This window comes from Rhopalosiphum maidis, chromosome 2 (genome assembly GCF_003676215.2).
Source record: "Rhopalosiphum maidis isolate BTI-1 chromosome 2, ASM367621v3, whole genome shotgun sequence".
Classification (NCBI taxonomy): Eukaryota; Metazoa; Arthropoda; class Insecta; order Hemiptera; family Aphididae; genus Rhopalosiphum; species Rhopalosiphum maidis.
In genome coordinates, this window is record NC_040878.1 from 20,070,272 (window position 1) to 20,305,213 (window position 234,942).

The window sequence follows — 234,942 nt, forward strand, 5'->3', positions numbered from 1 at the left end:
GTTATGTCAAATGTTAATATGAAAAAAATAAAAATATATATCATTATGAATTTATTATAATTTTAATAATATTTCTTCGTACTATAATATTAAACTGTTGTACTTATACTAAAACATGTTAAAAATGTTCATAGGTAATGAAAACTATCCAAAAGACATGCGAATTGTAGTGAATTAAAAGTTGGTAAAAATATTGCATTTTTGCGACCAAAACTATATGTTTTTTTTTCAGTCATTTGGACTAATAAAACTTTTGTTTCTCATTTAAAAACTGTAATGACGCGGACACATATTATGCAACTATCGATTTTTTATTTATGACTATAAAAAATTAAAAGGTACCTATATAATAATGATGGCGTATGCCATATGCAATTGTACATAAATAAATAAAACATTCATACAATTAATTAGTATGTAATGTGTAACTTATAAGTTATGTTAAGTTACTAGAAAAATAAATTCGTCGAAATGAATCGTCGGCAAAATGGGAGCTGACCGCCTATTTGCGACCCGGCATACTTTTTTTATAACCTATTTGGGGCATTTGGGCGTATGTAATTTGCGCCACATCTTAAAATTAATTTTGGTAATTTATGCCACTTTTTAAGGTTGTAGTTTGCGCCACATAAAAACATTATTCACGGGAACTTAAATTTTTTTTATAATTTTTGATTTATTTTAATATATTATTAATTTATAGATACTATGAATTTATTTTTAATGTTTAACGTTTTACGATATTAACAGAAATATGTAGATGTTAATATGCTATTAAACTTTGTGTTATAGAAGTTATAATATAATATAGTAATATATTATAACATAATGTATAAATATATATTATTATATAATTAAATATTAATAATATTATAATAAAAGTAAAATAAATGACTAATAGATTTACTAAAAAAATATATTACTTGATAATATAAGCTAATAGATCATTTCTGATTAGAATCATTTTTCGTATACAATGATAATATTATATTTTTATATCAAATTAACACACTTACAATAGTGATCCATCGACACCTAATGTACAGCAAAACGATATTGCGATACCCACTTTCCTATTTTTTTTTTCTATTAACTTTTGCAGTGTGATTTCTTTGTATATCCATAAAATATGTACTTATATACTTATTACTTATTAGTTATTAACCATTATAAAATATAATAATAATGTTACTATAATAGTTGATGGTAAAACTATTTATTATAATATTAAAATTTTTCTAAAATCTCATAATTAACTTTTCTTTTTTATATTTTATTTTACTTAAATATGTATACCATATTTAAATATGATTATAATCTTAGGTCTTGGCTTATAAATTTTGTGCTTACAATAATTACGAAACTGCGTATATTGTAATGATAATAGATAAATAGACACATATATAACGCCATAACGGTATTACATAATAGACATGATGGTATATTCAGCTATAGCCTATAAAATATTATAGGATGTGATTTAGATGAGGCGCGGATACGAAAAAAGATCAAGCCCCGTCAGTTATTATTATTATTATTATTATTAATGTAAGTATTTATGGTTTATTTGTACACAATACAAAACAATTGTAATTAAAAATCTGAAACATAGTCAATTAATAATAAGAATATTTTTTATTGATACCTTAAAACTAAAATTGTCTACGTTCATGAAGTTTTCATGATTCAATTTTAATAGAGTTGTAAGTTTTAAAATGAATACCTTTATATAGTCATGAAGCGGGTAGAGTATATAACAGTTAGGTGGCGGGCGCGCGGGGGCGCCGGAATTTGTTCGAGGACAAACATATGTTGAGACATCCTGTTAAGACTGTTAAGTAATATATAACTATGAATGAATACGATTCACTAATAATAAAGGTGATTCAAACTGAACTATGGACTGAACCACATATTTCATCTTAACATACATACTACAGCTGCAATAAATGTCAGAAGATTGATGGTAGCTTAAAAATCATCTTTAAACACAATTTGATGGTGATTGAAGTAGAATCCACTTGATCAACAAGATATAGCCATATAGGTACCATAATATTGACATAAATTATTTAATTTTAAAAGGGGTCATATTTATGAGAACATTAGAATAGATATATAGTATTATATACATTATACTCATTGAGACGTTATAAGCTTCTGTTTCACTAAGCCACTGGATTAGAAATCAATTAATTATTAATTTTAATTTTATGTTTACATACCTTAAATGCTTGAGACTATATCAATTATTTAAGAATTGGACAAACGTTGTACGAATCTGAGCTTTTATGTGTAACTTGTAAGTAAGGTGCATTTTGGTTAGTCAGTTGAATGCTTAGAGGTGTATATATATATATATATACAAATACAATAATTATACATATTAGACATTTATTCGATTATAAATGGTTCTTTTCACAATCCGGCAATGAAGTTAGTCAAGAATTTAATGAGTCAGTTATTCACAAGTTATTTTATTCACTCGGTACTATTAAATGTTAAGAAATAAAACATATTATTAAATATTTGAATTAACATTAATAATAAAAGTACCTATATTTTATATTTATAAATATAAGATACTAGTTTTTTTTTTAATAAATAAGAGATATAGGTATATTTATGCTTTTTTCATATCATAATAGTTAAGTACAATATTTTATAATTTATTAAACAGTTTTATAATTTTATTATAAAAGTATCCTATTCTATTTAGTATAATGTTCATTATCCATATTCCATTCAAAACTATAAAAGTATGATAATAAATTCTTATTTATATAGTATTGTATTTTAAAGCGTTAAACGTCACTAAAAAAATATTTTAAATTGTTTGACCAAGAAGTCATGTATAAATTAAGTATTTCCTATAAAAAAAAATAATAGTAATGGAATCTAGAAATAATATTCGTAACCCGTAGTTGCGATCGTTCCAGAAATAGAAATAGAAGAGTATCAATAGTCATTGCCTTATACATTCGGGACATTGCAGTTTTCAAATAACAGGCAATTATTTTTTCTTATTTTATTCAAAATAAAGTTAGAAATTATATATTTTTTAAACTATAATTTAAAAAAAAAATATATAAGTGCCTATTGATTAGCTATATTCTATGCACTAAGTCTATTTTTAATATTATAATTAATAATATTTAACACAGCAGATACAGTTTAATTTAATGTGTATATTTTATTTTTTATAGTAGATTTATGACAGGTCATTAATAAACCGATTAACAATAGTTTTAATTTAATACAGCTTTAAAATAACTTGAGCCTTAAAATATCTATAAACGAGGTAAACTCATGTTTAAAAAAAAAATATAAATCTAATAATAATTATTCGTTATTTATTTATCCTATATTGAATAAAGTTTAATTTATAAATATAATAATATAAAGTCTATTAAGGTGTTATTATTAGAAACAAAATGATTCTGTAAATAAACCATTCACCCTTTTATAATTAATCTCTCTCTTCCTGGATATACAAGATCAACACGTATGCATATTACTGGTATTAGTATATTACTAGTAACTATTAAATATTAAATGTATACAAAGATAAAGATTTCCGTAGGTATTTATTAATATTTTCATATCCATTAAATTGTGTTTATTATTTTAATAAATAAAATAAATTAGTAATAGGCAGATTTCTAATATAATAGTAATTAGTACATATCCATTATTAACCTCAATAATAATAATTAATAATTATCTGTTAATAAAAATACAATATATTATATTATATATTATTATTATATATATTAGTAGTTAGTACCTACAATTATACGTATTACTTTTGCATTATATAGATAAACGTATATTATAGATATAATGATATAAATACCTAACCTATAACTTATATATTTTACATATATGATTAATATTATAATTTTTTTTAATACTTTCTATCAAAATAAAATTTTTTTGAGGAAAAGGGTATCAATTTTTACTAGGAATAAAAATAATATGGATTAGAAAATTGAATAATTACATTTATAACATACTTATTAATTATTACTACAGTATATAACATAAATAGTGTTTAATGTAACTTATATACTAGTAGGTACCTAGGTAAATAGTATATTATATTATAGTTTATACAAACATAGCAACACAACAACTTACATATTGAATTTTTTATATACCTATATAATTATGCACATTAGCCTTTAATGCAAAGTAATGTTTTTACTTACAATTTATATGATTCAATTATATTCAAATAGACTTGTAAATATTAAATTAATAAATTATAATATTATTTGTATGTTGATAGAAATAGCGTCATTTGAAAAACACAAGTTTGTGCATTTTCATTTAAATAGGTGCTCTTATTTATATATTTTAAAATTATGTTCTTGAAACTGATAAACGCTTTTTTCACTTAAATAATAACGTTTTGCTGGTTTTAGACATTTTTAATACTCAAAAGTGATAATTGTTTTATTTCAATTACATTAAGTTGTTGACATATTTATTGAAGATTTTATGTTGATATATATTATGTAATAAGTAGGGCTGAGAGTAATATATAATAAAAAACCAAAAATATGTACATATATATATATGTAGTTAAAATAACCAAAATATGTAATATTAAAAATAAACAATATGTAACAAGAAAAATTTAAAATTATGTTAACGTGTAAAATTAAAATAAAATTATAAATAATTTTTGAATAATATACAATTAATTGTTTTTAATTTCTAATCAATTTAATTTAAGAAATATAAAATGTAAAGATATTTTCACAACCACGCGAACGCAAGTACTGACACTGTTGAAAATTCGTATATATATATTTTGTCTAATAATTGTTGAATATAAAGTATAATCTAAAATCATTAATGTATAGTTATCAAACAGAAACAAATAAGATGAACTATAATCAAGTTATTAATATTTAACTAATACTTTCATATACTTATTTCCCATATGCATTATACACTTACAATGTTTACGAGTACTATTATCGAAGTATAAATGTATATAATACTACTAAACCACCGAAATTGTCAACATTTACGAAATATGTAAACAAAAAGCAGACATTTTACAAATAATGTTAAAATATGTATTTATGACGAAATATGTAAAAACATGTAAAATAAAATATGTTTTATTTTATTGCAAATCACGTGAAATGAATTTATCATTTCCAATACTTAATTTATCATGTTTTAGTAAAAATATGTATTTACATATAAATCCCAGCCCAGTAATAAGTAATAACTATCCAAAATTATAACTTCTGAATTTCCTTATGGTTAATCATTTTTAATCAAAAATAAAATATTGATAATATTTCAGCATTTTTAGTATTATGCACCAACTTGTTTTCATTTGCATTAAAAAAATCAATCATAATTAAAATTTCGTAAAAATAAATAATAATTTTTATATCTTAAAGTATCTATTTTGAGGATGACTTTGATTATGGTTAGTTTTTGTAAAGTTATTTGCATCCCAATAATGAAATAATTCTGAAATTACGCCACTGAATAGAAATAAAAGTACATACTGAAATAGTAAAATGAAAATATAATTTTATAATTATACTAATATAAAGGTAAGTATTAGTAACTAAGGTTTATTACACGTTTAATAATAAATAAATAAATTGTATTAATGTTTATTGATAGGTATTTGGTAAATCGTATATTCGTATATACAATTAATATTAATTAATTATTTTCTTGCCGAGTAAATTTTAAAATATAATCTTACTAAAACCTAACATTTACAATATACGCAAATTTAGAATATAATTCAATAGATATACCATACCGTCTGGCGTCTATACCAATATAAATATGTGCAATGGGGAAAAATTCTTCATTGCGTGCAGACACTCAACTGCAATATCGGTGGCGCCAAGCACACACGGAACTTTGTATTTCGTGATACCCTGCGCCATACAAATTGTTATTTCATAAATACTATATAATATTATAGTTAGTTAGGTACAAACTGAAAAAGTATACGTTATTCTGTAGTAATCAAGTACCTTTTTTTTGAAATAAGACTATTTGCCTTATAGGTATATTTAAAAAAATGTACATTTACATAATTTAATTTTATATAATATATTAAACCATTTTCGTATAAATATTAAATGTATAATAAATCTTTCGGCTATTTGTTATGTCGAAAATTAAAATATGTGCGTCATTAAAGTACCTATACCCCGTGAACACATCCAAATATTAATATTAATATTTTTATTAAAGTATTTTCCTTGTAGGCTGTAATATAATAAAAATTACAACATATGGTATACATTCAATATTAGCAGTGAATAAAGAAAGAAATAATATTAATATTCACTGTAAAATTACTGATTAGTATTTAGTAAAAGTATTGTAAAAGTCCCTAAAGTATAATAATCTTAATAATATTATAAGTAGTGTTATTTGTAAAATTGTGTTCGATCCTCAAAATGTTTTTCTAAAATATAATAAATTTCGTGATAATCTATCAAAAAATAAGTATTATAATGCAAATATGTCAGTACGTTACGTAAAAAATTTAGATACAAGTATAGGTTCATGAATTACTCGTGATTTAGTAAGCACTAAGCACTGACTTAATACTTATATTTAATATATTATATACAGGATCAAATCATATTCAAAGTCTTGTTTCTAAAATTATACACAGACCGTAAATCATAACACATAAGCGTTTATTAAACGTAATCATTAATAATGTAATCTATCGCTTAAAGAAAAAAAATTGTTTATTATTAGTGAAAACAAAACTTGTTCAACTTTTAATTACCTACTTATATTACATTCGTTATACACTTAAAAATATATATACCTATACAGGTAACTTATACGCGGGGCATTCGATTTTAAAAACATAATTATTATTTTATTATTGTATTAGTGTATGACATATCGACATAACAAAAAAACTGAACAAATTAATATGGCATAATGATAATTTTTTGTTAATTATAGGTAAATTGTTTATTGTGTCTTATCTTTTATTTAGTATTTTTAAAATACTCTGGGAAAAAACATATACGCAGCAGCAAGTGGTCACAGTGTTCATGGATCAATAGTATGCGTCAAAGGGAGTAGAGTGAGGGGACGGTACATTCCGCCCTTTTATGCGCGAGCTCCTTTCTTGTACACACAATCGCAGTGCACAGCAAGGCTTTTGAAAATTATTCGACCAAATAAAACTTTCAGTATGACCAACATATTCACTAAAGTTGTAAATGCCATAATCCATACAGTAAAAATACGTACGATGTGTCGATGTACCTGTCGGCATTATGCAAGTATACATAAACATAATTCAACACAAATGCGGCTTTGTAAAACAATGTTGAAATTGACGATTGTACCTATTAATATATTCAAGTTCAACTGCAATTAAATGTCATCAAATAACCGTATATCGTCGGTACTATAAAAGTATAAAACAGTTTTAAACTTCTACTTAAAATCCCTAATGAACTATTTTGATTGTCAGGAATATTTATTCTTTTACGTGTTTTCACCAATTCGGTTGTCAGAATTTTTAACAGTGACGGTATAATATTGTTGTCCAAACTACGCCAGTTGTCGGAACTATAAAAAGAAAACTCGTCTATTAGTAATAAAAACAACCAATTATAAATTTGGATAAGTGTTGAAAAAATTAACAACTCTGTATACGATACAATATTAGTATAATGATATAATGATTGAACGTACGACGAAAACGAACGTTACGTGTACAATAATTATCGTATATGCGCGACACTGTTACAGCTCCGTGCATTTGCGGCGCCAAGCGGTTCACGATCCCTACGGCGGCGGGCGACCGTTTCACGGTGGTTGCTACTTGCTCAGTCGCCAGTGCTCAGTGTCGATCGGACCGCGTGCCTTGCAGTTCGTGTTTTCGTTGTTGCGTCGGTTTGTACGTTCGTTTCGTCCTGGCAGGCTTTTTACTTTATTAATAGTGTTTTTAATATCAATCGCCGTCGACCAGTCCAAACACTTATTTTCTGAGAGCTATGCTTGATATGATGAATAAAATGGCCGAACTCAAGTTCGAAGCGCCGCTGGCGCAGTTCGAAGAATCGGACGAATGGACAAAAATTATGGACGATGACTCGCCGCTACAGTCGGCCAAACACAATCTCCATAATCACCATCATCAACAGGGGAATAGTCAACCGATTTCCGGTGGTAGCGTACGTGACGCAGATGAAGAACAATTGGACAACATGCTGAGCAACAATAGTAGAGCCCTGGAACCTGCTAACAAATCTTCGTGCATGCAGTGTGGAGCGAACAACAACAATGTCAGTGTGGAAGTGACGACATCGGACACAGACAATTTTGGCGAGACATTTAGCGGGTCCCTGGAAGATCTCGTGCACACGTTCGATGATAAAATAACCAGATGCTTTTGCGATTATGAGGAATCTGTAGAGAAATTAGCACCGGTTCAGATCAGGACTCAGGAAGAAATAATGAATGAATGCCAGTGAGTTGCGCCCAATTAATATATTGCACTCCATATATCATAATAAAATAAGATTATATAGTAATTAATATTGTAGTATTAAAGTTTTAGTATATTGCGGTATATTGGTTGTGTTTATTTTGGTTACATTACTATTTACTTGTGGGTGAGTCTGGAAGGGTGGATTTTAATATACTAATTATATTTTATGTTTACGTACAGGGTAATAATGAAATAATACACCTATATTACCTAGCTGTTTATTGATTGTATTTTATGATTACAAGTTGAATTGCAATAGCCTATAAAAGCATATGTGTACAACTGCAATATAGCTATACGAAGTATTCAATTTTGCGGTAAGGAAGATATATTAGGTACGTTAGTACTTGCTTGTGCAGTTTATACATGGGTCACCGAGTTTACCCATTTTTTGTGTAAGCGTTATTGTGGGTAATAACAGTGGCTCATCGCCCTGTAGATAGGTACCTAGTTGTTATAATTTTGTAGGTCAAACATTACATATATAGATCGAACGTCGTCATCGTCGTCATTTAACCGAATACCTTTTTTCTCAACCGATAATCACAGCTGCGCATGCGGAATCACACGGTAAAATACATGGTCCATACAAGCAAAAATCAAGTACCTATTCCGATAATCGTATTTTCGTACCTATTCACATCGACATCTACGATAATGATATATTTACATTATATATTTCAACACAAATGACTCTCGACAAATGTTTACCTATTTTCAAATCGTAGTGTATTCGCTAAGATTCCAATGGCTGTAAAAACTCGATTCGCCTACTCGACCTAACACAATATGCATTATTTACGAGTGGACGGGTTATTATTTAGGTACTACAATGAGATCGTTACGCCTCGGCACGCGAATAAGTGAATCACCACCGCAAACCGTGTGTACTTTTATTAAGACAACGAATGAATAATACAATGACGAGAATCATTATTTTCACGATAACAAATGTTGTCAAATATGTATTGTGACGAGCTAATGGCTACGACTATTGCGGTAATAAATAATAATACAAACATCTCACATTTATTTAGCTAAATAGTAGGTACCAATCTTCGTTTCGAAATTAATAATTTTACATTAGAAATGTTTCGAACGAATTAAGCCTACACAAATAATAAAAAAAAAATGTTTGTTCAAAATCGTTTGAATAACACTTTAATAATAACTAATAGGTCAATAAGTAATTTGTTACTATCACATTTAGCTAAACTGGCATGTGTACCAATGGAGTTGTATGAAGACACTAAATTAATTATTAGATTTTTTTTATTATTAATTGATAAATTAAATTTGTTTTAACAACTATAATAATTTAACACTATTATAAAATATATACAATTTATATATATATATATATATTTATTACCCTTGGAATATTTCTTAGTTATTATGTACTTAAATATACTAATAGATTATTGATATTAATAATAACTGGATATTTTTAACTCATAAAAAGTATTGATGTTTATGAGTTTATATGCCATATGGATACATATATATATATATATATAAATTAAATAATATGTGCGATATGCTGCTTAAATATTTCAATAGAATCTCAGAATGTGTTTCCCACATTATTCTTAACTTCAGATGCCTATTAGCTATTACTATTTCTTATTAGCTATTTCATAGTATTACGTATCTAATTTACTATTTTTAAATATATTTAGATTTTTATTAAATTTAATAATAAAATATCAATTTGTTTTTAGATAATTTCCGGTAAAAATCGTCACGAAAAGAATATTATTCTTTTTTTATATAAACAATTAAGTAAGCCTAAATAATCAAATTTTTATTACGTGTAAATAAATATTTAATTATACATTTTTTAAATATTTTGTTTACAACTTGCCATTAGTAATTAAATCAATAGAAAAAATTTTCATTCATGATTAAGTAATTTAGGTTAAATGCCTAAATTAATCTAAACTGTAGTGATTTATTTTCATTATTTTTAATCAATAAATACTTAGAAGCCATTATCTATTATTATGAAGTATGAATATAAACGAGTACATTGTCTATTATTAAAGAAAATGATTTCTTTGTAGACACATACTGTAGCATTTAATCAATTTTGGCTACTCTTAACTATTGTTTAGATATTTAATAGTTAAATAATAGATATTCTGAAACTAAAATTAAAAATAAATCATTACTGCTAGGTATCGTTTTATTTAAATAATAACCCACAATAAGTCTGTCATAGATTCACACACATAATTAAATACTGGCTGTTGTCCAAAGTTCAAGGTTAGACCGTAAATGCAAAAATGTAAGTTTTGAAATATAATACACATATAACGTGCCTATTTTTAACTTAACAACTTTTTTGTCAAAACAATCTTGGCGTTTTAAACTATATAAAGCGCTGTTTAAATTCCAAGATTTATATATAAATTACGTATTATTGTTTATGTGGTGAAAGTTAAAATATTTAGAATTTGTATTTACTTGTTTACTTAAAACATATTTTTAAATATACTTTTATAATGGTTATAATTTTTAATAGTTATCATGATTGTACCTTCATATAAATACTTAATGTCTAATAAAATAACATAAATAAATAAAGTTAAATTTAAACTATTTATTCTATATGATATAATCAACATAAAGTACCTATGTGTTAATTGTGTTATTATTTATTATACATTATATAAGATTATAATATTTTATGTATAATAAGTATTATTATATTAATAGTAATTAATAATAATAATATTTATCTCGCAAACAAACAATACTAATTTTTCAAATAATACTTTTATAAAAAGTTTGCTCGCGTAAAATACATGTTTACATTCACCATATCTATTGGGAATATTACCTACCTATCTTACTATCACTGATTAAAATTTATAAATAGTGTATAATATTGTAATATATCTACAGAGTTACAATCTCTATGATAGGTATAATCAATATGACATTTGGCTAACGACTATGTACAAATAGGTAAATAACCAATAGTGTTGTGTTGTTAAGTCAACGTTTTGAAACATCTGATCTCTGGTGCAGTGGTGCACCATGCACATTTCACATGATAAACTCATATTAAGTTATACTAGTTATAAACTATAAAGATAAATGATTACTGTATATAGTACCTACCTAATAGTCAGTTACTTTTTTTAGGTGAAAGTTGTTGAATGATCTCATATTTTTTATACTAGACGGAAAAATATACATTATATTACGTTGTACCAAATATATTTAAATTGGTAATGTATTAATTGTTCGTATTTATATATAAATTATATTTTTCATTAATACATAATATTATCTTACTAATATTTTTAACATATCAATCATTACATTTTAACAATCAAAAGTTAAAACCATAGCTTTTAAGTAAATATGTTATATTTTTATGCTTAACTTAATATTTATAATAATTAATAATAATAGTATAATATATTGCTTGATTTTCCTGATTTAATTTCAAAGTGTGATTAAAATGTATAAATCAATGACTTTGTTTTATTCTTCAAAAGATGTCAGCACACAATTTGTTTTCTCACTAACACGCCATCAATATAGTGAATTTGTATTCAGCAGAACCAATCTTATATATTGTTAGATCCAGTTTAAAAATGAGTTGACCCATTACTAAAATTAAAGTAAGAAAATTATCGTTTGTAAGTTGGATTTTTAATCATACTACAAATTATGAGCATTTTTAAATTGTAATAGTTTACATGTTCATAACTCGCATACAAAATATAATGTTCTTAGCTTTAGGTTTGATAAGTCAATTTATTCCAGAACAAGGTTAGTTCTGCTAAACGAAAATTCGTTTTGTTGCGTGTGCGTCAGAGAGAGAGAGAGAGAGAGAGAAAACAAATACATATAACACCCTGGCATCCTCTTAATGTGCGCAAGCGATATGTTCGCAGTATCTACTTTACACTTCATTTGTAGGTAATTTATGATTATTATACTGGTTCAATTTTATATTTATCTACTTCTTAATAAATACAATGTTATAGAACAATATTGATAGTTAGATAATAGTTGTGTAAACTAAAACTATTCATTTTTACTATTTACCTACTGATCGATTTATATTTATAAGTATTTTTATTTATAAAGTGTTTGTGACGAATTACTACAACAAATTACCAAATATTTATTATTTTATAGTTACGAGTATATAATTATGTAAACTAAATACACGTGAAAATACGAAACTATAGGTGTTTGATAATAATACAAGCTTGGGTCAGTTTTTGTATACAATTATTTTGAGATGATTCATGCTATTATAACATGAAATTATTAACCGTTGCATAGACATCTTTTTGTTATACATGTACATGTGGATTTATCTCGAATAGTCGAATGTACTACCTGTTATAACCCATAAAAACTAAAAAACCAGTTTTAATACTGCCACCATAATGATGCACATAGTAACCTATCAGGTAACTAAGACTTCACTTTAACCCATGCAGTTCATATAATTGCGTTAAAAATATTCTCCATGGTAACTTTTTAATCTAATTTTCGTATTTATTTGGTTAATTTTTTACAATTGTTCAATTATGTATAATGTTTCATTAAATTGGTTTTTGGGATACGATTAGGCAATTAACACTCGATAAATAAGTAGTTAAAATTAAATTAAAAAATTAACGTAAAATATAAATAAAAGACTAGTATATTATTGTGCTTTGATAATTATATATATTACAGTAATATTTTTCCTAACGTATTATAGAGATGGACCGCGATCGCTTGTGCATTACTAGATTACCATAAAGCATAAAGGAATACACTTTAGTAGAGAGTCTATTTCCATACATAGCACTTATTTTTCAAATCGTGTCATTCAAAATATAATCGTTGAGATAAATAGTTAATCTGAAATGTCTTAACAACAAATATAATGGATATATACCTATATATGTTAAGTGTTACATTCTACCTCTGTATAATGGTGAATTAAATTAAATCAAATGCTGAATCGTGATCACGTTTCGTGTTTTAATAATAATTATGGGCCTGTGAAGATGTTCTAAGAATGATCGCGAATGCACAACATATATGATGATCTTGTAAATGTTTTATCTATCCCAGGTTTCCCACGATATATACTTTTTGTTAATTTTGATAATAATATAATATCCTCGTGTCTTCTGTTTTTTTCATAAATATATACTTTAACATATGTTTGTGCGTAGTCTATAATACAGTGATTGACGCATTTTATAATTTTAGCGGAAGTAAATTTGGTTTTATCTATAGTAGTTGGTGCCTATAGTATATTATCCTTATTATGTCGTATCCCATACTGTATTTAACAGTTATATTTATATTATTGTTCATATAGTTTGAAACATATCTAATTGTTAATTACGTTTGTCATTTTATACAATAAAATTAAACATTTATTTAATGCTAAAGTATATAAAATTATAAAATATGACTAAAACGTTATATCAAAATTCAAAGTATATAATCATCAAACTATAGGTATTAAAAATATAGGTACAGTGGTGTATTGGTAAATAAATTTAAGGGTATACGCACCTAAAAGTAGTTGAATATACCTAATTATACTTACTTTAAAAAATTTTCTCGCTCCGCTCGAAAAATTAGTACTACACTAAACTATACTTAGTATTAGTATTACTCAGTAATAATCTTTTATTACTTTATTATAAACACTTACTTTTCATGTGTTTATGTAGTAGCGTATATAAGGAGGTTCATCCCCCCCTCGACCCCGGAATTAATTTCTATATACGCCACTGTATATATGTACCAAGTATCTCAATATCAAATATATTATTATTTTTTAAATTAAATCAATTCATAAATATCATAAAGAATACAAATTTTTATTATTAAACTTAAAAAAAAATTGTACAGTAAAATAATGGACTATATTAATAAAATAATAAACAACTTTAGATATTATACAGCATTTATCTATGACATATCAAACTTCGAATATTATTATAAATCGTTTTAAAGAATTAATAATTATCCATAAACTTCTTTTATAGGCATCTGTATTCTCTTTTTTCTTTTTAGTTTTTTTTGTTCTATTGTTATTTGCTGATCTGTGTTGAACTAATCAACTTTTAACACAGGACTCCATAAATTAAGTGGGGTTCCATTTATATTTATCAACATCAAGTTTGGAATATAAGTTATACTTAATGTAGACCTAAGATCTGCGCAAATTAAATTTAAAACATTGAAACCACGTTCACAGTCAGCTGTTTAGCAAGGAAAAGTTTTAATGCAGTTATTCAACACTGGAAAAACATCTTGAGGATTTTTATCTTCATCAATGTATACTCTCAATCCGTTTATTACATCATTCTTGTTTAGCATGAAACGTTTGTAGGCTATTTTTGGACATTGTACTTAATGTCATAATAAAATATTATTGTATTAATTTGTATATTATTATTATTATTATAAACTTTTGTTTGGTGCATATGACTGATGATAAATTGGAAGTGTGGGTATACCCATAAAAAACCAATTTTCTTAAAGGTATACTTACGTATTACGTCTTTTGGGGTGCTTTATAGTATAGAGCAATTTTACCAATCCTGCAACATATGAAATGCAATTGTTATGGGTGTAGGACAGATGTCTCGAAATCTCAGATTATATATGTATGTGTTACGTATTTAGCCCATAGGTACCCATCTTGATGCTATTAACGTGTTTTTAGACTATTTAAAAATATATATATACTACTGAAGGAAAAATTTGAAAATTAATTGTTGTATTCAAAGAAGTGCGTATTTGTGTATTGTTTTTATGAATTATTTTATACCTATAGTTATTTAGTTTTATTACATTCATGTTTATGATTTTATTTCATTAATAAAGCCATAAATTAGTATCTATTTAATCATCGTACCTACGTAAGTAAGTAGTATTTAATGTTTTTACCCTTTTTTCGGTAATTCATTTTGGTATTCTTATCACGATAAATGCCTTAAAAAATATATGCCGTTAATTTATTATTTATTAATTTATAGTATAACCTATTATATTTACTTATTTAATTATATTTGTTTACCTTCAATTATAGTATACACATTTGATATGTCAACAATCAAACTTACTAATTATTATAGTATTAAAAATTGAGTTTAAAATTTCATAACTAATTGGATTATCACTTAAATCACACACCCCTGTAATCAAAAGTTAGTAGTAGTGTTTAAATATAATATCAACAATAAGTACATTAATTTTATAATTTGTGGCTCTTAATTAAGGAACAAAAAAACATTAAATAACTTTTTAAATAATAATGTCAACATTGATAATGTGACACACCCAAGTATTTAACCTAATTCTCAAACTACGTAAGTCTAGGATTTTAAATTTATGTATCACCTACCTGGCTACTTATTTATTTATCAAACTTTTTAAATTTGCGTGGACAATGATTTGCATAAAATAAAATAAAATAGACTATAATCTATAGTAGTAAAGAAGACTAATTCATTGTTAACTCAGCAATCAATTTTTACTAAACAATCAAATGAAAAAAAAAGACATAGAATTGTCCTACAATGATGAATGTGAACTGCTGAGAGATAAAAATTTGTTAATTAACCTTGCATTTTTAACTGATATTCTCGGACATTTAAATATTTGGCACAATATAAAAAAAGGTTGGCCACCCCTGATCTATACTATAGTAGACAGATAATTAAGTTTTTTATATGTAATATATTATAATTATATTATTAATGAAATAAAAATAATGTAAAATGTTATAGTTTAAGAAAAATAGTTATAACTACTTGTATATTTACTTATAATTTTCATATATATTTATACATACTAAAAAGTATACATTCATGTTAAAATTTAAAATAAAATATTAACATTTAGTTTAAAATATTAAAGTTATTGATAGATATTGTTTATATATGTAAAGCATACCTACAATGGCTTTAACATCATTTAAATATAAGGTCAATTGTGCCAGTTGCCCTCTAAAATTTCAATGTATGGTTTGTTGAGTCGTCCCTTTTAAATTAATAGTAATTTATATTATTCATCCGAGTTAATGGGCTAAGGTCAAATTATTTATCTACACATTATTCATAGTATAATATATGAATAAAATGTATAATATACATGTATAAATAATAGGTTTATAACAATTGTTTATTATCTAGTTAATAGTTTCAATATAATACGGTAGTTGAAATCTTATTTAATAGTCACATTTAATTTTAATTGTTTATCCATTATATACCATTAATATTTAATAATATTTTTCAATTCAAGTACTAATAAGAAATTATATTTTCTCATTTTAGAATGTGGTGGACAATCACAGGCAACTTTGGCAATATTCTTCCTATTGATTGGTCCAAGTCATATGCACGCAAAGTTCAACTTCCAGTACTCAATTTAAATAACAACATTCAAGTAAAACAACATAATTTTTAGTGACTTAATAATAATTTAAATCAAACTAAATGTCAAATTTTCTGAATAGGACGAATCCTCAGATGACCTTAGCAGTGAAGATGAAGCTGTTTCAAACGATTTAGATTTGCATACTTTGATATTGTCCGGTCCCAGTGCTGATATTGAACCTCCAACTGCTGATGAAGTGATTAGAGAAATTGATGATATAATGGAAGTATGTTGTAAATGTTTTAATTTAACATTAATTGTTAACTATTCAGATACTTTAAGAACACATATTTATTTCTTAGGAGGGAACTTCAAATGACTGTACTCCAGACTCTGAACATCATAAGGAAGTTCATTCACCATTGCTAGAAGAAAGTTAGTTCATATTATTGATACGATGTGTAGTCTACTTTTAAAATATTTTGTATTAATTACTATTATTTTTTGTATAGAATTAAAAACATTGAATGTATCTCAACTTAATGAAGTTTACATGGAACTAGAGTTGTTGATCAGAGACTATTCTGAAACATTAATTACAGAACTGGCCTTAAGGGATGAGTTGGAGTTTGAAAAAGAATTAAAAAATTCATTTATATCACTGTTATTGGCTGTTCAAAATCGAAGGAGACAATATCATGTAGAAAAAAAACGGAATTCAAGAGCAGGAAATGCAAATAAAAATGTAACAAATGAGCCTAAAGTATGTTTTGTATTATATGGTTATAGATTTTGTTTTTATAACTTTTTGATTATATACTATCTGATATTTTATAGTATTTAACCACTGTCATACCATACCATTTGGATAATGGACCTTTAAGTAATCAGGCACTTCAAGTTCTCATTAAAAGTATGAAGAATAAATCTAATTATATTTTTTATTTGATTTTATAAATGATTCATTTATAATAATAACATTTTCAGTTTTAAAAGCAATAAACGAAGACAGTCCCACAGTCCCAACATTACTAACAGACTACATTCTTAAAGGTAAATACTATGTTCTTAAATGCTTAGTTATTCACCATATTTATTGTATTATTAACTAAATACTACAAAAAATATATAAACATATTATAATATTACTTTTTCACTTATATTTAGAACAAGAAATATTGATTATTATAACATAGGACAATATTTCTTACATTCAATTCTTATTGATTTTATAATCTTAATTATCTTTTTATATGGAAATGAACAAATTTACTTATGCCAATTATTGAATTCTTAACTCAAGTTTAAAGTTTTTTTCCTCCTAACTACATGCATTTAAATTATTCTGATTTCTGAACTATTATAGATAACAGTCTAAAATTAAAAATACATGTAAACCAGCTTTTTTAATAGCCTAGTTTATTACTTGTTTGGTACATGGTGAACTTGGTAAAAAATTATATATAATAATCAGTTAAAATGTGTATTAAGAGGATGTTATACATGCATGTACCTATTGTGTATCTTACTAACGTACATCATTTAACAAATTTGTGTTTAGCTGAACACATTTTATGATATTAATTTTAATTATGGACTAAATTTACCTTTTATCAAACTCAGTGACACCAAATATATAACCCAAAAGGGACGACCATCCCTTATTTTTTCAGTAGGTGAAGTTTGTAGGTATTCAAATAAACTTTTTATGTAAGTTATAAATGTGTAATTATGTGTAGCAGGATTAAGAATAAACAACAATACTACCCAATAAATAACATACTATGTAACATTTTATCTGTTTCGAATAAGTTGTCGAAGTATGTATAGTCAGCATAAATATAAAAATATAAATGGTATAGGTATGGTATAAAAGGTGGAGGGTAATAAGAAATAATTTTGCCCCCCCCCCTAATTTAATTTTAGTTTGGTGCGATTAATCAAACTTAAAGGTAAGAATATTCTCTAGAACATCTCATATGCTTTTATTGATGCATATTATAATTTTAAAGTGAGTTATAGCCATGTAAAATATTAAAATTTTAAAATTATAATATTAATTATAGCATATGAGATGCTCTGGATTATAATCTTACCTTTAAGTTTAATAATTGGTAAATTGACTCCAATACTGAAGCTAAAAACATAAAATGTATTGTGCTGAACACAAATTTGCTATGATGTACGTTAATAAGATATAAATAATACAGTGGATATAACATCCTCTTAAACTAAACATTGAAGAAAAAAAATATTCTGAGACTATACTTCTTAAGTCAGTGGTGTATCTAGAATTTTTCTGAGAGTTAAAAATTTAACAAATTAAATTGTTTTAAATTTTTTGTGGATTTTACTGTAATTATACATTTTATTATGTCTATAAACAAGTAATACGGATTATCGATAGTGCTTTAGTGTAGAAACTACTAACAGTCAATAATATACAATATCTTATAAGAATCTAAAAGTTATGTAACTTATGGTTGGGAACTGGGGAGAACTTCCTATTCTCCCTATTCTCAGATATGGCACTGACCTAAGATATTGGAAAACTTTTAAAGATTAAAAATTTAATCCAAAATTATAATAACTTATATTTTTCTTAATATTAAAAAAATACTATAAGTGTTATTAATTAATTTTTTTTTTTTTTAGTATTGTGTCCCACATAATTGAAAAACGGATCAGTAAAGTGATATGATCAACTGCACTCTAAACTCTACGTGATACAACTTATTTAAAATTAACTTATTGTGGCATAATTCGTAGATTTTTAGGGTAATAATTTATTATAAGTTCTACTTGAGGTATATTATGTAGATATTTTTATTAAATTAAAAACATTTTACTTGTAATTTACAATAGTATTTCTATAATAATAACTCTACAAAACATTTTTCTTCTTTATAGTATAAATAAAATTAATGGATAATATAAAATAAATTAAATATAATTTTTTTTCAGTTTGTGCCATTTAGCTATTATGAAACTAATAAATAATATAGGTATTAATATGAAATACTCAATATGTAATTAAATATTGACATAAATTATATTTAACTAAAACCCTATTTACCCCATTGGTGCTTCATAATAATAAAATAATGATTTACTTAACTATACTTATTCAATTTTAGCACGAATGAATAATAATTAATAATTTTTTAGATGTCATTTATGTATTATACAGTTGATTCCAACATTTGTTAGTTAGTTCAGACTCGCATTTAAAGATACTAAACAAATAAACAATGTAATACGATTATTAGGTATAAATTATGGGAAATGTTTATTGTGTTGCGCTGGGACCAAAATGAGTGCAAATCATGATGTGAAAGTTATTTTATTTATTGTTTTTTTTTTTTATGTCATTCTATAATATTTCTCAATTTAAATTAGACTAAGTTTATATTAAGATAAAGTATAATTTTAGCTTAATTTTAGATTATTTATTGTATTGTTTTTGTGATAATCTTTTTATTTATGCTTATGTACAATTTTAAATGTTTCTTTCTTTTTTAAGCTTTATTAATTATTTATACTGTATTTTTTAAATGTATATTATATAATAATATTTTCATCAAATGTCAGATGCAAAATGTTGTATATGCTAACGTATAAAATAACGCCCTCTAGTCATAATATTAATAAATGCAAAATAAATTATTGTCAATAAACAGTATTAGTTATTAATTAATAATTGTCATACAGTGTATATAATTTAAGAAATATGAAAATTTTGATTTCATCAATTTTTTCAATAATATAATTGTTTTGCAACACTGCTTTTGTAATACCATTACATTTAAATTAAATGCTGTTGCATTAAGTTTTTTTTAAGTTATATAGGTGCCTACTAAAAAAACTAACACTGAAGTTAATAAAAAAAATTAGAAGTTTATTCAACATATTATAATGCAATAAATTGTGACTTGATATAAATATGTTCTTGTATTTTATATTTATATTTATTTATTTCAGCATAATTTAATAAACAATAACATTAACTTAGACTACTTAGAGTAAATTATATTAATAAAAGACAATATATACACCAATTGAGCATATACAATTTATATTGTTGAATTATATTTAAATTATAAATTATTTTAAATTAACTTCAATGTTATAATTAACTTGGAAATATGTTTACATACCTCTGAAATTTTATAATTTGATTTGATACACATACATTCTCATTAAAATCATTAATTATTTTGCTGATTGATTTGTTTACACAGTTTATATTTCTATCATAAACCATTGAAATTGAGAAATTAATTTTGTATAAACGTTTTGTTAGAACTTAAACATAATTATTTTTCAAACAATTAAATATTATTCTTATTTTGTAATTATGATAACTTCTTGAACTTGTTAAATGTTAATGTTATATAAATCTGTGTTATGTATTTTCCTGATTTCTAAATATTTGAATGAAAATACTATTTTAATCGATTTATAATTGCAATCGGTCATAAGCATCACATTTATGTATTATTATGTTATATACAATAGCTATGATCTTTAATCAATTTTTTTCCCATCCTCTCAGATATATTGTAGTCAACTTTGACAGTTTAATTTAATTTATCCCAATTATGTTTGATATCACTCATTAACTAGGGTTATATCATCAACTAACATGTATAATTAATATTTTAATAAAGGCAATAGTGTTGAGTTAATAGAGATTAAAAATGATATAGGACTTAAATGCTTAAAGATATATCTTTGGTAACTCCTTAATTTTTTAAATAATAATTACCATAAGAAAGAAAACTATAACAAAAAGTCAAGAAAGATGTATTTTTGTTTTGTCATCAATCATACAAGTAAATGTATTATTATTTATTTGTTTTCAATATTTTATCAAGTATAAACTATAGTTTATAAGTGGATATAACTAACCCCGTTTATATTGAATCCATGCTCATAAATTGGTGTATAATTTACAACAGTTAGGTATATATTTTAAACCATTTACATTAAAATGTTTGTAGTATTGTATTCTTATTTTTTTTTTTAGTTTAAATAAGAATATATATTTAAGATAATGTCAGATGCAAAGCCTTTTCAAATTACTATATTTGAGCAGTTAGAAAATATCCTAAAAATGAATCCTGCTTTTTACATATTATAACAGTTATTACTAGGGTCCCGATGTTTTTACATATTAATCAAATGCTGTTTTAGAAGAAAATCATGAAGTATGGACGATTTAATCACCAGTCTGTAGTAATGTACAGCGGTCAGCAATACAAGATAAATGACTAATGAGTAATGATGATGATATGAGGAAATATAATTATGTTTTAAACTTCGTGCTGAGGGCTTATATAAGTAGTTCAACGCCACAGCCCATGACGGTACTAAAATAGTAAAATACCAGTTGGTCAACGACAACAATTTTAAACTATGTAGGTCTAAACCATGGTCATTAGAGAATCTTTCTAATGTTCATGGTCTAAACACTCGACAACAACGTAATATATTGATAATAAACGTTAATAATGATAAGAGCATTATTTGACATGAAATGTACCGTAAACAAACATATGCATAAATTAATTTTATATAGTTAAATAAAAATATATTAATCTAATTCGTTTGAGAGTTACAAAATTAAATTGGTTATCGATCGTTTGTTTCGTGTAAATTTTACAATCATTCAAACGATCTAAGCCCCGACAGCCGTGGTCTAAAAACATGATTGTCGACCAATTTAAATGAGACAAGATTCAACGACTTCTAATGACTAATTACCCGCTGTTTAAACATATAGAGACGCGTTTCGCCATTTCCATGTGATACTGATAACGGAATCGTGAATAATAATAATAATAATAATAATACACGGATAACCAAACAAATGACAAATTTATCATCGAAGAAAAAATTGATAAATTCTAAATTCTATTTCTACCATATATTTCTGTCAGTTGGAGAGAAAATGGAAACTGGGAAGTCATTCCAATGAAAACGATTCCATAACGAATATATTTTGGTCTAAAGGTAAGTAACACTCAATAGTGATATTTATGACTGATGTCTGTTCGTCTTGTACTTCTGTGTAAACGCAATACGCTTTATAATTTATATTTTCATAACTAAATTATTATACGGATACGTATATCCAAAAACGATTTTATACACTAAGCAATATACAACTAAACTGTATTTAACCAGTAAAATATATTTGCTCAAATACCCAATAAATTACAACATCTTAAATTCCTATAGAATTAATTTATATAATAGGTATGATGAGTGATAATCGGTTTTTCGTGTTTGTTATACAAATTCATATGTGCATACAGTATTAGCTTACAGTATATTATACTTAAAATGTATAATGGTTACATTTTATGTTAGCTATACATACCTTCTTAAGACGTTATCAATGTATATTTTTATAGAACATAGGTACTGAATCTCTACAACTGTTCATGTTTCTGAAACTTATTTAATGCACAACATTAAAAACGATATTAGTTAAAAATATAACAAAAAAATAATATATATTTGCTTTATTAAAAAATTACCTTTCAAAAGCGTAAACAAATCTTTAATAATAATCTGTTATATTTGTGGTTCCTGGAATATAGTACACAAAAACAGATTTGGGTTTATACTCGTAGTACCTTACTTTATACCCATAGATGTAATCATTAAAAAGTATTGTTTTTCCCCTGTTTCAAACTTAAATTTATTGTGTATTAAGACATTTAATTTTTATAATAATTGTGCTTGTATGTTATTTTTCTTGTGTGTGTGTTATATACTTATATGCTATTACTAACTAGCTATTAAAATATTTATAATGTATAAGTACAATTATTAAAGTTGCACACATTTATAATATGAATAGTACTAACTTTACACTAGTTTTACAATTATACTAAAAAACGTTAATAACAACTGTAGGTATAGTGTGTGTGTGTATATATATATATATATATTATTGCTAAATAATTAGAGGAATGAGAGTTTTTCACATCATTTCCATATGTGCTAGGTAAACATATAATTATTTCTTCTCCCCTGCCAAGAAAAAAAAAATATTCTAGTTATACCACTGTTGGAACTGATCGCCTAATACCTGCAATGGAAAATTATAGTTACAGCACTTGGCCAAAGTAATGTTACATTTTTATATATTATAATTTTGTATTGGTACAATTTTAAACTAAAATTCACTTATTTCTAGTATAATATTTTCATAAAGTTTTATACTTATTGAAACTTTTTAATATATTTTTCAGATTTTACTGAAGTTGAATTGGTGAACTGTTATTATTTTCATTAAGCGCTGAAGCAGTAAGTTCATCACATTAATCATAACAAAAATCTCATCATTGTCATATAATTTGGTCCATAATTTGTTTATATTGTTTAATAACATGAATATGTTGGAAAATGTGCACTTAAAAACAAATTCTCATTAGATTTAAGTGTAAAATATGTCTTTATTATGATTTTAACAAACAATACAACTACAATGAATAGTTCCGGGCAAAGTAACGAATCTGTTAGTAAAGTCTGTGGTGATCTTCTAAGCAGTTCTGCGTGGAGTGCTGTTATTCATCAACCAGCACATGATTCTGATTTAGAAGACTTGCCTTCCACAGTTGACATGGATGCTATTAAAGATCCTATTCAAACATCTCATAATACTATAACTAACCAAGTGGTTGATTTCTCTGAATCGGAATCAGAATCTGAAACTGAATCTGAAAAAGAAAAATATTGCACTAAAAAATTTGGTTACTCTTCTGTTGATGATGATAACATTGACGATTCATCAGATACTTCATTTTCGTCATATCTACCTTGGTCAAAGAGAAAAGGATTAGACAAACAAAAAAGAATAAAAGATTCAGTAGAATCACATTCACATTCAAGTTCAAGTTCTAGTGATGAATCTAGCTCTTCTTCTAAATCAGCACATTTTGTGAAGCAACCAATTTATGACGGTACTTCTAGTGACGGATCAAAAAAAAAAGAATTTTGGCAAGAAGAACCAAAAAAAACATTTTCTTCAAGTTCAGAACTGGACAAACTTGAAACCTTAGAACCTGAACATTTACAAGTCATTAATCAAGAAGATTTAGCTGAAATTTTATCTGATGTTCAAAATCAAAGTTTTTCAACTGGATTTGATGATGTTCAACCAAAAAATTTAAGTGATAGTAGTGACTCAAGTGAAATAGAAATCAAAGATTGTGTTGTGAATGATGCAATTATACGTTTAAATAATTCTTCTGAAGATGAAAATAAAAAACCAGGTTATTCATCAAAATTGCTAAAAGACTTTGTGGAGAAAACAGAAAATGTGGTACAGAAACCTAATTGCAAAACTAATTCACGTTCGTTAGAAAACAAAGCAGTTATCAAACAAAAGGAAAATGTTATTAAAAGAGGCAGAGGAAGACCAAAAGGGGCAATTGTGACAAAAAGTGATAAAAAAAATACAAACACACAAAATGTTTTGCCCAAATTGTCAGCCAATTTTAAGCGTGGACCTGGTCGTCCAAAGAAAATGCCTCCACTTTTAGAACCAAACAGTCCAACTACAAAGAGTTTAGATTATGATCCTCCTAAACAAATTAAAGTTCATAAAAAGAAGAAAAAGAGTAAAAAAAAGAAAAAAAAGCGTAAGAAAGCATTAAATCCTAAATTTATTGCTGAAATGGATAATCTGGTTACTTTGTTTATTCAGTGTTTAAATATATCTAAAATTGCAGAGACTATTAGAGGTAAATCTAGCTCATTGAAATCAAAACAAAGAGACAGATCTGGTAAAAAAAGAAAAATTGATAAAACAAGTTACAGTGATAATGATATTGATAAAAAAAGAAAAAAGGGATCTCCAGATACTTCAAGAGATTCTGAAACTACTAACGATCAACGACTACCACTTAAAAAGCGACATTATCATATAACATCATCAACTGGTGCTGGTGTTACATATGTTGAAGATGTGTCTAGGGATGAAAATTCTGGAAGTGAATCTGATAAACAAATTAAAACAGTTAAAGTAAAATCTGAAGTGAAGAAAAAGTCAGGTTTACGAAGTAATTCTGCAATACCAGAAGTTAAGGCAAAAGATAGTGAAAAAAAAGATGAACCTAAGCCAAGAAAACCTCCGGCTGGAGTATTTGTACCAACTGTTGAAATGCCAAGCTTACAACTAAAAAAGAAAGTTGATGAAAATAATGTAAAAAAAGTGAAATTAATTAAACCCGAAAAAGAAAATCCATTAGGAAAGTTAAAGAAAAGAAAAAAATGTATAAACCGAACTGGATTTCCTGTAAAAAAAAAGAAGAAGAAACGTATAGACCTTATGGTATCTGACGATATATCTATTAAACATAAAAGTATTGATCCACGGCCCAAAAGTGAACGAATTGAAATTACTCCAGAAAGGAGAAGTATCCGTGCTGTTGTTCTTAATAGGTTAAAAGATAAAAAGAAAGATGAAAAAGAGGATAGTGATGCATCTACTGTAAGTTTACCTAAGAAAACTAAAACGGACACTATTGAAGTAAAATCTCAGAAAAAGAAGCCCGATAAAAAGCATTCAATACAGTCTTGGAACTATAGAAAATTAAAGACAAATGTTTATTATGATTTTAAACCAATTTGTACTTATGAAGCACAAGCATGTAATTGTGTAGTACCAACTGAAGGTAAAGGTTGTACAGATGATTGTATAAATAGAATGATATTTGCTGAATGTTCGCCTGAACTTTGTCCGTGTAAAGAAAAATGTTCTAATCAACGACTACAAACGCAACAATGGGCTCCTGGCTTAGTTAAATTCATGACTGAAGAAAAAGGTTGGGGAATCAAAACTACTGAAGAGGTAAAAAGTGGTGAATTATTATTAGAGTATGTCGGTGAAGTAGTAAGTGAACAAACATTTAAAGATCGAATGACATCTATTTATAAAAATGATGTGCACCATTATTGCTTAAAACTAGATGGAGGATCAGTTATCGATGGCCATAGAATGGGTGGTGAAGCCAGATTTGTAAATCATTCTTGTGAACCTAATTGTGAAATGCAGAAATGGAGTGTGAATGGATTATTTAGAATGGCATTGTTTGCTCTTCGTAAAATACAAAAAGACGAAGAACTATGCTATGATTACAATTTTTCTTTATTTAATCCAGATGAAGGTCAATTATGCAAATGTAAGTCTCAAAAATGTAGAGGTGTTATTGGAGGAAAAACTCAAAGAATTACTATAAGATCTCCCAGTGTTGCAAAACATTTACCAACTAATAGAAATCGTTCAAGAAAAGCGGCTCCTAATACTAATACTTCACCAAAAAAATCTTTATCTATTGTTAGTATACAACAAAAATTAGTATCAAATGCACCTATTGTAATCAGTAGAGAGGATAAAGAACTAATATTTCTACATAAAATATGTTTATATAGAAACCTTATGAAAATAGAAAAAATAAGGAAAAAACGAAGAGGTAAAGATAATAAACCAAAACAACCTGAAGTATTTAGAGCGCAAATGAATGCCCTAACTAATAGCTGTTCAGTACGAACTAGAAGACTAGCAACTGCTCAAAATGATCCTGAAATGGAAAAAAAGGCTAAGTTAGCCACAATATTTAAACAACTTTTTGACATAATATGTAATGCTAAAGAAGAAACTGGTGAAATACTAGCTACACCATTTATAACATTACCATCTAAACGTAGAGTTCCAAATTATTATCAAAAAGTATCGGAACCTATTGATTTGACAACTATTGCTAATAATATTGAAGTAGGTGTTTATGATACTGTAATTGGATTTGATTCGGATATTTTAAAATTACTTACAAATAATGTGAAGTATTATGGGCGAACTTCAGATTTAGGTGTAATATCCACTCGTTTACGTAAGATTTATAATCTAGCTAAAATAGAATTTGTACCAAAAATTGAAAGCATTTTAGAAAAACCTATTCCAGAAGCTTTTATAGCTGAGAAAAATAATCCTGGTGGTGATCAAGATGATGTAGTGCGATGTATTTGTGGTTTACACGAAGAAGAAGGTTTGATGATTCAATGTGAACGTTGTTTGGTATGGCAACACTGTGATTGTATTAAAGCTGATCCTGGAAAAGTAGAATATTACTTATGTGAACGTTGTGATCGCCGAGAAGTAGACTATGAAATACAACTACCAACACCACCAAGCTATGCTGAACCTTCAGAAGTTCATTATTTAACATTAATTAGAGAAGATTTACAAATTCGAGTAAATGATACTGTTTATGTACTTAGAGATATTACAAATCCTGAAAGTGGTAAATCACATTCTTATAAAACTATAAAAAATTTTAAATATTCAGATTGTGATATATTTAGAGTAGAGCGATTGTGGAAAAATGAAAATGGTGAGCGTTTTTCTTTTGGACATCACTATCTTCGACCACATGAAACATACCATGAACCGACTCGGAAATTTTACCCTAATGAAGTTGTCAGAGTCCCTATCTACGAAAAAATTTCATTAGATCTTATTATGGGTAGATGTTGGGTTCTTGATCCTTCTACATATAGCAAAGGTTACCCAATTGGCTCTGAACATAAACATCTATATATATGTGAGTACAGAGTAGATAAATGTGCACGAATGTTTGCTAAAATGAATAAATCAAAAAATCCTCCAATTTGTACCAAGAGTTATGCTTTTGAAAAGTACGATAAAAAACTAAAATTAGCAAGAACATTTGCACCTCATGGACTTATGGTAAAAGTGACCAATAGTTCTACGACCCCTCGACCTCGACATACAGAAACTATTCAAACTTCCAAAAAGTTATCCAAAGCTCAATTTTCAATCAAAAAACAAAGATTGGATACACTTTTAACAAAATTGCTATCAAATTTACCAGATGAAGAAAAAATTGATATTACATATTTACTTGAACCTGGTAGACGACATAGAAAAAAACCTTCATTTTTAGAATTATAATAATTGAGTATTATTTTATTGTTATTTTATAGTAATTAAAAATGAACCATTATAAGTAGATTTGTGTCATAGTAAATAAAGTTAATATTAATTCTAAGTTATTCACAATTTTATTTTGTAAATAAATTAAATTAATCTTGAGCACTCTTTACATCTATATTATAATGTTTATATAACTACTTAATTTACTATATATTTTTATATTTGATTAGTATTCTATAAAATCAAAATGAACTGTGATTTTGTTAAATTGCAAAATGTGATGTATTGTTTCATATAAATTGTTATACTCTTATTTTATATATCATAAAAATACCTTAGTTATAGCTGAGTGAATACCATTTGTAAACAATTCTAATGTGTTCTTAATTGTTATTGCTTTTTTATATTTATTATTAATTTTAATTTTTAAGTATAATTTACAAAGTATTTTCTTATTTAAAAAAACTTTATTTTAAGAATTATAAGACAGAATTTAAAAATTGTAAATTAATTATTTTAACTGTTAATACACGTGTATGATTATGTATTAAAATATATTTATGCATTTTATTATATTCCAAATAACTCTAATACAAGATATAATTATTACTACTCAATGAGATTAGGTGTACATTTCACTCTAGCCCATTATAAAAAAAAAATAAAAAAATATATATGAAATAGATACTAACTTTACAAAATGAGCCGGTATGAAATTTTGCTAATACTTTTGTCAGTTACTTAATCCAATATTTTAATGTATGACTTTTATCTGCAAAATAACCTAACCTAACCTTTAATATTAAACTTATTATTAGTAAAATCAAATACCTCCTTATGAAAGATCTGTAGCTATTGATTGATAAACATATAGTGCATAGAATATTTTTATTAAAAAAAATAAATACATTACCTTTTATAATTAATAAACCAAAATTTGGGAGATGTATAGGAAGTTAAAATCACCATAGTAAATCTAACATCTAAGCAAAAGAAAATTTGCTCTATGTTTATTGTTAAACACTAGATTAATTAATTTTTTTGTTTAACTGATATAGTTACTAAAGCGATTATTTCATATTGGTTCATGCCGCTGCTTATTTATTATTAATAATTTTACTACCTTATTACTTACAAAAACACAAACAAGAGGTCATTTGAGACATTCTTACTAACCAAAAAATATATTTAATGATAGGGGATTCTAGCGTTATGTATTTTGCACAGGATAAAATTGAATGGAGCTGCGTCATCGAGGTAATAGGTCCGACAACAATCAACAAATGGAAACATTCCAAATCGATCAAAAATCCAGTGATACTAAAGATGAAGCTACCAGAAATCAAAAATGTCTATCAGCTGTACCGACTCTCTTAGTATCAGTAACTGTATTGATAATTTTAAATGTGTTTGTGTATTATATGGACAACAAATTACCACACCCTATCCAAACAAATTCAACCAATAATGATTTTGTTGCTGAGCGTGCAATGTCCACATTAATCAAACTAGCTAATTTAGGTCCAAGACCTGTCGGTAGTAATGAAAATGAAAAATTAGCTTTTAATCTTTTAAAAACTGAAATTAATGATATTATAAACGCAGTAGGCAACGTGAATGATATTGAAATGTACAATCAAAAAGTAAGTGGTTCGTTTATCATAAATATGAAAAATTGGAAGTATTTATTAAGTTATGAAGACTTGCAAAATATTGTTATTAAAATAGATCCTAAACAAGGTATAAATGATGCCATTTTGTTAAATTGTCATTATGATACAGTTCCTGCAGGGCCTGGTGTAAGTGACAATGGTGTGAACTGTGCTGTAATGGTAGAACTTTTACGAATTTTATCGAAAACCCCACATCTGAGGAGACCAATAATTTTTTTATTTAACGGTGGCGAAGAAATAATGCTCCAAGCTTCCCACGGTTTCGTCACTCAACACCCGTGGTCTAAAAACGCAAAATACATAATAAATCTCGACAGCTGTGGAGCAGGTGGCCGAGAAATATTGTTTCAAACCACAAAGTCGGATTCGTATTTAGTAGATTTATACGCTCGCACCGTTCCCCATCCATACGGGCAAGTAATTGGCGAAGAACTATTTCAATCGGGTGTAATACCGTCGGACACAGATTTTAGGATATTCAGAGATTTCGGGAACATGTCTGGTCTTGATCTGGCGCATTACAAAAACGGGTATGTTTATCACACGAAACACGACGACTTGAATCAAATCGGTCCGTCCGTGCTACAGAACACGGGCGAAAACTTGTTCGCGCTCGCCAAAGCCATGTCAACGCACAACGCGACAAACAGCACCAAATCCAAGTACGTGTTCTTCGACGTGTTCGGCGTGTACATGGTTTCCTATACGGAACTGTCGGGGGCGTTCGGCAACTTCATTATCGTGTTGTCGTCGTTCTTCTCGATCTTCCTGTCGCTCAGATTCACGACGGTCGGCATGAACCGCCGCGAGTACAGCTTGCACCTGTTGACGGCCATCGTGAGTCCGGGTTGCACGATCGTGGCGGCCGTGCTGTCGTGTCTGCTGGTGGCGTTCGCGATGGACCGGCTCGGGTGTTCGATGAGCTGGTACAGCAACCGGACAAACCTGCTGGTGTACTTCGGCACCGCGACGTGGTCCATACTGACCGTGGCGGCTTACTACCCGAAAACCCGGTCCAGGACCGATACCGAATGGACCGTGACGATGCTCAACGGCGTGCAACTTTTCTGGACGGCGCTGCTGTTCGTCGCCACCATGGCCGGTCTGCGGTCCAGCTACCTGTTCGCCGTCATGGTGCTGTGTCCTGCGGCCGCCAGCTGCGCGTTGGGCATACTGAACGCCGGCCGGGCGCCAGCCGTCTGGATAGCGGTATACGCCGCGTCGCTGGTCGTGCCCATCGCGTTCGTCCTGTACCTGACGCAAATGTTCGCGTCGCTGTTCGTGCCGATCGCCGGACGCCTCGGCCCAACGTCAACCCCGACTACGTGGTCGGCGCGCTGATGGCCATGTCCGCGTACGCCACGGTCGGCCACCTGGCGCCGGCCGTTGCGCTGGTGGGCAGGCCGCGTCCCGCGCTGGCCGGTCTGGGGGCCGCGATACTGGTGATGGCCGTGACCATCGTCGCCGTCCGGCCGGTCGGGTTCCCGTACTCGAGCGCCGTGGCCGAGCAGCGCTTCGACCTGATACACACGCGACGCGCGTTCTACGACTTCGGCGGCGGCGTCCGGTACAACGATTCGGGTTATCTGATCGTCAACTGGGACCGGCAGGGCCCGCGGACGGTCGCGGATTACGTGCCGGACGCGACTCGCACCGACTGTGCCAGCGAACTGATGTGCGGCGTACCCGTGACCGGCTCGCTGGCGCCACACACCGGCTGGCTGCCGGGCGGTCCGCCGCCGGCGTTGCAGCGGTCCACGGCCACGACTCGAGCGGTCGTACTCGAACGCGACGAGCGACGACGACGGATCGCGTTCAACGTGACCGGCCCCGAGAGGGTGACTGTGTACGTCAGCCCGTATCCCGGTACGCGGTTGAAGTCGTGGAGTTTCGCGGGAGAACCGGAAGCGGCCACCAGTTGGATGGGCAACGACGTGTACGTGATAAAGCACTCGTCGGGAGCGGGTCCTGCGGCGGGTGGCCCGCAGAGTGTGTGGAGCTTTTGGTTGGAACACGAATGCGATCGCGGTTTCGGCGAAACGTCCCTCAACGTCACCGTGGCGTACAGTTGGGTGATACACAAGGACTTGGTGTTGGGCGACGAATTCCGGTCGTTCGTCGACTCGTTTCCGCAATGGTCGCACGTCAATATTGCGGTTGCCAGTGTAGAAGCCTTTGTCTACTAAGTCAATTATCTCGGGACCCTGATAAATATTATACATATCATTATTCATTGTACGTATACGATATTACGATGATACACAGGTAACTTGATTCCGAGGAAGGTTACCTATAATAATATATATAATTACATAAGTTCAATAAGATATAACATTTTTCAGCTCAATTATTATAATATTATATAATGGCCAATGGGTATTAATAACGTGGTTAATAAATATTGTTATTAAAACTGTATAAGTTATAACTATTACAATTTATATAATTAATTATATAAAATTATTCCTATAATCATTGGCGCAACTAGGTCTAAAATATTAGGGGGGGCTACAGACCTACAAATAAATACCTAATTTAATTTACTTACTTTCATGCTTTCCAAAAAAATAGGAGAATCGTCTTGATTATTTTCATATCAATAGTAACAACTACAAATACGAATAATTTTTTTGTATATATTAAAAATACTAAATAAGTATTTTTGTCCATTTTTAATCACCAAATAAAATTAAAATATTGGATGGTGTCCGCCGTAGTGCCGCTGGTTGATGCCACATGCCCGCATAATATTTATTAGATAAAAATATTTTTATTAAATTATATATTGTACATAGCAAAATAAACTTTGATATTTTATATTTATACAATTTACTTTTGAATAATTCTGTTATAATAATAAATTCTCTACATCATATCGTATAGCTAGGGGATGTGTCTCACACCCTCGCTATTTTATGCTTAAATTATTATTTAATCCTAAATAATAACCATAAAATTATCGAGCCCCTAAGTCCCCTTAGTTGTGCCAATGCCTATAATATATATGTTTTTTATTGTATAGATGACTTATCATTTTTATCAAATACTATGATATATTATTATATATACATACGTGAATGCGTGATGTGTGTTGAGATTGCATTTATTATATCCTTTGTTAATATTATATTTTTATGTATTTATTAATAACTTTTAAACTTTATTGATTTTGGATTTTTTTAAATGGGTAAATATCGTATGTCTGATCAAAACATAGTTAATAAATTGTTTTATACATATAAATGTTAAAAAAATATGGTTATCTAATATGTTTCTATTTGATTATATCTCTTTTTTATTATACGTCTTAACCTACTTATACAGTATATTGTATATGCTATAAACAACTCTATAAAAGGAAAGAATGACAAACCTTTAAATATCTGCATGTAAACTAAAAAAATTGTGGTTGATTCGTTTTGACCACTGTTAACATGTGGACTACGGACCTAAGGTCTCGTATGTCTTTATAGGCTCTTTTGAATAGTTTAAGGCATCTCTGGGCGTGTGCCCAGAAGTGAAAGAAATTGCTTGATTCCGTATTAATTGATCATTGTTAGACTTGTTAGAGTTAAGACGATCGTTGAAGTGTTGGTAATGTATTTTAGCTTATTTATAGATTAATCTTTTTAAGTCGAAGTGTACAGCAGTGGCGGATCTAGAGGGGGCGATCGCCCCCCCCCGTTCTCTCAAAAAAAATAGTTTAAGTCCCTGATTTTAGTTTTTGACGTAATTATACTTATATATTTTTTTATTACTATTATCTACTATAAAAGATATTTTTTTTGTTCTGTACGAGACTGTGGAAAGTAACATGTGTATGTGCCTAAATAAATACTTTATCAAAATTAATGTGTGCCCTTTAAAAATCGCCCCCCCTCCTGTTATCTTGGTCTGGATCCGCCACTGGTGTACAGGCTAATTTCGCACTAAACGAATTTTTTGAATTATCTTTTATAACTTTATAAGTTATAAGTACTTTATATTTATATAAAGTTATTATATAGATATATAATCTTATTTTCTATTGTTTGTTTAGGTACTCATTTTATGTATTGGCACATCCATGGTGGGGACAGACGCCACTCTCGTGGATCTGGGATGATAGTAAATTAATTTTTTATGAAACAGATTTTCTTTAACACTTTTATTAAGAATTTTTACTTAAAAATCATACTTGGTTTGTATAATTATATTATACACATGCCACATATATGTATATATATTATATACAATGGCGGGGATTAACCTTCATGGCACCCTAAGGCACGCTTAGTGTTTACAGCCCCCCTTTTTTTTAATACGATCCAAGGGTCGTAGTTTAAATAGGTTAACATCGAAGAGTGATGGGTAATCGGGTAATATAAGTGAAAAATAAAATGATTCAATATATATATTTATATATTTTTTTGGTTCATTGTTTTAAGAATAAAAATATATAATAACATAACAAATTTGCGGCCCTAAGCTCGAGCCTCACGAGCCTAGTGGTTAACCCGCCACTGCTCTCGATAACACTGTCTGTATTTTAAGCTTATTTTAGGTATTGCATATTATTGTGTTATTGAAACAGTATTTTATTACATTTATGTAATTTTATATCTATATGATAAGCGATTGTTTACTGAAACATAAAACATTGTTGAAAAGTTTTAATTTTTTGTTTCTGATTAAAGGGGGAAATATTCTGAATACTTTTGAAAATAACTACATATTTAGTAGGTATAAAAATATTCACAATAATTATCACCATATTTTTCTCCTATTTTAATAGGAACTGCATAACTTAGATTATGGTGGACTTCTCTACTAAATTTGTTTAAAATTACATCCAATTTATTAGATTTCTGAATTATTGTAATGAAAATGACTACCTATCCAATTTGCTATAAAACGTGGAAACTATTCATATTATTATAACTATTTAGAAAAGGTCATTTTCGAAATTGCAACGATTAAATATCTATCTTAGAACAACCATGGTAGAGGATCGTTTTAATGAACTCAGCTAATTTTTTCTTATTCGTAAAAAAAGTCATTGAATTAATCGAACAAGAAGAAAATAAAAATTTATTTTATAATGCACTTGGGTAATTATTTTAACTCAGGTAACTAGATAATTGTATTTCATTAATAATATTTAAATTCAAAGACTTTTTAGGAAATAATAAATATTAATACAATTTCAAATATTTTGAGTACCTATTTAAAAGAGCTGTTGATAAATTAATAGTTTTTTAATTATAAAAGCTTTTGATTTAGTTAATTGTTTTAAAATGTGTTATATTTTTACAATAAAAATAATTATCCGATGTATGAATTCAATAGCAGCTCTCTACTAGTAAATAAGTATAGATTTTCCAACCCCCTCCGGCTTCTTCACAAAAGCTTCTGAAGACGCACCTTTGCAAATATTTTATATTTTTCATATTCCTATGTTTTACAATTAATTTTTTAATATTGTTAAATACTTTTGTTACCACACTAACAAATTATTTCCTTATAGTTTATTTTTTTATATAAATATATTTAAAATCTATACGTGAATACAATAACAAGTCAATTTTATTGAAGTAGATATAAGGTATAAAATTACTGTGGCGTGAAGGAAGACATGTCTATATAGTAACGTCTTTCACATAATGCGGGTTACATTACTTTCTTATAGTTATTGAAAAATGTAGGATGTAGGAACTTACTTATACATCAATACATATATTGACATATTGTACAATTTGTACATTGCGTGTACTATATAAGTATTGTATTCTTTAGTAGGTATAGCATTTGCATATTCATAGATACATAACAGCATAGGCTCATGTTTTATTTACCCAATGTCTCGTATTGGTCTCAATTCTCGGACAAAATATTATTTAAATGTAAAAATGAATAATTGTTCATGTTTAAAATTGTAAATAAGTAATCTGACATCATTGCATATTATAAAAAAATTTAAAAGTCTGAGCTACAGTTTGAATTGTTTGAAATAATGACATTTTAATACGCAATTAACAATTTATTATATTATATTTGTAGACACGTCATAGGTACGTGTGCAATCTTATACCTATTATACGCTGTACCTTGTCACCTCCAGACATACAAATGAATTGTAACGATTAACGAATAGTACACATATAATTCATTATTCATACAACATACATTTCATAACCATGTAGGTATTTATTTTTTCTAATTCTTTTCTTACTTTATTTTATAATTATCAATATTATCATTAAAAGTATGACATAAATATATTAAAAATTATAATAACAGATTATTATTTTTAGTTTTAGCTTTTTAATATAGTTTGGCGGGGATTTTATTTTTATAAATAATAAAATTATAAAATATTAATATTTTGTAAAATAACTATAAGTAGGCAGTAGAAACTTAAAGGGCACAGGCTACTATATTGACATGTTTATGGGGAGGGGGTAGATTCCCTCCCTTACTTTTTTCGAAACAGGTATATAGCTAAATATATAAGCTGTACAATAATTGTTATAAAATTCTTTACATAGAATTAAGACCATAATTAAAGATATTATACAGTATAGTATTAAAGTATATCTTTAATCGTGGTATTTATTATTTAACTATTTAGCCATGGTCAAAACGCCCCCCATTACATTGAGTGCATGGTCTTAGAAGATCTTCTAAGACTGTGGTTGAGTGTTATCATCGTACATGATACAAATTCATACCCAATGAGCATCTATTCTGTGCACAAGCATATGATAATGGACGATGTCATTGAATGTTATCACTTTATCAGGATTCGGGAGGATTTAGTTTTTGAGTTGTTTTCATTGTTATCTGTTAACTATAATAATGATTAGTGACTAATGTCTATTGTCTATTTTTTTTTTAGTTTATAGATATTCCATTCAAACTATTATTCTTTAATATTTTCAATTTTTTTGTATTCTTCACTTTTTCACAGTTTTACAAATTATAAGTATCCAATATTTCTTAATTTCTTATTCATTCTGGTGATCTGGATTGTAATAAATAATTCATTCTTTTGGCATTGAAATGGCAGCTATGGAAAGTATCCTTTTATTACAAAATTATTGTGATTATTACTTTATACTTTATAGTATATGTATTATGTGTTATTTTAATTAAAAACTTCAAACACAATTTTTATAATCAATATTTATAATTCATACCTATTAGTCATTATTATAATATGTTTACTCTTGTCATACGTTTAATTAAATTGAAGATGTGCTTATAAAATATAATTTTCCTTATAAAGTTGCATAGATCATTTATTTAATTTGAAGTTTGCAGTTAAAGAATTAGAAAGAAATTCTAAGAAATGTGAAAAGGAAGAAAAGGCTGAAAAATTAAAAACAAAGAAAGCTATACAAAAGGGTAATATGGAGGTAAATGATTTATTATATTTAATACAATTGTATATTTTTGAAGTGTATATAATAATAATATGTTTAACTAGCAGAAATAAAAAACAAATAAACCAATTATTTGGTTATTATTTAAATCCTTAGGTTAAATAAAGTGAATAAATATAAAGAATATATTGGATTTTCTTGTAGTTTGATTTGGGTATACTATATGACAACTCTTTTTTTATACAAAATATATTAACATTTAAATTTTATTTAAGTAAGAAATAACCTATCAACTTCCTTTTCATTCTTTATGTAATATTCTACCTATAGGATTCGAATTCAAAATATCTTAACTTAAAAATTTAGAAGAATTATTTTTGTATTTTAAATTAAAAAAAAATAGTATAATAAGTATAATAATTCGAGTATGGAATATACATTTGAAATTTTTTTATAGTCAACAAATAACATTTCTAATAAAATGAGCAATGATATTTATTAAATAAGTAATATTCTTACATTAATCGTAATTCATTATATTCCTCAGCTACAAGTATTAATTTATTTTGTTTACATTTTTGATCTCTGATGGTCCAATTATGGTATCAAATTCATGCTATACTGTTTTTGTCTTATCAGTTGCATTTTTTGAGTTAGATTTTTGCAATTGCCTAAATTGTGGTCGAACTAAATAAATATTAAACCAATTTTATTAATCTTTTTATTTTTTAATTATAATGTAGTTACTATTACACATTTATCAGGGATGCATTCGAAAACTCAACTCTAGTTAACTATAGTTACCCAACGTCGTTTGGGATAGCAGAGTTGTTAGACTCTGGGTTAACTCTTTAACCCCCAAAAAATAAAGTATACAAAAATATAATATTTTATTTTTATATTTTAATTCCTTTAAATTTTTTCAACAATATCAAACAAACGGTTTTGGAATAATATTTTTGAAATATACTATAATAGTTCCATTCAATAGGATCCATAAATTTAACAAATAGTTTAAACTGTTTAAAGTTAAGTCTCAATTTATATAAATGATTTTTTTTATATAATAATGTATAATTATTATTTTTAGGTTGCTCGCATACATGCTGAAAATGCTATAAGACAGAAAAGTCAATCACTTAATTATTTACGTATGAGTGCTAGAGTAGATGCAGTTGCTTCAAGAGTTCAAGGTGCTCTTACCACCAGAAAGGTAAGCTTAAAATATGTAAATACTAGCTGAATGACCCGTCGCTGTCAGTTATTAAAAATATAACATATTTGGGAAAAATTATATTTATCTACCGTAATACTAAAAGTAAAATAAATGACATAAATAATATATCATTAATAAAGGTTTAACATTTGATTTGGGTACGATTATCGCTACATATTAGGACTATTGTAATTGTACAACACGCAACTATGAATTATTAACCTCTTCAAGCCTTTTTTCGTGACATAAAGTGGCATAATGTTTTTCTTTCTTCAAGGTTTAATCTATTTCTGTACCAAATTTAATCAAAACTGGTTCAGTGATTTAGGTGTGAAAGCGTAACAGACAGGCAAAGTTACTTTTACATTTATAATATTACAGGGATTTAACATAATGAGTATGTGGCTTATCTTTTAAATATATTTCAAAGTTTATTTACCATTTTTATTATTGTGAATTTTTAAGACTACATATTGTATAATATATTGTTTGAAACTCAATATAGATTAAGAATTAAAATTATTATACATTGGATATTCTTGAAAATATTTATCTTTATAAATTCTGTATATCTCATGATTTTTTGTTAATGTTTTAATTTTAATTTTATTTTTTCTTCTACTCTTGGCATTTAATACTTTTCCTTTAAGAATTTTTTTTTGCCATCGCAATCTCTGATTTAGTGATAGTGAATCATGACAACACAGTTTTTACAAGGCAATATTATTAGCTCTGCGCTTAACTCCCAACCTGGAGGACTAAATTACCTCAACCACTTAAGGTTACTGCAGTACATTAAAGTTTATGTGATGGAAGTGCAACTTTCCCTATAATGGTTTGTCATATTTAACTTATACTTTAGGTATAAATAATTTCTATTTTATTATACAATATAACTTTCTTTTTTAAGTTTTAATCCTATTTTTTTCTTAAAATATTATCCTTTAACTATTTAAAGCTATTATTTGTAATGTTATTTATTGTAATCTATGTATTATTATAAAGTTATATTTTTACTTTGAATTTTTTTTTTTTATAAATTAGTAATATAGTAGTAGTCTAATTGGTTTAATTAGAATCACTAACTATCTTAACACTATTATTTCTAATTATATTATATGTCTTTATTTTTAGAAATTTATTTTTCATAATCCATCAATAGACTTATTTATTTTTATACAGTATTTATTATCAAAAAAGGTCAATGTACAATGTTATTAATCATTGTATATTATTTTATTTCATTTATTAAAGACTTAAATTCATTTGATATTTTGAAGTGTTTTAAAATATAATATTTAACGGCCTATAATCATATTTAATACAATTTATTTGGCCAATAAAGATAAAGTAGTTTACATCTCAGTCTGTAATGAATAATGACTAATAAAATACTACGTCATGAATGATACATTCACAAGTATCATAAATCCTAATTGTTTTACTTTAATTCTAATAATATATTGAACTGTAATATTTAAAAACAATAAAAGAATGTTTATCTAAATTAATGTTATACCTTACCAATAAGTATTTGTTAATTGTTAATTTATAAATAAGGAAAAAATTGTATAATTGTGGTTACATATTAAATATTTATTGCTTCTATCAAATTATTAAGTATATAAAAATAAATAATATAGTTGAATTTGAGAATCCTTTAAGTAAAATAATAGCCCTTATAAATTTGTATCTCTTTTTAATTATTTTATACTATTAAATTTATATATAAAAGTATAAACAAATATAACTTGCTAAATATATTCATACAAAAATAAAACAAAAAAATTATACTTCAAATTTTAAATTTGTTGACCTCTAATCAATACTTAAATATGTAGGTAACCCAGAGTATGGGAGGTGTTGTAAAAGCAATGGATGCAGCAATGAAGTCTATGAATCTGGAAAAAATTTCTTCATTAATGGATAAATTTGAAAATCAATTTGAAGATTTAGATGTACAAAGTTCTTATATGGATAATACCATGTCTCAAAGTACTACTACTGCTGTGCCTCAAGGGGATGTTGAAAATTTGTTGCAGCAAGTTGCTGATGAAGCTGGGTAAATTATTGTTATTTATCTCAAACATAATTATACATAAACATATTAATATATTTTACCAAATTGATTATTTTTTAGATTGGAACTAAAATTAGAACTTCCTACCAATCCTCAAAGTATTAGTTCGCTATCTTCTACTACAACAGAACAAGACGAGCTTACACAACGTTTAGCCCGTCTCAGACAAGCTGAATAAAGGAAAAAACGCACAGGCAAACAACTATAATTTTAACTCAATTTATAAATATTTTGATTTGTGGCTTAATAGTTAATACTTGAAGTCAAACTGTTATAGAATTTATCAAAAGTTCTCATATTATTTTTACCCATCAAAAAAAAAAAAAATTTTATAATATATTGTTTTAGAATAACCAACATCCTAAATATACAAGAGAACAATCTATTTATTGTTTCTTTTAGATAAATACTGTCATCTGGTATAATTGTAATTATATACCATTATAATTTTTATGTCCATTATTTTATTTTTGTATAATAATATATGATTTAATATATTTCTTTAGTATGCATACGTATATTTTTATTCAATTAAATATCACAATAAAGTTATATGTTTAATCAATTGATCAAAAACTCAATATTATTCAATTATTTCAATTATATCATTTTTAATGTAGTAAACAAAATTAAGATGGCACTTCATTTTAACCTTGTAATATAGAATTTATTAATTTGTTTATTAGGTACTATAAAGATTAACAAATCCAAATTTATGATAAATATTAGAATGTTTTATGGAAGTACGGTTAAGAGTTATATTTTGATTATAAATTATAATATAAACATTATGCTATATAATTATTTGTTTTATGAAAATAAATTATTTATGTATTATCTTTAATTTTATAAAATAATAATAAGTTGGATCCACACTAATAAACATGTGTACTTATGTGGATGTATTCACCACATAGCACAACAAATAAATATTTTTGCATATACACATACACACAATATGTAGGCCTTGGGTTTTTTGCACCACAACAGATTTTTGACTAAATATAAATGAAAAATTCTACATTTGATTCTTTATTTGTTTCCTAATTATAATTAATGGTACAATTTCTAACAAATATTCTAATTTGAGTAGAAGAACTCAATTTACCTAAATTACTTTGTTTATTATCTTAATAATGCAAAAATATTTTATTACCTAAAACAAGGGGTCATATTAAACGACTGTTTAAGTTTATACGTGTACAGAGTGTCTTACTGCATTAAGTGTTTTTCAAGTGGAAGATAGGTAATAAAAAAATTAATTAGTATTATAACTTATTCTCCCACCAAAAACTTATTTTTACACCCTATACAATATTTTTTACTAATTTATATACGTTTATTATTATATAATATAGGTATTTCTCGAGTGCTATTGATTGTTCGTTTACCTAACTAATTTGTTTCATATTAGCTATTTTAGCTTTCATTGATTCCATGCCTATACTAATCAATAAGTCTATGAAACTAAATGATTTCATAAATAATATATAATGTATCAGTCAATAGATTTTAAAGGGTATGGTTTATCGAATGAAAGTGAAGAAAATGTACCTGTTGGATCCTTGAATCATCTATCAACAAAATACGAGGTAACAATTTATTTTATTTTAAAACATTTGAATGTACCTATGTATCAATGTAGTAATAAACATATTATCATCTAAGATATAAAGTATTAAAATAATAAATAATAATGATATTTTTTTCTAAATTAGGTTTTTAATTTTATATAACTAACTAAACTTGGTTTACAGTATGTTAATGAATTGGAAAGTTAGTGAGTAAACCTTTTTTAAAGAATATTTTATTCAGCAGCTATATTTTACGAGTTATAACTAATGGTCACTGAAAATTACAATACCTAATCTTTTAACCATAAGGCTTATGATTTAATTTTTATTATTATATGTATAATATATATGTAAAAGACTAATTTTTGATAAAGTTTAAATTTAAAAATAATATAGTTAATTAGCCAAATCTATTAATATTATAATTAATTTTTAAATTTAAAATTATTAAAAATATTGATTTTTACTTAACATCAATGCTAAACATATTAAAAGTACCCAACAACTAAATAGGTAGGTATACAAAATAATTCACTAAGCATATGAGCACGCCCATTTTTCCCTTTTATTTTTATTAGTATTATTTTTGTTACATATATTCACAGTAAAATACTATAATACTTTTATTAAATTTGGAGGTTAAACTTTTTATCATTACAAGATCTTATTTAGTTTCACATTCATAACTAACTTATTTAGTTTGTGAATAGTGAATCATATACAAAAAAAGGTCTGGACAAGCCTACAAGGATAATGAGGATGAAAATCCCCATAAAAAATAGAAATGTTTTGATAAATAATACAAAACATTAAAAATAAACTATACAATAATAAGTTATAACCAATAAATTAATTATTAAGTCATTACCTAATATTATTTTGATAATTTAAACTTGATATTTATTCATTATATCTTCCTATTATTTAATAATTTAACTTTTTAATTTTTTGCCTAACAACAACCATTTGAAGTATTTTATACATACTTGTTTACACAATAGAATAACTATTAAATATTATTTTATTTTATTTCTTATTTTTAATCTTTTATTTAAAATTCTGATAAAATAGGGGTCATCTATTACTATTTTTAAGGAACACAACAGGAATCAAAAAATTTTTCGCAGGCCATCAAAATTCTAAGTACATATAAAACATGTATAATGTTGTAGTAGTATATGTTATTTATTCTTTGTCTACAGGCCGGATAAAAATTGTTTTCGCTGACCGTCATTTGGTGACCCCTGTGCTAAAACATTTAAAAACTACTAATTATTAAATTTAGTACTGTTTATAAAATATAATTATATATAAATAGTAATATAACACTAAATACAAGCTCAGTTTTTTAAATTTAATGATTCATTAATACTTGATTTTTAATTTTTAATAATTGTTGAACTTGTACATTATTTTAATAAGACTTATTACTATACTTAGTATAATATATTTATTAAATAATATACCCAAGTATCTACCTCAATATTTTCGATTAAATATTAATACTGTTGTTTGGGATAATATTTTTGTCCGAGAATTTTTATTCTACAATTCAACTACAAGAATCACATTTTTTTGCCTTATATTTTTAATTAGACATAATATTTTTGAAAATGTTAATGAATTTTGAACATTTTTTTTTTAAAGTTATTTACTTAACTTTGTGTTTCAAAGATAATGTGTTTATGGTAGCTAGTACTTAGGAATCTAATTATTTTATTATAGCTGTAGTAGGTATACCAAATGACTATAGAGTACATTATACTCTTTATTCAAATGTTTTGCATTTTTTTCATAATTTTGTACAAAATCTAAAATTTGTTACATTGAGTATAACTCAAATAAATAAACTAATAATGCATCGAATACTGACATCTTATTATAAAAATGTCAGTAGTAAATCTTATTATCTATGTCACATACTCATACTCTACTTAGGCAGTACACACTATTAATAAGAAGGTTTTTATTAAATACACTTTTTTTTAGTAATTTCACCAAAGTAGGCAATAAATATTAAAGATAAAATAATAAAATACTCTACATTTTGTATATTTTTTTTTTACAAAGGGGAGAAAAATTAAAAATCTTGTGACTATAACCATGGTCCATGACTCAATCAAAAAACTAAGTATTTGTCAAATTAAAAAATCTTGGATATACCACTGCTTACTTTTTTGTACTATGATATTATATGTTACCTATCTAAATATATATATTATATATAAACATATAAACCACATTATGGCCAAAGAAGACCCATCCTCATGCCTTACTTGCTGAACATTGATTATGGTCAAGCACATAATTCTCGAATTCTTCTAGAAGCATTAAGAAGTAGAAGCAGAAATACGCATCAAACAGGAACTACTAGATATCCTATACAAGACATCCTAAAAATGAATAAATTTCATCAACAAAACTGAACTCTGTCATCTAATTTTTTGATATGTACACATAAAGTAGTATAATGTAATGAAAATTCAATTCATTGCCAATGTAACTGATAGAACGCCAACAAATAACCATACAGTTGATACTTAAAAAACCAAAAAAAAAAAAAAGTTGGATTTTGTTTGTATATCTATTTATTGATATTAATCATGTGATTTATTAATATAATTAATCAATAATATTTAAGTACCACATAGGTATTAGCCATTAGGTAGGTAATATATTTTCAATTTTGTATAGCAAATAATATTTAACCTGTCTAAAGTTATTGAGCTTTGAATATAACAATTCCTAACCACAGAGTCGGACTGATCCAAAGAAGCATATCATGCAATTTAGTAAAAAAGACCCACAAAAAAGAATAGAATTTTTTATTTGAAATGTGGAAAAGCTGCGAGGGTCCACACGTTTGGGGACCTATCGTGCAATTGCACGTTTATTCCATAGGCTAGTTTGACCCTGTTAACCTTTCATCTCAAGAAAAAATACTAAATACATCATTCATATAATACTTATTTTGCTATGTATTATAAATAATTTATATTAATGATTAAACAATTTATTGTAGTGACACGGGGGTACCTTTTAGGGATATCCTTAAGTCTCAACCTATTTAATTGTGATTTATTTTTTATTTTATAGAGCTTAGATTATGAAGTCATTGAAAATGAGTTATACCGCGAAGAGGAACAGAAAAAAGGTTATAGATATGTTGTACAAAAAGATTTTTCTAGATGGATGACATTTTTTTGGATTGGGGTAACAATTGCCTTTATTGGAATAATAATTTTTATTTCCATTGAAATTGGGACAAATTTTAAGTTCACCATGATCAAAAAATGTATCCTTTTACATATTTACTTAATTTTAAATTATTAATTATTATTAATAACAATATATAAAAAAATTTGTTTTACCAAAATTAAAAATAAGATTAAAATTTTATACCTAACCAGACTAACCATAATTAATAAATAATACAAACCATCTTCAGTTTAGAGCACATTATTATACATGTTTTTAAACAATAATTTTGTCAACATTTTCTATGCTTTTACTAACGATTTTATTAATTATTTTTTCTGAGTTAACATTGTTTGGGTTTTTAACTCTTTTTTATTATTCATTTTCAAATTATAATTTATTTGTAAAATATTGGCACATTTTTTTAATTGATTAAATATGGAAAGCAATTTCAGTATAAATAGTATAAATAAATGTTTAACACACATGGGTGATTTTGGCTATAATTTTTAAATATATAATATATTATACAACAATTGAGTTTTTATAGACAAAATCTTTTTTTAGGTACCTATGTGTTTGTTCGCTCTTTGACCATAAGGGTTTATTTAGATGGTATAATGTTTATTTTTCTTTTATTTTAAATGGTTTCATCATCACTATGTTAAAAAATGATGTATGTATTTTTAATTGGTTCCAAAGTCCCAATTAAGCATATTTGAAGTAAAGATTTATATTTCATACCTAAACGTATTACATCATTTTAAAATAAATATCCTTAGTTTTAGTTTTATTTTATCTCACTTTATTTTTAAATCTAAAACATTGTTATTTTTAAAGTATGAATTATGAATTATATTTATTACTGTATTTTACTTTATAATTTAACAAATTTTATTTATTTGAATCAATTTTTTCATTTTTATATTATCTATAAATATTTGTTAATTTAATCATATCTGCTAGACACCCAGAAGTTTATTTTATATTTAGTATGTACAACTACAATTGTATGTTTTATTTACTAAATAAAGTTCCTCTAATCTTCTTGAAACTTTTACGGACTACATACAACTTATATAACCTAATAATTTTTATAAATCTCAATTAGATTGATAGGTATTTAATTTATAATTACTAGGGCTCGGAACTTAATGCATTTACATCTTTTTTTTAACAAATATTCAGTCTTTATTAGTTTGTCGATTATCGACGTTTATTATTTTTATTTTTTGTTGTCGTGATCTATGATTATTAAATTAACTGTAGGCAGATACTATTTTAGACTCGGTGCATATGTGTGTTAAAATTTAATTAATTAAAGCCATGATTTATAAATTAATTGTATTAAACATACATTTTTAAAAATGTTAATTATGATAAAGTCATTTTTGATATTTTTATGATTATTTTTTAAGTCAATTTAAAATTTTTTTTGTGTGCATTTTTCAAAGATTTTTAAGTCATCAAGTTCCAGGCCCTAATGTTGCATTAGTTAGACAACAAATAATACAAGTAAATATATTATTTTGTATTCGCAATCAAAATAAGAGTCAATATTTCTTTACTATAAATAACTTAGATTTTGATGAGTGTACACAAAAGGATTGTATTGTTAAACCTTATTTGGTGGCCCTTGTGTTAAACTTAATTCCATCATTAATTGGGTCATGCCTTATAGTTTATGTTGAAGTGAGTATATATTATATAGTATAAATCATAATGTTCTATTAAGTATTATACAATACTCTTCTACACTGTAATTATAATTATAATATTTAATAAACTTTACATTGATAGCCTATGGCTAAAGGTTCCGGTATCCCAGCTGTGAAATGTTTTTTAAATGGAATCAAAGTACCTAGATTGATTAGACTGAAGACATTGGCTGTTAAAGTAATAGGTGTTATTACTGTTGCACTTGGTGGTTTGTGGGGTGGTAAAGTAAGTCTAATAATCATTGTACCTATATGAAGCATATTATTTTGATATCATTTCATTAAATAAAACATGTAAATTATAGACATTTTAAATGTAAGAAATATTTTTATTATCATTACCAGATGTGAATATACGCATAATTATCTAATATAAATATAGATATTATTATATCCTTGTATAAGTTTTTATTCATTTTTTTTTTTAGGAAGGACCTATGATTCATGCAGGATCTATAGTAGCTGCAGGAATTTCTCAAGGAAAGAGTACAACTTTCAATAAAGATTTAGGTGCATTGAATTTTTTTAGAGAAGATCATGAAAAAAGAGACTTTGTATCTGGAGGTGCTGCGGCAGGTATAGCTGCCGCTTTTGGTGCTCCAGTAGGTATGCCATTCTGTAAAATTTTCTCATAATCTTTGTTGTAATATTTATTATTTTTCAAAACTATATACATATATTTGACTATAGGTGGTTTGCTATTCAGTTTAGAAGAAGGTGCTAGTTTCTGGAACCAAGCACTTACATGGCGAATATTTTTTGGATCTATGATTTCAATGTTCACATTACACTCTGTTTTAAGTGCTTATCATGGGCATCCAGGTCAAATTATCAATATTGTTCTCCTACTACTGCTTAGAAATGTTGTATAACTTTAAAAATAAATAATATTTTATGTTATAGGTGACCTTACATACAAAGGTTTGTTAAATTTTGGAAAATTTGATGATTTATCTTATCATATACTTGACATTCCAATATTTGTACTTATGGGTATATTTGGTGGCTTGACTGGAGCATTGTTTTGTTATTTAAATCTTCAATTATTTAAATTCAGGAAGAGGTAAAGTACAATAGTGAATAGAATCTATTAACCAGGGGTGGCAAACCTATGGCATGCAAAAAAAAATTGAAATTATTAAAAATTCAGCTATTTATAAAATTGTGGTTTTGAGAATCAAATTATGTACATTTTAAAAATTATATTTAGAAAAAAATATATACCTAATTAATAAAATTATATAATAAATCTTAACTTTATTTCTATTCCTAGAAAATATAATTTCCTTGCACGTGAAAAATTTTAAAAATCTTGATTAGAAAAATTTGGCACTTGACCCAAAAAAGGGTCGCCACTCCTGGGATAGATGATTAAAATTAAAGTAGGTTGCAAGTACAAAACAAAGATAATTACAGTTTATATGTTATAAAACATATAAAAAATTTAGTTTACTGTATTCCTCTTTTATTTAAAAAGCAAACAAAAAAAAACTGAAAAAATAAAAATTATTAATTTTGATTTTTACAGATATGTTAATAAAAACTGGAAAAAACTTTTAGAAGTCTTAATTGTGTGCTCGACTACAGTGACAATTAGTTTTTTACTCATTCTGTTTACTAGTGATTGTAAAAAATTAGGACTTGATCCAACAGATCACCCTATTCAGGTATAAAATATAAAAATAAAAAATCATAGTTATAATTTTCAAATATTAGTAAAATGTAATGGATTTTAAATGTAATATATTTTATTTGTGTTATATATCAGTTTGGATGCAATGATGGTGAATTTAATGCTATGGCTGCTTTATGGTTTCAGCTTTTAGAGGGAACAGTACGATCATTGTTTCATGATACTCCTGGTATTACAATTTAAACATAGTTGTGTTTGGTACAGGTACTATATACAATTCTTGACATTGATTATGATTTTTATGCTAAATTTTAGATGTTTTTAATACAACTACAGTAGTTTATTTTGGTATATTTGCTTATTTCATAACTTTGTGGACTTACGGAGTGCATTTTAGTGGTGGTGTATTAATACCGGGACTGTGTACTGGAGCAGCATGGGGACGGCTTGTTGGACGAGCAGTATTTCATTTTTTTCCAAATACAGTATATTAATATGTCATAAACTTATACTTATTTTAGTACTTATATTCTATGAAAAACTATTACTTTAATTTCAGAATATAGGTATATATTCGTTAATTGGAGCTGCATCACAATTGGGTGGAATTACAAGAATGACTATTAGTTTGACAATTATTCTAGTAGAAGCTACCGGAAGCATAACATTTGGTTTACCACTTATGATTTGTTTAATGACAGCCAAGTGGGTTGGTGATTTTTTTTCTGAAGTAAGTGAATAAATAAAACTTATTTCGTTTTATAAACTATACAAATTATATTGTTAGCAGCGTCAGATTATTAACTACGTGGTATGATATCTTTCATATGTGATTCATAGTAATTTTTTAGGACATTTGATCCTGTGGTCTTGGCTACAATAATGAAATGCATTTAATTATTAAAATACAAAATAAGTAATTAATAACTTAATATATAATTATTTTAATAAATTATATATATAAATTTATACTATGTAATAATGTATTAAATAATAAAAATAATTAAATAATATATTATATACACGCTAGTACATTTTAATATTTTATATATTCTATATTATACATTTATAGTGTATTAGTATGCATATGTATATGTATTATGTATTTATATCAACATAGATCCATAGGTGTTATATTACTTGTAAGTTGTAAAAATGAATACAATGTAGTTTTTAGCTGGGATTAATAAGTTGGAGGTTTCATTTTAAAAGTAGATAATTGTATAATTTAACTTAATTATTTTAAACACATAAACTTATACACTTCACATTTTGTGTAACTAGAACAAAATGGAAGAGAGGGGTTTCTTACTTCATACTTGTAACAAAAATGTATATCTATTATTCTAATCAAAATAACTTTTTTAAATTTAATGCATAGTTTTAATTATGAGTTTATTTTATACAGAGTATTTATGACACACAAATTGATTTAAGTGGTATGCCATTATTAGCTTGGGACCCACCACCATTATCTTCTAACATTTATGCTGACAATTTAATGACACATCCAGTTATTACATTTAAGACTAAAGAATCAGTTGGAAACATTGTAAAAACATTAAAAAAATATTCTCATAATGGTTTTCCAGTAATTGAATACGTACAAAATTATGAATTAGTAAGTTAACAATTTTATTAATTATTGTTATTTTTTAAATATTGTAATTCAGAATACATTATTGTATTTATTTAGGATGAAGGAAAAACTAAATGTTATCTGCGTGGTTTAATATTACGATCACAACTGATTGTACTTTTGGAAAACAAAGTATTCGATGGGCCACTTACTAATTATTGGGACTCTGTTACAATAGAAACTTTTAGAGAAGACTATCCTAGATATTCAAGTATTGAAGTAAGTAGGTATTTATTAATTTAGAATCAGTGCTCGATTTGGCAAAATTAAAGTAGAGGGCTCTGTTAATTTTTAAAAAAGAGCATCCCCATCACTTGTTAAACATTACTAAGCCCCCTATAGCCCTCCCTCTTTAAATTATATGAAAAATATTTATAAATAATCAAATTAAAAAAAAATTACTGTAAATATTATATTGTATATTTTAGTTATAAGATTATAACTAATATAATAACAAACTCAAAAGTAACTAAATAAAAAACAATTCATTTTAACTATTTATTTAAATAGTTCCATAATTTATTATAAGACGTATATTCTAGGATGCAATAGTAGTTGGAACAAATATTTTGTGGCACAATTTGTAGTTATGATTTAAGGTAATTAGTTATATAATAATAATAAATATCTTAATAATTATTAAATCTATGGTATGAAAAATTATTATGATGTTATCACGTACATTTTGATAAAAATTCAGAATGATGCAGTGTCCTCTGCGTTCCCCTTAAAAATAAAAGTAGGGGTACGCTAAAATTTCTAAAAAATTAGTTGGGGTACTCCGTCCCCCTGCGTCCCTCCCCAAATCGAGCACTGTGTAGAATACTGTATTCAGAAAATTAAAATACTAGCTGCTATCAATAATTATCTACATAAATGCTAATTTGTATTCAAAGCAAAGTAATGGGTTAAGTTATTTTTTCATTTTATACATTATTGTAAAGTACTAGTGTACTATGTATTTCAAAATAATCCAGGTAGGATATTCAACTGATTTTGCTAACTACCAGGTAATATTTTTGGTATAATCAAGAATTAATGCCTAGATATAGGTAAATAATTTTAACTAATTTCCTATAATTTCAGCAATTTCTAGAAGGTGGTACAACTACCTATTTTGTCTGGGGTGCAAAAACTACTACCTAAATACTGCTTTGGATATACTGCAGTACTTAATGGCTATAAATCTATTTATGACATTCATTTTAACAAATATCCAATAATACAAAATAACCTATCATTACAGTTATGTATTAAATTATGGTATCATTACCTATATCTATAAATTATTACAAATTACCTACTTTTGTTTTATTTTTTATTTACTATGACTATTTTTATATTTTATCTATTTTATTTTGTCTATTATCTGTTGTTAAAAATTAGGCTTTTGCCCGTTTTATTCAATTGAATAAATTATTATTACAGGATATTGAACTACTGCAAAATGACCTTAAATTAACAATAGATTTATCGCGATTCATGAATCCATCACCATATATTGTTCAACACGTGAGTGTAACAAATTTCTATGATATTAAGTTTTTTAATACTTAATATAGTTTATAGCCTATGTGCCTATGATATGTAAGTACAAAAATCTAATAATCTAAAAATATTTTAATCCGGGCTTGTATGAAACAGAATGGTAAAAACTTTATCTATGTTTGAATTTTGGTTTTTAATTATAAATCTGTAATTCAATTTTTCAGTTACTTATGCATAAATAAAATAGTTTAAAAATTAAATTAACGTAAGATGCTAACATATGAACATAGATAAATTTTTTACATTTATGTTTCATAATTAAGTCAATTTACTCTAATATAACAACTACCTACTATACTATTATAGCTACCTATATAATAAATGTGGATGTAACATTGTAGCGTCCTTTTAAGTACCTACTACCTATTATATCTTGGTAGGCACTGGTATTCGACTAAAGTTTTAAAAATATTGTAAATTTGAATTTTTAATTCTGACTTAAGAGTTCATAATTTTGAATTAAATAATACTTTTATTTTAATATTTTCCTATCTTATATTAAGCATTATTACTTAAGGCTTAAATATTTTAGTCATATAAATAACAATTAATATCATTTTTATGTTTCTTTTTATACAGACTATGTCATTGCCACGTATTTTTAAATTATTCAGAGCTATGGGACTTCGGCATATAGTTGTTGTGAACGATTCAAATGAAGTAATTATTTCTTCTTTACCTATTAATTATTGTATAATTATATAAACAATATATATATCATATATTTTCATTGAAATTATAGGTTGCTGGGATTGTGACGCGTAAAGATTTAGCTCGGTATAAAGTAATTAGACACATGGGTAAAATCAATGTAATAGAACAAAAGTGTTCAAGCAAAATGGAATAGGTAAATAATTATCCCAAAGAAATTATCAATAAATTATGTATTGGTTTGTAAAAATCTTTACACCTTAAAACATTGGTATATTTGTTAATTTATAAATGGTATTTTTAAATTGATTTATATTTATCTAATGTATCTATGTACTTATATTATCACATTGAATTAATTCAAATCCTTATTAAATATATTAAGAAATAAAATTGATTAATGTGAATGTTGAATCCAAGCAGTGGTGTGCGGTGATATTATATATTGGATAAGCGCTAAAATAAAAGTTAAAACCTAAAAAAGGTATATTATTGATAAGATTTACAATATAAAATTTATTTATAGATAAAATCCATTCATTTTTTTTTTTTGTTTCAAAATTTAATTTATAATATAATCATAACATTTTGGATTATTTTTCTTTGTGCAGTTCAATTTCGATTGAATTTAATGATGTTCTTGTGTAGATCTTTGAAACAATTATATTGGTTTTAACAACAAAACTGAATGCATTGTAGTGTTGTACTGGGAATAGGTAGTTAAAATTAATTGATCGAGTTAATAGTTAATACTTCTTAGAATGCCAATAATAAATTGTTCATCTTATTTTTTTTGACTAAATCATAATGATTAGCATTTTAAAATTCTTTAGGTATGTATAATACAATCAATTTGCTTTTAATCTAATAAAATCAAGTATTTATTTTCTTCAAAATTTGTCTCAAAAGTTTTTTAGCGCAGAATTTTGAAAATCTATCATGTAGTTTGAATAGCTATTTGATTCAAATGTTAAAAATTTGAATTTATTTAAAGAATCAAATAGTGTTTGCAAATTTGTTAATAAATTATAACTTATTATCCAATAACTGGATATATCCAATAATTGATATATTTCATTAAGTATTTTATAAAATGTTTACTGGTTTTTTACATTATTACTCAAAATTGCTTTTATTTAATAAAAATGTTTCCCGTAATGTTTTAAATAGATTTAACCTAAGCATTATTTTGCAATTTACATTGAGTTTCTTTTTCAAAATAATATTGTCATTTGTCAATGTACCCGTGTAATAAAATAAAAGTTTATTGATAATAAAAATAATTCTGTAGGCAACGCAAAAATATTGGAATTCCGTTTTTAAAAATATCGGTTAGCGTTTGGCACAGCGTGCCAATTGCCATATAAAAACGTAGATATCCTTTTCTATAGTTCTACTGCAACTGGTCATTCCTATAATAATATTGGAACGAGTTGGCTGAGTCGGGTAATCTAAAATTTGAGAACTTCTGTAAAGAAATTGCTTTTATGAAAAAATTCATTTAATTTTTTTTGGAGAAACTTGATACATTTTTTTAAATTGAAAGCTCAAATAAGAATTAATATAAGTAATTTTAATTTTAATGTATATTTTGTATTGTTATTTAACATAATGTTAAACTTTTTATTTATTCTTTTTTGGATAGGCATGCACTGCTTACCTAGCTTGCCCTGACCACACGCCACTGAATCTAAAAATAACAATATTAGAGACAACTCTTCTTCAGAACTTGATTTTTAATTAAAATATTATTTTTGTGAGTTACCTATTACTTATCACTATGAAATTACACATACCTAAAGATGTTTGATAACAATTTTCAAAATATAATATTTACATAAATATTATGTAGGTATTTCAGGTACTTGTGCTAACATAAAATATTATAGAAATAAGACTTGATGATATTGTATCAATATAATAGGTGCCTATATTGTGTATTTTTGTGGATAAATGTTAGAACTTGAACTTGAAATAGCGTAATTTATACTTGATTTTTTTTTATCCTGCATGTTTAGAATGTATTATTTATTTTTATTCATTATAAATTACTTAGAATTTGTGTTGTGATTTTTTGTTTATTTATTAATTTAATTAATTAAATGAAAAGCCTATTGTTACTCATTTTTATATGAGAATATTAAATTAAACCATTTTACCAGTTCATGCTCTTGTGATTATGTAAATACTTCATACACCTAAAACTCTTAAAATATGATTTATTTATGATCTAAAAAATCACAAAATATGCCCTTACTTTAAAATATGCGCATTCATTTAAATATTATGGCTTAAAATCCAAAACATTTTAACTATGCTATATTATATAAGAAAAAAAAATTTTTTTTAGTAATATTACTAATATTATTAATTTTATGTTTATAAAGTGTTTAAATATTAAATGTACCGTATTGAAAAATATAGAAAAATTAAAATACCTATGAATAAATAATATAATATTGAAGAACTAACACCAATGATCATAATTAATTTAAATATCCTGTATAAGAATCATATAATATAAATATTTATGCAAATAAATAGTTCTATAGACAAGGAAAACATGATACTCTAAGTCTCTAATTAGTAATTTCTTTGAATATTACTTAAGGTATACTTATATAATTTTTTTAGACACCAATTTTTTATAGAAAAATTAAATATTAATAAAATACATGTGAAAAAAAGGAAAATATGCAAAATATGTAAAAAAAAAAAGAAGAAATTGGGCAATTACTGTAGACTCCTAGTATTATGAAATAAATTTCTGTATCATTAAGCTGTGTTTAAAATGAATTAATATTAGAAAACATGCAAATTCCTACATAACTATCTAATTTACGCTTTATGTGTGTAATATGTATATTACAGTGTGTTAACGTTAAGAGGTACTACTAAATATTTTAGTTGGATGAACTTGTATTGAAATGGAGTTTACGGCGTTTACGCTGAATCATGAAAGAAAGATAGATGATAGATTATTTCTATCATGCGTCGAATAAAAGAGAGTACTTAAATCATAAGCGTGCGCTGGTCTTCTTGGCAGGAGAGGCAAGACTCCAAACACCTTCCTCCGATTTTTCCCAGCTAAGACCTTGATGTGAAGCATTGATAATTTAAATAAATTCTCACACAAACTCAAGTATATAGTTCTATTAAACCATGGTATTGTTCTATAGGGTTTAGAGTTAGATTAAACATAAAATGACCAAAAGAGTTTTCAATAAGTCTTTTTTAATAATAATATCTTTAACGATCAAGAAGACATAATGAAAAATAATTAAGAATATATAACAAAAACGCTTGCCAAGATAGAGATCGGCATGTAAATTTTCTTGATTTTCAATTTTTAAAAATTTATTAATTATATGCAATATGTATTTTATTTTCATTTTCATATAGTGAGTAGATCTCTAAAATCGGAGAGCGGATTATGTTATTTGGGGTCTTGTTAGATTCACATCAACTAGGAGAAGTGCAGTGAAGATTTTCAGAACTTTATCTTTTATAATTGATTCACTACAGAGTTTCAAAAAAAATTAAAACACATTTTATTGAGAGTTTTTTTTATGTTTTTCAGCTTTATAGCTTTGTAATGAGTTAACGATTGAAGATAAAGTTCTGAAAATCTTCACAGCACTTTTACTAGTCTATGTAAATCTAACAAGACTCCAAATAACAAAATCCATTCTCCAGTTTCAGTAATCTACCACGTTAAATGACAATCTAGCAAAATATAACTATTTTTTAACTGTGAAAAATTAAACAATTTTTTTTGAAAATTTTGAATTTCACATTTTGTATCTACTTGATAATCCCTTTTTAATAAGCTATCAGCCAATTTTTTTGATATAATAATTTTGGAAAAAATAAAAAAAAAATAGAAATTTTGGAACTGTTCACAACGACGTTTTTGTGGATTCAAATCGTTATACCGCTTGGGTGTGATATCGGATCTCTCTCATTAATATTTTATGTTAAAGTTAGCTTAATTATCCTCCTACTCCTTACAACTGAGTTAAATTTTTATCATTTTGCAATTTGACACAAATTCTTGAAGTTTTAAAAATTCAGACTTTTTTCATTTCAATTACTATACTTACTTGATTAAAAATCAAGAGAGTAAAAAAAATTACTAAATAAGAAGACATAATTTAAACAACTTTTTAAATAGGTAATATGTTGTATTAAAATTCCATATACATCGTTTAGTGATAGGGTCTAATGTTTTAAAAATGTCTATTACTTCTTTATAAATTTTAAATGTGCATTTTGTTTTGTTTTAATATTATTTAATATTTATTATTTTAAAATAGCATAGGTACCAATATACCAATATTGAACATTTGAACATATCACTATTTAATATTATCAAAAATTGGTAGGTATTATTGTATAACATAAGATGTTGGGTAAGCGGAAAATCTCGCAGGGGAGGCAGCTGCCTCTCCTGCCTCCCCCGTGCGCACGCTTATGTCTTAAATACACATTTTCAAATAAATTTCAAATTTTTAACCCTTTCGATACGTGCATGCGAGATGATACATGTTACTTTTTTTTAAATGGCAACACCAATTTTTTTACAGATTCGGAGAGAGTATTTTTTTCTAAACAATTTTTGCTTAAGTTTTTTTTTAATCATAAAATTGGCAAAGTTATAGTGTTAAAGTTTTATTACCTACTTATACGAATAAACAGTTTTTGAAGAAATTTTAAGTATGTTAAATTTACACTCAAAAATCAAAATAATATTTTCGATATTTTTAAATATCTGATATATTTTTAGACATATAAAATTATAAAACATAAATAAACACGTATTTGTTTTTATAATGTACCTACTGTTCTTTTTGCCATTCATAATACGTACATCCGAATTAAGATATAGCTAAGTATGAAAGTAATGAAAATAATTATAAAAATGTACACGCTATGATTTTAAATGTCGAGGATTTAAAAAACAAAATAAGAGTGGCATGTAGTATGTAATAATTTTTAAAGAAGTCCACATCATGACCGCTACTTCATCAGGTGAATTTTTAAAACGTTTAGAATCATGTTTAGATTGTTTAAAACAATTAAAACATCAAGTTGAAAAGTTTGAATAACTATTACTAGATAAAACTATGTAAAATAACAAATTAATGAATACCTACTAATTTTACATTTGTAGTAATTGTACACATATTTATTATTACGTGACTTTTTGTATACAGATACAGAGTGATTTTTTTATCATTAAATACTCATTATTTCATCAAGTATTGACTTTTTTAATCTTACTTTCTTGATTTTTAATCAAGGGATTATCAATTAATACAAAATGTGAAATTAAAAATGTTCAAAAAAAATTATTTAATTTTTCATAATTAAAAAAAATAGTTATTTTTTGATAGATTTTCATTTAGCGTGGTAGATTACCGAAACCGGAGAACAAATTTTGTTATTTGGGGTCTTGTTAGATTCACATTGACTAGGAGAAATGCAGTGAAGATTTTCAGAACTTTATCTTCAATCGTTAATTCACTAAAGCTGAAAAACATAAAGAACGCCCAATAAAATATGTTTTAATTTTTTTTTTTTTGAAGTTCTGTAGTGAATTAACTATAAAAGTTTTGAAAATCTTCACTGCTCTTAATTTAGCCAATGTAAATCTAACATGACCTCAAACAACAAAATCTGATCTCCGGTTTCGGAAATCTATCTCACTAAATGAAAATGAAAATCAAGAAAGTTTACGTGCCGATCGCTTATTTAGCAAGTGCTTTTTTTTCAAAATATTTTGTTTCAATATTTTTTCATCCTTTTATTTAATAGTGATGAAATAATTATTAGGTATCTTGATTTTCAAATGGCAACCTATTATTTTAAATGTACTTAATTAATAGGACTATTTTTTATGAATTTTAACGTTCAAATTATTATTTTTTGTTAATTTTTTAGCGAGATATAGCATTTCAAAGTTTGGTGATTTTTGGTTTTTATAATATATACCTATATCTCGTTTTGATCGTTCCTACCCCCCTAAATTACGTGCTTTGTACTATAAAAGTAGGTACTCAAGGCTATTTTCAGATTGTCTAGTCTTCATGGGTTTTTGAGGATCTTCAATAAATTACAGATAATATAATCCATGTTCTATGATAACATATATGTATTATCAAAGATCATAATATATGGTATTATCATAGAGTAGATTCATATGTAGTACCGTGGCCTTAGATTATACCGAATGCCTTAAGGTAGTATCTTTTTCCTATGATAATCACAATAGTAAAATAATATATTATAGTAATAATATATAATTATTAATTTAAATTATTCAATACTCAGCACTCTAGAACATAGGTACCCAATGGAATTATCATTTATCAATAAAGTGCAAAATTATAATAAATTGTTTCGTACAATTAATGTTAATTACTTATACTTTATAAAAAATTGCTCTTGCTGTCTATAAGGTTGAAAGTTACCTAATTAAGACATTATGTAATTTATTATTTTGGTTATTTTAATTAAATATTTAACTGTGAACTATTAGTTTATTACATTGATATTTTTAGTACATTTTTAGTTATTGTGTTAATTATAAAGCAGTTAAATGAGCAGCAACCAAAACCGTTTCACTGTAAGTATATTAATTAATCTGCTAACAAATTTTGGTTTCACTGAGCAAATTTTTATTTTTATTGTCTTATATTATTATTGTTGGCCATTTTATTTTCACAATGAATAATACTATCTATTTTTATATAATCAATATATTTAATTTCAACAATTTATTACAATTTAATATTTTTATGTAACCAATTATCATAAATGTATAACAATGAAAATTAATATTGTTCATTTATTTATCATGTTGTGTAATATACTGAAACACACTTTTATTACATATTTGCATAATAATTATTTCCAATTTAAACTTAGCACATCTTGTTTATGCTTTGTGTTCTAACAGTCTGAATCATTGGTCAATTGAGTCATCAGACATCAGTTATCTGTAATACACTAATACCATCTGTGCTAATACAGTTTTAAAGTAAAACAAGCATGTTTATTGCTTAAGGATTATAACTGTGAATATTGATATCATTGAACAAATTGTTGTTATTTAATATAATTGTTCAGAAGTTTTCTCACTGTTTATGACAATTATATAGCATGATAGGTATCACTTATAAAAACAATTTTTCATTTGTTTTTATTTTAATAATTCAGTTGTTTTAATTTACAATTTTATTTAATGATTGAAATAGACTAAATACGGAACTATGTCTCATAATAAAAAGTTTGATTCGTTTTCCGAGAAAGAAGATTCAGTGCCAATCGGATCATTAAATATTTTATCAGCAAAGTATGAGGTTAGTTATTATTAATATAATTATTTGTATATTATAATTGTAAAATACATAATATGTATGCTTTTCCGTTTCATATAAAATTTAAAATTTAAAGAAAACATTAGGTATTAGATAACTAGGAATATTATTAAATTAAAATAGGTAAAAAGAAAAGTATTTTATACTACACAAGTTTTATGTAGAGATTATATTATAATTTATTAGTTACCTAGTTGATATGTATTAGTAGCATTCATGTACAGATTTCTATACTAGATATACATAAAAGTCTGTGAATTTATGCTTCAATTTATTGATGTGATAGGCATAGACGTGCGCACACGGTATGCAGAGTATGCGCTTGCATACCCTGCGGCCAGATGTTTGGGGGCACATGAACAATGTCTCAGTTTATAATTTAAACTGGTAATAGTTAAAAAATGGTAATACAATATTGATATGGAGTATGGTAGTTGTTTTTTAAAATTAATTTTAGAAAAATGAAAGGGAAGGGTGAGCAACATACCCTGCAAATAAAGTCTGTAAACGCCTATGGTGATAGGTAGTAGCATGCAGAAAGATTTTATTAGGCGATGTCCAGAATTTTCTATATCTACCACCACTATCCTCTTATGATCAAATCAACAAATGCACTTATTTTTTTTTTCTACTTATCCAACTGAAAGTATTATTCAATTATAATTTAGTAACTGGATATTTTTGAATAGTTGAATAGGTCTACTTGATTTTAGTTTATTCAGTAATAGTAAAATAATTATTTTTCATTACTTCTTTTCAGGGGCGGGTTTTATCATTCACTAGGGGGGGGCTAATTATTGAGGTTCAAGGATTTACTTAACTATACGTGGATCAAGGCAGGCAGTTATATAATTTTACAGGGACCGCGCTGTGTGTCAGAGCCATACAGAGCATTCAACTAATAAATAACCATATTATTCTTCTATGACGATATTTTATAATAATTATTGATAAATCATAATACTCGCCTAAGAAAAAAAGATAGCTTAGTCCCAAGGAGCGGAGGGGCTAATGCCTCTATAGCCAGCCCCTTAAACCCGCCACTGCTACTTTAATATTTCATTGCACTCATATTGTTCTCATTCAGACTATAAATTGTAAAAAAGATAAAACTCAAAAATAAAAATATCAAAATGTTCATGTTTCTAAAAATGTTAAGCCATAGAATCTGATGGTTGTAGACTATATAGGTTATATACTTATTTGTAATAAATAATAATAGATATAAATTATAGTACCCTTAGTGGCTAGAATTTAGAAGCTTAATATATCTCACTGTTTGTTAGTTAAATCATGGGCCATGGCTAGAAGTACATAGTACCTATTACCTTGAATCATACACATTAACCTATGTCCTATACTTTTAGATATTGAACGATAAATTAAATATAATAGATTTTTATTAGTTATAAGTTTATTACTTCAAACTCACTGATTTACAATCTTATACATCCGATCATCCTGGAGTCAACTACCAATTTTAGTTGAGGAGTAAGACTCAAAAGCACAGTCTTTGCAATGGCATTTGTGGTGCTACCAGTCTCTCCAAGTTGTGGATTGAAGTAATTGTAAAGTTAATTGTTGTTAAAATAGTTTATTTATTAAATTTAACACAAGTCTAAAAAAATGTACATAAGTGTGATACATAATGGTGTCCATAACTATCAACAAAATTACGACAAAATTGAAAATGCTGTGCTAAGGACTTATTATGTATTCCTCTTCTCCTATACATTGAAGTCCACGATTTGGCTATGGCTTTGCTGTTGCACCTTCCAGAAAGCTAAGTTTTTGTAAAATATAATCATGTGGTAAATTGTTGTGATTACTTATTATATGTGACATACCACATTTCTACATGAATATATTAGTTTAACCTATTTATTTGTACATTGTATGTTATTAGTAAGCTATTGGGGGGAGGGGGTTCCCGGATCCCTGGACCTATTTATTTGAATAATGTGTACTGAATACCTATTTTAAAATTTAAAATTATTTTATTAGTATTAAATAATAATGACAAAATAATTTTTTTTTAGAGTTTAGATTATGAAATTGTTGAAAACTATGTTTATCGTGATGAAGAACGAAAAAAAGGTTACCCATTTGTAGTCAAGAAAAATTTTGTGAGATGGGTTATTTTCTTTTGGATTGGTGTAATCACTGCTACCATTGGTATTATAATTGATTTATCAATAGAAACTATTGCAGATTTGAAATTTAGTCAAGTCAAGAAATGTATCCTTTTATAATTTTATTTAATTTATATATTTTATATTTATACGATACATTTTTTAAGTATTTTTCCTGAATTTTACATCTATTAGATATTGACAAATGTAATGAATCTGATTGTTTGTGGAGACCATATTTATTATTATTGGCTTACAATATTGTGCCAGTTTTAATTGGATCTACTTTAGTTGCTTATGTTGAAGTAAGTATGTTTATTATTATTTAGAATTCAGGTAAAATTAATAAAATTTTTCTAGCCAGTTGCATTGGGATCTGGAATTCCTCAAGTGAAATGTTACCTCAATGGGATTAAAATACCAAGATTAGTTAGAATAAAAACTTTATTTATAAAAGTTATTGGTGTCATTACCACTGTTGTAGGAGGCATGTGTGGAGGAAAGGTAAATTATTAATTAATATAGTATTAATTTACTACTTAAGATTCTAAGCAAAGCAAGAAATGTTAAAATTTGAAAAGAAAGATTAATTTTAGGTAGGAAAATATAAGCAATAAACATAATTTACAAACTTGGGCCATTACATCAACATATTTTGTCTGTTTCCTACATTATTTAGTAACAAAAATATTCCATATATCCACATTTATGATTGTTTAGTTCAGTTTTGAGCAAAATGACCTATTATATGTTTTATAAAAAAATATTTGCTCAATAGTTTTTTTTAATATTTTTATTTTTTATCAACATCAGTGTGTTTTAATTTGACTAAATATCTCTTATTTATAACCATTAATAACTTAAAATGTTAATTTTCAAATTAAATTTTAAATTTAAAACATAAAATATGATTAAAATTGCTAAATGTTTAGATAATTTTTATTAATTTTTATCAATTCAATTTTTTTTAGGAAGGTCCCATGATTCATGCTGGTGCAGTTGTAGCTGCTGGAATTTCCCAGGGGAAAAGTACCACATTTCATAAGGACTTTGGAGTTTTAAATTATTTCAGGGAGGACCATGAGAAAAGAGATTTTGTATCTGGAGGAGCTGCAGCTGGAGTTGCTGCTGCTTTTGGTTCACCAGTTGGTAAATATTTTATTAATACTATTATTATTTGTATTGAACAACTTATAAATTATTCTAAGGTGGTGTATTATTCAGTTTGGAAGAAGGAGCTAGTTTTTGGAATCAAGGGCTTACTTGGAGAATATTTTTTTCATCTATGATTTCAACATTTACACTAAATTTAGTTTTGAGTGCATATCATGGTCACCCTGGTAATATAATTGTTAACTATATAGTAAGAATAAAACATGGATATTTTTGAACATTTATTTAATTTTATCATGAAATAGGTGAATTAACGTATTGGGGCTTATTGAATTTTGGCAAGTTTAGCGATTTTGCGTTATCTTATCAAATGTTTGAATTGCCAATCTTTATTTTTATGGGAATTATTGGTGGACTAACTGGAGCGTTATTTTGTCATCTTAATTATAAACTCACCGTATTTAGAATGAGGTAATTTATTGTTTGATTGTCTAAATCATAATTTTTTAACTTATTGTATATAATTAAATTGTATTGCAACAAAAAAAAAAAAAAATACTTTAATAGAAGTCATAATTATATAATTAAACTAAAACTAACCTATCTTTTTAATCCTGACACTTGTTTTCAGCAATTGGATTTTTTAGTGTTATTTTATTTATTCTTATCTTGTATTGTATTTAATACAAATATACTTAATATATTCCAGTAATTAACAATACTCAAAACTTCAACTAATAATAATAACTTCAATAATATATAACTAAAATATAGATCCATTAATAGAGTGTATAACATTATTTAATTAAAAATATTTTCCATAGAGTTTTATTTTTCATTTATGTAAAAGGGTACCCACTGTATTAAGAGTTTGATGTAGACTGCGATGATCATTGGTTGTCACTGTCCAGTCAATATTTGTGTGTAAAATGTGATGATAAGACACTTATACTAGATACAAAATTGAATGTATAATGCATATAGACTTAAGAGGACGCTTCACCTGCATGTCTTACAAACATACAACATAGTAAATAGTTTTATGAGCAAGGACAACTAAAGCTGTAGCCCAAGTTAAGCAATCAAATTTTTACACTATACAGAAGAGATTTTGTACTGTGCAATGTCATTTTTATTTTTTTTATATCAGAAATACAGAAAAAGTAATTGAAGTTTGAAAAATAATGGATTTTGAAACAATAAGAACTTTTTTCGTATAAATGATATTAAAAAAATTAAAAATGATGTTTTCCTTTTTATAGTGTTTGTAAATATAACTGACTCAGTCTTCTGTTCTACCTCTCCCATGGTTGGGTAAGGTCGGAGAGTCTACCAAGTCTCCTTGTTTATGTCCCAAAGAGGAGGTTGATAGAAATGAGCGTTGGTAGTACGCTGCAGTGTTTATACTTTGTCATGTTGTAGACCACAATAAACATAAATGTATTCAATGAAATTAATATCAAGTCAAATATAGATGCATACAAACTATGTATTAATATTGTTTTAATTATACTACTTATCATTATAAAACATTTATGTGATACAAAATTGTATATATTTCATTTTATTTTTCAGACATTTGGTGGATCGCTGGAAGAAAGTCTTAGAAGCAGTTCTGGTTTGTTGTTTTACAGCAACTGTGGGAGTTTTGTTAATGTTATGGCAAAATGATTGTAAACCGTTGGGCCTTGATCCAACAAAAAATCCTGTTCAGGTTGTAATAATTTTATTTGTAATTTTAATATTAATTTATAGCGGATATTTTTGGGTATTTTTTATTAGTTAACCAATCTTTTTTTGTTCTTATTTTATAATATCATAAGAACCTTGCCAGTAGACAGAAATATTTAAACTGAAAATCAATTAAATTGTATAATATGTTATTTATTATTATTATGAAAAATTGAGCATGAATATGTTTTCTGTATTTAGTTAAATTGTAACGATGGTGAGTTTAACTCTATGGCATCATTATGGCTTCAAGTTCCTGAAGCTTCAGTTAGATCGTTTTTCCATGATCCGACAGGTAAATTATTTGTTTAATTATTTTTGAGATTTAAAATATTTTTTTATTTTAACTTTTGCTAAACATTTTTGATATTTCATTTCATTTTTCAGAATCTCTTGATGCAACTACATTAGTGTATTTTGCTATTTCCTTTTATTTACTTACAATTTGGACATACGGCTTAAGTGTTAGTGCTGGTCTGTTTATTCCATGTTTAGCTACAGGTGCAGCATGGGGACGACTTATTGGACTTGGAGTTCAGTGTATATTTCCAAATGTAGTAAGGCTTATCAATTTTTTTTTGTCATTATGTATATATATAATATATTTCAATATTTTTTATATTTATTAATTTAATGATATACACCATACATAATTATATTTAAGGATGTTGGAAAATATGCATTGGTTGGTGCTGCATCACAACTTGGTGGTGCTGTTCGTATGACCATCAGTCTTACAGTTATATTAATTGAAGCAACTGGTGATATAACATTTGGTTTACCACTTATGATTTGTCTTTTAACTGCAAAATGGATTGGTGATTATTTTACAGAGGTTAGTTACTTAAGTAATTAAATAAATAATATATTATTATTCAAAAATATTTATATTTATTTTCTTTTACATAATATTTTTATTATTTTTTAGAGTATTTATGATATTCACATACAATTGAGTGGAATACCATTAATGGCTTGGGATCCTCCACCTCTATCATCAAATATATATGCTAGTGAGGTTATGTCTTATCCAGTCATTGCATTTAGATCAAAAGAATCAGTAGGAAAAATTGTGGATACTTTAAAAAAATATACATACAATGGATTTCCAGTAGTTGATGACGTTTTTAGCACTGATTTGGTAAATTAAACATATATCATAAAAAAGTAGAATCATAGTTTTTTTAAATGTAATTTGTATTTTAGGAAGGAGGTAACAATAAGCTTAATGGTCGTTTACGTGGATTGATACTTCGATCTCAACTTATTGTACTATTACAAAACAAAGTGTTCAATGAAGTTCCAGCAGCTTGGGATAATGTTTCTTTAACTACTTTCCGAAAGATTACCCGAGATATTCAAATATAGATGTAAGTAAAATTTTTTATATATTTTGATTGAAACATGCATTATCATTTTTATTTCTTCATTTATTACTTTTTAATTTATTTTAATAAAACACTTATGATTGAAAATATTTTATCATTTAAACTTAACATTTGTTTATATATTATTATTATATGAGTAATATTTTAGAGTGGAATTATTCAAATACTTGAATAAGAGTCAGTAAATAAATAAGAATATATTTTTGTATATTTAAGGGTTATTTGTGACTTTTTTTATACTGAAATTCTATGTATAGACTATGTGTAAAATAATTAATTTGAGTTTAATAAAATACAGCTATGGGGTTGCTTTTTGGTTATTGTATGTCCAGTAGCCAACATAGATAAGTCTTGATTCTGTGTTCATACTCTGAAATATTATTATAGAATTTAATTTAGGTTGTTCATTATAGACACACATACTGCAACTAATGAATATAGTTGTTAGCTGCTGTAATAAATAAACCATTACAACTATGCAATAATTATATTTTATTATTTTATAAAACTATGGATAATGTAAAAGTTAAAAGTATAAATATATTCATTAAGGATTAAGGATACATTAATTTAAAAATATCAATTATTATTTCAATAAATATATTTATTACTTTTATTTTTTGACACTATAAAATTTCATATATCTAGGAATTAAACATATTACTATTTTTAAATATTAGTTAATGAGTGTTTTTTTTAATTTTTATTTTTAGCCAATCGCTATAAATATTTAATATTTTGATAATGCTTCTCTGATCAAATGTATAAAATTAATTATTATATTTGTAATTTATCTACATATGTCAAAGTAAATAGTAAAGAGTTTGTAGTTTGATAACAGAATCGAAATTTCAGCTAGTAGCCAATTGGTAGCCGCTGGAGTACGATAATTAAAAGGTTCATAGGTACTAGGTAGTAGATACTATACATTGTTATGAACGCTTTTCGGTACAACATTAAAATTATTAATTAACAGAAAGTATTATACTTTTATTTAGAATATAAATGTCTTGGACAGTGAAAGGCAATATACAGTTGATCTATTACGATTTATGAACCCATCTCCATATGTTGTACAAGATGTAAGTACATACAATTTTAAATTAAATGCTCAGTTTATCTTTATTACATATAAACTAAAATATTGAACTATTTATTTATTTAGATGGCATCATTGCCAAGGATTTTCCGGCTTTTTAGAGCAATGGGTCTTAGACATATTGTTGTCGTTAATGATTCAAATGAGGTATTTATTACACAGATAATTACTCAGGTAAGATAATATAACTGATGATTTTAATACTCAATTTATTTCAGGTAACTGGTGTTGTGACCCGTAAAGATCTTACCCGTTATAGAGTATGGAAACATAGAGGTGCCATTGGTGTTGAAGAACTGAAAGTGTCTGCAAAATTGTGATAACTTTTCTTACAGTAAAATTAATCTATTAATATATATTCCAATAATTTAGAATATTATCGTTCATTATTGTATATTAATTATATTTTATCAAACTTGTTTGACATTCAATATTTTATTTTTTTAACAAATGTCAATTTATTTAATTTTTATATAAACCAGTGCTCCTCAAACTGCAGAAGACCGTGAGGTAGTAGTACAGAATATTAATATTATTATTTTGTGTTCTATATATGTTAATATTAAATATATTGTTAGATATAAATAAATTATTTTTATGTATTTTAATTGTTACAAATGTATTGTAATTTTAAATAAATATATATTGTCTAATTAGAGGTACATGACTGATTCTCCGTACAAGCCAAAAAAAGTTTGTGAATTCCAGGAATAAAATAATATGTGTAAAAAGTATAAGTTTATTTTGAAAGTGAATTACTAGCCAATGCAATTTTTTCTTTATTATTATTAGTTATAAATTATAATATTTATATATATATATTGGCAATAACATGAAATTATTATGAATAATTATATTATAAGTTATTAAGTAATAAGTAATTTTCAATGTTTCAGAAAATAAAGATTTTTACTGAATACATTTCAATATTTTAGGTAGTATGCAAAATACAGTACATTTAACTTAAAAAAAATAAATTAAAAAATCATTATAAGAGCTTAACATAATTCATTATATACGATATACATATACATTATTATTTTAAATTGCTAATTTGAAGTAAGATCAAAATTATATATTTAATTTTAAATAATTTATTAAAATTTACCACGAATAGGCATTAATTATATAATCAGTGTAAAGCTTTTTATACACTCAACCAATTTTGACTAAAAATATTTATGGTTATTGTATTCTTAAGTTATAAAAATATAAAAATTTTAAAGTCACACTCAATAATATAAATTTATTTATGTATTAAATATAAGTCATAGGTACATAAAACCGATCTCACAAATGAGTTTTCTTTAAATACTAAAAAATGTTCTATTAGTGAATAATGAATTTGTAGGCATATCAACTTCAATTTTTTTTTTAAAGTAAAAAATGAAGAAAAAATACAATTATTATACATATTAGGTGCTCCAACAAAACCTAAATTAAATATTTCTATAATTAATCTAACAAAATTTCCATCTGTTACCACATTCATTGCACATAACAAAGGTTGTCATTGGTTCATCGGCACTTCTTGTCTGGATTTGGTTGTAAGTACAATTTCGTTTCTTACATTTACCACATTTCAATAAATCAGTTGAAGTTCCCTGTACAGTCGCCAATTGAGCATCATCTATAGATTCTTTGATGAGTCTATTTCTCAATGTTTTCATCTCGTTACTGGCCATCTCTTCAGCAGTCATTTTAGCTAATTGAGCAGGAGTAATAGCTCCAGCAATGAAATTGCTTCTTAGTTGTGGGTTTTTAGCATCTCTTAGATTTGAATATCTACTTCTTACTCTGTTTTTGTAACGAGCATCAGTGTTTTTAAATTCAGAATAAATAGCATCTTCTAGTTCATCAGCCAATTCTTCAATCGAGGCACAACCTCCAAGTTCATCGTCTTCAGTTTTCAATGCGGTGATTAATAAATCGCGACATTTAAGACGAATCGCATCTGTTGTCGATGGTGTTGGAAATACTACTGGTTTTGGCGTATCTTTCTTTGCATCTATTTTTTGCTCCCTTTCCTCTGATTTCTTGCGCTCTTTTTTATCTTTCTTTGGTTCTTGAGGCACAGACTTGTCACCACTTAATAATTTTTTCCAATTTTTAATCAATGCTTTTGAAAACGTAATTACTTCTTCATCTTTGCAGCTTTTTCGGAATGAATTGACAGTCATTCCTACTCGAGTCTTGGTAAGTATGTCCAGTGTGATCGGCAGTTCTTTAAGAGCTTTCAATAAATCAAGGGCTTGGCTTTGGTCAGCATTTTCATCAGACATGTTTTGTAGTTTGTTTTGAATTTTAATTATATCTTTTTCAACCGACATTGTGAAGATGAAATTGGTAATCAAACAATGTTCATTAACAAGTAACCTTACCAAACTTCGATGTCTGAAAAGTCGATTTAATACCGTGCGTGCTTAAAAAATAGTATGGGTATTATACGTAATACTATAGACACACGTTACAAACTAAAGGAAATATAAGATTATAAACAAACACGGCGGCGGCGTGTACCCTCCAAAACAATTATTATTAAAATGAAGAATGAAACTTGAAATAGAAAAAAAAATTGTTTGATGATAAAAATTGGACGCAAGCAGGTATTTCTTAAACAGTGACACCAACATACGAGAGATCACCTAAGCATACACTGTATCAAACATAATTAAAAGGTCTAAAAAAAGAGATTAAAATAGTCTATGGTATTAAGACTGACCAGTAGGCGGTACGACAGAATATAAAGCATTCCTCCTTAAAAGGTCTATTGAGTAAAGTTACCGTCATTCAAATGATACTTAATTTATTCTGTGGTAATAATATTACTCTATGGTTATCCAAGGTTACCATTGCCATTTAGACCTAACCTATAAGTTACCCTATGCATTTTGATTAGTTGTAGGTTGTTATCACGGTCACTAGAAGATATAGAATTGTTATCTTTTTTTCCGGGGTTTCTGCATAAGTGCTTATATAGTGGTTTGTGCTTACCGCTTACTGCATACTGTTTTTTGCTTTTGACGACAGCAGTGAGCAGACAGATTGACATATTCACTACCTGTTTAAATATTGAGTACTTAAGTCTTAATAATATGACTTTTAAGTTATGGTCTTCAGTCTCGATTATTTTAGTAAATAACTATATAACATAACTTTTATTTCTTAGTTCATGTTTTTACTCATAAATAATAGTTTTCAGTTGTATTTTTTTGTGATTTCCATATTCATAATAAAATAATGGTTATCTGCTTAATGTTAGCTTAAATAAAAATTGTTTAAACATTTGCTATTGATTTTAGCATTCAGTTGATACAAATCATCATAAATATACATTAAACAATTTTTTTAAACATTATGATTTTAAAGAAGATTTCTGTTTGTTGTCATACACTTGTACGTTTTTGTCATTCAAATGTAAGTGATCTCGCTAATTATTTTATAATTTTTAACATGTTTCATAATTGATTCAATATTTTTTAGGTTAAATGGAAAGAGACAGTATTTTCTGGTATTCAACCAACAGGAACCCTACATTTAGGTAATTACTTTGGTGCTGTGTCCAAGTGGGCTCAGCTACAAAATGAAAATAAAGAAGTCATATTCAGTATTGTTGACATGCACTCTATTACTTTGCCATATGTTAGTTGAATGTTGTCTGTTAGTTGTAAATTACGACTTGTATTGATGTATTTTTATTATATTAGAATACTAAGGAATTGGAAAAAAATGTTTTCCTTATGACAGCTAGTCTAATTGCGTGTGGTATCAATCCTGAAAAAAGTACTCTATTTTTGCAATCTCAGGTAATTCAAAATTTTTAATTATGATTAAAAATACTATTTATTTTTTGTATAATATGTAGTTTTATTATAGTTAAATGTTAAGACTTTAATAATACATTATAATTATATTTTTTTATAGAAATTTACTAATTTAGTTATAATATGATACAAATATATTACCAGATTTTAAATTCAATTTAATCTTAAGGTACCTGAACATACACAATTAAGTTGGGTGCTTGGATGCTTGACTACTATGCCTAGATTGGGTCAGTTGCCTCAATTTAAAGAAAAGTCTTCAACTTTGAAAGATGTTCCTCTCGGTTTGTACTTATATCCAGTTTTACAAGCTGCTGACATACTTTTATATAAGTAATCAACAATACTTTTTATCTAATGTTTTCGTTATTGTCCTTTTTTATTTGTTATAGAGCAACTAAAGTACCGGTTGGCGAAGATCAAATTCAACACTTGCAGTTGGCTCATAATTTAGCTCGTACATTTAATAAACGCTTTGGTGAAACATTTCCTGTACCTGAAGTCCTTATTCAAAGTAAATACAAAATAAACATAATTTATATATACAGTATAATATACTTTAATGTACAGGTTTACAATTTTATCTTTAGAAGATTGTTCTTCGAGGATCAGAAATCTTCGTGACCCTATGAAAAAAATGTCTAAGTCTCATCCAGATCCTCGTGGAAGAATAGAAATTACGGATGAACCAGATGTCATTGTAGAAAAAGTGAAAAAAGCTGTTACAGATTGTAAATCTGAAATAACATACGACCCTGAAAATAGACCTGGTGTTTCAACGCTTCTAACTATGCATTCACTTATTTGTGGATTATTACCAGAAGATATTTGTGAAGAAAATTCGCTCTTGGACACTGGGCGGTAATTAAGTTTTAATTTTTTATTCTATATTACTAACATTTTTATATTTTTACTTATATAATATAAATATAAAACCATTGATAATTATTTTCACATTGTTTTTCAGGTATAAATCTATAGTAGCAGAAGCATTAGTGGAAAAATTCGCCCCTATTCGTCAAGAGATTTTAAAATTAATAGATGCACCTGAATATTTGAGTAAAGTTCTACAAGAAGGACAACAGAAAGCAAATTTAATTGCTTTAGATACATGGCAAGAAGTAGCTTCAAAAATTGGTACAATACCAAGTACAATAAGATAAAAGATTCATAAATCAAAAAAATAATTTAATACTATAGAATTGTTTTTAACATTAAAGAATTTAAATTTTTATTTTAACAATTCTTATTTACACTGTTATTCTTGAATTGATTTTAGGGTTTTCCATTCTTCTATTTGTTTACGGGCACTTTCAATGTCAGCATCAGTTATTGTTGGTGTTACTCCGCATTCAATTTCTTCTTTTTTAGCCCATTCTAATGTTTTCAATTTTTGTTGCAAAAACTTTTCTTTTTCTTTATCTAACTGACTACGGTATTCAGCCAATTTTTTTGATTTTACTTCATCACACCATTGAGATGTTAGACGACGTAATGATTTTTTTCTTTCTACCCGTTCATACGGTCTTTAAACAAAAATAAGAATTTATTATCAATGCATATATTTTGTAAAATTATTATGTAATTTACTTACGGGTGAGAATGATACTTTAAATCCAAATTTTCCAATAACCATTCAAACTTCTTATAGTCCCAAGTTCGTAAATGTTTCAGCCTCTTTTTACGTTTATCTATTATTTCTTTTAATGCTACTCTAGAGTTTTTATCTCTTGGAGCTATCTTGTAGTGTTCTTGAAGATTACGAATGTTCGCTGTCATACTGGCAACTAAATATTAATTGTTTTTTAATTAGACTTCAATTTTAATGCAAAGTGCATTATTATATGATTGCTTTAGCACATACCATAACAAATACATGATTTGTTTTATATAACATAAACTTGAAAGGTAAAACTTTTATTTTGGAATTGTTGCCGTTCCCATTTTTTGATTAGTTAATTAATTTAAGTGTATATTAATACATTCAGTATTAAGTAGGAAATTTAAAGTATTTATCAAAAAACATTATTTTCATAATATTATATGATTATTTAAGGTTTTTTATATGCCAATTGCAATACTTATGAAAGTGGATATATTATGATATAATGCATTTCTTGAATATGATGTCTTATCAAGTATCAGTTGAGGTTACATCTCAATTGTATTTATTTTGAGTGTTTTTTTGTAGATTTTGTGAATTTTGAGTATAATTGTTTATGTATTTTGAGTGCTTAAGTTCAACATTGTATGTAGGTATTATTGTTACTTTAGTTAAGATAAAAAAAGTTTTTAATGTGCCCTAAGTTAAAGTATTATTTTAATTGAGTGCCTATCAAAAGTTCTATTTGATCAATTTTTAAGGGCCCTATTGCATTGGACATTTAAATCATTAAATAAACTGGCACTAAACAATTTAACAAATCTTCAGACTCCGCAATTATAATTCTAAATTAATATCTATAGTTTTTTTTTAAATAAAAATATAATTTGTATCTATCAATATTATTACATTATAACCTTACTTTGAACTTCACATGATGTACAATCCAAATTATTGGCTTTGACTTTATCAATGAGCTGTTGACGAGCTAGTTGTGTTGCATATCGCCGTCCCATAAAATTACATGAAAAGACTTTACGCACATATTCGTTAGCTCTAAAATATAATTTTATTAATAAAAACGACTATAATTATAACCTTTTATGTTATTAAAAAGTATCAAGATTTGTCAATTATTTACGTTTTTAGTTCTTCGGAATCTTGAAATTCCAACGGAGGTTTGGTCATATCTAGTTGTTCCAAAGGTGATAAGTCACCAGATTTTTTGGGATCCCAACAAGCAATTTTTTCTGGTCGGACCCATTTTATATGTAAATCAGACTTAAGGCCCCTTACTGAAAGGAGTAAACCATTCCCAGGGTGAATGAGTGAACGTAATGTTGTGAACATGATGTTACAGGAAATTAAGCTGATGAATGAAAACAAATAAAAATTATTTATTCATTTTAACAAGTCAAAATCAAATTAAATTTAAAATTTGAAATAAAATAAAACCTTAAATTATTAGAAAATTTCAATGAAAAACTACGCCACTACAATGACGGGTGAATCGGTAATCTATTATTGTTATCTCGCATTAATTATTTTATAACATTATCATATAATTTTAGAGGTTAGGACAATTGTACTTTGTAGGACAACTATATACAGTGAATAATGAATGATAACACTGGTCACTGATAAACACTTAGCTTGTAATGGTCTATTTTGATAAAGGGCTTTGGTGTTCTGCTTTTCACACAGATATATTATATAGAAATCTACAACCGTGATTTTTCAGCAATGTATCCGGTTTCCTGTATACCGGTACCAGAAGTATCAACTATCAAGCTGACAAGCTATACGCAGCACGCATGTTGCATGTTGCATACTCGAATTAGTCGATTTGTAATCGTGGTGTCAACGCCACTGAAATAAATAAATAAAATTATTTTTTTTTTTAAATAGATTTATTTATTTTGAATATTTATGATACTGCGTGAACGGCTCCACGGCAGTCGTTAACGATCCACATTAGCCTTCAAGACTAAATTTCTAAATTCTAATGGAGCAAATTAGATTAGATTTTATTATACTCATCCTATCGAAAATAATAGAAATTAAAAAAAATTTTAATATTTAAATTCACAATATTATTGTTAGAAATTGTCTACCGCTCTATAATCGTTAACTTTAATTCAATAATAATAAATCCATGACAATATACATTTATTTTATCATGAATAAATCGAAATCCGTTACTGTATGCTGATTACCATACGTCGCTTGGATTCTATGTTAATTGTTTGTATTATTATGTTTGTCATATTTGTATTTTATATTTATTAATAATTTGTATGTGTTATTAATAATATGTATGTGCTGCCGTATTCATAATATTTTCAATTTTGTTTATTACGTGTTGCTATCGAATTTGGACGCCGTAGCCGTATTGCAGTGTAGATGTTACGTCACTAATCCCGTGTCACTACGTCCAGCGTTGCATAACAAAAATTGTAAAATATACCTATGTACATCATCCGTGGAAAGGCGTATTTGTAACCTCTTTGGTATGCGTACACCATACGTGTCGCCGACTCATCGACAAAAATCGTTTCATGTGTGTTCGTGTTGATGTTGTCGGTCAAGCCGCTACGTGGTTGTACGTTCCACTAAATATTGAAAGTAAACCGTATTGTGTTGCCGTGTCGTCCACCTTTTGCCGATCACTCGTCTCTTATGGTTCCTGACGTTAAATACGTGTCGTTTTACCACTGATGTTCTTTAATAATTGAAGCCAAAAGACTGTCACGAACACAAATCTATCATAATGGGTTGTAAGTATTATTGAGTATTATTATACCTGGTTATTTTTCATTTAATTTTTGGTTTAAACATTTGAATTTGAGTTTTCTTTAACCCTTTGTGGAAGGACCTCTTTAAATTAGAGATACTTGTTGACCACAGGCATCTGCTGTAAATTGTTTTACACTTCAGCATTTAAATATATGTTTCTTTCTTTTTTAAAACTCTTTATTACGAGTTCTAAAACAATTGGCTTGAAACATTTCTTCGATTTTTTCATTTTTAAAAAGTGGGTCAGGTTTTCGAATTTTGATCTTTTGAAATCGTTGTTAAGTCATTCATAAACGTGTCATTGAATATTTGCATAAATGATTGGGCTTTTTGTTTTTAAATAGTTAAACATAAATTGTAATTAATAAAATTAGCATAATTAAATATAAATTGTACAAGTCAATTTATTTTACAAGCATGGGTTTATATGATTTAGCTATCTGTTAAGTCATCATATGATTAATAACTATTAGTGATTAATTTATAATTGTATTTTGTAAACAAATACTAATTCTATGTAACGTCATGTTTTATTTTGTTGGTATTGTACATTTGGCACCTTTCTTACACCTACTTGTTGTTTAATAACTTGTATTAGATTTGTCAATCTTAAAAAATGAATAGTGTTAAGTATTCTTGAAAAAGATAGTGTTTGTAAATCTTATTTGCTTATATTTTCTGTCACACACCTGTGACTAAATAAACATGTATTTCAGCTAGTTTATCTAGCTAAAATCTAGCACTATCATTGTATAAATTCCTAGATATTTAAAAAACAACTAGTTGAATATTGTATATTATCAAAATGTACAATATTTTAAATTTCATTCCAAATTTAGGCTACATATATATTTAAGATCTTTTAAAACAAATCATTGTAATACTAGTATTTAATTAATTTATTTGTTTATTTTTGTTTCAGTTAAATTTTTAGAAGTAATTAAACCTTTCTGCAGTATATTGCCAGAAATTGCTAAACCTGAACGAAAAGTAAGTATTTAAACATAGTTTATAAAGTTAAAACTATTTAGTATTTATGTTAAAAGGATATTTATAGGTCACTAATAACAAAACAAACTAAATGACACATGTGCCATAATTAGCAGATCCAAATTAAATTAATTTATTTTTGTTGTTTATGACAATGATATTTCAGTTAAGCAAATAAACATTGATTAATATTATCATTTTAATTGATAAATTTATTTTAGTTCATTTATTGGTTATATTAGATTTTATTTCTAATTTTAATTTATTCTAATTATTGGTTTATTGTGTATATTTTTAAAAGTATGTGCTGATACCAAAGATTTAATTGTCAATAACCTTTATATTTGTTTTGAAATCAATATTAAATAATTTATTTTATTTTATTTACCAATTATATATTTTTATTTTGCGTAGATTCAATTCAGAGAAAAAGTATTATGGACTGCCATTACTTTATTCATTTTTTTGGTTTGCTGTCAAGTAAGTTATTTTATTTTATAACCATTTTTATTGCATTCAGAATTTTAAATATTGTTTTTAGATACCTTTGTTTGGAATTATGAGCTCAGACTCCGCAGATCCTTTTTACTGGATTCGTGTAATTTTGGCTTCAAATCGAGGTACTTTAATGGAACTTGGAATTTCACCAATTGTAACTTCTGGGCTAATTATGCAATTGTTGGCTGGAGCTAAAATTATTGAAGTTGGTGATACTCCTAAAGACCGTGCATTATTTAATGGAGCACAAAAATGTATGTTTTAGATTTATATTTTAAAATATAGTTATTTTATTAACTTAATCAAAACTAATTTTGATTTTAGTGTTTGGTATGGTTATTACTGTTGGACAAGCAATTGTTTATGTTATGACTGGTATGTATGGCGATCCCAGTGAAATAGGAGCTGGTGTATGTTTGTTAATCATCATTCAGTTGTTTGTGGCTGGATTAATTGTCTTGTTATTGGATGAACTCTTGCAAAAAGGATATGGTTTAGGTTCAGGAATATCACTTTTCATTGCTACCAATATTTGTGAAACAATTGTCTGGAAAGCTTTCAGTCCGACAACTGTTAACACAGGTGAATTTTATTAAATTATATTATTTTATACATTGTTGTATAAGTTAATTCTTATTTTACAATCAGTTTTAATAAATCTATACTTATGTTTCAGGCCGAGGTACTGAATTTGAAGGAGCTGTTATTGCCTTGTTCCATTTATTGGCTACAAGACAAGATAAAGTTAGAGCACTCAGGGAAGCATTTTATAGACAAAACTTACCAAATTTGATGAATTTATTAGCAACTGTATTGGTGTTTGCTATTGTAATATATTTCCAAGTAAGAATTTAAATTAAAAAAAAAATAAATTATGATTTTAATTATATGTATATGATATAGGGTTTCCGAGTTGATCTACCAATTAAGTCTGCCAGATATCGTGGACAATATAGCAGCTATCCAATCAAATTGTTTTATACATCTAACATTCCTATCATTTTACAATCTGCTTTAGTATCAAATTTATATGTTATATCTCAGGTAAAATTTTTTTTAAATTGTGATTAAATAATTAAATACTCATATTTTAAATAATTATTCATAGATGTTGGCTGTCAAATTCCATGGTAACATACTAGTAAATTTATTGGGTGTATGGGCTGATGTTGGTGGTGGTGGACCAGCTCGAGCATATCCAGTTGGTGGTTTGTGCTATTATTTATCTCCACCAGAAAATCTATCTCATATTGCAGAAGATCCTATTCACGCTATTCTTTATATTGTATTTATGTTGGGATCATGTGCATTCTTCTCCAAAACTTGGATTGAAGTCTCTGGATCATCTGCTAAAGATGTTAGTATAGCAAATTGTATTCAATTTAATTCATGAATTTATGTTAACCATATACTATATTAAAAATACTTATGGTTATAGGTTGCAAAACAATTAAAAGAACAACAAATGGTTATGCGTGGTCACAGGGACAACTCTATGATTCACGAATTGAACCGTTATATACCTACTGCTGCAGCATTTGGAGGGCTTTGTATTGGTGCATTATCTGTGTTGGCTGACTTCATGGGTGCCATTGGATCAGGCACTGGTATCCTGTTAGCTGTTACTATTATATACCAGTATTTTGAAATTTTTGTTAAAGAACAAAGTGAAATGGGTGGTATGAGCACCTTATTGTTCTAAAATGTTAACACATTATCTAACAGTTAATGAAATTGTTGAATAAATCATCAAGTCCCTATGGGACAGAACTGTTGTTGTCACAATCTATGCGTGACTCAAATTTAAATTATACTGAAAATAACTTTATTTTTAGAAATAAAAATTTACTGATATATCGACTCAGCTTTTCAAAATAATGTTATTTAAAAAATTGTCTAAAAAAAAATATCTGTCCCAACAAAAAATTTATATTTATTTGTTATTTTTTTTTTTATTTTGTAAATTATATAAATGTTAGAAAATAGGAAATTATAATATAATATGAACATTTTTTTTTGCTCTTAAAGCTTACGTAATAATATAAATATAATGTTGCAATTTGCAACAATTCTTCCTAATTTTTTTAATGTAAATACTTAATACTTACAGTAAGTTAATAGCAGTAAAATTAAGAATATGTTTTGAGTCAAATGATTATATTTTTTTTCTGACCATCAACAAAATTGTTTTGTCACTTCAGTTACTAATGACTCATTGCTATATGTTAATGAATAATAATAAAAAAAAAAAAACTTATATTTACCATCATTCTTTTCTATAATGATAGAAAAATGAATTGATATGGTATAATAATATATACTTATGAGATTCTGTAATTGAAGTGCATTTTAAGCATATCTATTGTTATGGAAAAATTGTTATACTAGATCAATTATGTCGTTGATCGTCATTTAAAAATTGAAATGGCATAATGATAAGGGTTTTCTTATATTTTCACTTAACATTTTTACGTACAATTGAATAAAAACATTGTTTTTGATAATATTTCATTTTTTTTATTCATCAGGATCATTGTTTAATATTATTAATGAATTATATCTATGAATATGTCTTATCAACATTCTAAAATAATATGTATGTGATTTTATCAAAAATTCATAGGGAATTGGGAATGAACCACATGCGCTCAGTATTTTTCTAGTTCAAATGCAGATAGTTTTAATTCAGCAATTGTTATTATTAATTATTATTATCATATTACAACGATTTATGATAAGATTAATATCCATTCTAAATTAAATATGCAATATTATTGAATACAATAATTAGATTTTATCATTTTATTCAACTAGGTTTAATTAGTTTTACTTACATTAAACAATTTTCTCTGTATTAAATTTAAAAAATAAGTAAGTAATTACTTACATTACGTTACCTAGGTAACTATGAGTTTAGTAAATCGTTTACCATCGAGTAGGTATGCATGGGCACGGAATAAGGTTTAATTCTAATACTGTTATAGCGTGGCATGATATTGTTTTATTATTATAGCAGTGAAATCATTATTTGGACTCAATGGCGAAAATACTGCAATTGTGACGAGACCCTTAGCGGGCGATAGACTGCAGTATTACTTTGCATTAGTCCTCCGGGAGTACATGCGTCAATTTTTATTGACATGTCATACAGTTTTATGTGCTTATTGCGCATTGATAGAGTACCTACGACATACTTTTCGTAACGTACTCGTGGTTGACGGAAGTGAGGAGGTCAAGTACGCTATGGTGTGGGCATCTGGTCACGCAACGTATGGGGTAGTATATATAAACCTCGTCGGCGGGTTACCGGGGTGCAGTGTAAGGGAAGAACGCAATGCATCCGCAGCAGCGCGCCACCTCTTGGGCGTGGCACGTCCTATCCACCACAGCGAGCGGCTGAGCGGCATCACCATTCCTCTCCGCGCGCGATTCCTCGCCATTGCTCGCTTGCTCTCTGTAGCTGTTTCTGTCTTTCTCTCTCACACTCTTTCGCGCCTTTGCCCTGGGTCCGACGTTGCCATGGAGACCGCATCTTGTCCCTCGTCTTAAATCAATAATAAAAACGTGGAACTCGAGCGAGCGATTCTGACGCGCCGTGGCAACGTCGCAGCAACGCCCGGCGCATGATGACAGGTTATCTGGTTCGGCGTGTTTGGAAGAAAATTGGTATCCGGGCACTACACTTGCCGGTATAGATGATTCCTAATATGGTGTCGAATTTTTTCGCCCATACTAATTGCATTAAAACAAATAATAAAAGTTAGAAAAAAGGAAAATGATTTTGGCTTCAGACCTAATTGTTGTGCAGGCAACGAAACCTTCCTTCGACCCCTCTTTTTATACTCGTAAGAGTGCCGTGACGGAATAATGTAGATACGGAGGAAGCGAGACTTCTCGGATAATGACTTTGGGACTCTTCTCGTCTTAAATTGGGTTAAACATCAATGGGGTCGGTGCGTCATATGCTTTGATTGCGGATTTTTAAGTGGTGCTTGTCGAATTATTTTTTTCATCACGTCGTCAGCCGACAACGCTACTGAATTGCCTCCGGGTAAGAATAGGTAGGGTGGTGGCAAAGAGGCACTCGAAGAGAATGGCTATGCGTTCAAGAGGTTCGAGATTATGGGTCAATAAAATGAATGACGCTGGTTTTTGAACACGTTGCGGTAACAGGGTTTCTCGGGTTGGCCATATATACCGCGGATACGTGTCTCGTCGACAAAACGACCAAAACGCCGATTACTAGAACCATGACGTCTCCTCGAGAATACCACCGAACAAAATTATTACAAAATTTCCAATTTTCTCGGGCCGCGCGAGTCTTGTTGTGAACACGTAACGCCACCGTCACCTTTATGTACGTATATAGGGTCTGTAGCTGCAGCCCTCCTGCATCCGATCCTACAACACTATCGTTTCACGATGGTATATCGCGAGTAGGAGGCACCGTTATAGACACCGCCGAGTGCATCAGACTCGATGTGATCCCGGCAAAAGCGTACCCGCAATATTCGGGAGGTATGTCGGTGGTGGGCACAAGGGAGTGGCGTTGTCCCCGCGGTTCGCAGTGCATCATACAGAGTTCGCCAACGGTCAGATCGCCCCCGCGATCGCGTACTCTCTCACGCACTCGCACATATAGTGTAATAATAATATAATAGTCGCCGCGGACGGGTATAAAGGACCGCCGGGTAGCGGCGGGACACTGTGCGTGTGTGTGTGTGTATAGTGTGCGTGGGCGGCAGAAGGAACGAGTGAGCAGGAGTGAGAGAACCTCCTCCCACTATTTCCACGAGCTTGCATTGCCGCGGTGCGCTCGAGTCGAGATGGCCCCAATTTTCCGCCAGGACGTCAAGGGCGGCGGCGGCGGGGCAACACATACGCGGGCCAGTGTGGGTGGTGCGGAGGATGCACGTCGCGGCGGCGGTGTAAAATCCTGGGGCACGCCGACGGGAAAATCCCCGGATTACTTTACGGACTGTCGTCGCGGGCTGCGATAGCGCGAACGTGCCGCTGCCGTCGTCGCCGCCGCCGCTGCCGCCGTGCGCGTTTCGCGTCGTGTGCCGCCGACGTGGGCTGTTGTACAGGAGAGACTCAGTAGCGGTGCGTGCCGGCGGGTCGGGTGTCTCTCTCTCTATCACTCTCCGAGCGGTCCGCGCACGGTCGTATTATCATCAGCAGCAGCACCGTTGTCATTATTACTATAATACCACTGCGGTTATTTATTATTAATATTTCATATTGCGCGCGCGTTTGGGCGTGTGTGTGTGTGTGTGTGTCTGTGTGTGTACTGCGCGCGGAAGACAGTGTGATCAGTGCGGGCGCACCACCGCGGCCGATACATAATGTGATATATTATTTATAGAAATATATTATTGTGGTCGTTTACTCGTCTCCGCCACCGCCGTTTAATATTAACGCCGTTTTAAATGGTCCGCGCGTACGGTACGCGCCGCAAAAGCCGCGCGACCGACTCGTCTACGTCGTACTCGCATGTCGTCGTGCGTTATTATAGTGTGCAATAGAGCGGTTCGTATAATATATAACACATCGTTATTATTGCCGTTGTTGTTATTATCATTACATTTGAAATTTACAAAATTTAAATTTTATAAACGTTTCGTTTCGGGTCGCGCAATATAGGACATCGTCGTTATAATAATATATTATGTCGCGTGCTGTTCACACCGTGCATCACACGAGACCGTCGCCGCCTCTGCCGTCGTCGTCGTTTTTGTGCAGCCGACCGCCGCTGCCGGCGTCGTCGTCGTTGTCGTCGTCGTAGGAGAGCAACGCACCACCGCCGCAAATTCTGCAACCGCCGCCGCTCCCCTGTGACCCCCGGACGAGACGTGTGAGTTGTGTTTTGTCGTTATCAGTTATCACATCACTGCTCAATTATATCGTCAGCGCATTTGTGTATTATATATATGTTATAAAACGATAGCCCGCAGGCTGCAAGTACCTATATTTAGTCCTATAGTATATATATACATTATACACGTACATAATATATATATATATATGGGCATTCCACATGAGGTGGTCGAGGGAGGTATACGGTTCGCTCTCTGAGCAAAAACAATCGACCGTTTCGAACTTTCGAAGTAATGATCACGTGCACAAAGCAACTTAATGATAAAAACGAAAGAAAAATTTCAGTTATTGTAAAATCATTCGTCTTTGCTAAAATACACGATCGCCAATAAATGTGGAATTAAAAGTATTTGGAATACTCATTATACGTAGATTGCGCGTAAAAGCATGAATTTAAAAAGGAATTTAAGACATGCCAAATCGGTGATTAAAGCGATAAACAATTGACTTTAATAAGAAATTGTTCAGCGTACCAGTTCCTATATCATAATTAAAAATAACGGTTTTGTCGGTTTTATATATATACTTTTTTCAATAGGTACTTAAACAAGGACTTAAACAGTCGAACTTAAATAGATACCTAGTAAACATTTTTTAGAAAAAAAAAGTGGAGTAAAAACCGTTAACGTAGGATATTAATATACCTATATTAATATTAGTAATTATTAATTAATATTCAATAAGGTAGGCTTAAATATTTTTACAAAAACAAATCTCATATAGGTATTATATTTATTATTATTATTACTAGCTGTTATTAAATTATTAGTCAATATTGAAGAATGGTGTGAATAGGTTCGTGTTATAAATAAATTGAGATTAAGATAAATATTTTGAAAATTTTACTGTGTAGAAATAAGTAAAAAATTAAAAATGAATAAGCATAATGGGGAAGAGTTCAATTATCTACAAATAATATTTTTTGAATTAAAATAAAATAACTATTATTTTTGTTTAAATATCCAATTAATTAAAAATTTAAATTTGAAATAAGCATAAAAAGGATACATTTTTAAACTTTATATGCAGCTGTAAGGAAATCTTGAGAAAATGTGTACTAAACTTTAAAGCTATAGGTCTTATCTTAGTACAGTGCTGTATCCAGTGGGGCACTGGGGTTACGTCTTATGTGCCTTTTGAAATCTTTTTTTTATGGCCGTAGCTTATTGTATGGATGTTCCCTATAAGTTATATCGTTAAAATATTTATATAATTTAAAGTAAATCTATGATAATTATTTGTTATTTTTTGTTCATAAATGCCCAATAGTAATAGTTGACTATTAATTATTAAGTATGATGTTAAAATAAAAGTTCAATTTAATTCTACGTTATCTTCAATACTTATTTATAATTACGTGACAGTGGCGTAACCATGGGGGGCAGTGTGCTATGCCCTTCCCCCTATGGGATGTATCAACTTAATATAAAATTAACTTTTATTGGTAATTGTTGTTTATGATTTTTTAGTATTTTGGGTTTGCCCCCCCTCATTTTAAAATACTGGCTACGCTACTGTTACGGGGTACCTTCCGTCCACTGCATTTAATTGTACTATATATATGATATAGATAATAAATATAACTACAATTCCTAAAACATATTGTTATAATTTAAACTTTAAAGTAATGAAATTTAGAGACTACCTATTGTTTATTTTTATTTGTTGAGCATTTAGTATATACGTCGTATACGAATACTACGAACGCACGCGGTTACACAGCTATTTGTTTATTGGAACTTCGTTTACAAATTGTGACTTATGTTATGTTTTTAAGTTTGACTCCTAATATAACCTTAGAATTGGCATATTTATAGAAGAAAACGGAATAAACAGTTCTGATTTAATGCTATAATAAAGTAACTAAAAATTATTTTGATGAATTTTGTTAAAATTTAAACTTTAAACACTTGTTTTTCTATTTTCAATATTTTTTTTAGTCGTTATACTCATCAACAACGGTTTAATTATACATAAATTTAAAATTTAAAATAGTTAAAGGTAGCATAAAATTTTAAATATTTTGAAAATAATATTATATATTCATAAAATGTTAATAAAAATATTTGATAAAAAATTCAAATCTATAACAGCGTGGGATAAAAAATATCTACCTACTTGCGGCCCATTTATAAATGTGTGGCTCACACTAAAATTAAAAATGCATATTCAAAAGTGTGAAAATAATAAAAATATATAATTGTGTGGTTCTATTATAACACGCAATATTATACATGAAACTTTTGTATATCAACAATAAAATAACATTAAATATTTAAATTAAAAAAATCAAATAATAAATTAATACAATAAAGTCATAAATAAAATAATATTTTTTTTTTATTTTATGATAGTGAATTTAAGAGTATGTCATACCCGCATGTGTTGTCTCTGTCTTACGAACGTAAAACATAGAAAATTTGCGTTCAGCAGAATAAATTTTATGCTGTTAGCTTTAATATTAGTCAATTTACTTATTATTAAACTTAGAGGTCATAATATTATCTAAGGCATCCATAGGCTTTTATTGATATCTTAATTTTGAAGTGAGTTTTATTTATGTAAAATATTAAAAGTTTAAAATGCTCGTAACTCGCTTAAAAATTAAAATATCAATAAAATCCTATGAGATGCCCTAGATAATATTATTAACTTTAAGTTTGATAATAGGTAAATTGACTCTAATATTAAGGCTAACCGCCATAAAATTGATTCTGCTGAACGTAAAATTGCTAATTTTATAAATTGATTGTAAAATTGTATATATATTTTAACATTTAAAATTGATCATTATATCAATGTGTCAAATAATATCTTTAATTAAAATTGTGGGTGGCTTGCAAGTAGTTTCTAAAATAATACATTTTTGTTGTTTTTAAAATCATATAGCAAGGATCACTATTCTACAGTACCTAATTAATTTTTGAATAACAATAAAACAAAAATAAATCAATTTTATGAATAACTAGTTTTATGTATTAATTCTTGGTTTTTCGATTATTTTGAAAAGTACTGGGAATCTTTTACTTTTGACCCTCTTATCTATGTGTGTTTATGTGTAAGAAAAAATAGATGAAAAACAGCAAACCTTCTATTCCAATCAAAACGGAACATATTACTCCATTTTGGTTTTTCGTTAAAACAGAATTTCGTCTCTAGATGTTCAAAAAATTTAAACAAAATCATGTTAACTTATTTTTCTTTTTCCACAATCGAATAATCCATTCTAATAATACATACATTTCTGATGCTCTATTTAAGTAACACAGTATTGATACGATCGTATGCAATATACATGTATACGTATACACTATACATATTATACGTAGTGCACATAAAGCTAAGAATAGGTAGTTAAAAACAAATATGATATTCTTCATAGTTTAAGTAATTCAGTATAATTCAGTGTACGTGCATGATGACAGAGAAATTATTTTTTGTCTTAGTCCCGTCGCGCGTGTGTATGTACTATTATACGTTTATATATATATATACATATAGTCGAGTCGCGATAACTTGAAGTCGAAGGGAGATAAAAATTCGCTTCGAGATATCTAATTAAAATTTATATTAATTTTTATATAATTTATAATTCTAAGGGAATAAAATAAAGTTTTTCGAGTTATCGCAACTTGACTGTAGATATATATATATATATATATATTACCTTCAAAATATATATACCTACGGTGATGTAATTTATGTGGTTGATATACACACATTGCACAAATAACTATGATCTGGGTGTATTTCAGAGTTCGCCTTGAGAGAAGGGAAGAAAAATAGGTCAAAAATGATATTTGCCACTTCCCTCAAAAAAAAAAAAAAAATTAGGCATATGATAAAACAAAACGCAATGTTATTTAGTATCGAGGAAGCTTATTGTAAAACTTGTATAATCTACCTACAGCCAGCACCAACGAGTTACCAATCTTTTTAATTATAATACAATTATTAAAATTATAATAATATGCGTAGGTTAGGCATAACTTAATCTAACCTTGCAGTAAATACCCGCATGTCCATGACATTGCAATAAGTGATAACAAATATTATCAAAAGAATGTATATGTTCGTGTGCATTTCTGCTAATTTTTTTTTGTCTCACCCTTGTGTCGTTCGGGTGGCTGACAAATTGGCTTTTAGTTTTTTTAGATAATTACGTTTGAAGACTTATAATATTATGGGCGCGAATTGGTTCTATTTTTCAATTAAAAGAAAAGGTAGTCAAACTTTTTGAGCACTCAAACTAACCCTAAATTTGTTTTTTAAGAAGATAATTTATTTTAAATTTTAATAGTAAGACTAATACTTAATATTGCAATAATTTCCTTGTTAAGTTTGAAATTTAAAATATAACAATTATTAAAAATAATTTACATGTAATTAAAAAAATAAAAAATAAAAAATAAGGGAATTTATTTTGGTTATCTGCTGCATAGAAGATTTCAAATGTACCTCGTTATAGAGTAGATGTAATTTATTTGTGAAATTTAAATTTAATAATAAATTATTGAATACGAAAAACGATTCTGTGCGTCGATGTTGTGTCAGCAACTATTTCTAAGGTCATTTTAAAATAGGTATTTGGTTTATAGTATATATTTATATTACTATAAGTAATTTATTTTTCTATTAGTAACACACTAATACGATGGGTTTATCGTAGATCTGGAGCTGATCTGAAGCTTATTTTAAGCCTAAGAGGGGGGGGGGGTTAAAGGGATATTTATGAGTGACGTATAATTTGATGAGATGAAAATATGACTATATTTATGCAATTTGCTGAAAATAATTTTTGACTTGTTTTTAAGATAAAAATAAAAAACTATTTTTATTGTATAACTTTTTGAATGTATGAATGAACTGGAAAAGAAATAAATTGGAGTATTAATATTGATCTAAAACAATAATTCTTTATATCCGAGATCAAATTTACTTTAAAATAACTTGTGACTAGATTTTAATGTTTTTTTACAAAATAACTAAAAATATGAATGGAAAAATTGTTATTATTCGTTGAATATTAAATTTCGTCATAATTTGAACTTAATATGCCTTTAAAAAATGATAGACCATGAATTTTCGTGGTATTCATCTGTTATAATCTAATATTACGTATTTAAACATTAATTAATTGAAAATAATGCATTTTCAATTAAAGAATAATCTTAAAATATATACGATTTTGATTAATTATAAAGTTAAATAATATTGTTTTAGATGTTATATTTTAATTTCTAAGTACAAATTATATGAGGATCTTATTGAATACTCGTAAATTGTAATACATTTTAAAACTTTTTTACATCGAATAATACTTTATACCAACATAAATTTAAAAGGAACTAAAAAAATAATTTTCGGAAAATGCTAATATCTTAAGTATTTAGAGAACAGTTTAAGTCTCTGATTATATATTTTTGAATTACTACAAAATTGGTAGAAAACTGGTTTAAGGAAATATTTTTGTTTTGATTATTCATGAGAATTTTATAATTTATCTAACTAATTTTAAATTTCACTTCTCAAAGTAAATCAACTAGATCAAATTTTCAACTAAAAAACTCTTTAACGTTGAAGGATAAAGCATTGTTACCTTCTTTACATTACGTTACGTTATGTTACACACACACGCACACACACACACACACACACACAAAACTAGAATTGATTCTGATATTGACAATATTGGTAAGTGTTTAAGTTTAAAAAGGTTGAAAAGCATATAATTATACGATTCTGACTGAAGATACTTTGTCAGCCTATATTCCTAAGGATATTTTATTATGCTGAGTGATTCTATTATCAAACACTCATTATTTTAAAATCTATTAGGAGTATTTTCTTATAAAAAAATTCGAAATTCGAACGAGTAGTTTATGAGTTATACATATTTAAAGTTTTTGTATACAAAGAAGTTAAGTGATACGTACTACGTAGTTAGCCCGTAAAATGTTGGTCTACTACTTAGGTAATTTAAATTTTAAATAATTATTTAACTATTAACTATTAAATTACCAAATTTAGATTTTTATTTATTAAAATGTATCGGATAATATTCTGTATTAGAATAAAAAATTAAAAAAATATATGTAGTCATTTAAAAAATTATAGCGATAAAAAATGTTTTTTTTTTGACTGGAAATTATGTAAGAAAAATATTATAAAATAAATTTATAGATTTTGAAATAATGAGTGTAATTTATTTTCCTATTAGTACCTAATAAACTAATAAATTATTATTATTATATACAAAAAAAACATCTTATGTAGGAATAATTATTATAATATTATATTATACTTATATTATATACTAAGTTAGTATTACTAACTATACAATCTTACTAATTATAAATGTATTATATAAGTTATTAGTAACACACCGTAAATCGGTGTGAATTCATATAAGTTTGTGATATATACAAATAAAATTAATCTGAATATTTTAATATTTTTCATTGTGTAAAGAAAATAATAATTTATGTTGTAACATAAAATTCAACTACAAATAATATTTTATGAATAACAATAAAATAACTAAAATTTCTTTCTTCAATTAACTTTGTAAAGTATAGGGAATTTTTAACTCCTTAAAGTACCATCTAAATCCAATTTGTCGACTTTTCTTGAAGTTGAATATAGAAGCATTTTTTCTAATATACAAAGATACACATAATATAGAAAAAAAAATAATAATAAATAAATAAAAATAAACACATCATTGTAAAATCAATATCGGTTATCGCTTCACTCAAAATTTAAAAGTAAGAGATTTTATTAAAAATAAAAATAATAAATTTAATCATAGCATATATTAACCTTATTACAAAAATAAATATAATAATTGCATAAATCTCGGCTCACTTAAAAAAAAATCTGTTCCACTCATGAGCGTTTTTCGTTCTAGGGATCTATACAAGAAAATGTATACGTTGTTATCACTTAGTCTGTCCAGTTTTTCACTGATGATGACAGTATTATTTGAAACATCGTTTCCATTTGCCAAAGTAGATATTGATTTATTTAGCTCGAATAAATATATTAGTTTTTTGATATTCTGATTTTATAATATTAGCATAATACTTATAATAAGTACTTAATTTAAGTTTAAGCAAAAAAAAAAAAAAACTTTAAACAATAATTTAATTAGATGCATTGGCGTAACTAGACAGGGATGTTTGGGTGGTCTTAGCCTTTAGAATTTCTTAAAGCCTTATATTTTTTTTTATGAAAATAAAAACTTAAAGAACTAGTTATTCCTATGATTAGTTGTATTGGTTATCACTATGCAATTGTATACAACTTTACGTGTATTGAATTATGGTACTATATTTAATATCTATACAATTTTATATTATTATTATTTATTATTTTACTGATTATAATCAGTGCTCGGATTTTATAGCATTTTCTAATTATTATAAGATAGAGATACAAATAGCAGAGTGAGCTATAAATTTGTTTTATACGCCAGGAACTCCAAATATGAAATTTTATAATGCTATTTTTTGCATATTTAAAGTATTTTAGGTTTTTGGTGCTATTTTTGAAGTTTTGGTGCTATTTTTTGCTAATTTGCATAATATGACTATTATTTTGTATTTTCATAAATCTAGTTGATATTACGTGGTATGAAAATTATAAAAATGTTGTCATTTTTTTTGTTTTTTTGTTTTTTTGAATACATATGAAAAATACTGATATTTCGTTCATGTTAGTCTATTTTTAAATAGTCCAGCGTATTGGCCTATCGAACTGTAATTATAACTCCTTATCGACTGTACGGCTCGTATCTATTTTTTTAATTATGAACAGAACACATTTTAATGTTTGCTATTTTTCATGTTTTTAGGGCGCTTATTTAAAAAATTTTTAAGTCATATTATAGCGCATATTTCATTTATTTTTAGTGCTATAAAATCCAAGCCCTGTTTATAATAATGTGTGCGCAACTATGTGAAGTGTTTTGATAATATATTATAACATATAGATAAAAGGTATTATTGTTAATTTATTTTGCTAACGTTTCTATATTATAGTACTTCTATAATCATTATAGTCTATGTTAACTGCTGGGTATTTGGATTTAGTTTTACACTTTTAATTATTTTTATGTTTTAAGTATAATATAATACACACTTCGAAGAAAAGATAGTTAAGTATTATTTATCTTTGTTTTAAGCTATATAAATATGAAATTTGATTTTCTAGAGATGAAAATTATAACTTTAGTGGTTGACATTTCTGATTTTAATCGCTTTTAAAGGTATTATAATCCACACGTTCTCCATTAAATATCAATAAAAATTGCATGACAAGCATTTTCAGAGAGTGAGCAAGGCAAAAAAAACAGCACAATTGATTACTTAAATATATATATATATATATTAGTACTTATATTTCTAACTACGACAAAAAAACAACAATAACAAAAAATATAACGTAGGTATTTATTGTAGGCACTTAGTAACAATTTTATTTTTATCAAACATTTAAAAAATACTTATTAGACATAGGCACTTAAATTTAAAATTTATTGATATTTAAAATTTTAACTATTGTGTAAATATTAAAAAATATTATTATCCAAATTTTTTTAATTTAAAATTATCTGTACAATATATAATAATAATACTTAATATTTAATAAGTAACATTTATATTATTTGGTGTGCATGAATAATTTGATTAAATTCGATTACTAATTTTAAATTTTTACCATATTAATTAATAGATGTATTTATTTACTTTACTTTTACTAAAAAACTTATATTATTAATCAGTAATCACTATGTATTGGGATATACATATAAATAAACATTACCTACGTTTTTTGAGAATTTTATATATTAATTGTTATAATTGATATTTTACTATACTGCTTAAGGTGTTTGATCGAAAATAAAATAAATCATGTTCTAAAATTGACGTCCAATTAAATGAAGCATTTTGAAGAAAAGTAATTAATTTGTGACATCTTTTAATCTGAATTATATCGGATTACGTTTTACGTATTTATTGACTATGCTGCCATTGGAATCACCTGCATAGCTGCCGTGAATTGTTTAAAATTTAAAATATGTTTAATCAATGGATAAAATAGTCAAATAAGTTAAAGGTACAAAAAGTTTAAAATTATAATATGTATTTTATATGATTCATAACGGAATAATTTTATTTATAGCAATGCTTATTGCTTATTTATAGTTATGTGTTAATATATATTATAAATTATGATTCACATATTATATTAGAGTGGGTCAAGCCCAATATAATGGTGGGAGGAGGGTAATTGTCTATAGACATATATAAAAGGGTTAGAGCCAAGGGCTTATGCACGTATATACCTTATTTTAAGAGCTGTGGGGCGATTACCTCAATTATCCCTCTCTGCATTCTTTTTTGTATAATGTTGAAATGTTTTAGGTTCGTATTGAAAGGAGAATCAAATTTTATTCTTATGGTTTATGAATAAATATAATAATTAACGTATTGTATATTATGTATATATATATACATGTATTTACGATTAGATTACGTTAATGTTATTAATTTTTTTTTCGATTAATTTACTAAAAGATTTTACTAAAAATCATTTAAGATTATGAACATAGGGCGTGTCATGATTTGATATTATTAATAGGTCGCTCTTATTACGTCGATTACACCGAATATAAACACCTAATTTGGCGTGACTGCCATTTGGTTAGAATCCTTGTAAGATAGTTCTTTTAGTGAGACTACATCGTCGTGATCGTCGTTTGTGCACTACCACCAGTTAAGCTATTATCATATAGTATGGTAGTTATGGTGGGTATAATGGTCGGTTTAGTAACAATATCATAATACAATACAATGTTAGTAACGCTAATTTATTGTTGTCATTATTTCCGTAATATACTTAGATAAACTAAATTATCTTTTAGGGATGTATTTTTTTTAAAACCATTTTTGACAAGTGTCTTCATTACAACTTTTGTTTATTGAGTTTATTTTGTTAACAGTTAAATTAATTCAAACATTATTAGTGAATATAATTGAGTATTTAATTAGTTATTGATACTCTTCGGTTATTTATAGTCGTGTTGTACATTTGTGTACAATAATTAAAATTATATTTATTACTCAAACTATATTATCCATTACTATAAGTAGTTATTGCTTGTTAGTAATTTTATGTAATAATTTATTATTTTACGACACGAAAGATTTTAAGTAGTAATAAATGTCGTCTCTGAGTAGCGATAGCCATGGGTGTTTTGTATTATAATGTAATATTTTAATTTATAGTTTAAATAGTTATACATTGCTGATTTACTTTAAAAATATGTCTGGGTAACTACATCTCCTAACCTGTAATATGTACACTTTTTGTGATTTGCAGAAAATTTAGGTAATAAATAAGTCAATTTAATAAATTTGTTTTTAAACCTTTACAAAAAAATTCTATATCTTCTAAAAAGTCCAGTGACTTAAAAACAAAAAATAGAAATCATTATCATGATCTCAGATAAAATAATCTAATTATTTTATTCAAGTCACCATTAATTTGAATGTTATGTAATTTGTGATTTAATCGGGTTTACATATTTTTTTTCTGTAAGGGTTTGGATTATTACAGTACAAATCGTTGATTTTATTATTATTATTAATCCTGAGCGTGGTAGTGGATTCAGACGAATTAAAGAGAGCTGTGTTAGTCACGCGCTGAAATGGACCAGATAGACAGCTATGTTGCTCGATTAATTTTCATGGTATTATTGTATACATAAAGTTTTACATTATCAGTCTGTGAATCAACGTGTACTTGACGTTATGGCGTATATATCCACAGTAACTGTAAAACCAAATTTTTTATGATAATTTCAATATTCCCGTTGAGAGTAACAAAGTATAGTTTATTAAAGTAATGTAATTTAAAAAATTTTAAATTTTAATTTTAACATTAAAATATTTTATATTTCTTAGGTATATTAATATAATTTGTCTTTAATTTTTGGTTCACAAATTCACATTTTTTTCCTACTCCCATGCTAGGGCTCTGTATTTAAATACATCATATATCTTTATGTATACGAAATATACGGGAATTCATCTTTCCTAAACCAACGAATCTATTGACTATCAATTCAATTTGAAGAGTATTTTTTAACATAGATATTGTAATTTTTGTTAGTTAGCTTTTAGACTACGTAGATTTATTATATTTTCATGATTGAATCATTGCATACGCAGCTATTTATAAAAAGGGGAAAGTGTTATGTTATGTTAGCTGTATGGCGTTTTTATTTAGCCATTTGATACTTATAAACATAGTGCTCTAAGTTCTTGTTATTTGTTGATATGTTTTTCTAATTTAATATGTTAAAATCAATATTATGTAATGTCATGAATACTATGAGGATATAAAATACAGCAGGGGTGAAAATAAATAATCTAAAATGAAACTAGTTGTATTTTTAATTTTGATGTACGTAGTCTATAGGTATCCAATATATACATGCAATCATTACAATGGCAGTATTCTTTATTGTCGTCTAAATAATAAATAGTATAAACTATAAGAGCAGAGAGGTCGGTAATAAATAATACTAAAAATAAATCGATGTAACGCGAATCGTCCAATTAAAACTTAAAATGCACGAACAATATAGTAGTAGATAAGACATGGTAGATACCAAATGTACGTACACGATAACGTCGTAAAAACGGAAATATTTCGTATTAGTCGGTATCTCGGTGTGTGTATCCATTTAGACACATTGGCATCGGTTTGAATAGCGTGTGTATAAAATAAAAGTCAACTCATTATACCATACTGGGAATGGAAATGTTAATAATTCGTAAACGTCATTGGGTTCACATAGATTATCTTATAATAACAAACTGTGGAAAGTGATATTTAAGTGTAATACACGCGCATGCGCACAAACGATATTAAATGCGATACGTACTCGTTTTATTATTTTTTATTTATTTCTGCACGTGAACACACACCACCGACGACCGACATACACTGTACAAATATATTTACATAATACAATTTATTATGTACGGCACGCGTTTACATGTGTATACTGCAGATCGATGCAGTGGTTCATGTAGTATGTAAGACTACACTACACTCCACCATAGGCAAAAATTCAAATTTTTTCTTTGGGGAGGAGGAGAGGGCTAAACAACTTTATACATAACAGACCCGCGGAAAACGAATCCTTGAGTTTACCTTGATCAATTTTTATACCTTATGAGGTCCTTATTTCTTACACTACATTTTATTGAGATATTGTTATTATAACTCTGCCTGTCCAGGGAGGCAGCAAAAGATTACACCTCATACACTAACTCATCTATAACAAAACGAATTACAAAATATTGCCAACTAAAATCTAAAAAAAAATAATCACCGCCTCATGGATGATACCATAAGTTATAATATTATATTACAAACATATTAAGTGTTCTGTTTGCGTATTATAATATTTTATGCTTTCTCTCTGATCCACGGGCGCAACATAGTAAATTTGCATTCAGCTGAACCAATTTTATATTGTTATATTTTATATTCCAGCGAATTCATCTATTATAATATAAATCACAATCTTCATCATCTGTGTTATTAAGTTGGCTTTTTGACGATGTTACATTTTTTATAATATAATGATTATTTTTAAATTCTAATATTTTGTATACTTATATATAACCTGTAATATCGCAAAAAGCCAACTTATCGAAATAGAAAATGTTCTTAGCTCACAGTTAATAGTATAGGTAAATTCACTCTAATGTTATACATAATAACACACGAGATTGGTTCTGCTGAACGCAAATTTTGTAACGCCGAGTAGCTAAGCCACTCTTAACCCCTCCAAATTGCGTTTAAGCGCACCACGTGACATCAGATATTGACATTTATTTAGTGGTGGCCTATAAGCATGAAACGTGTGTAATAACTGTGCGCAGTAAATTAATAGTCAAATAGCCGGGTTTTCTGTTAGTAAAAGTATAGGGCGCACGACGAGTGTATACAAACGGCCCGCGGTCGGAGCTCGTGACATTTTATTATTATTCAGACAGGGCGTGTGATGGCCATGGGTCGGCGGCGGCGGTTCCGTGGGACACACGCCCTTGTGTAGGTATACGCTATTCATTGACTGGACCCCGCAGCTGCCGCAACCGCCGCCGCTGCCGTCACTATCGCTACCACCACGTCTGCGGATCGGTCTGTCTTCCGGTCGGTCGGACGATGGGTCGGTCGGTCGGTCAGTTTGTCGGTCGGTTTGTCGGTCGGTCGGACGTCCCCGTCAGCTGTGAGGAGTCGTTCAGCATCTCGCCGAGCTGAGCATGTGGAGCGATCTGCCGACGACGGCGGCGGCAACGGATACTACTAATATATATTCGACTGCAACGACGATCGGTGCGCGCACGCGGCCTGGCTCGACGCTACCGCCGCCGCCGCTGCCGCCGCCGCCGCCGCATCTATCTTTCGCGCGCCCGAGGAGGAGGCACCACACTCGAGAGTTGTCGCGCGTACACGTCCGACACACCCTGCGTGTCCTCCGATCGGCCACCTTGGGGCGTGGACAGTGTTCGGCGCTTTTTTTTTATTATTTTTATTATTATTATTTATTTATTTGTTTGTTTTATTATTCTTATTATTCCGCGCGCGTTGAAGTGTGTATATAGTAATAATATAAGACCGTGCGTGTGCGTTTGGTGCTCTCGTCGGGTAATCTCATCGGAAATCGAGCCGGAATTAAACGTCGGCGGCCTGACGTGACTAGCTTAAATCATCGTGTGACGTGTACTCAATAATAAATATAATATTATATTATTACACTGCACTCGAAAATAATCACAATAATAATATCATAATATATTAAAAGCGGTAAAAGTACAGCGTGTGGGTGGCCAGATCAAACGGCGTGAGTGTTATTAGTTTCGATCAATCGTTGATCGTCGTCGTCGTCGTGATCATACGGTGTCGGTGTTTCATTACTACGCGATGGGCATACACCCGAGCGCTATGCGGTCGTCGTCGTCGACGTCGTCGCACGGCGACAGGCAGATGTCCGTCAGGTCCAGACGATCGCAGGTATACTGGGGGAGGGTATAGGGATGTTTTGTGTATAATATAATGTTTGCATTTGTCTTTTAACTCGTCGTCGAATGCAGCGTTAGGACATGAACGCGACCCATTGATGTCAGTCGCAGAAGGGGCTCTTAGGGTTCTTACGTGCTTGCGCATTGCTCTTCACGCGAGTAATTATGTACACGTCATATATAATGCATATTGCTTGCGCGTGTCTATGCCTGTACACGGATTACTACTCTACCGTAGGTTGACCAGTGTGCGAAAGTTGTTTTTTTTTTTTTTTTGTCAGCCCGAGGAGACCTTTAGTGTAAGTTTACAGTGTGCGTGCGTGTGCGCGTGTGTGTGTAAGTGCGTGCGAGCGCGCACCCGACCGCCAAAACAGACTTTGGCACACACTGAACGACGAACACTCTCGCCGATTTCCCCGTAATACCGTCTCCGGTCCCACTTCGCGGACCGACCCAACGATCTCGCGTAGTAGGGGTTCGCAAAGGTAACGCGGCGCGTCAGATAGGCAATTCAGGTGCACGCGCGTCCTCGGCACAAACCAAATGATGTCTGTACGAATATTATTACTATTATTATTTCGGTACACTGCAGACGCGCGGGCGCCGCTGCGCGAACGTCCACGTCGTATATTATTTTTCTATTATATTATACACCGTTTCGCGTACACCACTGCGTGTGGGCTTGTGTTGTGTACATACAATATATAATGTATGTTGATATATGTATATATATATATATGTGTGTGTGTGTGTGTGTGTTTGTAAAGTTGCAATAATATGCGTACGGAACACGTCACATGTACGATTATCATGGTGACCACGTCCGTGTACGAGTGACGCCGATAAAGTTTATAACAAGATTCCATTACACACACACACATATATATATATGCATATATGTGTGTGTGTGAGTTTATTATGCTCGAGTTTTTGTTGAGCTTGACCCAATTGTTGTGACTTGCCTTAACGGCGTTCGATTTCGACACGCTTCGCATTGCACCGCGGCATCATCGCGTGAAAGCTGCTGAAATTGTCAGTGTACACGTTTGCGATTAGCGTATTAAACGTAACGGGCGCTTTATCGACGGTCCATTCATATATCCCGTGGGTTCGAGTAGTGTAGTTGCATGCAGAACGATCGCACATCCCCATACGATGAATATAGAATGAAATGTTTCGTAATATATCATGATGATTGGCATGCGTTTGAATCGAAACGTGCGTGTGTTCGAGTAAACTTTGATTTACTAACGATTACCTAATGAAATAATACCCAACCAATGCCGGCTGAGTAGGAAAGGTTTACATGGTTTTGGTAGGACACTTGCATAGCTTTAACGTTACGCAACGAGCAGTTGGATGGATTTTTAATCCGATTGATGCGTGTATATATATATAATATGTACAATTTTTACGGCAGTGGGTATACCATTCTTCGTGTGTATACTTATCGTATTCGACGATTACTTAATAACTGGACATTTAATATCTGTTCCTGTTGTATAATAAAATTTAGTTTCAGAGTCGTCATGTTTTTAGCACATAATTTACACTTTATTGTTCAAGAAATGTATGCTACGCGTACGGTTTTAATTATCGAGCAACAAGTTTTTGAAAGCACTGATGATATTATATATTTTTCATATTATCATGACTATATCTTATGTTTTTTTTTATATCTCTGTGGGATTATGCATTTTATTATTTTCAAAATAATAGGAAAAATTTTGCTCATTTATTCAATGGTTCTTCAAAACAACCTCTTGGCTTCGTGTAACTACTAACTCGACATTCATATTATGCACACTACCATGGTCTTTATTACTTTTTTATGGAATTATTTATACATATTTATGTATTATATGTATTAAATTCTTGTATTTATTATTATTATTATTTGTATTATTCAAAAGAGAACTAATACGACTATAAATATCAAACAAAATATATAGCAATATTATAACATACAATAACATATTTTTATCCTTCTATATAGGTATAAATATATATGGTATACCTCTATATATTACACAGTTTTATCAACTATAAATAAATATAATAAGTAACATAAGTATAATGGTATATTTATTAACACGTATTCATTTTTTATTGATACAGCTTATTTGGGTTTAAAAGTATGTATTTAAAATAATTTTCACTTTGATGTTTGACAAAATATTTAATTTAATTTTAAAATCAAAAAAATTATTTTTTATTTTTTTGTATAAAATTACGATAATACTAATTAAAAACAGAATAAATCGATTTTAAAATAAATTATGTGATTTTAATACCCATTTTATACATAATGATTAATAAAATGTACAAATATCGATATTGATATTATATTCTAATATGCTACGCATGTAAGGCACGTGCATATAAAAGATCTTTTTTTTTGCGCCACTATTAGGCCTATTGTTTAATATGGTCAATTATTTGGGATCCATTTATTCTGATCTATACTTATTCGAGACGTATTCAATGTAAATATCTTTATTTCATTTTTTTCTCTCTTAAAATCGAGCATCAACCACATATGATTATTTCCCAATTCTATGATATTTAAAACGTATTGGTTTATCTGATGGAAGAGTGTTAGTCAACTTAAACTTTCTCAACAAACTTGTTAATGGCTCCATTGATGCACCTAAACTTCTAACAGAGGTACATTTTAGGATTCTTGTTAGATCATCCAGATTATTGGCTCTTAACTACGTTCCTCTTCATCACACTAACTATGGCCATAATCACCCCGTCCATCGATTGATGCGTCTAACGATAACCTTTGTAGCCAATAACACTTCATATTATATAATGCATTTCTAATTATTATCGCTAAACTAAGCAACTGCATCTTAGATAGCCATTCATAATGTATGTAAAATAAAATATTTATATTCATTAAATTCGTAATTTGTTTTTGAAAATTTCATACATTTTGCTAAGATGTATGCATTACAGAATGAGATTAAACTATAAGGACCAATAGTTTTTTTTTTATAAGATTATAATAACAATACAAACAAACTTATAGTAAGCTAAAAGAAAAAAAAATTACGTTTTATTTATGATAAATCTAAATGTCTTATTCTCTTTAATATTAAGTTATTTATCATTGCTTTATAATATCATAACCAATAATGGTGAATCTAGGATTTTTTTTTTTTTTTTAGGGTGGGTCCAAAATTTTTTATATTATTATATATCATATCATATAATTTTGTTAACACGATATTTAGGATTTGATGTTATGCCTAAAAAATATAATATAACTGTCATGGAAGGGGGTAGGCTCCTTTGCCCGTCCTTGAACCCGCCACTGACAAGCAATGTAATTAATCACGTAAATTTATTTTGTTTTTAAATTCGTGAATTTTTATTGGCCATTGAACCATTATTATTTTTATTTAATATTGATAAATCATGTATAGTAGTCTAAAAATAAAAAAAACTACTAAATTATTGAATTTTGATTAATATAAATTTAGAAATATTATACATATTGATAATATTGTTATTTTAATGTAATGTTCATGAGGATTTACCATAGAGCATTAACAAAAGGTATTTTTTCATACCTGTAAACCGTATATGATTATTATTAATTTTTAGAATGGTAATAATGAATGTAAAATCACCTTAAAAATATAAAACAATTTTGATTTGATCATAGAATTTACATGTATTTTTAAAAATTTATAAATTATTTTATTTTTTATTTTTATGAAATATATAAATTGAAATTTAGACACAATTTTATATTAATACTTTTATTATTACTTACTATAATACCATTATTTATATTCTTATAACTTTTAAGACTTAAGATTAATACATTAATATCACAATGCAGTAGAAATGATTTTGCTTTCATATTTCGTGTTTAAAACGTAAGCGTATTTGAATAATTTATATCTTGAACATTATTCATAAGACTTTGATCATAAATCTTTTGTGTACATTAATATTATTATGTATACCGAAATAGATTTCAATTGACTGTTAGGATGGGAACATTAATAAAGTGCATAAATGTAACACTATTGTGTGTTTTTGTGTGACTTATAAATCGATTACTCTATTATATTATAATGATGTGTAGGTAATATCTGTATTTAGTAGACGGCTGCGTTTTAATTTCGTGTACACTATTATGAATATTACGCTACACGTTCGTGTAGTGCACGTTTAAATTACTATGTAGCAAGAGCAATAAATACACCTACAATGTTTAGTAGCCCTGACCGTGATATAGTCCCGTGACGTCACGGGAATCATATATACCCCCATCGATCGTGGGCGTTGTTAAAGCATCCAGAACGATTCGTTGGGCTGCGGTTTATTATAAACGCTATCGGGTCAGTTTTTTTTCCTAATAAGAACAATTATCGAAATGGGTTCCTATTTGCTTTTAACGACACTGAGCTATTTTAGTTGTTGCATATTATAATATTGTTATATTTTATGTAATATGCAAAAAAATTAATAAGCTATTGAGGTTTTTTCAACCTTGGTTTATAGTTTCAAATTATTGTTAAACAAACATGTATAAGATTGATAAAAATATGTTTAAATTATTTATTTAAATTTATATCCTATTTCCGTATTATACTGCTTAAAAAAAATGTTTATAACATCTTATTATTTTTCTTTTTTACTTTCATAATTGTATTAAAATGCTTATGGATGAAAATACTTTGAGTTAAAAATATACAATAATGAAATAAGTGGTATTACGTTTATAATAAAGTTATTAATCAATGACAAATATCATTTCTTTTAGTTTTTATTTAATTTACAGCAAGTTAAAAATTAGAAATTAAAATATTAAATTGTCATCACTATATTAGAGTTATCTTTTAATTTTAAATTCTTATAATTCTGTGAATTTTTAGAAATTTAAATTATGTAGATTTGTAAAATTTTAATATTCCATAATATTGTTTTATACACAGAGAATGGGGGATGACGGTGGAGGTTGGTGACCAGAACAGACGCAGGGGTTGGACATGGGCAACAAACTGAGCTCCTGCGGACCTCTAATCAAAAAATCATACAGATACGATGACGTTGCCGGACCATTCCAAAGCTCATCGAGAAGAAGAGATGGTCATCTTCTTAGGTGATTTTATTATTAATTAAATAATAAGTGTATAAATTAATAAATTTAATAAAATAAATTAATAAACCGCAAGTTACTCAAATATTTATTAACAAAAACGCAATAAAAAATAAATTATATAGTAAAATAAACTGTGGTAAAATGTATAAATCATGATATTATAATGAAAAATACACACATACAAAAATTCGTATACGTATCATACTGTAATATAGATGCGTTAAATGTGCATTTTATTTTTATTATAATGTACTCGTACATAATAAAACGTTTTAGAAGAATAATTTATAATGATCATATTATAGATATAACTTTGATATATCAATTACCACTTACATAATACTAAAATTTTAGATGCGATCTATTTAAATGAATTAAAAAGCACAAAACTAATTATATGAAAATGAAATTATTTCTATCCTGTTGTTAAATTACAATACGAAAAAAAATGTTAATGAGTACAAAATATTCAAACAATTTTCATAAATTGTTATTTCCACGAGGATACATAATAAACTATTAATATTAAAACAAAAATAAATAAATATATTTTATATTTAATTACAGCCATTGTATTCTTAGAAACGAAATTCAAACGGTATTCATCATTGTATATAACGCATTTCATCTTGTTCGTAGAAAATATATGTTTTATTTTTTAATAAAACCTATAATTGTAGTTTTTACTTTATTTATATTATACACATATAAATATTATGCATATATAATAAAAAAAAAAAAGAAAAAATTATAAAAGATTTTGAAATTGACGTAGTGATTTGGAATCCATATCACAAAAATTGTGCGATTTTTATACTAATATTTTGAGATTACTATCATATTTATAACGCATATCTCTAATTTCACTTTATATTATATTACTTATATTATATACACATCGAACTTAAGTTAACTCAACAAAAAAGAAATATTGAAAATAGTATTATTTTTATTTATCTATAATTTACTACATTTTTCTTATTTCCAGTCATCAATTGACTTTGTTCAACTGTGTTTGTTCTTATTTTGTATTTAAAAGTTTCATCTTCTCAAGTATTTTTCATTAACAATTTTATTAAAAATATATTAAACTCCATATTATTTTGATAAAACAAATCATTTCGAATATTATAATAAATAAAGAATATAATTATATTTTATTAAATTATTTAATAATACAATAAAAATATATATTACACAATTAAGTTTTATTAGTATTAAAGCTCTATCACAATAGTATAATAACCGTATACTTATTTGTATATAATGAAATTAGGTTTTATTTTTCAGTTTTCAAACATCATTATTATCAAACCATTATTAACATTTAAAACATCTAAAGAATTATTAATTAGTGTATAATGAATCTCTGAGATTTATGAATTTATTCGTACATGGTAAATATAAGAATAAACAATAGCTCATGAAAACTTAAAGAGTCATAAAACATCGAAGAAGATAATTATTATTGTGTAAAGTCTGTTTTCTCCCTAAAGATTCAATTGCTACGAAGTTCCAAGTTGCCTATTAATATTTAGTATAGATATAACATCATATAATAAAATATTTAGAAAATGTTCAATCTAACATTCTAGATTAATTATTTCAGTTTTCAAGAAAGGTGAACTTTTCAATAGATTATAAATTCCAATTTTATTAAAATAAACTTGATTAATATTTATCATTTTAATTATTTTTAATATCATTACATATTAAATGAATAAAATACGTTATATTGTATAATAAAATAAAATAATTAAAAGTATTATAAGTTTAATACAGTAAAATAATTAATTAATTCTGATTATAATATACTTATATATTTAAATAAACTGCTGTATAGGTGTATTCTCTACGTATGCATTACATTTTATAGATATTTTAATTATTTTTCTGTTTTAGTTTTTATATATTGACAGAACTTTTTTGAAACATCGCTTGGTGTACTTTATTTTTAAAGTTTTATATTAAAAATGGCATTCATTTTTTTTTTTATGTAAAAAAGTATTACTTTTAAAAAATATGTTAGGATTAGTCATTTGATCTTTCATTCTAATATTCCCAGCGATACTTCGTTTCGTAAAATAACTTGGCAACCTCAAGTTTCATATTATTTACTCATGTAACAGATAGTAGTAAGTATTATCATCATAACTGACGACTTCCAAGCTAGGTACGAAATTCAAAATCTACTATATGTTTATTTATAATTCTATAAGTATAATAATTTGAAATAGAGATCAACTATTTTTTGTAATAATATAATAAAATAAATATAAGAGTTCGAATTTTAAAGTTAACCCATCTTTAAAAAGATCGTTTTTTAATTTTTATCTTTTGTTTTATCGATTTATTTCTTTGTGAAACTATTTTCTTAATAATATAAAATAGGTATATTATATTACGTACTATAGGTATAGGTATATATTAACATGTATTGGACAAATAATATAATATTATCGAAGATCAATGATTTTATTTTACGATAGTATTACTTGATAATATAATTTGTTTAGTATGTTTGTGTGTTACACTTTATTTTTCGGATGTATTAAATATATATTTTAATATAATTCCAGATTATGGGCTGAAGTATTTCACGTGAGTGCTAAAGGAGAAGAAATAAAATGGCAACAAATATCCGAAGATCTCGTCCCTGTAAATATTACCTGCTTACAAGATGGACCAGAGTATATATTCCATATTACTGCTTACAACAGTCAAGTGGAAAAAATCATGGATATTCGCCTGGTTCAGCCAGGTATATTAGTATATAAATACACAGTTAATTTTTATTATACACTAAAGCCTATCCATGCAGAACATTTTAAGAAAAGTTTAATATGTCTGCTATTAAAGGCTGTTTATTAAAAGAGGTTTTACTGTATACGAATACTAAAACAAATTGTGTTTATTTTTAGGCACAAAAATAGGGTTAGCTTCAGAATGTTTTGCGTATTGGAAAGAACCACATAGCAATGACACTTGGGGTTTAAATTTCACATCACCAATAGATGCTAAACAATTTAAAGAATGTTGCGTAAGTAAAATTAATTACATACATGGTTTACTGATAAACAATATTAATCTTAATATTATTTTTTTGTAGACTCCAACTGTGAAATTGTCTCGGAAATCATCTTCATCGTATTCTTTAAAATTAGATACATCGAAAAGGCAAAGTACGAAAGTGAGAAAGAAACCACTATCAACACCAACTTCACCTAGTAGATCAAGGGAGCCACAATGTACTTGCATGACAGCCGATCAATTTAATAGACTCAGGGCACAAGATCCGAGATACAATAAAGAAAGATGTTTGTTACATTTTAGATAGTTATCACATAATATAGATTAAAAAAATCACATAATTTTATTTAGCTTCTACGTTACCACGTTCTCATACTCGACAACTTTCACTTGGAGATGGACCTTCGGAAGCTGATAAAACAACAGTGCCCGAAGATACGTCAAAACAGACCATATCCCGAAGCTCAAATACGAGAGACAGAGAAACTGCCACGCCCGGTGGAAAATTAAACATTACCGGAACTGGGTCACAAACAGAACAGGTAAAAAAATTGAACGTTAATCAAACATAAAAAATATAAAACGATTGTATAGGGTCAACAAGAAAGTTGTAAAAGCGAAGGAGTGCAAACAATTGGTGCTAAGACTACGTCTACCACGGGCACATGCACTCCAAGAATGCCCTCCAAGGACTATTCAGAAGGGTATGCGGAGTCCGATTTGTTTAAATCATCAACAGCTTCAAAAAATTCAAGAAATCAAAACAAAACATACAGAGATGATTACCGATATAGAGACAGTGAGTTGTAACTGAATTTTTTTAGAGTATGACAAATTTTAATCTAAACGTTATTTTGTTATTTATATTATTCATCATTACACGTACAATTATTTTGCCTAAAAGAAAATTATATTTGAATTCAATCTAATTTGAACAATTCGAAAATAATTTAGATATGGGATCAATGAAACGTACATTAAAACCAATGCCATCATTAGAAAGTCCTGTTACTTCACCAGAAATGAATCGAAGACGTGGATACAGTTATTATACTCAGCCAACATCAGTGTCTTCAATGGTACCGCCTATGCCACAATGTCCAAGACAACAATCAGCATCAGAACCAGAGTCTAATGTAAAACATCGAAATTCACGATTTAATAACTCAGGTGAAGTCATAACTTTATTTTAAAAAGTAAAAATAAAACCAACAATTAATTTTGTTTTTTACTTTTAAATTAAGGTTCTCGCTCATCATATGATATAGGTCGAAATGGACAAGTAAGGGATCCAAGAGGTCTTTATTTGGAGTTGGATAGAAATGGACGGCCTACTCATGGTGGAGACGTTTCACCACTTTCCGATAACGTTTTGTTTGATAACCAGTGTTATGCAACGACACCTAGCTCGAGCAATGGTAATTCCGACCAGGAACAGAGTAACAATAAGGGTATATCAGGTCCGTACGCATGGGAAACAAAAAGCATGCTGGACAGTTGGTCAATAGGTAGAAAAATAATTAGAGGGCTCTGTCGTGTATTGAAATACAGTTTTTAAGTTTTACAGTAAAACTAAAAATACAAGTATAATCAGTTGTGTGCTTTCCATGCGTATAATTTTAATAAAAAATTATCTTACTGCATAGTGCTTAAATATTTGCAAATTAAAAAAACAATAGGTTTCATTAAATAAAAAGTAAATAATGATAGTTTTATTTTAGAAATTAAATGCACTATATAAATAAAATAAAATAAAGCAACAAAGTTATGAAACATTAATAACAATATAAAGTTTGTTGTAAAATAAAATATACTAAGATGTTTTTAACTTTAGGACGTTATCAAAAACATGATAATCAAGCAACAAGTACTCCTGGCTCACCAACTAGTCGACTTTTACTCGAATATGAAATGCACTTACGAAATACTTTAGCACGTGGTATGGATGCTGAGAGTTATAGCTTGCACACATTTGAAGCACTACTAACACAGAGTATGGAAAATTTAGGTAACTTTTAATAATAACTTTTATTAGCTTACAAAAGATAAAACTATGGTTAAATTTCTAGAAATGGCAGAAAAGTTGCCCCCATTAAATTCAAGAAGTCCGTATCCTATTAGAAGGCGTTAGTATATTGTTTCTATAATTTATCACTTTTGACGTATGCATATTATATTTATTAAAATAATTTAATTGTTATGTACTTATTTTTAGGACCGATGAGTGCTGGAGGGAGCTTTAATAGATCATCTACACTTCCACATAGAATTGAAAGATCATCCAGTGCTACGAGAGAGGGTTATTATAGTGATCGACAAGATGCAGCTAGAGAAAGAGACAGAGAACGAGGTTACTTATCTGATCATGCACTTTCTAGGTAAAATTTAATTAACGCGTTCATCTGTGCATACAAATTATATATGTTAAACCATATTAGTAATAACTGATTTAAAAACTAGAAAAAGTTTAATAAAATAAATATTTAAAAAAAAATATAAACAGGTGCAAACAATTTCTTAATTCACAAACTCGTAAAATATTCACTTTAAAAGTGAATAGGTAATATAATGTATTATTTTAATTAATTCCATTTATACCAGAGTCCTGAATAAGTTAAAAATTACCTTCTATAGTTTTCTAGTGTTTTCAATAAAAATTAGCGTTAAAACTATATAAACTTTAGTATATTAGTATGTACTTTATTGCTTTTATCAAAGCATATTAAATAAAGAAAAACAATTTTAATTCATAAAAACTTGTAATTGTAATAATATTTTACAATCATAATGTAATATATATAACATCAAAAAGTGTGACTATTAAAAAAGTTGCTGTATAATTGTTTACTTTCTAGAAAAAGTTATATCAAGATTAACACATTTAATTCTACATACCACCAGAAAAAGACACAGCATAAATATTTTAGGGATGGAAAAAATACTTTTAAAATTATATTTAAATATAAAATACAAGGAACTAAAAATATTTGATAATTTTTTGAACAGGGTAATATTTACACAAACTTACTTTTTGAAAAATCTATTTTGTTTTTTGGGAATAATTCAAAAATTAATGTCTGTAGAGATTGGACATTTTTAAGAAATGTTAATAAATTCATTTTCAAGACACGAAAAATTTTCTAAATATTTTGATTATTTTGAAATATTACACTTTATTTTTCGATTTTTTATGATTAAAATTTCGGATAAGTGTAAATGTTTAAAAAATACATGGTTTTATATATTATGTGTTAACATCTTACTAAAAATGATCGTAATAACATGTTAATAATTTATAAGCGTCTAAAATCCATTTTTTTTACCAAATTCGTCGAAATCACGAGAAAAATTAAATAATTTTGTAACTAAAAATATGTAAATGAGGATACCGCTTTGTTATACTGTAGAAATCGAGCGGGTTATTGTAATAATTTAATGGATGTATTCAATTTGAATTTAATGTTGTACCAGTGTATATGAAAAATGATACTGAGTAAATATGTAGGCCTGATTTATAGATTTATATAATTTAAAATATCATTGTGTATAGAATAATTTATAATATTCCTAAAAATTATAATAATTCTCAAGGAATAATATTTTTGGATCATAACAAAATAATTCAAATCGTTATTAATTATCATTTGAATATGTAATCTCGTCCAGATTTGAACTTAAAATCTATAAACAATTATTGAGTTTCTATATTTTTTGTTTATTTTTTGAATAAAAAAAAATCATTATAAAATCAATACACTTATAATTCACTTCTCATAGATTTATTTTACTTAAATTTAAAAATAAAGTTAACTTTACACATTTTTTATGAGGATTTAAAGTTTTGGTTATTCAAACATATAAATAACAATTTTTCTTTAGATAAATGTTATTGTTGTTTCTCAAAGTATTAATTGTATTTCTTTTAAACATCCCTCTATCTTCAAACTACAATTTTGTATGCTTAATTACATTTTCAAAATATTTAAATTAATTATATAGATATTCTTATTTTTAATTTATTGTTTAATGTGTTGATAAAAAAATGCTTTGTAAAAACTTTGAATATATGTAATAAAATATCCAACATAAAATGTTCTTATAGTAATTAAAAAAATATTTTTCTATCTATTTAAAATAGATAGAAATAATTTTTTTAAAGTCGTTTGAAATTCAAATTTTTACAAAAATTATAAAGTTTATATTTACAATTACTTCATTACTTATAGTTCTTATAAATACTCAAAAGTCCAAAAAATAGATAACCACAATTTTTATTTTTATTATCATTTGAAGTTCAAATTATGACGACATTATAGATAATTAAATGAAAAATAAGGAAAGGTTTGGTAGTATATTGTAATTTAACAGAATTATTTGTGAGGCTAAATTATTACGTATATTACGAGTATTGTATTTCACAATGATCCTTAATATTTCTAAAAGATCTATATTGACTTTCAGCTATTATCTATTTCTACAGTAAAACAATTCTACTTTGAACTGTACTAACCAAAGTATTCATATCATTCTATAATAATATAATATATAAAATATAAATATATATATTGGTATTAAATACTTATGTACAAAAAAAAAAATTAATTATAAAATAAATGAGATATTTTCAGTAAGCACTATTGCTTTAATAATAACAAAATAAGTTTTAATATTAGTAATTTAAATATTAAAATACATTTTTTTTTTTATAAATAATCGATAGTTTAATATACTAAAAAAAAAAAAACTGAAGTAATTTAAAATAACAATAACAATAATAATTTATCTAGTTTTAATTTTATCAAAACATATATGTATCACATTATATTATATTACAATAAACTGTGTTAAATAGTCTAATTTAACCAGATTTTATGTAAATTTGGAGCAATTAGTGAAGGTTCAGTGTAAACCATTGTTGGTATTAAATATTGAATAACGCTAATGTGACATAGTATTACTAAATAGTCTAATGATTAGATTCTAATTAGTACACAAAATAATAATATTTATACAAATCATTAAAAAAAATAATAACTAATATTATTAGTATAAAAAGTACTTTAACCGACAATATATAAATTAATATGGTTGATTGTGTTCAAAATACAATGTTCGTAGATGATTCATCACGTTGACCGTCACGTAGTAATTTATTATTATAATTTTAGCAATAATAGATGTGCCAACTGTTGGAACGAATCTGCTCGAGCTCAATGGTTTAGACATAGTGATGGTTGGCGGTGTGGATCTTCAACTATGGGTAGTAGTGCATCGAATACTGGTGTTCCGTACAGCTCTTTTGACGGACACCATGCTCATCATCACATTCCACCAACAAGGACTAACAAAAGATCGGCTTGGGAGTCTTTACCGTCACTTCGACACGAAAACAGTCTTTTGGCAGATAATGGATACAAATCTAATAGAAATGATTTATTCGAACAAAGGTAGTTAAATTAATAATTACAATATTTATTTTGACAATTTAAGATATGATATTTTATATAGGTATTTCACAGTATATGCTAAGTGTCAAGTTAAAAAAGTAATGAAAATAATTTATAATAGTATAATATTATTTTCACAAATTGCTAAAAATTAAAAAAGTTTACCTTAATTCTTTAATATTGTTACAATACGATTAAATATTTACGCCTAACTAGAGAAAAAGGAGAAAAAAAATTCAAAGGTTAAGAGCGTAATATTGTCGAATACATTTTTTTTTAGACAAGTAAAAATGCTAAATATTATTTGTTCTCCTCAACTTGATATAATTGTAATAATGTTACGACAATAACGGTTTTAAATTTTAAAAAATGTCTTTGTTAACTACTTAACGAATTGTTCATATTATTATTAAATAATTAGTTAAATTTTTTAAATTATAAATTATATTAAAAATGATTCAAACAATTATACTATTATAGTGTAGTAAAACGAATCAAACAAAACATTCTTAAAATGCAATTTTGGAAATTGTACGTTTATGGCTGATTTGCACTAAATTTAAAATGTATAGTAAATATATAAATGTTCATGTTGCATCCATCTAATTTTTTGATCCTTTTAGTGTAACTATTAAAAATTACATTTATGTTATAAAGCATTTATATATATTTGATATATGATAGTAGCTTATAGCTAATATATCATATAATGAACAAAAATATAAAAATCGTTTATTTGGTACAACTATCAGATTTAGTTCAAACAACATTTTAAATATTTCTGTACCATAATAGTACCTATTGAACCTCTAAAAAAATTTTCTACGACTTTCATCAAAGTTGGCTGATTAATCTTTAAGCCTATAATTTATATACCACAATTATTACACATTGACATTTATATACACAGATGTATAATACTAGTCACTGAAGCTGACAATTAACAGTTAATTTTTGTTTAAAGTAGTGAGTTGTTTTTTATAATATTCATTATGAATTATTTGCAGGATGTTCGAACGACAAGATAGTGCCAGAATGGATTATATGGCTGAAAGAGAGGCAAGACATAGTTTTAGTGGAATTACACAACAGACTTCTGTTGAAAGCACAGATTCTCGTCTGTGTTACCTTACGTCGTCAGAGGTAAGTGCACATTTTTAATCAAAAATAACTAGCTTACAAATATATATATATGTAAACTAGCTATCATCATGTACTTCGTTGTTCATTTGATTTTCCATGAACTTGCTTTGTCTTAAAATTCGTTAAACTTAAACTACACAGGTATTTACCTCCTTTTTAGGATGATCGTTCAATAAAACAAATTTACAATTTTCCTGTGTACATTCTTTAAGGGCATTTTACCACCTATTTAATTTATGTGTGAATCGTTTAAATATTATTTTTATATATTACTTCGTACGTTGAGTTTGTAATTTGCATTACATTTTTTATTTAAAAATACATTATTTGTTTGTTCAATAATTCATTTAAAACCTTGTTTTGTTGGTAAATAGTGCTTATGTAATACACTATTTGATGTTTTATATATTTAATTGTTATATGTCATCTAATTTTTATTAATTATTATATTAATGTTTTCTATAACCAATGGTAACAACTATTTAAATTTAAAAAAAAATATTCTATTTTTTTAAGTCAAAATTAAATTTATATGAGAGCTACTTTATTGTAATAGAGGCTTAAAAAATAAGCTACAAATATTCCGAGTTTCAAGGAATTTATTGATATAACCTCGATTGAAAACAGTCCAGTAGTTTTTGATTTTATTAATTTCGAATATACCAATATCAATTTATATAAGTATTAAATTTTCTAGTATAAAATTGATTAAAAAGAATATTGCTATTAAATAGGTACCTTTATTACAAATTATTTACTTTAAATTTGACATTTAGGTAAGTATCTTTGATATGAAGTATACTAACAGCTACAAAATCATATAGGTGCATATTTATTAATGAAGTATAATAACCATGTACAAAATACGAATAACAACATTGAATTTTTTGAATAGGCATATTTACAGATTATTTGATTTAAGTAAAATTGATTTTATACGGTTATAAAAAATAATTATTAATATTTGGATTACCAAGCTTTAATTTGTCATACCTTAGTTACAAATCACAGTAAAAAAATGAAGTTCGTTATTTTATAATAAAAAAAAGAATGTTTATATGATATTTTTAGCATTCTGGTAGAACGATATTAAAGTAAATTAAACTTTTTAATTGATGAATTAAATTGTATCTTGATACTTTGAGTATTTTCGTAAATCAGTTGACGCAATACTCAGTAACTTTGTTAACTTCTCTCAGTATCCAATTAACAAACTAACGATGTGCAAATAATATACAGAGTCAAATTATACAATGTATATATATATATAGGGTATAAATTAAATTAAGCTCCCAACACTCATTCTCTCTCTCTCTCTCTCACACACACACACACACACATACACATATTTATATAATGTTTATGTACATGATTATGATTATTATCTATAGTTAAGACGCAAGTACTCTTTTTTTGTCATGTACCGATAACTTTACTTATATGTATGGTAGGGAAAAATAAATACATCATTGGAAAGGTATTGTACTGTTGTAGAGTAAATTTGTATAACATTTGTACACATTTTATGATGTTAAAAAAGGTATAAAACTGTTAACAATTAAAATAAATTTAAATTGAACTCATAGCTTTAGGTGTTATAAAATGGATTTACTCTTTTCCTACTTTTATTACACTAAATGCCAATTTGTTATCATATACGTATGATGTAAATCTAATTTAAATAAAACATTATTGCATAGTTAGTAATTAATTAAAAATATTTAATTTATTGTGTAGATTAATAATCAATTTAAGTTTAAATGCAGTAAAGCATGTATCCGCAAATTGAAAATTAATAAAAACAATTTTAAACGGAATTTTTCTTCAAAAGCTTTATTACTAAGAACAAATTTAATTATGGCATAATATTTTTTAATAAAATAATTATTAATATATTTTATACAGTCTCGTGTTATTTTATGGTTAACCATACAATATACATACTTACATGTTTTGATTACGCCAAGCTATTACGTTGTTACCGTCGTTTGTATCTCACGTCAATTATTAATATGTACATTTTTATAGACTTGTCTTAAACAATATGGACAAATATGAAGAAAAACATGAAATACGTATATACATTTAAATTTTATTCATGAAAACAAAAATGGATATTTATATCTCAACCGTATTATTTTGTAACACAGCGATACTATATGCATATTACCATATTATAATAATATATTGTATGCAAAAAGGAGTTATACGGCTTGCTTAATGTTTAACAAATCCCGTTTACCGACGAGGAATGTTTAAGATACACGACGAACTGAACTAAACGAAACAGATACATATGCTGCGGAATATACTTAAAATGTAAATTTTTAAGAGGCGTCTCACGTTCGATAATATTAACACGGCTAATATCTACTATACGTCTACACGTTGTATTTTACGGTTGAAAAATGTTTATACAAAACGGGAACATCAAAGGAGTCGGTTATTATTTCTCGAGGCATTCCTATAATGTAACGTGGAATGATGTAATTAAAAACACACGTTTTCTTTTACTAACTGACAATAACAATAATTATCGAACACACGGACGGGAAAATACTCGAAACCCACTTTTCAATCATTTATACCATTTTAATCATTTTTTTTTTCTCCACCGCTTACTTGATGTGTAGTGTCCGCGATATCCGAGAACCTTTTCGCGTTTCGTTATTATTATATGTATAAACACCACAAACATACACACACTCAAACGCACACACGGTCTTTTTTTTTTTTTTTTGTTCATTTCACTCGGCAAACGCGTGTGCAGATTCAATACACATTTCTCGTCGGGCCATTTCCTTTTGATGTGTGTTACACCAGAGGGCGCCGTCCGGGCGCCGGGACGCTGCGAACGCCGCTGAAATACGCCCTCGTGATACACCCTCGTCCGCTAGTCCGCTAATGGAAGCTGAACGATCGCGTCGCGCTCCCCGCAGTGTATAGTCCGCTCGGTACGGCTGCAACACCGTCGTCACAATCGTACCGTCGTGCGCCGTTCGCCGAAACACTAGTACGGGCCGTGCACCGATCATACCGCGTAGACGGCAACACGATCCGTTATGGTCGTGAATAATTCCGAGCGGACGATGACGACAACAGCGATCCGTCTTTTACGTCATTGATGTCACGGTGTTTCTTTCGGATAGCACGTCGAACGCGTTAACGTTGTCGACGTCGTACGTTAACGTCACATCGGACAACGGAGTCCGTCGCGATCGACATGACGTCTCGTCCCGCCGCAGATCTGTACGACGACAACAACAACATCGTAGCGGCGGTGGTCGTCGTATCGGCACCGTTATAAAGCCTTCGACGTCACCACGTTCAACTGGGCCGCTACCACCGCCGCCGCCACAAGTTACGACAACACACTACGGCTGTACAATAGTGCGACAATAATACAATAGAGTATACGGCGGGGACAGCGATACCGAAGAAGGGCGACGATGGACGATCGGGAAGCGTCGTTGTGGTGTTATTGTTTGCGGTGCGTCCGGCGACGGCGGTCGGCGCGTGTCAAATGCCGAACGGCGGCCGTACTGCCGCGCGTGCACCACCACAACTGCCGCATTGCGGCGGTCGCTGAATAACGGCAATCGCGCTGTCCGCCGATGAAAATGGTCGAAACGAACCGGCCGAAACCGCCGTTGGACGTCGCCGCGGCCGACGCGAACTCTTCGCCGACACAGCAGCAACACGAACACCAGCAGCAGCGACGCGAACATCAGCAGCGACGTGAACGCCAGCAACAAATCGAACACCAGCAACAATACCGGGGGCAGCAGCCGCCGCAGCACCGTTCGCAACAGTCGCGACACACCAAGACGGTGCACTTCGAAACGGACGTGTTGGCCGCCGACTCCTCCGCGTTGGCAGTGGCCGCGGCGACCCACTGCACGGCCAGCGTCACCAGTCTGCCCGACCAGTTCGACAGGCACGTACAACAGTTGTTCACGTTTATCGGCACCGCTCTGAGCGGAGGTCACAGTCGTTATTGCAGCGACGACGACGACGACGACGACTGCAGCGGTGACAACGACGACAGCGATTGCGTTAGTGACGGGTTTTGCGGCGGCTGCGGTGGCGGCAACGACGGCGATGACGACGACGACGGCGACGACGACGATGACGACCGGAGGTCGGTTAGTGACAGCGAGACGGTCAGGAGGAGATCGACGTACCGGCAGCGACCGGCCGCGGCGGTGGCGCCGCACGCCACGTCGTCGTTCTCGCGTGGCGCGCGTACCATTAGTTTCGAATGCGACGTGGACAGGGGCAACACGCCGTTCAGGCACAAGCACTGCAAAACGACGGCCGGCACATGCAACAGAGTTTTTCTCAAAAAGGTAACGTGGCGGATCCTAGCGGTAGTTGCAGTGTCCCCCTGCACCTCCTCCACCCCGGGTGGATGGGGTTATAAGTAATGTTTTTGTATTGACCGTCTTAACGCGATAGGCAGACTACGTTTCTGATGCTAATAAAAAAAAAAAATAAATGAATAAATAAATAACTCAAAACACGCCTATAATGGGTGTCAAAAATGATTTCGCATAAATTTTCCGAACTCGCGCGATAGATATTCCGACAGCGCTTTTGTCAGACGACAAGAATCTTGTGAACCCACGTTTGTCGGAGAAAATTCAATGGTGATTTTTTAACGACTAAAGTTTTCGCTATACACGCTCGTTTAAAAAAAAAAAATAAATAAATAAAAAAGTAATAAAAGTTTGTGGCGCAGAGTCGGTGACGACAACGTCGACGCCGTGTCGTCGCAAATCACGGTGACGGAGCGACGGCGAGACGGAATATGGGAGGCAATTATAATGTGGCATTTTGTCCGGAAATTAAAAACGTTTAATAGAAAAGCCTTTTCTATTCCGCCCCGCCGGATATCTCATGCAGCCGGAACTAAAACAATAGGGACATTTGTAATATTACAACCTTCGCCGTACATATAGCTAAGGCTATTATTACAATAAAAACGTCGAGATTAGAATATTTTTTTTCCCGTTATTCTACTACCTATAACCTCTTATTATTATTATTATTATTACTATTACTTCGCATGTTTTTTACTTTTTCAAATAAATTCGTGGTAATGAAGAATATTTCATTGTTTGACATTGAATGAAATATTTAGTAGATTTTCCATAACAAAACGAAATATGTATATATAAATGTCTGTGAGTCTTAAAATTCTATTTTAATGTTTTTATACGAATGAAGAGAAATTTAAACATATAATATCATATCAGAGTGCTCTAGTTACGATGGATTCAAATTATCATTTACTGTACATTATTGTTAGTGTATCGCAATATCAAAATATGTAGGTAGGTATGTACTTTCAAAATAAATACTTTTGTATCATATTTTCTACTTTTAAATATCATTGCTTTTAATTCTAACATATATAGTACATACGTGTGCATACCTTAAATCGTAATAAATACTATTATCAATTTATAAACTATAATCACACCTAACTATTCACTTTTGAGCGAATACACATAACGCATGTTTAATAGCACATAGACCATAATCAGATCATTGGATTTTATGAACGCATTATATTGTTGTATAGAAAAATCATATATCAATATAATAAGTTACCTTATTTTTGTATGTAGGAAGCATACATATTAACAGTCAAACATCTCATACTACCCATAGAATCTCATTCAAATTTATTATTGTACCATAAATCACTTTAAAACGACAACATCATTAAAATCATATGACATGACTTGGATAATATTCTTACCTTTATGTCTGATAATATGTAAATTAACCCCAATATTAAAATTAAAAACATAAAATGTGTTCTGGTGAATGCAAATTCCGTATGATGTACGCGTGTTAGACATCGAAGACATAGATAATTCAGTAAACTTCAATAAATCTATCGGAATAATATATCAAATGTCATATTTGTTATTAATTAGAGAGTATGCTGTTGCTTGTGAATTAAATAAATCGATTTTAAATGTATGGCCAATATTTGGTTTCTAATCATGAATAGATATTTAATTTACCACATACCATATTGTTATCTTCAATTCATATTTACATAATTTATTTCATTTATTACAAATAATATTACAGTTAATCGTTTATTTTATGGGCTTATAATGAAATAAAAATGTATGTAAACAACGATTGATCTATATTTCAGTATTAAGATCAAATATTTAAATTAACGTTATATGTCCGTTTTTTTATCGTCTAATTGTAACATTATTTAATAAGACTGAAAGGTTCGACGTACAACAAAAAGGTGATTAATTATAAGAAATAAAAATATAGTAATAACTATTATTGCTATATTTTTTTATTTAATATATGAATTTCATATGAAAATAAATGATTTATTTAGTCATCTAAATCAAAATGTGATAATATTTGTATCGTTAATCAATAATTTATATCTTTATAATATGACGTATTAATTATACTAAACGTACGTCAACATTTTATTAGACAGCATACCTATTAATAGATAGCATTACAGATTTTGTACGTCAACGTGGCATATTTGATTGGGCAAATTCATGTTAATCGACTTAATCCACACGAATATATTTTACGTGAAGCCACTCTTAAAAGTGAATTCATTTTGAGCTACCGAATTTCCGTTTATGTCAACATTTTTGTTATAAATATCACGAAATGTATTTTTCTACGCCATGACAGTGATAATTTAAGAGCACTTATTTAAATCAGTCATAAAAAAAAATGTATAAAATATTTATTATAGACAGTGACTAAATTCGTTTTTTATTTAAACGTTCCTATTGAATACATTATTTGTTCGAAATATTATTTTTTGGTTTTTCATTAATGTAGAAGTAGTATGGGTAAGGAGAATAATAACTGTTTACCTTTATTTTTGTTATTTTATCTGAGACTCTGAGCTATACTTATTTCAATTATCTGTTATTGACGCATATTATGTATTTATCTATATCGTCCTAAATGTTCTTCTTAATGTCGATATAGTTTATTGTCTTGAATATAAATAAACAATATTTTCAATTGTGTAATAAGTTGTTTATGTTAATTAATTTTATAACCAACATCACATACAGATGGTGTAAACATATTTCTGCCGTATGAATTATAACAATAATAAACACTCAAATACCTTATTTTAATACCAATCTATATATTAAACCTAATAAGAAGCTGTAGCTGTTTCGTCATAAATAACTAAATATATTAAAAATCTTTGCAAGGTATCATTCAATTTAAAAATCTTACTAAATTATTAATGAGAAAAATAAACTACAGAACAGTGATGTACCTAAAATGCCTATCCAAAACGCCGTGTTACCATACTTTTATTGCATATTATTACGTCTAAATACAAAAATGAATTTTTACCAGGAAAAAACATTGGAAATAAGAAAATGGTTAAAATTATCCCAGTGACAACTAGGCACGTTAATCTATTTTATTTTGATGGATTAGATATATTTTGAGATTCATTTAACAATTTTAAGTGGTTTTAATAAATAAAAATACATGAAAATAAAAATAAAAACTTTTTCTATTTTAATTTTATCTGAATTCTTATATCTTATATATCTCTTATATTAGTGGAATATGTAGGGCCTACATTGTACGTAATTAAAACTTTAAATTTATATTTGTATTTTTATTTATAGCTAAGATAATTGAACAAAAACGATTCAAACAATTTTAAATTTATGAATTTACAAATACACAACAAATTAATTTAAATATCAAAATTATTTCGTTAATGCGAAAAACGGTTTATGGCTGGTTTATATATTAAACATTTTAACGATGTTATACTACTAAGTAATAATACTTATGAAAATATTGCATTTTTGGCTTAAGTTTAAAAACATTAAAAAAGCATTATCGTCTTTATAATACAGAGTAATTATTAAATGTATATGTATACTTAAAAAGCTAATATTGTTATATTGTTTATCTCAATAGTCTATTGTTAATTGTCATAAAATAAAATATTCATGTAAATTTCATAGTGATTGTTTATGTTTTACCAGTCGTACATTAAAAATAATTATTTTGAATTAATATTTATCACGTTTTATCGTATTTTGAATTATTTAAAACTATTATTTTACTGCTAAACATTTATGAGTAATTATAGTTGTTATATAACATGCTCAAAATTAAATTTTATAATTTTATATTAATATCGATAAAAATTAATAAAATGTTAATAAACAGCATCAATTTTTCAACTTTTTACATAATTTTTTAATATGCTTATAGTTCATGAAAGAATAATAAATCTAACCATTACTTAATTATTTAATCATTTATTATACTTATTAAATTAATTGTATTGTTATTTTCTTTTCAGTTTAATGCACCTCCAACATTATTGTTTAATCGGTTAAATAATTTTAATTTTTTTTCCAAAATTGAACTACCCTTACTTAAAAAACATTATGTAGATAAATAAAAATAATTTAAAAAAAAAATATTCAACGGCAACCCCATAGTCTAAGTATATTGAACTGAAACAACAATAAAAATAAATAAAATAACAATAAAACAAAAATATTTATTGTATTTTTCTTTATCAATGTTTAGATTTCCATACTAAAATTTTATATTTTCATCATTATGATAGTTTATTTTCAATATATAACCTGTTTGAATAATAGAATAATAAACAATTAATATTAGTGGTAAGTTATAATACTTCGTTATTAGAAGTATTTAGCAGAGAGTGGAAAATTTTGTTATTTTCACGAATAAAAATATTTTAAATATATATATTATATGTATATATTTTATTTTAATGTAAAATAATGATTTTTATACACAAATTTATATACTAATTCATAGTGTGCTACAAAAGTTTCATAGATTTTTACTAGCGCAATATTATTATAAATTTTAAACTGTAATTTATCTGAATAATCGTTTTAACAAAAAAATAAAAACTCAAAACCACTATTTTTGAAACGGTCAAGTACTATTAAATCGTAAAAACATTCTGCATTATCTTTCAATTATGAAATAATCATAAATATTTGATATTTTAATCACTTACTATTTATTTTAGTATCAATATTATTGCTCACGGTCAAATCAAAGAGTACTGAATTCTGTCTAGATTATTTTTTTTGCTTTTGAATTATGCAATTTTGGATTTTACGGCTTTGCATTTCTAATTCGACTCAACCAAACACAATAACTATAACGTCGTCTTGTTATTCGGTCTGTCTGTGCGTTTGTCGACTGACGTCTGTGATGATTAAACAGTTATTAAACGCATATAATGAATGTATATTTTAGTGTCAGTTCGTATGGAAGCTATAATGTAGTCGCGATGGATGTGTTGGATAAGAAGCAGTGAACTAGTTAGTAGGTTATATGAGGGACAGTGTGATTTTAGATAATAACCGTATATATCAGGAATGGCAACTGGTAGCTCGCGGGCCGTATACGTATTATTTTTATTGGCTGGCACGTGTTTTATTTTCAAATTTGAAACTCAAAAGTTTAAAAATAAAAACTATTTCATAAAATAATAGAAAATCATGTAGACTGTAGATATTAATTCGTATCTTCCATTGAACTGCAACTAAATTATTAAATTTCTAAATATATGCCTATAGCTAATACGTGGTAATAAGTTTTTATTTAATTATGTCAGTCAGTTTTGTTATTTATGTCGTAGTTTTATACGTGATTTTTACTACTCAAAATTTGTCCATGAAAATATTTTTTCGCTTTATATGATTTGACCTTATAGATTTTAGAGTTTTAAAATCTTTCTTAACTTTGAGTTCCCCATCCCTACCTCCTGGTATACCTATATTTAGGCATTTGCATACATATACAAACCAATATAAACGTACACACACTGTGGCTGTGGTGAATTTACGTCAGAAGTCCCTAGACGTGAACGAATATTGATGCGAAGGTTGAATGTGTGTCATCGCGGCGCGTGATGATTCGGTGAATATTTAACGACTCCCGACCCGGAGGCTCCGATGAATCCCGTGAGGCTGTGAGACCACCCCCACTGAAAATACACAAACAGACACACATACATAAAATGTTGTACATCACCTCGAGGGTTATACGACAGCTGTGTCGATACATTTTCCAGTTGTCGGCAACGACAGTATTAATATTTAGACTTAGACGGAGCGAATAAGAGACAGTATACGGATGTTAAACGAACGAAACATAAATGTCCAAATAAATATATTTATATATATTATATAGGTGTTTTACTTTTATATAATACAGGATTTGTGTGTTTGATGCATAATATATATTATACAAAATATATTTTGTTTTATTTGTGTACACTCGTTGTATACGGAAAGGTCGGAGATAGAGATAGTTATTTTGTTCAGCCGTCAATCACGAATATTTACTTGCTTTTCTAGAATACAGATAGGTTTATACATGGTATGAATATATACTGTATGTCCAAAGAACTAGAGAGAACTAGGTGTCTTATACATATTTATAAATTCGGTTTATGGAACACGAAACAAGAACTCTTATATTGTTTTTATGTATGTAGATGATATTGTAGTGCTCTAAAGTCTAAACCACAACACAATCAGAATTTATTAATCTAAATTTAGCTATTATTCTAGAAATTATTTATTTATTATTATTTTATTTCAATTTACCAAGTATTATTACTTACATAATTAAGTAAATGTATTTTTTACTATTGATATTTCAAACAAACAAAATTCTAAGTTAATTTTTTTTTAAATATTACATTTATTCTATGTATTTTGCTTCTTGCTCGTATGTCAAACAACACGTTCGATTAGTTATCGTTTGAGAAATTTTAGGTTTAGAAACAAGTTGATGTATTAAGATAATTTAGAAAAATCAAGAAATTCATCACTTAAAAAATATATTAAGATTAGGGGTTCTAATTTAAAATGTAATATGTTAATACGCATTCATAGGATACATGATTTAGGGTAACTCATGTTCCAGATTATGATTTCATGTTCCGCTAACGCACTTAAAAACATATTTTAAGTATTGAGTTATAAAGCGTTCCATGTTTCAGTGGACACACAATATTTAGGTGTCGGAAAACGCTATTCGAATTACATTATTATATATAGTATATTATGACGATTCATGTCACGACCCACGTCCTGTAGCTACAATATTTGTGCAAACAAAACTTCAAAACAATAACAGGATACTGTCTCGCCAACGACGCAATATTATGTAAAAAGCTCACCGTTAGGTAATACCGGTGCAATGTTCACAGTTTGTATTTTAATTTATATAAAAATATATAAAAAAAATAACGACAAACGATACATAATATACAAATATAATATTAATATGTACACACTACACATACATGTATCCGAATAGTTCTAAGTATAGAACACGGAGAGGGTACATAATATATATTTTGTATAATACCCTGGCAGAATCGTAGAAACGATAATCCTCGAAAACACCCCTTTCCCACAGCGTTCTATCATGTAACCGATACATACATGTATGCAGTGTACATTGTAGGTATAAACTAATATATGTTTAGACACCGTGACGTATGTACATAGTTATTAGTTATTACAACTAGTGTGGTGAGAGTCTATAGGTATTTAATGTGAGTATACAAACGGCGCCCCCCGGATGGGAGTGCTGTATACTAAAATGTACGTTTAATTTCTAGTATAATTTCGTAATAAATAACACTTTATAAAACACGAATTTCTATAGCTTTGAGAGAAAGAATAATTACTCGAATAAAATAGGTACCTATTATTTAAATAATTTATTTTTCATTTTATAGATAAATATAATATACATTTATGTTTTATAAATTTATTCGTTGACTTATTTACACCCCTCAGGGTAAAAGAACAAAATTTAACAGTTTAAAATTATACAAGTTCAACTAAATTAGCTACGTAATTTCAGAATGCTAATATTAAATGAACATTACATGGTACAATACAATGCATCACTTAATATAATTTAAATTAATTATTATAATTTATAACTAATGCACTGTAAATAATAATAATAATGCCAAAAATCGAAATTCTTAACTTTGTTGCTGGATTAATACAATTTACAGGATTATTTCACATAATATAATTAAGAGAGTCTGATGAAAGGAAAATAAACTAGAATTTAAAGAAGTGACTTTCCGCATAATATTTGTTTCTAATAAATCTATTAAGAAGTTATCAGTTGATAAAATTATATATAAATTTTATATCAACCATTGTACATCTATTTGCTGGTGACTCAACTTCATGTCAACATCCATTTCACTATAAAAAAAAACAATTTTGTGTTCCTATTTTATGAATTATCAAACAAAATCATCTTTTTGGGATTTTTTTCAAATTTTTTATTAATCCTACCTGATTAAGAATTTCAAACTTCAATAATAAACAGACTAGTGCAAAGTATAACACTGTTAAATAGTTAATATTTGAGAATTCCGAAAACTACGTTAAATAAAACTTAAGGTTCTTTAAGTGTCTTAGTATAAAATATAAATCCAGTTTATATGCAATTTAAAAGATAGGACCTTGGATAGAATGATAACTAAATCTTTTATTTCGTAAAAACGACATAATGACTGGCCATTAATAGTGATATAGTTTAGTCAAAGTTTATTGCATATATTTCAAGATATTCTGTTTTAGCATATTTGTACTACACAACGCCACTATTCAAAATTATAAATATCATTTTGAATTCATAAACAGTCGTCTAGGGTATTTACTGAAGCAGTTAAAATAATCAAAATGTACGAATGTACTGAATTTAAACATACCTATTAATTTATTTGAAGAAATTACGTAATAACATTAAATAATGTTGATGGGCATTGACAATTTTAACCCAACGATGATCATTGATCGTTAAATAACACATAAATTAGTATAGTATATAATTAGATTAGTATCAGTCGATTTCAACTTGTAAAAGCCACGTTGTTCGTTAATAATATATTCAAATAAACTCTGTTTTAAATATATAATACTAGTTCTAATACATTTTCAAACAATTTTGGAAATATTAAATCAAAATATAAGAAAAATATCGTATTTGTTTTGTATTATTTGAAAAATAAATTAAGTACCTCTATTGCTCCATTTTCAACAAACATACAATAGATTATTATAATAGCGTACACATTATGTCATAGTCTTAATACAAATATATACATATATTATATATATATATATATTAACGAATGTTGTATGATGCTCTTCCAGAACATCATAACTTAATTCTTTTAAGATTTTTGATAAAAAAATGTTTTTTAAAAGGCTGTTACATATTAAAAATAAACATTATTAAACAGAAATTAAAACAAAAACTTAAGAGTTCTTAGAAACTTAGATGTTAAAAATTTAAACTCCTTACGTTTATAAAAAAAATTGTGACAGGATTTTTAAAATTCCTTAATATGCAATTGTAAAAAGGAAAAAATACTGGGTACTGAAGAGAGTGATAAACGTTCATATTTTTTGACTAAGAGAAAAAATGTTATCACCATAAATTGAAGAAACTTGAAAATTTCATGTGACTATAAACAGCTCAATAAAAGTAAACATCATTTTAAAAGTATTTCGTGTCTAGAAAATGCTAATACAAATATTTGGAAAAATATCAAGTCTGAATTACATCAAAAAACAAAATCGATTTTGTGTAATGTTAATATTCACAAATATTTAGGCTTATAATTATTTTATTTTTTTTACCTCAATGAATTAGAATAGAACTGAAAATATTTAATTTTTCATCCTCGAAATATAAATTTGCCTAAAAACCATTCTCAATGTTGAACATTGGCATATACAAAAAAAATACTCATCATTATTAAACTAAAAACGGTCTTTTCTATCTAAAAGGTTATAATTTTTCCTCATATAATTTAATTAGCCATTATTTCTGATAAAAAAAAAAATATATCATCTACTTTAATCAAATATTTTTTATTTTAAATTTAGAAGTTACGATTAAATATGGAACCGTTTAATTTTAATTTGTAATTGTTTAGATTATACCTATTATACGTAAAAATTAAAATGAATTCTTAATCTAGCTAAAAAATCACTAAAAAAAAAAAAATCATAGAAAAAAATAAGACTACAATGAATTTTCAAAAATATAAGTCATAGGTAGTATCAGTTTATTGCAGTAGTTCCTTTTTAGTTAAAAAATTAAATTTTAAATTTTCTTTTTATTAACATTTTCATAAGAAATTAATAGAAAAAAAACACTAAGAACTTTCATAATTGTTCCTAAATATAGTAAAATATTATTTCTAACGTTTAATATTATTAGAATTTATTATTATACATTACATTATTAATTTATTGAAATAGAGTAAGAGACCAGTTTTGATTAATTTTAATTTCAATGTTCAAATAAGTGATAGAAAAATGATAATGTGTTCTTACAATGATATATATATTTTTCTGTCTTAAATTTTTGGAATAGAAAGAGTGCTTAAAGAGTTTCACATAGTAGTTTATAGACAGGAAATAAAGTGTAGATGGGACTTTAATAGATTATTTTTCGATTTATCTTAGTAATTTTTCTAAGTGTATGAACAAATACTGAACAATTTTGAAGAAATATTAGCAGAAATGGTTTTAACTGAGCTATTTCTTAGAACCTTTTTTTGAATACAGTGATTTACCATTTCTTTTGAATTTGATATAACAACACGCTATTGAATTAATAAATGAAACAAGATTAGTTTCCAACTTCTATTGTCTGTAGACTGTATCTTATCCGACTTCTTAATTTTATGTCTAACCATGAATAAGTTTAGGGTGAAATAAATATATCAAAAGTTGCATTTATTTATTATTCGAACTCGAGTTAACATAGTACTCATTAAATTGGGCGAGTTATGATTCCGATTAAATTAGAATTTTCAGTTTTTCTTAAAAACTAACGGATGTTATATCAAAAGACTGTGAAATATTTTATTTTACAGTTTAAAATTTATAATTTTAATATAAATAAGTTTTAGTTTTATTATAAGATATTCCAATGTTAAAAAATTGTAAGTTATTTATTTTGTTTCCTTAATTATAATAAATCTTAAAATGAAACTTTAGTATTTATACAATTATACTAGTGCCTATAATGTCATTACTAATGACTCATTAGCTATTCAACTAATTATATATATATATATACATATTTTATATAATTTTTTAAACTATATTATTAATTGTAAATATCTAAGACATAGAAATGCCTTTTATCAAATTTGTAAAAATGTGTGATACTCAATTTAACTCAAACATAATTATTTAATATAGTTAAGTAATAGATAGAGTTACTTTTAAAATGCAAATATCAATTTAAATTTGAGTAGGTAAGCAGTATAGTTAATGGTATTTGACTTTCATATTAATAAATTAAACATTTAATTTAATGTTACCACTATTTAACATATAATTGTATCTATTTTATGTATAATACATACATATGATACGTAAAATACGATTAAATAATTTATCGTAATATCTATAAATTGTTTGCTTTTTAAAATATTTTTTTGATTCTTGAAGTTATTCTAAATAAATTAGCTAAACCAATCCATATTTTTCAATTAAAGTGAAAAATACAACTTTTGTACCTACCCATTAATCATTTTAGTTTATTTTAATTGCTTTTTACAGATATCAGACGATGATCGTATGTCTTTGACAACCGCTATCAGCGACGAAGACGACGCAGAGAGCACTCAAAATTCACCATACCGGGGTAAACAAACAGGGACTGCAGCTGCCTCGTTTAATTGCACAGGAGCTGTCAGAAAAGCAGGGTAAGTAAATATATGTTAAAAAAATGTCGTTTCTTTAGATATTTTTTGAGATTAAAATCACATCTTAGTAAACATAAACCAGATGCTTATCTAGCCTCGCTGGTTAGTTCCATCATTATATATATAAATAATAATGTATGATGATGAAATAGATACATTATAAAAACAGAACTTATTATTTGTCGTATAGTTATTACAATACTTTAGGTTTATTAGTATGTAATATTAATATTATATTTATAGTTACATAATACGGATATAACTGCAGATATTCTATGTTGTACAACGATTAAAAGTTTAATAAATAATACCTAGGTATTAATAGGCTGTAAGCGTGGTATGCTTAATCATCATTATATCTATATTTCAAATTTAAATCCTTGAAAATATTTAGTTTTCAATCAAATTTTTATTTTTATGATTAATTTTTGATTACACAAATTGTTTGGTAAGAACTAAGAATGCATCAATAGAATTACATAATGTTTCTATATGACACCATGTTTTTCTTGTTATAGTACTTAACAGTTTTAAAGAGACCAGATCTTGTGAGCTTTTTATTATTTCTTTTACATTTAGGAAAAAATTAATGAGAAATTTCATAATTTCATATACAGTCGTACACCAAGTTAATACCTGATTATCCTTTAATAACTCAAATTTTGTTATTTTGTAAATCTAAAATATTTATTAAATTTAAAAAATATTTGAAGACTATATGTCTCATTATATAGATTTTATATACTATTTAAGGAGTGTTCTATGACGATTTAAACTACTCGTTTTATATGTGAATCTATAAAATTATCAAGCCATTTAATAACAAATTGCAGTAAACAAGGTTGATTCTCATTAAAAAAAAAATAGGTTGGCATCACAATAAGACATTTATTAAATGGTATAAAAATCGAAGTACTTATTTTAAATTATGTTCCTTGAATATACTTTAAAAAATTTAAGAATTAAAATTTAAATAAATAAATTATTAAAAGAAAAATAAGGTGAGCATGGTACTCGAAGAATCACAATATATAATATATATAATAAATGTTCAATATTTAATATTAAATGCAAATAATGCAATAATTATATATATATATAAAATAAAAATGTCTATGTACAAAATAAGTAATAATAATGTTTTTATATTATGAGATAATAGATTAAACTATTTAGTTAACTATTTTCTTAATAGTTATGCGATTTTTATTATTCTAAATTATTAATATACTTATCCATCAGTTTATATCCAATTAAAATTTAAATTATTCGAAAGTCAACATGGGTGTCCAAAGACCAATCATAAATTAACACATTTGATAAAATACTTTTAGTACTAACCATAACTATTTACTTCATGCATAATCATTGTATGATATTGCTTAATAATAATGAGTTTTAATTTTTTAATAAACTTTAAAATGTATATGAATAAATATTCGGAAAAAATTTTGAATTATGATTAGGTATAAAATAAATTATATGTAAGCCCTAAGGAGTTATTTTCGTCAGTATTTTAGTTTTATATTATCCAAGTTGAAAGTAGGTACTACTACTATAACTCAAAAATTATTTTCACGAGTTTTTCTGTCACATTTAAAATTTTAAATAAATTATACCTATAAACAGTAGGAGTAATTAAACACATTTTATTAATACTAATACATTAAACAATGGTGTTTCGGACGAATAATTAAATAACGACTAATGCCGGAAGAATGCATACATGCCCACTGCTCATTAAATCATGTGATGCTAAACGAAGTTTCATTAAATATTAAAATCAATAACTAACAAACTCGAATACTCAATTGAATAAAGAATGATCATTTTATTTTAATGTTACTTTTACGGTTATAACAAATAAATTATTGTAATCATCATGAACATTACATTTTATATTGATTTTTGTTATTGGTTAACAAAAGCCTTTACCGAATTTTATTCAGATTATCTAAATGTATCTGCTATGCACCTTGAGGTCATTATAAGCAATTATAATACCATATAGATATTTTATAACCTAACCTATGAAAAATAATAAATTTATATAACTAATTTTTAGTATACAATTATTTATATTTCAAAGAAAAATAATTATATTTCTGTTTAAAATGTATTAAGCAATAATTAAATACGCAAACACATTATTTAAATAGACTATTTTGAATTAATAATGATGTACATTGCATAATATAATATAGGTAGGTAGATAAATTAACATATTTCAATATTTGTTCATTTAAATTTTAAATTTTAGATTCTCTATACTACTATAGAGTCTATAGTAATGTACTATAAAGAATTATTTTAAATATTATTTATTTGAAACACACATGTAACTCACGCAAAATATTAAAATGTTCATAAATTTGTCTAAATATAATAATAACTATAAATTTATATTTTAGTTTAATATTTTACAATAGTATATATTTAATTATTTATTCACTAATAAATTTTAATTATTAGTAAATTCAAAAACTATTCTATATAGTTTATGCTAGCAAAATTTAAAAAATGTTAAGAATGTACAGTACAAAATTAAAATTAAATTTTATTTCCTTCAGCACCTTAAATAATATGAATTAAAATTAACTTTAAAATTATAATATTATATAAAATATTCTTGAATATCTATATTTTATACTGCACATATTTTTACAGTACGTCTACAAAAAATTTTTGTAAATAAAAATAATAATAATTAAATGAGTTAAATTATTATTTAATTATACAGTATAATATAAAAATTCAAATTATTTTTATAAAAAAAACTCGCCTTTGCTTTTCAGAGTAAAAAAAATGTATAATAATTAGTAAGATTTTTTTTAATATTACTTTTGGATACATTCAATTCTACAATACACGTAGATTTTTAATTAGTAAAACAATAAAGGTAATCATAATTAATATCATTACTCCTTCTTTCAAAACTGAATGTATACAGTATTTTTTTCGGAATACATTATACTATGTCATTGAGCTTACGGTTGCTTAAAGTTATTGTACGACAAATCATAAATTTAAGTTCCTTATGTGTAATAAGAAAAAATGGTTTCACCAAATACAGTATAAGGTTATACTGGTTATAGTTTTGAACTCAATTAATTTGCTTTTACACGATTACATTTTTACTTCACAAAAATAAAAAAAAGACATACCGTCTGGAAAACTTTTGGGGACTAACCTAACCTGTATGGGTAGGAGAGGAATAACTCCTGAAATGGAACGGGGTCATAGCAATAAAACAGTTTCTTCTTAGTGCCGTCGTTCATAAATAACGGATAAGACGCCAGTTTCGGCGCGAATAGACGCTTTTAAGTATTAGGTACATTTTCTCCTTTTTTTTTTTTCATTTGGAATACTACCAAATATACAATTTCAAGTTTCCACAGTTATATTGATTACATGAGCCCAAATGTTTGGTTAATGACTTAAATCTTTAGAACTAACATTCTTATTTAGAACAAAAGTCAAAGATTAATGTTAATTTATAATAAGTATATAATATTGCTTTTATAGAAAAAAAAAATGTTTACTGAATGGAAAAATCTATTGACTGAATAAAATAAAATGAATTAGAACTTTATTTCAGATCGTATTTCTATCAACAAGATAAATAAATAAATGGTATAAAAATAATTTTGCTTCGTAAAAGCATTTTAAAATAGTTAAAAATGAATTTTAAAATAACTCGGAGAATTATTTAAAAAGTCTCACAAATTCAATTTTAACATTTTATAATGAGCTTTTTGATGAAATTTAATATTCACTTTTTATTGAACTTTAAAAATATTGACAGATCTTATAAAATGTAAAAACATAATTACACGCTTAACAGATTTTAATACTCTAACTCCATAAAAATATACTTATTTATGGTTTATCTAAAATTACCTTAATATAATATAATTTTAATAAATTTATTTAAACCATTTTTTTTCTTATCTAATCTTATGATAATATGAAATAAGTATTTCCTATTTAGTATAAATTTACTTAAAAATATTTTATTATAGTTATTATGTATTATTTTTTTATTAATTTATTCTATATTGTAGTCTCATAAAATTATTTAAATTTTGAAATTATAATAAAACAGGCATCTTATAATATTAATTTATGTGTCATTTATTTACATTGTCTTTTTTTTAAAGATTTAGTTGCTGCTATTTGTTCTTGACGTTTTTCTTTTTCTGTCATACATCATAATATACAATCATGTTTTTGTTATATAATATACCTAATATATACTTAATACGTATCATCATTATTTTACGTAATTTTTAAATTTATACTCAGATTTGCTATGTTGTATGTTTTGTAAGACGGCTATGACAAATGAAGGTTCAATGTCACCTTGAGATTTTGGAAATATTAGTATCAACCGTTGTTTGATTTCAACTTCATCATAACTCTCATTTATTTTGTCTCAACATTTCAGTAACAATTTATATAACGTAATAACAGTTTAAAAATGAAAGGTAAAAAGAAAGTAATCGATATCATTAGATAACTATATTACTATCAATTTTATTTTATTTTTATTTTGTACTAGTAGATATAATTAATCTTGACTCGCAAAGTTACATAAAGTGAATAAGTTGGGATTCTATGTGTTATTGTGTTATGAGTATCCCAAGCAACTAGTATTCTACATATATATCCAATTAGATATATCTAACTGTTTTTTTATTATGTTTTTCAAGAATTAATAATTAATCTGTAGTTTTTATTATGTCGTAAACATCTATTATCTCTAGTCATATAACATTTTAAAGTTTGCTAAAACTGAGTTTGATTTTTATACAGTAAATTTTCTCGTTTTAATATTTAATTAATAATTTATATGAATATATATTTATAATATACTTAATTTTAATAATTATGTTACATAGATTGTAAATAATTTGTTCTGATAAAAGCGAAATGTTTAATAACCAAGAATTGATTATTTAATACGCTCTCTGAGTGGGCTTTCCTAACTTGTTTCTTTGATAGACATTCGACTTGTTTATATAAATATATTTTAACTAAAAGGCTAAAATTTATTTAATAATTAATAATTTTAATATAGGAGGTAGGTACTTCAGATATAACTTAATATTTTAGTATATTTAAATTGTATGTAATACTTAACATTCAATTACTTGTATATATTTTTATAAACGTGTATAAAAGGTACACACATTGTGCATTATTTTCAAGCTGTTTTATTTATGGATACATATTTTCATGAAATAAAATTATTTAACGTATTTTTTTTAAGTAAGGTATTTATAAATACAGCATAATAACAAATAGTTAAACCATCAAAGATAAATTACTGTAAATTCTTTTACCTTTTTTTCTAAAATTGTGTATAACTGTATAAGACACTATATTAATTATATTTTCTTAAATATTTATAATATCTATGATAAATATTAATAACACCATAATATAAAACTTATCACAATCGTATCGAAAAAATTATCTTATTGATATATTTATACTTATTCGTCAATATTCAATACACTTCATTAATGAGATATGTAATTACCATTTTATTATAATATAATTGTATATAAATATACGATACACTTAACATTTAACGCATTTATAGTATAAATTAAAATGCTTTATTTTCAAAAATAATTTTAGAATTAATAAAATAAACAATATATTTCATTAAAATAAGTAGCTCTATTAATACAAATCATAAATCAGATTTAGAAAATAATATATTTTTGAGTAAAAAAAATCTGTATCTTCCAGTTAAAATAAATCTTTTTAACTTCTTACTTGAATTTTATAAATACCATAAAGATATTAAATTGTTACGATCCAGATTTGTTAGAAGTATAATCCTACTAAAAATATTCTTTATTGTATTGATAATTTCCCGAAAGAAAAAAAAAATAATACAAAGTTTTAATACTGATTTTCATTTTCAACTAACATAATGATTAATAAGCACTTATAACAAACAACATATAACATATATAAATCAGTATATTTATTTACACATAATGAAATACACAAATTAAATAATCAAGCTAATTTATAATAAATATATTAATAACTAATAATTATAAAAATACAATTTTGATTTCGGTTTTATTGTATGAAAATGAATAATAAATAATATTGTGTTTTTAACTTATGTAATCATACAAATATGTACATTTATAAAGTATGTTGTTATAATGTTTGTTGTCATTCTAATATTTAAAAAAAGAATATTGTATATATTTTTGACAGTAATTCATACATTTTAAAGCTTATACATATATTTATGTACATAATATATACATTACGTCAATTTCAGAAGGTTTGATTCCGATTTATTTCATATAATATTGACTATTGAAACCACTAAACTGATGTAGAGTAGAATATTGTATGTCTCAGTCTCCTCATGCTCTCTCTTTCTTACTCAATCACTATCTTTCTCTGTCTTTCTCTCTCTTTACATTTATATATATTTATTTTTTATGGATTACTTAGTAATATACCATTGCAATGAAAATGTAGACTATTTATGTCAACGTTACTAAAACTACGTTGCTATGCGTTTATAGATTTATATACAATATTATATTTTAAATGACGACTTTTCAATTTTTCTTATACAGACTTGTAAAAAATAATTTTTAAAGATTTGTATAGAGATATTTCCACCTGAAAAGTTGACATACCCATTGAGCTATATGTTTGTATTTGTTCTATAAGTGTATAACAACACCACAATAAATAAAGCCTTAGAACTTAAGTAAAATTACACGATTCAAAACATTGTATTTAACACCTATTACATCAACTATAGAATTATTAATCTATTTTATTTTTAACTCATCGTTTTTATTTTATTCTATTTAAATTCAAACATGAAGTTAAATTTAATTTTTACGAATAAAAAAAAACTTAATTAATCATAATATTATATAGTATATACCATAGGTTAAGTAAAATAAATTCAGATTTATGTAATTAATAAGTTTTAAAAACGATTTTAAACTGCAAAATTAAACCGTCAGATATGAAAGCTTGGATTGTATTTTTTGTGGTATAAGAGACTAATTATAATGCAACTCATTTAAAATAAATTTGTATTAATCATCATGTTTCGTTTTTGAATTTTTCGGAGAAACTACAAATGGGACATTTTTTGTTTCGTTTTCACTCTTTATATATATATGCGTAAAAAAAATAAAAATATGTATACAAAACAAATGAATAATATTTTTACAGTTTTATATCGAAACCAAAGTTATAAACAAAAATGTTCGTGAAACGAGCGATGAGTACTAACAAACATTATTGTCAGTGATCAGCATAAAACATAAATATTTACGCATTGTAGTACTACATTGTACATTATAATATTTTTGATCTTGCACGAATGTATCCTTTCTAGTATCACACTTCGTGTAATTGGCTCATAAACTGTTATTTCCAAAATATCTTTAAAATATAAAAATTATTATTAAACAACTTTTTTAGAGATTTTCTCTTTTTTATATAAATATGGTCACCCTAGTATATTCGCTTGAATGTTATACAACACCACTTCTAAAATTGTTTTGTAACATTGTAATGGTGAATATCTTGACACGCTATGGTAAAATCAGTTTAGTCTTAAGTAGCCTTCACTCGATGAGAGCCACTCATTTACCTTTATACTGCCTTTGTTACATTTAGAGTGACTACTATATTTTGTAGATATTTTACACAAAGAAATAAAATATAATAAAGTCATAGTTTTTGATATAAAAAAACGTATTGTACATTAACAGGAAATATCAAAAAAGAAAAACACTTATTATTTAATACTTGGAGAGTTTTTATTTAAAATTATTATAGTTAATTTTTATGATAAAATGTAAAACTTAATCATAAACTAATCTGTTGGTTCTCTAATTTTAGGTTTTTGAGCGTAAAAAAATGGTTATTACGAAAAAAGCACCAAATCGAACTTGCTAGAAAAAGAGGCTGGAAAGGATATTGGGTGTGTCTTAAAGGTACTACATTACTGTTTTATCCATGCGATTCTAGAGAAGGCCGAAGTGTAGAGGCAGCACCAAAACACCTTATAATTGTTGACGGAGCGATCATGCAACCTATTCCAGAACACCCGAAAAGAGATTATATTTTTTGTTTAAGTACAGCTTTTGGAGACGCCTATTTATTTCAGGTATGTTAAGACTAAAAATGCATTTATTTAAATGATAACAAAAAAAAAAAAAATTGTATTAAATTATATATTGGTAAATATTATGATATATATATTTTAGCAGGATGAAAAAGTATTTATTTTCTGGAAGTATAAAATAGTTGTTCGATGTAATCAAAAGTTTAGAAACTCAGTTGGTTAGTTAATCTGATCTTCTACGTTTGTTTTAAATTAGATACAAAGTTTTTTTTAATCATACTTGCACAAGACCAATATAGATGTGATTAAAATTTGATCATTGAGATTGACCTAGATTTTAGGCTTTTCACCACTAGCACACATAATACAATGCTTATTACTCAAAATATAAAAAATGGCAAATATTTTATGTTAATATTATATTATTATATAAATACAGATGTTTATTTTCACAAATTTTGAAATTCACAATTAAAAATATGACAGTATATAGTCATATAGAGTATGTTTAAAAATGTAAGCAAATATTAATCAAAAAACAAGCAGATCACAAAAACAAAAAATACATCATTAATATCGAAATAATAATAACTGTATTGTTTTTCAGGCGCCTTGTCAAGTAGAATTGGAAAATTGGGTGAACAGTATACATTCTGCATGTGGGGCAGCATTTGCTAGGCATAGAGGAAAAATAGGAACACTTCATTTATTACAAGAAGAAATTTACAGAATTGAAAAACAAGTGGATGCGGTTTGTATTAAAAAAATTTTATTTAATCTCTGAGAAATATTAACTCATCTATTCGAAGTTTTTTACGCACGTATTTTTTTAATGTAATAAACTATATAAATAAATAATAACAGTACCTATTGTCGTTTATACTATTAAAATTCTTACAATTTTGCAGCGCAATTTGTTATTTAACCTTATCTTTTTTTATTATTTATATTTTTATGACGTTTAACAGAAAATATAATTTTCCCACACACAATTTAATAGTTTTTAATAATAATTAGGTACACATAGTAGATAAGTTTATAATATAATCAAATATTACGTTAACAATAGTATCTGATTGATAATGTTAAGAAATCACTGAAATTTATACCACTTAATTATGCAATTATAATTTCAAACACAAACCAAATATTATAACTAGAACTTCCAATCAATATTGTTATCGGTATGTTCTTGATTATCAGTTCTTATTTATTACTGAATTAATTTTAATTTTTGTTTTTGCTTTTAATATACCTACATAAATATAATTTAACATTTAACATGTAATTATTACTATTACGAACGACCTAATTATATATCAAGATTGATTGATGAACGTTTATATGACTATTTATGATTGAACGAATATTAAAATACATTAAATATTTTTAAATGACCTTCATTAGCATTCATTATAAAGTTACATAAATATTTCATGAACAACAAACATATGTTTTAAATATTTTCATTGAATATATATTACTATTTAATATTTATAATACATGATATTATATATTTGTCTGTCTATATTATATAATTAAACTAGTTATAAATTTTGTTTAGTGGCATTTAGTAATTTATATTTAAAGACATTTTTTTTTTATAATATGCTTATTTTAATTTTTAAATGAGAAAAAAATATGCCTATCAGTAAATTTTTTTTAAATTTAAAATACGTAATTATAAGTTTAATAATAGTGTATAGATAATATTTACACCTGATAATAACAATTATTTGTTTACAGGATCAAAAACTCAAACATATGGCTGAAGTAGAAGTAGAAATGCTAACGGATCCAGATACTAAAGAACAAATAAAAAAGCAAATTTTAGCATGGGAAGAGAATTTAGAGAGATTACATTGTGAACAGTTTCGGCTCAAATGTTATATGGCTAGTTTACAAAATGGTGAACTTCCAAATCCCAAGGTACATTTAATTGTGCATTATTTATATAATTATTTTTTGTACATGAATTTATCGTAGAAATAGTTATTTAATAAATTATATTAATAAAATGTATCTATATAATTTATAACTTAATTAATAATAGTATAAAAATAAATAACTTTATGTAACATTTCAGATTCTTTTAACGCGTGTATCCAGAGCCACAAAAATTACACTAAATAAATTAGGTGTGTTTACTGTATCTTCGCTACATGCGTTTATATGCGCTCGTTCTCCATCATTGCTCAACAATCTTTTGGCTGGACGTGGTGCAACCAAAAGAAAAGCTCCAGTCTTATCTCGTTCGAATAGTAGTTCAGGTAGAAGATCATTGCAATCATCAACATCCAGAGATGACCCAGAAAAGACTGTGAAAGTGTCCTTACCTGATAATCAAGTAAATATTCAACATTTATAACTTATAAATATCTTTTTAATTGAATATAATTCATATTTTCTTCTACTATTAAATTTAAATATTCAATTATTTTTAACGTTTATATATTGAATACTTCTATTTTAATGACTATAAATATTAAAAAAAAAAAAACAATACTTATTAGTTATTAATTTTTTTTTGAGTTAAATAAAGAAAATATATTTTCAAATCAACATTTTTTAGTAATTCAGCACAATTATACTTTTTAAAATTTATTTACAATTTATTTTTTATAAAAAAAATTGTTTACTTATTTGTCTAAGTAAATTATTGGCTTTGGATTTTTATATAATAAAATAATATTGATTGTTTGTGTTATAATTGTAACTGGGACTTATTAAAAAGTATATTTGTTTTATAGTCGGTACAAATACATTTGCGAGAGGGCATGACAGTTGATGAGTATTTGGCATTATCTTGTTCAAGAAAAGGACTTAATCCCATGGAGCACTTTGTCAGGGTAAAAAAGAGAAGGGATATGGAAGATCATAATTATTTTGTCCCTCACCGAACTGATAGTATTGAAACTTATGTAAGCATTTTATTCTAAATAAATAAACATAATTTATATTGGTATAATTTAATTTATTTAAGCAATTTTTATTTTTATTTAGTTACATACTCATGAAGTTGTCGAAGTTCGTGCCAAAATCCTTTATCAAGTAGAACTTGAAAGAAATACATTAGATCATATGTGGGGATTTTCCGTAGAAGCAGAATTAATTGAAAATGCCGAAAGACAAGATGAACTTTGTTGTTATGTTAGTCGAGTTGAAGACAAAGGAATTGCTATTCAAAATGGTAATCAGTTATTTAAATACTTACAAGTATAATTTCAGTTAATTTAAATATTCAAAATAAATTGATATTTTACTATAAGACTTAAATTACAAGCATTGTAATTTATTGATTATAGGTTTAATTAAAAGCGATGAGATTATGGTGATTAATAGTGCAATAGTAAGTGATTTAGATATGATGTACTTGGAATCGGCTCTTCAGGAAGAACTTTCTTTAAGTATGATGATGAGATCATCCCGAACAGAACCTCCTCAATTACCTTCAGGCTCAAGAATTATATCAAAGGCTACTGACGATATAATTCAATCATTAGTGTGTCCTCCACCACCTACAGATCCACCAGTGATCTCGGAAGAAATGATATCTGGACTGATCGTACCAGCTCCAGGGTGGAGTAAGTTTATACATTGTACTTAACACTATTGACATAAAATTTATTATTACAATTTATTAGATAGGGAAGGTATTTATGAATTGGAAACTAACAACATGACACAAGATTCAAAACTTGCTTCCAGAGGAAATTCTTTTGAAATAGAAAATTTAATTAAGGTTTGTTTTATAATTTATAAAAATGACATAGATTAAAAAAATTATCTTCAATTGTTTAATTTTATTGATCTTAGAGTGCTGGTGAAGTTACTGGATTCTGTAGATCTCCAGAGCCAGCAAGAAGAACTAGCCCAACCGTTATTTCTGCAATACAAAATCCTCAAATAACTATTGGCCGTCAGTTGACGGATGCTGAAAAACTTAGAAAAGTTATTTCTGAACTTGTAGATACTGAAAAATCGTATATTAAAGTAAATATCATTAATATATTTAATATTTTTTTTTAAATATATTAAATAAAATAATAATTTATTTAATTTAAAATTAAGATTTGCTTACTTAACAAAATACACAGATTTATTATATACAGATTGTATATTTTCTATTTCTCATAATAATAAAATTAAAAATATTTACAGCACTTAAATAATCTACTGGAGAATTATTTAGAACCACTTAAACAAGAAACATTTTTATCTGGAGCAGAAATAGCTGTTCTGTTTGGTAATATCCAAGAAATTGTTCAGTTTCAACATCAGTTCTTACAAAATTTAGAAGAAGCCGTGCGCCAAGAACCTAACTTCCATAAATTTGATCAGCCAGAACAATTTAAAGTACAATTATTATAAAATTATATGAACAAATACAAATTAAATATAGGTAATAAAAATTAATATATTATAATTTATATTACAGAATATACTTTTTTCAATTGGAAGCGCCTTTTTATATTATGTCAATCATTTCAAATTGTACAGTTCATTCTGTGCAAGTCATTCAAAAGCTCAAAAAATACTTAATCCTAGTAAGAAACTATTATAATATGATTATAAGAATATCGATTGGCCCGTAAATAAATTTAAATTATTGTTGTTTTATTTTTTAGACGAAGGCAATCAAGCATTACAAGAATTTCTATGCTCCAGAAATCCTCGACAACAACATTCTTGTTCTTTAGAATCTTATTTAATTAAACCTATTCAAAGGATATTAAAATATCCACTATTACTACAACAATTAAGGAATCTTACTGATCCTCATTCGGATCAACATCTTCACCTCGTTGGTAAGTAAATAATTAGTAATAAAATATTCAAATTATATTTTTTTTTAGTAAAAACTAATTATTAGTTATTGTTTTAATAATTTAGAAGCACTAAAGGGAATGGAAAATGTTGCTGAACATATCAATGAAATGCAAAGGATACACGAAGAATATGGAGCAATCTTTGATCACTTATTCAGGCAACATCAAAAATCTTGTAAACAAGTAAGTTACTATTATCAAAACATTAAAAAAGACTGACATACAATGTTCATACATAAATTGTTTATTTGTAGTCTATTGACTTGTCTCCGGGTGATTTACTGTACTACGGAGGAGTTGAATGGTTGAATATATCTGATTTCCTTGGAAAAATAAAAAAAGGACTAGAGTTACATGCAATGTGTTTTGTTTTCAAATCAGCAGTAGTATTTTTGTGTAAAGAACGTTTAAGACAAAAAAAGAAATTAATGGTTAGTTTTAGATGATTAGTTAATTATAGTAAAATTTTTAATAATACTTACACTACTATTATTTTTATTTTAGAGTGTGTCAGGTAAAAGTGAAATGGAAATAATTAGATATCAAGTTTTAATACCAGTAACTGAAGTACAAGTTAGAGCAAGTTCTGCTAAAGACATGGAGACACATTTCTTGTGGGAACTGATCCATTTACGTAGTCAATCCCACAGAAGGGCAGAAAAGATTTATGTCCTTTCAAATAGGTATATTAAATGTTTAATATTTATTTAATTGTCAAAATGTAATTTGTTATTAATAGCATAATACATTTATTTAGTACTGCCGAATTCAGAAATGCGTTCTTAAAAACTATACGCCAGATTATTCGCGAAAGCGTACGAAACATGAACATTCCTACTGCCAAACCTTCTACTAATTCCCCTGCTCAACTAGTAAGCAATACCGCAACATTAGGACGACAAACAATTAATACTGGAGGTAAATACTATTTTAGTACTTTTTTTATATACGTATTTGTTAATGTTGACATTTATTCCAAGGTTTACAACTAATATCAGAAGATAATAAAACGCCTGATATTTCAAACTTAGCACAAGGATCACAAACACTTGGAAAACCTAAAAAAATTCCGCCAAAACCACCTCAAAGACATTCTTCGGGAAGCACTTTGACTAAAGTGGAATTAAGGAATCAAGGAACATCGTCGACTGATTCTACAACGGATACAGCAGGGACACAAACTATTTTGCCCAATTATAGATCGAGAAACAGAGGTATATAAAAAATATTATATAAAAAAATTGTAATTAATTATAGTTATTATAATGAACAGAGCTAGGATTTATATGCAATAAAAAATTGTAAAATGTTAATTTTATTTAGCAAATTATGCAAAAATACGCATGTAAATTTTTATAAGTTAAACTCAAAAATATAGTTACAAAAAAAATATTTATCTATTGAAATAGTGAACATCAATGATTGGCTGTTTTTCTTAGTATAATATAATTGAGAAATAAAATTTATAATTTGCAATGTTTAAAATATTGGAAAATTTAGTTTTGACAAAAAAATCAAGTCTTATAATCGGCAGGGCTAGAATTAAATACGAAATATTAATATACAAATATAAATATTAATTGCAAAATATACTATATAACGTGCATTTTTCGCATTTTTATAATCTAAATATGCAATTATATTAATTTTATTCAATATATGCAATAATATGCATTTTATCCAAAATATGCAAAAACATGGAAAACAAAAACACCACTATTTATCTCATCATGAGGTGTTTCGTGGATATTACTGACAAAATCAATAATCAGAAGTCGCAAAAAAACATGCTGTTGCATATAAATCCTAATGAACAACACAATTAGATTATTTAATTATATTATAAAATATCATATTATATTATATTTCATTATAAATAATTAGTAATAATACTTTTATATTGAATTGTTTTTAGAAGAACGAAAAGTTGACGAACAAAAATCCGAAGGTGAAGATGATAGCAGTAGTCAACCTGGACCATCTAAAGGACTTCCAATGCACGGTAGTCTGGGAAAAACACCTAACTACTTAATGCTTAGTACCACATCTACATTATCAGCAAGTAGTACTGGAAGCCAAGCAGCCAGACTGGTGGAAAGATCACAACAACCAGAAAATTATCAACCACCTCAGGTGCAGGACCTCGGTAAGACGGATCTGCACCAGGATTACTAAAAATCGCGCTACCCACTGAGAATAGGTTAGACCCGTTATAATGTTAGCCAAGGCTATGGGTCGCATACTATGGTAGAGTGAACTCATGAAAGTAACATAAGAGGGGATGGCGGTAGAGTTCACTCCACCGGGTAAACAAATTCTAAAACATGTATAAATGAAAAGTGTTAATATCTTATTGTTTATAGGTTGTATTATATATGTTAGGTGTTATAATTTGTTAAGATTAATTAGTCTAGAGATATTGATGATGGTATTTTTATTTATATTACTCCACAGGTTCTCCAGTATGGAAACCCAGAGAATTGGGAGAATCGTCAACATTGCCAAGGAAAAAAAAGTCGAATCAGGAGCAGTTTGAAACAAGGACAATGGTGAGAAAAGGAGAAAAAAAGGATAAAAAATGAATAAAAACGCGGGACAATCACTTATAAAAAAATATTCATGCATAAAAGTACCCAATTAACGAGGAACGTGATAGCTATCACCGAATCTTAAAAGTTCTTTTTAAAAATCTAACTGGGGATTACTATGATGTCCTTGTTACCAATGGTATGGAAAGGATCTGCCGGCCGAGGGTCGAAGAAATTATGTTTATGATCAAGTTAGATTATTTCTTAAATTCTCATTACCTTATTGGTATGTTCCTACTTTATTTATTACATAAAATTAGAATTTATTACAGTCTTTTGTTTCGTGTACATAATAATTAAAACGAAACTGAAACATTTTGTCACAATTAAAAACTAAAATATACCGGATTTGGGCTGTTTATTATTATCGGTAATTAAAATACAAACGTCGATACAACCACCATGGTAAATTATTCTTTAAACCATCTTTACTAATACTGTTATTAGACACCATACATTTATTGGGATACGCATTATGAATTTTATCCACGTTACGTTGACTTATATATATTAAATATTTAAATATATATATATGATATATAGACCATGTCTGTTTTAATGATTATGCACCAACTTAAGGTTATATTACAAATCGTACATATTAAAAGCTCAAAGCTCAATTTCATTTAAATTATTTTCTTCTTTCAAATTTCAATAGATTTTATTATGAATTGTTAACATTTCTCCATTTGATCTCATTAGTGATATTTGAACTTAAAAAGATTTAGAACTCCTCCAAATGCAGAATACATAAACCACGAATCATTTAATTTGTTTGAGCACATAGGATAAGTAAATAATGATTATTTTTATGCTTAATATGTACATTGAACATTTTGAGAATAAATAATACTATATAATGGTCAACGCGTGAACGACAATATATTGTTATTGTGTAACGACGACGAACTATGAAATAAAATCTAATTAATTATTATATTCATTAGATGTATTGAAGTGGTCTAGGAAAACGGTTTCAATTATTTGAAGATTGAATTTGAAAGTTTACATTAAAAAATAATATGTTCCCCAAAAATCTAGTCTTATATTTGTTCATGTTCGGAATTTCCTAATGAAATCATTGAAACTATTGTTGAAAATAATGTTTAATATTAACGATAAACAACCTAATGTAGTGTCATTAAAATAGTTCTAGTTCTTTTGGAAAAAATAAAATTGACAACCGTAAACTATGTCATCTTGTGTGCCACACAAGTACCTAACATAAATCGTAAAATATGTTTGAAAAAAAAAACAATTATATACATATTTTCTAAGTACTATTAGGTTATCTTATAATCATTATTATTAAAATACGGAAAAATGTCGTGCTCATGTAGGTACCTTAGAAATTTTAGAAATAAGTTTTTAAATTTAAAAAAAAAACCACCCGGTTATGTTTTCAATTTAGTACAATCGTTATCATTAAATTATTATATGAATTAATCGAACATTTTATTTCATTATAATGTTTATTACCTACTCAAATAAAAAAAAAATATATATATACGTATATAATGTATATGTGTGTGTATATATACATAGCATATTATATATATATATATACATGTTTAAATTAGGCCCACCGCACAAAATAAAAAATATTATTATTATTATTATTATTATTATCTAATTTTATTATTATTTTAGTTCTTCCGTCAATCGAAAAAAAAAAAATGTTGAGAAATTATTGTTGTGTTATTGTATTTGTAAATAAAATATAAATGAAAAACGTTTCAGCATTTTATTATTCGCGTACATAACGCGTACGGTACATAATATCATAAATACATAATAAATATCATAATATATAGGTACTATGCGCCGCTATGTCAACACAATATAATAATATAATTTTTATAAGATACGTATATAATTAATATTATTTTCGTCGTACTCGTCATCAGTAGGTATACGTGTCATATTGTATGTTGCCGGTACGTGAATATGCAGCTTACTATAATGCCTACGTAACATATAATATGATGATGATGGATTTCATGATGACGACTTGCGAATGCCAAAGCTCAAACGATGTAGCTGACGGCTGGCGCGTACGGTGCCGTCTGGTAAGTCGCTACGACGGGGTGTTGATGTTGGTAGGTTTGCACATGATGCGAGTGCACGTACGACACCGGTTCAGCGGGGTAGTACACGTGTCTGAACACGGGCTCGGTTTGTTGAACGACGTATGGTTGTCTGACGACTGTCACGTCTGGAGACGCTACGTGCACTTTGGGCAAGATCACCGGGGTTATAAATCCGTGTGTGGGGGCAGAGTGCACCGCTGTCACCGATAAAACGCAACAAATCGCCACCTGTTCATTGAATATTTAATAATTTATTATCAAATTCTAAGATGATTTCGTATAATAGTATAGCAAAGTGAATCTAACTGGTACTTTCAAAATAATCGGAAAAAAAACAAATAAAGAATATTAAGGTAAAACGGAAAATGTACACACTGTGACCTGCACTTTTAGCAGAAGTTTAAATTTTTCACCAAATATTTATATTAACATATTAAATACAAAATATTTTGCATTTTTATATGCTATTCATACGTATGATACATTTGAAATTTTCAATCTTTTTTTTTAGTTTTTTTTTCGGTTTATTTTGACGATAAAAATGTTGTTAGCTATTAAAAATTTGAAAATTTGAAAATGTATTATAAGTTTCCTCAGAATTAGTTAAATTGCAAATTTATTAAAATTAAAATATATCAAAAATCTAAGTCACAATTTTTTATAAGCGTTTAACTAAGTTTAAATTTTATAGGAAATCATTAAAATTTAAAATTTTTTTTATTATCTTAGTATTTATTTAAGATTTAAAAATTATGTATAAGATTTAATTTTTATACCCGCAGACCATTTAAAAATAAAATTTTTATTTGTAGCTAGGATAATTTAATAAGAAAAATTACGATTAGGTATAATTATTTTGTTGTAATTCAAAAAAAAAATATTCATAGGGACTTGAAACTTTTCGCCATTGCATATATCGTGATTTATTATTTATTTACGATTATGAAATTGTTAAATTCAGCTTAGTAGAAATATTTACCGGTTTAATAATAATTAAAAATACTCACTAAAAACTTCATTTCGACCAAAATCCAGCTAAATAAAACTAATAATAATGAAAAACGGATCTTTAAATTGGTACTTGTTATAGTATCAACTATGAACTATAGATTATAGACGGTACGTTCGAAATTCAAACTTTTGTAAATCAAAGTGAGTTATATAGCATACGGGTACCTTTCTGATGAAATTCCACCACCTAAGTGGTAGGAAATTTCATCATCACGCCCAATTCTCAGCGGAGATCCTGCATGGCAACGACCTCAGCCGTTACTTTTTTTTAATTACCTATATGCAAACTCATTGTCTGTCACATTATTATATTACATGGTAGAATTAATATAATATTAAAACATGAAAACAATTTTCATTAATACCTATTGTGTTAAGAAGAATGATAAAACAAAGTCAATTCTTACAATCGTCAATCGTATATTTTAATTAAATTGCTTTATAGAGTTTATTAGACTTAGCGTTGCGAGTAGGTATAACATACCATACCATTTAATCTATGACATTGCAGTGCCTAAACAAAAACAATAATTTCGAAATTTTTCTTTTCTTGATAAAAATTATTGTAAGATCGATCACATTAAGAAGATATTGACCCTAAATATTTTCTTACATTTTGGATCCTGTGCTGTGGACTGCAGTTAAAATTGATAGTTTTACATGAATTCAGCGATTTAAAATTACAGTAAATTTCCGTTACAACGAATACCAATACAACGAAAAATCCCGTTATAACGAAAGTCATAGAAGTCCCCTGCCGAAAAGCAGGGCTTATAAAGAACTTATTCGAATTTTCATTACAACGAAATTTCAGTTATAACAAAAAAAAAATTGGTCCCCTGGAGTTTTAATTTTAATCTTTTCTAATATAGATTCTATATGAAACAAAGAATGTTGTAGTATACAATTTAAAAAAGATATATTATCCTCAATGTAATCCAAAAACAAAATAATCATACTTTGAAACATCTGAATAATATTCTATATCTAAGAGTAGCCTTTCGGAATTACATATATCATATATGCACATATGCCATGTAAAATTGTAATAATTATTGATACATAGGTAGAAAAAAAACGATTTTGAGCGGAGACAGTCTATAAGTAATTTTAGTCTAAACACCTAATATAGTAATATTTATTTTATTTGTATCTTAGTTATACCTACATCAGTAGATTATACTAGTTTAACGTTTCACAAACAGAATTGAAAAATATTTACAGAGTAATGAGTACCCTATTTCGGCGGATACACAGTAGATAATTGAATATACCTAATACCTATATGTAAGAAATATTAAGATTTTTAATTTAACGATTTTAGATGTATTTTAGTTTGTATTTCAAAACATATGAATTAATTTTAAGCTATTTACTGCACTTATTTAGATAATTTTACATCGGGATTAGTTATATACAATACGAAGTTATAGTATCGTCTTAAACTCTTAACTCTTAATAATAAATAATAATACATAAATTAATAATAGTATTGATTATAATTTATAGATACAACTGATAGAAGTATCTATACAGAGTGTCCCAAAAAGGACGCTTTTTTTAAATCGGTAGCCTTTTTTTGTTTATATGTTCACAACATTGTTCTCATCATTTAATTTACTATCATTCAGATTTGTTTTCGTGTAATCAATTTTTTCCAAATGTCACCACGGACCTAACACATGTGTTGGTTGTTACTTGTTATTAAGGCCTTTTACCAATCTAAGTGCAGGTTCGGAGACTACGACGACATATCGTATTTTACTCCGACAGAAAGTTGCTCCCAATGTGTTATCGATTCGTTGGTTAATAAAAAATTCAAAAAAACTGGTTCAACTATTGATCTTAAAAGCCCTGGTTAGGTTAAGGCTTCGTCGTGATTCGTGAAACTCATCAGAGAAAATTGAGAGGCAGTTATTGTTAATTTTCTCAACTGGACTTCGGCCTGTCAACAAGCAAGTAGAGAACAATCAAGTAATTTATTTTTCATACATAAACCGCATGTTAATAACATGTTATACTGAAACTGGTATAATGTACATTTTTTTTTTTCTAATTTTATTTAAAATAAGATTTTTTTGGCTTATTTAAATAAAGCGTTCTTTTTGGGACAATGCATAATAATCAGCGGTACTACGGTAAGTCTCTGTTGTTATATGTTAGCTGTTGTCATTGAATCATTATTTATTTCCAAACAAAAAATGTTGCAAAAGTTTTGTAACTATAAAGTTATATTTAAGTAATGTACCTAATACACAATAAAAAGTGACTCTCTGAATACTTTTTTTCATTGGAAAAATGGCGTTTAATTAACGTCGATAATACGTGTATTTTTGGTGTATAAGTATAGTAATTAATCGAATTTAAAAAGATTTACGTTTAAGAATACACGAATATATTAGGTTTAAAATACGTTGATGCATATTCGTATATTTTCGGTGGAAAAATTGCGTTTAAATAACGTCGATAATACGTGTATTTTTGGTGTATAAGTATAATAGTCATTCGAATTTAAATCAATTTATGTTGAACAATAACAATATGGTACTACCGTTTTTAGGTAAAAAATAATATTACCTTGTAGTAATTTCTGTCCGAAATATTTTAAAAATTAGTATACATTTTTAAGTATAATACTTATTGAAATATATCATAAACTTAAAATAAAATAAAATTTTGTGCCTAACTAACCCTTATTCATATTTTAGGGGTAGTTTCACTTGAATATATTTTTTAAATATTATTCCCATCATACTGGTGTTTTTTTACAATATGTACATTTTTTCAGAAAAAAATAAAAATTCATGCAGAAAGGGATTTTGTTGAATTATTTTGACATTATAATTTTTAACTAATTTCGGTTTTAATGGGCAACAACTTAATGTGGGCAAACAGAACTAGTCCCAACGTGCCCACATTAAGTGGAATCCACTGTATATATAAAGAAATAAGAAATAGGTACACATTAGTGTATAATCAATAATAATTTTAAGGCTTTTTTAAAATATTTTAAAGTATTTTACAGAATATTAGTATAATATACATTTTAAAACGATACAACAATCCAACTCCCATTCATACGTGTTATTATCTTTACAGTTTTATAATATTTTATACAAAATATTTTTTATAAATAGCTATTTTTATATCATAATTGTTTACTAAATTACAATTTATATTAGGTTAGTTTAATTTGTTGACCGTTAAGACTAAAAAATTGTAAGTTTTTAAATATTAACATTATAACAAATTACCAGCTTTATCAGTTTCCTAAAAATATTATCAATGTTAACATAAAGTATTTGTTTCTATTATTATTATTCATTCTTCAATTTTTCTAGTATCGAAGAAAATAATTTTTATCAAAATACTAATAGCTATAAATCATAATCAATTTTAAATTTAAACAAGAAAATGTTGAAAGCACGTGTGCTTATGATTATACCATAACTTTCTGTTTACAATTTTTAATAGCATATACATTCTCTGATCTTTTATATTATTATAAAAGTAATTATATTTGCTCTATAGAAAGCACCATAGAAATATAAAACTATAATATATTTTTTAATAAAGTTAACTATAATTCCTTTAGGGAATGTAGGAACATTAAGGAAAAAGATTTAATAATTAAACTATCAACCTAACATTACATTTAAAGTATATTTATGATTCTAAAACTTAAAACTGTTTAAATAGTCTTTATGTACTATGTAAATGGTAATATTTTATACATTGGCATTTTGTTGAGCAGTAATCACATGTTCATTCATAATTAATTGATACTCTTGAAATCTTTGTGTCATTCTTTCAGAAGCTTTAAGAAATTTGCTTGTACAATTTTCAGCACACCTTACCTTAAAACATAAAATTGTTATTAAATTAAACATAAATTTTATAAAAATAGTTCAATATATAAATCATTTTATTATACTTATTAGTATAATAATATATAATTTAAATAAACAGAACTTACTTCATCACTTTTAAGATCGCCTACTGTAAAATCTGTTGCACAATCCATAAAACATAACTCTGTTAATTTATTGTATGACTTAAATATCTCTTTAACCTGAAAAAAACAATAATATTGAAATAATTTGTAGGAAAAATTGTATTATTAAGGTATAATGAACAACATAGATACCTATCCACATGATATTGGTTACACAATAATATCAAACTTAAATCAATGAAACTCCCAATAAATATTTATGTATTATAATATCTAGTATTTTTTAGCAATATACATATTATTTTTAAATACATAAACTTTTTCTGATTTTAGGCTTGTAACAGTCCATTTAGGACCATTGCTACTTCTATTATGTTTTTCCATTTCTCTCTGTTAAACACCGCCCTGATGCCCAATGAAGCAATGATTTTTTTTTAGGTAGATCTTTTACTACTGCATTGTATTATGTTGCCAAAGCCTGCCTCTAGGTTTTTTTCCATTATTTTTTTTTATAAGCAAACCCTCTGCTTAGAGGTAAGCGCCAGAAATATCCTACCTTTTCTAACCTCTTTCTAAGTAAGAAAAGTCGTACACTTGAATTATTGAACAGTTAGTAAATATATAAAATATTAATTATTATACTCATATGAAATATTTTAAGTAGGTAATACACACGTATATTTTAATATCTGCAAGAATACAATAGATGGTCAGAGGTCAGGTGTTAAAAACTTAATCATTGTTGACCAGAAGATAAGTATGGATTTAATTGGTTAAACATTAAACAGGTTATAAATTGAGTATATTTTTACATAACTTACACTGGCCAGTTGAGAAGCATCAAAATCCATATTGCTATCAGTCACGCTTGCATTTGTGTTATCCATTATAAAGTTAAGTGTTGGTTGACGGTTATTATTAGTTATAGTATTATCTATTTTATCTATTTTCTAATTCTAATGTTGAAACGAACAAATCAAAATGAATTGCAACAAAAGTGCAAAAATTTGGAATTGATTTTTTTTCAACCGGTACGACGTGAAACATGTAAAATGTAAATCATTAAATAAAAGTTATCAGTATTCAGTATTATCACAGAATAGTTTGTTTTTTATTATCTTCTGATAAGGAGGTTATCACTCTAGCAGTTAACACAGGTTGGCTATCGGCGGCCCATCACCCGGACAGATTGTGTTACGGTTCAGTAGTTCATATTTTCACCACAAGCGTACAGCGCTAGTAGTAATAAGGGCCATATTTTACTAATGGTATATACTATCCTACGTAATATTAATATAATTTATGATCACAAATTTAATATAGGTTGGTAGTAGATAAATATATTTATCCAGGTATTAATATGTCGATATATATTATTAAGGGATCGTAAAAAACCAAAATAAAAAACGTTATAGAAAATGTAAATCTATATTATATTATATCTTGAGAATTTGAGTTATTTATATTTTTTTATAGAATAACAGTAAAAAGAAAATTGTTGATTAGTACAACAATATACTATAACAATTAATAACTATATACTTACCTAAACTTCCCTTTTTTTTTTTTCATAATATAAAATTAACTGGACAATCAACCAACTTATGAGTTCTCAAACATTATGTATTAGTTAGTACTATGTAGTTAACAAATCCTATATTTCTATAAAATAAATATCTAATTTTAATAAAAATTTTACATTTTCAGTTTTTACCATTGATTTTAAGTCCTAATAGGTAGTATACAAAATAAAACTATACAAATATTGGTTTTAACTAGCCCAGTATTGATTTCTTGTTTGTAGAATATATACCTATTGATAATTATGTTAAACTTCTTCAAACCTAAAATAAAAAGGTAGTATATAATAAATATGTAACAGGTTCATTCAGTTTCATGAATTGTTAGTAGGTATCCATAACTGCATCTGCAACAAGCCAACTTTACAATAGCAAATTTAAAATGAACTACTAAGTAAAACAATACAATTGTCAATTTTTATTAAAAAAATACTATTTATAATAAAAGCTTTAAGCAAACCTTAACCTACAACTTTGTGGTCATAAAAATAAATCAGTAATATATATAAGTAAAAATATTATAATATATTTATTTTATTATTTAAAATTTCGATTGATTTGAGAATAGGCCCCCTGGTACAAAGTACTAAATTACATACTAATTTAAAGAAATAGATTAACTGTTTTTAAACTGAGTTAAATTAATATTTTTCTATGGACTTGTAACTTATCGAATTAAAGTTATAACTTGTTAACTGTTAACTTTTAACTTATCGATCTTGTATTGTCTTAACTTAACTTAAGTTAATTATTTTCATTAACTTGCCCACCTTTGCTTACGAGTTTACTACTACGTATCGTGTAGTGTTGCTAATTTTTATTGTACAACACTTGAATGTCATGGATAAAATAGCAAGTGTCCAAATTGTGATCATGAGCTCATTACTGATATCTTATCTATATCTGTATATTACTATATTATATAGGACATAGGTAGATATATATTATTACTTTGTTATGACAAATTATACATTAATATAGTACTATACATTACACGTCAATACGACAATAAATAACATTAAATTTGAAGTTTTTATATCGTATACACTATTGTTAAAATATTAGGAAACTTGATATTTTATTTCGGAAATTTTTTTTCTTGAGTTTTTCGTCGGGGGGGTTTTCCGGGGGGTTTCCGGGGATTTTTTTTTCCGGAGATTTTTATTCCGATTACCTGATTAAATAGTGGGTAATATCAAATTTACTTTATTATATTAAGATTTAAGTTATTTTTTTATGGTGCATATTTCTTAGGTTTTTAGAAAATATAAATAATATGTATAATATATAATAATATTTAATTATAAATCCTTAGGAATCTCCTTTAGTCCTTGGGAATTTTTAAATTAAATAAATAATACAAAATTATATAGTTATACATACAACTACTTTTTGTTCGCCTACTCCTTATGTCCATTCGGTGATAATTTGATCATCGGTAGAATGTTTAGCACAAATAGCTGAATTTTTAGTTATAGCCAAGTCTTTACGTGGTATTGCTTTGATCCATTTATTTTTTAACTCGTAATTTCTTTGTAGGATTTATATCCAATAAAACACTCAATCATACAACACGTACGAGGCATTATTTTATTTATATGAGTACAATTTTAAGTAAAATACTAGTTATTTTATTATTAGTTTAACATAGTATGTTATATGTTATTGGTATGTTTATTCATATTGTGTGCCCTAAGTACTACTAGTGCTGTACGCGTATGGTGATTATTCACACCGTTCTCAAAAGTGAATAACAATAATATAATATGATTTACCTATAAGATACAAATATTATAATTTTTGCATGCGATTTCCTCTCTTATTTCACAATTTTTGCATACTAAGTTAATATATACTCGTTAGCGTTACTAACGAGTAACAACTTAGCAGTGGCTTAAATTTAAAAATTTGGCCACTATGTGAAAATCTTACGAGCCTTTTCCATTGCTGAATAAATGTAAAAGAAAAATATAAGTTTGTATGTCTATGTTTCTACAAGATGGTAATTTGTTTTGTAATATCAAGAAAACTTAATGTTTTAAAAACATTAGAAGCCGTAAAAAAATTAAATCAATTTAGGAATTTTTCTTTTCTACTGCAAGTGTATCATAAGATTTACATTTTTATTTACTCTTGGTTGAACTACTTAATTCTTTATTTTTTTCATTCTATACACAGAAAGAAAATAAAACGTTATAACTTATAATTAAAATTCAATACAATTAAGATAAAAACTGTTTTAGTTTTGTTAAATATATTGGTAATGATTTTATTGATTTTGTTGATTTAACTTATATTTACTATTATACTATTATTGAAACTACTGTTATACTATGTAGTACCTAACCAATAATCAATATCTATACTTACGCGAATTTTTATGAATAAGTAAATGTAACTATGTAACCTGTGATAAATCGTTCACTGGCGACGAAATTATAAGCTATCGAATAACAATATTATAAATTATAATGATTACCTATAATCAAATACACAACACGAGTCACAAAACCACGAATTAAGATTCCTGCTGAATTTTTTTTTCCCAGTTCACAGTACTGTGCTGGGATTAAATTTTATTTTTAAATATTTTTTTTTCGTATTGTTTTAAATAATGTTATAGTTCAAATAATAATATCTATTAATAAAATTTTGGAACCCTGGAAAATCAAATAAATTATTTTGCTTATAACTTTATTAATATTTATCATATATTTTTTTTTTATTGTCTCTTTGAACTCATCTAATTAATTAAATGATATTATCACATTATCGATAACAGCTTTTGTTGATTTTTAAAATGATAGGACGCGTGTGCGTCCATAGCAGTGAAAGAGTTAATCATGTATATCTTAATTCATAATTCGTGGTTACAACAATCAAAGCCGACTGGCTCCAAGCTCGTGTGTCGTATATATAATATATTACTATATTATTTAACTATTGTCTATTTATACTGGTCGGAACATAACTATGGCTGGGAAACTGTTTTTAAAAATAAAATTGTTACCTACCTAACTATTCGTTATTTATAAATATGTACGTAATCATTGAATGAAAGTATGGAAATATTATTATTATACTCATTACAATTACAATTACAATTTAATCTATGGACTATAGTACCTAATAAATAATAATAATTACATGACAAAATATTTTACAAATACAAAAACATCCAATAATATAAAATCCTTAATTAATACAAATTAACAAATTACCAGTCAGGAATCGGGATTCTAAATAGTATAAGCTAATAAAAAGGTTTAATTTACTACAAATTATTATATATTTAATTAATAATTTTAAAAATTTATATTGTGCATTTTCAATCTGATTGACATCTATGCTATTAAACTTTTATATTGAGCTCCTAAAACATCATAAGACATCAGTACATCACTATTAAAAGACCTTTTTTATTGACCAAATTGTTGTGGAATTTATTTAGGTACTTAACATTTAATTCGTAAAAACCAAATTGTAAAATTAAATTTCCTATAAATTAAATATTGACAAACCGATAACTTATGATGTTAAGGTCTCGTTTCCAAAATCCAAATGCGTTATAATTATAAATAGGTAACATACTAACATCGCAAACCCAAATACCCAATATTGTACATATATAATACGTAAGTTATAAATATAAAGTACGTCCATTGTCCACGGTATTAGTGCATTACCAAAACAATAATACAAACTTATAAAGCTTATTTTTATAAATGCAAAATTACACTTTTAACTATATTTTTAGCTCAAAATAAGTTGGGGGGTGCTAAGCACCCTCTGGCACTTCCGTGGACTGCATGTGCGACAATGGCGATGTTATTGTTTTAAAACATACTTTTGAATTTTATACATTTATAATTTATATAGTATATACATATATATCTCAATAATTTAATGTAATATATAGGTAAGTATATTGTATATAATCGATGAATTTCTTCTTGACCCGCTTTTGTTAGTGTCTTTGTAAAATAAGAACTAATATAATAACTACTTGGAGTCATTTTATAATAAGTCAAAGAATATTTTTTTTTCAAAATTATTTTATTGTAATACTTTATACAACGTTAATATTTCTCGTTTCTTGATATAAATAATTATTTAATTGGTATTTAATAAAAAAATGTATGCAAGGTAACTATAAGATAAGAATAACAGTGTTAGGTAATTTTCCACACCACCTTTATTATTAAACGACGTACAATAACATTGTCCGTATTGTTTAATAACTTTATGAGGTATTACACGAGGCGCGTTTTTTTTATTGTGGTGTCCCCAGTAGGCCTAATCCACATTGTAAGCGAGAACGCATCATATGCAGGGGCGTAGTTAGGTAGGGGCTTTGAGTTACGTCAATAATTAATATTTTCACAACAAATGTGTGCCATAGAGTCATAAAATACTATAGTATTTATATAACATGGTGTTCTATGGTATTAAAAGTTTCACCATTGCGAGGCGTAGAAGTTTTTTAATTTTTTTTTTACTGGGGGGGAGAGGCAGCAAAATATGTGTTGCCCTTATCATAAAATTCCTAAGTACGCCACTGATCATGTGAATGCATTCAAATAATAAAAAAAATATACAATAACTTAAACTATGTAGATTCTAATAATACTTAATAATTTTTTTCAATAAGGAATCCTAGGAATAAAAATATGATTTTCGCTATTGTACATGCTACAAAAACGGGTAATGTGTATAAAATGTGTGTTGCCGGCCGGCGATAGTCAATGTGTTGGATGAGTGAATGAGAGATGAGCGTTGACGCGTAAGGGGACAACTAAATAAAAATTATTATAATATACTAATATAATAACTTAACCTAACCTATACTATAAAACAAACACATCCTGGCAACACTTGATATTAAGATGAGCTTCTTATTGATGCTGCTAATCTTCCTCCGGGTTGAAACGAAGCTGAGTGCTGACACATTTCCCATCAGCTTTGTGGCAAATTCTTCTTCACTAATAAATATTATATAAACTATACTGTACCTACTACGATTCTAAAAATTATTATATAATACAAATAAATCCTTTCGACACTTGATATTAAGATGAGCTTCTTTTTGCTGCTGCCAGACGTCCTCCATGTAGAAATACAGCCGACACATTTTCCATCAACTTTGTGACAAATTCTTCTTCACTAATAAATATTATGTATAGTATACTGTACCTACTACGATTCTAAAAATTATTATATAATACAAACAAATCCTTTCGACAGTTGATTATCAGTTGAATTTCTTTTTGCTGGTGCCAGACGTCCTCCGTGTTGAAATACAACAATCGACTTTGCTGCCAATCTTCCTCCGGGTTGAAACGAAGCAGAGTGCCAACACATTTCCCATCAGCTTTGTGACAAATTCTTCTTCACTAATAAATATTATATAAACTATACTGTACCTACTACGATTCTAAAAATTATTATATAATACAAATAAATCCTTTCGACACTTGATATTAAGATGAGCTTCTTTTTGCTGCTGCCAGACGTCCTCCATGTAGAAATACAGCCGACACATTTTCCATCAACTTTGTGACAAATTCTTCTTCACTAATAAATATTATGTATAGTATACTGTACCTACTACGATTCTAAAAATTATTATATAATACAAACAAATCCTTTCGACAGTTGATTATCAGTTGAATTTCTTTTTGCTGGTGCCAGACGTCCTCCGTGTTGAAATACAACAATCGACTTTGCTGCCAATCTTCCTCCGGGTTGAAACGAAGCAGAGTGCCAACACATTTCCCATCAGCTTTGTGACAAATTCTTCTTCACTAATAAATATAAATATTATATATTTATATATAGTATACTGTACCTACTATGATTCTAAAAATTATAATATAATACAAACAAATTCTTTCGACAGTTGATATTAAGATGAGCTTCTTATTGATGCTGCCAATCTTCCTCCGGGTTGAAACGAAGCCGAGTGCCGACACATTTTCCATAAGCTCGATGACAAATTCATCATCGGTGAGTAGTCCATGATCCAGCTAAATGTTTAGTTCCTATAAAACTACAAACTAACGTGCAGATTAAATGCAATAGAAAAAACAATTTTAATATTTCAGAAATATTTGTTGGTGTTCTCTTATTTTTGAATTTAAATTAATTTTAAATTTTATATTTATAATTTATCAATTAAAAATGTAAACAAGAACGAAGAAGATTATAGTATATTGAAGTTTAACTTTCTGTTCGGTGGCCACCTTTTAAATTCCTCACTCTCTTTTATAAGAAAGTTAAACAGCACAATAACTATAAAAAATATAAATTTAAACATACACAAAGATGAACTAGCTATGTAATAAGAAAAAAAATTGGTAATTTATCAACGTATTATTAAAATAAAAAGAACACCTAAAACCGTAGTACAGTAAATTATCTGAAAGAAAACCATAAAAGTTAAATTTAATTTAAGTAAATATTCATAATATACTGTACTACTGTTCAAAAAATTATAGTATTAAAAAAACACAGTCTTGCGACATTTGTTATTGAAACGATCTTCTTATTGATGCTGCCAATCGTCCTCCGGGTTGAAATTATACAAGGATATAGCGTAATTATTTCAGTTTTGTTGTTTTTCCGATATTATGGCAAGATCTGAAATTTTTTGTTTTATTTTACTATTTACCACCCAAAGTACCAAATAGATCATATTTGCTACAAGAATTCATGACAAACAGAAAATAAACTACATAATTGTAAAATCATTATACATTTTTCGCTACGTTCAAGATCTAAGGTGTACTTAACGACTTATTTTATTCTTGGCAATTTCATCATTAATGCGTGGTCGGTAACCTTTTTGAACTCTCAGGCCAAATTCACAAATTAAAAACAGTTTGTGGACCAGATAAAAATAAAAATTTTATTTTCTTAAATTATTTACTATGGAAAAAAATATTGTCTAGAACTTTAAAACAATATAATATAAATAGAAAAAAATGTCAGTGTTTTAAAATTTAAAACGGGTCGTATGCCGGTTGTCGACCACTTCATTGGACTGGATGATCGAAAATAAATTATAGGCTGTCATCGGGCCATCGGGGTAACAGCTCGTAGAAGTCAATAAACATTTATTTTATGTATAAATAATAAATTTATTACTACCCCAAAATTATAGGACAATTAACCTACGTAAGGATCCTTCAACGCTTTTCGGCGAAATCAAGCTGTGCCATATTAAAGTTCAAACGTGTACCGTCACTGAAGAAACAGCTAGTTTATTTCTTCATTCGTCTTCTTTACGCTTCGGAATGGAATTATTGAAATATTTTATGAAAATGAGTGTACTTGTCATGTACTGAAGGCTGTTGTTTGACGACTGTTCAATAAAATTATTAGAATTGTTAATCGTCTCCTACAAATGACAACGATTGTCGTTTGCCATGGATGATAAATATTATAATAATATTTTTTTATAGAACTCTTTGTGATTTTATAGGATTTATTATTATATTTCAGCTGTCTTGCATACAAAACTTTTGGTATCTAATTAATTTCATACGTAAAATCATAATAATTGTATATTATCATCATATCAATTTACTTTTCGAACTTAAAATAAAATATATTCATTTTTATGAAAAATCCGCTTCCTGGATAATGTAATCGATATAGACGCATATTTTATTAATCATATATAAATTATATAATACTGAACTTCAAACAGTCATAATATAAGTTTCCAGTGAGCATTTTATTTTTGTTTTTGCATTAAAAAAACTAATGAGAATTCCTATAGAACATTTTAAAATTGTAGATATAAAAAGTAAATATTTATATGAATACTAATAAAAAAAATAATTTGAACATTTTAAAAATTTTAAAAATTTGTAATAATAAAAATAAAGAACATTGTATATATATATATATGGTTTGAAATATTATTAAAATAATAACATAAATAAGAAATACTCTCATAAAAAATTAGTTAAAACTTTAAGTTATCGGAAGATTATTTGTTTTTAAACCATATAGTATTATAGTCTATGACACAATATAAAAATCGTTTTACAAGAATTAGTTTTTTTTTGGGATGAAAAATTAATACTCAATAAGTCATAAAATATTAAACTTCAGTCAAAAAAAATAATGTGACTTTCCAGAAAACCTTTTATATTTGTTATATTTAAAAAAAACTAATGAGAATTACTATATTAAATTTGTATACAAAAAGGCAATATTATATGAATATCTAATGAAAAAATAATTTGAAATTGTGTAGATTTAGACAAAATTTTTCAAAATTTTGATTTTAAACGTTTATAAAAATATATCGTGACTATACATTTTTTATTACAGTTATTTAGTGACTGATGAGGAACACTATATTAAATTTTAAATCATATTTGCTATCAATAATTTGTATAGGTTTAAAAAAAAAAAAAAATTTAATTATTTAAAATTGTTAAAATGTTTTTATAATTATACAATGTATGTATAGGAAATCATAATGTAGACAGTTGGGAAAATTTTCAATATTCTATGATTAGCATTTTTGAATTAACACTTAGTAAATAAATTAATTTTGTCGAAATTATACAAATATATAGCGTAATGATTGCAGTTTTCCCGATATTATGACAAGATCTGAACTTTTTTATTTTATTTTACTATTAAACACCCAAAGTACTAAATATATCATATTTGCTACAAGAATTTATAACAGATAGCAAAAAAAAACTAAATAATTTTAAAATCAATATACATTCATTGCTACGTTCAGGATACAAAGTATAATTGACGAATTTATTTTATTATTGGCTATTTTTTAATTTTAACCTTTTAGAACTCTCGTGCCATATTCACAAATTAAAAACAGTTCGCGGACCAGACAAAAATAAAAATTTTATATTCTTAAATTATTTACTATGAAAAAAAATATTATCTAGAACTTTAAAATAATAAAATATTAAAAAAAAGATTTCATTGTTTAAGAATTTAAAACTGGTCGTAATAACCCGACGGTTGCCGACCGGACATTCGGAAATAAAATATAGGTCTAAGTAATCGGGGTGGCAGCTTGTACAAGTCAATAAATATTTATTTAAAGTATAAAAATTAAATTTATTACTATCCTAAAATTATAGGAAAATTAACCTACGCAAGTCCTTGGACGCTTTTCGGCGAAATCAAGCTGTGCCATATTAAAGTTCAAACGTGCACCGTCACCGCAGAAACAGCTAGATTATTTCTTCATTTGTCTTCTTTACACTTAGGAATGGAATTATTGAAATATTTTATGAAAATGAGAGTACTTGTCATGTACTGAAGGCTGTTGTTTGACGACTGTTCAATAAAATTATTAGAATTGTTAATCGTCTCCTACAAATGACAACGATTGTCGTTTGCCATGGATGATAAATATTATAATAATGTTTTTTTATAGAACTCTTTGTGATTTTATAGGATTTATTTATTTGTTATTATTTTATTTTTATTTTTTTTTTTATTTATTATATTTCAGCTTTCTTGCATACGAAACTTTTGGCATCTAATTAATTTCATACCTAAAATCATAATAATTGCATACCCTGAATTTTTTTTTAAATTATAATTTTATTATTTCAATAGTTGTTGGGTAAAATTTCTCATCAAAAAATAAGACCATCTTCGACCAGTATAATTTTACATTGTACACAATGCATTAATGCATTATACATTACAAATTGAATTCAAATTGTACAAATTCGTTATAGTGAAATACTTAACCTAGTCTACATGTAGTCGCCTACTATGGTAGCTATACAGCAGTTTACGGTTTGGCTGAACTAAATGATTAATAATTTTAAAAATATTTAAAAGTTTAATCATTCAATTAATATTATATACTAAATAGTTAATAGATTATGATCTACGTATAATAGAGAAGAATTTATAAAATCAATAAAATTAATTTCTAAATACAAGCAGTTATTCACATTCAACTCGTTATATACACATGTGACTATATCATTCTCGTTTCGGTACCGTCCTGTTTAGGAATAATTTATACCAATTCATACTATTTTTTACTGATTTTAAAATAATCAATAGGTTCTAATGTTAATAAACTAAGAGAATTTGTGATAATAATATATATATAATAAATGCATTTATTTATGGTATTATGCTATGTTTATTTTATCCTATAAGTGTATAGTCAAAATATTTTGAAAATTATAATATGTATAAGAAATACAAGCATTAACATTTGGTAAAATTTTCAAATAACTACAGTTATTCGTTTTTAAATTACTACAAAAAATAAAAATCGGTTGAGGAGAAATAATCATCACAGAAATATAAAATGAATATCTAATAATGTCTTAGAAATTCAAAATTCAGACAATTATAAATAAAATATTTTTTTATTTTCGGAAAACTTTTTATTTTTGTTAGGGATAAAAAAACTTATATTAGTCAGGTACTCGGCCAGTTAAAAATGAAAAATGCTATTTATACAATTAATATAAATATAAATTATTATATAAAATGGGTCTGGTAATATACTAATATAATGATTATGTATTTTCTGTCTCATGTATTTTATGCATCGCGCGTTCGGGAATAAAATATGCATACGTATGTCATCCGGCGGGTAGCAGATTGCCCGGTGCAATAAGTATGTATTTATTTTATGTCTAAAAAAGTAAATTAAAGCTCCAAAAGTATAGAAAATCAAACTCACGTAAACATCGATTTTTTTTTGTGAAATTTAGTTGTGTCATATTTAATGTCCACACGTTCAGTAATCAGATCGCCGACCCAGGAACACCTTTTCTCGTCCATCTTTACCGCGTTTCGAATTAAAGATATTGAGATATTTCATAAAAATAAGCTGAACAGAACGGCATATGCGTGTAAAATATTATGTATATTAAAGTACGGTTTAACGATTTGTACATCTATTTTTTTCTCCGTTAAAATTATTACAACCGTCAATCGTCTCCGACGAATAGCGAAGGTTGATGATTGCCATAGATGATAGATTAATATGATAGATCCATATCCATAGATCATATACTGTATTATTATATTGTAATATTATTATTAGCCAGGCTTAACTTTTTTCGGGAGTTTACCGTTCGAGAGACTCAATTGTGTACTTATACAAATTTTATATGCATGACAAGGCGGAGGGCGGGGTAGATTGTATAGATGTTTTTCAGTACATTGAAACTAGACTCATTTAAAGTTTCTGCCATTGGCATCGCATAAATTAGTAATTAGTTGTTGTTATCGATATTGTTCGCCCGTATTATTATTGAATGACACCCGTCTTCTCATTATTAATGTAAAAATATAATACAAAATATTATAATATTAATATCGAAAACCATCATAATTATTTTCAAAATAGATAAAAATATTAAGTTATACCACAATTTTCTTCAAACTTTTTTATTGCTTTACTACTTTTTGATTATGGTGAGTCTTCGTCTCAAAGACCCCTGACGAGCCGCCTGCAGGTGCTAATAAGGTCATGGCATACAATTAATCTACATAATATTTTTGTAATAACTTAAAACAAAATAGATAACTATACCTATAATCGTTATTTTTCGTTAAAATATCCAGTTTTGTCAATATTCAAATTTGGTATATGTACTAACAGTAGCGCCGAACACGGATATGAAATGGAGAAAATTCCCCAGAAATATTTATGGGTGGGTGGGTGATAATCAAAAGTAGTTTGTTATGCAGTATCTTGTATGTGTATAGTTAGAAATAAATATAGTAACATTCAAACGTAACTAAACATTTTTTTAGTAGGTGGGTCTAACACTAGCATTTTTTCCCCATAACATGAAATATAGATCGGCGCCACTGGACTTACGACTAACTTCTGAGACTGGGAGTGAGAATATGAATAAAGTTAAAACTTTTAAGTAATAAAAATAATATAATAGTAACTATAGTTATATTAAGGTATATACTATTCTGATTAATATAAAAAAAACATAAGATGGTGACCAGACATGAGTTATGGTTATTTTAACTGAGAAGTGAAATGTTCAGTAACTTCAGTTACTACATTTTAATTTTTATTAAAGGTATAAACGAAACCTAATGTTATGAAAGATTTATTTATGAAATAATTTATGCTTATATTATAAAAATATTAGGTTATAATAGAAAATATTTTTTTATTGTCTATTAAACAAAAATTATATGTATTATGTTGGATAACAAGCTTTGAGGCTTATCAGTGCACATTTTTTTTTGAATCAATGACTTCCACAGATATGTAAAATACATTTAGTTAAGTTTATTTTATATATCTGTGATGACTTCAGATATTAATATTTTTTTTGTTTTGCATTGCATATAATATTATCAATTATTGATCATTTTTTTTTCAAAAAAGTTTTCTCATCCACAACAATATAATTTTTGTCATACAAAAATTCATATCACATTATCTAATACTTTGAACCAAATTAATGTTCAAATTAGATGTAAATATAGAATAACAAGATCATTAAAAGATTAAAATAATATCTCCAAGGATAATACCTCCATTCTATTTTTTTTTTTACTCATTAAAGACTAAAGTATATAGTAATATAATATAATCAAAAATGAAGAAATAGTTTATTTATGATACCATTACATTATTAATATTAAATTAATTTAAATATTTTAGCTATAATAATAACATATTAAAATTCATAACATTCAATTTAATATATTAATAATGGGATGTATAAATATTTATTTTAACTTAATAGTTCTTCAAATATTTAACAGTCTCTTACACATGGACGTGACCTATAAATATGGGTTTGTAGAATTTATGAAGATGTTGTACAATTCAGCGTAAATAAAGTATATAATATAATATAATATAATATAATTTTCTAAATGACATTTAATTTTTTTTAAACGAAGACAATATAATTGTATGTTTAAAATGAAAAATAACATTTATAAATATTTATATCTTTAAATTTTTTAAAATAAAAACTTAATACAAATTTTGATGCAGATCTACCAATTATTATCCCATTTGTTATTCCATTCATCTTGAATTGGTTGATATTTTTCAGTTGTTTGATCTGAGGACGATGCATGAGTATTATTAACATCCCAAGACGTCCAGCTGTTTTTCCGCTGCACATTTCTATTAAAAAATAAATACGTATTTTGCATTTAGGTATAAGTTATTAATATGAATAAAGGTAAATTATATTTTTTTTTTAATGCCTTTATACTAAACATGGAAAAATGAGACAAATTTCATTATCTACTGTGTTTATAGTTTTAAAATAGTACATTAAGAAGCAACTATTTGATTAAAGACTATTTTCTTTTTCCTAATCAGATAAAATGTACCCTTAATCAATAGAAATAAAATAAAAATTTTTATCAAGCAAAATTGTTAATAAACTACAATGTACATATATAATAATATATACAATAAAACGCTTACATTATGTTAATCATATATCATAATAATCAAGGCAGTGGCGTATGCAGGATTACGCAGGGGGTGTCATATATCATAATTATATGTACAAATTGACATATACGATAGTCATCGTTTCATAATTTGAACAGATACTTATTTTTAAGGGGGGGTGTCATATCTCACAGACACCCCCCCACTGGGTACGCCACTGAATTAAGGTTAGATTCTCCTTAAGGCCGATCTTTGAGTAGAACACTATTAATATTTAATAACAAGATAATTTTTTTATAAAATCACATTTTATAAATATAATTACAATATTATGTACCTTAATTTATTTAAAAATGTATTGTATACTATATACCTACTGTTGTGAGTAAATTAACTGAAAGCATGGAAAGATTTATAAGAAATAATCAAATAAATCATTTATTAGATTACTCATAATAATTGTCACATTAACTCATAGTAATTTTAAAATATTTGTTTTAATGAAGCATATGTTTTAAAACAATATGTGCATACAAGTATTTCCTTACACTTCACTAATGTAATGTTTTCATTTTTTTTTTTTTTTTTTTGAAACAAATTATATTGATTTAGTGAAAATTAAATTTAACATGAGAATTAAAATTAATGACTATAATTTATTCTATTAAATATGACTTAAGATGGGATAAACTATTATTTATTTTAATAAACTAGGTTTGTGAGCAACTTAATTTTAATTTTAGAAGTTAATAATACTCATTCTTAAAATTTATTGAATGATAATAAGTTAGAAAGTTAGAAGCTATAATAAAAAAAATATTCAATAGTATGGATTTTAATTTTTTTTAAAATATTTTTAGAGCATATTTCAATATTTATACAGTTATATTATAGTTATTTTTGCGCTGTATGTTTTCTGAAACTAAATTATAATATTGTATTGTTGAAATAAAAAGATTGGGAATTAATAATGAATTGTCGTTATGATTTTGTTTGTAAATTAGGTCACTAAATTTTTAAGCGAATTATGACAATGTTATACTATAGTATCTTATATGCTTATGATAAATATATATTAAAAACTTGCTTAAAAATTTAACTATCGTAAAAAAAAGTGTACAGACACAGATAATGTTCTTTCTTATACATTTCAAAATAAGATCAATTCACTTATAAAATTTAAAACACTGTTAGAAATAAACTAAAATCACAAAATTGGTTCTATCAAACACCAATTTTACAAGTTGTAAGTTTGTAGAACAGACATAGTACATGCAGGTTAAGTGTTCTCTTAAATAAAGTCAATTCTTGTCATATAAAATCTCAAAGGGAACAAAAAAAAGTTCAAAATTTAGTTTTAATTTAATGTATATCAGTGTAATGGTAGTTTCAAGGAAATTTAAATTTAGTTTGTGATGATTGAAATTTGAGATATTGACGTTCAATATAAGAAGAATCTACTGAATACATTATTTGCTACTTTGTAAATAAATATAATAATTAATATTCATACTTTTGATTTCCAGAAGAACCATCAGAAATTAATGAGGAGTTCTCAGTGGAATGGGCTACAAAATTAGTCGATTGTGATTTTGGTGGTGTTGGAATATTACTGCCAGTGATATTTTGCCATTCTTTACGACCTAAATCGTTCACCTAAATTATAAATTACATTATAAAAATAGGAAATACAATATTTGAAATTAAGTAAATAATAAAAGTTATAAAAACATTAATACTTTACCTTTGTAGTCATAGAAGAAAATTGAGTGGATACGTCATCAATTAATGTACCTTCTTTTATCTAATAATACAGATACAAACAAGCATAACATAAATCATAAAAACTTAAATACTTCAACTAGTAACCCTGATATATATAATTTTTTTAAATAATAAAAAAATAATAACTGGAAAGCGCTTAGAAAAATAATAATTATTAACTTAGTTTAATGATAAAAGATACTTTAATACTCAAATACAAAAACAATATTAATGAGAACAAAAGTAACTACCCAATATTTACTCATGCTATACTATCAAATAGAAATGTTCTTTATAATTTAATATACTATAATATAAATATTAAATTCATGCTATTGAAATTATTGCATGCGACTTACCTTTGAGCTTATGTCAGTAGTTATATCTGATACCTTTTGAGTGGCTAGTCCACCTATTTTAATGGCACTTTGTGTTGCTTGAGATGCTAGTTTTGATGCAGATGAGGAAAATAAAGACCATCCCTACAAAAATTATTTTTACCAATAGCTTATTAATTTAATATTACTAATTATTAAAATATAGAAAAATAACACATTAAGACATTTCTTTTATATTATTCACTTAAAACGAATAGATAAAGAATTTCATAACAAACATAATAGATAGCTTCTAGTTAGCAACATTTTTAATATCTGAATTGTCCTATCAGCACCGTTGATCTAACCCATTAGACTACTAATTTAATTAATTAATGTTTATTGATTTTTTTTTTTGTAATAAGGCTATTTTCTCTTGTATGTGTATAAGTTCTAAGAAAAAAGTATGTAGAACATTTTTTTTAGTAATAATAATTAATTAATTTCTAAGTTTGTATACAGTTTATAGTTTGTTAGGGACTAATAATGAGACAGATCAACATTGCCATTACTTTTTTATATGAGAAGTAGAGTGGTGAGTAGTGGTTGTCTATTGGTTTTTAATAAATAGACATAAAGTTTGGTGCATAATTTTTTTGATTTTAAAATTACTATAAACCATTTAATTTTGACATGAAAATTACAATCAAATAAACTTTGTAAAAATGTACAATGGCTTATGGTAACGTTTCTCAACCTGGGGGTCGCATAGGTTAAAAATAGTAAAATGCCAATTTACAAAATGAACCTTCATATTATATTATATATAGTATATTATTTGTACATTGTAGATTAATAAATAATGGTTCTCTCATTTGATTAATCAATTAATGATAGATATTTCTATTGTTCAAATTTATACTTATTTTGAGGAATGTGACACTAAAAAGGTTGAGAAACGATGGCTTAAGGGAAACAATTATTATTATTATTATTATTGTAATATGGTGAATATTAAATTTATAAATGTATAACTTACACTAGAAAATGATGACACTGCAGAATCAAGAAGATCTTGAGATTGACTTCTAGGTGGTGGTTCAACTGTATTACCAAATCCAGAATAACGTCCACCTTGATTTGGAGGTACATTGCTGTTAGAAAAATTACAAAAACAAATTATATATACCAAAAAATATGAATATAAAGAGAACATATTATTTTTTTTTATATATAATATATATTACTATTATTTTTACACATTTTTAGTTTGTTCCTTACCTAGGTTTTGTCATATTTTCATATTGTTTTCTTGCAAAAAATGCTTCTTTTTCATCTTTGATATTTGGAATGTTAACATCATTTTGATAGCCAGAACTCAATTCATTATAATTAGTTGATGGCTCATTAAAATTATACTTTTGAGATTGGTTACCCTTCCTAAGAAAAATAAGAATACATTGAATATTATTTATATAATATATTCTTATTATAATAATATAATAATAATTGTTATTATTATTAGTTCACCAAATTGAATTTACATTTTCATATGATCTACATTATAATCTTTAGCTGATGATGTAGTAGGGCTCCATTGTTCCCCTTTAGCTAAGTTTAAAATCTATAAACAGACGAGCAAAATTAAATAATGATTAAATATACAATAAATCAAATAATTAATTCTACTAACCTTATCTCGGTATAGGGCTGCAGCTTTAGTATTATATTTTTGTTCAATAGTCATTGAATCACTCCAGTCTGGTTGAGATTTGAAAAATTCTTTAGCATTTCTATTTCCTCCAACCTAGATATAAAACATAATATTCTTTAATATTTTTACTTTTATTTATATAAAGGTGCATTTGCTGTAGATATATAATTATATTATTCAAATATTGATACAATTAACTTACTCTCATTTTTTCCAACTCTAAATCTTTCCAAGAATCCATAGTGATAGATCGTACAAATGACAGGTGAACCCCAAGACCTCTATGTTTTCCTGAACACATTAAACAAATCCAAATACCATAAGAGACAGAAGCCCATTGTGGATTATGAGAACCGCACTCAAAACATTTCTACAACAAATTTTAATTCATCAATTTAAACTAGTAATTAATTAATGTAGTTCTTACCGAATTATCCTGTTGAGTCATAAGCTCTTGAAGAATTCTTGGAGTTTTGTTAGTTAAATGTTTCATACTCATGGTTATGAAAAAGAAATTTACTACAAAATATTGAACAAGATATACAAACAATTGGAAAGAAATTAAAAATATAACATACTGCAGAATAAGTTTAAGAATTTTATTTACACTTGTATAACGCAACTAGTGTATTAGATAACATAATATTTAGATAAGTCAATAGCAGTAAAATTCGAGTAGGCGTGAGACAAACGAAACGAACTCGCGATTGCTTGATACCAATAACTTCCTATCGTGTAATTTCGTTTTTATGCCTATACATTTCCAACCAAACAACCATTTAGTTATATAATTGTCCACGACGGGTAAACTAAATAATTGAGTACTAGTGACACAAGGCAGTAGGATAGTAGGCACTCGCCAATCACCACTATCCAGTGGCCACTAGTGGTTGATGCCTATTGAAGTATTGACGGATTACATGAATCCTGAATTCCTGATATTATGCATATGACGTGTCGCCTTTTCTTTTTGTTATCAATAACGTCGGTAGACAGTGTTATCACTCATCACGGTTGTCAAAGCAGTGGGGGGACTGTTATCAGCTATGGATACTTCTATGGCGGAAAACAGGTGTTCCATGTTTATATTACATATATCGGTGTACATCGTAATCGGCCCGTCTGTTCAACTCTGTAGTCTGTAGTTACTAGTCCGAACTTCTGTAGTCTTACTTATCTTCACAGTCTGCAGTTTACGGTGTGCACTCGGTACCTATATTTACGAAAACAATTACGATAATTGTTGTTGATTAATGTTCTCATCCGTTCTATTTATTTTTCGCCGCGAGTTGAATGCAAGTCGACGAGCCGATGTTCAATATCCGTCATAGACCGTCCTCGCCGCCTACACTTAATATTCATCACTGTTCACACTCGTCTTGCTGGTTTAGAGAACTCTACACCTGAACAAAACGAGTAGCCGTGTGTCGATAGTTGATACAGTAACGACTGTTCATCGCATAATATTGACGACGAGTTACTGAGTATCGTTTTGTTATACACGATGGTTAATTCTCATTGAGTAGTGTGTGCATGTGTCCGTGTCGTTCCGCCTGCAGCTTTTGAGAACATTGACGGAATGAGGTAACCATTGTCGAGGTAGCTAGTGTTGCCTGCGTGATTTCGTTGTGCTATATATCTGACACCTATCGTTATAGTTACTAGTCGCCGACATGGATCCTAGGGTGCAGCCTTCCAGCAAGTATTTCCCGGGTAAGATTTCAATGCAAAAATTTACTGTACAAAGCAAATACATTTTTTTTCACTCGGTACAAATTATGGATTAATATATCTTAGTTCATAATACAAACCAAATGTTTTGTAAAGTTTAGAAGACGACTCATAGATACCTGCTGCTAAACTTTTATAGACCATCCCATATTATTTATGGTAGCAATTGACATTATTGTTCTATATAGTTAATTATTATTAACAGTAATAGATGAAGGATTTAATTTGACTAATTACCTATCATAAAATTAGTGTATAATTTATTGTTTGTGTGAGTTATTAACCAAAAATATGGATTAGTGATTAATATTATGCTAAGTACCTATTTATGAATAATTGTATTATACCGGGTATTATATAAATTGGTTCATGTACTAAATTACAAAAAATGAGTCATGCTCTTGAACAATAATGTCTTGGTAATAATATTATGATTTATTCATTAATCATTCCCTATTACAAATATAAATGGCTGTTTGGCTTTTAAACTAGTATTGTAAAATCAAATATTTGTATTTTGTTTAAAATTTAATTAAAGTTCAGTAATACTACTAGTAAAAAAATATATATGTAGCCAATTTATATACTTTACAATACACATTAAAAATGGTACAGTGTAAACTTTTACTTAAATCATAAAGATCTCATTAAAAAAAAAAAAAATTGATTAAATTAGGTAGATACCTAATATTTTAACATTTTCTATACTATAAATAGATTAGAATAGGTTTTACTATTATTATATTTTATACATTAATTGTACAATTTTACAATAAAAATTATTTTCAATGGATTAAAACTATTATTTTTTGTGTTATTTTAAAAAGTTTATGTTTAATTATGTTGTCAACATTAATTGTACGTTAACTCGCATATAATTCTTTGTTTTAAACATGTATAATAGTAAAAGCTCGAGTAAATGTATGCATTAAATTAGTAATTTTGTATTCTTATAGCTTATTAGTACAAATTATAACGAAAGAATAGATTTTAAAATTATTTTTTTTTATAATTAATTATTCTTTTAACATATTTACAATTTAACTTGGTTATAAATTTCCTAATTAAAAATAAAGCATCAACTTTTATGCTTGATAAACTTCCATGCTAGCTTAAAGGCTTAAACATTAAACACAACTGAAATCATGTTTAATAATTGTAAATTTATGTTATTAACATTTTCCTATATTTGATATCAATAGTTGACTTTCTAAAGCATATGTTATATTCTTATATTATGTATTTTTTATTTTTACCTTTTACCTGTATATTTATATCTTAGTTACTTAAATGTGTTAATAAATGCACTTAAGTAGAGATTGTTTTATTATAAAAAATAAAATATGGAACTATTATCAAAAATAAATAAATTACTAAACAATTCCATATATTATAAATATTCCATTTCATAAACTTAATAATTTATTAATTGACTAAAATTTATAAAAATGTTGTTGCTACATATTTGCTATGTTCATCATATTATGTAAAATTTGATAACAAATAATTTTCTTGAATACTTTGTACTATTAAGAGCGCAAGCCTTTAGGAATAAATAAAACAATTCATTAACATTTATTTATTTAATTTTATATTTTTCTAATTTAAATTTATTTAAATATTTTAGTTGCAATGACTGATAATGAAGAACCATATCCTAGTCTTTCTGATTATCATGACTATGAACCAAACTTAGAATTTGATGATACTGAACTTCAAAGTCCATCTGCAGATATTGGTAAATTGTATTTTATTTTATTAGTGCACAAGTGATTTTTAATGATTCAAACCAATTAGATATTTTGTTATGTACTTTAATAAATATTTTTTTGTTTTATCAGATTTGGAGAAAAGTTTAGCTAATGTAAATGGGACAGTAGGAACATTAGATTACATGGAATCACCTGTTTCTGATGGTACTATTGAGGAAAATTTTGAAGAAGAATTAGTAAATGCTCCTCAAGTTGAAGGCTTAACATCTGTAAATGATACGGCAACAGGCAATTTATTAGATGATTTGGAAGCAGATGATGTAAATATATAATATTATTGCTTATAACAGTTATAACTTAGTACTTAATGTAAAAAATAATTTTTAGTTTAATTATTAGATCAAACTTCTATTTTATGTAAATCTTTTTAAAAACTTTTTATGTCTGTTAGATAGAAATAAAGCTATATTTAAGAATATAGCTTTTAATGATAAAATTTGATTTTTTTTTTTTTTTAGTCTAAAGAAGATGAAGACTTTAGCGATGTTGCTGAATGTGGTGTAGTTGATGTAGTAGGTGATGATGCAGTTGGTCGGAAAATTATTGTTGTATCAGCTTGCAAATTACCAAGCAATAAAGAAGTTGATCATCCAAGGCTTCTAAGGTATAAAATTAATATACAATTAATAAAACATATTAAATAATGAACTATTAATCAACTTTTAATAATTAAACACATATTTTTTTTATTAAAGATATCTAATGTACACTTTGGACAAATTTGTAGAACAAGACTACAGCTTGGTCTACTTCCATTATGGGTTGACGAGTAAAAATAAACCAACCCTATCATGGCTATGGCAAGCATACCGAGCATTTGATAGAAAATATAAAAAAAACCTAAAGGCTTTGTATCTAGTACACCCAACTGGTTTTATCAAAGTGGTTTGGCAACTTTTTAGAGCTGTTATTAGGTACTTTTAATTAAATAAATTGTATCTATTACACTGAAAATAATATTTACTTATGTTACTATTTTTAGTGCTAAATTTGGTCGAAAAATTATGTATGTTAACCATTTACAAGAATTGAAACTGTTCATGGATTTGGATCAACTAATTATTCCAGCGCCAGTCTTAGAGTAATTTTATTCAACAAAAAATATATTGTTAGAATTATAAACTGTAATTATTTTTCAGTCATGATGAACAATTAATGAAAAAATTAAATAAAAGAAAAGTTTCATTAGTTGAACAGGAAACTGAACAAAAACCTGAACCATTACCAACTCAACAATTTGGTGTTTCATTACAGTTTATAAAAGCAAACAATAATGGAGAAATAATTCCACCATTGGTACAAAAGTGTGTTGAATACTTAAGTCTACCAGATGGTAATTTCAAAACATATTAATAAACATTAATTTTTAATATTAATACTATATTTATTAATTATGCAGCCTTAGAAACTGAAGGATTATTTAGAAGATCTGCAAACATTAATCATTTAAGAGATTTACAGAGTCGTATCAATCTAGGTGAACCGGTTGACTTTGGTAATGATGTACATCTTGCAGCTGTTTTGTTGAAAACTTTTTTGCGAGAACTTGAAGAGCCTTTAATGACATTTGATTTGTTTGATGAGATTACGCAATTTCAAAGTAAGATCATATTGTAATAAAATTTAAGACATTTTGTATGTCTAGTTATTTATTTATTTATTAATTTATTTTTATTTTTTATAATGATTTTTCATAAATAAAATATGTTTAAGTATACTTTTAATTTCAGCACTTCCAAAAGATGAACGTCCTAGGCAAGTTAAAATTCTGATATTGGAAAAACTACCTCTTGATAATTATCATTTACTCAAATACCTTATTCAATTTTTATCAAAAGTAAGTATTTCTTATTGTTTATATACACTTTATAAGGTGATTCTTTTATCATAAAATACTCATTATTTCTAAAAGTATTGATGTTTTTGAAAACATTTTTTTACATAATTTCAAGTTGTTAAAACAACAATGTTTATTACAAAATTATATTTTTAAATATTGTTTATCCTTATATTTTTTTAAGTTTTTTACTTTTTTGAATGACAATGTAGTTTTAATTTCAAATTCCAAAGCAAAATAATTTTCTGAGTTTTTAGATGCATAAAAATCGAATTTAGGGTGAGTAGCTTATGAGTTATACGTATTTAAAGTTTAGATAAGCGGAGTAGTGGACAAACATTTTGCGGTGTAACCCCGTATCACTCCACTCTGCTTGTTTAAACTTTAAATACGTATAACTCATAAACTACTCGCCTTAAATTCGATTTTTATGTATCAAAATACTCAGGAAAATATTCTGGTTTGGAATATGAAATTAAAACTACGTTGTCATTCAAAAAAGTAAAAAACTTAAAAAAATATAAGGATAAAAATATTTAAAAATATAATGTTTTAATAAATACGTTGTTTTTTTAATAACTTGAAACTATGTAAAAAAATGTTTTCAAAAACATGAATACTTTTTGAAATAATGAGTGTTTTATGATAAAAGAATCACTCTGTATATTTTTACTTTACTTTATATACAGATACTATATATTATTTTTATTTTTGCAATAATATTAGTTATGCTGATTTATTGAATTTATTATAAATGGTATAAAATTAAATTCATTAAAAAATATTTATTTAAATTAAGAAGTCAAAACAGACTTTATATAAGTGTATTTAAATATTTTACATAGAACATAAAAAAACTGATAAAACTTAATAAAAAAACATTGAACCTGTTTTCACTCCATAATTTAAATAATTAAGAATTCATATAACTCTTTGATTATGGTTTATGGCTTTTGTTTTAGGTAATGGATAGATGTGACCTGAATAAAATGACTTCGTCTAATTTAGCAGTAGTTTTTGGTCCAAATTTGGTACGCAGTCCAAATAGTCAGTTATCTTTAGCTGCAATTGGTCCAATTAATGCTTTTACCGATTTTGTACTAGTCAATCATGACCAAATATTCATTATATGATGACAGTATAAAACATTTAGCATAGTGTATTCTGAATGTATTATTTTGTGACATGGTTTATTTAACATTCCAAAACTTAACTATATATTATTAACTTTATATGGTTGAAATTTATTTCACGATTGTTTAATTCATACATTTACTTACCAATGAAAGTATTTTTGTTAATATTTATTTCTCTTAGTTTATTTTTTTTTCTTTTTTCAACTTTAATCTCAACAATTTAAATAAAAAGTGTTGGAATTAAAATAATCAAGATTCTATCAATATAGTATTTTGAAGGTTTATAATATAAACTTAATATAATTTAAAGTATTAATAAAATAGCAGATGATATATAATATTGAACAATAAACATTTCAAAAAAAAGATAATTAGGAATTAACTTTAAACATAGATTTGATAAAAATAATTGCTATTAAATTGTATGTTGAAGTAGTATGTTTTTATGGTTTGTGAATTAATCTACCATAAGTAAAAATAGAAATTCTTGTAATTTTTAGGAAATTGTTCTCTATAGATTCTATGGTTAATGCTCATGTTTAAAGTCTTATGACATACCATTTTTTTTTTACCATAAGCAATAACCTTATTTGTTTGTTAATATTATATATATAAGCATTTTATTTTTTTAATTTAATAATTTATGTAAAATTTATTCTTTTTTTCTGGTTTAATTAAATTATTATTTATCCATTTTTGTACTATATATTTACTGTATAATTTATCAGGTTGTTAATGAATAGTTAGGAATCACGTTATTGACAAATTTATCTTGCAAACATCACTGCACTAGGTAATGGGTACACAATTTTTTATTTAGAATATTGTGTATGCATATCAAATTTGTTTAATTTTAGGAAATAATAATTTTAGTATATGAGTTTAATATTAATATATTAGGTGTAAAACATCCGCTTAAACATTTTACAAAAATAGTCTGTGATCAAAATGTAAATGGTAATGGAATTTCACTACAATTATTTTGAAATTATTCAACAAACATTAAGAATGAAAACTTTTCTTCAATAATAATTTATGTTATCAAATGTTTATACTTAATATGAATATATCTTAAATCATTTTAAACAGATTAAATAACCTTATTTGATCTGATTATGATGCAGATCAGTTAATTTTGTGATCCTTTTAAATCAAAGTATTAAAACTTAGAACACAAATTATTACTCCTCAATTATTTAAAATAACTTCAGTTAATGAAAATAGTATTTGTTATGTTATAATGTTTTTATGTCTTCATATTATTTCAAGATAGTATATAAACCTATTAATTTTGTCTTAATAATTAAAATTTTCAATTACCTATTTATTATTACATCTATTGAATCATAATTTATGATTAAAACACGCAATAAAAACATTGGAACATTTCAATTTTTATTTTATTATTTCAACATAATTTCTAATGAATAAAATATTATTTATGAATCATATATAATATATATAAGTATAGTAAAAATCCAAAACAGTTTCCTTAATTAGATTTTTAAAATGAATAGAAAAATTATGTTTTAATTACTTTTTATTATATTCATACTTTAATAATAGTATTACAGTTAATCAAATATATGAATTAATTATGATTATTACATAATATCAAATTGCTTTTCATCAACTATAGTTTTATAAACTCATCTGAAAACCATAACCTTATTTGTATACCAAAGATTTTGTGTATTATTATTATTTATTTTTTTATTTTTAGTTTATTTTAAAATTATTATTAAAATGTTACCTAATTTATGTACAGACAAATTACGCATCCATATATTCTGGTCAAATAGTTCATAATTGAAACTTAGTGATATTTGTACATCATTGTTATAATGATTTTAATCCATTTTGGGAGTTTTTGTACACAGTAAAGTATATCAATATTGTTGATGCATATGTTTAGCTGTATTTTTTTTTATTTAAATCTTTTAACACCTTTCCTTTAATTGTCCTCATTGGTTCATGATATTTCAAAAATAACTAAAATGATTACATTTAAATGCACAAATCATTATTTTATTGCGGTCAATAATAGATAAGGAGTGAATTAAATAAAAACTAAACTTGATTATAAATAGTTAAACAATATATTTGCAGTTACAACACAGTAAATAAATTTGCTCATACAGTCATACCTATTTCATATTCGTAAGGTTATTAAATTATACAAAAATAATTTGGATTTTTAAATGCATACATAATTTTATCATCTATTACAACTAAAATATAAAGCTACACTATAACCTTGACTTGTATATCACAGATAGTTTTAAATTTTTGATTTTTTTTTAATAATATAAATAAAAATTAATTTATTTTGTTTTATATTGAATAATATGACTTTGCCAGTCAATTCCATTGAAGGGTAATTTAGATTTGATGAATGGGGAAATCCATGTTATATACCATTTTTCCCCAAAAACAGTTTCCAAATTTCGCATCAAGCCAAAATCATAATTATTCTCTTGTTTTTCATGACATACCAGACCTTTGCGTACCTTTTCTAGGTGATAAATTAACAACAATGAAGATATTGTTACAGCTATAACATTCAATGTTAGTAAAACTACAAAAATTTGACCTATGGTTAAATGAAAGCCAGTTAAAACCGATTGAAATGGCACTAAAACGATCAAATCTGAAAATTTAATAGTCACTTTATAGTAAACGTAATAAATTATCAAAATTATCTCATAAAAGCTGGCTACAGACAAATATAGTAAAAACCATAAGAAGTATCTTCTATTATAATGACCAACACACGTCGTACTAAAAGTGCAATGATGATCTCTAGTCAATATGCAGACATTGCATATATCACAGTGCCAACACCTTAGAGGAACATTGCACTGGCAAATATAACAGTAGGTAATATCTTCTGGAAAAAATGTAATTTATTATTATTATTTGAATTTTTTATACTATAATATAATATTGTATACCTTTTGATGTGAACTCAGACGCAGTAAGCAATTTGCCAATAACTGATGAATCGGTATACATTACGGCTAAAAAATTTGTAAGCAGGTTGAAAACCACAAATGTCAAAGACAGCATGTGTGTTAAATACAAAACTGACGGTAGCTGATATGTACACGGTAATATGTAAAAAACATCAACACAATAGTATACAAATATCAAAACCAATAGAAATAAACATAATACTAGCTCTGTAAAGCTCTTTTTTCTAACAGTTTTTAAAAACTTCCAGAATTGGTCTAAAGTCACCATAATCATAAATTTGAGTAAAATAGTCTTTTTGCTACTTGCTAGCTAGGTCCTGAGTGCAGTTGCAGTGGTATTTAATATTGTTATCATCCCTTTAAACTTTAATCATGTACAATAGTCAATACATTATGATAGACGGTTGCTATGGTTACATTTATATATTGTACTGCACACATATTTTATAATAATTTATAACAATTTATTACATGATTATTACCTGCAGAACTGTAGATTTAATGATTTTGCATATTAATAAATTTGATTCCAAATTCTAAAAAAGTTTGATGCTAACTTGATTAAAAGTACAAAACTATTTGTTCTGCATATTTTAGAAGTTATTATATATACATATATATTATTGTTTTTTAGAGATTTTATTCATAAGTATTTGTGGAAAAAATTATGAATTTGAAACATTAATTTAATATTTTTTTTGAATAAATTCTTAAAAATATATACATATATTTAATCATGATATAAAATTGCTTATATACAATATATATTTAAAATTTTAGCTAAGTATTTAATATTATCTTTCGATACTTATTTTCAAGCATTGCTCCTACTTACATAGTTATGAATTTTTTTAATGAGTTAATTTTGCAAAATTTTACATACTTTGGAACTTTTAATATATAAGTACAGTGGAACCTCAATAACTCAAACCTCTATAAATCGAATTGTAGATAACTCAAACCTATATAAGTCAAATTGTTAATAACTCAAAGGAATGCCATGGCCCCTGCATTTCAATTTATGATAATTTGAATCTCTATAATTCAAATTGTTGATAACTCGAATTTTATTTTTGCCCCTAACTGATTCGAGTTATTGAGGTTCCACTGTATGTGTATATTTCACAGCTCTGATTACAACAATCTTAATCAATTGTGACATACATAATACCACTTGTTACTATAACAATAGTAATGCAGTACCACCGTTTACCGGGTAATTTATATATAGTTTCAATTATTTCAGTTCTTACTACATTTGTAGTAAATATATTATTTCTTTTAATATCAAGTTATATGAAGTGTAATAAATGCTGAGTGATTCTCAAGGGTGAATTAAAACATTGAAATATTGTGAATTTTTTTGATTTACTAATCTTCTTTGGGCCACTTAATTCATACTTTGATTGTTTTGAAAATAGATTCACACAAAATTTTTTTATGAACTCAGATTAAAACTTGAAAAAATTAACAAAAATATTAATATGTATAGTTCACAATCATAATATTATTAAATTTGTCTTTAAGTAGGCATAAAATTAAAAAAAGAAGCATTTTTCCCAATTTATAATATATATAGACATCTCAAATTGATTCTAAATATGACTAAATTAGTACTAAAATTTAATTTTTTCATACTTTAATTTAAATAATACTCATAAGGTAATAGGTACTAAAAAAACAATTAAATTAGAATGTTTTATTTTCAAAATAAGTCCATGATAATTTATTGTATAATTTAAATCCTTTAAATATGATATATTGAATGATATAAACTAAACACAAAAAAATCAATATGGTTTAATAGAATAAAATAAAAGAATATAATTATTTAAGTATATAACAACAAAAAGTAATAATTTTTAATTTGAAAATGTATAAATCTTTTATTTTTGCAAAAGTATAAAATTAACAATGTTCACAAATCAAAAACATTTAATGTATAAAATTCAGTAAAAATACATCAACATATTGTAAAATATTATCAATTTTTAAATAAGTAATAACATAATATTTGCCATTTCCCAAAAAGATAATAATAATATAAATATACATTTTATACCAGATTACATAATATAGTACATTAAATATTTATGGCACATTATTTAAACAAATTGTAGGTTAACTTATTTTATCAAATATTAAAAATTTAGCAACAATAATAAAACTTAAAAATTTTCCAGTTTATAATCCGAATAATATTGGCATCACAGAGAGGTGGACGGAAACTTATGTTAAAATTAATTTGAAAACTACTTCACTTGTATGGCAGTTTTATACATTATTTAACAAGTTCAGTAAATTATTTATTATAAACAAAATTAATACATATTGAACATTGATTAATATATCTATTACATAAGATTTTATAACAAGATACTAAACTTTTCTCTAAACAAATTTGAATAGCTGTACCTAATTGTAAACAGTTTTTGTTTTTATAAGTACAATCATCACAAGCAATATTTTATTAAAAATTATTTTGCATTAAATGAGAAAAAGAGTTTAGACTAATTAATAATAACACCTAATACATATAAAATTGAGGTATGGCTAGTGATCATTACAATAAAATTTGTATTGTCATAACACATAAGAGTATAATATATTGTGTACCTGTAAATTGAGCTCAAAAATAATGGTATATTTTTATTTTTTCTGTTCTATTCGAGCACCGATTTTTTGTACAGAGCATTTTTTTTATTGCACTTGGTAACAGATTCCAATTATTAAGGTATATATGACTGACCATCAGGTTTACTGTCTAATCTCCCTAATTTACGTCCCATCTGGGTTCGTGTTTGGAATAATTCTCTAATAAGAGTCGCCTTTTCTCTTTCTAATGTTGATATTCTTTCACTTTTTTGCCCTAGCTCCTAAAAAAATTAAATAGTCTAGTAAAATAATAAAATTAAAATGTAATATTAAATAAAACCAACCTCAGTGAGTATATGGTTGCGATGTTTTAATGTAGCCATTACTTGAGGATTTTGATGTAACATCGTTCCAGGATTATTTGCTGAATGTACAGCTAAGTTCATATGTAGCGGTAGACCACCCCATCGTTCACCACCATCTGTCAATGCAGACAAATGTCTATTAACCTCTAAGACTCGAGCACGTTGTAACTCAATACGCTCCTGTTGTGCTTCAGTCCATTGATCCTGCTTTAATGATTACAAAAATAAATGAATAAACAACAAGTAAGAAGTAAGATAAAGTAAATGTTGATAATTTATAAGCCATATTATGTTTAACTTACTGTATGTGAATTTGTTCGTCCAAGATATTTCATTTTTTCTTGTACAGCAGCTATCTGCTTATGGTACCAGTCTCTTGCTCTTTCCACAGCTTGGAGGCCATGCATGAGAACCTCTTTTTCCTGTTCTATTTGCTTTATTCTTTTCAGCTGAATGAAAAAATGGAGAAATTTTAAGCATTATATAATTATTATTTTAATAAAATATACATACCATATTATAATCTACTCCACTTTGGAGAGTATGACGTCTTGGTTCTCTTCGTCGTTGATTAATTCTTTTATAAGTTTGTTCTCCTAGAAATAAATTATAATTGTTAGGTTCTAACTTAAGACAAAACTATATTAAATATTCATAGATTTAACAAGTACCTGACTGTTTTTCACTTCTAGAACAGCTCTGATCGTTCAACAACACTCCCAATTGCCAATTTTGTAAAGCTGTTCTTATTTCAGCCTTATCAATAATACGTTCACCAGAAGCAAGCTGTAAACCACGTTCTAAGCCTGCTGCAGTTCTTGGAGGTTTAGGTGGTCCAAAAAGCGACGATGTGGATTTTTGTGACAACTGGTGTACTTCCTTACTATTACGTTCCAAAGCTAATTGTGGCATACTTAGAGTTCTTTGCTGAGTAGGTCGAATAGCAGCCATATTTCCATTTGTCCATTGTACGTTAGGTTTAATATCTACATCCAAAAGTGGAGCTGATGGAGGTCGTACAGAGTCATTATCCCGACGACCATTTTCCATTTGATTTCGAAGTAGGCACATTTTTAAACCAGTACAAAAACGGTCAAAAGACAGAAGACCGTTTGGTGGTGTTACTTTTCGAAGACTATCCAATACACCTTTAGGCAAACCTTTTGTACCATCATCTTGCCATCTCGTCTCTATTTCTGCAAAACAAAAATAAAATAAAATCTTTTTTCCACTAATGAAACAAATGGAAAATAAATTTACCAGAAAACTTAACATAACCAGTCCTTTTATCATCTAAAATGTCAAACAGTGTTCTCATGGACAGAACAAACTTTGCAGGTAATCCTTCGGTGGCAGCATTTTTGATGTCTCCTACATGCGTTGGAGTCATGGCAATATAATATATGTGACTACCCACGTGCTGTAAAAATTTATTTTTGGAAATTACATAGGTAGTTACAATAAGTATAAAATGAAAGAAGAAAATAAGCATGAATACAATAAAACAAAAATATAACAACTAAGCAAAATATTAATTAATATATTTTTTTTTTTATTTAGAAGATTAAAAATCTATGCTTATACAGCATTATAAGAAAATATGATGATGATAATATTTGCTAGTTAGCAGATCCAGTGTCCCATGTCCGCAACAATACAACACAATATTAAACATATTATTCGTCATATGACGGTCGCAGCACAGAAGTCGTTTTATAAATCTAATGAAATATACTCACATGTGCAGATCGTGTGGGCAATATCCGTAATGTATGCTGTGTAGCGGTGTCTATTGGAAAACCACAATATTCAATTTGGGTTATTAAAAACGGACTACCCGAATTAATTATAATACACCTATAACAATATTTATGTCTTGCAATATTTCTATTATAACGACGGCAATATCGTGGTCATGTCGGACTAGTAGTGGCGGATTGTATTCGGTATTGGTTGGCGATGCCCTAAAAACATACACTGTCGGCGATGATGATATGATGCTGTTGCAATCGTGGAGGAGTGCGTGCAATCGGCAGACGACATGGTCCTGCAGAGTACTGCCGTCGTAGAAAGTGCGAGGCAGCCGCCGTATCGCAGCGGATTGCACGCAATGGTACGTACGTAGGACGTAGGTGCAGCAATGCTCAGTAGTTATGGTACGTCCGAGGACTTGTTATCGGCTATCCGTTATGGTACGGTCACCCACCACCTCCACCACCACATGACCATCCAAGAAACGATTCTCATTTCTCGCCAATATCGGGACGAGCCGACGAGGACGTCCTACTACGTTAATCAACAGGTGCGCCGTCGACACTCGACGCCGCCCACATATTTCCCCGTCGTGAATCCGGTGAAATCACGGAACGGGAGAATGTGGGAAACCGAGATAAAGCGGAGGCGCTAGATCGCGCTTTGCCGCTCTTCGACTATCGCCGCGAGCACAGCACATCAGCTCGAGAAACTGTGAAGTGTGAAGTGTGGTGAACTGTATTTACATTTTATACCGTAACAAACCCGCGGGCAAGATACCTATATTATCTAAACTACGTACCTAATACCTATGTTATATGTTATAATATTAATTAATAATTAGTTGTATAGAGATTCAAAACATTTCTGGTTCCGTGTTAAAAAAAGATTTTGGCTAAGGAGTCTAAAAATGGATTAAAATATATTGGGTTTCGAGTTTAGTGTTCAAAAACTGGTAAATTACATGCAGGTTCGAATAACGGGTTAAAAAACTTTTCAATCTTGATTTTTATTTTGTTTTAAGGGAATCACAAAAAAGAAAAACTAAAAAAAAAATAATCATGGGTAAATGAAAACCTAATTTGTAGATTTTACTATTATGACACATACATTATTAGACATTATTTTTAATTTTCCAATTTTTTACCGATTACTTTTGACCCACCAACTAGATTCAATTTCTTTTTCAAAGAGGGGCTGAAGTCAAAAATCAAAGCACTAATACTACTCCAAAACATGATGACAGAATCACTCCTTTCAGAATCTAAAAAACATCACCTACTTTGCACTTATCTATCAATATTTAACAATAATTTATTTTAATTACATCAAGCCGATAGTGTTATTAAATAATTTTAAAGGAAATATTAGAGTGAATAACTCCTACTAAATTTTTTTCCCTTTTTGGGACAAATGGTTTGTGGAACTCATTGTCCCAGTGGCTAATATCATTTATCGTCTGATCGATTTAAATTTCATGTAAGAAAAAATCAAATACTCAAATTGGTAATTTTGGTGTTCGCCTGTTGCGGTTAGATCTCGGTGTATTTTTTTTTTTTTTTTATACCATCATGTACCATACCTTCACAGCTGGTTAGTTTGTGTTGGTTACTTCGTTTACTGTTTAGCCGGCTTGGCGGGCTGTATGTTATATACATAATATACAATACTGTTTACACATTGGTAAGCTGTATAGTTGTTATGCGCTATTTTGTTCTATGACGGATCACGGATTTCCAGTTTCCAATTGCTATTGTTATAACTTGATTGCTTCATGTTCATCTCCAAGTTCATTCTTCAATTTTAATTTTAATTATTACCGATTACCTACCAATCTAATATTGTGATTTGTGTTACACTGTTCGTCAAGTCTTGTATTACCCTTATTGTTCGGCAATACGCGTACCTCGTGTTTTAGTGATTCACTGCAAAATTTAAAAGATTACATTTTTACGTAGATAATATTATCGTTTTTTTCCTTACTTAAGTATATTATAGTATCTGTGACTCATTAAATTTTATACGACATGGCTTCCGAAATTACAAAAAATGGTGATGATCAAATGTCGAAAGACGAACGCAAGGTTTATGACCGACAAATACGCCTGTGGGGTTACGATGGACAAAACAAGTATGTGTAGCTACGAAATGATTAAATTTTTGTTTCATACATGTTTAAATTTTTAATACTTTCTAGATTAAGAGCATCAAAAGTACTTTTAATCGGAATGCAAGGCTTAGGCGCAGAGATAGCTAAAAATTTGATATTGATTGGTGTGAATTCTATTACATTGAAAGATCATACAGAAGTGTCAATATTAGACCATTGTTCACAGTTCCTTATCCCACGCGATAGTCAAGAACGTAATGTAAGTGTTGGCATCTAGTTATTTCAAAGTATAGAGTGTAATAATATTGTTATTGTTATATTAATTAATATGTAATTTTAGCGTGCTAAAGCAAGTATGAGTGCTGCTCAAAAGCTAAACCCAAATGTGAAAGTCATTGTAGATACAACACCTATTGAACAAAATGTCGATAGTTTTGTTACCTCATTTGATGTTGTCATAGCCACTGAATGTTCTCCGAATACTTATAAAAGATTGAGTGAAAATTGTAGAAAAGCTAAAGTAAAATTATTCATTGCTGATGTTTATGGTTTATTTGGATACTTTTTTCAGGACATGTAAGTAATAATACATTTTATAACTATGATAAATATAATAATTATAAATATTTTATTTTATTGTTTAAGTAATTTTGAACATTCTTTGTATGGCGAGGTGTTTCCAAACATTGATCAAAGCAATATTGTTCCTATTCCTAAAAATGTACCGCAGCTATATTTTTTGACTTCAGGTACCCTAATATTGATTTTATTATTGGTTATATTTTAACTAAATAAAATAATTTAAAATTAAATTTTTTTTTTAGCTTTATTAAAATTTCAATCTGAATCTAATCGTAAACCGAATCCTGATACTTGCGAAGAAGATATTGAAGAATTGAAGTTACTTATTAACTTATCTCCAGATCAAACTAATACTGATAATAGTCTATTTGATGAATACTATGGGTATGTGTATAAATAAACTGTGTAACCGTTTAAATTAAACTATTAACTATTATTCAATTGTTTGTATTTTAGTGAATTATTTTGCGAGTTGAGTCCAGCGACTTCTATTGTTGGTGCAATGGTATCCCAGACTGCTATAAATACTGTAATGGGTATGCCTATTGAAAAGTTAAATGTGTTTTTTTTTGATCACATTGAACATGAAGGAAAATTCCATTTGTTATAAAAATAAGAAGACTGTCCTTGAATTTAAATAAATAATATTAATCAAATACTACTTTTAAATCAAGATTTAATAAAAAATTTAAGTTTTAAATTATTTAATTATTTGTATGTAATAAGTGATTTTCGGTTTCATTAAGGATTTTTAACTTTCACAATTTATTATTATTATCATTTTTTAATTAACTAATAAAATTTATTCAAAACTCATTGTTTTATTTTTTAAATATCATTAATCATAATTTATGATTTACAATATAACAAAAGTTGTTCTCTGCCGAATACAGTCTGGACTGGATTGGTCTGGTGAGTTACAGAGTAAAACTCTGAGGATGGTTTTTTGAGCGTTTAGTCAAATTTTTTTTTATTACAGTGATAAGAGTATTAACGTTGGTAGAAAATATAATTGATGCTAATTTTTTGAACCTTACAATAGCTGTAGCTGTAATCAAATGTTAGAAATTTCTAAGGCCCTAGTATTTCAATCATCGATTATGTGCTGGTTACAATTTAACGCTCCATAAACTATTCCAGCCTGTATTACAGACGTCTGTAAGGCAAAAAAGGGTTGATTATGTTTCCATTAACTTATCGACCGATGAAGTTGGGCGGTTAAACATAATATTACAGTCCTTTAAAGCTTTTGATTGGCGATTGAGTTTTTGTTTACTTTTTTTTTCAATATTTTTATGTTATCAATTTGATAATAAAATTTGTATTCTTGTGTTTACTGTTTACTCATTTGAAATTTTGAATATTTTTATTTTATATCTTATAAAATTATAAATTTGTATTTAAATTATTATTTTCTATTTTATTTGTTTACTGTCATGGATGTTTTGGGTTATGATGAAGTCAAAAATGATGATGGTCGTTATAGTGATTCAGATAGCAGTTTATTTGAACTTGCTTGTATAGTAGGTTTCCCTCGACAGGTAAAAACTAATCGTGATCGACCAGATCATTTTCAGGTTTGGAAGGATAATTTTGTTTGACCAAAACTACTGTGAAGTTTATCCTTGATGTCATAGAGACAAAGATCGCATCACCTACTGATAGGTTTGTATATTTTTCAAGAATCGAAACCCAAAGGTGGGCATTAACTTAACTACTTAATTATTTTTATTTTTAACTTAATAACTTAATTATTTATTCAATAAAAGTTGTTACTGGTTTAACTTAAGTTTTTATGATTAAAAATCATAGTTGTGCAATTAAGTTAATTTTGATTTAGACAAAACTAATTCTTTTGATTTTTATCATAACACTATTTTTGTATAATTATTGTATTATTTATTTTGTAGTTCAACTTAAATTATTAATCTTTAAAATATATGAAAAATTAATTTTTTTTTAACTGAGAAGAGTTAATTTTATTTTCAATCTTAACTTTAAACTTATTAAGTTAAATTAATTTTATTGCTAATTTTTAACTTTTAACTGAAGACAGTTTAATTGAATAAACTTAACTAGCCACAGTTAATTATTTTCACCAACTTACCCACCTTTGTCTAAACCCTTTCAACATTTAACGGTTTTAAAGATTTTGGTTTTGCTTACGCCTATGGTGTTAATAAATGAAAAAACATTTTAGAAAACCGGTTAAATTGGTTTCGATCTCTAATATTTTTTATTACTATTAATAATTTATATGCATGATTTAAAATGATAAGCATTATGTTATATTTAATGAATTTGTAGAAATAATGCAGTAACACCAGGTCAAAAACTATTAATGATATTACGGTACTAAGCAACTGGATCATTTATAGCTGCTTGCAGGGACGGCCTGTGAGATAAATTCAGGCCAAGAAAATTAATTACCCAGGCCACATATCAATGTTTACCTGATAGGCGTTACTTAAGTGGTGGCGGGTAGGAAATGGCTAAATTTATATTCTACCCCCTCCCCACAAATTTATTTTATAATTATTTAGTTATTATTATATGAAAGAGGATATAAAAAAAATAGACACCTAAAAGAATATACATTAAATTAAGCTTTTATAATCAATTTTATATTTTAAATATAAATAATAAGTTATGACATTTTAAAGACATATTGAAAGAAGTTACTTTTTTATGACAATAAATTAATTATTTAATCATTATCAATACTTATCAAAATTTATTTTTCAACTAACTAAACGCTTCAGCATTTTTATTACTAAGTTTACTTCTTAGCCTTTTTTTATTATATACTTTAATGTAGAAAATGATGGTTCAAAGTTAACTTGGGTAACAGGAAATATTAAAAAAAAATGTGATATAGCCGTCAGGCCAATGACAAATCCCAATAAATCAAGCCACCGGGAATCTCCCGGTATCCCGGTGGGCTGCTTATGGTGGGTTCGCTGGGATACACAAAACAACTGCTGGAAAAATAATTAAGGTTGTTTCAGAAGCATTAGCAGAACTTCGACCACAGTTTATATATAACTCTGTTGGCTGATATCTTGCCAATCTGGCGCTGAGTATAGTTCTTAACTCAAATTGAGTGTAATTAATAATGACAAATTATATGTTAATTAGGCTTGATAGAGTAAAATATTTTATTTTATTTATTATTTTTGTATAATTGAAAATTATTAAATAAAAGATTAAAATAATGAGGTGTTAATTTTAGTTTTTATATTTAATATGTGCAATGGTTAGTGGTCATTGGCCAGCACTAGGTGGAAAAATTTTTGGTAAGCACAAATTGTATAAAGAATTTTCTAACTGTTAGGTTATTGAATTATGTATTATATGTTTATATTTGAATGTGAATAAAACAGTAATAGCTTAAAATAAAATTATTGTGACTATTTTAAAGATTTGCTGGCTAAATTAATTATATTTATTAAAATTACTAACATTATTACAATAATTTGTACTTAGTTAAAAACTTTTTAAATTTGGCTGCCTTGAACTAGAAGTTTACCGTTTGGAAACCAGATGACCTAGTCATCAGTTTAATTTCAGTGTTTAGTTTTCCAAAAACACTATATTTAATATGTATAGAAAAATTAATACTAAAAGATTTCACTAAAAAAATGTGTGAATAACACAATTTAGCAGTGAATATGTGTTATAATAAATTATAATGTAAACTTACTCGCTTCATAAACCCTTCTACCATAGATAAAAAAAAAACAAAAACATTGTTATCCAATGTTCAATGTTATTTCGTCATTGTATAATGATAAATGTGCCAAATGTAACTATTTATGTTTCTGTGTCTCATTTTAAACAACATTGAAATATTAAATAAACTAAGAATGAATTATAATAATGTGTTATAGCTGAGAACTTGATAATAGATACTTATATTAATTAAGTCAATCTACAATAGGTACAGTGAAACATTTTTGTGTTTTCTTCAAGACTTAGAATATTTCACTTTCTTACTTCATCAAATTTCAAAATATAATCGACAAATTGTTCATACCTAACTGCAAATTTATAATTTTAAAATTATTTAGCTGTACTATATCATTAGGACATTGTAGACTTGTATCGAATACTATTTGAAACTTATACCTACAGAAAATAACAACTTTACAAAATATGATCAAATTAACATAGACTGTTTGAACTAAATAAATTGAGATAATTTATTTTTGTTTATTATTACTATCTGGCATAGAGCAAAATAAATGGATAGATTATAATAATTGATATTTAAATGGTTTTATTTATTTAATTATTATTTTTCCTCTTATTGGTGGTTGGTCATACAATGTTGACGATGGCAATACAAACACAATTTTTTTTTTTGTTAAATGAAAGCTAATAGATTATATAAATATGCAGTATAATTGTCAATCAAAGATAATATTATTTATGAATAATAAATATATGTTGATCATCTCAATACACTCAAATTGATAAATATAGAAGCCAGAGAAAAAACAAATTAAAATAAGTTAAAGGGTCTATTTGTAGAAATATATGTTGTTTTAAATATGAATAATAATAATAATAATAAAAAAAAAATCATAACATTAATAATAATATAGTAATACATAAACTCAAATACGTTAACTTTTAAATGAAAATGTTGAAAAATAATAAAGTTAAAAAGAAAATAATACATAAAATATATTGTTAAAATCTAACTAAGTTGCTCAAAACCAAAACATGAACACTATAAACAATAACATGGAATAAATCAAATCTTTTTGAAATGATTTTGTTTTGTTATTAATTTGAAAAAAAAAACTGAAATGTATTATATGTTATAAAAATAGAAAAGAAAAAGAACCATTTAAAAAGCGATATAATTGTATATTTTCTTTTTGAAAAAAATTCACATTAGACATCACACAGAAAAAAAACTATATACATGTGTATCAAAATAATGAACTCAAGGAATATTTTTTATCCAACATTTGATTGTTATTAAAACAATTTATTATACATGAACATTTATGTATATATAAATAAATTTTTTTTATACATATACATATATGATAGATGTATATATTATGTACATACATATTTTCGTTAGTACTGTAAACTAACAGGTAACACTTTGACTAAGTACTTTTTGATAATTATGTTTGCATATAATTTTAAAGTGAAATTGCACTAGTTTTATCGGATGACCGATAAGTAAAAACAAAAAAAAAAGAACAAAACAAAATAATAATAAAAAAAACCGGCAGCATTTCTTATTTGATTAAAAAAAAAAAAAAAAAACGGAAAAAATATAACATAATTTAATAAAACCAAAAATTTAATATCAGAATATAAATAATAAAATGTGGCTTACAAAACATTTAACATCAATTATCCATACATATGTATATATTTTATTTGTGTTTGACTGTTGATAAAAAACAAAAATAAAATAAAATAAATACATAACATATTTACGTGCGACAATGGTCGTTTTATATATTATGTTATTTTATTACCATATATTATAAAAGTATTGAAAATAATGGCTTGCAATAGTATAAAACAATATTTATACAATGGAAAAAGGAAAAAAAATACATTAAATTTAAAATACACCAGGTGGTCGAGTTGATGTGATCACCCCAGAAAAATTAATTATATTAACATTATTATTAGACGTACATTATACATATTTATTTACGAGGTCAGTCCGATGATACATTTGAAAATTCTCACTAAAATACTTTTGAAAAAAAAAATAAATATGAAAGATGAGATACTGATTAAGAACACTGATTTTGGTCTGTGTAATGAAACAACAGAAGTGTAGCAGTAGCAGAAGAAGTAGAAATGGGCGTGTATTTATTTTATTAATATTAACTAGGAGGTACTCATTATTCATTATATTGGTGAATTGGTCAGATGAAGATTCATGCAAACAAATAGAAAAGCAAAAGAGCACTTATTACATTGATAATTTTTATCACTTATTAGTATGGAAGTGTTTGATGAGGTGTTTGGATAATACACGATACCTGTGTGTTTGTATGTATTTGTCCTATAAGAAAATATATTAATCATATTAATCGTTATTTTTATTAAAATTAACTTCTGCTACTACTACTACTAAAATCATTTAATTTTGTTAATTATTTTTTTTTAAATTGTGAGGGGAGATCTTGTTTATTTTTTAAAATAATATGTATAAACAATTATTAAAAGATAAGAAAAATTAGCGCCATTTGTTGATAGTATAATATGTTTTGATTGTCGAGGTTAATCCTCTCGACTTTTCTAAGCATAATATATTCACTCACACATTCATTCACTCACACACACACACACAAACACATAATTATATGTATAAATATTAAATAATAATAATAATAATAATAATAATAATAATAATAATAACAAGTAAAACGAGTGTCTTAAATTTTAAATAAAATACAGAGCGAAAATGGGGTGAGCACAATGTTGAGATGTTTCCCATAGATTATCAATATAAATACCAAAAATTACAATTTTTTTTTAAAATCAATAAAATTTACACAGGTAACTCAGAAAATTTCACAATATTTGCTTAAAATGTATGTTTTATAGTTTTTAACGAGACTGACTAGAACTACCCTTATATAAATTTAAGGGTTTAATAAATTATTAAAATTGCACAAGTAAAACCTCCACCTCATGATGTTAATAAAATAAAAATAACTTTTCATTTAAGAAAACAATTATAAATAATTAGGTAATGGGGGGGGGGATAACATTTGTTTTTTGTTTTGTTTTTACTTACATTTAAACATTTATATTCTGATATTAATAATTTCTTAATCTCATTAGATTTATGTACAAATATTTTTCATATTGACATTTTTTTTTAATATTTAAATATTATATAGTTTGTATAATTATTATAACATAAGGGTTAAATGCAATGAACATCATATAGGAGATTAACCATATATTTTTTTTAAATAAAAAAAATAAATTAAATTAAAAAAAAATGCGCTCTTATAAAAAGTATTAATCATAATTTTCTTTCAATTAATTTTTACATAAGTAAAAAATTTGTATTAAAAAAAAATTTAAGTTACCCTTTATATGTTATGTTATCGAAATCATGACGGATTTACACCGACTCACACACGACACCAACATTAACAAACTGACACTCATGGAGATAAAAATGTGAGAGAAAACGTACTCTGTTAAAAATATTGTACAAAAAACATAGGATACATTTTCTCGTTTTTTTTTTTTTACTTTTTTGTTGTTTGTTTTTATATATAATTAGGATTTATACTAATCGTATTGTTATTTTAACATTATAATAGTAAAAAATATTAACATATGGGGTTTCGCGTTATTTGTGCAATATTACACAAGGTTGTATTCTTTGAGATTGGATTGTAGTATGGTGTCTTTCACTGCCGCAAAGACAAATCTAATGTTTTCGGTATCTGAAAATAATTTGTTATACGTTGAATTAAAATTCAGATTTCATAGTATCACATTTTAAAAGACATGCTTGTGTTATTATTAAACAAAATAACATGCAAACATTTAAATAAATGGCGTGTTAGTAAATTGAAAATGTTTGATATTACCTTAGAAAACTATATACGTAATGAGAAATTATTGATAACCATATCAGCATGCAAAAATTATGGCTCAGCATTTCAAGCAAAGAATCTAATAATTTAAAACCCACAAGAAAACGCAAAATTTATGAGTAATAGCTATTATTTAATTAATGTATTGTATAGTATACCATTTAAACAATTAGGTATATAAATTATTAAAAAAAAGACAAAACACACTAAGTAAAATAAAATAAATAATTTTATTGATTTAATAATTTTCAATAAAACACAATGAAAATAAAATATGTTCTAATATTTGTTAGAATTATTATTTTAAATAATAATAATAATAATTATAATAATAATAATAATAATAATGATGATAATAATAATAATAATAATAATAATAAGAGTAATAATAAGAATAATGATAATAATAGTAATAAGTAATAACAATTAGGCTAGATTGAATTCTTTTAAAGCACTTTGCATAATTGTATCTTTAACAGCACAAAACACCAGTTTTATATTTTCCGTATCTGATTTGTTGTAAAAACAAGCAGCATGTAAAAACATCACATAATTAATATTATTGTTGTTTAATTAATTAATTTTATTGCATGGAAAAAAAAATATCGATAAAATTAAAATATAAGGATTATATAATGACTAAGAAAATATAGGTAACACTAATTATTTACATGGATAGTTTTTGGATTCTAATAAAAATATTAATTTAAAAATATATTTATACATAGTTATAATTACATGATAATTGATAAGGTCCAGGTCCCATAACTATACATTTATTTGGATAAATAATTTAAAATTGCTTCTTTACAACACCTTAACAGTAAAAATACTATACATCAAATAAGTATTGAAGTATAAATTATGTAAAATAAAACTGATGTTTGGTAAATGTTGAACTGTAAAAACATAAACTTTCATTCATTTTTATTAATTCATGCATAACCACATTGAATACAATACACACAAAAAAAAAAAACCCAGAAGACCCATAAGCTCATGCACGATTATCAATTCTGTTAAATACCTGTGGCACATGTGAAATGTGAATAAATTATTTTCTCACTATCAGGATTCAAATCCACAAACATCCTTAGTATAAACTCTCGTGCACTTATGGCGTCCCTTTGAGGACCTAAGACAATTAAATTGGTTACAAATATAAAATCAGTTTAATATTTTGAATACATATATTATTTGTAGCCATATAAAATTAATATTAATTCTATATACTGTGTCCCTAGGAAATCCATATTTACTTAATAAAGTTGTGAAATGTATATTCTTCACCAATTCTGTTTTGTAACAGAATCATCTATTATGCGAGTTTTAAAGTGAATCATTACAAATATCACTACACATTTTTAAACTAGATATCGCATAACCAGTTAATAAATCAACAATTTCATGTATAGTATCTAATTGAGTATTGAATTTGAAAGAGTTTCATTAAAATAAATTTTATATCATTTGATAAAATGGTTAGTGGTGTTATAATCAAGAGTTGGACCTACATTTTTAATAAATTATAACAAATGTATAAGTATTTTTATTTGTATTATAATAATTCAATGTATTGTTATTTAAGTGTAATATTACTACAATGAAAACCAGAAAGGTGAGGTTTAAAAGTAATAAAAAGGTAATATGCAATATATACATACTAATTACAGCCGGTAATGTGAAATTCACAGGAATAATTACAGGATGAAGGGTTAATGTTATAGACTAATATATAACCTGTAGCAACTGTAAAATGTGAATAACACATGCGATCAGGGTCTGGATTTGTTTTAAGATACATTTTCAAAATATATTGCTGAGCAGCATCATTGTCTTGTTTACTACCTATTTATCAAAATAAGTTTTTCATAAAAATGTAAAAAACTAAAAATTTAAACACTGAAGTATAAGTTTTTTTTTTAAATATTGATTAAAAATTATAGAACCTACTATACTCAATACAATTAGTATAAAAATGATTTTTAAAATATTTATTTTAAAACCGAATAGATTATATTTAATATCTCTAATTTTCTAAAAAAAATTTTAAACAAACACCAATTTACATTAGATATGGAAACCAAGATTAATGTTATATTTTTTTCAGCCTCAACAATTAAAATAAAAAATCCAGTCTTCAGTAGTATTTCAACTAAAATTATTTATTTATAAAAAAAAATCAATTATGTTGCGACATAATAAAACAAAAATTTGAAGTTGTTTTAAATTTTTAAATTGAAAAACCATATTTGATTATACCTAAAATATTATATTATGCAGTTAATTTTATTTATTTTAAAACAAATCACATCAGCTATCTTATCAGATCATTTAAAATATAATTGATAAAAGTATGATGCTAGTATTGTTACTAGTATATATTGACGTACTTGAATTTTAAATGTTTAAATAAAAAAGTTATATAATTGCTTTGGTCAATGGATGTTATGTTATGTATTATTATCAGGGTTTGGATTTGAATGATCTAAAAACTTCAAAAATGTCCTAATAAAATTCCATTTAATGTACTAAACAATGGCTATCAAAAAATTGGTCTAAAAAATGATTTTTAAAAAAAGTGAAAGATTGTATTATTTTATATTAGTTATAATGTTTATACTATTAAATATCATTTAATGGCAGCATTTTTTAAGCAACAAGTTATTAATTATTTAAAAACAAATAGGTTCAACAAATTTAACTAAACAATTCTTTGCAATTAATCACTTGCCATTTCCTAGTAATTGTTTTCTCTATCATTAAAAGTAAAGTACACAGTTTAAGGAGATAATTTGATATTAATTTACACATTTATAAATGATAGAAGGAAAATGATTTTAAAATAGAAATTGTATTTTTCAATTCTTCATTACACAAGATGGATATAGTACTCGGAAAAAATATTTTAAAGCTTCTAGAAAAAAAATGAAATTGCCATTAAAATCTGAACCTTAATTATTAGTATATATACAATAAAAGACAATATTTTATTAAAATATGTACAAATATGTTGAAACCAAACAGTATATTTTTATTTTTTAAGTATCCAGTGCTAATGTCATTTTGACTTCAAAAATATACTGTATGGGAATAATAATTTTATATTATGGAATTAATAAAATTGGATTATAATAATTATTTTATTTTAATTAATAAAGGGAAATAATCTATTGCTTGCAATGAACTCAATGTAGATACCTGACAGAAGTTTAGTGGAAAAGTATTATAATTAAAATTCTATAAAATATAATATTCAAAATGTACAGATTTGTGAACAATCTGGAAATGTCATGAGTTAAAGTATATTTAAACATAAGATATTGTCACTTTGTAGTTTTAATAACAAACTAGTATTTTCTCAATATTTATAAGTATATATATATATAGGCTTACCCTCAAAGTCTGGAAAGTAATCTACCAGATGAGAATACATGATTTTTTCTTCGAGAAGATCCTTTTTGTTCAAAAACAATATTACTGATGAGTGTTGGAACCAAGGATATGTTATGATAGTTTTGAATAATGCTTTGGATTCTTCCATCCTATTCTGAATATAAATAATAATAATAACAATTAATTAAATGTATAATAAAATAAGAAAATGAAAAATATATACTTCGTTTTCGGATTCAAAAAGAATCTGATCGTATTCACTAAGTGCCACTAAGAATATAATGGATGTTACATTCTCAAAACAGTGGATCCATTTTCGTCTTTCTGATCTCTGGCCTCCAACATCGACCATCCTAAATGTCAATATTTGATATTAAAAAAAAAAATAAAAAAATAAAATAAAATAAAATTATACTAAATTATATTAAATTATACCCAAATTTACTTCATATAAAAAAAGCATTTGTTAGATTATTGTTTTTTTGTTTTTTTATTTTAAGCAAAATAATATAAAAAGTTATTAATAATAATATATTTTCTAAATAATAAAATAATTGATATTTATAAATAAAAAAAAAGCACAACTAATTAATAATTTACCATCAAAATCAGCAAAAAAAAAAAAAAAAAAATTAAAAGCTAAAATAATTTTTATGAAAGCTAATTAAACAAATAAAGTGCAACACCTTAAAATGTATTGTAATTTCTGTAGTGATTGTAATTGATCAAAATATTATTGACAGGTTAATAGCACAAATACATATGATTAGTTTAATATCAATAGGTAAATAATATATATATATATATTTTTTTTTTGAATTTTTTTTGGAGCATAATGACTTATAGGGTTAGCTACATCAGGATATTTAAGGTTTTGGTAATGTACATGTTTTACAATGATACCTGAAGACAATACCATCAAGATCGAAAGGGTACTCGATAATGCCTGTAGTTGGAGCCCTAGCACGTAGAATGTCCTGTTCGGTAGGTAAATAATCAGGGGCTTCAATTCTTGCTAAGTCGCTTAAGTAACTGTGTGAAATATTATTATTTATATATGTTTGAAATACATTTTTTATTTAAAAATATTATAAGTAATCAATACATTTTATGATTTTGTATTAGTAGATTTTTAAAAAAAGTTGTTTTAACATATTGTTAATTCTTGAATTTTAACACGTTACCCTATCACAATTTCTAGTCGATACGAATATTTTAGTTTTACAGTGTACATTAGAACATGATGTTTATGTTACTGTTATATTTATTTTGCAGAAACCATTGAAAGAATAGACTATGTAGTGTGTTTGATTAGTATTATTAGCAATAAACAATAACATCCATGCATTTTAAAAATAAATTGGCAATAATATATGGAGAAATAGATACACATAATAAACACATGCGCAAGCAAAAAACTTATATATTTAAAATTGTACATCATGCTATTTTTTTTTACCTAAACCGAATTTCTTCTAGATCGAACGGGTATTCGATAATGCCCGTCGTGGGTACCCTTACTCTAAGTATGTCTTGTTCTGTGGGCAGATAATTTGGACTGGCCACTCTGTCTATTTCCATTAAATAACTGTAAATGAGTATAAAGTTATTCGAAATATTTTAATACAAAGAAACAAACATTCAAACCCATAATAAAAAACTATAAATTTCATTAATTATAATAAAGTAATATGTATTTACTTTCAATTTATTGATTAATAATTATTATGTATGTTGTATATGACTAAAAGTTATATACTTTATAATTATAAAAGGAATTCATATATTTTATTTTAATGCATGTGGACTGATTTTTATTGAACATCATTTTTACTGATAGCTAGATTTCACAAACCAATATCTGAATACATTTTAAATGCATCTTTTTACATAAGATAATAATCTTTTTACATAAGATAATATATCATAGTACATTAAATGTTGCCCAGAGAAAAATTTTTTACTTACTATTTAGCAGAATCTGTGAGCTGGTATTCACGCCTGCGATCATAACATTCTTGAATGCCAGAGTCTCCCCAGAGTGCTTTGATCGCTTCGACGTATGGACTTTCAAAAGTTGTAACAGTTTCAAAATCTACACTTTTAATGAGCTCCGCACGTTCCTTTAAAATACATTTATAAATATTACTTCATATGACATAATAAAGGTATATTGTACTATTTTTTTGTATTTATAAAAGTTGAAATATATTAATTGATTAATCCTAAAAATTATTTAAAATTTAGAAGAATAATAACTCTTTATATATTTAAATAAAAAAATGTTATATAACTTTATGAGAGATTTAATTTCAATAATGTTTGAATGATTAAAGTTATTACTTTAATTGTTGTTAGGCATTTATGATCAGTGTTAATTTAGATTAAACATATTTGGGGTTAGTATAAAATATATCTGTTTTCTAGTTTCGAAAAACCGGGCCGTACTATCACACAGGCTACATGTTTGATACAATGATACAACTATCGTATTAAATAATTCACAGCCTTTTTCAAAACTAGAAAAAATATTAAAAATCAGGAGATAATTGAAATTAAAATGTTGAAACATTAATATTTTCAGAAAAACAAACTACAAAATGGCTATCTTCAATTTTTTTGAAAATAATTAAATAAAGAATTATATTTTTTAACTTTTTACCAAAACATTAAAATAAATTCAAACAAGAAATATTTGTAGTTCTTGTCCCTGTGAATCTTATTAAAAAACTAGAATTATAATATTTTCATTATTTCAGGAGATTTTGCAATGGGTAAATTCTCACGGGACATCCTGTTATACATAGAAAATGCTATTTAGCATAATTTTTAATTATATATATATAAAATAATTAGATTAAAATAAAAGACAATTTGGTATATATCTACAAACCGACAACACTTGGGCATATACTATGAATAAAAATATAAAAACTGTGTAGTTACTCCTTATAAACTTATTAAATTATTTTGAAATCAAAAATCTGGTATCATGTCAATTACTAATTTAGTATTAACTTACAGAACATGATGGATCAGAGTAATGTATTTTGAGCATGTCCATGGCCCTGATCATACTCTGCATGGCCATGAATATATTTTGGTATACTAGTTTGATGAACCCTCTTTTGTCTTCGTCGGAGTAACCAGAACCATGGATAATCCGCATTTGTTTGATAAATGTGGATTTCCCCGATTCACCAGTACCTAAGCATAGAAATTAGTTATAGTATAAAATTAAATGTGAAATAATAATACATTAAACATAATATTGATTGATAGAAGTAAATATGTTATATTCTAAAGGATGTTAATAGTTTAAGCTTTTGAATACACAAACATTAGTTTCTCTAATAATTTTATAAATGGATACTTAATTTATTTATTTTGTACAATATAACCAATGAACACATTGCATTTGGTACCTATTATACAGAGGTTGACTTGGAAATAAAGTAGAAGAGATACTCAGCTACTTTTAAAAAAGTATAGTCTCTAGCACTTTAATAACGCACATAACCATGGCGGCGGGGGGTCACCCCACACCATCCCCTTTATGCTTAATTAGGGGACGCTAGCGTATCCAAAAAAATTAGTCGAGGTACTTAGTCCCCCCCACGTCAACCACTCCTATTATGCTGCTTATCAATTTTCCATATAATTAAAAAAAATTGTTATTATCTTTCAAAATATATTAACAAAAGAAGATAGGCATAAGAACATTTATTAAGTACTTCTAAAATGAAATAAGTTCACAAAAAAGTTTTATTTTTTTATGCTATTCAGGTAACATAGTATGGAATATTAATGTTTATAAAATATTATATACTCTAATAATGTTATTCCTAAGGCTTTTACACAGATTGAACTCTAATACCAAAGTTTAAATCATATTTCTCCGGAAAAGTAATTAGACTGTTGTATAATGGTACAAAAATCATCAAGGTGAATATACATTTATTTTTTTTAATTGAATCAAATAAATTATTAGGCTAACCACTTTTTGGAAAATGTTATTTTTTAGTATATAGTTATAGTCAAAGTATAGTGACATCAGTAAATATAGTTTCAAATAAAATACTTGACTTATTTTGACCTATAGATTTATACTCACTTTATGATAATATTATAAGTTCACTAAAGTTGGAATTATGTAAATTACTAATCTAGATTAAAAATAAATATAATATCCAAATATAATTGTTTATGTTAAGCTTCAGATACTTTAAAAGTAATAAGATTTTTGAATTTAATAAACTACTGATTGTAGAAAAGGTATTTGGAATTTTTTAAGTATTATCATACAATATGCACTATGTTTACTATTTACATAATTTTAATCATTATACAAAGATCATCTGAGAGATTTTATAATTTAGTAGAAGGGTAGTAAAAAAAACGTAAAACAAATAATTAACAAATATGTCATGTAGTGAGGTAAATGTTTAGACGATGACCATAATTGGAAAAGAGAGAGTTTGCGATGCAAAACGAATACAGAGTGTTACAAAGAAACTAATATGCACAAATTAATGCACATATTAGGTTTAGGTAGAAAATAAATTATTTTTTGAAATTAAAAAGTAAGTTGAATATTTATTACAAATAAATAAACATAAATACTATAAAATCAACAAAAGTAACAATTGTAAAATTATATTATCAACTCTCAATTGTAACAGGTCTTGATCGAGTCTAGATTAATAGAAAAAAGTCAACCATACAAATGTTTTAACTTTAAAAATATGAAAAATATTATCATTAAACTTTAAATACATTATATCTGTAGTTGTACTTGTATTTGTATTTAAATACTAAATAGACAAATTGAAATTATAGTTTATCAGAGATAATGACCATTAAACATTAATTTGATTTAATTGAATGATCATGTATATAATATAGTATATACAATATACATAATCAATTTCAATTTATATATAATAAAGCGCAAAAGGGGTAAAAATACATAATATCAAAACATTTTACTCTAAACATATTACATTAAAATTATAGGTTGATAAAACATAATATTGTACAAAATTCCTATTGTTGCATTAAAACCTAATAAGATTTTTAGAATTTAACAATTTCAAAATATCATATAAAGATTAAAAAAAATAGAATTAATAGCTTTTATAATTTTCTACAAATGTATAATATACATATATAAGGGTTTTGTATCTTTTAAATAAAACCAATTAACAAGTATGGTACACTAACATAATTTGGGTTAAAAAATATCAAGTACCTATTGACTATTTATTATTTAAATATATATTTCATTATAGTATGACATATTGTTACATTGATATCCTCTCTAATTCGGTAACATGAATTACTGATTACTTTGTAGAAAAATAGTGTAGGAAGTAACGGATATGTTTTCAAAATAACCGTTCGTCATGATACTGGGCGGCTCGGCTTTTAGTATAATAAACAATAAACAAATTCCGTCGCGGTCATATTATTAAAAACGAGCGTAAATCAACGACTAAATAAATAACACATTGCAATTATTGCAAATAAGTACGGAATGAAGTCAATTCGGCGCAACCTAATAATAATAGATAATTAATAAATAATTTTAATTGTTTTCTTTACAATATAATAAAGGTTCTTAGTTTGATAATAAAATATAACGTGTCAATCGACAATAAACCGTGTGATTTCTATACTGTCGTAAACCGAAAAAAAGATAACACACCATGATTTTTGTAAGAACAAGCGCGGCGGTTCGGGTGGCACTAAGCGAAGATCTATTATTTTTTTACTAAACTTTGAACCGAAGTAACCCCACCATAGAAAGGATAACTACAAAATGAAACCTACCAAATTTTAAGATTTTTTTTAGTTTTAGGGCTACTCAAGGGCATGCGACACGCACCTTCAAACATATTGTACACGGTAAATCCCAGTTCCGACACCACGACGGAACCATTTGGAATTTGTATAAATTATTATTATTATCATCATCACCGCCGGCGATGGACATAGGGAGGGCTCAGGGGGAGATGTGTTGGCGCGCGTGCGCTTTTCAGTGAGCGCGGGGGGGATCTCAAGTCTACGGAATTGAAAATGGCACGATATTAAGTGGCCCCGAGCTCGAGCGAGTGTCATCCCTGCCGCTGTCCCCAGGGGCCGACCCATAAAGCGCCCGTTGCGGAGCGATAGTTGTGTTTGCCGTTTCGGCAGCGCCGCCGCCGTCGCTGCGGGTACTCTGCCGGAAATTTCGAACAGTGGCGGACTCGCCACTCGCGTGATTGTGCGCAATCCGGCAACGCTGTGCGAGTCGTGTGCACGCCGCGATCGATTGGTACCGGTAACGGCATTTACACTATTTCTCCTCGACACAATCTGTGGCTGCGGCGGTGGCGGAACATTCACACACGGCCGCCGACGCATTATTATTTTATACACCCGCCGTAAATGGCATGCCATCACCAGTAGACAATTTTTATTTTACCAAATTTTCAAATGATGGGTACAGAAACGTTTTCCCCGACTTGTTTCTCTGTTTTTGAGTTGGATTCATACCACTATAGTACTACCTATAATCCACCCCTTCCATTCCGGTTTCACGTTATCATCAGTTAAATAAAATCGTTTTACAGGTAGAGATGGGATGCCAAGGGTGTGCAGCAACTTTAAAATTGCAATACTGAACATTTTAGGAATATTGACTTATATCGTTTTTCCCCGTAGCCCTTCAGTTGTCACCGATAAACATATAATTAATTTATTATGTATTTTTTGGAAAACCCAAGCATTGCCATCATACTTCAATTGGTTATGTGTTACTGACAGAATAAAAGTGGTACACGTTAAATGTAACCAGTGGGTGTTCATATTCCAAATTTATGGCATTTACTACCTAGACACATATTATACAAGTATAAACCACTTATAACTTCTTATAAACAATAATAAATGTTTATAATTTTGAAAATTAGGTTTGGGTATTTAAATTTACATTTAACGTTTTATTACCTACCTAGTACCCGAATAGTGTATAGATAATACAATTACTTTTGTACCTTTATCACACATAGATTAAACTGGTATTTCTAATAGATATGACAATTATAATTACAATGCGAGTTATCTTAAAATTATAGTTTTTTAAATTAATTATTAAAATAAGTTAAAGAATATTACTCTATTTTTATGAATAATATTTCTTAAGTTTCTTAATATTATTATACTTAGTTAACACGTAGAAAATAAATTTATAAAGCTAGATTTTTAATATACACTTACTATTATTTCATTTTAATTAATTAAATAGGAGTTATTTGTACAGATAAAGTTACACTAAGTTTATACATAAAATAGGTAAATCATTCAAATGTACGTAAGTATAAGACTATAAGTGCAATATAATATTATGGTATTATAACGTCTACATTCACAATGGTTTAGATAATGTATTTAATCAATATTCTTGAATAGTTTTCATTTGGAATTCAGATAAAATTATTTGTTTAAATTTAATAGTTTTAAATGGTTTGTATTATTGTTTCGTTATAATTAAAAATAAATTGGATTTTTTTAACAAATAAAAAATTAAATTAAGTGTTTTTTTAAAAAATTTTTGTATATTTTAAAATAATGCACAAAAATTAGAAAGAGTTTTACATGATCTAGGTCGTTGTGTTGACATTTTTATAAACATTGAGTTAACCTCGAAATTAGAAAATATACATAAATTACACGATTCATTTACATTCTACCCATTATAGGTTGTGCAAGATTGAGTCAACTTTTTTTTAATTGTATTAAAATAATGTTAACAAAATAACTTTTGTACAAAAAAGCATCAAAACTTAAAAACGTAATGGAATTAAATTAAGTATACATAATATATTTATTAAAACACATTTGAGTAAGATAAATTTATGTTTAATATCTAACATAAAAAATATATTTCAATTTAAAATTAAAAAAAAATACATTTATTTTCTATTTGATGTTTTTAATATATATTCATTTTGATCATTACTGTAGAGTAGTATATTGAAGAAGCTACTGTTACTACTTAAAAATGGAGTCTTTGAAATCAAATTAAATAGATGTACGTAAAATCTAAATTCTAAAATATTTATATAATGTATAAGCGTATATTATATATATATTTATTTTGTACACATATATATATTAGCGTATTAGCGTCGTTGTAATATATTTATATATTTGTAACTATTTGCTATCACTATAAGATTTTTATATGTTTACTTTTGTCAAAGGGCTAAGCCCGTAAAATAAAATAAATAAATAAGTTATAATTAATATTGTTGAAAAAATTAGTCAGCTTTTTTAAAGTTTTTTTTAATAATTATACCTGGTTAGTAATTATTAGAACAGTAATGACCGCGACTAGTACTTCTAGGGTCATCAGTTAACAAGGGTTAAACCAAAATATAAAAAGTGAGTAATCAGGAATCATTACTAATAAGGCAATTTATGAATGAATTATTTACGATGATTTTTTTTGTTGCTTTTATTAGTAATAATATTATGGCACACATTTATAAAACTTAATATTTTAAGAGATACAACAAATCCACCAGTTTTGAAATAAAATAAATTTGAATTAGTTAAATAGATATTAATATTAAGAAAAAAAGGCTAGACTAAGAACTTCAATTTAATTATTTACTGATCAATACTTTGAAAATAAATAAAGATTTTATATTGATTATTAAGATAAGTACCTGAATAATTAACTTTAATTATAACATATGAAGAATATTATAATTATATTTTAGATAATTTAGTGTAACTGGTAAGTATTCATAATTTTGATAAATTACTATTCTCTTTCAATCCATCCAAAATAATACATTTTCATGAAAATATTGTATACTTTGTAAAATAAAACAGAATTTTAATAGCTATTAATTATATATATAATCAGATTTTTTTTTAGATAAAAATCTATAAAAATCTTGTAAAAAAAAAATCGTATTCTTCGCGTGTTTACCCCTAATTACGTACAAAATTATTTAATATTTTAAAAAATTATTTAATCAACATAAAAATATACCCATTATAACACATTAATATAGATTGTATAAATATATAATTTTCTTCACATTCGGTCTTTATTATTGTTAGAATTTCCGAAGAGTAGAAAATTGTTTATAAAAAATATATATATTCATAGGAAAATATTTAAATTTAATTAAAATAAATACAATTGATTATATATAATATACAAGATATTTCAAGAAGATATTTTTTAATTTATATCTATTATGCATGACTGTATTTTAAAAATAGCTAATAAACCTAACTAACTAAAATTACTAATAACCCGATGAAATATATCTACATATTTCAATTTTTTATTAAAAATCAAATAGTAAATTGTAATTATTATAGTTTGATAATAAACTATAATCAACAAGTACGTAATTATCGTAATTATTGTGTATTCATATAGATATACTAAATTCTAATGGATATTTTATATTTATACATTACATTATACATAATTAAACAACGTATAAATTGAGCATTGAATTTTAACCGAGTTATTCTTCAAGCCAAATGTAATAAACTCTTAAGTAGAAAATTGAAATATACTTTATACTCATTCAAAATGCACATCTGGAAACTATAGAAATACTTCTAGACGATAAACTTCGTCCCTTTACGACCAGATCTATGCGAGCACATAAAATAGAACAAATTAAAAACATTTTACTAACACACATGTTTAAAGCGAAGTGCACAATTAATGTTCTTTGTTGTATATTTTCATAATAATTTCATTGTGTAGGATTTTAAAGCAATAATTTTTCATTTTAAGGAAATACATTTCTTTGTTCCATCACCCAATTAAATATTTATAATATAATAACATGATATAACACGATGTACTATTTTTATCGTATTTCAAAAAAATATGGTTTGAAATAATATAAATTAATGCAGGTAACTTAAACTATCTATTAAGTAAAGCTTAAATTATGAATATTATACAGTCATCTACATATTATTATTAAGGGATTAAACAATTTCGGTTGTTAAGCATTTTTGAAATATTTACTCTTTAAACGTAATATTATAGCCTAAATTAGGTACTTAAGTACTATAGTTCACGCATTAGTAAATAGATTTTCCTAAGCGTTTCTATCGTGTATACAAGCTTTTATATAACAACCAGCATTTCTAAACCATTATTAAAATTTTAAATATTTTTTTATATTTTTCTCAAGTCTAGATATAAAAAAATATACACAAATAAAATTGTTATATAAATGTATAGCTAATTTTCGTAAATTTTCTATATTACAAATTATGTATTCATGAGTCATCACAACTAATAGTTTGAAATTTGTCCTTAACAGAGATTACGTAAACAGAATAGTGATTTTTAATGGCTGGCATATAACAAAATCCCATGTGGATATCAAAATCATGGCCTTGCAACTTCACAAGACACGTATCAAAACGTGATGCGTTTGCTTTAGCCATAAATGAAATTAAATTAGATATACTTGGCAGGGAGAAAAAACTTATACTATCGAGGTTATAGTTTTAAGCCCTGCTAACGAAAAAAAAAATGTCAAGGACGATAATAAAGGTTTTAATAAAAAATATACATATTCTACCAGAAAATACCTGCAGGGTATCATCTTTTTACTAGGTTTCTTTCCCCTGGGCTCTTATAATTTTATCATTTGACATTGATGCTTCGAACTAGTGGATTTGTAATTCGAATAATAAACAATTGATCGAAAATAATATTGTTAGTTTCATATAACCATCACAAATTGTGCAATTGGATATCAAATACATAGCAAATGTCACATAGTACAAGTTATACATGAATCTAAATAATAATTAATAACTTTACAAACTAGTATAAAGGGATCAAATATAATATTGAAGTTTTCTAACAAATATAGGTATTATGGTCATTTAGATTATAATATATCATAATATTATAACTATAATAGATAAATTAAGACTAAAATAAATTATTTGTTTCAGCGGACTAATAGGTTATTACTTACTTTATAAAAAAAATTCAAGTGATCCCGATACCAATAATATAAATGGCTTTACATGGGATTGACGATAATATGATAGTGGGTAGTTAGACTTTGGTACGTATTTAACACATTTAAAATGATAGCGGGAACAGATAAAAACATGAGAATTATTACTTATTAGTCATTAACCTTTAAACTACGCCTCCACAATTATAGTGATAAAAAGAGTCCACAATTATACATTTCTAATACATACTAGAGATTTATATGTCTTGAATATACAATTAAATATCCTAGGATAATTCTTTAAAAAAAATAAAATATCGTGTAAAATATAACACTTAATTTAAAAATCATAGTTCATAAAAATAAATTTTCAAGATAAGATTGAATCTTACAAAACTATTAATCGGAGAACTTGCTCTGTTATATAGAAAGTGTCGAATTTTTAATACAATAAAATTGATTCTGAGTGGAAGATTATATTTTAAAGGCCAATTTATTAAACATATTAACGAGTGTATTTATATAAATATCAATATAAATAGGTTACACAAATTTTTACAAAAAACAAGTCGTATATTATATACTATACCTGAAAGCTAAGATAACTGTTATTTATGTCTAAGCTAATAATGCAGAATGGCGTGAATAAAGTTCCTAGTAAATAGATAGCTTAAAATTAATCTAAGTATTCTAAATTGTGTATACTATATAATATTTTTTGCATTACAACAAAATAATAATAAAAAGAATCGTTATTTAACCAATTTTGTTGAAATTTAAATTTAAATATTTATAATACAATCAAATATTTTTTAGATTTTTAGGCTTCATATATAAAAAAAATATCTCACGAGGAACTAAATACTGAATTGTCAATTTTATAATTAACTAAAAAATACTAAATTTGGTAAAATTTAAACTTTAAACACATACACAAAATTATGCATATATATTATTAATATATTTAAATCACTAAAAAAAAAAAATTACCAGGAATCTTGAAAATACATTTTAAAGCTTTTATGGTTGATCAAGCATGACAATCTTTATCAACATTTATATAAAAAAAAAAAAAAATATTAAAAACATTCGAAAATTTCAAATAACTTAAAATTAATCTAAATGTGTTGATAATTTTACTGTACATAGAAAATGATAATTTGTGTACTAAAGGAATGTTATAAGTTGTTACGATAAATATTTTTTAAATAATAACAAAATGACAAGAATATTAAGAGATAAATCGTTATTAGGAATACGCTTTTATAGGTATCCAATATTTAATTTTAAACGTTAATAAAAAGAATGCGACTAGGTACGCTTAAGTAATAGCGGTTATTTTGAAAAGAACTGATTATTAATTCTCACTCCCAAAAATATCAAATAGTTTCAATTTGCAAAGTCGAAGATCGAAAAATTTTTTCTACTATAACATATGAACAAAGATAAAAAAAACCACACACATCGCTGTAAAACAAATTTATTTTTTATTTAGAATCAAAATTAAAGAGTATTTTATATGACTACGTAAAAGTTCTAACTTGAATTCAATTTTATTTTAAATTTATGATATTATATTAAAAATTAAATACTAATTCTTCACTTATTTTTTTATTAACATAAATCATTTATTAAACAATAATGAGAAATAAAATAGACTTATCGAAATATACTTGTAATTTAATAATGCGACATATTAATATAATGCATAATATAGAGGAATAAAAAATGTACAACTGATTAATAAATATTAAGCGAAATATATAAGTAGGTACAAGGTATTATAATAAAATATAATACATATACTATGAAATAAAAATAAGAATTTGAAACATTTTATTCGACTGATTTCTAAATTTCTTTTTAAGAAAAAGGCATTAAAATAAATAAAATTTTTATTTTGAAATAATTCTGTAAATAATAATATCGCGTTTAAATGAGCACATTTTGATCGCGAGTAAAATTACTAAAATATAGCAAGCAATTTTGATTTTGTAGAAGTGAGCAATTCTCAATAAAATAGGGTCATCAAGTTTAATCAAGTTTAAAAAACACAACTAATACAACGAATTTTTTTGTCCGTCACACGTGCAACAAAGTAAAAATACGTTCAGGCGGATTTATCATAAAATACCGAGAAGTGAATTTAAAAGTAAAACTTAAATATTATATAATAAATAAAATAGAAAAATGTTTCGTTGTAAATCAAGTTGTTTTTTTAAATAAAACACAAACCTTGATATTGTCAGTGAATATGGATAGGTATGTTATGTTTTTTAAACGCTTTTATTTTACTTAGTACTTACATATTATGTTTTCAACACTTCGATATATCCATTGAAAAGATCTTTTTAATAGTCCCAATAATGTATAATATACCTAAGACCTACAATCTAGATTCATCAGTGATATTTTATTTTTATCAAAGCACGCAGAGTAAATATATACAGTACTACGTCTATACGGTCAGTATACACTCATACCCCACCGCCAAAACTTAAAAAAAAATTATTTTTTACTTGCTTTAAATACAAATTATGAAAAGTACTTATTCATTGGAACCATTTTTGGGGTATCAACAATACCGTTATCAAATAATAACATATAAAAACAATTTTTAGATAATGAAAATAAAGTATATAATATAGACGTAACGTTATGCTAGTAGCATTAGTAGCAATGTAATTTTAACTAATGTTTTAAAAAATAAAAACATATAGAAAAACATAGATACAGGTACTTTAAAAATCGATGACGACTATAAAGTAAGGAAAACATTAACGGGTAGTTATCGAAGATCAAATAATTATTGCATCAGATCTATTCTTATAGTGAAGTCAATTTTGGAAGAACAGGTCTACAAAAACGACAAAGACGCCCCATCAAAATATTATTATAAAAACTTATGATTTCATTAACTGACTTTTAATAGACTAACTATATAAATCTATGGTAATAGAATAATATTGAGAATCGTCCTATGGCGTAAATAAGGGATTGTTTGGGGGTAGCCCTCCAAGAAAAACAAACTCCTAGAAGCCAACTGAAAAATATTAATAGAACATAGAAATTTAAATTTATACAGTTAACATTAAAAAAAATACTCATGAGCCCCTGAAGATGTTTTTATCATTATTTACGCTAGCGTTTGGTGACCTATTATTATATATTTATAGTAACTTAGTTGATGGTAAGGTGGTAAATTTAAATATAATATGTTCTCGAGTATGTTCTATATTCTGTGGTATTTAATGTAATCACTTGTCATCACGAAGTAATGTGAAAATCGGTTTTATTAATATTTTTTTTACTATTAGTAAATAAGTATGAACACTGAAAAATAAATTTAAAGTTGTTAAAATATATAAAAAGAAATATTTAAGCCTTTTTTTAAGCGGGAACGAAAAAACTTTATGATAAATACAATCCATCAACTCTAAAATTAACAAAATATACCTACTGGATTTTTTGTCAAAAACTTCGACTTCCTGCGAGTATATAATAATTTACATTTTCTAATGCAAATATTGAAATTTAAAACACATGTTGTATTATAAGTATGTATATTGATATATTATTTTAGCATGGATAAAAAATAATAGTCTATATTAGAATATCTGTGTATATGTTTATTTAAAAGTTGAAAGTTCTTATTAATTATAAATTTCTTGTAATGTAACCATAGCATTGTTATTTTATTAAAATATTACAAATATATTCTAAAATTTTATATTTTATTAATAAATAATTAAATAAACACTTTTTACTATAAAAATTAAACAGTTATGAAAATATTTTAAAATTATTTATTATATGAGTTTTTCAGGTATGAAACCTCTTTTTTCCCAAATTGTATACCTACTTACATTAAATATCAAGGGTTAATTTAAAAATAATTCTAAATTACATTTTATTTGTAAATTTAACTTGAAAAAAATTGTATAATTTATTTATTTTTTGGTGAAATTTTGTATTTTCCATAAATGTGATTTTGTTTAAACTTTTTTGTTAGTGCAAACATTAAATATATATATATATAGGTATTATCTATTATTTAATTATATTAAAAAAAAATTATATTTATAAAAATATTTTATAACAAAAAATAAATACATTTTTTTATTCAAACAAATTATTGAACAGGATGACAAAAATGTGTTTAAATAATAAGTATACCTATGTGTATAATATATAATATATTAAACAAAAGTAAAACATGTTTGAAAAATTGAGAAGTCTAAAAACTTGTATCAAAATTGTAAGAATATAATTATTACAAAATAAATAGCTCTAGTTACAGCACTGCGTTAACTTTTTATCAATAGTTTTTTGAACATTTGTTTTTTCCATATAAGTAAAAATACACATATGATTAAAAGAAACAGAATTAAAATATTATTTTTGAAATTAAATTATTATTATCTAAATATATTATTTTATAGTTTATATTTATGTTAATTACATACAGGATTCTATATTAATCAATGATCTGGTTATGAAATGTTTTGAAAAATATCGTTTGAATGTATATGAATGTATTTATTGATTAATTAACCTATCAAATCATACTTGTGTGAGATTTTAAATTGTAGATGGTTATACAAGTGTAATTTAATATCAAGATTTTTGATAAATAGTTTATTAATATGAACTGGTTTTACTGTCATGATAATATATAGATAATTGGATAAAATTTAGGAAAAAGGTCAATTAAATTGTATTTGGATAAGACTTGGAATAAGTTTTGATTTTTTGATCATGAAATATTTATACAATCTATTTTCATGAAATGTTTATTTAATAATCTTGACATCCAAGAAGTCTACTCTTAGTTGACTATCACTTGATGTGGAATACACACAATATGATGGTCAACTACATATTGAAATATAAGTAGATAATATTACCTTGACATTTTTTTTTCAAAAATGCATTTAAAATTATAATAAATGTAAATTAATTTACAAAAAACATACCTACATAATGGTATTATTAATAATAAGTAGTACATGAATGCTTTAAGTTGGCAAAAATCATCCAGCAGTAACACTTTTCTCTTGAATTCTGTTATGAGTTTACATCTTTTTTTTTTTTACTATTGAAGTTTTGTCTTTAAATCAGTTTTTCTTTATGCTATGCAACGAGGATTTCTTGGTATAATGTTTCAAAGACAAGGATCAGATTTTAATGATTTTAAGGTGAGAGTAACACTGTAGGTCAATTTAACTATTCCTGAGATGGTTTAAATTTTATAGATATTATAATTTTTTAACAGCACTTCATATCAGACCTTGAAGATATCTCATAAGTATAGATTTGTTTAAGAAATATAACAAAAGTTTATTTTTTAGATTAACATAGTTAAACAATCTGTTTTTAGTTCCAGGTAGACGTTGGTATAATGTCAAATCTAAGTAACGAATATTGAAGGTTAATGCTTTGATTGTTTAAGAAAATTGATGGTACTGACCTTTATTTAAAAGTAATGGTAAAATGGGTGGAAATATTATTTATTAAATAATATTTATTTATTTCTATTTTCTAATCGGAATACCTATCATGGACAGTAGTTTCATAGTTTATGAGTAATTTTGTAAGTGTTGACTGGTAATTTAAAGGTAGTCATGAGAGACACAAAGAGACACATATAATTATGTATTTACAAAATTCAATACTGAAGTGTGAGGGGATGGTCCACTGTGTATATGGTGTTCGGAATAAGAGAAGAAATAGCGCCTCGGGAACACTAATTAAGATAAGAATTTAAGATTTCATAGCCTACTGTGGTAACAAAAAGGAAATTTTCTAGATATAGGTAATTGAAAAATAAAAATAAGACTGAGCAATTTTTTTTTACTTTATACTCGACTTTATAGAAGTCCAGCATGACAATAGTATAATCATGAATTATAAAATATTGATAGAACACAATAAGTAGACTTATAAATTAACAACTTTAATCTTTTATAAGCACAAAATTGTACACTCCTATTATGTAGGTAACCAATATTTGATTTTAAATTAGTAAAATCATAATTTATACAACTTTTAAATGATTCAATTATTTTATATTATTATTATTTTCTAATTATGTAAAAATTTAATTAATTAATTTGTTAATATTAATACATAATGTCTAATTTAAGAACCTCTCACCTCCAACACAAGTTTCTTCTTATAAGGGGTGAGCAAACTTATTAGTTATATTTATGAAAACTATGTTATTGTTTGTTTGCAAATATATTATTATTATTCACTGGTATATTCTGAATACTTATAGAGATATAAATAAAATTAGTTTTAAATAAATTGAATACAATTATTTCCAAGTATGCACCAATTAGGTTTTTTATACTTAGAAAAATATTGCCTTAGAAATATTTGGTTCATAGAAAAAAAAAATAGACATTTAATTAAGTACCTATACAATTCAATGATACAATTAATTGTATGAATGTTATAAAAAGGATATAAATATAATTTGCTTTTTAGTTTTTACTACCTATCCACATGAAATAAATATTTTTAAAAGGATTTTAAATTTAAATATAACATTTGTTACTGACTTGGTATACTATCTATATATTATACTCAATATTATAGTATATATAATTTTATAATTTCACAATCAAAATTAAGAAAATATAATTAACTTTAATAAGTAATAATATACAACTACCTATTTAATAATAATACCTCTTTTACATTAAACTTCAAAGACATACCTATTATTTTTTTGTAAGCTATATTTTATCTGCACACTTAGGTACCTACCAACTATTAATTATTTTTTATATTAGGTACTTATATTACTTTTCCTAATACACCTAAATCATACGGTATTATAGGTTCCTAGTAAGATCATAGAAAATGCTATGAATGGTTATAGAGGAGGTTTTTGCAATACTATGTTTATAGTGACATTTTTTAGTAACATCCTCTTAATATAACGTTAATATGAACATTTTTTTAATGTTTAAAGTATAAATAATTGTATGTTCATGGCCAAGACAATACACTAGGTATTAACTATTAATAGACAATGCAAGTGTATCATTTTGCAATATTATTTAATCGATTGAATATGGAATACCTACAAACTTGGATTTCATGGAGGATGGAATTAAAATTATAAGAAATCGATAAAAAATAAAAGTCAAGCTGTTATAGGTAATTCACAGGTATAATACTTTGTTGATAAATAAAGTTCCTCTATTAAATTAGTATTAATTCCAGTAGGTAAAAGTCAAATATAGAATCATAGTATGTACCTCTACATATTTCCTACTAATTTACTTTTTAAAAATTATATATTTGGCAAAATTAGAAAATGATTAGATAGATATACATAGGTCCCGATATAGGTAATACACATATTTAGTTTTTTTAGTTCAGAACTAATTTCTATATTATTATTATTAGGTGTATAAGAATAATATTTAAAAAATTTACTGACCTTATCAATTTTAACATTATGAATCACTTTATTTATCAAATACCTACTAAAAAATATTTAATTTGTAATTATTAACTACCTAGGTACAATTTTTTATTTTTATAGTAGGTACCTTTTAAAATATTCAAATTTAGTCAATATTATTTGATAAGAAAAAATGCATTTAATTGTGTACCTATTGAAAGTTAATTTACCTATTATTAGCATTAACATTAACTAAATTAAAAACTTAAAAAAAATTAAAAATTAAAAACTCTGTTAAAAACAAATATAGGTAAAAATATGTTTAGATACTAGAAAGTAAAATAATTATAAACATGTAAGAATAAAAATACAAGGATATTAACATAATACAATTTTAATTATTATTTAATACTAGATTTTTATTTTGACAGGATTCGAGTAAATGCTCGAGTAAATGTTAGATCTAACCTTAGAACAAACTATTTCGGTAGAATTAAAATAATATTATTTCATATTTAGGTATAGTCATTAATAGTAAAAATCGGTAAAAATATAATAACATGATTAGTTTAAGTTTAAAGCATTTTAGATAACTATATCTACTTTTACAGTTACAATTTTAACTAGTTTTAGATTTTTTACTACAATATATTTATACATACATGAATTTTATGAGTGGCTAATATTAAAATTTTTATTTAACATATTCTTATTACTTATATACCTCAATCTTAACATAAATCAAACATCAGTCAAAAATATTGAAATTGATTTTATCATTAAAGTCAAATAAAAGTAATCTAAAACATAGTTTAAGACTGAATTAGGTCATGTTAACAGCTTTGGATAGTTATTAAATAATAAAGTAAGAGTCCAGTTAGGTACGAGTTCTAACCTACATTTTATAATTTCACCACGCTAACTTAAAAACTGGCTATAATAATTATTATTAAAAGTTGAATAGATGGTTAAATTATGTTAAGAGTAATGGTAAGCATATTATACTCACATATTTCATACAGACTAAAAAGATTTTACTAAAAAGAATAGGTACAAAAAATAAGCCTTACTTAAGTACCTATGTTAAGTTACTAAGATTACATTTAACTAAGTAGGTTCTCAATTTTTTATAGTTTATATATTATAATTAAAAATAATCAATTAATTAAACCACTAACGGTAAAACTATTAAAATATTATAGTTAGGAAATTCTATCTAGAGCATTCTATAAAAAATCATTTTTACCATACTATTATTACCCAAACAGGATATCAATTGTCAATAATTAGTTAAAATATTGTCGTATTATAGTTTTAAATAGATACTCCTTAATTATTCAACTTTTTATAAAAATGGTGACATTGATTTGCTTTCATTGAATGTCCTCAATATGTACGAATAATGATAAGGTATTTTGTAGGTAGAATTTTAAATAATCACTAAAATTCTTCACGAAAGACCAACAGATTTTAAACCTACCTACATTAAGCACTCGGACAGAAGTCGGTTAGGTACATGAGAGGTGTACTGACAATTACATTTATGAGATGATGTATCAATCAATGGGTCGGTTTAGAAAACTCATTGTTCACCGTAGAGGTGCTGAGCGAACAATCAGTAGGTACTCACCAAGCAATAGGAGTTTGAGTTCTCGCCGGGCGTCCCTCTTGTCACGCCGCAGCTGTCGTTCAATCTCCTGGTTGATGCGCTTCTGTTCCTTGGCCTCCTCAGACAGGCAACACGCCATTTCAGCGGTGACAGTAGCAGCACCTTGCGGCCCGGTCCACCACGATGACGGAGGACAGTGGGCTGCCGCGGCGAGTCCGTTATTACCTGCTGCTCTGTCCGCCCGCCGTACTCACCACCACCACCACCACCAACGCGGCCAGCAGCAGCAGACACCTCGTGCCACTCCACAGTGACCCGCAGCGCGCCGTGCCTCACCAAAAACGCACCGTTCGTGTGGGCGTGTGTCGTCGTTGTCCAACACTACGACTCTGGTCGTCCGTCACCCTCCTAGGAAGGCGGCGACAACCGGCAGCACGCCATCGTCCATGTACAACACATCTCTGGAGCCGGTGCTGCCGGCGGTGGTGCCGTTAGTAGAGCCGGCGTTGGTGGCGCCAATCGCGTGTTGGGCAGTCTCGTTGGCCAGTGGATATCCGGCGGCGGGATCGGTGGTCGCGCGAAAAAACGGAACGAAGGCGAGCCGCACACACACGACACACACACACACACACACACACACTCAAACACGAAACTCGGTATCCGTCGATGGGCGACGGCCGCACACACGAGAAAAACGACACGAGCGCGCACGCACACACTTAGCCGCGGGAGGGCTCTAGACGAGAGCAAAAAAATGCCAATGCGATTTTTAGCGCGTTCGATTCAGCACAAAAAATAATATTATCTACATCACTCGTGCACACATAATAATATACGTGTGCGAGTGGTATATTATTATAATATTATATACGACGACGTGTATAATACGTGAGTGTGTACGAGTATATTGTATGTGTGAGTGTGTGTGGGTACGGCGATATCTCGCACTCGGCTAGGGCGGTCGTCTCGCCGGCGCGCGGCTGGGTGTGGTGACGGCGGCGGCGGCGGCAGTGTGCGCGCGCTAGTGCGAGAGAGAGAGCTGGCGAGCAAGTGAAGAAGACGTTGCGGCGGCGGCGCGGCGGCGGTGGTGGTGTGGCGAATATATTTTGTGTATGTGTGTGTGTGTGTGTGTGTGTATGTGTATGTACACGATACGGCGGCCCGTGTGCAGCAGCTGATGTGAAACGGACGGTCGACCGGAAATTTTAATCTACACCACCGCTGTGTACGAGCAGCAGCAACAACAACAACAACAACAACAACAACAACAACAATAACAACCACACTCGTACCGAGCACACGGGGGGCTACTGAACGCCACCACCGCTTCGGTAGGCCCAACGATGTTGCACGTTTAACGTTTCGACGACACGGACACCGGTGACGGAAAAACGGCTACGCGAACGGTCGTTGTAGTGCAGTGTAAGTACTCGCACCGAGTACCCCGACCGACACGACGACGACACTATACTCTCGGACAGCTCTCCGTTCGTCGACCGTTGTCGTTGTTGTGACTTGTGTGTGTGGCGAGTGTTGTTGTGTTTTTTTCGCTCTTTTTTTTACGCGCACGCACGCACGCACGTACACACACACACACGCACACACATACGGGCGCGCACGCGATGGCTTGCTGCTGGTCCTGGTGCTTGGTGCCGGTGCCCGAGCTGCTTGGCGCTGATGCCGGTTGTCGGCGCGGCCCTATATTATCCTGTTAGACTTAATTCGATTTTAAGGAAGCCAATCATTTCTGACAAGAACGCCGCACTGGGTTTCATAGTTTCGTAATTCGTTATTAACAAGATTATGCATGCGCACACACGCACGCGCGTAAATGCCGCACGGACGCCCATTTCTATATTTAACGGCGGTGGCGACATCTGCCGGTCAACAGTGTAACGGGCCGGTGAGATTTTTATTTTTTCGTTTTCGGGGGACAAAATCCGACGACCAAACGGTCCCTCCCCTCCCCAGCACACCCGGTAATCAAAAACCAACGGTGGCGGCGCCGGACGGACCCGAAAAGTGCGAAACCTCCGTGACGCGATGTTTGGTTGTTGGGTCGATGGGTAGTGGGTGGGCGCCGGGTGGAGAGGAAGAGACTATGCGGACCGCCACATCACGCGGCGGTCGATACCCGAAAATTCCACGAGTGCCACGCCGTGTCGCGTCGGCGTCGTCAGTCGTCACCGACCGTCGAGCGGTAGTTGCATCGATTTTCGTCCCGCCGCCCCATCCCACCGGTCGCCAGGCACCGGAGCTTGAACGGCGGTGCCTCTGTCCGCCGGTCGACGCACACCACGTAGGGGGCGGGATTTTCGGCCATTCGCGGCGGTCACACTGTTACACCGCCGCGGTAGCTGCAGCAGCAGCCTGCCAGCAATGCTCTGCTGCTGCTGCTGCTGCTGCCGGTCGCGCCGCGCCGTCGGACAGGACGACGTCGTCGCCGTCGCGTTGTCCGCGCGCCCAACGAACGGCGGCAACGTTTCGCCCGATGGCGGCGCGTAGTGGCCAAAGCTCCGTCGGCGGGAAATTCAAACAGCTCGGCGAAATCCACTTTCCCCACCAACCGCACTACCCGATAGCGTAACTGTTCTATTACATTATAATATACCGTTTTATTGTTAACGTATAGGCCGACATCGACACTTAGACGATAGTAGTCGTACTCATTCATTACTTGTGCTTTGAAACGCGTCCGACTGCAATGACGCTACTTCATTTTCATAACAAACGGATATAATGCTGTGTTGAAGTCGAGTGTTGTCTTTTGTTTGTTTGGAGAAAAAAAACAAATAAACCATTTGGTATATACGTGAACGAAATTACAATAATAATCACGCAGACATATGACATATATCACATATATAGCCGTTTTTAAAATTGTTCGGTGAAAAATACAATATTATAAATGCACAGGTATATACCTCATCATAGCCATATAGGTACACAGGTATGGTACCGACGAAGTATGGTATTTAACGAAATGGATTAGTGATATTAGTAAAAGAAAAATTCTAATTCCAAAAAGAAACCATATGTAGGTAGGTACTGGATATACAAAACGAGTTATCCGGGCTTAGAATACTTACGATATTTAAATACAAGAGAAAAGTCGAATTTATGAACCTATAAGTAAGTTTAGTGTAGGACCATGCGTGGTGTAATGTCTATAATCATTTAGTCATTACCACGGTGCCAGTGCCGGTTGTTTGGCGTTTACCAAATGGGTGACGACTTACAGTGGCGTATCCAGAATTTTTTTTAGGGGAGAGGGGGGCTCACACTGTCTAAAATTTTATAAGACATATTGTAGTATGCATTCGTGTATACAAATAAGTATAAATCTTTAAGAGAAAAAACAGTAAATACGGCCAACGAGGGAGAGGGCATGGTTCTGTGCCTTCCCTGGATACGCCACTGGTGACTGATGGCTTGCCCCCTCCCGCTCAAACCAAATTGGAATTTTCCCCCGTATAGTTTTCATAAATTCAAATATAATAATTGGTTGTTATCGGCGTTTCTAACGGCGTTTACTAGTTGGGTCCCACAATTAGAACACAGGTACCTATGATTAAAAAACTTTAGCTTTTACATAGTGAAATCTATTTGTCTTACACATCAATTTTTCGACATGTTTTTCAATAAAATAATTTTTCTTTTGTTTTGCGCACGTCTTATTTTTATGTAACTATCGATTTTTACAGTTTTTAAGACTTCAATAAATTGATATACCTAAGTTAGGCATAATATAATATTATTATCAATACTTGTAAGTTTTCATATATTTCAAAGTTCGTAGTCAAAATCAAATGTATATTTTAATGATTATAAGCGCATATTTTGGTAGTTTTTAGTGCGTGAACTTCTGTCCCCTATAGTTATGAGTGTTATGACTTTAAAAATATTAATTTCTTGTTTTAAATTCTGTGAGTGGAGCGACTAATTTATTGGTTTTCAATGACGAGTGATTTTTTTTTACATTTTTTATTGTAGACAATTTTAATTTTGTTATGAGTGATTTCAAGAAACAAATCGAATTTAGATGGTACTTTAGATGCGAGTTAAAATATAAAGTCCTCAGTCTTATACCATAATTTCTAAAACAACCAAAAATAACATACAATAAGACGGCAAGTGAGTATTTCTCTTATGTACTGTAGATGTCGAGTTAGTCACTAATACACCGCTATGTACGATAAACGAGTTTGAGCGGGGATGGTTTGTTATAGCTTATTATGTCTAGAGTACATTTCATAATATTATGTTTTTTGATATTTTTAATTAATGATAATTTTTTTTACTATTAATGTTAGATGATATGAAGGTAGTTTGGTTAATTTTTACCAAACACATGCATTGCATTTATTATATTATTATATTTATAAATATATATATATAATATTTATATCATATTATACTATCGTCATTAGTTTTTGAGTCAATGTAACAAATTGTTACTAATGTGAATAGGTTCATAGAAAAAATAGGTAATATCTTAAACCTAATCTACAAAACATTATTCGTCGTTTAAAATATAAAATTTTTGTTAAAATTTTAACTTCAAATGCGTTTACAAAAATATTGTGTCTATAAACCTGTCCTTAAAAACAAGGTATGTGCCATTTTATTTTATTTTTTAAGCTTTTTAACCGAGTGACAGTATTTTTTTATTGAAATTTGTAACAAAAAAATCAAAAAATTAAAAATTAAAAATTTTAGTCGTCTATAAATATTTCAAAAAGAATTAAAATATTTTGTAATGTTTACTGTTTAAAGAAAATTATAAAATAAACACTTGAAAATTTATAGTTTTTACGATTGTTATAATTTTTGGATTTTATCGAAATAAAGTAATACGTTTTGTCGAAAACTGGTTTAGCGTAAAAATGTAATTTCCCTTAATTTATTTTTTGTTTTTCTCGATTATTAAGAAAAGTACCTACTAGCTCCAATTTACTACCAGAAAAAATAATAAAAATACTTCATGATTATTAAATTAATTCATTCACCGCACCGTTAAGAATCTAAAATAGAGAACTTTAGAGATTTTAATTATCATCAATTATTACTATAAATAATTTACAAGGTAATTTGGCTATTTATTACTCTTTAAAGATATTTTAAATGTTGTGTTTTTAATTTATAAGCTTTTAAATTTTGTACCTTTTATTACTTAAATTATACATGAAAAATTTAAAAGCATACTGCCTTTGACCGTACTAGTCAATTTAGAAATGAAAAGTTTTTATCGTTTCCTTATCACATTATACATCTATAATATTAACTTTTTTAAATAAATATTAAACACATTTTATATAACATTTTGGATTTTTTAGATTTATAAATTGAAAATTATATCAACAAAATTTGTAAATATTTTGTAAAATAAATTAACAGTAGAATATGATGATTATAGTAATTAGCAAAAATATACTTCATTAATTATTTATGATACAACTGCCTTACTTAAGTATTTATAATTTTATCTTATCTACTCTAAACTTTGTGGTTTTCAATATTTAAACTGAAAGTAATTAAATGCTAAAAGAATTACTTAAGCTTCTTACTCAACACATCATTGATCTCTTTTAAATGTTGTATGTTATTATAAATATATTTAATTTGATTAAATCACATCAATACATTTTCTATCTTACCATATTGTTTTAATGCGTATAAATATCTGATTTTTTTTTTTTCGTAGCGTGAGTTAAAATATAAATCCGTTTAAATAGTATTTGTAATATCAGTCAGATATTATAGGCAAACATTTATTCTAAATATTTTCATTGACAATTCAATTATAATTATATGAGTTAAAGAAATATATTATATTTTTATCTTTGACCTCACCGCACAAATTGCGTTAGTTGTAATCTTTTAAAGCTCTAAAATTGTTGGGCTTCATTAAGAGGATTTCTGATAAATTCAAAATACGAATTCCCTTAGGTTACTGTTTTGCACCACGATGGCTCAAGTTGTGTAGATAAACGGAAATCCTCCCCGTACAAATATTGATAATTCCGGACCATTTAAATAAAAAGTTATACTAGACGAATATTCTACCCTCTGTTTTGAAATAGCGCTTCTATTATTAGGTTTGAATAAATAGTGTTTTAGAATTTTGAATTACCTACTGAATTTTTAGATATATTTTTGTATTTAATGGGACCAGTATACGATAATAGGTATATTTATAGATTTTTACTCAAGAGGTCTATGGATTAAACAACCATATTAAATGTTAATTATAATTATTGAACAATGGATATTATGATTTATTAAGTGACTAATGAAAAATGATAGGAACCCCACAATGTACCCACTAGAGAACGAATTAATTGAACTAATCAAATTGTTAATAAAGTATTTGTCTTAAGTTTTGGTCTAAGATTATAATATCAAATTAAAAGATATTAGATAGGTATTTTTAACAACTCAGGATTTAACTATTTTTAACAAAATAAATAATGAAATATTATACTTAAGTAGACCTAATAAAAATCACCAGTTTAAGTTAATATCCGGTCTAATATCACCAACTAGAAGTTCTTTACTCTTTACAGAAATAAAAAGAAAGATCAGTTATTAGCCTGCAACGAGGTTAGAATAAGCGATTTACCCACATTTTGTGGAATTTTCTTATTAAAAAAAAATGATTAAATTTGATGGGTTACATACAGGTAAGAATTTCTAAGAACATTAATAATTAGGTAATATACAGTAGAAGTAAGATAAATTTGATTACAGGTATATTTATAAAATAATAATAATAATATTGTGCTAAATGAAAAATATGAATATTATTAAAACGTTTTCAGGTGAATCATTAGATACTCATAACTAGTATTGATAAAATAATCATATGATTAATCTGCTGACGCCTTTCCAAATAAATATATTTAAACAAAGATCTGTTTGTAAATCTAAATCACGATTTCAAGGAAAGTATCACGAGTTCTTTTAAAAATTTGTCACAAAGGAAAAGAAATACAATGTTTTTTATAAAAATATGTTATTTCTCACCTATAATTTTGTATTATTAAATGATTAAGTATACTTATGAATAATCTGCAATAGCGTAATTAAGAGAACGCCACATAAATTATAATTTTATTTATTAAAAATATATTAACCCAAAAGGAATAAAATAACTTTTTCGGGGTTTAAGAGCTAAAAAACCTATTGTGCAATTGAATGAGATGAAAAAATATTTCATAGGCATGCTCGAGCCTATTAATGAAATGAAAAAAATAATATATTATCATAACTCATTATATATGACTAGTATTATATTATAATTGGCGAATTTTTAACAGAATAACTACCTAATAAAAACGTATAGATGAGTACGAACATATTTAACTGCATAATATAAGGTATTGAAATCAGAAATTGAAGAAAATTGAATAATTGTTATTATAATATTAGAAATGCACAATTCTGTCCACGTATTTATATTATTAATAAGCTGAATAATAATAATAATAATAATAATAATAATTTTTATTAAAAAGAAATACATATATATATATATATTATGTATAAATAGATAAAATATTAAAGTAAAACTATATAAAGGTTTGACGTATTTAATCAAATAAAAGTTCCTATTTGAAAATAAATTTAATATAATCACTTACCTATTAACGTTAAGTGGAAAATTACTTTATTGCACTTGAACATTATTAAATTGTATAAACCGACAAAAATAATAAAGAGGACCCGCATCCTTCTATGATTTAGTTTTGATCTATAATACATTATAATATAACAAAATAACTTAGATTTATTGAAATTGAACATGCACATATTATTATTCGTCCACAAATTATATTATTAAAATGTTCTATTAGATATTATATTCATAAAACCTATAGCTTATAGTAGGTTTTCTATCAATAATAAAAATCACCTTGATAGTTTAATTTAAGTTAGACACAAAACTACAATAGATTAAATTGTTATCTACTACACGGTGCAGTTTAAATTTTATTAACTAAAGGGGGAAGGATTCATAGGTACATTTTTACGAAGAACCGGTGAAATCTACTCTAACAGTATGGTTTATACTTTATATTTGATCATTTGATACATTCAAATAATTAAATAGATAAATCACATTAATACCATTAGAGTTGACTGTTGACACGAGGTAAAATGTTTTCATATTTTACTTTTAAAATAAAATTGAATTAGATAACATTCTTAACCATTTTACTGCAGTGGCAGTCAACCGTTGTACTAGGGTTATCACATAACTTTTTTTTTTAATAATTTAAAATAAATTCTTTAAATTTCTTGAAGTTTGGTTATGACTTATAGTTAATTACTTGATATTTATAAAGTCAACACGTTTAGACAAAACGATATTCAATAAAATCTTCCGAATTTATTACATTTTAATAGCATTATATATTATAATAATTAAATTACAAATCTACGTACTCAAATAAATGAAATATTAAATAGGCATTGTGTAAGGTAAACGCATAATTCTTTGTGTATTGTTTAATATCGGTAAAATACTAAAATTAGGCAAACACGTATGAATGCATGATATATAATATATTCATTAAGAAAACTAAAGATAAAAAAATGTATAGAAAAATATTCATTATCAAACAAAATGACTTTATTTTGTAAACCATAATTAGTTTTTCTTGAATTATGTATCTAATGTAATGATTGGGTACTCATGTCTCATATATTCTATGTTAAGTTGTTGTAAAAAACGATTTAAAATATTTATGTATTTTAATAATTATGCTTATACTATGATTACTATGTATGAATAGTGAATACTTATTATGTTTTTAGGAGAAAAATAATGTTTTTACTATTTATTTTAGAATATAAGTGCTCTACTCGTCGCTCTGACGAATATATTAATTTTATAATGATGTGTACTTTTTCCGTCATCACCTTTAAATATCGATAAAAAATAAATCGTCAAATCAAAATATTGAAAATTTAATACAAGAACCCACATAAGTTTTTATTGTGTCTTTAAAAAATATGCATTTGAAGTTAGAACTCGGAAGAAATTACATATTAAAATGATAGCAATGTTAATTATTTTGTTATTGTTTATAAAAACATTCATGGGAACTTAAAACTCTTACCTATGTTATGAATTTTACTTAACGTAATGACATTTTCAAAGTATGTTGTTTAGTCTTTAGATATTAGGTATCTATTTATACCATGATCTTATGCACATTGTTCTATGGTAAGATTGTAATGACTCAAAAGTCAATAATAATAGTATAACATAGTATAAATATATATTATTATAATTATTAAATATTAATAATATAATAAAAATAAATGCAATGTTTTTGGCAAAAATTAAATTAATCTTCTGAATTACTTATAGTAAAATAAATTATTTTAATAAAAATATCAAAAAAAAACATAATATTATGAAATGTACTCTAGATCAGACTAGATATAAGCTAACAGACCATCATTTATCGTACATAATTATATATTATTGAATTCAAATTTAACACATTCGTTACTGTGATCCACTAGACACTTACGGTACAGTATAGCGGTACCTATTTACATACTTTTTTTTATGTGATTTGATTTTTTCCAATGAAAATTTGAACAGTGAGAAATAACACAACGTATATTATAAAAAATCTCAATATTCGTTTATATTATTTGATATGATATAGTATACTAGTATTGTAATAATATAAAGATAAGATTATTATATGTTAATTGTGTTGCCTATATTTTATTTTTAAATAAAATAAAATATATTAATTTATAATATCATAATAAAATTAATATATAAATTAGAAGATGGTTATAGTGACATTCTACATTACATTAAATAATAGCTACACTGAATTTAAATTAGCGTGAAATTATAAAATTGTCTAATAGTAATCACATAATATAATATTAAATTTAATATACTATACAATATTATATTATGTTATATGTATTATATCTGCAAAATATATGACTATCTATATTCGAAATGCCACTAAAAGCCAAAGCAATATCATCGTATGTTTGAATAATACATTTCTACCATACAGGTAAGCCAATAATTTATATAAATTTTATAACAATTGATTCCGACTTTTCGACTGACGAGTGACGACTGATAAAGAGACTCAAACGGTTTCATATTACTTTCTTATTATCTTATGACTAGTATGACGCACAAGTGCGTTTCGATTGACACAACTGATAAAAGATGAAGAGTATTGTTGATACCATTACTAAATAAACATTTATTTATAAAATATTATAGGTACAATACTATTATAATTTTTGAATATACGAACTCGAAATATGTTGAACGTTAAAAATGTCCAGTTTTTACTGATAACAGTAATAACTAGTGATGTACAAGTTCTGATAGTTGAAGACGAACTTACCTTATTTCATTGTTTGGATTTTTAAACCAAACTTACGTATTTGGTTTAGTTTCAGTACACCCTAATACCCTATAGCAGTATAGCACAGTTTAGTTTGGTTTAAAAATTTAACAATCCGTATCGACATTAGCTATAACTATAACTTACGTTAATATATCGTTATAATTTATAACAATTTATTTATGTAATATACCCAACGTCCCAGTATTTTCATATATATATATATATATTATTTATTTATTAAAAATTTGCGGTGGTAACCCAGTGGTATTTACTTAGAAACATAATTTTGAAATATTATTATATTATCTCGAATAAAACAATTTATAAGATATAATACGTATAATGTTACGAATAATAGATAAATATGGTTCTACATTAACAATTCGCATAATCCTTACAAGGGATTCGGTAACAGAATAGTGTGTGGTGTATTGTAAATAATATTGGGACATAGAATAGATACTTATTACATAAAGTAAAAAGGTGACTTTGAGTTCATCATAATAAAATAGATTTGTATAGTATATTAAACCTGAGAATAATTTGAGAACCTAAATTTGCTTGGAATTTTCTTTTAACTTTCGAGGACAACCACGAACAAATAAGAACAGAAGAATAATCACGTTTTAGGCAATCAATTTTTAATAAATCCTCAGCAAATTATAAAAATGCACAATATACGTGCTCTAAAAAATAACTATGATTCATTTTATGTGGATCCTATAATACAGATGCGTATTATTCCAAGACACTGTGTTCTAGGGCACAATATAAAGACTCAATTGGTGCAACTAATTTATAACAAGCACAAGTATGTTTAACAAAACCAAGAATTTTTTAATGCATTACAATTTTCAATTATCAGACTATATACACTATTTTAATAGAATGATTGTATATCAAAAACTATGGCTAAGAGGCAAGAACACTAACACAGTTAATCGTGGTAACTATAACCACAATTAAAGTACATTTGGTGAAATCGGGCCTATATCATTGATCGATTGATAATTTTTTCTTGCATTTAAGCTTAATCTATTAATATTATAATCAAAGACAATTGGCTGGCAAGATCTGTTGAGCGACATAGAGTATTTTTTTAATAGTGAGTGACAATCCTATGGAATTATTATAATTCATAAAATTTGTTTTCCTTAATAAAATATTTAATGATATTAATAAATAATAAAAAAAACTACGGGAGAAAGGTGTCCCCTTTTTTGACACGACAGTAGGACGTCAGTAACACAAGATCGTATTTCGTGAATTTTTACAAATTGCTTTCTATTTGATAAATACGAATTAAGCTAAGACAATAACGAATCGTAGAAGCCAGCAAGTTGCAATACGTTTAGTTAAAATTTATAGTTCACCCTATCAAAGGTTTTCGCAAAGTAACAAATTACATTAACCTGTGCATGGTCTGTAAATGCGCCTGTTACATATTTAGTAAAAATCATATTGCATGTAAACGTCCATTGGATGTTATTTTAATAACAGACGGTTGCATGAAACGCAATATTGACTATATTATATAATTCAACATCATTACAATAATTATCTAAACTCACTAATTTGTTCTTTTTATACCTTTTTGTTAACTCACATTTAGAGCATGCCAGTGACAGCTATTTCGCTTATCATATAACACTTTATGAGGTTTATTCACCTGCTTAATATCCAACAATATATTAAGGCAACTCAAAAGTCATGTTTACATAATATTTTTTTTTTCACTTTTAAAGAAATCAAATCGTTTTCAACACAGTTTTTTTCTCTAACTTGTTGTTAAATGATCATTAAACTATTAAATTGTGATCGACCTAAGTTTATTAGATACTTTAATTTATGATGTGTTGATGAAATAATAACATATTATGAACCATAGGTCGCACCTGACGGTATAATTATTGTTATAATTATAACTGTCGAAACTATTGTTAACGTACCACCTATATTGTGGCTGTATTGTGTATGTAGCGGTTCCCAAAGTGTACGCCACGCCGCCGTAGAATTTTATACTTATCTATGGTCTACAGATAAATTTGAAAACCCTTCGACGGCGGCGGTGGAAACGATTAGGATTGTTGATCATGTCAATACTCGATAGAGAGATTTAAGATTTCTGGTGAAATTTGTTTTCATTTGAGTGTAATCACTAAAAATATTTTTTTTGGGTTTTTCTATTTCTTATGATTAGTCATTAGTATTAATTTAAGAAGGGCGCCTAGAAAAAAAACTTGGTTCAAAAAGGGTGCGGTGAACCAATAATGTTTGGGAACCGCTGTACTAATGAATTGTTTATGTGTAGACTGTAAGAGTGTATACTGTATACTGAGTGTAGGCTCCGTATATATGATTGATATTATATATATATATATTTTAACAATATACATGTGTATATATTAAATGCAGATATTCTAATTAAAATTTAAATAAAAAGTACGTAAACATGAATGTAATCATAATGGAATCGTATATAGGCTTATAATAAACGACTACTAACGAATGGTATTGTTGTTGTAGTTAATTTCTACATTTTAGTTGTATTTCACTAACGAGATATTATCTAATATTATATATTGTTACGGAAGATTAAAAATATGAACATTCTATTCGATATCTAGCAATTTTGTTTTTAAATCATTTCATAGTTTTTTAGTTACTTTATCTATAGTATTAAGAAATATTTGAATTTTACAATAAAACTTACTTGACAATTATTATATGACGTATATTAATTAATATTTTAATTTAAAATTATATTTTTGTGTTGGTATTTGTAATAGATTATTAGTTGATTTTGTTTTTTAAATGTAGAGACAAATTAACCATTAAATATTGTACGGTAATTGATTCATATTAAATAAATAAAAATATATTTTGTTCCTTTTAATAATATAAATCTTACCTAACAAGTCAATGTACATATTTAATATTTTTTATAACTTATTTGAATGATATATAATAATTTAGTAAGACAAAGCAAATACATATTTGAATTATTACAAGTTACAACTTATAATCAAGTTGTGCATATGTAAAATAATTAATATTTTAATATAACTGATTATTAAAAATATTAAGTTTACTTATATAAATTTGAATTAATTCTAGCAAATCCAAACAAATAAGTTTCATAATATTTTTTGATATTTTATTTAATAGCTAGTTGGTAAACCTTATTATTAACGATTAAAATTAAAATACTAATTAAAGATTTGGTGTAGGACGTGTAAGTATATTTATAAATAAAATAAGTTGAACCATATAAATTGATTTAAAAATGTGTTTTAATGAATACAAATTATTTATTTAAGTTAATTATAATGCACTGATAATTATCTTAATATAAAATATAAATGTTTAATTTAAGTTAATATATTTTTCTTAATTTATGTTAAATTTCTTAATTCATATATACGAGATAATTTTTTTTCTTGAAAAAAAAATAAGTTAATATAATTATTATTAATTTATGTATTTAATGGTTAAAATCTTTTATTATATTTTATTCTTATAGTTGTTTTTGTTTTAACATAAGTACCTATAATAGAAACTTTGGCTTGTAATTAAATTTAGATTCCGAGTGGAGTAATGAATATAATATTGGTTGTGTGGCTTTTTGTGTATATATTCGTAATATATTTATTATATAAACGATAAGTAATTGGAAAAATGCTATGATTTTCAACTTTAAGGGTATTCACTGGTAGTAAATTAGATCTAGTAGTTTGTACTTTAAATAAGTCAAAATTAAAAATTCTTAGCATCTTCTTGACAAAATTATTAGGAAAATAACAAAATTAAGAAAAAATCGGATTTTTACACAAATCATTTTTTATTATTTTATAATGCATACATTACACTTGGTAACCCAACTTGATACCTATCTACTATAAAGCTGAGTGGTACCCACTCGCCTATCTTTTTTAAGTCTTAACTTTCATTTAATTATAATTTAAATGATTTAGCATAATACATTTCTATTTCATTCTGTTTAAAAATAAAATAAGTACCTATTTTGGCTAGATTATTAGAACCTTTATTGCATTATAAGCATTTCTGAGGGTACATTGTAAATATATTAGTCGTATATTAGTTGCGGGTCAAGAACAGGATAAATAAACACGAAACCTTCTAAGTGTATTTCATAGGATTTAAATAATTCTTTAGTAAGTCAAAAGCTCGTTGTAATAACAAGTATGTTATATGGTTAATTTGTTTAAAATATTGAAATTATTATGTGGCTGAAAAAAATGTTTTAATTTTGTGACTCTATAAAACAATATCTATTATAAGCATATATAAATAACATATTCATAATAAATTTAATGTATTATAAATAGTATTAAATATTAATAGTATTTTATTACTAATGTATACAAATATATAAGATTTATTTTTGTAAATTTATTATGAATTAAATAATATAATTTTAAAATTTTAGATTCTAAGCAGAGCGAATGAGGCATAGGTTTTATAAAACATATAATTTTTATTTTTCAAATAATTTTTTCTACCATTGAATGTATTACAAATGTTTTTTCTAAGTACTTTATAGGATACATAGTTATAGTTATTATTAGATAGGAAATCAAAATAAATGGTTATTATAGTGAAATAGAATGACAAGGTAGTACACGGGGAATGAGTAAGTAGGTAAAGAATTAAAGTGTACTATTTAAATTTTGTTCACAAAAATGTTATTTTGAATTTTAAAAACAATATTATAAAATAATGGGAATGAGTATTTTTTAGTTTAATAAATTCTTCGATTTAAAATTTAAATAAATACTAAGTGGTGTTGGGGGGCTTAGCCTTTTATCAAACATTTCAAGCCCCTCAATATGTTTATAATTATAAATTATTTATAAAAAATAGGTAAAAATAACCTATAAGGCTCTAGGTCTTTGGGAATAATGTTGAGACATGTTAAGTTAATTTATCCATCAATATTTTAGTAATTTTACAACACTTTTAAAGTACAGAAAAAATAAGACACTTTAATTTTATTATAATATTATAAAGTTAATGATGTTTTTTTTTCATAATCTAGAAGTCAACCATCAATCAGTTTATTTATTGAGTTTTCAAGTTACACTAATCTCTTATATAATAATAGACAATAAATTACCTATCAAATTTTCATTTTACAATGATATAAATTATTTATTTAAAATGTAATAAAATAAAAATCTATTATAAATTAAATTTTTAAGTCATCAACAAAATATATTTAAAATTGTACTTAGGTATATATTAAAACACATAAATACATGTTGCTATTATTCTAGTTCGATTAGATGTTACCTACTACACATTTCTAGGCCATTATTTTTATATAACCTACATACTTACTGCTCCCAACAAAAAAGTAAAATACTAAAATAGACAATAAAATTAAAAAAATATGTTAATAGTTAACAATGTAAATATAGTGTTTTGTAAATAAAATAATACAATAAGTTATTGAATAGACAATATATAATATTCTAAATATAAAATAAATGGTAACAACAATTTTTAAAATAATAATGATATAATATATAATATCTATTCATATATTATTAACATTAATAAATTATTTGTTTAAATATAAGATTATATACATGTACCAAAAATATGTTAAAAAACATAGTTTTTAGTTTGCGTTTTAAATTATTATTCTTTAGACTCGCCTGCACAATTATTATACATACAAAGAAAAATATGTATAGTATATCTTAAAAATACTATTTTTAAACATTATGGAAATCGATATAACCATCGATATATTAATTAATAATCTAAGTATGCTATGTCAGGCAATTTGAGTGAAAAACGTTACCTATCTAAATTTTGGAGGCAATTCGAGTGTTACCAAATAAATAATACTATTATGGAGTTTGGGGATATCGGTGTATTATGCGTATTTAGTATGTAAATTTACATTTACTTATATTTAGTTATAGTATACATTTCCAAACATTTTTTTTTACGGATAATTAAAATACAGTAAGTTTAGAAAAACAACAATGTACGTATAATTTATACTTGCACTACAAACTGTTTATAAGGATTTTAAAACCTGTTTACTAAAATAAAAGTTTGTCAAAAGTAATTCACGTTGTTAAACTATAACCATATTTATATTTTAAATGTTCTCATACCAATAGGCAATAATCTAAAATCGTATTATATTGGATTACTAGGATATATTGATATAATATAGAATTAAATCCTACGACCTATAGTACAGATAAGGGCTATATCAAGCACTCTGTATCAGGAAATGTAAAATAAAAAAACGTATTAATGGAACGGATTGCCTAGGATCATTTACCAATTGTTTTTGAAATGTATTACGTTACATTTATACTTGTTCTTATTTATAACATAAATATTGGATCAAATTCGTAGATTGTATACAATTACAATGAGTTAATAAAATAAATATCAAGATTAAGTGATAGCATCTTTATGAATCGTGGACTTAAGCATAAAAGTCCAACATAAAAAAGCAAAGTGTTCAAAGTCCAAAGAAAATAGTTATATATAGCACTAATAAGATATGATATTGTTGATATTTGTTGGTGCTTATGTACAAGATTGGTTGTTATTTTCATTAGATAAATCATTATTAGTTACAATTTATATTAATACAAATTAAAACGTTAGTTATTTATCACATCGAAATTTTACTTTTACCTAACTATGTGTACCTACTGAAGTTTTTATGTTTTGAATATTTTTACCGAAGATTTTTATGCTTTGATATTTTTTAACAATAGACTTTTTTAATTGTACTTATTTTTCAAAGACTTTTGTACTACAAACTTTTTTGTTGTTTACTAATCTATATAGGAACTTTTATGTTTGTCAATACATATATCTTTCTTAAATCATCAATGTGACATATTTAATATTGTTTAATTTCATAAAATTGACTTGCACATGTTTAATATTTTAATGTTAAATA

General features: G+C 26.7%; 19 protein-coding genes across 28 annotated transcripts; 11 read left to right on the top strand and 8 right to left on the bottom strand.

Moving 5' to 3' along the window:
* The first annotated feature begins 7,853 nt into the window (after positions 1-7,853).
* Positions 7,854-19,792, top strand: LOC113551747 (fasciculation and elongation protein zeta-2). Its single transcript, XM_026954194.1, has 8 exons — positions 7,854-8,503; positions 16,849-16,960; positions 17,031-17,177; positions 17,254-17,326; positions 17,404-17,654; positions 17,729-17,804; positions 17,879-17,944; positions 19,547-19,792. The coding sequence occupies exons 1-8, from the start codon at positions 8,028-8,030 to the stop codon at positions 19,561-19,563; spliced, it is 1,218 nt and encodes a 405-aa protein (XP_026809995.1). The 5' UTR covers positions 7,854-8,027; the 3' UTR covers positions 19,564-19,792.
* Positions 19,793-22,442: 2,650 nt separating this feature from the next.
* On the top strand, positions 22,443-29,016 carry LOC113554679 (histone-lysine N-methyltransferase ASH1L). Its single transcript, XM_026958630.1, has 2 exons — positions 22,443-22,906; positions 24,157-29,016. The coding sequence occupies exon 2, from the start codon at positions 24,366-24,368 to the stop codon at positions 28,878-28,880; it is 4,515 nt and encodes a 1,504-aa protein (XP_026814431.1). The 5' UTR covers positions 22,443-22,906; positions 24,157-24,365; the 3' UTR covers positions 28,881-29,016.
* LOC113554680 (charged multivesicular body protein 1b) lies at positions 28,278-41,375 on the top strand. Its single transcript, XM_026958631.1, has 6 exons — positions 28,278-28,281; positions 37,537-37,592; positions 37,811-37,932; positions 38,990-39,112; positions 40,957-41,177; positions 41,256-41,375. The coding sequence occupies exons 2-6, from the start codon at positions 37,577-37,579 to the stop codon at positions 41,371-41,373; spliced, it is 600 nt and encodes a 199-aa protein (XP_026814432.1). The 5' UTR covers positions 28,278-28,281; positions 37,537-37,576; the 3' UTR covers positions 41,374-41,375.
* Positions 30,101-33,716, top strand: LOC113551096 (endoplasmic reticulum metallopeptidase 1-like). The gene is made up of 3 exons (XM_026953131.1): positions 30,101-30,398; positions 30,591-31,231; positions 31,315-33,716. Exons 1-3 carry the CDS (start codon positions 30,101-30,103, stop codon positions 32,719-32,721), a joined length of 2,346 nt encoding a protein of 781 aa, XP_026808932.1. The 3' UTR covers positions 32,722-33,716.
* Positions 41,376-42,553: 1,178 nt separating the features above from the next.
* Positions 42,554-55,209, top strand: LOC113551969 (H(+)/Cl(-) exchange transporter 7-like). Its single transcript, XM_026954585.1, has 17 exons — positions 42,554-42,787; positions 45,866-46,064; positions 47,550-47,659; positions 47,768-47,911; positions 48,114-48,291; positions 48,376-48,507; positions 48,589-48,748; positions 49,214-49,352; positions 49,454-49,547; positions 49,634-49,803; positions 49,878-50,048; positions 50,727-50,939; positions 51,015-51,176; positions 52,386-52,469; positions 53,085-53,165; positions 53,248-53,352; positions 54,802-55,209. Exons 1-16 carry the CDS (start codon positions 42,689-42,691, stop codon positions 53,350-53,352), a joined length of 2,241 nt encoding a protein of 746 aa, XP_026810386.1. The 5' UTR covers positions 42,554-42,688; the 3' UTR covers positions 54,802-55,209.
* Positions 55,210-59,405: 4,196 nt separating this feature from the next.
* On the top strand, positions 59,406-68,655 carry LOC113551230 (H(+)/Cl(-) exchange transporter 7-like). The gene is given in 18 exon segments (XM_026953347.1): positions 59,406-59,784; positions 60,416-60,520; positions 62,578-62,776; positions 62,866-62,975; positions 63,031-63,174; positions 63,642-63,819; positions 63,879-64,010; positions 64,089-64,254; positions 65,359-65,497; positions 65,716-65,809; positions 65,902-66,071; positions 66,179-66,349; positions 66,443-66,655; positions 66,721-66,853; positions 66,856-66,884; positions 67,901-67,984; positions 68,068-68,148; positions 68,220-68,655. Coding segments are annotated over 18 exon segments (2,277 nt in total). The 5' UTR covers positions 59,406-59,757; the 3' UTR covers positions 68,322-68,655.
* A 440-nt stretch (positions 68,656-69,095) lies between these two features.
* LOC113552981 (transcription elongation factor S-II) lies at positions 69,096-70,569 on the bottom strand. Its single transcript, XM_026956063.1, has one exon. The coding sequence runs from the start codon at positions 70,329-70,331 to the stop codon at positions 69,462-69,464; it is 870 nt and encodes a 289-aa protein (XP_026811864.1). The 5' UTR covers positions 70,332-70,569; the 3' UTR covers positions 69,096-69,461.
* A 397-nt stretch (positions 70,570-70,966) lies between these two features.
* LOC113551305 (tryptophan--tRNA ligase, mitochondrial) lies at positions 70,967-73,065 on the top strand. The gene is made up of 7 exons (XM_026953475.1): positions 70,967-71,418; positions 71,485-71,643; positions 71,709-71,807; positions 71,995-72,158; positions 72,218-72,339; positions 72,416-72,686; positions 72,793-73,065. The coding sequence occupies exons 1-7, from the start codon at positions 71,359-71,361 to the stop codon at positions 72,986-72,988; spliced, it is 1,071 nt and encodes a 356-aa protein (XP_026809276.1). The 5' UTR covers positions 70,967-71,358; the 3' UTR covers positions 72,989-73,065.
* LOC113551306 (28S ribosomal protein S15, mitochondrial) lies at positions 73,025-74,958 on the bottom strand. Its single transcript, XM_026953476.1, has 5 exons — positions 74,884-74,958; positions 74,570-74,797; positions 74,351-74,484; positions 73,420-73,612; positions 73,025-73,351 (listed from the first exon to the last, which is right to left on the bottom strand). The coding sequence occupies exons 2-5, from the start codon at positions 74,776-74,778 to the stop codon at positions 73,084-73,086; spliced, it is 804 nt and encodes a 267-aa protein (XP_026809277.1). The 5' UTR covers positions 74,779-74,797; positions 74,884-74,958; the 3' UTR covers positions 73,025-73,083.
* A 1,030-nt stretch (positions 74,959-75,988) lies between these two features.
* Positions 75,989-79,609, top strand: LOC113551304 (protein transport protein Sec61 subunit alpha). The gene is made up of 9 exons (XM_026953474.1): positions 75,989-76,205; positions 77,147-77,214; positions 77,629-77,694; positions 77,756-77,966; positions 78,037-78,294; positions 78,389-78,555; positions 78,616-78,756; positions 78,821-79,069; positions 79,151-79,609. The coding sequence occupies exons 1-9, from the start codon at positions 76,199-76,201 to the stop codon at positions 79,412-79,414; spliced, it is 1,431 nt and encodes a 476-aa protein (XP_026809275.1). The 5' UTR covers positions 75,989-76,198; the 3' UTR covers positions 79,415-79,609.
* Positions 79,610-82,816: 3,207 nt separating this feature from the next.
* Positions 82,817-144,183, top strand: LOC113551303. 2 transcript variants are annotated; one of them, XM_026953472.1, is made up of 34 exons: positions 82,817-83,566; positions 102,653-102,819; positions 105,399-105,580; positions 105,741-105,859; positions 105,929-106,136; positions 106,201-106,391; positions 106,444-106,648; positions 106,804-107,019; positions 107,094-107,267; positions 107,684-107,857; positions 107,919-107,975; positions 108,065-108,227; positions 111,018-111,296; positions 112,304-112,439; positions 128,123-128,268; positions 136,180-136,447; positions 137,013-137,156; positions 138,152-138,334; positions 138,492-138,752; positions 139,156-139,326; positions 139,409-139,595; positions 139,711-139,989; positions 140,050-140,147; positions 140,222-140,398; positions 140,567-140,761; positions 140,844-140,952; positions 141,034-141,213; positions 141,299-141,417; positions 141,489-141,665; positions 141,739-141,917; positions 141,992-142,152; positions 142,215-142,448; positions 143,150-143,380; positions 143,689-144,183. In XM_026953472.1, exons 2-34 carry the CDS (start codon positions 102,707-102,709, stop codon positions 143,814-143,816), a joined length of 5,844 nt encoding a protein of 1,947 aa, XP_026809273.1. In that variant the 5' UTR covers positions 82,817-83,566; positions 102,653-102,706; the 3' UTR covers positions 143,817-144,183. The 2 variants fall into 2 exon arrangements, with proteins under 2 accessions (XP_026809273.1, XP_026809274.1); XM_026953473.1 differs by lacking the exons at positions 82,817-83,566; positions 102,653-102,819; positions 105,399-105,580; ... (9 more) ...; positions 111,018-111,296; positions 112,304-112,439 and adding an exon at positions 115,387-116,788.
* A 1,377-nt stretch (positions 144,184-145,560) lies between these two features.
* On the bottom strand, positions 145,561-147,059 carry LOC113554317. The gene is made up of 2 exons (XM_026958104.1): positions 146,920-147,059; positions 145,561-146,140 (listed from the first exon to the last, which is right to left on the bottom strand). Exons 1-2 carry the CDS (start codon positions 146,929-146,931, stop codon positions 145,850-145,852), a joined length of 303 nt encoding a protein of 100 aa, XP_026813905.1. The 5' UTR covers positions 146,932-147,059; the 3' UTR covers positions 145,561-145,849.
* A 3,508-nt stretch (positions 147,060-150,567) lies between these two features.
* LOC113554290 (mitochondrial import inner membrane translocase subunit Tim9-like) lies at positions 150,568-151,951 on the bottom strand. The gene is made up of 3 exons (XM_026958056.1): positions 151,700-151,951; positions 150,900-150,995; positions 150,568-150,780 (listed from the first exon to the last, which is right to left on the bottom strand). The coding sequence occupies exons 1-3, from the start codon at positions 151,763-151,765 to the stop codon at positions 150,652-150,654; spliced, it is 291 nt and encodes a 96-aa protein (XP_026813857.1). The 5' UTR covers positions 151,766-151,951; the 3' UTR covers positions 150,568-150,651.
* A 13,178-nt stretch (positions 151,952-165,129) lies between these two features.
* LOC113553768 (ADP-ribosylation factor GTPase-activating protein 1-like) lies at positions 165,130-170,623 on the bottom strand. Of its 2 annotated transcripts, XM_026957279.1 has the most exons (10): positions 170,107-170,620; positions 169,882-170,049; positions 169,659-169,772; positions 169,510-169,589; positions 169,247-169,405; positions 169,005-169,119; positions 168,008-168,130; positions 167,629-167,688; positions 167,398-167,540; positions 165,130-165,605 (listed from the first exon to the last, which is right to left on the bottom strand). In XM_026957279.1, the coding sequence occupies exons 1-10, from the start codon at positions 170,176-170,178 to the stop codon at positions 165,473-165,475; spliced, it is 1,167 nt and encodes a 388-aa protein (XP_026813080.1). In that variant the 5' UTR covers positions 170,179-170,620; the 3' UTR covers positions 165,130-165,472. The 2 variants fall into 2 exon arrangements, with proteins under 2 accessions (XP_026813080.1, XP_026813081.1); XM_026957280.1 differs by lacking the exon at positions 167,629-167,688 and having other exon boundaries at positions 168,041-168,130; positions 170,107-170,623.
* Positions 170,624-170,777: 154 nt separating this feature from the next.
* LOC113553767 (rho GTPase-activating protein 1-like) lies at positions 170,778-176,261 on the top strand. Its single transcript, XM_026957278.1, has 11 exons — positions 170,778-171,263; positions 171,338-171,392; positions 173,038-173,148; positions 173,252-173,442; positions 173,641-173,786; positions 173,878-174,096; positions 174,165-174,263; positions 174,322-174,515; positions 174,582-174,782; positions 174,913-175,019; positions 175,982-176,261. The coding sequence occupies exons 2-11, from the start codon at positions 171,353-171,355 to the stop codon at positions 176,150-176,152; spliced, it is 1,479 nt and encodes a 492-aa protein (XP_026813079.1). The 5' UTR covers positions 170,778-171,263; positions 171,338-171,352; the 3' UTR covers positions 176,153-176,261.
* A 2,178-nt stretch (positions 176,262-178,439) lies between these two features.
* Positions 178,440-179,446, bottom strand: LOC113554433 (probable palmitoyltransferase ZDHHC24). Of its 2 annotated transcripts, none has more exons than XM_026958281.1 (2): positions 179,110-179,446; positions 178,440-179,042 (listed from the first exon to the last, which is right to left on the bottom strand). In XM_026958281.1, exons 1-2 carry the CDS (start codon positions 179,402-179,404, stop codon positions 178,480-178,482), a joined length of 858 nt encoding a protein of 285 aa, XP_026814082.1. In that variant the 5' UTR covers positions 179,405-179,446; the 3' UTR covers positions 178,440-178,479. The 2 variants fall into 2 exon arrangements, with proteins under 2 accessions (XP_026814082.1, XP_026814081.1); XM_026958280.1 differs by having other exon boundaries at positions 178,440-179,045.
* Positions 179,447-181,197: 1,751 nt separating this feature from the next.
* On the bottom strand, positions 181,198-184,239 carry LOC113552091 (suppressor APC domain-containing protein 2-like). 2 transcript variants are annotated; one of them, XM_026954775.1, is made up of 7 exons: positions 183,830-184,239; positions 183,351-183,510; positions 182,762-183,286; positions 182,604-182,686; positions 182,393-182,539; positions 182,070-182,294; positions 181,198-182,006 (listed from the first exon to the last, which is right to left on the bottom strand). In XM_026954775.1, the coding sequence occupies exons 2-7, from the start codon at positions 183,478-183,480 to the stop codon at positions 181,860-181,862; spliced, it is 1,257 nt and encodes a 418-aa protein (XP_026810576.1). In that variant the 5' UTR covers positions 183,481-183,510; positions 183,830-184,239; the 3' UTR covers positions 181,198-181,859. The 2 variants fall into 2 exon arrangements, with proteins under 2 accessions (XP_026810576.1, XP_026810575.1); XM_026954774.1 differs by having other exon boundaries at positions 181,200-182,006; positions 182,070-182,297; positions 183,830-184,230.
* Positions 184,240-185,465: 1,226 nt separating this feature from the next.
* Positions 185,466-187,824, top strand: LOC113552927 (SUMO-activating enzyme subunit 1-like). Its single transcript, XM_026955962.1, has 6 exons — positions 185,466-185,973; positions 186,040-186,211; positions 186,293-186,528; positions 186,598-186,701; positions 186,777-186,918; positions 186,991-187,824. Exons 1-6 carry the CDS (start codon positions 185,870-185,872, stop codon positions 187,142-187,144), a joined length of 912 nt encoding a protein of 303 aa, XP_026811763.1. The 5' UTR covers positions 185,466-185,869; the 3' UTR covers positions 187,145-187,824.
* Positions 187,825-192,013: 4,189 nt separating this feature from the next.
* LOC113555182 (guanine nucleotide-binding protein G(q) subunit alpha) lies at positions 192,014-219,351 on the bottom strand. Of its 6 annotated transcripts, none has more exons than XM_026959551.1 (9): positions 217,597-219,343; positions 200,560-200,744; positions 199,506-199,660; positions 198,997-199,125; positions 198,441-198,569; positions 197,761-197,890; positions 197,538-197,691; positions 195,169-195,276; positions 192,014-193,988 (listed from the first exon to the last, which is right to left on the bottom strand). In XM_026959551.1, the coding sequence occupies exons 1-9, from the start codon at positions 217,712-217,714 to the stop codon at positions 193,906-193,908; spliced, it is 1,191 nt and encodes a 396-aa protein (XP_026815352.1). In that variant the 5' UTR covers positions 217,715-219,343; the 3' UTR covers positions 192,014-193,905. The 6 variants fall into 6 exon arrangements, with proteins under 6 accessions (XP_026815352.1, XP_026815349.1, XP_026815348.1 ...); XM_026959552.1 differs by lacking the exon at positions 192,014-193,988 and adding an exon at positions 194,527-194,650 and having other exon boundaries at positions 217,597-219,347; XM_026959548.1 differs by lacking the exon at positions 198,997-199,125.
* Between the last annotated feature and the right edge of the window lie 15,591 nt (positions 219,352-234,942).

Excerpts from the sequence above, each read along its gene's own strand:
- LOC113551304 (XM_026953474.1), top strand. Across the intron at positions 77,215-77,628 it reads TTGCTAAACCTGAACGAAAA|ATTCAATTCAGAGAAAAAGT; the intron begins GTAAGTATTTAA and ends TATTTTGCGTAG. Across the intron at positions 79,070-79,150 it reads CTGGATCATCTGCTAAAGAT|GTTGCAAAACAATTAAAAGA; the intron begins GTTAGTATAGCA and ends TTATGGTTATAG.
- LOC113554680 (XM_026958631.1), top strand. Across the intron at positions 37,933-38,989 it reads TACAAAAGGGTAATATGGAG|GTTGCTCGCATACATGCTGA; the intron begins GTAAATGATTTA and ends TATTATTTTTAG. Across the intron at positions 39,113-40,956 it reads GTGCTCTTACCACCAGAAAG|GTAACCCAGAGTATGGGAGG; the intron begins GTAAGCTTAAAA and ends TTAAATATGTAG.
- LOC113551303 (XM_026953472.1), top strand. The coding sequence starts at position 102,707 with ATGGGCAACAAACTGAGCTCCTGCGGACCTCTAATCAAAAAATCATAC. Across the intron at positions 102,820-105,398 it reads AGAGATGGTCATCTTCTTAG|ATTATGGGCTGAAGTATTTC; the intron begins GTGATTTTATTA and ends ATATAATTCCAG. Across the intron at positions 142,449-143,149 it reads TTATAGATCGAGAAACAGAG|AAGAACGAAAAGTTGACGAA; the intron begins GTATATAAAAAA and ends AATTGTTTTTAG.
- LOC113551969 (XM_026954585.1), top strand. The coding sequence starts at position 42,689 with ATGTATCAGTCAATAGATTTTAAAGGGTATGGTTTATCGAATGAAAGT. Across the intron at positions 47,912-48,113 it reads GTGGTTTGTGGGGTGGTAAA|GAAGGACCTATGATTCATGC; the intron begins GTAAGTCTAATA and ends TTTTTTTTTTAG. Across the intron at positions 48,749-49,213 it reads TTATTTAAATTCAGGAAGAG|ATATGTTAATAAAAACTGGA; the intron begins GTAAAGTACAAT and ends TGATTTTTACAG.
- LOC113551096 (XM_026953131.1), top strand. The coding sequence starts at position 30,101 with ATGGAGCTGCGTCATCGAGGTAATAGGTCCGACAACAATCAACAAATG. Across the intron at positions 30,399-30,590 it reads TTTAGGTCCAAGACCTGTCG|ATCCTAAACAAGGTATAAAT; the intron begins GTAGTAATGAAA and ends TTATTAAAATAG. Across the intron at positions 31,232-31,314 it reads ACGTGTTCGGCGTGTACATG|ATTCACGACGGTCGGCATGA; the intron begins GTTTCCTATACG and ends CCTGTCGCTCAG.
- LOC113555182 (XM_026959551.1), bottom strand. The coding sequence starts at position 217,714 with ATGGCGTGTTGCCTGTCTGAGGAGGCCAAGGAACAGAAGCGCATCAAC. Across the intron at positions 198,570-198,996 it reads CTAGAAGAAATTCGGTTTAG|TTACTTAAGCGACTTAGCAA; the intron begins GTAAAAAAAAAT and ends TATTTCACACAG. Across the intron at positions 197,891-198,440 it reads CTTGATGGTATTGTCTTCAG|GATGGTCGATGTTGGAGGCC; the intron begins GTATCATTGTAA and ends ATTGACATTTAG.
- LOC113554679 (XM_026958630.1), top strand. The coding sequence starts at position 24,366 with ATGATTTTAACAAACAATACAACTACAATGAATAGTTCCGGGCAAAGT.
- LOC113553768 (XM_026957279.1), bottom strand. The coding sequence starts at position 170,178 with ATGAGTATGAAACATTTAACTAACAAAACTCCAAGAATTCTTCAAGAG. Across the intron at positions 169,773-169,881 it reads TAGAGTTGGAAAAAATGAGA|GTTGGAGGAAATAGAAATGC; the intron begins GTAAGTTAATTG and ends TTTTATATCTAG. Across the intron at positions 167,541-167,628 it reads TTTCTTCTATGACTACAAAG|GTGAACGATTTAGGTCGTAA; the intron begins GTAAAGTATTAA and ends TTTATAATTTAG.
- LOC113552927 (XM_026955962.1), top strand. The coding sequence starts at position 185,870 with ATGGCTTCCGAAATTACAAAAAATGGTGATGATCAAATGTCGAAAGAC. Across the intron at positions 185,974-186,039 it reads GGTTACGATGGACAAAACAA|ATTAAGAGCATCAAAAGTAC; the intron begins GTATGTGTAGCT and ends AATACTTTCTAG. Across the intron at positions 186,702-186,776 it reads GCTATATTTTTTGACTTCAG|CTTTATTAAAATTTCAATCT; the intron begins GTACCCTAATAT and ends TTTTTTTTTTAG.
- LOC113551747 (XM_026954194.1), top strand. The coding sequence starts at position 8,028 with ATGCTTGATATGATGAATAAAATGGCCGAACTCAAGTTCGAAGCGCCG. Across the intron at positions 8,504-16,848 it reads GAAATAATGAATGAATGCCA|AATGTGGTGGACAATCACAG; the intron begins GTGAGTTGCGCC and ends TTCTCATTTTAG. Across the intron at positions 17,327-17,403 it reads TTCACCATTGCTAGAAGAAA|AATTAAAAACATTGAATGTA; the intron begins GTTAGTTCATAT and ends TTTTTTGTATAG.
- LOC113554290 (XM_026958056.1), bottom strand. The coding sequence starts at position 151,765 with ATGGATAACACAAATGCAAGCGTGACTGATAGCAATATGGATTTTGAT. Across the intron at positions 150,996-151,699 it reads ATGCTTCTCAACTGGCCAGT|GTTAAAGAGATATTTAAGTC; the intron begins GTAAGTTATGTA and ends TGTTTTTTTCAG. Across the intron at positions 150,781-150,899 it reads GCGATCTTAAAAGTGATGAA|GTAAGGTGTGCTGAAAATTG; the intron begins GTAAGTTCTGTT and ends TTATGTTTTAAG.
- LOC113552091 (XM_026954774.1), bottom strand. The coding sequence starts at position 183,480 with ATGACTCCAACGCATGTAGGAGACATCAAAAATGCTGCCACCGAAGGA. Across the intron at positions 183,287-183,350 it reads TGGTTATGTTAAGTTTTCTG|AAATAGAGACGAGATGGCAA; the intron begins GTAAATTTATTT and ends TTTGTTTTGCAG. Across the intron at positions 182,540-182,603 it reads GTGGAGTAGATTATAATATG|CTGAAAAGAATAAAGCAAAT; the intron begins GTATGTATATTT and ends TTTTTCATTCAG.
- LOC113551305 (XM_026953475.1), top strand. The coding sequence starts at position 71,359 with ATGATTTTAAAGAAGATTTCTGTTTGTTGTCATACACTTGTACGTTTT. Across the intron at positions 71,808-71,994 it reads CTCTATTTTTGCAATCTCAG|GTACCTGAACATACACAATT; the intron begins GTAATTCAAAAT and ends TTTAATCTTAAG. Across the intron at positions 72,340-72,415 it reads ACCTGAAGTCCTTATTCAAA|AAGATTGTTCTTCGAGGATC; the intron begins GTAAATACAAAA and ends TTTTATCTTTAG.
- LOC113551306 (XM_026953476.1), bottom strand. The coding sequence starts at position 74,778 with ATGTTCACAACATTACGTTCACTCATTCACCCTGGGAATGGTTTACTC. Across the intron at positions 74,485-74,569 it reads GATTCCGAAGAACTAAAAAC|AGCTAACGAATATGTGCGTA; the intron begins GTAAATAATTGA and ends ATTATATTTTAG. Across the intron at positions 73,613-74,350 it reads TACATCATGTGAAGTTCAAA|TTGCCAGTATGACAGCGAAC; the intron begins GTAAGGTTATAA and ends ATTAATATTTAG.
- LOC113554433 (XM_026958280.1), bottom strand. The coding sequence starts at position 179,404 with ATGATTATGGTGACTTTAGACCAATTCTGGAAGTTTTTAAAAACTGTT. Across the intron at positions 179,046-179,109 it reads GTCTGAGTTCACATCAAAAG|AAGATATTACCTACTGTTAT; the intron begins GTATACAATATT and ends CATTTTTTCCAG.
- LOC113553767 (XM_026957278.1), top strand. The coding sequence starts at position 171,353 with ATGGATCCTAGGGTGCAGCCTTCCAGCAAGTATTTCCCGG. Across the intron at positions 174,097-174,164 it reads CTTTTTAGAGCTGTTATTAG|TGCTAAATTTGGTCGAAAAA; the intron begins GTACTTTTAATT and ends TACTATTTTTAG. Across the intron at positions 174,783-174,912 it reads TGAGATTACGCAATTTCAAA|CACTTCCAAAAGATGAACGT; the intron begins GTAAGATCATAT and ends TTTTAATTTCAG.
- LOC113552981 (XM_026956063.1), bottom strand. The coding sequence starts at position 70,331 with ATGTCGGTTGAAAAAGATATAATTAAAATTCAAAACAAACTACAAAAC.